General features: G+C 41.9%; 1 non-coding gene and 1 pseudogene across 1 annotated transcript; one reads left to right on the top strand and one right to left on the bottom strand.

The window, feature by feature from the left end:
• Positions 1–240,404: 240,404 nt before the first annotated feature.
• LOC126102420 (5S ribosomal RNA) lies at positions 240,405–240,522 on the bottom strand (annotated as a pseudogene).
• Positions 240,523–268,352: 27,830 nt separating this feature from the next.
• On the top strand, positions 268,353–268,427 carry Trnas-cga (transfer RNA serine (anticodon CGA)). Its single transcript has one exon. It is a non-coding gene; the product is annotated as a tRNA-Ser (tRNA).
• The last annotated feature ends 19,931 nt before the right edge of the window (positions 268,428–288,358 follow it).

The raw sequence follows: 288,358 nt of genomic DNA, 5'->3' as shown, positions 1-288,358 counted from the left end.
TGACTATGTTTTTTATTATTTTAATAAATGTGTGTGAAAATTAATCAAGTTCTGTTTAAAGTTGGTCACCGTCAATCTGCTACTCTAAGTATGCAAGTGGCATTTCTATCGTCTGACCTAACGGCAGAAGATAAACATGCCACGATAAGACCACGAGACATATTGCTGACACTCGCCTACTTCGTTAGAGCGACAAGTCAAATAATCTGATGGTGTGTGTACCGAAGGTCTTACAGTACGCACACCACAGAAACATAACAGTCCTACATAACTCCTGAAATCGTTGTTGGCAGCGGTAAAGTAATATCACATTTTATTACCGATAAAACTGTGTCAGATATTGTGCTTTGGGTAGGAACTAAAGACCTTACTCCTTGTATAAGAAAAGCGAACATCGTCATTTGCATCATCTCTGGTTTTGACTATCTCAGTTGCTGAACGTAACGTTAATGACTCTGATTTGCTTCTTGCTCTGATAAACACGAAGGGAGCTTATAATTGTGAATATTACGTATTACATCTCAAAATGTGAGTAAAAGTGGTATTCAAGGAACAAAAAAAAAAACAAGTTCTCGTCTCTGATAAATAATTAGGCGAGACTTGAGCGTAAATATTACTCTTTCTGGTCATTCTAATTACTCTAAATAGTTTCAGCTAAATATGTTGACGTGGGGGTTGGATAGACGATGGGAAGATTGGCGAACGAACCTGCAAATAAACACGGTGACTTTCAACGAACTCATGAGCACGCAACAGGAAATCTGCCACAGCTTTACCAACATATTACCACGCAAAGAAATACACACAATACTAGTTTAGTTTCAATGGACATTTCAATATACTATTAGAAGACCAAGAATACATGGTAATCTTGTCTATAAAACCATGAAACACAATAAAAATAATAGCATAATCTGTCTACCACTGACAGGACTAATCGACTAATCTTGAGGTTGGAAATACGTATACCATACATTACAACATATTGTATTTGTTACAAATGTTATATACGCTATGTGATCAAAAGTATTCCGACACGTCGCTGAAAATGACTCACAAGTCCGTGGCGCCCTCCATCGGTAATGCTGGAATTCAATATGGTGTTGGGCCACCCTTAGCTTGATGACAGCTTCTGCTCTCACAGGCATACATTCAATCAGGTGCTGGAAGGTTTCTTGGAGAATGGCAGCCCATTCCTCATGGAGTGCTGCTCTGAGAAGAGGTATCGATGTCGGTCGGTGAGGCCTGGCACGAAGTCTGCGTTCCAAAACATCAGAAAGGTGTTCTATAGGATCCAGATCGCGACTCTGTGAAGGCCAGTCCATTACATGGAAGTTATTGTGGTGTAATCACTCCGCCACAGGCCGTACATTATGAACAAGTGCTCGATCGTGTTGAAAGATGCAATCGCCGTCCCCGAATTGCTCTTCAACAGTGGGAAACAAGAAGGTGCTTAAAACATGAATGTAGGCCGGTGCTGTGATAGTGTCATGAGAAACAACATTGGGTACAAGCCCCCTCCATGAAAAACACGACCACATCATACCACCATCGCCTCCGAATTTTACTGTTGGTACTACATACGCTGGCAGATGACGTTCACCGGGAAGTCGCCATACCCACACCCTGCCATTGGATTGTCACATGGTGTACCGTGATTCGTCACTCCACAGAACGTTTCAATCGCTCCTTACACCAAGCGAGGTGTCGTTTGACATTTTGGCTCGACCATGAAATCCAAGTTTTCTTACCTCCTGCCTAACTGTCATAGTACTTGCAGTGGATCCTGACGTGTTTGGAATTCCTGTGTGATGGTCTGAAGAGATGTCTGCCTTTTACACATTACGACCCTCTTCAACTGTCGGCGGTCTCTGTCAGTCAAGGGACGAGGTCGGTCTGTACGCTTTTGTGCTGTACGTGTCCCTTCACGTTTCCACTTCACTATCACATCGGAAACAGTAGAGCTAGGGATGCTTAGGAGTGTGGAAATCTCGCGTACACATGTATGACACAAGTGACACCCGTCCACCTGATCACGTTCGAAGTCCGTGAGTTCCGCGGAGCGCCCCATTCTGCTCTCTCATGATGTATAATGACTACTGAGGTCGCTGATATGGAGTACCTGGCAGTAGTTGGCAGTATAATGCAACTAATATGAAAAACATATGTTTTTGGAGGTGTCCGGATACTTTTGATCTTGTAGTGCACGTTATTACTGTAAGATACACTCCTGGAAATTGAAATAAGAACACCGTGAATTCATTGTCCCAGGAAGGGGAAACTTTATTGACACATTCCTGGGGTCAGATACATCACATGATCACACTGACAGAACCACAGGCACATAGACACAGGCAACAGAGCATGCACAATGTCGGCACTAGTACAGTGTATATCCACCTTTCGCAGCAATGCAGGCTGCTAGTCTCCCATGGAGACGATCGTAGAGATGCTGGATGTAGTCCTGTGGAACGGCTTGCCATGCCATTTCCACCTGGCGCCTCAGTTGGACCAGCGTTCGTGCTGGACGTGCAGACCGCGTGAGACGACGCTTCATCCAGTCCCAAACATGCTCAATGGGGGACAGATCCGGAGATCTTGCTGGCCAGGGTAGTTGACTTACACCTTCTAGAGCACGTTGGGTGGCACGGGATACATGCGGACGTGCAGTGTCCTGTTGGAACAGCAAGTTCCCTTGCCGGTCTAGGAATGGTAGAACGATGGGTTCGATGACGGTTTGGATGTACCGTGCACTATTCAGTGTCCCCTCGACGATCACCAGTGGTGTACGGCCAGTGTAGGAGATCGCTCCCCACACCATGATGCCGGGTGTTGGCCCTGTGTGCCTCGGTCGTATGCAGTTCTGATTGTGGCGCTCACCTGCACGGCGCCAAACACGCATACGACCATCATTGGCACCAAGGCAGAAGCGACTCTCATCGCTGAAGACGACACGTCTCCATTCGTCCCTCCATTCACGCCTGTCGCGACACCACTGGAGGCGGGCTGCACGATGTTGGGGCGTGAGCGGAAGACGGCCTAACGGTGTGCGGGACCGTAGCCCAGCTTCATGGAGACGGTTGCGAATGGTCCTCGCCGATACCCCAGGAGCAACAGTGTCCCTAATTTGCTGGGAAGTGGCGGTGCGGTCCCCTACGGCACTGTGTAGGATCCTACGGTCTTGGCGTGCATCCGTGCGTCGCTGCGGTCCGGTCCCAGGTCGACGGGCACGTGCACCTTCCGCCGACCACTGGCGACAACTTCGATGTACTGTGGAGACCTCACGCCCGACGTGTTGAGCTATTCGGCGGTACGTCCACCCGGCCTCCCGCATGCCCACTATACGCCCTCCCTCAAAGTCCGTCAACTGCACATACGGTTCACGTCCACACTGTCGCGGCATGCTACCAGTGTTAAAGACTGCGATGGAGCCCCGTATGCCACGGCAAACTGGCTGACACTGACGGCGGCGGTGCACAAATGCTGCGCAGCTAGCGCCATTCGACGGCCAAGACCGCGGTTCCTGGTGTGTCCGCTGTGCCGTGCGTGTGATCATTGCTTGTACAGCCCTCTCGCAGTGTCCGGAGCAAGTATGGTGGGTCTGACACACCGGTGTCAATGTGTTCTTTTTTCCATTTCCAGGAGTGTATTAATGTTGTATTTCCTTTATACGTACGATTACTGGGGTACTGCAGAGAAGATACATGTACACGAGCAAAAATTAAGGACACAATAACTGTAACATCGGACGACTACGTGGCTGACTACTAAAAGTAGGTGTGTATTTTCATGTCAATCCGTGCTGACTCTTCTGAAGGGTGTAGAAGGAAATTAATAGTAGTGGAGAGTCACATTCTTTTTCGTAGATCAGACGATGTCAGTGTGAATAATTCGTTTGTGTCAACTGCATGTGCGACGTTGATGCTACATAGTCCCATTATATTGTTGCTGACGTGGAGATTCAAAGTGACAGTCACCTACGTTATTGCAGGAGAAGACCGTTTATGACTGAACTGTAGTTGATTTAATCATTTCAAACGGATTACGGCACTCTGAGTAGGAAATCGAAATTTGTATGGTTAAAACAAGACAGCAGGCTAGAATGGCGCAAGACGGAACTAAATGTTCAGCAGGCGGTGAACGTACAGGAGGTTGCGGATCCTTTTACGTTAACGTTGGCGCGTAGCGCGCACTGAATAGTCAGGCGGCCTTGCAGACTGAATTACAGGCCATTAAGACAACATTACAAAATCAGGTCATAGGATGACAGACGGTACTTAACAGTGCCATTCTACAGATTTCAAGTGCACAGAAAAGTTTAGCTGACGAATTCGAACAATTCCATGATCAACACAAACATTTGCCATAAGCAACTGATGCTTTAAAATTACAGTTCAAAAATATAAAGACAGAGAAAGATGAATTAACTAAAAGTGTTGCCGAGTTCTCACAAGCACTAGGAGACGTTTCTCGTGAACAGCGTGATATTATCCACACGCAACTCACACAACAAGCACAACAGTTTATGGAAGTTTTCCTCCAGTGTTTAGAAGACAAAGGTACCCAACTGACAACTTCTACTGAACAGACGATTTCGCCAGCAGTAAGGTCAGATAAGGATTCTGTTAAGCAAGAATTATCAGGGTTTGCAAGAACCTCGAACTCAACAATTTTCTGAAAGGCGTTTAACTATGAAAAACAACCATTTGACATTCAAAATAAATTATTGCAAGTCTATGATATCAATTTTGAAGAACTTTTGTCTGCACTCGATGCAGTAAACAAGTTGATGGAAGATATAAGAGCCAGAGGTAACAACGGTTTTAACGGAGGGAATTATTGAAATAGGGGTACTAATAACTTCCAGTAGCAATCGAATGCTGATGAGAATTAACAAGAGAGTTTCTCACAATAGTATGTATAATAATGTTAGTAGCTCAAGAAATGGAAACCCATTAATCATGGCAATAAATTAGGGAACAAGAGATATGATAGGCGCTACAATCCAGGAGATCAACAAGATCAAGAAACATCACATTGGAATGTGAATTGTAACATTTAACTGAATCATAATGACACAAGTAATGATTGGAGAAATCATTTGTCTTTTATTACTGACGTTACTGATGAACAAGCTATACCTGCGAGGCAGCACAGGAAAACAAAACACGACTGACTTTAGCCCCAAAAGGCTGGTCGGAATAAGTGAATGGGATTGTGATAGTAATATTGGGATGATACAGTATAACCATGGAGCTGACATTAGGGATGAACTATTGCTTGCTTACAAAACCTGTAATTTAAAACTGAAAAACATGCCACAAGTGGGTATGAATGTTAAAATTGTGGGACTCAATGTTTTGGCAATCTTAGACACTGGGGCAAGTGTGATGCTGTCTCCATGGCTCTTAGGAAGCGATTAGAGGAATGAGCTAATTTTCTGACCTTACCATCACTAAATCCAAGATACTTGGTGCTCTAGAAGGACATACTCGTTCAGTTAAAATACACACAAGAATAAAATGGACTTCGATAATAATGTCTAGTGGTACCTAATTTTGTAATGGACTTGATTTTGGAGCATCAATTACTGAGAGAGATGGCTTCAGTAATAGACTTCACCTTCAGCGAGCTCGTGTTAACTAAAGAAGGAGTTCCTCTAACAGTCAATTTTGTGCAGAAACAAGACTTACATGGATTCCATAAAAACTACAATAAAAATTATTACTCATGATGCTAGCAGGAAGAATACCAACCCATTGACCAATTCTTTTAGTTTAAGAATATCAGAACAAATTAACCAAAAGGTAACTGAATATAATGCTCTAATGCCACAGTGAAAGATAGAATTAAGACAAGTGCTAGAAGAAGATGCTATGGTATTTGAGGAGAAGCCAGGCATGATAAAATAATGTCTACATCATCTAAATGTGAAACCACATAAAACGTACTGTCACAGTAGCACAGTCCATATGTGCTAAGGTCAGCCACCACAAATACAGTGAATGCTGGGGTATTATAGAACCATTCGACAGTCAATGTTGCAGTCCATTACCTGCCGTACCCAAATCAGAAGGCAATATTCATTTAGTTCTGGATGCCTGAGAAATATATATAATAATATTTCCAGTGAACACACATCCTCCAAATATGGAAGAGTTAGTTCTAAAGTTTCCTGGTGTCAAGATTTTCATCACACTAGATGTAAGATCTTCGTTTTGGCAAGTAGCACTAGACATTAAATCATGACAATATACAGAATTCCTGTACAGTGAATGCTGAGACGTTATAGAACCATTCAACAGTCAATGTTGCAGTCCATTACCTGTGGTACCCAAATCAGAAGGAATATTCATTTAGTTCTGGATGCCTGAGAAATAAATAAAATAATATTTCCAGTGAACACACAACCTGCAAATATGGAAGAGTTAGTTCTAAAGTTTCATGGTGTCAAGGTTCCCACCACACTAGACGTAAGATCTTCGTTTTGGCAAGTAGCGCTAGACATTAAATCATGACAACATACAGCATGGCTGTACTTGGGATGCAGGTACCAATTTCCAGTATTGCAATTTGGTCTTAATGTCAGTGCAGGTGTATTCATTTCAGCACTAGGTGCTTGGACCTGAGTTGTGTGATTTGGTTACACTATTTTTTGATGATATGTTAATTACATTATCAAATTGGGAGCAACACATTAAGACTCTAAGACACATCCTGGAAAATTTTCGACAGTCAGATGTGACTGCCAACCTCAAGAACTCAAGATCTGCATAGGCAGATATCAGCTTCCTAAGACATTTAATTTCTTTGTATGAAAGTTTAGCTACGACAAAAACATTAATGCAATAGAGAATGCACCACCACCATACAATAAAACGGCAGTTGAAGGTGTTTTTAGGATTAGCCACATTTTACTTCGTTTTTTACCAAGTCAGATGCTAAATTCAGTGGCCTTGTTAAATTTTTTAAAGAAGAGCATGGAATCGTGAGTGCCAGATAGTACTTGATAATATAAAAACCGTTCTTCTCAGTGCACCAATAATACATCATACAGGCATGAGAACAGATCTTGGATTGATGACAGATGCATCACCCTGTGGGTTAGAAGCCAGCCTATTTCAGATTCATTTAGTCGATGGATTACGTACTTTTCACGGCTTAGCTTTTACAAGTCGAACACTTACAAACATTGAATGAGCACACATGACTACAGAATTGTAAGCATTGGCACTGATATGGGCGTTTCCAAAATATCATTATCTTCTAGCTGGAGCAGATAAAAAGGTATATTGCGATCCTCTAGCACTCAGCTTTCTGAATATGTGCAAGCTTCTACATCGACGATTAACCTGATGGACGCTAATACTACGGAAACATCATTTTGAGACTATGAGCCATGTCGACTTGTATCTATTTCTCTTCTGGGCGACTTCCAACTGATTCGTTTTTCCTCTGGTCGTCCGGTGGCGCTGCCGCCACGCTGCAGCCAGTGGGTCAGATTTTCGTAGCGTGGGAATCTCATTTGGACAGCGCTGGGAGGAAGTTGGGGCTCCGAACTGAAGCAGTCAGGACTACATTTAGCTGATCGTGCAGTAAGTTCCAAAGGCTCCGCTCTGCGAGAGGTGACGGCTATTGGTTTTCCATCGAAAGTGTGTTGCCGCTGGCGTCCATTGTGTTGCAGTCTATCGAAGTGACGTCTTGGTAATAAGCTGTCAGTTGGCGATTCACTAGCAACCTTTTCCCTTGCTTATGATTTGAACGGGAACGACCGTTGGTTGGTCGGTCGGTAGTCTCAGTGGACGTCGTGTTTTGAGTGTTTTGTCCACTTCTGGGTTCTGTGTGCCCATGATTACTTGCAGTTCGTCCCTGTTGCTGCACCGTGACCGGTTTTAGTATTGTTTAAGTTGCTTGTGAAATCGTTTTTTGTTGAATCTATGAAGAGATCCAAGTAATACAAGTTCTACTGGGATAGGCAGAGCAATTATTGCGGATAATGTGGACTGTTGATGAATGCCCTACGTTGATAAAGTGCAGTATTTGTCACTGCTTTTCGATTTGTTATATTTCTGGTAGCCACCATCGTGACCTAGTTTTTTAAAGTGAGCATTTACTCTCTTAAACTGCTTTGGAAGAATTGTATTTAAAAAAAAGCCTTCTGGAGCTCTGTAGTGATCTTGATCTTCTTGTAATACTTAAAAATTACAAGGCAATTTCTAAGCCTTCTGGCACTTGGTGATCATTGAAACGTCCCCTTAGAAAAATTAATGAGTGACTGTGCTGATAAACCTCTTACGTTACTTGCTTTTCAAACAGCTGAGCAAACTGAACGTACTCAGACATTACTCTCTTTACTTATTCTGATCAACACTAAACTGACACACAATATTTTTAGCGCAACGCAATCTGACTTTCAATAATCCCTACAAAAGAATGGCCCTGACTAACAATAACCTATACCTTTCATGAATCACTTACCTCACAAAAGTCTTCGTTACTCGAACTACTGCAATACAGCGAGCGCCAATACTGCCAGCTAAATAAAAGATTCTAAGTACTGAAGTCACTAACTACTGATAGGCATAGTTAGCAAATGAAAGATTTTGATAAAGAACAAACAATGTATTTACCTTAATAGTGTTCAAAAGTCATTATATATATATCAGTTCATGACATCCAGTCTTACAAATTTACTGTCTCTGATGGACACACGTCCAGATCATCCGCTCTCAAAACTCAACCATCTCACTCCTCAGCCGGCCGCGGTGGTCTAGCGGTTCTGGCGCTGCATTCCGGGACCGCGGGACTGCTACGGTCGCAGGTTCGAATCCTGCCTCCGGCATGGGTGTGTGTGATGTCCTTAGGTTAGTTAGGTTTAAGTAGTTCTAAGTTCTAGGGGACTTATGACCTAAGATGTTGAGTCCCATAGTGCTCAGAGCCATTTGAACCCATCTCACTCCTCACATCAACCACTGCTGGCGGCTCACCTCCAACTGCGCAACGCTATGCGCTGTTAACAGCCAACTGCCCAACACTACAATAGCAAATTACAACAATGCAAACCAGCCAGAGACTGCACACAGCACAGTGAATGATTTTCATATAGAGCGCTTCATGGCGTTACCAACATAAAAACCTAAACAGCCTACTTACATTATTAATTTTGACTTTGTTTACATTTTTTGTAATGAGAGAATTTTAAAGTAAAGCGTAAGCGTTCTGGCACTCCGTGATTGCTTATATTGATCTTGTTGTAATTTTTTTTTAAAAGAAGTGGACTAAATTTCAAAGCAAATTTTTAAGTACTTCTGTCGCTCTGTGATTATTGGTTGTTGTTAACTGGCTTTTGGCTTCATTCCATTGTAAACAAAAATATTAAATGTTTTCACAAAATTAATCTCGATGTTGTCAACCACAAATGATTTTGAACCTGGGACTTGGCCCTTCCATGAATCCCTGCCACCACCAGTTAAAGACCATATCAGTGGCAGCTGCAAAACATGGTTGTTTTGAAGTGAGTATTTACTCTCTTAAAGTGCTTTGGAAGAAAGCTACTGAAATAGAGAAACAACGAGAGAGTTTAAAGTTTTGCTAATAGATGATGTAGAAAATCTTCGAGGCTACTTTACAATGTGCAGAAACATTGCACATCTTCAGCAAACTGATCCTCCTTGGAATCTTGTTATCCATCAGATTTAAGCAGGAAGTTCACCAAAAATAAGAGAGCATTATCAATTTCTTGACAGGGCTTCATTTCACAGGAAGCATCCTCAGACAAACAACTGGTGTGTTTGGGTTCCACAAAACTGTGTAGAGAAATTAATGTGGCATACGCACGTAGGAAGGGGTCACTGCGGTGTTTACACATGCTCAAAAAGATTTGAAGATACAGTCATGCTCCTAATCTAAAAAGAAGTGTCAAGAAACATTAAGGAAATGTCAAATGTGTCAAAAGGCTAAACCTTTAAACTACAGTCCCTGAGTAATTTGACACCCAGTTGACATAGAAAAACCACTACGGATTGTGAATGTTGATATAATGGCAGCCCTACCTTGCGTGGGAGGAAATGTCAAATACATTGTAAGAGATTACTACCTATTTATCGAATTTGTAAAATAGAATCCTGACAAGACGTGTACCACGAAGTCCATTATCAACAGACGCGCAAATTATGACATTGTATGTTAGCAAGCTATGTGTACTAATGTCAGACAATGCTACCAACTTTATGGGACACAGGTGGAAAGATATTTACAAAGCAACAGGATTAGGTAAATTTTTATCCGAAGGTTCCATCCGAAAGCCAACCCATAGAGAAGTAGTTTCGTGCACTGAACAGATTTATCCGCACATATAGCGACCATAAACAATTATTGTGGGCGGACTATGTACAGTATACATACATTTGACTCACTGATCAACTGAGGCTACATCAACAGAACTTCTGTTGAATAAAAAGGAAAACAATGAGTGGATCAATTGTTGACCAAAGATGATGGGTATAGAAGGATCTAGGGAGAGAATTAGATTCGATGAAGACAAAAGTACAACAAAGGAAGAAGTACTATGACCAGCTGTTGAAAAAGACTCAGCTATGTCCAGTGAGAACAAAGATGTTACCAAAGAGTCATCCAAAGGCGTCGTAACGTAAACAATGATCTCTTGTGTACTCAGGAACGTATCGGTTTATATCAATACCGAATCCTGGTGCCTACGTCTTATGTTACCCCACTAGCAAAATGTGAAGGAGATGTAACTTCGCCCGCATCTCGTGGTCGTGCGGTAGCGTTCTCGCTTCCCACGCCCGGGTTCCCGGGTTCGATTCCCGGCGGGGTCAGCGATTTTCTCTGCCTCGTGATGGCTGGGTGTTGTGTGCTGTCCTTAGGTTAGTTAGGTTTAAGTAGTTCTAAGTTCTAGGGGATTTATGACCACAGCAGTTGAGTCCCATAGTGCTCAGAGCCATTTTTTTTAGATGTAACTTCATCATGATCTAAAACTGCACTATTCTAAAGACTGATGTAATCAGTGAGAGAAATATTTTCTTATAATGTTGAACGATAAGTTTTCGATTAGTGTTCGTTCTCAATCACATTCATATCTCACTGAAACACAGAACTGAAATACATCGTTAGTTGAGATATAATTTTGCCATTATATATATTATGTTTTTTGTGTTCCATCCATATTAATAGTCAGTGTATTTGACACTGTTGCAGCAGTTTTATTATACAATTTTTAAATTTTTTTCATAGTCATAGGTTTTAACTTTCACTGAAGAGAATGAAACTGATGTGTTCCTGCATTACACACACAGAACACACTCTCAGCAACGTCCTCACATACATTAATCTTAGTTTGTCTGTCTGTAAAGGGATATCTGAGTGATGTCTATTCGACTCCTTTGGGCATGTTTTGATCTTTAATCACTTTTTTCTTGGTTAGATGTAGGTAAGATAGTACATGAGGTAAGATAGTAGACATGGATATGAAAATGTACATACGAATGTACAACAGTAATCCGTGCAAGTATCCATTGTAATTTTGCGTACTTTAGCTTACTTGTAATAAAGAGTATGAGGAAATGCGTGAATAGAAATGACTGTGGAACTACATGTATTCTAAAGACGTTGGGACACAGTGTTTACATACAATAATTTAGCGATGTAATCTCCTATGCAATGGCTTTCAAAGACGCATAATGATGTGTATGAACTCTGTGCAGCGATCAACATAAACTTTGCATTGAAACTGGTATTGCAACAACACTATTCAACTTGTAATTTTGTGATAAATTGTGCTAACATGTAATGAACACTAAAACAGTGTCATGGATTGTAATCCAGTCTATTTTCACGATTTGGAACGAACTCTCTTGTCATAGCAGATTTACATTTCTACGAGTGGTGTGATACAATTATTAAATGAAGCGGTCGCTAAAGCCTTTTTGTGTTCCTATGATAATCGAAAGAACATTGTGTTCTGAAGCTTTTGCTAATGTATGTGGACCAGAAGCTACATGTTAGTTGTGTTAACAATTCGTAAGATTCCCATGGACAAACGTGAATCCAAATCTGTAAGAACTACAGATTCGTCGTGTGAGAATGGATTACATGCAAGATCTCACCCATTTCTTACAGGCACAGTTGATAGAAATTCTCTGTCAAAATTGTCATATCATGTTACGATGATTGTTCCATGTCCCATCGTCGAGCTGTCCACTGCTCCATCCCGAGGGAAGGTTACAATGTCCAACATCAATCATGAGTGTGCCTCCCTTCGATCCAGATTTTGGCCGACTGTCCTGATAACTTCATCATCATCTGCCACCAACGTGACGGCAGAAGACACCAACCTTAGATTCAAAACAATTTAAAGTTTAGTGGTTGTGACAGCAGACACGTATCCGAGTAACTTGACCAAGACTAGGACATTTAAAAGTTTGCCGGACGTTTTTCAGCAAACACAATTAAGTCAATCAATATAATCTGACACTCACATTGCAATTCTCAATGCTGATGGCCTCGATGCGGTTTTCCTGGTTTTCCCGTTCATCCATGCTCGAATGAGAAGCAAGTTATAATCCAGTACTGAGAAATGTAATAAAGCTGAGTGAACATCATACAACACTTAAACCTACATCAATACAAGCAAATACAGATGCAGATTAATACATAATTATTGTCATGACATAAATGAACAAAGATTAACTGGACAATATAATGTAGACTTACTAACCTATTACCAGTGATGTGGCGTGAAAAAATACAAAGAATATTGCATTCAGTTATTGAAATTTGAACGTTAAACTGTTTAATGCAGGAGTTCAGCATCAATTCGTAACTCACTCTGCTATACCCCTGGGGAAGCCATTGAAACGTCAAATTTTATTACGGAAATAACTGTCAGATATCGTGCTGCGTGTAGGAACCAAAGACGTTACTCCTCGCATAAGAAAAGTGAACATTATCATTACGTTATATTTGACTTTCATTATTTCTGTTGTTGAATGTAATGTTAGTGTTTCCGATTTTGATCTTGCTCTGATAAAGACGAAGGGAGCTTATAATTGTGAATATTACGTATTACAACTCGATTGTAAGAGTAAAAGTTGTATTCAAGGAAGAAATACAGGAGTAAAAGTTGTATTCAAGGAAGAAATAAAGGAGTGCCCATCTATGATAAATAATATCACTTTTTCTAATCACTTTAGAAAGTTTCAGTCACACTACGTCGACGAGGAGTTGGAGAGACGCTGGGAAGACTGGCGAACGAACCAGAAAATAAACACTGCGACTTTCAACGAACTGAAGAGCACGCAACATGAAATATGCTACAGCTCTTTACCGACGTATTACCACACAAGAAAACACACACAAGGCGAGTTTAATTGCAATGGACATTTCAATACACCATTTGAAAACAAAGTATATATATTCCAATCTTGTTTATAATAACCCTAAATACAATAAAAATAACAATATAGGAACAAAGCGACTATTCTAGTTGTGTAGAATCTATGAAACTTGCGACATAGATAGCAACGGTAGATAACTGTGGGACTTTTCTCACAATCAGCATAACAGGTCATGCATGTAAGCTGCTAAGAAAACTAATGTATACAAGAATGGAAAAGGAAATCGAGGAAACGTTATATGACAGTCAGATTGGCTTTAGTAAAGGTAAGGACACCATAGACTCAGCACTGAAGTTGTTCTTGATAATGGAAGTAAGACTGAATAAAAATCAAGTGACGCTCACAGAATTTATCGACCTAGGAAAAACGTTCGACAATGTAAAATGGTGCATTATGCTCGAATTTCTACACAAATGGTAATACATAAAATGTACAAGAAACAAGAGGGGACAATAAGAATGGAAGAGCAAGAACCTAGACAGAAAGGTTGTAGGGCAAGGATGCAGCACTTGTCGCCTACATCGAGGAAGCAAGGATGAAAATAAAAGAAAGGTGCAAATGTAGGGCAGAAATTCAGAGTGAAAGGATATCAAAGATGAGATTCGCTTTGAACATTGCTGTTTTCAGTGAAAGTGAAGGAGTTATACAGAATTTGTTGGGTGAAATGAACGAGTCTAATGACTGTAGAATGTGGATTGAGAGTAAACTGGAGAAAGACAAAGTAATGAGAAGTAGCAGAAAGAGATTAACGATAAACTTAACATCGAAATTGGTGATCACTAAGCAGATGAAATGAAAGAATCCTGATAAATTGAAAGCATAAGAACATACGCCGGACGAGGCAAGGAGAACATAAAAAGAGCATTCCTGGTAAAAAGAAGTCAACTAGTATCAAAAGTAGGATTTAATGTGATGTAGAAATTTCGAAGAATGTGCATTTAGAATACAGCAGTGTATTGTAGTGAATCATGGACTGTGAGAGAAGAAGAGAAACGAAGCGCTTGGTATGTGGCGGTATAGAACGATGTTAAAAATTAGGTGGACTAGTAGGATGAGAAACAAGGAAGTTCTCCACAGAATCGACGAAGAAAGGTACAACTGGAAGACACGGATAAGAAGAAGGGGTAGGATGACAGGACATGTGTTAAGACATCAGGGAATAACGTGCATAGTACGTGAGAGGGCTGTAGAGGGTAAAAAGCCATAGAAGAAGACAGCGATCGGAATACATCCAACGAATAACTGAGGAGTAAAAGTTGCCAGAGGAGAGGCATTCGTGGAGGGCCGCGTCGGTCCGATGATGACGATTCAGAAATAGAAAAAAATTGAAATCTGGCTTCTCTACACTTCCTGTATTTTGTCCCAGCTGGCTTCATAATTTCAAAGAGTGCATCCAAGTTGACGTTTGCAGAAACCGTCTCTAAATCTACTAGTGTTGTAAACGTATGTTTGTCATTTTTCAACCTGTCTGCCCAGATAAGTTACTGAGTCATTTTACTTTGTGGCTTTTTTGTATTTCTCCGGCGCCCAAACTGGTATTCCACAAGATCAGTGTCTACCGGATTAGCCGGTCGGAGTGGCCGAGCTGTTCTAGGCACTTCAGGACGGAACCGCGCTGCTGCTACGGTCGTAGGTTCGAATCCTGCCTCGAGCATGGATGTGTGTGATGTCCTTTGGTCAGTTAGGTTTAAGTAGTTCTAAGTTCTAGGGGACTGATGACCTCAGATGTTAAGTCCCAAAGTGCTCAGAGCCATTTGAACCATTTCATCCATAAACAATTCGTATCACTATTTTGCGTCATAACTTATTAAAGTGATGGGTCTGCAGAACTCTCATCCGTCAGCACCGACCTCTGATGAAATTGAATCATTCAGTTTTTCATGAAGTCTAAGATTATTTCGTCTGTCTCACATACCTTGCATATCACATGGAGTAGTTTTGTCATAGCATGTTCCCCCACAAATTCCAGTAATTCTCAGGGAAGATTTTATCTAATCCAGGTGCCTTGTTTCCATTTGGGTCTTTCAGATTTCTGTCAACTCCTTCTCGCAGTAACATGCCTACCAAACTCATCTACTTCCTCTTCCCTTGTCTTAAAATTTATTTCCCTTATAGAAACCCTGTAGTTGCCATGTGTACTGTGTGTGTTAAACCGGGGACCGAGAAATATCAGAGAGGCTTCGTCACGCCGTAGCCATCAGTGGTTCACAACCCCACAACAGGCCACAGCAGTCCACCCACCCCACCGCCACCCCACACCGAACCCAGGGTGTGCGGTTCGGTCCCCAGTGAACACCCCCCCCCCTCCTCCTCCCAGAAACGTCTCATAGGGGACGAGTATAACCCGAAATGTTTGTGTGGTAGAGTAATGATGATGTATGCATATGTGGAGGCAGTGTTTGTGCAGCAATCTCCGACATAGTGTAACTGAGGCGGAATAAGGGGAACCAGCCCGCATTCGCTGAGGTAGATGGAAAACCACCTTAAAAACCATCCACAGGCTGGCCAGCACACCGGACCTCGACACTAATCCGCCAGGCGGATTCGTGCCGGGGACCAGCACGCCTTCCCGCTCGGGAAGCAGCGCGTTAGACCGCAAGGCTAGCCGGGCGAGTATCGTTCCCATAGCCAGGTATGCTTCTACAGTTTTGCATTTCTCCCCCAGACACTGTAACTGCGAGGATTATTTCTTGCTGTGGGAAAAAAAAACGTCTGAAACATCTATTTCTCACAAGATTTCGACTAAATCATCGTCATATTTCCATATCCGAGGTCGCTAAGGCACGCCAATGCTCGACTCGGAGATAACAGGTTGAAATTCTGGTTGTCACAAAAAATTTAACTGCTAATATTTGGACAGCAAAGGGAGGAGAGCTGGTGACGTAAAGTTCCTGATCACCAGACTTTGCGCTATTGTCCTGTATTCATTTCCAAATTTCTGTACAATGGCTCATGAAATGAAGGCGCCGGCCGCTGTGGTCGAGCTGTTCTAGGCCGTTCAGTCCGTAACCACGCTGCTGCTACGGTCGCAGTTTTGAATTCTGCCTCGGGCATGGATGTGTGTGATGTCCTTAGGTTAGTTAGGTTTAAGTAGTTCTAAGACTAGGGGACCGATGACCTCAGATGTTAAGTCCCATAGTGCTCAGAGCCATTTGAACCATTTGAAATGAAGGCTTGCGATACTGTTAATGGTCATCCGTCTGTCGGACGGGGACGTTAATCTCAGCTGTCCTCTTGGTACTATTCGAGTGAAGTTGGCTATATGCCAGCACTGGGTTTCACTATCTTCCTGCTCTAACCACCATACCAATCAAACATGACGTCACACTACGCACAGACACACACACGCGCGCGCGCACACACACACACACACACACACACATTTTAGTCACCTACACACAATCAATACCGTTATGATACATACCACACTCACCCTGTGGAAAGGGGACACTGTGCGTGGAGGAAGATAACCACATTCCAATAGGGCAGGGCCGGCCAAACGCTGCACAGTGTGCAGACGTGCGGAAGTGCTGCACATGTGCGCACGTGTGCGACAGCGAGATCTGTTATTAGACATGTGTCCTAAATGAACGGCGGCGGCGCAAGAGCGCAAGTTACCCAGTCTCGTTTACCCCTGGCAACCGAAACCTTAACAGAGAAGTACTCAGAAATGGCAGGTACTGTGAAAAAGCAAAGGGCGGGAGATCTATGTTCTCAGTCGTTTAAAAATGACTGGGAACTGCAATTCTTTTTTGTAGCTGTTGGTGAAAACTCACAATCTTTACTGTGCCGCCGAATAATAGGCGGCCAGCGTAAGTTTTCAATTGAAGGACACTATGATACATATCACAAAGACGAGTGTAGTGTATTCAACAGTGAAGAACGGCAAGCAAAATTAAATGTCCTTAAGAAAGTGAATGAGACACATCAACTCGATTATCATTTCTCATGACCAGTGATAAACGTGTTTGGATTTATTCCTTATATAATTAAAAATTATTGTTTACGAACTGTGCATTATTGCCTCATTCTGCTCCATGTTACATTATTATCAGGAATGTTGGTCATTAAACAGATTGTTCCAATGTATACTTACATTTAGGTTTTTTTTTTAATGTGTGAAGGGCTACGCTCAGCTGAAGTCGATAAAACATAACATTCATCTAATTGTCGGTTATTGTGCAGATTTCAGACGTAACTGATGAAAGATATAGCAATAATGTTATTGAAATAACAAGTGATCATCGAGAGGTCTGCGGTTATCATTCTGTTCAGAGGTCAGTGAGACAGAAATTAAGTGGGTGTAACTGAAGGCACCGAGAATTAATTATAGGAAACCTTGCATTAGTTTATTGTTATTTGAAATCATGAATAAGGTTCGTCGGAAGTCGCTAAGTGCTCTCTTTCTTAAATACTAGATCAAAAACATTACACGTATTTACGTGCCGTCAGTCAAGCTTCCTTAATAAAAACTTACGGTTGTTAACTGTATTACTTGTCTTACTGGGTTAAACTGTTAACATAAAAGTAGACGTCTCAATGAGTAGACTGTGACAGTATTTTAAATGTTTAGTACGCTAAATTCTCTCCCATGGTTGGCTTGCAAGCTGTGGAAAGAGCACTAGAATGCGCCGGTACAGAGTATCCCAGCAAGTGGATAAAGCGACATCTGGTAGTAGAAACATACACTACATGAACGCTGACGGCTGCGGCGTGCACGCTGTGACCCGGAAGTTGCAGATGTGCAGGAGCACCGCACGCGTGCAGAATTTCTGGCCGGCCCTGCAATAGGGCGACTGAAACTCCCCCTTCGGTTCTATCAGCTACAGTGCAATTGGATTTTTTCTTTTTCTTTCAGACAAAGATACGAGGGGCTGATGTGCGAACCAATGTACGACCAATCGTAATAACTACAATAACATAACAGGAGATTAGAGAAAATAAGCTTGTACATATATTAGACGAATATGAGTTTAATCCCGGAACGATAAAGGCTCGAATGGAGAAAAAGCTGATGATGTATTTAGTAATCGATTGAAGAATAAAGGAACGACTTCGACAGACTAAACTTGAAATGTAGGAGCCGCTTCGGGTAGAGATAGTAGAGGCAGCCCCAAGATTACAAAAACTGTAGGATGTTGGAGGTGCTAGATGGAGAAAATATGGAGTACCGGATATTAATCCCAGATTGGGAATATGGAGGACAGCATAGAGCCATTCTGAACTATAATGACTTTCAAACCTATTCTACCACATAAGACGAGATTGAAAATCGTACAGTGTTGTAGATCATCTCAACAATCGGAAAAAATGAGAAGTTGTTTATCTGGTTCACTATTATACGTTCGTTAGTATCGCTGTTACTTGCTTGTTGCTTAATATATCACAGTTCTATGTAGTTTGGTCAACGTAATGTAAATGAATTTTATTCATGTTTTCTAACAGTGCAGCTATCCATGATCACAATAATTAATACTTAAATTATGGCATTTACGGAGGTGTGGCTCTAGCAGTCACTTAACTGTTGAATAAGTCTGAGTTCCCAACAGCTTCGTGATAAGAGTTCCTAATAACTAAGTCCGAGAAAATCTCCTGTCTGCGTCAGAAGGTTATCTATCTGCAGCTATCAGATGATAGTTCATCTCGATACAGCGACTTTTCAGGGCTGTATTACTTAATTACATACTTTCCTATTGTCTTTCCGAAGTACTTTGAGCCATAAGATTAAAAGGCCTGTGTGAATATAGAAAGTACGTGACATCTAATCGAGCATCTGACTTCAGTCTTGCTCGTACATATAGCTGTATATCAAGCAGTTGTTACGACAGTTTAGCAGACGTCATGCTGAAATATTACACTGCAGTTGGAGATCAACTTTTTTTTTGTACAAATTCAGCATAACAAAAGTACTGGTAACAGACGCATTCGTTAGTTTAAAGCCGCTGAACATACGGAAACGTTGATGAAAACTGAAATATCTAGAAATAATAGATGAAATAAATAAAAACTGAGAGCATTTTTAGACGACGTATTAGCCGTAAATGACGCAGATGACAAGGCGTATGAGTAAGCCTACAAAAGTCGTAACTAGTAGAGTCAGTGTTACCCAAATTTCAGTTGATGGAGAACCTTCAAACGTGAAACGTCAAACAGCGCCATGCCATCATATGGGCAAGGTCGTCTAGAATTATCTTTCTCTGGCAATTCATTTGTAACGCTGCCACAACAGGCCATCCAGTAAAGTGTCTGACGAACCAATACATACATACACCAAAAAAAGTTTTGCATCACTCCGGTTCCAAGAATTCCGTAAGATAGACATTGACTGTAGATATTGCATCAGAGACACAGTCCCTTTGTTCAGAGATGTCACTAAACCGCCCAAAGATGTAAACAACCATGCATGAGCAGCGCTTATTAGACAGAGGGGTCCGATAGCCGATCACTTCCATTCCACCGGGAAAGAGGTACACGGCTCGTGTTGTCTGTAGTTCAACAATGCCTACACGGTCAATATCGCGGTCCGATTGCGTCCGCATTGATAACTTCGTGCCAGGAAGGGCTCTCAACAAGGAAAGTGTCCTGGCGTCCTGGAGTGAAACAAAGCGATGTTTTCGGACATGGAGGAGACACAGAGAGACAGGAACTGTCGATGACATGCATCGGTCAGGCCGCCCAAGGACTTCTGCTGCAGTGGATGATCGCTACCTACGGATTATGGCTCGGAGGAACCCTGACAGCAACGCCACCGTGTTGAATAACGCTTTTCGAGCAGCCTCAGAACGTCGTGTTACGACTCAAACTGTGCGCAACAAGCTGCATGGTGCCCAACTTCACTCCCGACGTCCATGACGTGGTCCATCTTTGCAACCACGACGCCATGCAGCGCGGTACAGATAGGCCCAGCAACATGCCAAATGGACCGCTCAGGTTGGCATCGCGTTCTCTTCATCGATGAGTGTCGCATATGCCTTCAAAAACACAATCGTCTGAGAATTGTTAGGAGCAACCAGGTCGGGCTGAACGCCTTAGACACACTGTCCAGCGTGTGCAGCAAGGTAGAGGTTCCCTGATATTTTGGGGTGGCATTATGTGGGGCCGGCGTACGCCGCTGCTGGTGATGGAAGGCACCGTAACGGCTGTACCATATGTGAATGCCATCCTCCAACCGATAGTACAACGATATCGGCAGCATATTGGCGAGGCATTCATATTATGGACGACAATTCGTGCCCTCATCGTGCACATCTTGTGAGTGACTTCCTTCAGGATAACGATATATCTCGACTATAGTGGCCAGCATGTTCTCCCGATATGAGTCCTATCGAACATGCCTGGGGTAGATTGAAGTATAGTTTAGTTTATTTTAGTTATGTCATGTTCCGTAGATCATTATCACGATTACTTTATCGATATGATGTGGAACAAGTCATGTAATATGATCCACGAAGATCAAAAAGTCAGTATAAATTTGAAAACTTAATAAACCACGGAATAATGTAGACAGAGAGGTAAAAATTGACACACATGCTTAGATTGACATGGGGTTTTATCAGAACAAAAAAAAAAGAAACCCCGAAGATCACAAAATGTCCGACAGATGGCGCTGGACAGCAAAACTGCTACCGTGACGGGTGAGAGGTACGCCGATATGTTACAGAATCGCATCATCCCCAGCCTGGCTGATAAACACCTGCTGGATCGTACGATGTTAATGCAGACTGGCGCTCCACCCCATATTGCTAGACGCGTGAAAGATCTCTTGCGCGCGTCGTTTGGTTATGATCGTGTGCTCAGCCGCGCACTTTCGTCATGCTTGGCCTCCCAGGTCCCCAGACCTCAGTCCGTGCGATTATTGGCTTTGGGGTTACCTGAAGTCGCAAGTGTATCGTGATCGACCGACATCTCTAGGGCTGCTGAAAGACAACATCCGACGCCAATGCCTCACCATAACTCCGTACATGCTTTAAAGTGCTGTTCACAACATTATTCCTCGACAACAGCTATTGATGAGGAATGATGGTGGGCATACTGAGCATTTCCTGTAAAGAACATCATCTTTGCTTTGTCTTACTTCGTTATGCTAATTATTGCTATTCTGATCAGATGAAGCGCCATCTGTTGGACATTTTTTGAACGTTTGTATTTTTTTTTTTGTTCTAATAAAACCCCATGTCATTCCAAGCATGTGTGTCAATTTGTACCTCTCTGTCTACATTATTACGTGATTTATTCGGTTTTCAAATTTGTATTGACTTTTGCCGGCCGCGGTGGCCGTGCGGTTCTGGCGCTGCGGTCCGGAACCGCGGGACTGCTACGGTCGCAGGTTCGAATCCTGCCTCGGGCATGGATGTGTGTGATGTCCTTAGGTTAGTTAGGTTTAAGTAGTTCTAAGTCTACGGGGACTGATGACCACAGATGTTAAGTCCCATAGTGCTCAGAGCCATTTGAACCTTGTTGCGAGTTCGGTGAACCGGCCAGTCTTTGGATGGTTTTTAGGTGGTTTTCCATCTGCCTCGGCGAATGCGGGCTGGTTCCCCTTATTCCGCCTCAGCTACACACGTTGCGCAAACAAGTTCTCCACATCATTACTCTACCACGCAAACATAGAGGTTATCCTCGTCTGGTGTGAGCCGTTTCCTGGGGGGGTTCCAGCGGCGGCCGAACCGCACAATAACCCTGGGTTCGGTGTGGGGCGGTGGAGGGGTGAAGGGGACTGCGGCAGTCGTCTTGGGGTTGTGGACCACTGCGGTTGCGGCGGGGACGGAGCCTCTCCGTCGTTTCTAGGTCCCCGGTTAACATACTGTAAGTAGGCTGTTTATGTTTTCTTATTGGCAACGTTACGTAGCGCTCTGTATGAAAATCACTGGCTGTGCTGTGTGCAGTCTGTGGCCAGTTTGCATTGTTGTCAGCCATTGTAGTGTTGGGCAGCTGGATGTTAACAGTGCGTAGCGTTGCGCAGTTGGAGGTGAGCCGCCAGCAGTGGTGCATGTGGGGAGAGAAATGGCGGAGATTTGAAATTTGTAAGACTGGATGACATGAACTGCTATATATATTATGATTATTAAGGTAAATACATTGTTTGTTCTCTATTAAAATCTTTCATTTGATAACTATGCCTATCAGTAGTTAGTGCTTTCCGTAGTTTGAATCTTTTATTTAGCTGGCTGTAGTGACGCTCGCTGTACTGCAGTAGTTCGAGTAACGAAGATTTTTGGTGAGGTAAGTGATTTGTGAAAGGTCTAGGCTAATGTTAGTCAGGGCCATTCTTTTCTAGGGATTTTTGAAAGTCAGATTGCGTTGCGCTAAAAATATTGTGTGTCAGTTTAAGCATAGTCTTGTATAATTTTTCAAAGGGGACGTTTCAATACAATACAATACAAGTTTTAATAGGATGAAGCCCAAAGTATTTAGCAGACACTGTTGACTTATCTTCTTTCTAAAAGACACACTTCTGTCATTGTGCTTCATCACCGAGCCAAGACAAGATGGCGGTCATCCCATGAGGTCACACTGCATGGTCCGTATACACTAACCATTGCACAAAACCCTCTTTTGTCTACTGGTTCCTCGGATACGTTAATGCACGGACAAGCTGCAGCCGAAAATTAGCGACGTTACAGATACAATAGCTTTACTCCGTGCGGCCTCCCTTATGATGAATGGCATCCTTTGAAATCAACGAGCTAGTACAGCAATTGCTTTCACGTTTGACGATTCTTTATCAGTTGAAGTTGGGGTAACAATGGCCTCAATAGCTGTGACTTTTTCATGCTGCAGCTGCGAGTGCACGGCGCATCTATTGCGCCCTATGTCTGATGGTCGCTGGTGTGGCTGGCACACCTGTACTCTAAGTCATTTGTTGCTGGTGCAGTGTCTACTTGTTCTCCCACTTTTCTTTTATTTGACATATTATTTCTGGGTGACGCAGTTTTCCGAAACGTTTTCATCCGTTCAGTGGCTTGAACGTAATGAATGTGTAAAACAGCTGACCTCCAACTGTAGTGAATATCTGGGCATGACGTCTGTTAAACTGTCGTACACCTGCATGATAAATATCTCTTTGTAATGAATATTGAACCCTATGTATCATGTTGGAGTTTTGAGCTTAGTTCCCCTGCTTCCAGAAAAATAATACTGAATTAAGGATGAGTCCACCTTTTTGCAAGTACACCAACTAGGGTTCTGTTTTAAGCTTTGGTAAGGAAAACTATTTCGTGTAGTTCACGAAACAGTTCTTCATACCTAAACTTTACGAGACGTTTACAGTGTCCACAGGTTCAGCTCAGCTACACAACAACACGTTTCGTACGTAAATCAAACTTGTCAGAGCTCAGAACTAGCCAAATACTACAACGGTAAGACCAAAAAACGGGCACACGAATTTTACCAGAGGGCACGTTTTAAAGATTGGATAATAAACAAAAATTCAATGCATACGGTCTTCTCATGTTTGCAAATGACAAAGTGTAGTAATTTAGACCTGTGGCTGATTTTGGTTGGAAGCCACAGGATACACAAAGTAAAATAAAAGGTGAAGTGCACGTAGAATTTAAATAACAACAAAATCTGGTGTATGGTATTATGAAGCTAAACATAAGTTGTATGTATATATTTCAGAAAAATAAAAAAAAAACCTGAGGACCCCGCTACTGTGGTGAAACACGTTTGGGTGAGAAAACAAATCAATAATTTGTGTACTTTTGTAATTTGTGTACTCCATCCTTATTTCGTTATTATTTAAACCTAGCCATTGTACTGGTTGTCACAGGCTTTTTCGACATAATGGTGCCTGTCTACTCGTTACCATTCGGTGAGCTTGATTACTGATGCAGAGTCATGTCTCAGCTGCGATATCCCCTAACCGTCAGTCTTTCACAAGATTCACTCTTTCATACAAAGCCCCTGTTGCATTACTGTTGCACACACTGTTCTCCAAATTATATATATTTTTTTCTTTTCCCTCTTACCAAGGTTCCCGCACATAACATTAGTAAGCACAGTTACCTTTATTTTTAATTGAATCACTTCATTGTTGACGGACCATGGTGGGCTAGCGACTAAACGCTTCTCTGGAAACAGAGTGGTCTCGGGATCGAATTCCAGCAGTACTACTGAAATTTTCAGTCTTCCTTTGACGTAACTTTCACTTCACAAAGACATGAGGAGCTCAAAGGATCGAAAAGTGGTTCACCTTCGACGTTAAACAGTAGGTCCTCTTTCACTGACTGGGTGACTGGGGTAGGCTACGGACAAGCAAGTCGCCAAAGTGGGATGCGCTCGGCCATTTGAATCACTCGCAATTCTTTTATATTTCATTGTCGAAACGTAAAATTTCATTAAATCGCTTGATGTAACACTTGATCCATAGAAGAATAGTCATTTTTGTTTTTATTTTATTTTTGATACTGTAACATCCACAACGCATCTTCCTCCTGTTTCTGCGTGACGAGGGTAATAAAAAGAAAAAAAACAGCAAAAGAAGAGAAAAATCGTAATTTAATCGATCATCCGTCATTGCTCAGGTTGATCTCCATCGCGTTCTGAAGTTGATTCTACAGGAAGCTCAGCAATGTTGCATTATTTATTTTGTTGCGTTTTGTGATGTCATTTCCTAGCTTGATTGATGTTGCTATTTATCTGGTTGTGACGGCTTGAGAATTCCATTTTGAACTGACGTAGTCAGTAAGGTGATTCAATTGTGAAAGAATAATTGTTGAGTTGGCTATCTTTAAGCTACGAACTGAGACTACAGGCATTAGCACCAGGTCAGAAGTGGCATTTCCAACATCATGGCACAGCGTGCAACACACTCATTCTACAAAATAAGAGTTTCTCCTTTAACGACAAGTATCACCGATAAGGAGGAAAAAGCAAACCAGAGCATCAACTCCGTATCTGCTACTTATTAATTTAGCTCATTTTGTCATGTGAGCGACACTCTGTAAACAAAGTTTCATAACCAGGCGGTATCATAAACAAAACAAACAATGACGCTATCTTGGCGTAGTATGAAAGCTGAAGATGCAGCGGCGTACAATCATTCGCTTCAATGTAAGATGTGCCAATACTGAGAGAGGACAGATAAGATATCCAACTGCGGATTTTAGAATAAAGTTTAATTTTAGAAGCTAGTCGCACTTTTCCGATTACAACATAGCCCGCATTCTTAAAATTAATTCTTCATCGTTGGGCAGCACTTTGAGACAAAGGCACCGACGTCATCGGAGCAGGCTATTTCAGGTTATTACGTGACAACTGGGCATTATCATCTGATTTACGACTGCCTTGCCGTTTGTTGTCTTCTCTGGCGCCACAAAGGTGAGGGGAAGTAGGCGATCTTAGGTGGTACTTATTGTTTATGTTTATTCTTTTTCAACCCCTCGCCCCCCCCCCTCCTCCTAGGCCTTTCTACCCCGTCCATTTATGTTTCTACGGGTGTGGATGTGCAGATGTCAAGTTCCCACATGAAAAGAGCTCTGATATCTCTTTAGTCGAGCCGCGCCGAAAATGATTATTGGGGTTAGGAGTCTATTGCGTTCCCCAAATGCCCTGCAAAATTGTTTCTCGTAAGGAAAAGGCAATCACACTTGCATGCAAGAAGCAGGTCGAATGCCAAATGAAACTTCTCAGCAGACAACATCCAGAACTACTGTTACTGTCATTTCTGTTATTACGACATTATTTCTGTTATTGTTATACCATTGAGGTTTACAATAGCCGACATATTCGTCTTATCTACTCTTAGTTTTCATGATAGTGGTCAGATGTTTTCGCAGTGCTTGTTACAAGTTATAAGTGCTTCCATGGATTAATACACTCATCAAAAAACGTTTTGCCTCACCTCGGTTCCGAGTTCCGGAACCTGTACAGAAAATTCACGTATAGTACAGTCGTTATTGCTCTTCAATGACCACCAGCGGCGTACGTCGGCTGATCAACATGAAAATCATTTCTGCCCTTTCTATTGTTCATGAAATCCTCACATTGCATGTTGTACCACGATACAGCGAGACCTTCTGAGGTGGTGGTCCACATTGTTGACACACTGATACCTCTAATACCCAGTAGCACGTCCCCTTGCATTGGTGCATGCCTGTATTCGTCGTGGCATACAATCCACAAGTTCATCAAGGCACTGTTGGTCCAGATTTTTCCACTCCTCAAATACGATTCGGCGTAGATCTCTCAGAGTGGTTGGTGGGTTATGTCGTCCGCAAACAGCTCTTTTCAGTCTATCCCAGCCATGTTCGAAAGGGTTCATACCTGGAGAACATGCTGGCCACTCTAATCGAGCGATGTCGTTATCCTGAAGGAAGTCATTCACAAGATGTGCACGATGGGGGCGCGAATTGTCGTCCATGAAGACAAATGCCTCGCCATTATGTTGCCGATATCGTTGCACTATCGGTCGTGGCATTCACGTATAGTACAGCCGTTACTGCTCTTCAATGAACACCAGCGGCGCACGTCGGCCGAACATAACAGAGATACGTTTTCAATAAAACAAACTATTCCTGTAGCCAGTAAAAATTCTTAAGTAAGACCACCACTGTCAACACAAAAAGTCTTTCATTAATCAAAAATTGAAATCCATCTTCGCTCTGATATACGTAACTGGGCAACAACATTAACAATTTACAATGCCTGGCCCTATGCCACAACTAGTCGTAAGATCTGAACAGCAGTAACACATAAGATGGCAAAGCAACATTTCACTTCACTAGGATCATAAGACACAACTACGACGAAATTCCAGTATGCCGAGACCCATGGTTTGACAGTACCGCAGGACGATGATTTGAAAATGGGTCCCGGTCCGAAACTAGTCATCGAGTGAATAAAAAATGTAAAATTTGCAACTTTGGACTGGTTTTTTGTTTTCCTGAAAACTACGAATTAGTCTACTAGTATTATCATCATCAATAGCTACCAAAACAAGCAACACACAACGTTTTACCAAACTACTATGCACATATCTTACTACATTTTTATAGAATAATGCAAACAATTGATTATGCACATATAAGATGTAAGAAGAAGGACTCGCAGCAGTCATTCTCACGGCGTAGTATGAATAAAACACCTTAGGAGTAACAGAACTAATGTCGCTCGCAGCCCGTAGTTAAAGTAAAAGTGTTGTTGCTCACAGTGCACGCAATAACACTCCTGTGTGCCGTCAATAAACAGCTACAACTTGCAATACTACAATCACGGACTTTTGTGCGGAAATTGTGACTAGCAAACACATCCAGTACACTGCTCGTACAGCACACAACGCTCTGTATCAATAATAAAATCACCAGCGTGCATCTGTAGGCTGCAAAGTCACCCAGTAGCGCTTCTCTCCAGAATCCCTTTTCTTCACCTTTACTGCGATCACTGTCACTCTGGCTGGGAAAAGTTCTCGAGGCCCCTTGCTCTTTGTTCCGGCAAGAACTCGCTTGTTCGTCTCCGTTCGTCTCCATGCAGCAACTGGCCCCAACACCTGTAATCACAGACGAACTTTGTGGACATCTCGGCCGCCTCAGCATCAGGACCCTGATGATGTGCTGCAGTCTTGCCAGCTACTTCCACCTTGGCTATGAAGCTGGCCTTGGAGGAAGTTACTTGTTCCACTTACATCTGCTCCTGACTCTTTGTAGGTGGGGAAATCAGCTGTGCCATTCGACATAGCGCTGTCTCCGCCCTCATCCACCTTGAAACTCTTCATTTCACCCCCACCAGCAGATGAGGGAAGCATACACAAAGCCTGCAATAAAAAATATAAAAACAGCAAGAACAGTCACACTCACGCTTGGCTGTAACAAGCCATGACATCAAATAACATTATTCAATCAGGCACCTTTAAAATAGTTTCATTACAGAATTAGGCACATTTAAAGTGGAACCAAACACTGAAGTACCTGGTCAAAACATTCCAAGACACAGCAGTGTGGTACACCACCGCCGTGCCATCCTACATAGGAGCCGCAGTAGCCCCTCCCAGACAAAAGCCACTTTTGAGGTTCACCACAAAGTTGACTACCCTGAATACAACAAACGACACAACATAGCAAAACGCACTGCATGGTCCTAGTCGGCAACCCAACGTGCCTGGCCCCATGAAGATGACTGAACTTCCAGAAAACAGAAATAGTAACACAAATGAACCTTAAAGATGACCAAATGAAAAAGAATACTAATCCTCTCGTAGTATTCTCCCACTGTTAACTGCCAAAGCACTGCCACTATTTAAGAGGAACAGCACAGAATTTTCATTTTTGGAGACACCAACTGAACGACGGTTGTAACACTGGTTACCTCAAGCAGGAAGACAACGGAGGCAATTTTCAGTCACATAACCGCTTACTAACAGCAATGACCGACTACAAGTTTTAAGTTTCAGAAAAGTAAGTGACCGAATATCGTAACTAAAAACAGTAATGAATTACTGCTAATGATGCGGTCAGTAATATTTTAGTAGGTAACTGTACAACCACAAGATCAAGGAATCTGAGACGTTATTGACATTTCGAAACCTTTGAAATGAAAGGGGCACGGTAATATGTGAACATGACAGATGGAGGAAAACGTTCCTCAATGCAAGCAAGTAAAGGCGTCGACAGAAAAAACATTTGATAATAACAAAATAAGGCGCCTGCATAAAAAAACACAGCCCCTAAGGATCAAACAGTTTAGTCATGTAAATCAGCAACTTACAAACGACTTCTGAGGGGGGCAACCACAGCTCAGAGACGTTGTCAATAACTATAACAGTACTCAGTAAACATTCAAATTATCATAAAGCTTCTAACAATTAAAAAGTCAAGAATGATGAAGTGTTTCAAAAAGCCACATAGCTGTATGAAGGTACTTTATTCGCAACTACCGGCTTCAAGTTAGGTTTATACTTAGGTTTATCTGTAAAGAATACAAATCACTATGTGAAATTTTTGAAATGATAGAAATACAGGACCAGTGTTGGCAGTGAACAAAAAGCAATGAAAAATACCCACAATTATATTTACACAATGGAGATGGACAATTGCGGAGCCCCACCTTTCGGGAAGGTGGACGTTGAGAGGCAAACCACGTTGGTGGGTTGTCATGATAAAATTGAGTACACACAAAATATGTTTGTCAAAATGTATGGAGCATGACTGCATGACTACGTTCCGGTTCCATACTAGAGTATTATTTTTTGGATGATATTTCCTGTGTACTTACAGCACTTTTCCAAGACGTTAGTTAATTTTTAGGCATTTTATCCACGTTCACAGAAGTGTCCCTTTCATTACTTATTTTTCTCCCTCTGTTTTGTAGATCTGGCTCATTGAGCAGTCATGCTTTGCTCATTTTGACAAGCATCTCTTGGATATACTCAATTTTATTACGAAAACCCACCAATGTATTTCGACTCTTAATGTGCCCCGAAAGCTGGTATTCAGTAATTGTCCATCTACATTACGGAAATATAGCCACTGTATGGACTTGCCTTTTTTTCGTTGTTGAATGCCAACGCTATGGTTATGTATTTCTACCATTTCAGAAATTTCTGACTATAATTTGCATTCTTGACAGATAAACCTGAAGACGCGTCTATACTGACGTGAAACCGGTGGTTGCGAATAAAGCACCTTCATAGAGCTATGCGGCTTTTGGGACACATCATCATTCTTGACTTCATAGTTTTTCTAACTTCTACGATAATTTGAATGGTTATTGAGTGTTGAGAGTTGAGTGATGTTACTGTTCGTCACCTAATAATGTAGCTTAAAACCTACCTAAGGACCACCCTAAACATTCAAGGTTAAATAACATAAATGTTATAAAAACATTCACCTTTTGAGAGACCGGCAGCCGCAACAGACAAATAGCACAAACGTACAATCAGCAGGACTAATCGTTTATTCAAATAAAATATTAAAGTTAGTGTTCTGACTACAAATTGCGCCAATCGAGGTTGTGGTGCTTCAGAAACTTAATGCCGTGCCTGGCTGAAACTTACGACACGAATTACTCACACAGTAGAAGTAACACAAAATTACAGGAAACTGACTATACCAAATGGTATAATAGGTACACACATATGCACACAACAAAACCGCTCACTACAAGTACAAGCATAACAGCAAACCAATTTAATAAATCTTGAAGCGCTAATAAAGGCTATGCACCTTCTGCATTCAATGTACACAATAATGACATCTGACGTACAGAACGCTGAATCTTTAGAGACCGACTAAATCCACAGATCTGTCATTCACCGGAGAGTGCAGTCTTGAACGAATCCATGCTGCGTCCGCTCAACGGACCTTCATTCAGACTTGAGAGTCACAACAGACAGGGCTGCCCCCCAGTCTCGGCTGCCGCCATCGGCGCGGCTCAGCCGAACGTATGAACATTCGCTGCCACGGTCTTGCGCTCGAGGTCACACTCCGCCTCGGCTATTTACACTCAGAGCGTACCTCTAATCCAAATCCAAGCGCCTACATTTGGCCTACGCAGCCAAACTTAAAATCTCCTTTTTCCGCCAACTGCCTGACCTCTCGCTGCCGACCATTCGCCACAGATATTCTAACCTACTGCTATATCAATATTAACCTTCAAAGACATCGTTAAAGCTGACGTGCGGTACGGTACTGGCCGTCTTCATCCGTCTTGTAGAAAGTTAGCGTGAGCTACAGCAATAGTAATTATGCTGTTATATCTGTCAATGTCAGACCCATAGTCTCATTTGAACTTTTCAGAATTCTTATTTGATCTATTATTCCTGAAAGAGCGTTGAATAGTACTGCGAGATGAAATTTAAATGGTCTCTTCTTTGAGCAGTCATCCTTTGTTTATCGAGTATATGTCCTGAGCAGACATTTTTGTGTGTAATCTAAACTATCCTGAGCTTCTAAACACCTACCAACAATACGATCAGTAAAAAATTTGTAAAATTTTCATGTAGATCTAAATAGTAGGCCCACATTTGAGAGAGGCATGTCTCGATGTGATAGCACAAACCTGTTATTAGCTTTAGTAACGTTTATGAAGCATTAATGTATGATGCTTTTTAATTACAGGAATTCCGATAATATCTCCAACGGTTAGCGTTACCAAAGATTAAGTAGTTAAGTTATGATTCTCGTCCGAATGAAGCCTTTCCAATAGCTGTAATACAAGAGTAGACATTGAGCAACTTGACTTACCTATTTTTTTTTCAATGTTCGGAATTAAACAGGTTCATTCATTCATTTCTGTGCCCATTCAGCATTTCCAGAGCGCAGCAACTCCAATGGTCCTGTTATTTGCCTCGATCTAGTCGTGTGCTATGCAAGATTGTTCCAGTAGAGGACATATGAGCCAGTGACCCGAATCCATTAGCTGGAAGGATGCCCCATTTTTCTGCCATAAGGTGATTGAGTAATCTTCAAACATGGTAAGGCAGATCGTTTCCTTAGGCTAGCTCTAATGGCTGACTCCTAGCATAAATATCTTTCTCGATTTCATTCGACAGACTGCAGCTTGGTGATCATGCAGTGGATGAGGGGATGAATGGTCAACTATATCCTCTCCGCATCGGCAACGAAGGCCTTTCTGTCAAAGTTGAGTGGGGGGGGGGGGGGAGGAGGAGGGGGGGGGGGGAGCTGTTCTACCAGCAGTTGGGCAGAGTTTATTGACTGAAGTGTTTCGTACAACTACACAGCATTTGGCCAGTCTCATTGACTGCAGTGTTAGCCTGCTTGGTGTGAGCAGAGGCACTCCACAGACGTGAGGCATACTCTGTAGGTGACTCACACAAAGCCAGAGCAGACGTTTTCAGGACGTCAGGATTAGCTCCTCAGGTGCTGGCTATGAACTTCCTTTCACTGACCTTCAGTTTGAGGCTATAACAATGTTTCTTGAAGGATAGCGTTCGGTCAAGAGTACATTGGACAATGTTGAAGTCGTTTGCCTCGCCACGTAAAGTCCAGTTTACGTCGATATTCTTTATTCCGTACCTGAAACGTGACACTTAAGTCTTGCTGGAATTTGACTTTAGATGATTCGCCTCATAGCAAAGTCGAAGAGTATCCAATGAAGAAGTCAAGTTTTCTTTTACCTCTCTTCAAACTTCTTCCCTTGGGCAGCCACTGTTGCATAATAAGCATAGATAAAATACCTTTAATAGGCCGATCATTGGGGTAAATACTAAAAATTACAGGTCATGCAGTCCAAATATTTATGTATACTACTTTCTACATACAAATGCTGGAAGAAGTCTTATACTACGACAAAGAAGATCAATTAGAAATAGAGAAGAGAGAGAAATAGAAACTACTTTCTACCTCTATAAAACAACTACTGATCCCTTAACCAATTACCCAAGTGTTAGTATTAATATCAATGCCATAATTATAATCGGTATGCTTCTCCTATTGTTCATTCATCATCATCATCGGAGCCTTGTGAAAATCATACAACCATTGAAGGTTGTTTCCGCTATTGAAAGCACCCTGAAAATGCCTCGTTCAGCAGTCATTATCTGCTGGATTACTTAAGAGCACTGCAACACGTCCAGTGTAATATTCGATACCACAGCTCGCTATAACTTCTTAGAATCAACATTTGTATTATCACTATTACTAACTTTGAAGAATGGCTTCCTCGCCAGCAAGCAGTTATTTTGAAACAGTGCTTTTATTCAGGTACGTAGCATAAGGACCATGACGGATCAAACCTCTAGACGAGTTCAGGAATCTCGTTGTTAGTCTATCTATGATGTTACAGAGCAATTCTCATGTTCTCCTATCCGTGTCAGAAGTGTCCCATTCATTCCGACACAGTTGTTAAACGCGATATTGTGTTAATTACTTAGTACTGGCTTCAGTTCAAAGTATTCTGCGGACTAACGTTCCATCAATCATACAGAACTCCCTCTTCTCCTCATTTCTGGCATCAACGGACATGTACCCAAAATTACTAACTTTGTTTCGTTCAGAGTTCTACGATAGCCGCTTTTTCTGTTTAGTTATCAGTTTTCTGACTGGTTTGATGCAGCACGCCTTGAATTCCTCTCCTGCAAGGTTCAAATGTCGCTAAGCACTATGGGACTTAACATCTAAGGTCATCAGTCCCATAGAACTTAGAACTACTTAAAATTAACTAACCTAAGGACATCACACACATCCATGCCCGAGGCAGGATTCGAACCTGCGACCGTAGCAGTCGCGCGGTTCCAGACTGAAGCGCCTAGAACCGCTCGGCCACAGTGGCCGCGCACCCGAGGTTCTTCTACTAAGTAGCACATCTCGTTATAATCTTCCGAGCACTCAAGCCCGCTTCACAAGCTGAAATATGTGGACTGTAAGCTCGGACCACATTCCACAATCGACTCTATATATATTGGTGGTATGCAATGATTATTTTCAGGAAAAATCAGAACGGTCTGTTTGATTTTGTGTAACTCGTTTGTTCCCTTACTGACTGCTGCCTCCTTAGGATGTCTGAAATTATGACGTTCATACGTGAATACCTCTAGATATCTCGTTTCTACTTTAGGATATCTTGCTAGGTTGCTTTTCAACAGAATGTGCTAGTGACAATTTGACACTGCGACACCAGCCAACTTCAGTGCAGCATTACAGTTGTATGTTGTTATTCTTCTCGAGTCATCGCTTACGATGCACATAAAGTCATCTGCAAGCGTTACCTGTCGCTTACGACAACGCTGTCATGAAACGTTTGTGATACGAGCTGCAGTGCGATTCGCTTACGTTAGTACCGTTATGAAACGCTTTTGATGTGGGCTGCAAAGTGATAACTGACATCTCTGGAACACACACAGATCCCTGTGAACAGCATTTCGAGGTGGACTTCATTCCCCGTCTCAACGCGTTAACATTGCTTATCTCCCACAGCCAGTAGTCTCTTAGGGCGTTATTCAGCGCTCCAACTCCCGATGGTGACCATCACTAAAGTGTACCTAGAATGGCTATAGGTCCTAGGCGAAGGCACATTATTTATTACGTCCCCCGTTGACTTGTCTCTTCTAAATCCGTACTGATAAGGGCTCATCCCGTGTAGCAGTGTCTGATCTGATAATCATCTGTATAGTAGTTTCTAGAAACTCTTACCCAGAACGTTCACGAGAGAAACTGGTCCTTCAGGTTTGGTGATCGTATCTTTTCGCAGACTATTTTGCTTGGTATTCCCATGTATCCGTTTCCGAGTTAGTTCCCACGAACTGATTGTGAAACTAAATTATTTATTTATAAATATTTTCTTGGTACTTATTACAGTTTTAAACGAATGAAAACTATATCTTTTGTGGGCCCCGGCCCAACTTCTTTCCCATGTGGTACATTTGTCTTTGACCATTACTCCACCAGTCTTGCTTTTTATACGTCTTACACACAGAAAATGAGTTCATTAGTGTTTTCGTTGTACCTATAACTAACACAAACTACCAGTTTCCTGCTAATATATAAATCACCCACGTTTAAACGTCCTCCACGAATACTTCAATGATAATTTAAAATGTTAAAAATAAGAACAAGAACACAGATATACGTTGCATTGCTACGGAAATTGGACTCTTAACATGACAGATCAATTACTTGCCGTTAGTCAGCGTGAATCATACGCTCTGATCAAAGATGTCGTCAGTTTCAAGCATCCCTGATAACGTGTTGTAGGAGAGAGATACCGAAATGAGTCCACTTGCTTGTCCCAGTAGAAGAGATTGCAGAATGATAAGACTTCATTACTTTCTTAATTTTCAAACGCACGTCCAGCTGCTGGTTGCTAAGAATAGAATATGCATAAGTTAGCTCTTGCATTTTCGCATGGATACTGTTGTTGTTGCTGTGGTCTTCAGTCCAGAGACTGGTTTGATGCAGCTCTCCATGCTACTCTATCCTGTGCAAGCTTCTTCATCTCTTAACTGTTTCTAAAAGCCCTCTCACTGTAATCGTAACGCATCCTCGGCGACATAGGAGATATTTCATTTGTGGAAATTACAAGTAATTTGCCTTTTCATATTTATTAGGGTTTATAATTCTACTGTATATGTGCAGAACTTGCTCTCATAATCTCTGACTCAAAAGCGATTCTGTTTAAAAGATAGATAATTATGACGAAGAAGAGCAAAGAAGGGCAACCCGTTTCGTGTTATCGCGCATTAGGGGTGAGAGTGTTGAAACACGTATGTAACATAGCAGCGATGGCGAGGCATTGTAGCATCTGTGACCAGAGAGTATGCGCTTGACCGCGCGAGTGTTGCGAGCGGTTCTCAGTCTGTCAGTCAGTCGTTGCGAGTCTGTAGCTCTGTCTAGTTGCGAGCAGTACTCAGTCAGTAGTCGTTGAGAGCAGTTCTGTAGTAGTCGTCATGCAGAGCGGTCGGTCAGTAGTAGCAGCCCAGTGCGGTTGTGTGATGTAGTCTGTCGGCAACACTGGTCAAGATGCTGAATGAGGTATATTGTTAATTAAGGTAATCATCAGATAATTTAAAGTTCATTTATTGTAATTAATTTCCAACAAGTGCCCCAATAATAATTATGATTTCAAAAGCAATTTTATTGAACTAAATTTCGTTCCACTTCCCTTAAACAAATTTCAGTTAAATAAAAAAAAAAAGGAATATTATTATTTGCAATGCAGTTCCTCCAAGCTGTGCACAAGAATAAGAGCAGAAATTTGACTAGCAGTTACAATGAGGTAAGAATTTAATTCTGATTTGCACAGGGCCAAAGACCGATATTTCGGTTTAATTGAATTATCATTATCACTGACATTTTCTTATGAGGTAAGAATTTAATTCTGATTTGCACAGGGCCACAGACTGATATTTCGGTTTAATTGAATTTTCATTATCACTGAGATTTCATTGGCACTGAATTATTTTTCATTATTTTTGTGGGAGCTTACACCAGAGTCAGATTGCTAATTTTTGTCTAATTGTCATTGTCAGTAAATTTATTTGCTGGGAGATTACGTTAGGTTGTATTCTTGTTAACATTCAAATTATAGTCTTTCAACATTTTGTGGGAAAGTTTTACTTGGCTCCATTTCTATTAAATAATTGTCTTACGAAATTTTTCTGGGGAGGTTACACTTTTTTGTGGGAGCTTACACCAGAGTCAGATTGCGAATTTCACATTTTTGTTGCCTTTGTCAGTACATTTCATTGCAGGGAGGTTATTCTTGGGTCCCATTTATTATTATATTTTTGTCTTTTCTTTAAAATTTTTGTGGGAAGGTTACACTTGGCTCCATTTATATTAAATAATTGTCTTGTAAATTTTTGTGGGGAGGTTACACTTGGCGACCCTGCCAGGATTCGAACCTGGAATGAATATTATTATTTGCAATGCAGTTCCTCCAAGCTGTGCACAAGAATAAGAGCAGAAATTTGACTAGCAGTTACAATGAGGTAAGAATTTAATTCTGATTTGCACAGGGCCAAAGACCGATATTTCGGTTTAATTGAATTATCATTATCACTGACATTTTCTTATCACTGAATCGACTTTCATCTTTTGTAAGTAGCTTATACTTGGGTCAGATTGCTAATTTTTGTCTAATGGTCGTTGTCATTGAATTTATTTGCTGGAAGATTACGTTAGGTTCTATTCTTGTTAACATTCAAATTATCGTCCGGTCAACATTCTTGTGGGAAGGTTTCACTTGGCGACACCCAGTCCAGGATCGTATTTCGTTGAGAGTCTTTTGAACAACAGTCAGATATCTGCTCTTATTTGCTTAAATATAATTAGGATTTGGCGCAACGCTTTTACTAATCTTGTGACTTTCTTTCTACAGGTCAACGGCAATTCGTTGCTCTATTGTATTTGTGTGTTGCTTTTGCATTTGTGCCTATTGTTTTGTGAATAATTGTGACTATTGTAAAAATGCCGCGAAAGACTGTGAATAGTGTATCGCGAGGTATTATGAACGAAATTACTGACTTAAACAACGTGACCGATAGGACATGTGACACGCAGTGTAATGATGTCAATCCTGCGTTCACTGACAATCAATGCGTTCCAACCATTAATAATGATGTAGACCTTAATGATGAACAAACGAACTCGATTGTGTCTTGTGTTGATTTGACGACAATTGATGACGATGGGCGCACTATTGTAATGAACGCTGCCCAGCTTAATACAACCGGTTTACTAAATTCACGTGACGAGCAGACAAATTTGTCTAATGAAAATGAACAGGATACACAAAGTACGCCGGAGTTATTTAATTCCGAAATAGTGAATGAGAGTGTACATTTGACAGGGACAGCTTTTTGTGAACCAAAGAATGACCAAATGGTCACACAAAACGTGACAATTGCATGTACTCCATCACAGAGTACTGGGAATGCAACAGCTACTTTAGGTTTGGATCAATTTATGACAATAATGCTACAGTTTAAGAACCAACTTAGTGTAGATATCAAACAACTAGATAAAAAACAAGACAATCTTAGTGAGCAGAATAAACAGTTAAACGAAAAATTAGACGACAATTCCAGACAGCTTAGTGAACAAATTAGAGCTGTTGCCGCGCAGTGTCATGACACTAAGGAACAGTTGCGCGTGGAAATTGAGGCTAGTTCAAAGAAAAGCAGCGAAGAAATTAGGTCTGTTGCTCAGGAATTAAGGGAAATGCAAACAGCCACAACAGAAACACTTAGAGCGGAAATTAGTACAGTCGCTAAACAATGCTCTGAAAAAGCTACACAATTACGCGACGAGTTTAAAGCAATGACAGCAGAACTTTCGCGCACAATGGATGAAAAGATCGACGCGAAATTCGACCAACAGAACACTCAGATTGACGAACGCTTTAATCTCCACATACAAAACAGTGATACGCGTTTCCGCAAATTTATTCAAGATCAAAATAAAGTCAAACGTCAAGTCATGGAAACAATCACTGCACAAAGACAAGAAGACAAACGCAAAATGTTCGCGACAGCAAAGACGTATGTAGACAATAATATTGCCTCAGTGTCCGACGAAATTAATTCCATCAAACAGTCGAACACAGAATTACGTGACGAAATTTCCAATCTTAAATCAAAAACAGATACACACACAGTAGATATTCAAACAGTGACAGACAGATTCGAACAATTAGAACTAACGCAGGATTGCGATGTCATCAAAGCTGATTTTAAAAAACTGAGCGAAACTACGCGTAAGTTGCAAAAACAGATTAATGCGTCCGATTCTAAAACCGATGATCAGGCAAAAATACTGACTGAAAAATATGATGAATTAGCCAGTCGTATTGATGCTATTGAAAGTAATAATGATAGTAAATCAGACGATACTGCACCGGTTTCATTTAACCAAACACCTGAATTTCAAAATTTACAGCAGACAATTAATGAGATCGATTCATCTAATAACACGTTGCGTAGAAAATTGTCGAGTTTACAACAAGAAGTAACAGAGATAAAAAATATTTCAGTTAATAACACATCACAGCAGACGCCACTTTGCGAACATTTTTCCGACTCACGCAGCGTGTGTAATTTGAGCAATTTACAGAGACTACGCGACTTAAAATCCGAAAAGCTACGCGATTTAAAATCTGAAAAGCTACGCAACTTGAAATCCGAACTGACACAGACAAACAGATTCTCGCACAAACCTGAACGTGTTCACAAATTCAGAGACGATAACGTTGATTACGAGCAGTTTTTATCCGTAAGAAAAACCAAGGAATTTAATAATGACAGAGCACAGATACACGATTTGAACTGTATACGACGATTTATTTTTGTACTTTCTCCGCTATTACCTGTAACGCAAAAACTAGCTTTGAACTGGATACGACAATTTGCTCTTGAATTTTTACCAACATTTCGTGTAATGCAAAAACTTGAATTAGTATGGATACAGCAATTTATTACTGAATTTTTACCGGCATTGCCTGTAAGGCAAAAGCTGAAAAGTATTTGCAGTGCGTAATAAACCTCAGGGGATTCATTACACTTTAATGAATATGTGCCGTAGCGAGCATAGGGCCCCGAGCTGTAGTAGTGCTGTTTCATCTTTAGTTTTCTGCACTGCTGCCTTCTCTTCTACTATCCTTTATATCTATCAAAACCGCTCTTTAACTATTGCCCTATCTAGAATTAAGAAACGTAGTAATAATAAAACCGGATAAGACAAGTATATACCGAAAGTGACAATTTTCATTAGGCGCTCCAGAACTATCGCCGTAACTTTGATAACAGATAAAATCGTAATCATCAGTGTGTGTAAAAATTATCAGCAATAGCAAACGTATTTTGGCAACAATACAGGTTTTCACCACAACAGCATGAAAGTCAGCCGCTTAGCATACGTAACCAACAATGCAGTCTACAAGGTCAACCGAGCTTTAATGTTTCGCCGCGTGCACGTATAGTCCCAGCTACAACAAATAGTAACGCACGGCAGCAATGAAATAACTACGTACAGAAAACACAGTATTTTAATTCCTACAGCAATGTGCCGTACAGAAATGACTCATGACAAACGTAAAAATAATGAGCTCAATTTTCAGCGTACATTTAAGAACAGTCGATCTTTTCAGCAGCAAGAACTTCAGCAACGACATATTTTGATGAATGAACCAGACAGTAGGTGTCATACATAGCGTAATACGTCAGGAAGAAATAACAGAATAGTTCAAATAGTAAAAATTCCACAGTGCCCGCCTGAAAATAATAACACGTCAGATAGAATTTAACCAGATACAGTACAGGTTGCATCTTTCAGTTACGCAAGCAATACTTTTGAATCACAGAATATTATTCACGAAAATGTTATTTGAAACATGCTTTGTTGAATGCTCCACTTTTATCGCACCCAGATCTTACCAGAAATTTTTCCATTGCCACCGACAGTTCCAACACAGCTTTAGGCGTACACATTTTCCAGGAAATTGAAGAAGATGGTTCTACAGTAATTAAAAACATCGCATTTGCAAGCCGCATTTTGTCACCTGCTGAACGAAATTACCCCGTTACAGAATTGGAAACATTATGTGTTGTATGGGCTTTTACGAGATTTCGGCACTTTCTTTATGGCAGACATACCACCGTGTACACAGACCACAGAGCGATACAATTTTTACTTTCAGCTAAATTCACTCACGACAGGTTAAGCAGATGGAAACTTTATTTACAGGAATTTAATTTTACAATAGTTCACATTCCCGGTACGCAAAATGTTATAGCAGACGCACTATCGCGTTCTCTCAGCAACAATCAGCAAGACGTAGCAACCAACTTCTGCAAAACAAATTTCAGTGTCATGTACATTCAGCAAGTAGCATTTGAAAATTTTATTTCATCGTCATTACAGGACATAGCACAAGAACAAAATAAAGACAATGTGTGGAAAGAAATTAAACACCTTTGGCAAGATAAGAATAATGTTACGATTAGAAACCATTACACTGTACGCAATGACATTTTGTTTCGCCGCTCTCACCCTGACACCAACAATTGGTTATTATGTATTCCTGACGAACTGGTTAACAAATTAATCTGGTACACTCATTTAAGCTACGCACATTACGGAGCACGAAAATGTTTTCTTATATTGAGACAGAACTGTTATTTTAACAACATGGAGAAACGTATACGACGAGTTTTAGCGTCTTGTAAAATTTGCCAGAAAGCTAAATCAGACACCACTTCACATATTCCTCCTTTATATCCCATTGTACCTGTTAAATTAAGACACATGGCCGCAGTAGATATTTTTGGTCCGATTCCGAGAACTAACAGAGGTTTTTGCTACATCTTTGTCGCTGTTGAGCTCACTTCAAAATTTGTTACTTTCACTCCGTTACGCAAAGCTACTGCTAAAACTGTTTCGAAAGCATTTGTAAAACATTTTCTATTTCATGTAGGGCATGTGATGAAAGTAATTTCTGACAATGGATCTCAATTTCGTAGTAGCCTATGGACACGCATGTTACGAGCCTGAAACATTTCTCCGATCTATATATCCAAGTACCACGCTTCTTCGAACCCCTGTGAACGGTTAATGAAAGAAATTGGTAAACTGTGTAGAATATACTGCCACAAAAGACATATTGATTGGGACACACATATTCTCTCATTCCAAGATGTAATTAATTCCATTCCAAATGAATCCACTATGCTATCTCCGTCTGTTATACTGAAAAACGTTGAACCACCAAACAAAATTAAAGAATTTGTAAATTTTCCTACATCTCGTCGCTTACGACACCACGAAATAATTGACATTGCGCTGAACAACATCAAACGTGCCGCAGAGCGCCGGAGAAGACAGCAAAAACAGGTTTGTACACGCCGCGACTTTCACGTTGGACAGAAAATATTAGTACGTACACACTATTTATCCAGCAAATTAAAAGGTAAGTGCAGTAAATTTGAACTTCTATACGCAGGTCCATATCGGATTCACAGCATCCCTCACCCCAATGTTGTACACGTCGAAACTTTGAGAACCAGAAAATCGAAAGGCAATCACCATATCTCAAACATTAAACCGTTTATTGAATGAAATCACTTTATAATGTAACATGCTATGATGCCATTTACTAATGCAATTATTTCACCTGACTAATTACTGATGATTATCGTATTTTTTCTTGGCAAGTGCCCGGCAAGGTAAGGTTAGCAGGTCGCTTTACTTGTCGTTACTCACCAGACCGTGCACATTTTCCATTTTTTGTGTGTACGATTGTATTCCAGTTTTGTCTATATGCACTGTGAAATAGTTAAGGTATAACACACCCGTTGACTTTGACATTTTTTGCCCTATGATGTCTCAACATCGTGACTATTTTACGTTTTTCTTTTTTTGCTGCTGCATTGTGATATTCCGTGTACATTTTTGCCTTTGAACACTGTCTGTGCTTTCGACATATTACGTTTTCTGTCATGTTATGCTGTATGCTTAATTATATTACCGTTAATCAGTAACTACTTAGTGGGTATATGATTTAAATGCAAGACGTTATTCTCTATTCATCAATTTCAGAAAGAAATGATGCGTGTAAGAAATAAATTCAACAGAAATGGGAATTTCACCTACGGAATAAACGATAGAAGATGCAATAACTTTATGAGGAAGAGTAAATGGATCAGGATTAACAAGCATTAACAAGAATATACTATACTCATCGTAGAATAGCAGTCTTAACTAATTTTTTCTTTCAGAATACAAGGTGATTGATGCAGGCTGTCAGACAGAACTACACATCTTAGTTTTAGTGATGAAATATGCTAGAGATAAGGAATAGTTGTGTAATGAGTAATGAAGTGATTTTTTGCAGATGATAATGAGTGATGATGAATAATGATGAAGAGTGTGCTACTATGGATAATGAAGTTTTTCTTTACAGGTGATGATAATGATGGAGTTATGAATAATGAAGTGATGAATAATGAAGTTTTTTTTCTTTGCAGATGAGGATAATGTTGAAGTTATGTATTTATGCTACATAGTTATTTAAGTATTTGTTGCAGTTTGTTTTGACAGCAGGTGTTATATTGCATAGTAGGATGACGGAAAGTTTTGGAAAGGACAGCTATGGAACACATTTTATACACATTTCACTACTTGTTAATTCGAAGTTCACTACTTTTCAGCATAGTGTGCGTTTCTTCTTTCAGGTCAATAATCCATTTTGTATTTTTTCCAGCAGAAGCTTTTCAAGATACTTACTAAACCTATTACTTATTATACCTGTTCTAGTACTTGCATTTATTTTTTTTACCAATTTGTGTCTATCATTTATACATGTGATCACATTACTGCCTTGTTTCACAATCTTGCTACAGCTGACACATGACGAATGACGTTACACATTTTTCATTTACAGGAACAACCCACTACCAATTTTTTTTTCTCTCTTTTTCTCTTCTGGCTTTCTCTTATAATTACCAAACGCAATGCATTGCTAACAAAAAAATGTATTACCAGTCCCAAATAGTGATACCAGTTTGAGAAAGTTCTGAATAATACTGATCAACTCTGAATAGTATGTCACTTCAGTAATGACTTCGTAATGACACAAAAAATATATATATGTATAAAATAATGCCTTGTAACTGGCTAATAACTGCCACTGTTTATTGTAATGAGACTACTTATAATGCCCATGATTATTAATGCTATGACCGTAATTAGCTGATTTTTAATAATGACTTCATAATGATCTGAATGTGACTCAATGGATTGTTATTACTTCTTAATGATCTGAATAATACTGAATGATGAACAATGTTTTATTCTATTCAATACTTGATGGCCACTGAGTGCCAATAATTAATGACAATCAATGAATTAGGTTATTAATTATGCCATTAATTAGCTCTTGTTTTCAATGTTGATACTTTGTAACAGGAAAAGAATATGATTGTTTCATAATGTTTTGTAATTAGGAAAAGGCTAATTATTCTTACTATATTGAAATGACAAATGATTAATTAACTATGCTGTACTTTGTAACTGGAAAAGAATGTGACTGTTTAATAATGCTTTGTAATTAGGAAAAGGCTAATGATTATTACTATTGGAATGACAAATAATTAATTAACTATGCCATACTTTGTAACTGGAAAAGAATATGATTCTTACTATATTGAAATAAAAAATAATTAATTAACGATACCATACTTTGTAACTGGAAAAGAATGCGATTGTTTCATAATGCTTTGTAATTAGGAGAAGGCTAATGATTATTACTATATTGGAATGACACATAATTAATTAACTATGCTATACTTTGTAACTGGAAAAGAATGCGATTATTTAATAATGCTTTGTAACTAGGAAAAGAAGGTTACTGATTCTATGTAAAACAATTAATGAACATTTTCTGTAATACTACATTCATGGTACAGAAATGTTCAACACTGGGCTATGAATGCCGCAAATGAAAACTGTAATTGTCAATATTATGTGACTTAATGTCCTTCACCTCATGAGCTAACTACCCTGAATTACTGCAATGTCCATTTGTCCTGTCTATCCTAGTGATCATGGAGCACTACCTTTGGGTTTGCACTACTTCTACGTTGGTGTGCCTTGTAAAAGCGTGGTGTTGACACGACATGCTGTCCACCACCATGAGCGATGAAGACATTATTATGGTCCCACTGTTTGGTGTACCTGATGTACTGCCAAAATGAGAACATGAAATATTACTACGAGAGTTCAGTGTCTTGGCTACACTGATGAATTCTGATGGGAAAAGAACTGCAAATTGTGTCACTTGGTGTTGTACTTCTGTGGAAAGATATGGACTTTCAGAACACCTGTGTGCAATCTAAAGTGCTACAACCATGATGCAATCCTTCTCTTTCCTATCCTAATTCTTGTCACATAGTGAAAATCATTTTTTGCTAACATTATTTATGTTCATGGGTTATACATTTTTTTTGATTCGCTGAACTCCAGTGCGAGTACAATTATGTCACTTGTCGATATGATTTTTGCCATTATGTTTATTTATTGCAAAAATGCCTAAGACATTTTTTCGATTTGTTCTCAAGTACAGTATGTGCACTCTTGTCTTTTATATTGTATATACAATTTTTTAGTATTTTATTTTAATGATGTTCTGAACTACAGTGCATGTGCACTTATGTTGTGTGTTAATATGTTTTCTACTGAACTCCAGTGCCTGTGCACTTTTCTCATTTTTCAATATGATTTGTACTATTCTGTATATTCAATACTTCAATGCGTATGCACTTATGTCATTTGTTACTAATTGTATATACATTTCATCATTTACTGATATGTTCTCAACTGCAGTGCATGTGCACTCATGTCACTTGTCAACATAATATTTTTTGCCAGTCTGTTTATTTGTTCTGAATATGCTAAAGGATTTTTTCAGTGCCTGTGCACTTTGTTATCTGTCAAATAATTTGTATATACATTTTTCTGATTTGCTACTATGTTTTGTACTCACATTTTGTCTTTGTCTGATATATTTTGTACTTAGTGCGTGTGCACAACATTTAATTCATGTACTACATCTAAATATTCTGTAAGTTGTAGAAGTTTGTTAATTAAAGAAAAATTTTGCCGCGCTTGGCAAGTCCAAATGACTCACCATCGCTGCCAAATTTTTGCCCCCCCAGTGGAGGGTTATGAAACACGTATGTAACATAGCAGCGATGGCGAGGCATTGTAGCATCTGTGACCAGAGAGTATGCGCTTGACCGCGCGAGTGTTGCGAGCGGTTCTCAGTCTGTCAGTCAGTCGTTGCGAGTCTGTAGCTCTGTCTAGTTGCGAGCAGTACTGTCAGTAGTCGTTGAGAGCAGTTCTGTAGTAGTCGTCATGCAGAGCGGTCGGTCAGTAGTAGCAGCCCAGTGCGGTTGTGTGATGTAGTCTGTCGGCAACACTGGTCAAGATGCTGAATGAGGTATATTGTTAATTAAGGTAATCATCAGATAATTTAAAGTTCATTTATTGTAATTAATTTCCAACAAGTGCCCCAATAATAATTATGATTTCAAAAGCAATTTTATTGAACTAAATTTCGTTCCACTTCCCTTAAACAAATTTCAGTTAAATAAAAAAAAAAAAGGAATATTATTATTTGCAATGCAGTTCCTCCAAGCTGTGCACAAGAATAAGAGCAGAAATTTGACTAGCAGTTACAATGAGGTAAGAATTTAATTCTGATTTGCACAGGGCCAAAGACCGATATTTCGGTTTAATTGAATTATCATTATCACTGACATTTTCTTATCACTGAATCGACTTTCATCTTTTGTAAGTAGCTTATACTTGGGTCAGATTGCTAATTTTTGTCTAATGGTCGTTGTCATTGAATTTATTTGCTGGAAGATTACGTTAGGTTCTATTCTTGTTAACATTCAAATTATCGTCCGGTCAACATTCTTGTGGGAAGGTTTCACTTGGCTCCCATTTTTATTAAATATTGTCTTTTCTTTTTTTGTGGGGAGGTTACAGTGTCACTGACATGATACGCGAGTTGGGGTGGCAGTCATTGAAACAAAGGCGGTTTTCTTTGCGGCGAGATCTACTTACGAAATTTCAATCACCAACTTTCTCCCCCGAATGCGAAAATATTTTGTTGACACCCACCTACGTAGGGAGAAACGATCATCATTATAATAAGAGAAATCAGAGCTCGAACGGAAAGATTTAGGTGTTCCTTTTTCCCACGCGCCATTCGAGAGTGGAATGGTAGAGAAGTAGTATGAAAATGGTTCGATGAACCCTCTACGAGGCACTTAAGTGTGAATTGCAGAGTAACCATGTCCCAGATGAATAAGGACAGAATGAAAAATTACGAATATAGAGTTAAAAATCATTGTTTTTCGGGATGGATACAGTATTGTAGGCCGTTTGTTGTATCTTCCTTTCCAAGCAACTTTTCCTTATCAAAAATCACTTGTTTACCTTTTTCTTCCGTATCTAATATCGCTTGTATTGTCCAGTTTCTTGATCTGCCTCTTCATCTTCTCCCTTGGGCAATTATCACCGTACCCTCCTTGGTCAACGATGTTGTCTCATTTTCCTCATGTGGCCATCACATTTGAACCAACGCTTCTATTTGTTCAAGCACATTTTTTTCTGTTTTATACTCTTCATTTCGGTATTATTCTTCCGTTTTAATCTTAATATTCGACAACTTACCTTCATGAAATCAACTTTCCACCGATGCTAATATTTGTCGTTCTCTGTGCATCATTGGCCACTCCTCTGCTCCATTGACTAATACGAACAATTTTTCACGTAGTTTTTATGTGTCGTCGTTAACAGGGAATGCCATTTTTGTAGGTAGTTTAGATGTTACTGCTGAAATTCATATGGTTTCACACAGTTCTTCAGAAATTAACTCATTTTAATACTTACAATCTTCACAATAATTGACAGTCCCTTCTTTTCCTCAACAGTTGTGTTCTACTGCATTACTGTCAAATGTTTTGTTCTATTAAGATTTGATTTGACACCTGACTCCTCATATGTCGTCAATAATTTTTTCTTATCATGTAAACTACAATTAAATTATCAGCGGATAACCACTAATCGTCCGCAAGTAGTAAGGTACACAAAAATTTTAATCCCCATTCTACCACATTTCTTTCAGAATATCACTAATGTAAACCTTAGAAAGGGTCAGGGAAAAGAAGCAGCAATCCCATGGATATCCTTACGGAAAGGACATTTACAGTTTACGCTTTCACTAAAACTTTAAATGTTAGCTGTATATCTATATCTCAAAGTTTATTTCATTCTGTAACTTATTTTATTTTGAAGATATTTCCAACGTACAAACTAGCAATAGTGAAACTGCACTTCATAGCTAATACTACATCTATTACTAAAATACATAATGGGCAAAATAAAACATACCAAAAAAACTTCCTGCCCTGAGAGCAGATAATGTAAGTTTGGTTGCCTGTCTTAAAGTGCATGAAATACACTCTGGGTATGTTTTATTTTGCTAACCCTGTATATGTACTATCGTCCTCAAAAATATCCGGACGCCCTGAATTGATTTCAGCCGGATCTGCATGCAGCCCGCAAAAGTAACTTCCTTGCACGTGCTCTAACCTCTTTTACAAAAAAAAATGGCTCTGAGCACTATGGGACTCAACTTCTCCGGTCATTAGTCCCCTAGAACTTAGAACTACTTAAACCTAACTAACCTAAGGACATCACACACATCCATGCCCGAGGCAGGATTCGAACCTGCGACCGTAGCGGTCTCGCGGTTCCAGACTGCAGCCCCTAGAACCGCACGGCCACTTCGGCCGGACCTCTTTTACATACAGGCCTTTGACAATATACAGGCTGTTACAAAAAGGTAGGGCCAAACGTTCAGGAAACATTCCTCACACACAAAGAAAGAAAATATGTTATGTGGACATGTGTCCGGAAATGCTTACTTTCCATGTTAGAGCTCATTTTATTACTTCTCTTCAAATCATATTAATCATGGAATGGAAACACACAGCAACAGAACGTACCAGCGTGACTTCAAACACTTTGTTACAGGAAATGTTGAAAATGTCCTCCGTTAGCGAGGATAGATGCATCCACCCTCCGTCGCATGGAATCCCTGATGCGCTGATGCAGCCCTGGAGAATGGCGTATTGTATCACAGCCGTCCACAACACGAGCACGAAGAGTCTCTACATTTGGTACCGGGGTTGCGTAGACAAGAGCTTTCAAATGCCCCCATAAATGAAAGTCAAGAGTGTTGAGGTCAGGAGAGCGTGGAGGCCATGGAATTGATCCGCCTCTACCAATCCATCGGTCACCGAATCTGTTGTTGAGAAGCGTACGAACACTTCGACTGAAATGTGCAGGAGCTCCATCGTGCATGAAACACATGTTGTGTCGTACTTGTAAAGGCACATGTTCTAGCAGCACAGGTAGAGTATCCCGTACGAAATAATGATAACGTGCTCCATTGAGCGTAGGTGGAAGAACATGGGGTCCAATCAAGACATCACCAACAATGCCTGCCCAAACGTTCACAGAAAATCTATGTTGATGACGTGATTGCACAATTGCGTGCGGATTCTCGTCAGCCAACACATTTGATCAGGTTGGGATGAAGCCTCATCCGTAAAGTTGGAATGAAGCCTCATCCCGTGGAGGCCAATCAGCTGTTGATAGTGCCTGCACACGCTGTACATGGTACGGAAACACAGTCATGTGGTCAACGTTACCTTGTACAGCAGCAACTTCTCTGACGCTGACATTAGGTTTATCAACTGCACGAAGAATTGCCTCGTCCATTGCAGGTGTCCTCGTCGTTCTAGGTCTTTCCCAGTCGCGAGTCATAGGCTGGAATGTTCCGTGCTCCCTTTGACGCCGATCAATTGCTTCGAACGTCTTCCTGTCGGGACACCTCCGTTCGGGAAATCTGTCTCGATACAAACGTACCGCGCCACGGCTATTGCCCCGTGCTAATCCATACATCAAATGGGCATCTGCCAACTCCGCATTTGTAAACATTGCACTGACTGCAAAACCACGTTCGTGATGAACACTAACCTGTTGATGCTACGTACTGATGTGCTCGATGCTAGTACTGTAGAGCAATGAGTCGCATGTCAACACAAGCACCGAAGTCAACATTACCTTCCTTCAATTGGGCCAACTGGCGGTGAATCGAGGAAGTACAGTACGTACTGACGAAACTAAAATGAGTTCTAACATGGAAATTAAGCGTTTCCGGACACATGTCCACATAACATCTTTTCTTTATTTGTGTGTGAGGAATGTTTCCTGAAAGTTTGGCCGTACCTTTTTGTAACACCCTGTATACTGGTTACCACAAGAGACCCCGAGAGTACACTGCTGTGTATGGCAATCAGTTCAGAAGTAAATTAATGCCACGGTATTGTGACTATAAGGAAACACGTTATTACAGGTGAGAGAGCTTTTAATCTTAAATTCAGTACAATAAGCATCATTTCAAAAATATTACTGCTCTCGTTAGCATTTGAGACGATTAATACTCGTAACTCTGTAACTTGTACATAAAACTAATTTTTTTTAAGACTAAGAGATTTTGCAAGAATATGAGGACTTTTTAAGTTTTATGATAGTTTAGAGCATTCTTGCTCTCTGAGATGTTTCTAAACACCTATTAACAGTCGTTTCTTTGGCGAATGTTTTTACATGAACTGCTTAATAAACTAATGGAAACCTCAACGTCAACAGAAATTCACTAGTAATTTCACTGTAGTGCAGATAGCACACGGAGTTCGAAAGTCACCTATTGCCCTTGTTGTCTGGCAATAAAAGTATACTAAGCAGAGCCCGAGCAGGCCAAGAAGACCCAACGGAACCGACCGGCCGTCGTGTCATCCTCAGCGCACAGGCGTTACTGGATGCAGATATGGAGGGGAATGTGGTCACCCGCAGCTCTCCCGGCCGTGTGTCAGTTCACGAGACCGGAGCCGCTACTTCTCAGTCAAGTAGCTCCTCAGTTTACCTACAGGGGCTGAGTGAATCCCGCTTCCCAACAGCACTCGACAGACCGGATGGTCACCACCATCCAAGTGCTAGCCCAGCCCGACAGCGCATCTGACGGGAACGGGTGTCAGCCCTGCGGCAAGGCCGCTAGCTATCTGGCAATAAGTGATATTAAATACACTCCTGGAAATTGAAATAAGAACACCGTGAATTCATTGTCCCAGGAAGGGGAAACTTTATTGACACATTCCTGGGGTCAGATACATCACATGATCACACTGACAGAACCACAGGCACATAGACACAGGCAACAGAGCATGCACAATGTCGGCACTAGTACAGTGGATATCCACCTTTCGCAGCAATGCAGGCTGCTATTCTCCCATGGAGACGATCGTAGAGATGCTGGATGTAGTCCTGTGGAACGGCTTGCCATGCCATTTCCACCTGGCGCCTCAGTTGGACCAGCGTTCGTGCTGGACGTGCAGACCGCGTGAGACGACGCTTCATCCAGTCCCAAACATGCTCAATGGGGGACAGATCCGGAGATCTTGCTGGCCAGGGTAGTTGACTTACACCTTCTAGAGCACGTTGGGTGGCACGGGATACATGCGGACGTGCATTGTCCTGTTGGAACAGCAAGTTCCCTTGCCGGTCTAGGAATGGTAGGACGATGGGTTCAATGACGGTTTGGATGTACCGTGCACTATTCAGTGTCCCCTCGACGATCACCAGTGGTGTACGGCCAGTGTAGGAGATCGCTCCCCACCCCATGATGCCGGGTGTTGGCCCTGTGTGCCTCGGTCGTATGCAGTCCTGATTGTGGCGCTCACCTGCACGGCGCCAAACACGCATACGACCCTCATTGGCACCAAGGTAGAAGCGACTCTCATCGCTGAAGACGACACGTCTCCATTCGTCCCTCCATTCACGCCTGTCGCGACACCACTGGAGGCGGGCTGCACGATGTTGGGGCGTGAGCGGAAGACGGCCTAACGGTGTGCGGGACCGTAGCCCAGCTTCATGGAGACGGTTGCGAATGGTCCTCGCCGATACCCCAGGAGCAACAGTGTCCCTAATTTGCTGGGAAGTGGCGGTGTGGTCCCCTACGGCACTGCGTAGGATCCTACGGTCTTGGCGTGCATCCGTGCGTCGCTGCGGTCCGGTCCCAGGTCGACGGGCACGTGCACCTTCCGCCGACCGCTGGCGACAACATCGATGTACTGTGGAGACCTCACGCCCCACGTGTTGAGCAATTCGGCGGTACGTCCACCCGGCCTCCCGCATGCCCACTATACGCCCTCGCTCAAAGTCCGTCAACTGCACATACGGTTCACGTCCACGCTGTCGCGGCATGCTACCAGTGTTAAAGACTGCGATGGAGCTCCGTATGCCACGGCAAACTGGCTGACACTGACGGCGGCGGTGCACAAATGCTGCGCAGCTAGCGCCATTCGACGGCCAACACCGTGGTTCCCGGTGTGTCCGCTGTGCCGTGCGTGTGATCATTGCTTGTACAGCCCTCTCGCAGTGTCCGGAGCAAGTATGGTGAGTCTGACACACCGGTGTCAATGTGTTCTTTTTTCCATTTCCAGGAGTGTATATAAGGGATTCGTAGGTATCTACTTGTGCAAATGATTGAACTTCAAACTGGTTGAACTGTTTTGTTCTGGATAGCACCTAATCAAATATTAAACAAGCAAGGCATTCGTGCCTGACCCATCTCCGAAAACAGTTACCGATGGTCGCTACTGCCTAGGCAGAAATGGACTTTCTAATTCATGGCCAGCTCATTTACCAACTCTGAACTAGAGACCATATGATAAAAATAACCTCCTGCGTAGCAACTACTGTTTTATTAACTAACCACGAAAGATAATAAATATGGATTCATTAACAAGTAACAAAGTTTATGCATATTAAAATTTGAAACAACGTAACATAGAGTTTTGTGTTGGATGGGGATTTGATCCTAACCTCTAATTTGATTGTTAACGAACCACTATCACTTGTCAATCAAGTTGCTTCACTGGTAGCGATGTGTTTGAACCTGAAATGGCGAGAAATTTTTTTTGCCCTAGTTGGATTCGAACCTGGCACTGTTGTCGTTGTTTCCTAGTCAACATTAGAAGTTATATAGCTGTTCATTTCATCAGTACCGAGATATGGGCATGTTTTAATTAGAAATCACTTAACGAAAAGTTTTGTGCGTAGTCGGAGTGCAACTCCACACATATTGTGGCTGTTCACTACACACTAAGAGACGTTAACTATCAAATACTTCCTCACCAGTAGTTAGGAATGACATGCTTGAGCACGAAATGAGATGACTGAAAGTGCTCTATCTAACTGGCAGTATAAACTAGCAAACGCGCAAACTGACGTTAAAAATCAAATTTATTTTTCTCCAGTAGTTATATGTGTATAAACTAGAACTTGAAATGAGCTGATTTTCGTGCATGGCCTGGACTTCGAACTCATAGACACATCTTTCATGGAGACCTTAAGGAGATTGGAATCTCGAAGAAATAACGAAATTGATTCTTGCATTGCGGGTACATAGCGCTTGTATCGTTGGCCGTAGGCTTTAGCTCTTGATTATCATCTGTGAGTGATCTCTTTGGTTTGAGGGTTCTTAAGAGGGAACGAACGATCGCGAAGTTGGAGGGAGTCCGGAAAGCGATCTGGTGGACAGCCGGTGTTCGCGAGCGACACAGACAGGGCAGAACGGGCTGCCAGCAGAAAGGTCTTGTAAACTATACATTAATTTATTCATGTAATGTTTGGACATATTTTATTTGTAAGTGTGCTCCAGGAAATATGGAGATATTAACTGATCATCTTTATTATTATTATATGCTCTTACAGACGGAAACTCGATCATACTAGACATTCATTTATGTGATAATCTAAATTTCTATGTTCATCATCCTCTATTCACTTTGAGCAAGATTGCTTTGCACCATTACGCATGTTGTTATGTTACGTTGTTTATGATCTGCATGTCTAGGTTTGACTCTTTCTCTACACATATTATTCGAATAAATGAACATTCTGGACATTAAGTCAGCTATAATTGATTATACACTAAACATTTGTTGTTCTGTCACATATGTTAGTGTGTGGCACTTTGATTAGTCGGAGATGCACACACATTGTGCGTTGGTCTTCATTTTTTGTGTTGCTGCAGGTCTGTGGTGTTTTCTTACTGGCACAGGTAGACGTTATGATTATTGTAATTTGTTGTTCGTGTACACTAATTGTAAGGACCTCGAATCTGTCTGGCACAATCATTTCAGATATCATGGGCAACATCCTGGTGTCTAGTTCTCCGAGAGTGTCTGATAAACTGAATAAACATGTGCGGTGTTCCAGAGTATGTCTCTGTGTTGTGTTTCTTAGGGTGATGAATCGACAGAGGGTAGTTGGCAATTACGCTATGTTATCAACAGTATCCGGACACCTGGCTGAAAATGAGTTAAAAGTTCGTGGCTCCTTCCATCGGAAATTCTGGTATTCAATATACTGATGGACCACCCTTAGCTTTGATGACAGCGTCCACCCTCGCAGACATACGTACAATCAGGTGCTGGAAGCATTCTTGTAGAATGGCAGCCCATTCTTCACGGAGTACTGCACTGAGGAGAGCTGTCGATGTCGGTCGGTGAGGCCTGGCACGATGTCGGCGTTCCGAAACATCCCAAAGGTGTTCTATTGGTTTCAAGTCGGGACTTTGTGCAGACCAGTCAATTACAGGGATGTTATTGTCATGCAACCTTTTCGCCAGAGGCCGTGCATTGTGAACAGGTGTTCGATCGTGTTGGAAGATGCAATCGCATCCCCGAATTGCTCTTCAACAGTGGGAAGCAAGAAGGTGCTTAAAACATCAATGTAGGCCTGTACTGTGACAATGCCACGCAAAACAACAAGTAGTGCAAGTCCTCTCCATGAAAAACACGACCACGCAATAACACCACCGCCTCCAAATTTTAGTGTTGGCACTACACATACTGGCAGATAACGTTCACCAAGCATTCGCCATACCCACACCCTGCCATTGGATCACCACATTGTGTTCCGTGATTCGTCACTCCACACAACGTTTTTCCGCTGTTAAATGATCCTATGTTTACGCTCCTTACACCAAGCGAGGCGTCGTTTGGGATTTAGCGGCTTATGAGCAGCCGCTCGACCATGAAATCCAAGTTTTCTCACCTCCCGCCCAACTGTGATAGTACTTGCAGCGTATCCTGATGCACTTTGGAATTCCTGTGTGATGGTCTGGATAGATGTCTACCTATTACACATTACGACTCTCTTCAACTGTCGGCGGTCTCTGTCAGTCAATTGACGAGGTCGGCCTGTACGCTTTTCTGTTGTACGTTTTTCTTCACGTTTGAACTTCACCATCACATCGGAAACAGTGGACCTAGGGGTGTTTAGGAGTGTGAAAATCTGGCGTACAGACGTATGACACAAGTGACACCCAATCACCTGTCCACGTTCGAAGTCAGTGAGTTCCGCAGAGTGCCCCATTCTCCTGTCTCACGATATCTAATAACTACTGAGGTTGCTGATATGGAGTACCTAGCAGTACGTGGCAGCACAATTCACCTAAAATGAAAAACGTATGTTTTTGCGGGTGTCCTGATACTTTTGATCACATAGTGTATTAATTCTGCCGTTTTTTTTTCACTGAACTCTTATGACTCCTTCTGGCATGTTTAGAATTGTTCGAGTTAGATGTGGCTTTTTCTAGTTGTTGTGCCACAAACTTTCCCCATTTCTGAAGTAAGGCACACACGCTGTGTAAAAATCCGGTGAGAGTAGCAGGGTCAAGCAAGATGGCACGCTCTCTGGCCTCTTTATGCACTTACTAAGCGCTGCTAAACGGTCCAATCTTGCATTTCTAAAAGCTGAATTTGCATACATGCAAATTAATGTCATTTCACTACCGTAATTACACTGTCATGCAAAAATAGGTAATTGGATGCTATGTACTAGCATGTACGTAATCAGGAATAGGATGTCTATGAATCATAAATCTGTTCATTTCACGTAGGAGACTAGCGGTAACTTTTGGACTGTGAGTAGGCCAGCCGCTCACAATAGCAGGAGGTGGGGGAGGCATCTGGTCACTGGGAATTGCGGACAGAGTCCTGGTCTCTGGCTGGCGGCTTTCTCCTTTGACGCTGGGTCTCATGGACCAGAGCGATGGACACTCGCTAATTTTACAGTGCCTGGAGGGGGGGGGGGGGGGGAGAGGGGCTCTCATGAAACCCCCATGTTTTGGGCACGAGTGTGCCAGCTTAGCGCAACAGCTGTGCAATTGTGTGGGAAGTTCCAGGAAAATGATCACCGAGCTCCACTGTATATACAACTGAACGGCACCCTAATTATCATACTCCATTGGGGACCGTCGCCAGCAAAATTCCGTCGTCAAGTCCTGTCGGAAGCTATGATAGGTTCAAATGGCTCTAATCACTATGGGAGTTAACATCTGAGGTCATCAGTATCCTAGACTTAGAACTACTTAAACCTAACTCACCTAAGGACATCTCACACATCCATGCCCTAGGCAGGATTCGAACCTGCGACCATAGCAGTAGCTATGATAGTCTTCTCCACTGTTAACGCCAGCATACATTTGGAGTCACCGTTGGGAATTGGCGGGAGGGAATGGTATTGGCGTCCAGGCTGACGGAGTACGTTGGTGGGTGTCTAGATGAATTTGTCGTAAGGCCATAATCGGTGAAAGCTTTGTTTATCGGCACAAGTGCAGTAGTCGCTCTACGGGAACGAGGCGGAAGGGAATTGAGAATGGTTGGTTCCTGGCCGCTACAGGAGTCGGTCGCGTACCCCCACCGGTTTTATTTGCTCTCTCTTCTAGTAGTAGAGAAATACACTAGATTTCATGCAGGGTCGTTTGTACTAGGTTCTTGTCAACACCTGTATCAAGTGAGGACTATTTAGACGTTGCTTTACTTTAATTTACGAGATCGTTCGTTGTATAAATCCATGATCAATTTTGTGTTCCATTTAAAGAAAATAAATGTAACTGTAAATATTTACGACGGCATTTATCTGTTAAAGTGTCACACTCATTAAACTCCTTTATCATCGTTATTTTTGGAGGGAAATTTCATCAATTAATTTGAGAATAAATTATATGAGAGGCTAGTCTCCCACGTAGGATTTGCATCAGGATCATTGTAAGTCAGTCTTGAACATGAATGAAATTTTCACTCTACAGCGGAGTGTGCGCTGATATGAAACTTCCTGGCATATTAAAACTGTGTGCCGGAGCGAGACTCGAACTCGGGACCTTTGCCTTTCGCGGGCAAGTGCTCTACCAACTGAGCTACCCAAGAACGACTCACGCCCCGTCCCCACAGCTTTACTTATGCCAGTACCTCGTCTCCTACCTTCCAAACTTGGTAGATCACTTGCCCGCGAAAGGCAAAGGTCCCGAGTTCGTGTCTCGGTCCGGCACACAGTTTTAATCTGCCAGGAAGTTTCAGCCTTAAACATCTTATGAAGAGTCTCTATAAATCCACTTTTGTGTGATTTGCATAACATCGTGCTTCTATCCCCTAAGGTGCATATCAGATAAGGGTCCCTGAATGGCAAACATTTCATAATTTCAAGCTAAATCTTTGACTTAATTAAAGTCTGTGTAAAAAAATTTTCTGTTTCTCGTTTGTACTTCTCAGGCTGCTGAGCTTTCCTGTAAAACATTATGTTGCTTACTTGTTCTAGGTGTTCTATCAGTGTATTGTTATCATCAACTAAAAGAAAAATATTTTCCCTGTATCCTCGTCTTGGATTTGGTCCTTCCACTCCAGCAGTAAGTGTCCTACTATCTTACCGTAACAGAAGTGGTGGAACTGTATCTGTCCAAAAAATGGTCAGATTCCACGAAAGGAGAGATCCGAGTTCAAGTCCCGGTCCACTATCGACATTTTCATTTCAAGATAAAAAAAAGTCAAGAAGCTTATTGGTGACAGGGATCCTGTTTTCCAAAATTTCTGCATTAGCCATACTCCAACTCAAGACGACTCTTCTCCCTTTGGTGGCGAACAGACATATTGTTTAAAATGGATTTTGAACAACTGTGCCACCCTATGCTCTTTACTTACGTTAGCAGCCTGTCAGATATGGTCACCTGAAGCGATAATGGAACCCACAGCTTAGGCATGCTAACTGACATCAACCCAGCAGGTTACGGAACTCCGAGGTCTGGCTGGCTCGTGTTTTTTCTGTAACGGACGATGCTCCACATTGGATGAGAATTCTGACCTCTTGGTGGTGGATTACGGCCTGTTCAATATATTCACGGTTTCTGTATGAAACTTTGTAAGTAGGCTGTTTATGTTTTCTTTATGTAAGTAGGCTGTTTATGTTTTCTTATTGGCAACGTTACGTAGCGCTCTGTATGAAAATCACTGGCTGTGTGCTGTGTGCAGCCTGTGGCTAGTTTTCATTGTTGTCTGCCATTGTAGTGTTAGGCAGCGGCAGCTGGATGTGAACAGCACGTAGCGTTGCGCAGTTGGAGGTGAGCCGCCAGCAGTGGTGGATGTGGGGAGAGAGATGGCGGAGTTTTGTAATTTGTCATGAACTGCTATATATATTATGACTATTAAGGTAAATACATTGTTTGTTCTCTATTAATATCTTTCATTTGCTAACTATCCCTATCAGTAGTTAGTGCCTTCCGTAGTTTGAATCTTTTATTTGGCTGGCAGTAGTGGCGCTCGCTGTATTGCAGTAGTTCGAGTAACGAAGATTTTTGTGAGGTAAGTGATTTGTGAAAGGTATAGGTTAAAGTTAGTTAGGGCCATTGTTTTGTAGGGATTATTGAAAGTCAGATTGCGTTGCGCTAAAAAAAATATTGTGTGTCAGTTTAAGCACAGTCGTGTAAAATTGTTCTAAGGGGATGTTTCATATGTCGACCCTTAACCTAGGATACCTCACTGGAATCTTCTGATTTTTTCTTGTAGTTTGTGTAATTAGCATAGATTTTGTTTATTGCTAGTGCGTAATTGTAGAGAGAATCTCCTTTGTAGTTGCAGTCTTTCATTGTTGTACAGTAAAACAGTTGTGGCATGCAGGTAGATTTGCACCAAGTATTTCGCAGCTACGCTTGCAATTAACTAGATATTATTTTCAGTGCTATATTAATGTGTTCTCCAATTTTTGCTATTCAAATTGTGTTTTTCTGTGTTGTCGTGTGAAATATTGTGACAATAATGGCGTGTGAAAAACGTAACACTCGGCTCCAAAGTAAACTGAGAAATAATAGTGACGATGAGCGTAGATTATCAGCACCACTGTGTAGTGAATTAACAGACATTCGAAGTAGTAATTTGGTAATTGTGCATAGGGAAATGGAGCGGGCGGCAAATAATGGTGTAGACAGTCAAACAGGTAGTGAACAGGGAAGCATTATCGATCGATCGGTCGGCAACAGCTCGCCTCAGGAATCCGAAATGACAGAACACAATATTGCAAATACTGTAGACTTGGGTTTTGGGTCCTCATCGTTTTCTCAAATAAGTCAAGACACATTTTCTGCTTGTCAAAATGTGAATGTTGCTGGTGTAAATGCACTGCCGAAAAGCGTAGAGGAACAGATTCCAGACACTAATACATTGTTATTACAATTAATGCAACAAATGGGACAAAATCTTCAAAAGTTAGACACAATGGAACAAAATCAGAGACAAACTCAGCAAAAGCTTCAAAAGTTAGACACAATGGAACAAAATCTTCAAAAGTTAGACACAATGGAACAAAATCAGAGACAAACACAGCAAAAGCTTCAAAAGTTAGACACAATGGAACAAAATCTTCAAAAGTTAGACACCACACTTGAACAAACACGTGAAGATTTAAGTACTGAGTTACATAACATCGAATCGAAATGTCAAAAGGTCTGTAATGACGTAAAAACACAAATTTGTGAGCATTTCTAACCTATTTTTTCGCGTCATGAAAATGCATTACAGAATCACGAAGCAGCCATAAAAGAACTGCAAACTATTGTTCATGAAAATCATGAGACCTTGCAAGCTAAAATTGACTCAGTTGCATCTACCGATTCGGTTACGCAACTTGCAAAAACTCAGGAAAATTTAAAGGACACAGTAGTTACCCTGAAAATTGGTTCAGAAAGACACATGGAAGAAATAAGTACACTATCAGAGAAAGTAGCCGAACTTTCGGATCAGGTCACTAACTTATCTACAAAGGTAGATGATGATCTGAATGACACAAGACCTGTAGCCTTCACTGACACAGAAGAGTATGAACAAATAAGAAAATTCAAACAAAATCAAAATCAAATCAATACGCAACACCAAAGAGAAATTCGGGAAGTACAAGATCAGCTGACACAGGTAATACAAGAATTACGTATTTCAGAGGACACTCGCGCTCCAATACGGGAAGAGGGACACAGAAATACGGAACAGCCACAAAATAATAACACAGGGCATTTCGGAAGTTATGAAAGAAATTGGCAATGTGCACCGAATTTTGAGATCGAGCCGCCGACACGACGTAACAATGACCGACATGCTACTCGCCGACACGATGATTTTGACTATAAGCTGTTCATTACTACACGTAAATTCAAAACGTTTAAGAATTCTGCCAACGACATTCATCCACAAGCGTGGCTCCATCAATTCTCTCATTGTTTCCCTCCCAACTGGTCATTGGAGCACAGGTTAGAATTTATGTGTGGCTACTTGGAGAATGAACCAGCTGTAAGAATGCAATCGGTCATTCACGATTGTCACAGTGAAGGAGAATTTTACCATGCCTTCCTCTCAGCATATTGGTCTCAAGCCACACAAGACCGAGTAAAACATGGCATCATAATGATGAAACATTTCGAACAATCTGAATTTTCCAGTCTTGTGAAATATTTTGAAGACATGTTGCACAAGAATCAGTACCTGTCAAACCCATACAGCCCCTCAGAACTCATCCGAATTTGCTTAATCAAACTGCCTGAACATTTACGACATATTATTTTAGCAGGACGTTGCAAAGACGACATTGAAGCTTTTCAGGGACTCTTACAAGAATTAGAAATTGACACAGACAGTCGCGGGATGCGAAAACGGGAAAACAATCACTACAGGGTACATCCGTCACAATTCCATGACGACAGAAATAATAACTGGACACGACAAGGCTATTCTCACAACACAAATCGTGACCAAAACAGACATCACCCGTATGACAACTGTTGGCAGAGTAGTAATAATTACAGGAAAAGATCACCTCTCCGCGGTAATGAATATCACAGAGACAATCAGAGAAACAGACAATATGGGAACCAAAACAATTATTATCAAGGGAGACAGAATACTTTTAGACACAACGGTCCAGCGCGCAGTTACGACTCAGGGAGAAATTCTCCACCACGTGACCGACAAGAAAGAAACTATGGAATCTACCGACATGACGACAGACGATATGATCGTAACGACAGACCTGAATTGCATCAGAACTGGCGGGATTTAAACAGAGCAGAGCCCTCTCGGCAAGGCGAATTTGTGGAAGTTAGGTCTCCAAATCCCAATAACGACGCGCGCCAACAAAGAAACAGACAATGACTCGCACCGCAGGCAGCCACCTGCGCCCGCTGGCTCAGGGAAAAATAACATTGACGCTAACCTTGAGCAAAATTCCAGTATTCTTTACGGACGAATACCACATGATAATTGCGTTAAATTTGAAACTCTGTGTACTAGGAAGAGCAAAGGGCTACACCACATTTTACATGTAAAACCATTTATTGACAGATAATCTGCTTTTTAACTTAGTCTTTGCAATTTTCACTTCACGCTACTTGTACAATTTGTCACACTGAGAAACTGTTAACATGCAACAATGTTTTGAAGTTCAATATCCACTCAAGAACCAAGAGAACTTACTTAAACAGAAATTACGACTGCATTATTATTGCTAACAGGCGACACAGTGTTATTGTGTGTGTACATTCTTGCTTGTTAGTTGCACGATTACGTAATGACTATAAGGCTCACATACTTAGAACATATCTAATACTGCTAATGAGATTTTAATGCAACATTTTGGTTTACTTGAAAAGACATTCTTTATTTGAAGTACTTTCTGTGAGATTAAAGATGACTTAGTATTTGGTTTCTTTGACAGCTACACAACTATACCACGATGCTACTAATGAGTGACACAATTTATATTATTGCTTTTGCGGTGTTTCTGTTTCATATCTGCACGGTTTTTCTGAATTCGTCTGGAAAGTAAAACATGTTTAATAGTAACTTTTGTGGTATAGCTACAATGAGACAGCCTTTTCTGTAGCACAACAATACATTACAGCACAGTAATTTCTTCATCACAACAATAAGCATAATAACTAAGAAATCTATACTCAAAGCATTTCACTTTTGTTTATCATGAGGTAAGTACATTGACTTCTGCAGAACTCAGCTTTCGGAGGACAATAACTACGAGACTTCCACAGATATGATCTTACAGCTAGACGCACATTTAGCACTACAGGACACGTATTTGAGTGATTAATTTTGTACTTAAAACATTTATTTTTAAAGATTTTTGAATTACAAAGAAAGTTTTCCGTGATACATTTCATTCCATTGCTGTAATCTGTAACACCTGAGGGTATAATTACAATAATCCTCAGGGGGGTACACACTTACTTTGTGTATCATGTGTTTGGCAAGCACAAGGAGCCCTAGCTAATATGGTATTTGCTTATACAACTTTACACATCGGTACCATATTTCTCTAACACACAAATTACACACCTATCTGATCATTTAACTGAGAGATAAACATTTTTTTTACTATGTCAGTGACACATGTTTACGCAATTACAGAGTTGGATTACTTCACACTTACGAAATTGTATTTTGTCTGTACTTTGTGAACTGTTCATATTTTTTCGGAACCATTGTGATACTACGAGAGCTTTGAATGATGTATTTGGTATGAGATCATGATTTTTAAAGTACGTTTGAGGCAGATGACACTATTGAAATGAGCAGAGAATATTTTTTATGGTTTGAAATTATTGCAGAAAGCTACGACTTTTTTGAGATTTGACTGAGGTGTTATGATGTTATTTTTACGACGACGATGTGTATTATGCTGTTGAGGTATGTTTATGTCAATAAGATGATGCTACCATATATGAGGAATGTGATTACATGTTTATATGTATATGAATAATGAATAGAAGTTAGGGACTCTTGACTTGTGAAAAAGGATGTTGGAAACCAAGAATCGTACTTTATGAGTTATGAAATGTATGTAAATGCGTGAATGTATCACAATGCCGGCGAAAATTTTTTGGACACTGTTATATTCATAGGAGTTTGTTTCTACACATTTGCAACGTAAATTCTCGACCCGTGAAATTTTGTATATGAGACTGTCACTGTAGCGGAAACTGCTGTCGTAAATATTTCCGTAAGAAAGTTAAGTGACCACCTGCACGTGCGTCGTCGGCACACAGCTGTGTCAGACACCTGGAGAACAAGCCATTAGGGTGTGCCTTTCCGGAAGCACAGGTAGAAAAAAAAAGGGGAGGCCATTGTCCTCGCTATTGACATTTCCTTGTTGAAAGCATACTGTGGAGCTCGTAATTTATGATATTTACTAAAATGCCTAATGAAATGATTAGAAACATTTTACATCTATTGTCTTTGTAGTTAAGAGATTGCTCATTTTGTTTAATATCTGGTTTCCAGCTGTGTTGCAGTATTAGTTTTATAAAATAAAATGCATTTGCTAATGTGAACACTTTCTGTCAACAGATCTATTAAAGAATAATTTTGTAATCCACATTCTTTAAAAAAAAAGGAGCACTTGGAAAGGAAAGAACAATAAGAAGGGACTAGTAACAGTAACTGGACACATAATTTTCTTTTCAAGTACATGGTAATATTTTTTTACAATAAGTTGTTGTGGTGCACCACTTTAATTACATAGACATTAAGATGTGAATATACATTTCCCTTATCTGCATTGTTGTTTTTACTGTAATATTTTTTCTGCTTGAGCTATGTCATGTTTAGGTATAAGTTGCTGCTGTTTGCCAGGCATAGTGTTATTGAATTTGACTTTGTATTATTCTGTTAAGCCAATTTTACTAATGATTTATTTTTATTATTTGCTGCACATTGCCTTAGATTAGTTGTAATATTACAATTGCTTTGCTAATTTCTTAATGCTGCTTGCTTCGCAAATCTGCGTTTTTTTCATTGCTGTTTATATTAATTGTTTTATGTGATGCTGCATTGCCTCGTCCCTTGGTATATATATCTGAGCTCAGTAGATTTAAGTTAGCTTAAGAGGGGGTAGACTATATAAGAAACTAACTATGATGAATTTATCAGAAATGCATTGAGAAGCTATCAGAAAATGGTTTGGCAAAAAAAAAGGATACTGTACAATGGAGAAAAACTATTTTTGACAGAGGATGTGAACAGAATACAGAAAGCAGGCTTAGATAGGACTTTTGGGAATAATGATGAACGAAGGGAGATCTCCATGCAAAATACTGCAGTAAAACAAACCCTGTCCTTTCCTTTTGTGTCATCCCTCTATATGTTTGTGTACCCTTGTGTATTTGTGTTTTTCCTGTCTTTATGTGTTTAGCTGATGAGAGCTATGTTGTAGACATTTTCTAATACTCTGTTATTTACTTTGTAAAGATGTTTAGACATTATTTATACTGTTTGGTTGCTCACATGTGAAGGTAATGTTTCAAACGTTCTTCTGATCTTTTATGTATGTACTCATGTCATAATTCCTGTAACACTGATGTATATGTTATTTCGATTCTTTTGTAAAGCTTGTACTACAAATGTTATCTGTATTGTTATGTTCTTTAATGACGTTTTCTGTATTTCTGTAATTGTATTCTCATGTTATAATATTGTAATTGACACCAGTTCATCAAATTAAGTAACGTGTAAGCATTCATTTCACTGCACACATTTCTTTTGGTCATAGTAATGCACAATATGTAAGAAGTTGGGACTGTTAGTGTTTGCACGTGTGTTACAAATTCAGCAAGGGACTGGATAACAGCATTGCTGGTTCTAAGGACAATTCGAAAAACTTTGTGCGTGCACAAGTGGTGGTTTATGGACTTGCTATGTTCTCTGCAAGACTCTTCGATGGTGATTGTGCACCTGCACAATCGCAGCAGATGGCTGGTGACCATCATCTCTACAAGGACTACAGTGGGTCTACACCTTTGATGACCCACCAATACCATTATCTCTACAAGGACTGCAGGGGGTCTGCACCTCTGGTGGCCCACCAATACCATACTCTCTACCAGGACTACAGTGGTTCTGCTCTGTGACGACCTACCTAACAATCTTCTTCAAAACGTCGAATGACTCTGCTGTGGGTTTGCTCTGTTGTGGCCCATTACCTGTCAGCATTTCAAGAGTCAGCACTGTCTTTCCGTTGGAAGGACACCACTACTTCTTCAAGACTGCATGGAAATCCACTACTTCCGTGTGCATTCTCTTATACTGCTCAGACTTTGAAAAAAAAAACACTGAAATTTTACTGTTATGAACAATCTGGACTGTCTTTATGGACTGTGAGAAAATTTTAGCTTTTGACCAACATTGTATAAATAAGTGTGTGCATTTGATATCTTTGTTATTGTAATTATGAAAAATTTTTTCAAATCATTATTGGCCACTGCCCAAAAATATTTTTTAAAATTTTTTGTGGGGAGCATGGGGGCTATGTAAGTAGGCTGTTTATGTTTTCTTTATGTAAGTAGGCTGTTTATGTTTTCTTATTGGCAACGTTACGTAGCGCTCTGTATGAAAATCACTGGCTGTGCTGTGTGCAGCCTGTGGCTAGTTTGCATTGTTGTCTGCCATTGTAGTGTTAGGCAGCGGCAGCTGGATGTGAACAGCACGTAGCGTTGCGCAGTTGGAGGTGAGCCGCCAGCAGTGGTGGATGTGGGGAGAGAGATGGCGGAGTTTTGTAATTTGTCATGAACTGCTATATATATTATGACTATTAAGGTAAATACATTGTTTGTTCTCTATTAATATCTTTCATTTGCTAACTATCCCTATCAGTAGTTAGTGCCTTCCGTAGTTTGAATCTTTTATTTAGCTGGCAGTAGTGGCGCTCGCTGTATTGCAGTAGTACGAGTAACGAAGATTTTTGTGAGGTAAGTGATTTGTGAAAGGTATAGGTTAAAGTTAGTCAGGGCCATTGTTTTGTAGGGATTATTGAAAGTCAGATTGCGTTGCGCTAAAAAAAATATTGTGTGTCAGTTTAAGCACAGTCGTGTAAAATTGTTCTAAGGGGACGTTTCAACTTCAACTTGAGGTGTCCTGCTGATGAGTATGTTCGTGGTCTAGTGGCAAACGCCGCTAAAAGCCGAGATGCCGAGCGCACACCGTTATTTTTTAACTCCCTTTTCGTCTAATATAATTGCATGGGAAGTGCTCGTGCAGCATATTAAGCGAGGAATAATGTTATACGAGTATACGTAAGCTACCATTGCAGGTAAAATTTCCCTGAAAAAATCTAGGTCGGTGCAATTTGTCGGGCGTTTGTCACGCAGGTTACTATAAACATATTTACAAACAATCATTTTTATTTGAGATGGAGAAACTTATTGATATTGACGATATGGGTAATTTACGATGAGCTAAGATAGCTTTTCGTCATGTGGTTATGTTAAGTTGTAATGTTTTTGTATCAGGATAGCGTATATTTTACAGCGTCTTTCGTAAATTTATTGAAAAAATTAGAGAAAAATAAGAGATACATTAAGGTTACATTTTGTGGATAAACACTGGCCTTTGTTTGAGATATTTTAGTTAGAGATCGACAGTACTGCTTTACTTTTATAAAGTCAATACATGGTGGTTCTAATCCCTGTCAGGCCATCCCGATTTTGGTTTTCCGTGATTTTCTTAAAACGATTAAGACAGACGCTAGGACTTTGAAAGGGCACAGATGATGTCCTTATCCATCCTCCTCCTTCTGCTTCGTCTCTGATAACCTCTCCGTCGACTGGACGTATAACGCTGACTCCTTCGTTTCTTCTTTCCCCAAGATTGCCCACTGAAAATTAGTGCCACATGAAGTTTAAATGGTGATCACAGTTCATCACTTTTGCCAGTTATCAGGTACCCCGTCATGAACCAAAGTAGTAAACAGTACAAGCGTCCTCATCAAATCAAGTTCGTCTTCTTAAATGTGGCGAATAATCACGTCAAAACGATTCTACTTGCGAGGAGGAAACTAATATCCGATATGTGTTGTTTTTTTCGATGGTACTCACAGTATTCATGGTACAAATGGTTCGAGCAGCTTCTACCCCTCAACTGAATCCGAAGAGAACAAAAATTCACTAATCTTAAGTCTTTTTTCGCGTTTTCCGTTTTGTTTTTAAACGCTTATCTTATGCGACTCATAACCTTCAAGTACAAAATATTCAATACGTCTCTGCAAGAACAGTACTAGAACCTCAAACAAAAAGGACGATCGGTAAATATGCTTATAGTAAATTGCGAGACAATATGCCAAACAAAATCACCAACATAGTTTTTTCAGGAAACTTTTGCCCACAGTGGTGCATTACATACTTCAATATTCCTCATGTCATATGCTATTGTTTACACAATTATAGCCGCGCGGCGTGGCCGCGTGGTTTGAGGCGCCATGTCGCGGACTGCGCGGCCCCTCCCGCCGGAGGTTCGAGTCCTCCCTCGGGCATGGGTGTGTGTGTTGTTCTTAGCATAAGTTAGTTTAAGTGGTGTGTAAGTCTAGGGACCGATAACCTCAGCCGTTTGATCCCTTAGGAATTCACACACACCCACACCCACCCACCCACCCACACACACACACACACACACACACACACAATTATATCCGGCGCAAATAGGTTTAAAAAATAAAGATATGTGCTCGCTTTGCTTTTACAGTGCGCGACATTTACCACTAGACAACTAACACATACATCAGATGGAGATCTCGGGCTGCAATCCACGTCGTGGGAGTCAGAATTCACACCCAGAATCCTCCATTTCGACAAAAACACGACTTAGCCAGATGTGGAGTTTGGTAGTCTACTGGACTGATGCCATCTTGATCACCTTAGGGGTGGGTTCCAACATTCATACGAACATTTTCACGAGACACCAAAATACTCTCATTATTTCTGGCAACGCCAAGTGAAGAACTTAGATTTGCACCGTGGCTCCAAATGCATATTAAACATGATGTCCCTTCGCTACCGACTGGAGCTGAGTCATTTTAAGAAGGATCATACACTCGTTTTCAGGCTACAAGTGGCCCATCGAGACCATCCGACTCCCGTGTCATCCTCAGCTGAGGATGCGGATAGGAGGGCATGTGGTCAGCACACCGCTCTCCCGGTCGTTATGATGGCTTTATTTGACCGGAGCCGCTACTATTCGGACGAGTAGCTCCTCAATTGATATCCCGAGGCTGAGTGCACCCCGAAAAGAAGGGTCGTAACTGAGGGGAAAATCACACCAGTGAGCCTTCTTATATACTGATGAAAAAATCGCAATAGTAAAAAATACTTAATGAAGAACAATGAAATTTTGCAAATACATTTGTCAAGGTAACATATTTAAGCAATCAATATTGCAAGATCTCCGTTTAATGTACGTGCGAGATAAGTCATTGTAAACGTGCTATACTGGTATATTCATAACCGGTGTATCTGTCAGAATGTTGAATGCAAACAGCAAACGTGCATGCATTGTGTTATACAGGTGTTGGATGCAAGTTTCTGGGACGGAATTCCATGCCGGATGGGCTACGTCGGTCAGTAGAGGGACGGTTAATACTCTTTGTGGATGGCGCTGGAGTTGTCCGATAGTGTCTCATACGTGTTGGAGACACATCTGGTGATCGTGCAGGCCAAGGAAACATGTCAACACGCTGTAGCACATGCTGTGTTACAACAGTGGTATGTGGATGAGCGTTATCCCTTTGGAAACACTTCCTGGAATGCTGTTCGTGAATGGCAGCCCAACAGTTCGAATCACCAGACTGACCTATAAATTTGCATTCAGGGCGCGTGGAATAGCCACGAGACTTCTCCGTTGTCACATGAAATCACAACCCCAGACCATAGCTCGAGGAGTTGGTGCAGTATGTCTAGCAGACAGATAGCTTGGTTGCAGGCCCTCAACTGGCCTCCTTCTAACCAGACACAGTCATCACTGGCGCAGAGGCAGAACCAGCTTTCATCAGAAAACTCAACAAACATCCAACTTGCTCTCCAGTTAGCTCTTGCTTGACACCACTGAAGTCGCAAATGGCGGTGTTTTAGGGTCAGTGGAATGCACGCTACAGGGCGTCTGGCTTGTAGCTGTCCTAAAAGTAACCGCTTTGTAACAGTTCGTTGTGTCGCTGTGGTGAAAACTGCTGCTCATATTGCTGCTGTAGATGCAGTATGATGCGCCAGAGCCACATGCCGAACCCAATGATCTTTCCCTCTCGGTAATGACCGGTCTTCTTGCGACCGTACATTATCGTGATCACATAGAGTGACTACATTCCTACCAAGTGTTTCTGCAGTATCGCAGAAGGTATATCCATCTTCTCGTTGCCCTGTTACGCGACCTTGTAGAACTCAGTGAGATGTTGATAATGCCACGTTTGTCGCCTTAAAGGCATTCTTCACTAACATCAGTTCATTATGTCCAATCTCAAAGGTAACAAACTGTTGCGACCGCTACACTGTGCATTTAAAGCAAACCTGATCTGCATCCTCATATTGGCCACTCTTATACGACTGGCGTAAAATTTGAGTTGACATCATCTTGTAGATGTAGGAACAGGCGTACCATCTGTTGTGTCTAGACAAGACAGTCTAGACACAGGGTGAGGTTACCGAGGGGCATGAAGTCTGGAACAGGATAAGTAATGAATGCTAATAAGAAAAGTACGTAGCTTGTCTAATACTTATCTTTAATCCATCATTGTGGTACATCGCTATTGACGATACAAGTGAGACTCTCTCCAGAAATGGTTAATGGCGCCTTGCTAGGTCGTAGCCATGGACTTACCTGAAGGCTATTCTAACTGTCTCTCGGCAAATGAGAGAAAGGCTTCGTCAGTGTAGTCGCTAGCAAAGTCGTCGTACAACTGGGGCGAGTGCTAGTCCGTCTCTCTAGACCTGCCATGTGGTGGCGCTAGGTCTGCAATTACTGACAGTGGCGACAAGCGGGTCCGACATGTACTAATGGACCGCGGCCGATTTAAAGCTACCACCTAGCAAGTGTGGTGTCTGGCGGTAACACCACACCATCTTCCAATTATGTCACATAACTCCTTCTTGGTGCTGCGACTTTTTCTGTCAGTGTACTAGATTTATTTAAATTTCGTGAGCAGCTATTTCTTACATTATTTGAGCGTGATAAAAATATGGTGATGGACTTTGATTCCAACTCGAAGTTCCCCTTTTACGGGATCCGATCCCATCCTGTGAGTAGAGTTCCATCATTTCGTTGTTTCCCCAAAATTCCGACCTCTCCAAGTTCTCCACGAAAGGCGCGTCTGTAGATTGGAATTGTGATCCGGCACAAAACTTTTCATCATATATTTCAAGCTTTCGCTTGCATAGCACAAACTGCCGATGAAAAAAATTTGAATTTTAACGTCTCTTTGTTCACTCTGAACATAGAAAATTTCATCACATCGTTTCAAGTTCATTCAGATATTTCCTAGTTATTGGTGAAAAAGACTTCAACATTTAACATCTTGTCATGTGTAATCCACAACGATGACTTTCGTGGGTCCCGACTTCCGCCGGCATAAAACTTTTCGTCACGCTACTTCTAGTTTTAACTAACATACGTCTCGATGTTGGTGAGTGGAACCATTATTTACGGCCATTCGTTGCTGCAAAATATCGGTTGTAGACTCCGGGTTCGAAATCTTACAAGGTAAGAAAACTCTCGTTCGTCATTTCGAGTTAAAACATATCGCATTTGATGAAAAAAGTCGATTTCTAATATTTTACTCTGCTTAGTTAACTATCCAAGTGGGTGCTGATTTCAAACCTACGCCCAACACGAACCACTTTTTCAATTCATTTCAAGTTTTTCTTTTTCGTACTTGTGAATGAAATAATATTTAACACCTTTCGTGGGCAGTTACATCAGTTATAGTAGAGGCTCGACATAGTACAAAAAATGTAGTTATGTATTTCGAGGTTGAAGCTAGGTAATCATCACTGGCTAAAAATTAAGTATTTACGCCTAGTCAATAATGTCATTCAGTACTGTATTCGAGACTCGGTCCGACACGTTGGTTGTCACTGACTACAGGTGCAGTGTCTGAATCCATATTAAGAACAAAATAGTTCATTTAAAGGTCAGACATGTGCACAAGTAGTTGCTCATGAACCCCTGAAATATTTACTGTCTTTGACGCCAGGTAACAAGGGCGATAGGTGGCTTTCAAACAGTTTATAGATCCATGTGCCATCGGAATGCAGTGAAATTACTAGTTTTATTAATTTTTTCCGTTATTTCATTAATTAATTTATCCAAAACCACTTGCCCAGCTAATGACGGGTAACAGGCGGTTTGAAAACGCTCTAGCGCGCAGGAGTACTTCCATTTATCATAGAACTTTTTGAGTCCGGAAACTTCAAAATCTCTTATTCATAAAAAAAAATTTACCTTGGGCGAAATGCTGCTGAATGATTTAAGTGATCTTTTGCGTAGTCAAACGAATGTACTGAAAGAGATTACAGGACTTGTAAGGATGCTATGACATGTTGGCTTGTACACAGTACGCAGAATGCACTTTAGATCATTTGGATACTTCCCAATAGCGCAGACGGGTGGTATTTCATACGTGAATGTGCTGTCTACGGCTGGGACGTCTTCACGGTTGCAGTTTCCTGCCGCCTGGCTGTGCTGCCTCCTGTGGTTTCTGTTGGTAGCGTGCTCAGCACCCCCTTCACGTACCGCACGAGGCTTTCTTTCCTCAATGGCTATTGTCTATTTATTTCCCTCTTGTACATTTCACCTCTCGCTCACGCGCGCCGTAGGTCTTTCGTGGCCGTGGAGATTTCCAGTTACTACAATGAGTACCGAGAGTCTCCCTCACACAGACACATTGTGTGGTTCACTAGTTCGTGCTTTTAATTTTGTTGAGCATTCATATTCCAGACACTTGTTGTCTCTTCCAATAACGAACTGCAAAGCCCAACAACAACTGAAAAATGCGTAAACTGTCTCTGACATTGCATCGGTCGATGTGTTAGGTTTCATCTCACGTACAAGAATGTTCTAAGTCCTGCGTCGACGCAGCAAGGGCTTGGACTGTCTGTGTCTAGGTGTAGTCTTGTTCTTTTACGCATATGGTGCAGTCAACGTCTGAGTACTGGTACACCGACAGACATTTGATTACAATTTCTGCTGTAACACGAAACATATTGCTATAACTTTACTGTAACATAGGCTACTTTTTATTGCAACTGTTAAGTCTCTCTCACTCTCTGAAACTGCAACAGATGAATTGTTATGTTTCATCTCATGTAAAAATGTGCTGAGTCTCTGACATTGCAAACGTATGAACTACTATGACTCTAACATTGTTTTGTTTGCGTGGCCATCCTCCGCAGAAAGCACAGAAATATTTATTCTGTCAATAAAACCGTCTTTTCTTGTTGCAGTTGTAATTTATTTCTCCCAGACGCGTTTCGCCTTTTCTTTTTTTTTTTTTTTTTTTGGTATTCTAATGCATCTTTAGTGGGATCTAGAATGATACAGTTTTGTTTTGTTTTTATATGTGTTATTTTTAGATTATCAAACAGTTCAAATTGCTTTTTTACGTAAATAAGTAATTACTTACAGTTTGTTGGCATCAGCGTTTCCTCTGATCTGGTATGGATGTCGCACTACCCCTTTATAAAAACATTTTTATGTTCCGAACTTTTTCTTTCACACTATCCACCACGTTTATCCTTATTTTTGTCGTGCAGTATTACTCTTTTGCCACTAGTTATTGCTATTTGTTTGAAAACTGTGCTTTTAGGGACGTAAATATTGTGAATTCATTCAGTTTTGGTTTAAATGTTCTCTGGAGGGGTTAATGCAGAAGTGAATAAAGAGGTGTTGAGTGGTATCATTATTATTATTATGATAAACCTCATTTGGAGTGTTATTCTATTATTTTATCTATTAGTTAAACAATGAATTTTTTGGCATGTGTACTTGATCATTCAACAAGGACTCCTTTTCTGATTTGATTTTCAGTATGTAGTAATTTTCTTGAAAGGTTAGGAGGTGTTTTTTTTAATGTAGATTCTAATTATTTTCAGCTCTTCTTCTCTAGTGGTTGGTTTGTGAAAATATGGAGTAAAATCGGAGAGTAAAGAAATATTTGGAAAACACTGACAAGGAGAAGGAGCAGGTTGACAGGACATCTGGTGTGAAGACAGCAGGGAATGACATCCATGGTACTAGAGGGAGCTTGGAGAGCAAAAACTGTAGGGGGAGAAAGAGATTGGAATGAATCCATCAAATAATTGAGGATGTAGGTTGCAAATGCTACTGTACCTGGAGAGCGACTGTACACTTCCATTTTATGTATGCCCTAAACTGTGTATAAGAAATATATTGCTTGATATTGACTCCTTCAGTAGTTATACTTATCTCCCGCGCTCTGTTACTGATGGTAGTTTTCTCGTCATGAAATACCTTACAGAAAATGCCGTGCATGCCCATCTATTTTTGGGGGCTCTCCGAGCTACTGCAGAAATCTCCTTGTCAGCAGGACAAATGTGCATCTCTTGGGTTTTGAACTTCCCTGCAGAATGTGTGTGTGTGGATCATAGGTCACAGTAAATTTCTCCACAATTTTTAAATATGGGCTAACTTACAAGTGTACTCCTTGCATTTTTCGTGTTTTCTATCATTTAACTCGAGTCACATGGATCGTGATGCTAGAGGAGATGTGGTGTCGTCACAGTGGCATACTAGGGGTCAGAATCTGGATTCTGTCTCTCTTTCACGTTATGCTATCGAATTGCTAGCATGTGTCTGTGTGCAGAGCTGTCACTGGTGGGCAGGGGCCTGACTCCCACCTTGTGCTGGACTCTTATGTCTGCCACGATCTCGTGTGGCGCAGTGACCCCAGCAGCTGACGGCCTGGTGTTTCTCCAACTGCTAGTTGCTGTGCAGTCCGATCCGACTCTTAGTGTGGTACTACTCCAGAAGCCCACAGATGGAGTGGTGGGCGACTTCTCGACTTTGCTATGATTGAGCTCTGCCCAGGATCCAAAATTATGGTGCCGTCAGAGAAAATTTTTGAACTTTGGACAGCTACACTTGGAGCAGGTGGCACTTAAGTTTAGGGGAGGGGAGGGGGGGGGTAGGGGAGATGTAGAGGTCACCTTGTACTCCATACTCATTAGCATATAAAAAGTGTTCTGACAATCATGACTGCAAGTCTTTACTTGTCTGAGTGAACAATAGCTTGTGAAAAACATTCTGAATATTTTTCTACGTTGCTTAAAAGGCTCAGTATCTGTGAGAAGTATGTTTATATAGCCAACAAGCTCAGACTGGCATCCTTTATCTAACAGATAGCCTTGGACCTGTACGTGGGGAAAACAATCTTTGTTTCAGGTTAGTGCCATCAGGAGAAAAACAAGTATATCTGTCAACATTGCAGGTCACTCCAATGTCTCAGGTCAGCCATTCCGTATTCCAGCAGTACAATCTACCATTCCAAATTCACTGACAATTTATACTTAGTAAACCTAACTTTATTTTGTGATCGAGACATGTGGGACAGTGCCTGGTCAATGAATTGTAAAAATAGTATTTCAAGAGACATTAATTTTATAGCACTTTTAATTTAGTCTACCATGTAACAGTTGTTACATGTTTGAAGAGCACACATTACTTGTGAAGTCTTCTATGGAAACCAGATGAAGATATTGGTTACAGTTATATACTTCTTTTTAAATTAACACACCGCATTTGACTGTATTGTTGTTTATTTGATTATGGCCCAGGTTTTGGCCTTTTATGCCATATTCAAGTGACCGACTTTATGCTATTAACATATGATGCTGGACATCAGGCACAAAATTGGCCATAAATTAAGAAAAATATTCACTCCCCACGAAATGACAGATGTTAAATCATTATCTTGGAAAGCAAATATTTTTCTTAATTATGGAAAATTTTGAAGTAGATGTCCTACAATATATGTTAATGACATAAACTCAACCACTTGAAAATGACACAAAAGGCCGAAAACTGGGTCATAATTTAATAAACATCAATACAGTCAAATGGCGGTGTCTTCATTTAAAAATTATTGTGTGACTGGTGCTCAGCGATAGCAAAAACTGTTACATACTTGTTTGACTGGACTTTTTTATCGTTCATACTACAGAGCCTGAAGATGACTCTGTTGTCGAGTCGAAACTGGTAGTCTAAATAAAAAGCTATGAAAGTAACGACTGTTGAAATACTGTTTTTACAGTTTATCCATAGGAATGTGGAAGTTCCCAGCAGTATAACTGTGCTATTTCCTATTTCCCGCATTTTTTTTTAAATTTTATATACACTACTGACCATTAAAATTGCTACACCAAGCAGAAATGCAGATGATAAACGGATATTCATTGGACAAATATATTATACTAGAGCCGACATGTGACTACATTTTCACGCAATTTGGGTGCATAGATCCTGAGAAATCAGTACTCCAAACAACCACCTCTGGCAGTAATAACGGCTTTGATACGCCTGGGCATTGAGTCAAAGAGAGCTTGGATGGCGTGTACAGGTACAGCTGCCCATGCAGCTTCAACACGATACCACAGTTCATCAAGAGTAGTGACTGGCGTATTGTGACGAGCCAGTTGCTCAGTCACCATTGACCAGACGTTTTCAATTGGTGAGAGATCTGGAGAATTTTCTGGCCAGGGCAGCAGTAGAACATTTTCTGTATCCAGAAAGGCCCGTACAGGACCTGCAACATGCGGTCGTGCATTATCCTGCTGAAATGTAGGGTTTCGCAGGGATCGAATGAAGGGTAGAGCCACGGGTCGTAACAAATCTGAAATGTAACGTCCACTGTTCAAAGTGCCGTCAATGCGAACAAGAGGAGCTTCCAATGTGCATTCACCGCGATGTCGCCAAACACGGATGCGACCATCATGATGCTGTAAACAGAACCTGGATTCATCAGAAAAAATGACGTTTTGCCATTCGTGCACCCAGGTTCGTCGTTGAGTACACTATCGCAGGCGCTCCTGTCTGTGATGCAGCGTCAAGGGTAACCACAGCCATGGTCTCCGAGCTGATAGTCCATGCTGCTGCAAATGTCATCGAACTGTTCGTGCAGATGGTTGTTGTCTTGGAAACGTCCCCATCTGTTGACTCAGGGATCGAGACGTGGCTGCACGATCCGTTACAGCCATGCGGATGAGATGCCTGTCATCTCGACTGCTAGTGATGCGACGGTACGCATTTCTCCTCCTTACACGAGGCACCACAACAACGTTTCACCAGGCAACGCCGCTCAACTGCTGTTTGTGTATGAGAAATCGGTTGGAAACTTTCCTCATGTCAGCACGTTGTACATGTCGCCACCGGCGCCAACCTTGTGTGACTGCTCTGAAAAGCTAATCATTTGCATATCGCAGCATCTTCTTCCTGTCGGTTAAATTTCGCGCCTGTAGCTCGTCATCTTCGTGGTGTAGCAATTTTAATGGCCAGTAGTGTATATAGGATATTTTCCCCACATCAGGAGCGGTGAGAGGAGGGGGAAATCTGGCAACAGATTATGACATAGAGAGGGAAGGAAGAAGAGGAAAGGGTTGTGGTTGGGCTTCAGGCATGGTTAAATGGAGGGAAGGAGGAAGGGATAGAAGAGATGGGAATAGGGAAGGGATGGGGAGGGACTGTAGAGTTGGGAAGGGGAGGAGTAAGCAGGTTGCTGGGTGGGGAAGAGGGAGGCGGAAATATGGCAACAATCCAGACTGCACCACAACCTGCACAGCAAATCTACTCATTTTTTTGTAGTTTTCAGAGAATATGTTTTTCCCACAGTACTTTACTAACAAGGAAAACACAGCGAGTGCCATAACCAGATTTCCCAGAAACACATGTTTTTGCTTATCTGTAGACTATCGACTGTTCGTAAGAAAACAACAGCCAAAGTTTCCGTGGTACATTGCGTGCCATTTATCGAGCAGAAAGTTCAGCTGAAGCGGTGGCAATTTGGCTAGCACGGTGGCTTCACATCTTTGCGCCTCTGTTTGAAAACAAATTTTTATTTTTATAGTTTTTTCCATTTTTCTACTCATGTCAGTAAAAGATTACTACACGAATGTTTTCCAGTATATACTGAAATAACGTTTTCCTTATTTATATACTAATTGTATGACGGTTGAATGAATAGATTTTAATAAAATCAGAAATGAGTGGAAAAATAGCTTGAAAATATATTTGGGGAAACTCCTGTTGCATGTCGTGGTTCATAATCAATTGGAAACGCCAGTTTTCGGAAAAGTATCCGTTATGTATGTATTTCCGCTGAATTATTGCCAACGTGTTAAATTTTCTGTAATGTCAACGACGTTTCTTTCCCGAAAGAAATTCATACGAAGATACATCGCTGTGGTAAACCTATCGTCGTGCGATTCTCCTGGTGTTCGGAATTTCTCTGTATAGAATGTTCCTACGATTGGTATCACACAAGGGAATGTAGCAAACTTTCCTGAAGAATAAACACGAATATAAAATATATGAATTAAGGAGTGGTATAAAAATACGAGAATTTAAAACGATTGTGAAGCCTGAAAATTCCAAACACACACGTATAATATAATAAAATGTTTGACACTTTTTGTGAAGCTTGGTAAGAAACATTCCTGTAGTAATCTCCTAAGGGCATGGATAGATAAATAAAATAATAAAATAATGTAAAATAAATAAATACAATAATCGGGTTTAGAACACGGGACTGCAAGATTGAGAGGGTTGAGCCTGTTGCACACTAAAGCGCATGTAAATAAAGTCAAAAATTTTGTCGGTCGTTTACTCAGAAACAACCGGCTATCTAAGCCGAGACATGTGTTTCTTCATTTTGACTACTTTTCCACTGATCGAGGTCTCTGGCAAACTGGGTTATGGCACTTGCCGTGTTCTCCTCGTAAGTCTGTTTCCATTAGTAATTCGACTTCTTTCTCGACATTTACTACTTTTTCCTCCCAGATTTGGAAGTCCCTGTCACGGAAAACGATCTTAATGGACAGCTGAGTAACGTAACCCAAGAGCCGTAACAAGTAAACAAAAACTGTAGTGCCGTGGTTCTTTATTTACTTTTACTCATGAATTAAATTGCTCCAAAAGTCCACATAGTTTCGCTCAAACTTTTTATGTTTCCGTTACACAGAAACGTGAACATGAAAAACCTATACAAAGATCGAAATGTTTCTGCACAGTACGTGTTATTGCAGTCTTCAGTCCACGGACGGGTTTGGTACAGCTCTCTAGGCTAGCAAGCCTCTTCATCTCTGCATATCTAATGCAACCTTCAACAATTTTAACCTGCTTACTGTAGGCAGGCCTCGGTCCCCCTACCCGCCCCCCCTCACACACCCAGACGCCACTCGATTACCAGTTTCACTTTTTTGTTGCCTCGGGATATCTCCTAAGAACCGATAATTTCTTTAAGCCAAGTTCTGCGATAAACTAGTGCTATTCTTCCTTTACGCTATTTTAATTTACCGTTAACAAGTATTTTTATGAGAAAAATATGAGTAAAGTTATTTATAAAAGACGAAACCATACAAAGAACATTACGGCAATACTTGGTCAAGTAATTTGGAATGAAATACGTAAATAGAAATACACCTACGGAAAAAATGCACCACTAAAAAAAATTAATGTAGAGTAATGAAATTTTGGGAATGCATTTGTCTAGGTAACATATTTAAGTGATTAAAATTGCAAGATCACAAGTTTATGTAAGCGCGAGGTAAGTCACTGGAAATTAATAAGTGATGTAACCACCGGAATATTGAATGCATGTACTGTGTTGTGTTGGCGACGAATGTCAGTTTGTGGGATGGATCTCAATGCGTTAGTCGGTCAGTACAGGGAGAGTTAATGACGTTTGAGGACAACGCTGGAGTTGTAGTCCAGTAGTCCAGTAGTCCTGTGTAGTCCAGTGATGTCCCATATGCGCTCGATCAGAGACAGATTTGATGATAGAATAGGCCAAGGCAACATGTAGACATTTGTAGAATATGTTGGGTTACAACAGCGGTGTGTGGACGAGCGTTATTCTTTTGGGAAACGCCCCCTGGAATGTTCGTAAATGGCAGCCCAACAGGTCGAATCACCAGATTACCGTACAGATTTGCAGTCAGGGTGCATGGGTTAACTCCAAGTTAGCACGTAGTCACGTTGCTTGCAAACCCTCAACTGGCCTCCTCCTAACCAACACACAGCAACCACTGACACTGAAGCAGAACCAACTTTCATTAGGAAACGTAGCAGAGCTCTCCACCCTGCTCTACAATGAGCTGTCGCTTGACCACCACTAAAGAGGTCAGCGGAATGCGCGCTAAGCGTGTCTGGTTCGAAGGTGTCCTTGAAATAACCGATTTGTAACGGTTCGTTGTGTCAGTGTGGTTCCAACGGCTGCTCAGAATGCTGGTGCAGAGTAAGCGCGATGCGACAGAGCTGTGTGCCGAACACGATGGTCTTCCCTCTCGGTAGTACCACGTGGCCGTCCGGAGCCCGGTCTTCTTGTGACCATACATTCTGGTGACCACCGCTGCCAGTAATCATGTAGGGTGGCTACATTCCTGCTAAGTGCTTCTTCAATATGCCAGCCCTATTACACGACCTCGCTCAAATCAGTGAACTGTTGATAATGACGTCTCTTTCAACATAAAGGCAGTCTTGAGAAATATCAACACACCACGTCCAGTCTAAAAGATAATTAAACCTCACGCTGATTACAGCGTGTGTTTAAAGAAAACCTCATTTGGATTCTCATAGTGACGTTACTAGCGCCACTCTTATGGGACTGACGTGACACCTAAACTCGAGATATAGTGTGTCAGATGTAGGAACACGTCTACCAACCTTTTTTGTCGCAGAACTCCTTCTTGGTGTTGTGATTTTTTTTTCTGGTATTGTATGAATAACATTGAGCTCCCTTTAGAAGACGTGAATGCTGCTTAGTTTTTTGGGAGACAAGAATATTAAGATAATAGATTGGATGATCCATGAGAGGAGCGGTAGATTTATCAGTGGGAACAGTTAGCTTGTTTAATAGAAGAAGAGTATCGAATACGTTATCAGATCATTTGTCATGAGAAATTTGGTAGTGGATGTACCTTCTCGGGCAATCACAACTGGGTAATTCCAAGTTTGCGACGAATGTTTTTATTTCCCTCAGTTTTATTTCTGTCCGAATGGGGCTATCTATAGATTGCTTGGATACTTCATTTATAAAGAAAACTTCATTCTTAGCAAAGAAACTCAACATATCAGGAAAAATATTCGCCTGTACCAGAACATTTGTCAATCACAAGAAGTAAATTCCTGCAATCGGCGTATCAGTTGAGGAAAGTAATTTGAAGCTCCCTCGTCACTCTCCAACCAGACATAGGCTCACAGACCGAGCAGCCGATAAAACGCACCCGCACGATGACAAGCGACAAAAGCGGCTTGCTGACGTTCGTGCGTATTTCTGTCCATCAAAAACAAAAGTTTAGAACAATCCCAGGATTGGGTGACGCACGAGAATATGAAGGACGGTAGGTGCGAGGTAATCTGTGGAAAGCAAGATTTACAGGAAAAAACTGATCAGTAAATTAAAGTAAAAGCCACTCACGGATTAAGCCCTCATTCTGTTCCATTGTCCGACTACTGCCCACAAGGCAGTATGGGAAGCGATCTATGATCGTGGGAAATGTGATCAACAATTCACCAATTCATTCAGCTACTACTGCCACCCCAATACAGAGCTCCCTACCACAGAAAAAAATCAGAGGAGGTACCAGGAATGGAATTGGATGCTTCCACATAGAAGCCAGTAGCGCACACCATTTAACTACAGTGCAACAAAAGAGAAAAAATTCATCAAAATGCGTTTATATTCTATAATCCACAAATTACAACTATTACGCCCCCTTTTCCACAGATGAAGACCTAACCTTTAAAAGATGGTTACAGGGAATGTTGAATAAACTGATCAGAAGGCCAATGTGCACAAAAGTTAGCTATTATTGTTTTAATAAAAAGAAAATTTTTAACATTGAATGTACAACGAGGATCCGAGAGAAAACGGCAAAGTGAACTGAGGTTCTGTAACGAATACGATTAGAGTTCTCAGAAGCCGCACAAAGCAGGATTTTCTGCAAGGAAGCTTCGCGGAAATTTGGAATCGAGAGTCAAACCTTTCCCCTTCAAATTTAAGTGCTCTATCTACTTCGCTTTTTCTCTTTTCCAAAATAAATCTTTCAGTGAACTGAAATACAACGAATTTTAACGTTTTTCGAATTTTGATGCACAGCTGAATTATTATTAATATATCCCATAAATTTTTTACGTGAATCAAGGGTTAAAATAATAATAAACAAAACAAAGCTCCATCCGAACAGGCCTTTCAAGGCCCAGCGGTACCGACCAGCCGCCGTGTCTTCCTTAGCCCACAGGCGTCACTGGATGCGGATATGGAGGGGCCTGTGGTCAGCACACCGCTCTCCCGGCCGTATCTCAGTTTACGAGACCGGATCCGCTACTTCTCAATGAAGCAGCTCCTCAGTTTGCCTCACAAGGGCTGAGTGCACCCCGCTTGCCAACAGCGCTCGGCAGACCGGATGGTCACCCATCCCAGCCCGACAGCGATTAACTTCCGCCCTTTAACAGAAGCTTAATATATTTTGTTGTTCCATTTTTAAATGATGGCATCTACATTTTATATGATACTGTCTTTTTCTGAAATTACAAAAATTGCTTGGAAAAATGAAAAAATATATTCCAAGGCACCACATGGTCATATACCTATAAACAAATATCCGATTGAAATGTATAAGCAATGCAATAAAAAAACTCTTGTCAGTACTGTATTTAATAGACTATCTGTTACATTTTTCTCTACTACAAAGTAACAATCAATAAGTGAAATCAGACTAAGCAGGAATATTATAAAGAAACAGTTACAAGTTAAATACATTCTAAAATGGAATCTGTTGGAAATTAATACAAACTTTCATTTACAACAAAGCAAAAATGGTTAAGAGATTACATAAACTCAGTTAATTACTAAGTATCACATGTTCCACTGTAAAAGACCTCCTACTGCTTCAAAGTACAAGGTGGTGCCCGACATGCGATGTGTTCTTAACTGTCGGCGTATTACATAAACATTTCTACAAATATATAGCATATTACTAACCACAAAATTAACAATACATTCAAGATAGGATATTTATATTGTACAACACTTAAATGCTTAGAACGCGAAATACACTCTAAGACAAAATCAACGACGCAACGCGAAGGAGTAATGGAAACTGGTCACAAATTGATATTCATACGGACAATGCCAAAACTGTAAACTTTGGCGGCCGATGAATGAATGTGTGACGCTGCAGCCAGCTGAAATAATGGGCGTATCGCTCGACATTTGAATAGGATCGATGCCGCTATTCGACAGTGTTGGCAGGAATGGGTGAACCATGGCCAAATGCAGCGTCAAGAAGGAAGCGATCGACTTAAGAGAGACGATAGAACATGGCGACTGAGCAATCGCGAGAGACGTAGTAAGAGCCCCGAATTCATCAGTACAATAGATCCACCGCGCAACTGGTGCTTCGGTAACCACAAGGGCCGTTAATAGACGGATCACATAAAGTGGTTTGAGCTCACGGGGCCCGTTTCGTCGCCCCCCCCTTTTTTTTACGTCAAAAAGTTTGTTTTTAGTGGTGTCGGACGCATCCGGCCTGGAATCTCAATGAGTGAAGTGATGAGTCCTGCTTCGAAATGAGCCTCGATGACCAGCGAGGACATGTCTGGAGACGCCCCAGATAGCTGTGGGATACCAATCTGCCGGCCGGAGTGGCCGAGCGGTTCTAGGAGCTTCAGTCTGGAGCAGCGCGACCGCTACGGTCGCAGGTTCGAATCCTGCCTCGGGCATGGATGTGTGTGATGCCCTTAGGTTAGTTAGGTTTAAGTGGTTCTAAGTTCTAGGGGACTGATGACCTCAGATGTTAAGTCCCATAGTGCTCAGAGCCATTTAGACCATTTTTGATACCAACCTGACTGTCGCTCGCCGTACGGCCCGACAACCAGGAGTGATGGTCTGAGCTGGCATTTCGTTTGACAACGAAAGGGGTCGTAGCAAGACTCTTTAGTTGTCGTCCTCGTAAACTTTACAGCACAGCATTACGTCTACGATATTCTACACCACGTTTTGTTGCCCTTCATGAGAAGCCATCCTGAGCTTAAATGCCCCCCCGCCCCCCCCCCTCCCTCGCAACGCAAACGGCGAGAATTTCTACTGCTTGTCTTCATGCCTGTCAAACCCTACCTTGGGCAACATGATCGCCGGAACTCTCCCCAACCGAGAACTTTTGAAGCATTATGGGCAGGAGTTTCGACGCTCTAACTCGCCAACTGGGCAGAATTTGAAACTACATCCCTGAGGAGAGTATCCAAACCGAACTGCCTGCATAAGGACCATAACTGCTCAGTTTGTGAAGTTCTTGCTCTTGAATTAAACATCCAATTTTTCCGAAATTGTAACCATTTATTTGTCTGTAAATGTGCATCACGTATGTTGATTTCCGTACCATTCAGATAATTTCTCCGTAGTGCGTTGTTTTCGCCTTTTCAAATGGTGCCGCAAACACAACGTCACACATAATAAGAACATTGACTGTAGAAAACGGCGGATACAGATTATGACGGTCTCTAGCATGCAGTCCTTCGAGTGACTGAAGAAGGACGAAAAAACATTGTGTATACCTAGGTACCTATCCTCTGTGTACAACACTTCCACCTACTACTTAAACGTCATCCGCTTTAAAGAGCTCTGATAATAGCAGCTCAGTCGATATTTTCGCCTCCAATTGGTAAGAACCCACTGATCCCTGCGTGGAAACTGGTTCTTACGTTCAACTGTAAATGCAAAATTTCCCGGTTGTAGAGAGAGCTATCGATGCCTCTATATTTATTTCTTAATCTATGTTCAATTGACGTGGGCTACCCTCTGCATTGACAGGAGATTTAAGATTACATCGGCTTCACGTTACTACGATCTCGAGAATTCTAAATTAGCTTTTGATATGTGGAAACTTTTTGTCGAAGAGATAACATAACGCTGAAGTGTTACTTTTCTTCCGATAGTCACATGATAAATATGTAAGGGACATAATGACGCACGGCACTGATATCAGATCCACATGACGCCTATCAAAGACTAATCTTGAATTATATGTTGTTGTGATCTTCAGTCTGAAGCCTGATTTGACGTACCTCTCCACGCTAGTTTATTCCATGTAAGCCTCTTCATCTCCGAATAACTATTGCAACCAACATCCATTTGAACTTGCTTACGATACTCGTCTCTTGACCTCCCTCTGCAATTTTTAACCTCCACACTTCCCTCCAACGCTAACCTGTCTAATTCTTGGTGTTTCAGTATATCTCCTATCAACCGATCCTTTCTTTTAGCCAACATCAACACCAAATTTCTTTTCTCTCAAACTCTGTTCAGTAACTCATTAGCAGACCTCGGATTTTAGGTAAAAACCTATTTTGTTCCTCACTGAATAAAGGCAACAAAAGTTATGCAAACACGAAGTAAGCCAATTTAATATCGAAAACGCTAGTTTTATATCACCTAAAAATACCTAATTTCAGGTTAGTACCTGATTGTACCTAAATTTTAAAAATCCAACTAAATAACATTTTTTATGACCAAAATTCTCTCGTGGTCTTCCCAGCTAAGAATTACGCAAATATTTTATCGAAAATTGTAATTTTATAGTATCTAAAATACCTAATTTCATGTTAGAACCTGATTGTACCTCATTTTTAAAGATCCTAAAAATACCTAATTTCATGTTAGACCCTGACTGTAGATAAAGTCCAGGCAAATAAAATTTTTATGGCTAAAACTACTCTTCTGATCTTCATCAGATGGGCCGCAGGGCACGGAGGAGCCTTGCGATCTGCCTCCGGCGCCTTCCTGCCCTGTTTGAAACACCTGCACTGTCTTCATTCAGTCGGTCACCGTGCTCCTTGAATGTGGTGAAATATTTCACAGCAACAGTATATATTTTGTGGAAAATCAAGCATGCCGAAAGCAGCTCCATACCATCTCTGATTCGCCAGTGGTTACAAGAATTTCCTGATTTCTATACAGACGGAAAACTTATTCACTGCAATGTGTGCAACAAAGACGTAAGTAAAATGTTAACCTTTTATCTGCAACGCCCACTCTGAGGTCAGTGACGCCACTGTTTTTCCCAAGTTTACGTGAACCAGACACAAGCGAATGGAAAAATATTGTTTCTAAACTCTTAATGTAGGTTAATTTTGCTAAGCAGATCTCGTACGTAAATTCTTCCACAAAGAATTTCTCACTTCTTTTTGTTCTTAGGTAGGCTACGTTCTGAACAGAGGTCGCACTTAAGTCAGCATGTTGCGGAGATTAAACACCAGGCAAATTCAAAAAACAAATCAAACTTGAAATTAACGTCTGTAACTGAACCAAATGCAACAAACAAAAACGAATTTCATCTTGACCTGTGTGGAGCCATTGTTGTAGCAAACATACCATTCAATGCAGTTGAAAATAGCCAGATCAAAAATTTTCTAGAGAAATATTGTCACCGCAGCATTCCATCAAAATCCACACTGAGAAAGAACTATTTAGATACTTTGTATGAAAATACATTGATAAGGGAAGATATAGGTGATTCATACACCTAAATCTCTTTCGATGAGACAACTGACAGACAAGGTCGATATGTGGCTAATTTGATTGTTGGAAAGTTAGATCTGATACTCGCTCTGTACGTCACCTGCTCCGTAGCAAGGAGCTAAAAAAGAATAACCAGGAAACAATTGTTCACCTTGTTAATAAAGCCCTCAAACTACTTATCCCCAACAGTCTATGTGTAAATAAAAAAAACGATGGTAGAAGCCGGAAAGAAATTGCGAGCAGAATGCAAAAGGCCAAAATTGCATTTAATCGGAGAAGGAACTTACCAGGAACAAAATCAGTCTGAAAATAAGGAAACGTTTCATGAACGGTTTCGTTTGGAGTGTGGCCCTATACGGATGTGAAACTTGGACAACTGGAAGAGAAGAGAGAAGACGGCTAGACGCCCTGGAGATGTGGTGCTATAGAAGGATGATGAAGATCAGCTGGAAAGAGACAAAGTAACAAATGAAGAGGTGCTTAGAAGAGTTCAGGAAACCTGATGTCTGTGGAGGCACATCCAAGCAAGAAGAGACAAACTTGTAGAGCACATCCTATGACACAACAACGTCACTGGAACAATATCTGAAGGAGCTATTGAGGGAATGAATCGGCGGGGGCGACCAAGGATATCATACATGCAACAGATCATGAATGGCGTTGGATGTAACACATACGTGGAAATGAAGAGGAAGGCATACAGAAGAGAGGAATGGCGCTCTTGCTGCAAACCAACCTCAGGGTTGAACACCAAAAGAAAGAAAGAAGAATCTACACTGATGCAGCCACATACATGACTGCTGCTGTTAAATTGTTGAAAGTATTTTACCGAGCACTGCTCCATATCACATGTCTTACCTATGCCATGAATCGTGTAGCTGAGACGATACGTCTCGAATTTCCACATGTAAATACGCTAGTGTCAACCATCAAAAAGGTTTTTATTAAAGCATTTACAACAATCCAGTTATTTCGAGAGGAGCTTCCCATCGTACCTCTTCCACCAGAACCCATACTTACCCGCTGGGGAACGTGGCTAGAGGCCGTGGAATATTACAGAGAACATGTTGAAGACATTAAGAACATTGTTCTTAAACTGCGGAAAGAGGCAGTGAGCATTACTTCAGCTAAAGATCTTCTAAAGGACCCAACAATTTCCAACGACATTGCTTACATAAGATCTCATTATGCATTTTTCGCCCCTGTTAGTAGAGTTCTACAGTTTTCAGGGAAACCAGTTACGCGTTACTGCGATTGATAGAAGGGGTGACAGGAAAACTCGTCTTGGTCCCAGGTTCTATTGTTATGAAAGTTAGTGAGAAACTAATGAAAGTGCAAAAAAAAAAAAAAAAAAAACCAGGACTGATCACCCTCTGCACAGTGGCTGACATCTTATCACGTAAATCAACAGAACATGAGCGTGCGGTCCCATTGCGCCTAATACCGTCATTTAAATATGCTCCGGTGACATCTGTTGACGTGGAACGCTCATTCTCGGCATATAAGATGCTATTAAAAGACAAGAGATGCAGTTTCTCAACGGAATATCTGGAGAAGTGTTAGTTATTTACTGTGACTGTAGTTATACACATGGGCGACACTGCAATGTGGATTTTTGTCAATCTGTTCTAGACAATAAAAAGTAAGATTTTGGCCACCTATTTTCTAATTTTTATAACCTATTTTTGTAAGTGATAGAACCTATTTTAGGTATCTAATTTAAGATTTTTAGAACCTAAAAGTCTGAGGTCTACTTATTGGTTAAGTGATCCATCCATCTAATCATCAGCACTCTTCTGTTGCATCACATTTTAGAATATTCTATTCTCTTCTTCTGTGAACTGCTTATCGTCCACATTTCACTTCTGTATGACGCTGCACTACAATCAAATGCCTTCAGAAAAGACTTCTTAACATTTAATTTTGTATTTGATACTAACAAATTTCTTTTCTTCAGAAACGCACTTTATGCATTCCCTACGGCTGTCATCGTAAGCTATTTTACTGCTCGACTATTGAAACACGTCAACTACTTCCAATGTCTCGTTTCCTAATCTAATCTTCTGAGCATCGCCTAATTCAATTCGACGACATTCCACTTCTCTCTTTTTGCTTTTGTTGATATTCATCTTACATCCTCGTTTGAGGATACCGTAAATTCCGTTCAACTGCTTTTCCAAGTTCTTTGCTGTGTCTCACAGTATGACAGTATCATCGATAAACCTCAAAGGCTTGATTTACTCTCCCTGAACTTTAATTTGTTCTCCAAAATTTTTCTTGGTTTCCCTTAGTGCTTGCTCAATGTAAAGATGTACAGACTGAATAATATTGGGGACACTCCCTTCTCAATCAGTGCTCGGCTTTCGTATGTTACAATCGACGCATGGTTTGTGTACATCTTGTAAGCATCTTTACGCTCTCTTTATTTTAAGCCTGCTGCCTTGGTAATTTCAAATAGTGTATTCTTAACGACATTGTCAAAACCTTTCTCCTTATCCATAAAAGCTATAAACGCAGATTTGCCTTTCCTTAGCCTATGCTCTAACATACGTCGTAAAGTCAGTATCGCTTCATTTGTTCCTACATTTCTCCGGAATCGAAACTGCTTTTTCCCAACGTCGACTTCTCGCAGTATTTCCAATATTCTGCAAATGATTGTGTTTGCGATCATGACCTACTAAACTAATGGTTCTCTTCAGTAGTATTCACACCTGTCAGCGCCTGCTTCCTTTGGAATTGAAATTATTACATTTTTCTTTACGTCTGAGGGTATTTCGCCTGTCTCATACATCTTCCATACCAGGTGGAATAGTTTTGTAACAGCCCACTCTCCCAAGGGAATAAGTAGTTCAGAAGGAATGACGTCTACTCTGGAGCCTTGTTTCGGGTTAGATATTTTAGTGCTCTGTCTAACTTTTCTCGCAGTATCGTGTCTCTATCGTGTCTCCTATCTCATATTCGTCAACGTCCTTTTCTATTTCCATAATATTGCCTTCAAGTATATCTTACTTGTATAGCCCTTCTATATACTTCTTCCACTTTTCAACTCTCCTTTCTTTGTTTAGTACTGTTTTTCCATCTGAGCTCTTAATATTCATACAGCTGCTTTTCTTTTCTCCAAACCTATCTTGAATTTTCCTGCTGGAAGTATCTACATTTTCCCTAGTTATTTATGTTTATATATCCAGACATTTGTCCTACTTAGCCATTTTGTATAATTTCATTTTTTAATCGCTTGTATTCCATTCCGCCAGTTTTATTCGCTGAATTTTTATATTGTCTACTTTCATGAATTAAATCCATTATCGCCTTTGATATCCAAACATTTCAACTAGGCCTTGTCTTTCTAAGTAGTTTTTCCTTTGCTGCCTTCGTTATTTCATGTCTCAAAGCTATCCATTTATCTTCTAACTCTCAAAGATTTCAGATTCTTTCAACTTACCGAGGTCCTATTTCCTTAATTCCCTACATTTGCGCAATTTTTTCAGTTTTAATCTACAGTTCATAAGCAATAAATAGTGGTCAGAGTCCATAACTGTTTCTGGAAATGTCTGAGAATTTACAATCTGGATCTGAAATCTCTGTCCTACCATTACACAATCAGTGTGAAACATTTCGGTGTCTCCAAGTCTCTTCCATGTAAGCAGCATTCTTTCATGATTCTTATACCAAGTGTTAACAATGATTAAATTATGCTCAGTGAAAAATTCTACTAGGCGGCTTCCTCTTGCATTCCTTTCCCCCCAGTCCATATTCACCTGTTATTTTTCCTTCTCTTCCTCTTCTTACTACCGAATTCTAGTCCACCGTCAAATTTTTGCTTTCCCTCAACTAATAATTTCTTGTATCTCATCAAACATTCTTCTAAGCTCTCATCATCTGCTGGGCTTGATGACATATAAACTTGTGCTACTGTGGTAGGCTACGATAATGCGTCCTCGATGCTGTTCTTAGTCGCTTGCTTTCCTATTTTCTTATATATTATCAGAACTACTCCTACATTACACCAGTTTGATTTTATAATTATAGGCCGACCGCTATAGCCAAGCGGTTCTAGGCGCTTCAGTCCGGAACCACGCTACTGCTACCGTCGCAGGTTCTAATTCTGCCTCGGGCATCGGTGTGTGTGATATCCTTAGGTTGGTTAGGTTTAAGTAGTTCTGAGTCTAGGGTACTGATGACCTCAGATGTTAAGTCCGATAGTGCTTAGATCCATTATAATTATAACCTTGTATACAACTGTTTTTCCTGTCACCGATCTTCGCTAGTTCCCACTATATGTAACTTCAGCCTATCCATTTCCCTTTGTAAGTTTTCTAATCTACCTTCCTGGCCGCGCGGAGTAGCCACGCGATCTGGGGCGCCTTGCCATGGTACGCACGGCTGCCCCTGTCGGAGGTTCGAGTCCTGCCTCGGGCATGGGTGTGTGTGTTGTCCTTAGCGTAGGACAGTTTAAGTTAGATTAAATAGTGTGTAAGCCTAGGGACCGATGACGTCAGCAGTTTGGTCCCACAGGAGCTTACCACAAATTTCCAATTTTCTACCTTCCCGACTAAGGGATCTAACTTGGCTCTGACCCGTAGATTGCCAGTTTTGTTCTCCCTGCTGACGGACGATATCCTCCTGCGTAGTCTCCGCACAGTAGTATTTTACCCAAGAGGACGCCATAATTATTTAACCATGACGTAGAGCTGCGTACTCTCGAGAAAAATAACGGCTGTAGTTTCCCCTGCTTTCAGAATATCAAGACCAAGTTGGGTAATGTTACAAGGCCAAATCAGTCAATAATTCAGACTGACTGCAACTATCGAAAAGGTTACTGCCCCTTTTCAGGAACCATACGTTTGTCTGACCTCTCAACAGATACTTCTCCGTTGTGGTTGCAGCTACCGTAAGGCTGCCTTTATCGTTAAGGCACGCAAGCAACCCCACCCTTTCAAGGCGCATGCTTCATGGAGGGCAGGGGTGGGGAGACAGAGAGAGAGAGAGAGAGAGAGGGAAGGGTGAGAGAGGAGGAAATAGCCAGAAAGGGAGCGAGGGAAGTATCTAGTTGTAGCTCATTATTGTCTGTAACTGTAGCTTTAGTGACTAAATGTAGGTTCTAAGAAGGTAGACAGTAATGTAAACGGAGCGGTGAAAGACGCTTCATAAATATATCCATAACATTAGTTTGCTGTAGGATTCTTGAATATTACCTGAGATCGAAAATAATAAATTTCATTGTACTGAGATGCGTATGCCCACTTACGTCTACGAATCAGCATTGTTTGAAAAAACATCGCTCGTACGTAACTCAGCTACACTGTCAGCTATTGATGTAGAGCAACAGCCAGATTCCATACTTCTAAATTTCCGAGAAGCATTTGACACGGTAGCTCACTGCATGTGGAATAGGTTCCCGTATATGAGAGCAGCTCGAGACTTCTTAAGTAATAGAACTTAGTCTGTAGTGGTCGACAACGAATGTTCATCAGAGACAATGGTATCGTCAGGTATGTCCCAGGAAAGTTGTTGTTCCCTACCCACATAAATGATCTGGCGAACAGGTGAGTAGCAATATGCGGTTGTTTGCTGATGCTGTGTTGTAAGGGAAGGTGTCGAAGTTGAGTGACCGTAGGAGGGTGACTTAGACAAAATTTCTAATTGGTATGATGAATGGCAGCTATCTTTAAATGAAGAAAAATGTGAGTTAATGCAGATAAGTAGGGAAAACAAACCCGTAATGTTTGGATATAGCATTAATAGTGTCCTGCTTGAAACGGTCTCGTCGGTTAAATATGTGAGAGTAACGATGCAAAGTGACATGAAATGAAACGAGTATATGAGGATTGTGGTAAGGAAAGCGAATGGTTGATTTCGGTTTGTTGGGAGAATTTTGGGAACTTGTGGATCATCTGTAAAAGAGACCACATACAAGGCGCTGTTTTTGAGTACTGCTCGAGTTTTTGGCATCGGCATTAGGTTGGAGTAAAGGAAGACATCGAAGCACTCCAGAGGCGGGCTGCTGGATTTGTTAGCTGTAGCTTCGAAGAACATAAAAGATGCTTCGGTAACTAAAATTGGAATCCCTGGAGGGAAGGCGATGTCCTTTGCGAAGAACACTATTGAGAATATTTAGAGAACCAGAATTAGAAGCTGACTGCAGAGTAATTCTACCGCCGCCAACATAAAGACCACGAAGACAACATACGAGAAATTAGTGCTCTTACCGAGACATAGCGACAATCGTTTGTACCTCGCTATATTTTCCAATGGAACAGGAAAGACAATGACAAATAGTGGCATGGTGTACGCTCCGCCAAGCAGCGTTCCGTGGCTTGCCGATTATCTATGTAGATTCAGATGTAAATGTATAACTACTGCAAAGAGCAATAATGGCCGAAAAGCTGTCGTAAGCTACAGGGGCCGCCTAACGCTCATCAAGGTAACCGCATACTGCGGCAGAGTTCATGAGACGCTGCCGTGCCTGAGCCTTTTCCTGCGACTACAGCTGTGCAAACTGAACACTCGTGGCAGGGTGGTAGGTCCATACAAGATACGCAGAATAACACTGCATGGTCTATGTTTTGCGTACTCCCAATAATTCTCACTCACCTTTCTTTAGACAATTATAGCGTGCCATTCTGATTACCACTAGCCCACTGGCAACTCTTTTGACTGCTAAATATACCATCAATAGTGAAGCAACCTTCATCAATAAGAAGTACGCATACGAATCCGATGTCCGATCATATGCTGCTGCAGTAATTACCAACTAACAGATTCACGGTTATAAATTCACCATAGCTCGACCGAAGGTTTCTCTATTATTCTTCAGTACCAATCGCATCTCTTCATAGACGATGCATTTTCTCCCTCAGTCGAATTTGTAACTAAACTGGTTCTGATATCATGTGAAGTAATAACTGTTGTCTTCAGTTTCTGGTGTCCTGCATCACTACCATCATCCACAGCAGTTGTTAGGAAAGTAACTTTCTGGTAGCTGACTATTTTCTTATGACACTCAAGGTGAAAGTAAGAGATTTATATAACAAAAATCCGCGTCAACTTGCCAGTACCTTTCTTAAATTATTCCACGACCGGTTTCGAAGCTGAAAGCATTATCTCCAGGTGCCACCAAATGCGAACAAGAAGAAGGGCAACTAATGTACAAGTAATATGGGGCTGACATACTAAAATGAAAGCTACAGTGATGGAAAATCGTGTCCTCGCTTAATTATGGGAACAGAAATGTGTGACCGTCGGATCAGTCAGTCAGTCATTGGGAATCGTGGGACTGGAATAAAAACGTTAATTTTGGGGAGAGTTCCGAACAGAAATGAACTCAATAATAATGTAAATAAATAAGCAACTGAACTCACGCGTAGGACCAGCAACAATAGCGCCCGCCTGGACAGCACGACATGGAAGAGACAGGAGCAGTCGGTCCAGAAGCCAGCTGACCCGGACGGTGAAAGCGTCTAACGTAGGAGACAGTGAAGTGGGGAAACGGAGTAAATAGCCGAAAAAGAGCGGGAAACCGGGGTTGACAGGTTGTCCGATTACAGAAGTGTGGTTAACAAGATCGATGCCAAATAGAACTACAAATATAAGAACAATATAATAATATGCAAATGTAGGGAATCGGTAAAAATGCCTAAAAGCCAATTTCACGGAATACATAAGATTAGAGAGATATAAAATAAAAATACAACTAAAACTGTGGATAAGGATGATACATAAAGATATATTTAAAAATCGAGCAGTAAGACAATGAGACGTGAAGTGTGGTAAACGAATGATTCTAACTGTTAAGATCTGTACTCATGTATAGTGTCGTCTTGCAGAGCAAAAACATCTTAGTACAATAAGTTTGTAAGCCTGAATGATAGACGCAACAGGAGTAACAACGTACAGGGGATAGGCAAAATAATGTGAACAGTGGTAGCTGCTACGGTCCCTGGTTCGAATCCATCCTTGGGCATGGATGTGTATGATGTCCTTAGGTTAGTTAGGTTTAAGTAATTCTAAGTCTAGGGGGGCTAATGACCTCAGATGTTAAGAACCATTTTTTGAACAGTGGTAGCAAAGGTTTGATTGCGTTTGACGGTCAACAACGCAGGTAAGGCAAGGGTGGCGCTGGACTGTGCGTGTTCAGTGCGGATTAGACATCAGTGCAGGTTGTTTACGAGTAGTGCACACTTCGTATTTGCATTCAGAGGCCGAGTTCGAGATGCAGTGAAAGACCTAACAGCAGTCCAAAAAAGGCAGATTGTGGGGGCCCGATTAGCTGGAGCATCAGCAACCAAGACAGCAACTAACTGAATGTTTAACGATAGCAACTTTTCAACAGTCATGGTAGGCTACACAAAACATGGAAAGACATCACGTAAACGTAATAGTGGGCGCAAATCAAAAATAAATGACAGAGATCGTCGTAAGCTGACACGATTTTTGTCAAAACAACACAAAACTACGGCGGCTACAGTGACTGCAGAGCTGAATTGCAATCTTCGAGACCCCGTACCTATCGACACTGCCCGCCGAGAACTCCATAAAGCTAATATTCATGGACAGGCTGCTATACCGAAACCATTGGTGACGACAACCAAAGCAAAGAAGCGTAAAACATGGTGCGGGGGCATAAATCCTAGACGGCTGATTAGTGGAAATACGTCACATGGTCCGACGAGTCAACGTTTTCGTTATTTCAATCATCGGGCCCAGTTTACGTCCGCAGAACGCCAAAAGAAACCTACACTCCTGATTGCCTGATTCCAAAGTTTAAGCATGGAGGTAGAAGTGTGGCGGTGTGGGTAGCCATATCGTGATATTCTGCTGGTCCCATCGTTACTCTCAAATGCCGCGTTACAGCCAACGATTATGTCAACATTTTAGGTGATCAGAAGCACTCCTTTATTCAAATGTTGTTCCCTAAAAATGATGTCATATTTCAGGACGACAATGTACCCATTCACACAGCCAGGACAGTACATCGTGGTATGAGGAGCATGCAACTGAACTGCAGCGTCTTACCTGACAGCGCAGACCCCGTACTTGAACATTATCGAACCCTTGCGAGCGGTATTTGAGTGCAGACTCCGGAGCTGATTTCCGCCTACCTCGTCACTACAGGAGTTAGAAGAGGTTCCGATAGAAGAGTGGCATAACATTCCATTGGAGACTTTACTAACATCATATGCTAGTATTCCAAGAATAATCGCAGCTGTATTATGGGTAAATGAACGTCTAATCTATTGTCAATAAACCATTTACAAGTAAGAATAGGTGTTCACATTATTTTGCCCATCCGATGTACACGTACCAGACAGCATTCGCGTCACACAGTATCAGGCGAATAAAAAAATAAGCAAGGAGTAAAAGGTTCAAATGGCTCTGTGCACTATGGGACTCAACATCAGAGGTCATCAGTCCCCTAGAACTTAGAACTACTTAAACCTAACTAACCTAAGGACATCACACACATCCATGCCCGAGGCAGAAGGAGTAAAAGGGGCTATTAACTAGGACTAGGGAAAACAAGTAAAGAAATTAAGCCTACGCATAGTAGGGGGATCCGTGTGGTTGGGATATAATAGCATTAATGCATCGACAGAGTCGTTGAAATTAAATAATGTAAACTAGCCTTCTGACCGGTGTGATGCGGCCCGCCACGAATTCCTCTCCTGTGCTAACCTCTTCATCTTAGAGTAGCACTTGCAACCTACGTCCTCAATTATTTGCTGGATGTATTCCAATCTCTGTCTTCCTCTACAGTTTTTGCCCTCTACAGCTCCTTTTAGTACCATGGAAGTCATTCCCTCATGTCTTAACAGATGTCCCATCATCCTGTCCCTTCTCCTTATCAGTGTTTTCCAAATAATGCATCACTAAATGTAATGTAGAAAAGCCTAAAATTTAACGTGACAGAACGCATGACACTAAAAAGATGAAAGAAAAAAATTCAACAAAAACGGGGGTTACTGACGGAGCCAGAAATCGAGCAATAAGACGACTACAGGAGAACAGTGGCCAGAAAAAGATGACAACCGCCGAGATTGGTAAATGTATGGTCTCGCCTTTAGCAGCCATAAACAAGGTCTTAATATAAAAATCTTACTCGGAATAAAACTGATATACACAACAGGAATATCATTGTAGATATCTACAAAACAACGGTGCATCACATGGAACCAGCCGTTACAAAAATAGATGAGAGACAAAGGATACATTAAACTGCAACTAAGGTAGGCGAATAAAGAAACTATGTGTATATATAGTGGATATGAACATTAAAATTCAAGTACAATAGAACCATGCGACGACAGAGTCATTACAGTAAGAATGTTGTGCCTGTATCCATGATAACATTCCACACTCGACTACAGCCTCACCATATGGTATGGTTTAATAGCCCATGCCAATCATCCATCAGCTCACACTTTTCGGTGGCGTGTCCCTTGCCACATACTTGCTACTAGTACAATATTTGTTTTATCGCATCGTCTTGTACTGAAGCATTCCTCGACGACTGTTTATGTCCCTACAGGATCGTTGCTCTACTATCACACGTAGTTCATTTGTTTATGGCCTTCAATGTGATAAGTTTGCATGAGCGTCCCAATAGAACATAATATCAGGAGGTTATTAGTACACTCCGGACAGAAGGAAGATAAAGATTTTATCGTCCCGTCAATGACGACGCCATTACAGACGGAGTGGAGGTTAAGAATGTGAGGAGATAGGAAGCAAATCAGCTGCGTCATTCTAGAAGGGACCACCTCAGCAATCATGTTAAGCGATTTAAGAAAACTTTAATCTGGATGTTGAGATTCACTGATAACGTTGCTATCCTCAGTGAAAGTGAAGAAGAATTGCAGGACATGTTGAATGGCACTGTTAAGTGATCACATAGTATGGATTGAGAGTAAATCAAAGAAAGACGAAAGTAATGAGAAGTAGCACAAATGACGACAGCGAGAAACATAGCAAATATTTAGTGATCACGAATTAGATAAAGCTACGGAATTCAGCCACCTAGACAGAAAAATAACCCATGATGGAACGAAGCAAGTGGGACATAAAAAGCAGACTAGCACTGGTAAAAAGGTCTACTAGCATCAAACATAGGTCTTAATATGAGGAACAAATTTCTGAAAATGTATGGTGGGAGCACAACACTGTCTGGAGGGGAGAGATTGACTGGCACTACAGAAGAACGTTGAAAATTAGATGGACTGGTGAGATAAGGAATGAGGAGGTACTCGGAGAGGAATATATGAAAACCACTGACAAGAAGAACGGACGGGATGAAAGGACATATGGCAAGACGTCAGGGAATAACTTGCATGGTACTAGGGGGAGCTGTAGATGGTAGAAACTGTAGGGGAAGACAGAGGTTGGGATACATCCAGCAAATAATTGAGGACGGATGTAGCAGGTGCTATTCTGACATGAAGAAGTGGGCACAGCAGAGGAATTCATGGCGGGTTGCACCAAACCAGTCACAAGACTGCTGACTCAAAAAAATGGAATAAAATAACAATAAAAAAAATAAAATAAAAAGATATGTATGTACGGACGAGCATTTGAATTTTGATCTCCCATTTACGTATTGCCAGCTCTACTAACGTATGGTTTTTCAAACACGCAGATTACCTTCATAATCTCCTTAGACTCATTCAGTCATTAGATTTTTTGAAAATCAATCATGTGTGGTCGCACTTAAAGTACGAAATGTCATAAAATTCCTAGGTCACGAGTGATGTGAAGATTTTCAGCTGAACGTTAAGCTAAACAGTCTGTAGTTCAATTACATCTTAATTATATTCTGATGTTTCCATTATTTTGGAAGTACGAACGAAATGACATTGAGTCCTTTCGAAACAACAATAAGATATTTTGAAATAGTCTTTACATACTTCCCTTTTTTTGTTCCTTTCGATGCGTTAAAAAACCAATATGAGACTCCGTAGGGCTTAGTGGTGGTGGTGGTCGCCTTATTGTGAATAAGGGTAGCTAAAACCAATATAACGATTTTACGGCAGGCACAGAAACTGTGTGATGCATTACGCTGCTTCAGTCTACAAAACGAAACGAAGCGTTGCAACAGACCAACAGTGACTGGGTTAATGGATTCCGTTTCGTGACGTCAGACCCTTCATTATACAATGGATATCAGAATAATTCTCCAGCATCGTAATCGATCGCTGCGACAGCTATTTGTAGCTCCGAAACGCGGAAGTGCGTTACTCCGCCACAAAGAGTTCGTTCACTCGCGTCCACTGTACAGTCGGTGGGACCAAAGATATCTTCCAGCGAAAGCGGTGACGAATTTCAACTCACCTCTCATAAACGACCAGAAATCATTTTCGTAAGCGTGTAATACAGGGTGAGTTACTAATTATCTCCACCAAGAATAATTCCGAAATTATGATAGGAGCTGAAAACTTTGTGGGACAAAAGTTGCGTGGGACAACGGGGGCCACAATATGACGTTGGCTTTTTGTTCTAGGTGGGGTCGCTTCAGAGATATGAAGGTCAATTTTTTTTTTTGATGGGATGCTATAGTTTGGATGCTATAGTTCCTGATAGCGGCTATAGAGACTAATCCTGATATGTAACAGTAAGGTCTTTGAAGGACAACGAGGGTCAAAATGGTGGCACGTACATCCGTTTACAGAAGCTGTTCTAAGTGATGAGCGTTGGTATCAATGCAGTACTGCAATCTTCTTATCATGGATTGAGTGGTATTCCTTATCACATACCGAGCGAGGTGGCGCAGTGGTTAGACACTGGACTCGCATTCGGGAGGACGACGGTTCAATCCCGGGTCCGGCCATCCTGATTTAGGTTTTCCGTGATTTCCCTAAATCGCTCCAGGCAAATGCCGGGATGGTTCCTTTCAAAGGGCACGGCCGACTTCCTTCCCCGTCCTTCCCTAATCCGATGAGACCGATGACCTCGCTGTTTGGTCTCCTTCCCCGAAACAACCAACCAACCTTATCACATCGGCACTTATCGAAGCACCCGCTCTGACAATTCTTTCTCGCATATCTTCAGGCGTAATTGGATCGTCTTTGTAAACTAGGTCTTTTACGAATCCCCACAAGAAGAAATCCACAGGCGTCAAGTCTGGCGAACGAGCCGGCCACGACACATCTCCTCCGCGTCCACTCCAACGATTTGGGAATTGTCTCTGCAACTCATTTCTAGCCATCAGCGAAAAACGTGCCGGACACCCGTCGTGTTGATACCACATTCTGTTCCTTATTCCTAAAGGTACTTCCTCCAACAACAGACGTAATGTTTCTTGCAGGAATGTGGTGCACTTCCTACCATTAAGATTTCCTTCGATGAAATAGGGGCCTGTAATTCTGTCCTCCAGAGTCCCACACGATACATTCACCGACCACGGTTTTTGGTGTGCAACTTGCCGCAGCCAATAAGGATTTTCAGTTGACCAATAATGCATGTTATGCAAATTAACATTTCCATAGTTCGTGAATGTAGCCTCGTCAGTAAATAAAATCAAATTAATAAATGTGTCATCCCTCTGAAGCTGAAGTTGAGCCCATCGGCAGAATTCAGTGTGACGCATACAATCCGTAACAGTTAATTCTTGGTGGAAACTGGTATGGTAAGGATGATATTTATGGCGATGCAGAACACGAACAACACTACTCTGGCTCATGCCAGATTCCCTTGCTATTTGACGAAAACTAATAAAAGGATCTCGAACCACAGTGGCAAGAACACCAATTTCCGTTTCCTCGTTAGTAACTTTCCTTTGACGGATATATTTCCGATGCCTTAAAAAAATGGTTCAAATGGCTCTGAGCACTATGGGACTTAACATCTGAGGTCATCAGTCCCATAGAACTACTTAAACCTAACTAACCTAAGGACACCACAAACATCCATGCCCGAGGCAGGATTCGAACCTGCGACCGTAGCGGTCGCGCGGTTCCAGACTGAAGAGCCTAGAACCACTCGGCTACCCCGGCCGGCGATGCGTTAGAGACCCATATACACATTTAAATATACGACGTGTAGGGTGAGTACGTTAAGGATATCTTTCAGTGTATAAGTCTCTGGCTCTCACTGAATTTCGTTGGCATTCTCCGTAAATGAGAAGCATAGCGACTTGTTCTTCGAAGGAATACATCATTCACATTCGCTTGATTCGACGATACTAGTCTTACCGTTCCTATTAGTGTTGTGGTGTTGTATTGTGAAACCGGCGAATGGTGTCTACATGTCAATGGCACGTTAGATGGATACGCCGTATTCGGTGAATATTTACTATTTGCACGATATACGAGAGAGAATTGTCAGATCATGTGCTTCGATAAGTGCCGAAGAAATAAGGAATACCACTCAATCCATGATAAGAAAATTGCAGCACTGCATTGATACCAATGGTAATCACTTCTAACACCATCTGTAAATGGACGTTCGTGCCGCAATTGGATTCGTTTGGATAGCCGCTGTCAGAAAATAAATGCCAAACTATAGCACTCCATTTAAAACAAAAAAAGGCTGACTTTCATATGTCTGACGCGACTCCATAAAAAAAACATGTAACATTTGTTTCCAGGAATCTGTCAGCGGTAGGATTCATGGCTTTAGCTAATTATTTTACAACTCAACGTCATCACGAGGAAAACGCAATTCCTCATCTCCCTGTCGTTTCAGGGATAATGCTGCTAGTGCACCGGTGTTAGGTGGACTTCATACAGGCATGGTATAAAGTGAATCATAATAACTGTGACTATATTCTAAACGGTTTCGCATGTAAGAATGTCAGACTCAGGACAAGGTGAGGCCCGTATCTATCAAAACTGACTCTTCATTTGAGATCCCATGGTTCCTCAGTTCAACAAATGTAACGTTTCCAGGAATGGCTCAAGTAAAGAGCAAATAAAATACAGAGTGACAATACTAAGAGAAGCAATTCTCAAAAAGAGAAAATTTGGTTAACATTGAGTCACGTTTACACCTTCCTCATTAAGAGGAAGTATCTTCATTACGTGATAAATCGAGTAACGATAAATCAAGTAACATGTTGCAATTGTTGCAACACTGACCTCGCATTTGGGAGCGGCGGGTTTTCATTACCCTCGGACCATACAAAAATACGTTTTCCCTGGTTTCCTTAATTCATCTAAGAAGAAACTCAGGATGGATTCATCGATTAACACGACAGATTTCCTTCGCCCATCCTTGTGCAGTTCGTCTCTAATTGTGAAGCCCTTTGCGGAATATAGGTAACGGAGCATGGATGGGAAATTAACATATATAAGGAGTAATTGAGGAATGAGCGCGGAACAGATGACTAGCATTAAAACTTAGATTGATCGTCTTGTTAAAAATTCACACAAATTGATTAATTTCGCGGCAGTGATAGGTCTGCAAGTATAACTGTTAAATATTCTTAGTTCCTAAACAACATGTTGTCAAAGTGAGACTAGTAGCTTAACTCTGTTCTTCCAGCATTTTGTAAAATAGGGAGAAATAAACAACTGCATTCAAAGCAATAATTTTTTAGCTGTCACTGATTATAGAAGTGTGGTCTTCTCCATTCGTCTATTGTCTCTATATGTTGCTTTCGCGGATGTGAGGTTTATATTTCCCGTTGTATCAACATCAGCTCTGACTGGCACGATTAATCTGACTGTACAGCCCCTCTCCCCCCCCCCCCCCCGCCCCCACCGGCTTTGTCTGCCAATAAAATCGATCCAACAGGACGAAGTATGTTCATTTGCTCTCGCAGCAGACAACACGCTCCCACACAATAACCTAGTCGTCGACGGGACTTCCTTTTGATCAATGAAACAGATTTTCCTCTCATTCGTATTCTTGTTACCATAATTTAGTTTACGATGCAGTCGATTTCGGAGTTCCATAATCCCATGAATGGACACTTACCACAAAAGCTCTCCACAATAAAACCTCACAAGAACCATGTACGACTACACATGTATGTTTCATTACATGGATCTGTTGAATTCGTATAAATCGAGTTGACTCAGACGTCGGCACACTCGTTTTGCATTTGGGATAAGCGGGGTCCAAATATCCTTCCACCGTTTCAGATCTAGATAAACTGTAGTTTTTCTTACCTATTTCAAGGCGTACACCATAAAAGCTCCTTTCAAAACGATGCGACTGATTTCCTTCGCTCATCTTTCGGAAATTCGAACATTTACTCCACGTAAAGGAATGTAAAAATTTCATCGCATTCTAGTCAGTAAAAACTACAGATGGGGGAACAAGTGACACAAAACACTTGAGTTGGACTTGAATGGGTTTGAGTTGTAAGGTCCTTACATGCGAGTTGTTATGTATATTCGGAAGTTGAACCCGTGACGACAATGTGATCTGTGGAGGATGATTGTGCAGAGTGTTTATGACAGGTGCCTTGTGGTGGAAGTCAAGAGCGTGTGAAATCGATTTCAGTATTAAGTACATATTATTAAAGCTGCCAGTAGCTTGGAAAGGAATTCAGTAAGCATCAACAAATGTTTTTATCATTTACACAATACCACAAAATGTCCGACAGGTGCCGGCCGCGGTGGTCTAGCGGTTCTGGCGCTGCAGTCCGGAACCGCGGGACTGCTACGGTCGCAGGTTCGAATCCTGCCTCGGGCATGGGTGTGTGTGATGTCCTTAGGTTAGTTACGTTTAAGTAGTTCTAAGTTCTAGGGGACTTATGACCTAAGATGTTGAGTCCCATAGTGCTCAGAGCCATTTGAACCATTTGAATCTTTGTCCGACAGGTAACAAATAAAGCTTTAAGTCAAACCTAAAATCATTTTGTGTGGTTAATTCCTTCTATTCCTTACATGAAACTTCTGTTGTTTTTTTAGGCCTAGTTTTAAGTGTAGGTATTCCGGTCGGACTAAAAAAAATTTGTTCATTAATGTTAACACTATCAGCGTACACAGCTAGAGGACAAAAATATGAAAACACCAGAAACATTACACATTACCAAGCTTAATACGGTGTACGAAAACATTTGACATTCAAAACAGCTTCCAGTCGTCTCGGAATGAACAAATTCATCTCTTGTGTAGTTTTCAAGGGAATCTTATGTCATTCTTCCTGCTAAATAGTGGCAAATGCAGTTGCGATAATAGACCTAGATAGCGAGCACGTGCCCTTTCTCCAAAGCAGATCACAAAAGATGAATAATAGTGTGATCTGGTGTTGGTCACAGGAGATGCGACAATTCCTTCACATGCTCACAAAACCAGTCCTGGACGATGCGAACTGTGTGAACAGGGTCGTTGTCATCTTGGAACACAGCGTCACCGTAGGGAGCGGTGTAACAAGAGAAGAACCTGATCAACCAAAGTGGTCACATAATCTTTGCCGGTGATACGACCTTTCAGAATAACCGGGGGGCCCATGGAATATTATGACGTGGCTGCCCAAATTATCACAGAAACGCTGCCATGTTTCACTCTTGGAACATAAATTCGGCCAGAAATTGGAAACAATGTTCAAGAAGACTCATCCGACCAAATGAATTTTTTCCACTGTTCCACTGATAGGTTGGTTGGTTGGTTGGTTGGTTGTTTCGGGGAAGGAGACCAGACAGCGAGGTCATCGGTCTCATCGGATTAGGGAAGGACGGGGAAGGAAGTCGGCCGTGCCCTTTGAAAGGAACCATCCCGGCATTTGCCTGGAGCGATTTAGGGAAATCACGGAAAACCTGAATCAGGATGGCCGGACGCGGGATTGAACCGTCGTCCTCCCGAATGCGAGTCTAGTATCTAACCACTATGCCACCACGCTCGGTCCACTGATAGGGTTTTATGTTTTCGGCAGCACGTTTCGGATTAGGGGCATTTACCTCGTTGTAAGTGGTTTTGGACTTTCAGTTCGCCGTGCAATTCCCTGCTTATGGAGCTCATTTCCTGTTTTGATGTTGACAGGGTTTCCTTCTACTGCTCCATCGATCAGGTTTTATATTTTCGGCAGCACGTTTCCGATTAGGGGCATTTGCTTCGTTGTAACTGGTTTTGGAATTTCAGCTCGCCCTGCAGTTCCCTGCTTATGGAGTTCATTTCGTGTTTTGTTGCTGACAGGGTTCGCGAGCGCGTCATTCAGTTCCGCAGTGACCTTTGCAGTTATCGTCCTCTTATTTTTCGTCTGAACACTCTTCAATGACCGCCCGTCGCGATAGCTCGAAGCACACTTTCGTCCGCGTTGTGACTAACCGGATGATGATCTGCTTTTCTATACGCGGTATATCTTCGACTGGTGCCTCTTGAAACACCAAACGCTTCGGCTAACTTGGTTACTGAAGCACTAGCCGTACGAGCATCAATTATTTTGCCACACTGGAATGCACTGGGCTGACCCACCAGGTTAGCCGAGAGCGCTAATGCGCTGCTTCCAGGACTCGGGTAGGCGCGCTGGCCCCGGATAGAATCCGCCAGGCGGATTAATGACGTGGGCCAGTGTGCCAGCCAGCCTGGATGTGGTTTTTAGGCGGTTTCCCATATCCCTCTAGGTGAATACTGGTCTGGTTACACGACTTGAAGACATTTGAAACACGTTCGCACTTTTTCATCGTTTACACTGGATTCATAAAGTTGGGGTACACTGATTCCGTCCCAGGGTGGTATGGGGTGGCGGTGGGAAGGGCGTCAGGCCACCCCTTCAATTAACCATGCTAAATCCGATTGTAACAATGCCGACCCTACGAAACCTGCGGGCTAAGGCACAAGTAAATGAAGCAGAAGAAGGAATGTACTGGGCTGTGGCATAATACAATCAGAACTACACAGAACACTGTTCTGACAACGACTGACACGTGTAACGTATTGAGGCCACAGCATGGACGACCTTTGTGGTCACATGCTGGCTTGGTTAGCATCTGCATTTACTTCCAGTATGCATTTCTCGCGGTTTTTTCACAAATTTGTCCACCCCTTGCACATATTTTGTAAACTGATTCGTCCACCATTTCGGTAAAAATAGTTCAAATGATAACTGGAACATGCAGCTAACAAACATACAGCTGGAAGGTAAACCTGTTGCAAGCAAGCAGATGGGTGTCTCCTCTTATTAATCTTCAGAATGAAGAAAAAATGCTGCACTTTGCGGCCGGCATAAATTCTTCATTAAGGCGAAACTGTATATAGCAAAACCTAGTCCCGCCAACACGTTTAATGGAAATACAATTTAAGAAAAGAGGTTCTGTCAACGCTGTAAAGGCATGCAGTTTGGCCAAGAACAGATAGCATGAACCCTGCACCCTGTCGTAGCTGTCTTTTTAGCTCAGTGAGGAGAGGTAATGCTTTGGGGAATAGATATGTACACTTCCTGACGTTGGGGTCACGTTCGTGCCAAACATTTTTTTCTTTTCAGTTAATGTATCAAATTGTATCCAATTTACACCTCCACAATGCGGTAGCTTGCGTATTTCTATCGGTTACTGTTATCTTTATTTAAACATGATCTCCTTGCAGACGTAAACTACCACTATGTTTCGTCCATGACACAAATGAAGCCAATAGAATTTAATAATGGACACATTAGCATCGTCTGCATTCAACCAGGTACAAAAACACAATGACTCGATTTATGCACAATAATTCAGTTCTGTACTTTTAACGTCCAGGTTTATCTTCAAAAAGCCAGTACGTACAAGTAAGAGCAACGATGAGTTTAGGAAAGATGTTCAAAACGAACACGTTGCATTTGAAAACACTTCGTTAGTAGGTGGATAAAACTCTTCCGGATCCTACGCAACACACCTGCAGGCATCATTGCCAAAGTGGGATGTATGTGAGCTATTAGGCCGTGGAGTACTATAAACTTGTTCCTTCAAGTGTTCCCACAAATAAAAATCTAGTGAATTGAAGCGCAGGGAACGTGGAGACCACAGAATCGGACCTCCACGACCAACCCACTTCCCTGAAAACGCGTCCTTTAATGGAACTGCACCATCATGTTGAAACCACAGCTGTGCTGAACACAATGTGGAGCATTTTCTAACACGTCACGCAAAGTGTTGCAAAGAAACGTACGATACAGAAGCACATTAAACTTATCCGGCATTCGGTAGGAGCCCAAAAGCACACCTCCCACGACTCCAGAACACAGGTCTGTGCCAAAGCGTGCCTTAAATCCATGGGTGAAATGTGGGTTGTGATCCACGGTTGTTGTGGACGTTGAAAATACCTTCACGAGTGAAGCTGGATTCGTCGGTACATATCACGTATTTGTAAAATGTTCTTTATCTTCCACTTGGTGCAGTAGCCATTCACACAACTGTACTCGTCGAATACGGTCTTCTGGCCGCTGGAGTCAAAGTGGGTGCAGATCTTCATCGTGCAACACTCTAACAACCAGTCTTTCAGATATCTAGAACTGCCTTGCAGTACCTCGGGTACTTCACCGACGTGACTAATGAATGATTTCAAGACTTGCGTCCTCTGTTTTTGGAGTACGTCTAGTCCTCTGTCCGATACTTGTTGTTGGGGTTACTGGTTTCGCGAAGGCGTTGCTCCAGGCGACGAGAAACGTTCTTATCTGAATGGCGCTTCTGAGAGTACTGTGCACTATACGCGCGAGCAGCAGCAGCAGCTTGGGTATCGGATGCACGCAGCACCAAAAGCATATCGATGTATTCGTCGTCTGTGTATTCGTCGTCCGTGTACTCCATCGGGAAGCAGACGAACATAAACTTGACGGGAGCAGTTACGCTTGTGCACTGTGCAGTTAGTAGAAACAGGCATGCTGTTTAACGCATCCCACTGTGATGTCATAGGCCATTGTCATGTGACAAAATGACGTCCCGCTTGTAAACGACGAGAACTAGGGACTAGACATCTAAAAAATAAAAAGGAACCTCACGGGGATTAGAACAATAGCGCCATGGTGGACACGGGTTTCATGGCTCAGCAATCTACTCAGTGAGCTACAAGGCTGGCGTGGTACTACGTGACAATACAGGCTCCTCGGTACAGTGTGATGTGCTGCACGACGTGACAAGTGTTTCCAGCCTCCCAGTTTTCATACATGTGTTTTCAAAATGCACCCGATATAATTTTGCTACATAAACGTTTGCCTTGAATCTGAATGACGGACCGCATTCTGACCTCCAGGTGTAGCATTTTCCCCCCGCTAAGCTAATCTTCCTTCCCTCTTCTTCGAACGATAACATGGCAGCATTCAGTACAATGAGCTATTGACAAACCGACCGAATAAACAAGCGAAAGCATCATAGAACTATCAGTCTTCGATGTTTTTCACTGCTGAATCTGAATGACGGACCGCATTCTGACCTCCAGGTGTAGCATTTTCGCCCCGCTAAGCTAATCTTCCTTCCCTCTTCTTCGAACGATAACATGGCAGCATTCAGTACAATGAGCTATTGACAAACCGACCGAATAAACAAGCGAAATCATCATGGAACTATCAGCCTTCGATGTCTTTCACTGCTGACACTAGCAGCAGAAAGATGACAGACCACAACAGGTTCACACCAAAGCGCACCACTATCAGCCGAGAATGACACTAGGAGTCTTCCCTGCAGGGTGTGCTGAACAGACGAGCCACGCGCGCGCAGCACATGTCGCATGTGGCGCGCTCACAACTGGCTGCTACTTCAGGCAGCAGTTATGTTCTGCGTCACATGACGGAACGTAGCTCTTGTCTCGAAGTCAACAAGCATTGTGTCTGCCTACACAAGGTCCCGCTTCGTGAATAGCGCTCTAATCCCCTCAGCCGTGCCACGGGCGCCATCTCGCCTTACATAACTGTCGGCTGTTTGCATACATCGCGTCGCAGCTGAGACGCTTCTGTCCAAATAAGGAGCACAGGAGGAAAGCAGAGCCGTGGCGTGATGTCTCCTTTATGGCAGCCGGCATTGATCCCGTCGCAAACGCACCGTGTGCAGACAGAAGGACGAACGCCGCTTTCAGTTCATTGTTTCCACAACACTTGGTGTTCTGTTTTGAAACACGTCAGCACCAGAAACTTCGCACCTCATGCACTTTCCGAAGGGCGTGTCTCAACTGTGCCTCCGAAGTTTCCTAGACAAATAAGTGTTACGTTTCTACGTACCATACTTATAACTTCACACTCAATTCACCTGTTCTCACTGGACATCTGTGTCTGAAGATTTCGAAACAAGAAGGCACAGTTTCGTAGTAGATAATACTACAATAGTCAGTTATTACAAAAAAGAAGAAATTAAGTCAACCTTTGCGTTGTGTGTAAATACAGGCTGAAGTGAAAGCAAGAAAAACAGTGAATAAAATGAACTTCTTGGCCAATAGAACTAGGTGAGGTGCAACACTATAAAATGTGAAGTGAGAAAATACTCTCGGTGAAAGTTGGGGTGCAATACCGAGAATGTAAATAAACTGAGGAGACAAATACCTAATACCGTGTCGGAAACCTTTTTGGGTGGTGTAGTGCAGCAGCTCGACGCGGCCTTAACAACTTGTTGGAAGTCCTCTGCAGAAATATTAAGCCATGCTGTCTCTATAGCCGTCCATAATAATCGCAAAAGTGTTGCCGGAGCAGCATTTTTTCACGCACTAACCTCTCCATTATGTCTCATAAATGTTCGATGGAATTCACGTCGGGCAATCTGGGTGGCCATATCATTCGCTTGAATTGTCCACGAATGTTCTTCAAACCAGTAGTGAACAACAATGGCCCGGTGACATGGCCCAATGCCATCCTTAAAAATTCCATCGTTCTTTGGGAACATGAAGTACATGAATGGCTGCAAATGGCCTCCAGGTAGCCGAACACAACTATTTCCAGTCAGTGATCGCTTCAGTTGGGCCAGAAGACTTAGTCCCTACCGTGTAAACACAGCACTCACCGTTATGGCGCCATCACCATCTTGCACAGTGCCAGTGTTGACAACTTGGGTCCATGGCTTCATGGGTTCTGCACCACATTTAAAAACCTACCATCATCTTTCTCATTTTTTTCCGTGTCATCAGTCATCTGACAGGTTTGATGTGACCCGCTACGAATTCCTCTGCTGTTCCAATCTCATCAATTTAGAATAGCACTTGCAATTTATGACCTCAATTATTTGTTGGATGTATTCTGGTCTATGTCTTCCTCTCCAACTTTTACTCTCTTGAGCTCCCTTTAGTGTTATGGAAGTTATTCCCTGATGCCTTAACCAATGTTCTATCATTCTGTCTCTTCTCCTTGTCAGTCTTTTCCACATAGTCCTTTCGTCTCCCATTCTCCGCAGAACATCCTCATTCCTTACCTTATCAGTATTTTTCAGCATGCTTCTGTAGCACTATATCTCAAATGCCTCTATTCTCTGCTATTCAGTTTTTCAAGAGTCCATGTTTCACTACCATACAATGCTTGAAAGGTGGCTACACTGAGCCACAGCGCCAGAGATCGCGCCAGAGAGTATTGTTCCGCCGCCTCCACTGGCAGTGATTATTGAGACGTAGCGGCAAGCAGTTCTTGCCGAGAAGTTGTGGTGGGCACCGCTTGTCGTGAAGTCGGAGTGGATATGTGGTAGTAGGGAGTGTTTGTTCCATGTTTTATGCAGTTATTTGATGGGAGAGATAGCAGATGTTATTCTAATGGAGATATTGTAATGATCAGAGTGCATTTCGTCAATATATATGAAGGTAATAAAACGCTATGTTCTTTTATTATTTGTGTATCGCAAATAATGCATCATTACAGGTTCAGTCAACAAAGCATCTGGCTTGTGTTCTTGTATTAGAGTGTAATTCTGGTTTTCTTGCGCAATTATAGTATTTCTAATTTTCTTTTATCACGTCAGTATAATTGGTATTTAAAAATTCTTGTCTTGTTGAAGAAGAACCGTGCCAGATGTGCGTTGAGTCATACTACCACATACAGAACAGCTACACTTGTGTTTGTTGTTTCGTAGGTTTTATAGTTGCTGGGGACTTAATTAATTAACTGTGTTAACGAAAATTTTCATTTCATTCTTTGTTGTTGTTCCATGCAGTCAGATTGCGTACTAAAACTAGTCAGGGCCAGCCGTTTACGAGACTTGCGTAATCGCTACTGCTACTAAAAAATATTTGCATTTTATTTAAATTAAGCCCCCATGCATGCTGTGCTCCAAACACACATTCTCAGAAATTTCTTCCTCAAAATTAAGGCTAATTTTTGATACTGAAAGACTTCTGTTGGCCAGGAATGCCCTTTTTGCCAGTACTCGTCTGTTTTTCATGTCCTCCTTGCCTGTCCGACATGGGTCATGTACTGCCTAAGTAGCATGATTCCTTAACTTCACCTACTTCGTGACCATCAATCCTAATGTTGACTTTCTTGCTATTTTCATTCCTCCTACTTCCCATTACTTTCGTCTTTTTTCGATTTATTCTGAATCTACCTTCTGTACTCAGTAGACTCTTCAATCCTTTCAGCAGATCCTGTAATTCTTATTCACTTTCACTGAGGATAACAATGCCGTCTTTGAATCATATAATTGATATCCTTTACTTTGAATTTTAATGCATCAACGGCCTTGCCGCAGTGGTAACACCGCTTTCCGTCAGGTCATCGAAGTTAAGCGCTGTCGGGCTAGCACTGTGATGGGTCACAGTTGAAACACGTATGTAACATAGCAGCGATGGCGAGGCATTGTAGCATCTGTGACCAGAGAGTATGCGCTTGACCGCGCGAGTGTTGCGAGCGGTTCTCAGTCTGTCAGTCAGTCGTTGCGAGTCTGTAGCTCTGTCTAGTTGAGGGCAGTACTCAGTCAGTAGTCGTTGAGAGCAGTATGCTAGTAGCCGTCATGCAGAGCAGTCGGTCAGTAGTAGCAGCCCAGTGCGGTTGTGTGATGTAGTCTGTCGGCAACACTGGTCAAGATGCTGAATGAGGTATATTGTTAATCAAGGTAATCATCAGATAATGTAAAGTTTATTTATTGTAATTAATTTCCAACAAGTGCCCCAATAATAATTTTGATTTCAAAAGCAATTTTACAAAAAAAATTTATTTAATTGAAGTTCCACTTCCCTTAAACAAAAGTCTCAGTTAAATTAAAAAAAAAAAAAAAGGGAATATTATTATTTGCAATGCAGTTCCTCCAAGCTGTGCGCAAGAATAAGAGCAGAAATGTGACTAGCAGTTACAATGAGGTAAGAATTTAATTCTGATTTTTGTACAGGGCCAAAGACCGATATTTCGGTTTAATTGAAATTTCATTATCACTGAGATTTTCTTATCACTGAATTGACTTTCATTTTGTTTTGTGAGGAATTTATACTTGGGTCAGATTGCTAATTTTTGTCTAATGGTCATTGTCATTGAATTGATTTGCTGGGAGATTACGTTAGGTTGTATTCTTGTTAACATTCAAATTATCGTCAATTCTTTTTAAATTTTTGTGGGGAGGTTACACTTGGCTCCATTTTTATTAAATATTGCAATTCCTTTTAAATTTTTGTGGGGAGGTTACACTTAGCAGCGATGGCGAGGCATTGTAGCATCTGTGACCAGAGAGTATGCGCTTGACCGCGCGAGTGTTGCGAGCGGTTCTCAGTCTGTCAGTCAGTCGTTGCGAGTCTGTAGCTCTGTCTAGTTGAGGGCAGTACTCAGTCAGTAGTCGTTGAGAGCAGTATGCTAGTAGCCGTCATGCAGAGCAGTCGGTCAGTAGTAGCAGCCCAGTGCGGTTGTGTGATGTAGTCTGTCGGCAACACTGGTCAAGATGCTGAATGAGGTATATTGTTAATCAAGGTAATCATCAGATAATGTAAAGTTTATTTATTGTAATTAATTTCCAACAAGTGCCCCAATAATAATTTTGATTTCAAAAGCAATTTTACAAAAAAAATTTATTTAATTGAAGTTCCACTTCCCTTAAACAAAAGTCTCAGTTAAATTAAAAAAAAAAAAAAAAAGGAATATTATTATTTGCAATGCAGTTCCTCCAAGCTGTGCGCAAGAATAAGAGCAGAAATGTGACTAGCAGTTACAATGAGGTAAGAATTTAATTCTGATTTTTGTACAGGGCCAAAGACCGATATTTCGGTTTAATTGAAATTTCATTATCACTGAGATTTTCTTATCACTGAATTGACTTTCATTTTGTTTTGTGAGGAATTTATACTTGGGTCAGATTGCTAATTTTTGTCTAATGGTCATTGTCATTGAATTGATTTGCTGGGAGATTACGTTAGGTTGTATTCTTGTTAACATTCAAATTATCGTCAATTCTTTTTAAATTTTTGTGGGGAGGTTACACTTGGCTCCATTTTTATTAAATATTGCAATTCCTTTTAAATTTTTGTGGGGAGGTTACACTTGGCGACACCCAGTCCAGGATCGTATTTCGTGAGAGTCTTCCGAAAAACAGTCAGATATCTGCTCTTATTTGCTTAGATATAATTAGGATTTGGCGCAACGCTTTTACTAATCTTGACTTTCTTTCTACAGGTCAACGGCAATTCTTTGCTCTGTTGTATTTGTGTGTTGTTTTTGCATTTGTGCTTATTGTTTTGTGAATAATTGTGACTATTGTAAAAATGCCGCGAAAGACTGTGAATAGTGTATCGCGAGGTATTATGAACGAAATTACTGACTTAAACAACGTGACTGATAGGACATGTGACACGCAGTGTAATGATGTCAATCCTGCGTTCACTGACAATCAATGCGTTCCAACCATTAATAATGATGTAGACCTTAATGATGAACAAACGAACTCGATTGTGTCTTGTGTTGATTTGACGACAATCGATGATGCGGAGCGCACTACTGTAATGAGCGCTGCCCAGCTTAACACACCCGGTTCGGAGAATTCAAGTAACATACAAATAAATTTTTCGAATGAAAATGGTCAGTGTAGTGAAAGTACAACGGATCCATTTAATTCAGAAATAATGACCGACAGTGTGCATTCGACTGACAAACCTTTTTGTAATTCTCAAAATGACCAAATGGTCACACAAAGCGAAACAATTCCAGTTCCACCATTAATTAGCACAGAGAATAGAGCTGGTAATATTGGCTTGGAGCAAATGATGGCACTATTGCTACAACAAAATAAAGAAAGTTTCAAAGAACTTAGTGAACAGGTCAGACAACAGAGCGAAGATAACAGACAATTTAAAGAGAATTTCAAACAACAGAATGAAAATTTCAAAGAACTTAGTGAACAGGTCAAACAACAGAACAAACAGCTAAATGAAAAATTAGACGACAATTCCAGACAGCTTAGTGAACAAATTAGAGCCGTTGCCGCGCAGTGCCATGACACTAAGGAACAGTTGCGCGTGGAAATTGAGGCTTGTTCACGAAAAAATAGCGAAGAAATTAAGTCTGTTGCGCAAGAATTAAGGGAGATGCAAACAGCCGCAACAGAAACACTCAGAGACGAAATTAGCGGAGTCGCTAAACAATGCTCTGAAAAAGCTACACAATTACGCGATGAGTTTAAAGCAATGACAACAGAACTTTCGCGCACAATGGATGAAAAGATAGACGCGAAATTCGAACAGCAGAACACTCAGATTAACGAGCGCTTTAATCAGCACATAGAAAACAGTAATACGCGTTTCCGCAAATTTATTCAGGATCAAAATAAAGTCAAACGTCAGGTCATGGAAACAATCACTGCTCAGAGACAAGAAGACAAACGTAAAATGTTCGCGAAAGCGAAGACGTATGTAGACAATAATATTGCCTCAGTGTCCGACGAAATTAATTCCATCAAACAGTCGAACACTGAATTACGTGACGAAATTTCCAATCTTAAATCAAAAACAGATACGCAGACAGTAGATATTCAAACCGTAACAGACAGATTCGAACAATTAGAACTAACGCAGGATTGCGATGTTATCAAAGCTGATGTTAGAAAACTGAGCGAAACTACGCGTAAGTTGCAGAAACAGATTAATGCGTCCGATTCTAAAACCGATGATCAGGCAAAAATACTGACTGAAAAATATGATGAATTGGCCAGTCGTATTGATGCTATCGAAAGTGCTAATGATAATAAATCAGACGATACTGCACCGGTTTCATTTAATCAAACACCTGAATTTCAAAATTTACAGCAGACAATTAATGAGATAGATTCATCTAACAACACGTTGCGTAGAAAGTTGTCGAGTTTACAACAAGAAGTAACTGAAATGAAAAGTATTTCAGTTAATAACACATCACAGCAGACGCCACTTCGCGAACATCTGTCGGACTCGCGCAACGCGTATAATTTGAGTAATCTACAGAGAGTACGGGACTTAGATTCCGAACAACCACAGTTCAATAGATACTCTTATGATCCTGAACCTGTTGCATCATACAGAGATGACAATTTCGATTATAAACATTTTCTGTCAGTGAGAAAGTTTAAAGTATTTAAAAACGATAGAACGCAGATTCACCCACTGGATTGGATTCAACAATTTAGCTTTGCTCTTCCACCGACTTGGCCTGTAACGCACAAACTTGAATTTATTTGTAGTTTTTTGGAAGGCGAGCCGGCAACTCGTATGAGACCGATCGCGAGGCAATGTTACTCGGTAGAAGAATTTCAGAATGCTTTTCTGTCAGCGTACTGGTCGAAGACGACACAGCGCGGAATTAAAGACCAGTTAATTAGTTTGCCGAATTACGAGAACTCAAATTTTCCCAGTGTGACGCAATTTTTTGAGCACATGGTGCAACAGAACCAGTACCTAAGTGAACCGTACAGTGAATCAGCACTTATTCAATTATGCATCTCTAAATTACCAAGGTCATTACGAGTGTCACTTTTAACTGGCCAGCAAAAAGAAAACATTTCAGCATTCAGGGATCTGCTGCAGCTTTTAGAAGTACAGCAATCTGATTATTCATTTGTAAACAAAAACTTTTCGTATAATGACCAAGGTCAACAAACTTACAGTAATTATGATCAGGGACGTAATTTCAATAGGAAAAGTAACAGACGCTCTAGGAACGGCAACCACCAGAACTTAAATCACAGACAGAATTCTGATTATCAATATCGTCAAAATTATCAGCAACAGGAACCACATTTTGGTAACAATAGAAGTTTTCCACCGCAACAGCATGAAAGTCAACCGGTTAGCATACGTAACCAAGAATGTAATGCACAAGGTCAACCAGGCTTTAATGTTCCGCCGCGTGCACATATAGTCACAGATCCAACAAATAGTAACGCACGACAGCAAGGAAACAACTACGTACAGAGAAGACAGTATTTCAATTCCTATCGCAATGCACCGTATAGGAATGACTATCACGACAGACGTAAAAACGATGAACACAATTATCAGCGTACATATAATAACAGTCGGTCTTACCAGCAACAAAGTAATCAACAAGAACATATTCTCATGAATGAACCCGACAGTAGGTACCATCCAGAGCGTAATACGTCTGGAAGAAGTAATAGAACTGTTCAAATAGTAGAAATGCCACAGAATCCTCTTAATAATAATAACTCGTCAGATAGAATCTGACTAGATACTGTACAGGACGCATCTTCCAATAACACAAGCACTACGTTTGACACGCAAAATGTTGTTCACGAAAATGTAATTACTTTTGACGATATCAGAGACACACTCTTGCAGGAAAGACCATTTGTTCAGAAAACTATTTCACATCCTGTCATCAAAATTAAAATTGGTTCATCAAAATTCTCAGCAGTAATTGATTCTGGGTCACCCATATCAGTAATAAATGAGGAGACTTTTAACGAGTGCAACAAAGAGTATACTTATCCGACATTACCTTTAGGCAAAACAAAAGTGAAAGGAGCAGTATCAAGTAAAGGAGTAGATGTTAAATTGCAGACACATTTATCATTTTGTATTGGAGGTCATACTTTCCACTCTAATTTTTGGATTGTTCCTTTATTGACAACAGACGTAATTTTAGGTACGAATTTTCTGGTACAACACGACGCAGTTATTGATTTTCAGAATTCTTATTTAATGCTAAAGGATGAAAACGTACAACTTGCTTTAGAATTTCAGCACTCATTATCTGCGGAAGAACAAACAATTAATCGCACAGAGGTCATTTCCGTATCACGTGGCATAGACTGTAATTCCACATTGTTCACGGATACGTACGTACATAACTATAACACCCCAGACGAAGCTGACTACGACGTAATGCAAATGATTTCCGATAAAGTTAGACAAAGCAGTGCAACTACAGACGACGAACGGACGCAACTACACAAAATTCTTTTACAGCAAGCTCCAGTTTTTGACAACATTCCTGGTACTATGTCCGGTTTTATGTATGAATTTCAAGTGAAACAGCACGACACATTTAAAGCTAAACATTATCCTATTCCATATATTCACAGAGAACAAGTTAAAAGAGAATTGCAGGATATGCTCGACCAAGGAATTATAGAACCAGCAGTTAGTCCGTACACAAACCCGCTACATATTGTTAAGAAAAAAGATGGCTCACTTCGCCTCGTACTTGATTCACGTCACATTAATGACATTATTATTAATGAAACAGATCGACCACAGACACTAGAGGAACTTTTACAGAAATTTCATGGTACTGCTATCTATTCTACACTAGATTTGAAATCGGGATTTTGGCAAATTCAACTTCATCCAAATTGCAGAAAATATACAGCTTTTCTTTGTTTCGGCGACTGTTATCAATTTTGTAAATTACCATTCGGCTTAACTATTTCTTCTGCAGCTTTTATTCGCGGTTTGAACACAATACTTCCGACAGAACTTAAAGACAGAATTACGACGTACGTAGATGACATTCTTATCGCAGAAGCTAATTGGTCTGAACACAATCTGATTTTAGAACGACTGTTGCAAACTTTTCATGCGCAAGGACTCACAGTTAACCTAAGTAAATCGCACTTTGGCAAAACTTCTATAAAATTTCTTGGACACGTAATTTCAGCAGAAGGCATTGCACCTGATCCGGAAAAACTTCAAGCTCTACGTGACATTACTGTTCCTACGACAAAAAAGCAACTACGCAGTTTTTTGGGCTTAATTAACTTTTTTCGTAAATTTATTCATCACTCCGCTTTAGACACGCCCAGGTTATGCCAATTAACAGGTAAAAACAGTATTTGGTCTTGGGATAAGCAAGCACATTCTGAATTTGTGAAACTGAGAGAAGCCTTGTTGAATGCTCCACTTTTATCGCACCCAGATCTTACCAAAAATTTTTCCATTGCCACCGACAGTTCCAACACAGCTTTAGGCGTACATATTTTTCAGGAAATTGAAGAAGATGGTTCTACAGTAATTAAAAACATCGCATTTGCAAGCCGCATTCTGTCACCTGCTGAACGAAATTATTCCGTTACTGAACTTGAAACATTATGTGTTGTTTGGGCTTTTACGAGATTTCGGCACTTTCTTTATGGAAGACACACTACAGTTTACACAGACCACAGAGCGATACAATTTTTACTTTCAGCTAAATTTACTCACGACAGGTTAAGCAGATGGAAACTTTACTTGCAGGAATTTAATTTTACAATTGTTCATATTCCCGGCACACAAAATGTTGTAGCAGACGCACTATCGCGTTCTCTCAGCAACAATCAGCAAGACGTAGCAACCAACTTCTGCAAAGCAAATTTCAGCGTAATGTACATCCAACAAGTTGCATTTGAAAATTTTATTTCGTCGTCATTACAGGACATAGCAAAAGAGCAAAGTAAAGACAACGTGTGGAAAGAAATTAAACACCTTTGGCAAGATAAGAATAATGTTACGATTAGAAACCATTACACTGTACGCAATGACATTCTGTTTCGCCGTTCTCATCCTGACAGCAACAATTGGTTATTATGCATCCCTGACGAACTTGTTAACAAATTAATCTGGTACACTCATTTAAGTTACGCACATTACGGAGCACGAAAATGTTTTCTTATACTGAGACAGAACTGTTATTTTAACAACATGGAGAAACGTATACGACGAGTTTTAGCGTCATGTAAAATTTGCCAGAAAGCTAAGTCAGACACCACTTCACATATTCCTCCTTTATATCCGATTGTACCTGTTAAATTAAGACACATGGCCGCAGTAGATATTTTTGGTCCGATTCCGAGAACTAACAGAGGTTTTTGCTACATCTTTGTCGCTGTTGAGCTCACTTCAAAATTTGTTACTTTCACTCCGTTACGCAAAGCTACTGCTAAAACTGTTTCGAAAGCATTTGTAAAACATTTTCTATTTCATGTAGGGCATGTGATGAGAGTAATTTCTGACAATGGATCACAATTTCGTAGTAGCGTATGGACACGCATGTTACGAGCTAGAAACATTTCTCCGATCTATATATCCAAGTACCATGCTTCTTCGAACCCCTGTGAACGGTTAATGAAAGAAATTGGTAAGCTGTGCCGAATATACTGCCACAAAAGACATATTGATTGGGATACACACATACTCTCATTCCAAGATGTAATCAATTCGATTCCAAATGAATCCACTATGCTATCTCCGTCTGTTATACTGAAAAACGTTGAACCACCAAACAAAATTAAAGAATTAGTCAACTTCCCTACCTGTCGTCGACTAAGACACCGTGAAATAATTGACATTGCACTGAACAACATCAAACGTGCCGCAGAGCGCCGGAGAAGACAGCAAAAACAGGTTTGTACACGTCGAGACTTTCACGTTGGACAGAAAATATTAGTACGTACACACTATTTATCCAGCAAATTAAAAGGTAAGTGCAGTAAATTTGAACTTCTATACGCAGGTCCATATCGGATTCGCAGCATCCCTCACCCCAATGTTGTACACGTCGAAACTTTGAGAACCAGAAAATCGAAAGGCAATCACCATATCTCAAACATTAAACCGTTTATTGAATGAAATCACTTTATGATTTAACAAGCTATAATGCCATTTGCTAATTTTATGATCACGTATGCAATTATACTCTCATGAATACTTACTGATGATTATCGTATTTTTTCTTGGCAAGTGCCCGGCAAGGTAAGGTTAGCAGGTCGCTTTTCTTGTCGTTACACATCAGACCGTGCATATTTTTTCCAGACGAACTTACACATTTTATAACCACTTATGCAATTATATGATTACCTACTGATGAGTGTCGTATTTTTTCTTGGCAAGTGCCCGGCAAGGTAAGGTTAGCAGGTCGCTTTTCTTGTCGTTACACGTCAGACCGTGCACATTTTCCATTTTTTGTGTGTATGATTGTTTTCCTGTTTTGTTTGTATGCACTGTGAATTAGTTAAGATATTGCAAACACCAGTTGACTTTGACATTTTTGCCCTATGATGTCTCAACATCGTGACTATTTTACGTTTTTCTTTTTCTTTTTTTTTGCTGCTGCATTGTGATATTCCGTGTACATTTTGTCTTTGAACACTGTCTATGCTTTTGACATATTACGTTTTCTGTTATGTTAAGCTGTATGCTTAATTATATTACCGTTAATCAGTAATTACTTAGTGGGTATATGATTTAAATGCAAGACGTTAATTTCTGTTCATCATTTTCAGAAAGAAATAACGTGTAAAGAAAATAAATTAAACGGAAATGGGAATTTCACCTACGGAATAAACGATAGAAGATGCAATAACTTTATGAGGAAGAGTAAATGGATTAGGATTAACAAGCATTAACAAGAATATACAATACACATCGCAGAATAGCAGTCTTAACTAATTTTTTCTTTCAGAATACAAGGTGATTGATGCAGGCTGTCAGACAGAACTACACACTTAGTTTTAGTGATGAAATATGCTAGAGATAAGGAATAGTTGTATAATGAGTAATGAAGTGATATTTTTGCAGATGATAATGAATACTGATGAATAATGATGAAGAATATGCTATTATGAATAATGAAGTTTTTCTTTACAGGTGATGATAATGATGGAGTTATGAATAATGAAGTGATGAATAATGAAGTTTTTTCTTTGCAGATGAGGATAATGTTGAAGTTATGTATTTGTGCTATGTAGTTATTTAAGTATTTGTTGCAGTTTGTTTTGACAGCAGGTGTTATATTGCATAGTAGGATGACGGAAAGTTTTGGAAAGGACAGCTATGAAGCACATTTTATACACATTTCACTACTTGTTAATTCGAAGTTCACTACTTTTCAGCATAGTGTGCGTTTCTTCTTTCAGGTCAATAATCCATTTTGTATTTTTTCCAGGAGAAGTTTTTCATGATACTTACTAAACCTGTTACTTATTATACCTGTTCTAGTACTTGCATTTTTTTTAACCCATTTGTGTTTATCATTTATAAATGTGATCACATATACTGCCTTGTTACATAACCTTGCTACAGCTGACTCATGACGAATGACGTTACACAGGAACAACCCAGTACCATTTTTTTTTTCTCTTTTTTCTCTTCTTGCTTTCTCTTGTAATTACCTAAAGCAATGCGTTGCTAGCACAAGAACAAACAAAATATATATTACCAGTCCCCAATAATGCCTTGTAACTGGTTAATAACTGCCACTGTTTATTGTAATGAGACTACTTATAATGCCCATGGTTATTAATGCTATGACTATAATTAGCTGATTTTTAATAATGACTTTGTAATGATCTGAATGTCATTCAATGAATTGTTATTACTTCTTAATGATCTGAATAATACTGAATGATTAACAATGTTTTATACTATTCGATACTTGATGGCCACTGAGTGCCAATAATTTATGTCAATCAATGAATTAGGTTATTAATTATGCCATTAATTAGCTTCTGTTTTCAATTATGACTTTTCATGTTTTGGTCACTGGCCAATGAGTGCCAATAATTTGTATAACTCAATATATTATGCCAAGTGCCAACAATTAGTGTAATATTTTATACTATTCAATATTTGCTGGCCACCAAGTGCCAATAATAAGTGTAATGTTGTGTACTATTCAGTACTTGCTGGCCACTGAGTGCCAAGAATGAGTGTAATGTTCTGTAATATTCAATTCTGTCATACTAAATATTGTAATACGATTACCCATGATGCCAATAAATTAATTTTGTGAACAGTTTCTGTAATACTACATTCATGGTACAGAAATGTTCAACACGGGGCCATGAATGCCCCAAATGCAAACTGTAATTATCAATATTATGTGACTTAATGTCCTTCACCTCATGAGCTAACTACCCTGAATTATTGCAATGTCCACTTGTCCTGTCCATCCTAGTGATCATGGAGCACTACCTTTGGGTTTGCACTACTTCTACGTTGGTGTGCCTTGTAAAGCGTGGTGTTGACACGACATGCTGTCCACCACCATGAGCGATGAAGACGTTATTATGGTCCCACTGTTTGGTGTACCTAATGTACTGCCAAAATGAGAACATGAAATATTACTACGAGAGTTCAGTGTCTTGGCTACACTGATGAATTCTGATGGGAAAAGAACTGCAAATTGTGTCACTTGGTGTTGTACTTCTGTGGAAAGATATGGACTTTCAGAACAGCTGTGTGCAATCTGAAGTGCTACAACCATGATGCGATCCTTCCCTTTTCTATCCTAATTCTTGTCACATAGTGAAAATCATTTTTGCTAACATTACTTATGTTCATGAGTTATACATTTTTTTTGATTCGCTGAACTCCAGTGCGAGTACACTTATGTCACTTGTCGATATGATTTTTTTTTTTTGCCATTATGTTTATTTATTGCAAAAATGCCTAAGACATTTTTTCGATTTGTTCTCAAGTACAGTATGTGCACTCTTGTCATTTATATTGTATATACATTTTTTTTAGTATTTTATTTTAATGATATGTTCTGAACTACAGTGCATGTGCACTTATGTTGTGTGTTAATATGTTTTCTACTGAACTCCAGTGCCTGTGCACTTTTCTCATTTTTCAATATGATTTGTACTATTCTGTATATTCAATACTTCAATGCGTATGCACTTATGTCATTTGTTACTAATTGTATATACATTTCATCATTTACTGATATGTTCTCAACTGCAGTGCATGTGCACTCATGTCACTTGTCAACATAATATTTTTTTGGCCAGTCTGTTTATTTGTTCTGAATATGCTAAAGAATTTTTTCAGTGCCTGTGCACTTTGTTGTCTGTCAAATAATTTGTACATACATTTTTCTGATTTGCTACTATGTTTTGTACTCACATTTTGTCTTTGTCTGATATATTTTGTACTTAGTGCGTGTGCACAACATTTAATTCATGTACTACATCTAAATATTCTGTAAGTTGTAGAAGTTTGTTAATTAAAGAAAAATTTTGCCGCGCTTGGCAAGTCCAAATGACTCACCATCGCTGCCAAATTTTTGCCCCCCCAGTGGAGGGTTATGAAACACGTATGTAACATAGCAGCGATGGCGAGGCATTGTAGCATCTGTGACCAGAGAGTATGCGCTTGACCGCGCGAGTGTTGCGAGCGGTTCTCAGTCTGTCAGTCAGTCGTTGCGAGTCTGTAGCTCTGTCTAGTTGAGGGCAGTACTCAGTCAGTAGTCGTTGAGAGCAGTATGCTAGTAGCCGTCATGCAGAGCAGTCGGTCAGTAGTAGCAGCCCAGTGCGGTTGTGTGATGTAGTCTGTCGGCAACACTGGTCAAGATGCTGAATGAGGTATATTGTTAATCAAGGTAATCATCAGATAATGTAAAGTTTATTTATTGTAATTAATTTCCAACAAGTGCCCCAATAATAATTTTGATTTCAAAAGCAATTTTACAAAAAAAATTTATTTAATTGAAGTTCCACTTCCCTTAAACAAAAGTCTCAGTTAAATTAAAAAAAAAAAAAAAAAGGAATATTATTATTTGCAATGCAGTTCCTCCAAGCTGTGCGCAAGAATAAGAGCAGAAATGTGACTAGCAGTTACAATGAGGTAAGAATTTAATTCTGATTTTTGTACAGGGCCAAAGACCGATATTTCGGTTTAATTGAAATTTCATTATCACTGAGATTTTCTTATCACTGAATTGACTTTCATTTTGTTTTGTGAGGAATTTATACTTGGGTCAGATTGCTAATTTTTGTCTAATGGTCATTGTCATTGAATTGATTTGCTGGGAGATTACGTTAGGTTGTATTCTTGTTAACATTCAAATTATCGTCAATTCTTTTTAAATTTTTGTGGGGAGGTTACACTTGGCTCCATTTTTATTAAATATTGCAATTCCTTTTAAATTTTTGTGGGGAGGTTACACAGTCCGCGTCTGCCGAGTGCTGTAGGAAAGTGTGGTGCAGTCAGCCCTTACGAGGCCAAGAAGAGCTACTTGACTGAGGAACAGCAGCACTGGTCACGAAAATTGACAACGGCCGGGGGACCTGCGTGCTGAAAACGTAACCCGTCGTATCTACTACATCCACTGGAGCCTAACGGTTGAGGCAGACACGGTGGCAGGTCAGTACAGTTGGGCCTTCAAGGTCTGTTCGGAAGGTGTTCGTTCTTTGTTTTGAATTTTAATTCTACTCTTGGATCTCTCGTTTATTTCCAACCTTGCTTGTTCGATATGCAGATTGAACAGTCTTACACAGTCTCGATTTACCACTTGTATTATTCCCTCTTGGCTCTTGTACATGTTGGTAGTCATGGTGGTAAGTTCCTATGGGACCAAACTGCTGAGGTCATCGGTCCCTAGGCTTACACACTACTTAATCTAACTTGAACCATCTTACGCTAAGGACAACACACACTCATGACCGAGAGAGGACCCGAACCCCCGAACCACCGACAGAGGTGGTTGTGGAGGGGGAGGGGGGGGGGGAGGGGAGCAGACCGCTCGGCTACGCCGCACGGCTTTTACTCTGATAGCTAACCCCGTTATCCTCAGAATTTCGAACGTCTTGCACCATTTTACATTGTCGAAAGCCTTTTTCAAGTCGATATACTCTGTGAACTTGTCTTAATATTTTCTTTAGCCTTACTTCCATTCTCAGTCTTAACGTCAGACCTGCCTTTCCTATTGCCAAAATAATTGTCATCTAAAATACCCTCAATTTTCTTTTCCATTCCTCTAATTATTATTCTTGTCAGTTCTTGCGGTCTTCGTAAATGTATGGATGATGTTTTTCCGATAGTCAGATGGTATATCGACAGCCTCAAATATCCTACACACCAACGTCAATAGTAGTATTGTTGCCACTTCCAATTTTAGAAATTATGATGGAATATTATCTATCCCTTCTGCCTTCTAATGCTCTTTCAAATCCTGATTCTAATACTGGATCCCCTATCTCTTCCCTATCGACTCACGTTTCTTCTTCAATTACATCAGACAACTATTCACCCTCACAGAAGCCTTCAATGTATTCTTTCCACCTGTCCGCTCTCTCCTCCGCATTTAACAGCGGAATTCCCTCTGCACTCTTAATGATTTATTCTTGCTTCTTCTTTCATCGATCAACTGAAGTAGGTTCTCTGTTACCCTTTGTTTCTGCGCAGTTACCTTCTTTGCACCTATGTTTTTCCTTCCATCTGCTGTGACTGCCCGTTTTAGAGATGTTCATTCCTCTTCAACTGCCTACTCATCTATCCGTTATCGCAGTATCTATAGCCTTACAGAACTTCAAGCGTACTTCTTCATACCTTACTACTTCCGTATCCCACTTCTTGGTTTATTGATTCTTCTTGACTAGTCTCTTTAACTCCGGCTTTCTACATCAATACTAAACTGTGATCTATGTCTGTTTCTGTGTAGGCCTTACAACCCAGTATCTGATTACATGACGATTATGTAACCTAACAGAAAACTTCCAATATCTTCCGCGCTTTTCCAAGTATACCTCATCCTCTTGTGTTCCTTGAACAGAGTTTTCGCTATTACCAGCTGAAATAAATTGCAGAATCCAAATTAATCTTTCTCCTCCCTCATTCCTAGTACAAAGCGCGTACGCTCCCGTAACCCTTTCTTCCAGCCCTTCCCTTACAATCGCATTTCAGTCCCCCATAACTATTAGTTTTCATCTCCCTTTATGTACTGAATTATGCGTTCAATATCCTCATATATTTTTTTTTAACTCTTCTTCTTCGGCTTGCGATATCGGCATGTATACCTGAACTATCGTTGTCGGTATTGGTTTGCTGTCGATACTGATGAGAACATCCCTATCACTGAACTGTTCACAGTTACACATTCTCTGCCTCTATTCATAACGAATCCTACTCACGTTATACTATTCTCTGTTACTGTTGAGATTACCGTATACTCTTCTGACCAGAAGTCCTTGTCTTCTTTCCATTTCACTATATCTGGATTGAGCCTTTGCAATTCCCTTTTCAGATTTTCTAGTTTCCCTACCACGCTAGAACTTCTGATATTCCACTACCCAAGTCGTAGATTGTTATCCTGTCGTTGGTTATTCAATGCTTCTCTCATGGTCACCTCCCCTCTGGTACTCCCCTCCCGAAGTTCCGAACGAGGGACTATTCCAGAATTTTTTGCCACTGGGGAGATCATCATGACACTTTTTTCAATTACAGGCCACATGTCCTGTGGATACACATAATGTGCTTTTAATGCATTGGTTTCCATTGCGTTTTGCATTGTCATGCCGTTGATCATTGCTGATTCTTCCGCCTTTAGGGGCAGTTTCCCACCCAAGGGCAAGAGAGGGTACTGAACCTCTGACCGCTCTTTCACTCTCTTTGACAAGGCCTTTGACAAAGTGACGGTGACATCTTTTGCGGGAAGTCCTCGGCCACCACAGCTGATGATTTCTATTAAAAAAGTAAGCGGTGGCGGGGTTCGAACCCGGGGCAGAGGACGTTTCATTTCCTAATCGAAGGTTGTATCCCTTTTACTATATTGTATTGAATGGGGTTAGAACGCAGGATCTTTGAAATGATGCTCTCACTCTCTACTTTTTCCCCTTAGGCGCCATAGACTTTACTTCGTGGACCTTTCATATGTAGCTGAGTTTAATCTACAAAAATAAAAGAAACAAAAATCAAATCTACCCCTACTTGGCACCGCCACTTAAGTTCTTCCATGAAAAAAGAAAATGAAGAGAAATGAAGTATCCCTCTTCAGATGTTGACACTAACTAATCCCAAATCTTCTCCCAAGGGACGCTTCCACGGGTCTATAAATTTTTTTTTTTTTTTAGCAGGTCCTCGAAGTGCGCCCTATAGCAGAATCTGGTGTCTCGCAGGATGATGCCAGATAGCTTGTGATTGAGACCCCATTAAAGTGGTTCGAGCGCTATTGCATAGAGATAGATAGAAAGCGGGCAACCTCGTCGTAGAGATCTTTTGGTTGATATAGGATCCACCGTCCGCCCGATGACCTGGATCTGAAATCTGGCTACTGCCAGAAGGCGCCGCAGGGTGTCGGCGAGCATTGGAAATCGCTACAGTCCATTGCCTGTAGTAGGAAGTTGTGGGGCACTTTGGCGAAGGTACGATTGAAATCGATAAGGACGATCGCCGCTCGTAGACGGCGTGCTGAGGCGATCGCTATTAAGTCACTGCAGTCGCCGGTGACCATTTGTATGTTGGCGTCTCCCCCTGTGACGTCTGTTCTGGAGCGAGTATCATTGGCAAAGTCTCTTTCGTAGAGTCTGCTAAAAGCTTGGAAAAGATCTGATTGTAGGCATTCAACATTGAAACCGGCCGATAGTCACTGACCGACTGTTCTCCTGCTTGCTTGTGTGCCGGTATGAGAAATCCTACGAAGGAAGGCGGTATGGTGCAGTCCGGGGACTGGTAATCCATCGAGGTCAGTAGCGTTGTTGACCGCACCTTTGTCTCAGGCGTCTCCTTAGACGAGACTTCTTCCAGTAACCCCGCCGCCGTTGCTCTGTCAATAGTTGTAATGCTTCCGCAGTGGCCTCGTCGTCTACAGCTCTTCCCTGCTGAAGGTCACGAAAATGATCTTCGATGCCTTTCATCATACTTGCTTGAGTCATACAGAAGCCATCTTCTTGCGTCGTAAGGTGTGTGATTAACTGTCGGCGGTGTCGGCGCATGTCCGCCCCAATGAGGTGCACCGAGGGGACATCTCCTGCTGTTCGGTCGTATCGTCGCAAGCGGACTACGGCGCCTTCTAAGCGGCTCTTCGTCAACGATGATATGTGAGCTTTGATTCAGTGATGTTCTCATTGTCCGCCAGGTGATGGGGATACAACGTTGAAGTCCCTCAGTGCTGCATATTAAACGTCCAGGGTATCACGCAGCCGTGTCCTTGCCGAATTGCGTAAGTGTCTTGCAGACTGCCGTTTGGCGCAGAGGAGCAACCATGCCAAAGTCGATTGGTATCGGGAATGTCGTCGTTCGCACTTCGAAAACGTTGAAGCGACTTGCCGACGGCAGTCCCCGCCATGGAGGCGTGTTATATTCGTCTTCCAAAAGCTATTACTACGGCAGAATTGTCGAGTGTGGAGATACAACGTGCAAATATAGCTACTATGATCAGGAAAAGCCAGAGACCATCGTTCGGCGGCCACCACTTCGTGTGTAAGACCTCGTGACGCATATATGCGATTCAATCGGCTGGTAAGATACGTATGTCTAGAACTGTAGCCGTGTATCTTTTCCCACGTGTCCCACAAATGAAGATCGTGAATCGCCACATCCAGTTCAGGACATCGCTTTTAGTGCGAGGTTTGGTCCTTGGGATGAGAGACACAATTGAATTCGCTAGCGAAGGCAATGTGTTCCTACCGTCCTAGAAAAAGGAGGCCAATGGCAGTGGAGTAGCACCTGGCCCTGTCACACCGTTTGGGGTGGCCGACGTTGCATAAACGTTAATGAATTGGGTGTCAAGTTCCATGACCTCCAATCCTCGTGCGGAGGGGAAGTATGTGATGTCGGTGGCTTCGACACCGTCATGCACTTAAATCGCCGCCCCCGTGTCCGTCGAATTACCAGGCGTCGCGTAAGTTGTGAATCCATAAATATTCATGAGTATGATCGTTCGCACCTACTTTAGGAATGCAAAGTCGACTCCAGTGGCTCGTTCCTCTTACAAGTTGGAACTAGGCAGGAGATCTAGTCATGTTGATAGTCATCGTACCTAGGCGGTAAGTCTGGCGGTGTGGTAGTTGGGCAGGGTTATCCATGATGACGATGGAGAGAAGCAGACGTCGCGAGTGACGTCACACTTGCCCGCATTCAAAAATAAAAAAATAAAAAAGTGGTGAGGTGGGTCTCAACTACATACCCTCTGATTCTGAGGTGAAATGTTATAAGTTCTGGCTGGTTTCGTTGTCTAGGGGCTGGGATACGTAGTTGCCGCATTACAAGCCAAATACTGATGAGTCTACAGTATACAATATGAATAAAAACGTGAATCGAATGGTCGAAGGTTCCTATCACTCATCAATTGTGAATTTTGGATGTTATATAGAAATTAATAAATGAAAGATTGCAATTAAATAAAATCTTCAAGTATTATTTTAACGACTTTAAAGGATGAGTACATTAGCAGAAGTACTTTTAAGAATGACCTTTATTACTGAAAAAGACTTTTGGTGTCGATGGTCCAGCAATCAAATAAAATATAAGTTGAATAACAGGGAAACAATAGATTCCTACTTCACGTAATTAGTTATGAGCAACAACATAGCTCGCAAGATATTCACTTCTAAACGCATACTACTTCTTCACTGCAGAAGCCACGGAAATCGCACAAGAGCACAGGTTGTCACTACGAAATATTTCTCTCTCTTGGGACCATGCGCAAACTGCTCCACTCTCCAAGTCTTTCCTGCGACTGTGCGTCCGTTGTGCCGTACTGTCGAGGACTCTCTCCGTATCCTGTGCGACTGTCCCTCGCGCCGCATTGTTCAGCACTTCTCTGTCCTGGCTAGAAACGTTAATGTCTCTGTGCTTTCTAAAATACAGTAAATAATTGGACAATTTCTTCATGAATACTATATATCGGATATAAACAAAGACATAGATGGATACATATATTTATAAGCATGCTGTTACCGTTTTTTCGTGTAACTGTGGAGTACTTATGGCCTGACGCGATAAATAGCAATTGGCCACTTTGACCTCGAATAACTCATGTACTATTCAAGTTACATGCCTGTAATTCATAGCAATTTTGGTTTGCACTAATAGCTTTCTAAAGACAAGTCGATCGACAAAATCGGATGAGCCGTTTAGATTTTGGAAATTCGTTGCTGGGTGTTACTTGTATAATTTACAGTCAGATACTAAACTTTAAACTAAAAAAGATATTGAAAATCTAATTACACCATCAGAATCGTCGTGCAAATAATGGTAATGTACACGTTTATTTTTAAGGTATCATGATTCCTCTGGCTATTATTAATTTCTACATGAGCTGTGTAATGTCTGCCATTATCCTTTCACAAAGTCCGCCATCTTTGGCACTCCGCGGTATACAAATCTCCATCGACACAAAGCCCATTGTGCGACACAGCGTTAACATGGAATTCCTAGCCACGTGGTCGGCTTGGACCTCGCGCTGGGGCTACCCCGGTTGCCCCAGCTAACGTACGGCACCACGCGGTCGCTGACGAACCCTGGCTTGCCGGGCGGCCCGTGCGGCCACACCAACTCCCAACTTAGAATATTTTCAGGGCGCCACAACTCGCCCAATACCTCACGCACCCCACCGACCGCAGAGCGGGGTCCTGCTGAGACTCGGCGTCCTCTGGCCGTGAGGTTCGCGCGGGAGTTCGCTCGTGTTCCAGCCTGTTTGTCGCAGAGAACTGGCAGACGAGCTCCGCCCGCCCCTCCTTCCATTCTGCAGGGTTGGAGTCAGTGTCAACGGTTGGTGACCTGCAGGATTAGATCCTCTTCCTCCTGCGAGTGGGAGTTTCCGTGTTCCGTCGGGGTTCCTAAGGCACCGTTTTCGGCGTTTCGGAGTGCTTGGTTTTCGTGTGTGGCCTTCCGTGTCAGACGATGACACTGACTAATGCGTCGCCGGCACAAAGGCTTTCGTTGATACGAAAAGTGCATCGATTGCCGTCCTGCTGTTGGCGGTTTCCGATGATATCGACGGCATTGGACAGAGGTCTACCACTGGCCAGTTTGACTGATCGGCCCGCAGTCGGTCTGCAGAGGGCGGTTCCGGTACTGCAGCGTCGGTCTGTCGCATCTAGACGGACGGAGACATGGTGATCGCCGCCGCGTAAGTTACAGGAGGATTGTCGGTGGAGGTGTCACGTCCTTCAGTGGAAGTTCTGTTGAAGGCACTCGGAACGTAAGCGACTTTCCTCGCCGCACCCGGAATGCATTGCACACTGATCGTCATAAATAACTAGGGCTCGGCAGCCCCCTATTTGGAGGTGTGACAGTACGAGCCGTTGGAGTTCAATGCGCACCTGGCGTACGCCTTTGAGGACCGGATACGGCTTAAATTGGGTCCACTTCTCTACCACGTGTTCGCGGTTGGCTCTGAGCACTATGGGACTTAACATCTGAGGTCATCAGTCCCCTAGAACTTAGAACTACTTAAACCTAACTAACCTAAGGACATCACATACATCCATGCCCGAGGCAGGATTCGAACCTGCGACCGTAGCAGTCGAGCGGTTCCGGACTGAGTGCCTAGAACCGCTAGACCACCGCGGCCGGCCACGTGTTCGTATACTGTACCACAGGGTCGCAGCGTCGTCACGGCGTCAGTCGCCGGGAGTTCGAAGGGTAGTTCAAATACGCGTATGGTCCGCAGTCCCAGTCCGCAATGAGCAACCTCGACGTTGCCAACGTTTCCGTCGTTCCGGCAGAAGCGTAGTCCTTGACTCATGTCTTGAAGAACCCTGTCGCACGTTGCGTCGTTAGTAAGTTTCACACAGACCGTGTTACTTACGATCGAAAAATGGATGCGACGATGCCGGCAGCCTGTATCTTGGCCTGTTCCTTTAAAAGGCGCTCGATATCGAGTACTTTTTCTCTAGCAAAGGCGTTTCTAAAAGCGAATCTCAGTGTTGATTTTCGGTATTGATTCGCCATGATCTTGTCGCACTGTGGCTTCGCGTTAGTGTCGGCCGAAGAAAGTAAACAAGGAGGGCGCGTCCTCACTGCAGGCGGAAACACACAGCACGTCTGCGCTGCTCGGCCGCTAAAGCCGTACTGCCCCTAGACCACGGGTTCATGAGCTCTTACCAACTGAAATGTGGACTCACCTGACGAGGCCACGGTTTTTCAGTTGTACAGGGTCCAACTGATATGGTCAAGAACCCAGAAGACGTGCTGCAGGCGAAGTTGGGCTGTTAGCAAAGTTAGCTTCGGTCACTTGCTGCCATAGTCCACTGACGACAATTTTCGCCGCACTGTTCTAACGGGTACGTTCGTCGTGCGTCCCACATTGATTTGTGCAGTTATTTCACATACTGTTGCTTGTCTATTAGCACTGACGACTCTATGCGGACGCTCCTCCTTTAGGTCGTTAAGTGAAGCCGTCGGTCTTTGCGTTGTACATGATGTAATGCCTGAAATTTGGTATTCTCGGCATACTCTTGACACTGTGGATCGCAGAATGCTGACTTCTCTAACGATTTCCGAAATGGAATGTCAAATGCCTCTAGCTCCAACTACCCTCCCGCGTTCAAAGTCTGTTAAACCCCGTCGTGCGGCCATAATCACGTCGGAAAACTTTTCACATGAATCATTTGATACAGATTACAGCTCCACCAATGCACTGCCATTATACACGATGTGTACACCGTACTACCTCCAACTGTGTATGTGCACAATTGGCATCTCAGGGTGAACACTGTTACAATTGGAGTAATGCCATAATTACATATAACCTTTTTTGTGAACATAAATATTTTGTTCAAACCTATGATCAATAATAGTCGATATTGTGCTCACACACATTTTAGAAAGTAATTAAAGTACTAGAAACTTTATAAAATATGCGCCGTGCAAAAAGACAACAGAGTATATCTGAGTATGTAGGTAGTCCTCAAACATGTCCGAAAGAACAGACACCACGCATTCATGTAATTAATTAAGCCTAACTGGGGAACAGATCCACTTTCTTCTGTTCAGGTGTACAAATATGTCCGACATCATGTGGGGATCTCAGAGTAGCGAGCTTGGAGGAAATGGAGAGCGACTACGGATAGGTGGCGCTAAATGGGAGTGTGGATCGGCAGTGCGGCTTACCGAGATAGTCTGGGCAGTTGCGATGAGGCAGTGTCCCGGATGCCGCAGTGGTTAACGCACCTGCCCAGTAAGCAGGAGATTCCGGGTCAGATTCCCAATCCGGTACACATTTTCACTCGTCGCCGACGATTACGCGTGATGTCCTGATGCAACTGACAGCAGTGATCCCCAGCTTTTCCTTTCCTTTCGCCCCCTGTACACCTTCAATTTGCCTATAAAGTTTCCATGTAAATTCAGAACAGCATAAACTGAACTAATATATAAAAGAATATTTGTATTAAACTTACCCTTTTTGGATGACAACCTGACACAGTTGTTTTCTACCTCTTGCTCTTCTTCTTGCATGACAAAGAAATAGAAATAACACGAAAGATGGTGAAATAAAATGGTTCAAATGGCTCTGAGCGCTATGGGACTCAACTGCTTAGGTCATTAGTCCCCTAGAACTTAGAACTAGTTAAACCTAACTAACCTAAGGACATCACAAACATCCATGCCCGAGGCAGGATTCGAACCTCCGACCGCAGCGGTCTTGCGGTTCCAGACTACAGCGCCTTTAACCGCACGGCGATGGTGAAATACTATGCATTAACGCAGTCGGGACAAGCAAGCGCGAGCCTATCAGATCGACAGGGAGAGGTCAGACTCTCAAGCAGGTGGTTCGGAACGCATTCCGTAAGGTTTCAACCACTTTTTTGCTCAATGTACTCATAACGTCATGGTCGAATCAAATATTGTCTGAAATATTGCCAGCACTGTTCCATCAATCTTATCCGCCTTCTACATTGTATTGATACCGTCATTATACATGATATTATCACAGTACGCAGTCTTATGCTAACTTTTGTACACTTACATCAGCTGCATCGCTACGAGTCTCTTATGACAGTGTCATTTTAATGATGCAGCAGTAACAGTATAAGCGAGCAGCTACAACCAGACGACACCAGTGTAAATCAGAAGCAACACATATCACCGCTGATTAACCTTTCCCAACGAAAGGGAGACGCGATTAATACAGCATTAAATATTTCACCCTTAGTGGAAAAAAGAAAAAATGTCCGCTGTTGTAGTGTTCTTAATCTTGAAGTGTATCGTCTGTAAGCGGTATGATACGGTGTTCGCATCCATATTTCCTCAATTTCTGTCTCAAAAGTCTATCAAAGCCGGAAAATCAATTTCAGCGAAGCAAGTGGATTGTATTCGATCCGAGAAAGCTTCCAAGAAATCTACGAAAGTCAGACGTCGGCGAGTTACGTGAGCAGTTTCGCACGCCTGTTCCGATAACAGGTTCTTTCGCGGCACTTGCAACCTTGCACATTTAACTACCGCCAGGCTACGAAACATCTGATAATAAGCTAGTTCCTTTTTTCAATTTTTTCTTCGTCCGCCTGGTTTCCTTCACAAACCAGTAAGCTATAATGGAAATAACCAGCATTTAAAAGGACTTGGGGTAAGTTTGTACTGCGCCTGAATTCTACTTGTTGGGAAATGAATTGGCGACTCCCACTGAACTCACAGAAATTAATCGCTTTGCTACTAATTGTAATTTACTGCAGGTCACAGAAAGGTGTGACGCTTTTGGAACATGACAAATGACTAATCGCAAAAATGACCTTCAATGACTGAGTGAAAATATATTTCTCAAAACTTTTCTCGTTATGTGATGGCGTCGTCATATGGTTATGTACCCCCAGCGATACGTAAACAGAGTCGGAGAGAAGCGACTATATTATTAGTGTGACATACAGATCATCATGCAGCTGCCGCGACTGCATAGGTCTCAGCAAACATGTCTGCGTAGGAAGAGTGGTGAGCAGCTACTATCAGTCGAAACGTTCTGGGAAGTGACGTCAAAAGGATTTGTCTTACATGAGTCTCGATATGAGCATGAAACTTGATATCAGTCGACAAATTTGTTTTTGTATTATAACTTGCGTTTTATGACAGAACGTCCTTTCGAGAAAGTGATTTATCCTAAACACATCACTCTTTGTAAGATTTGTTACAATTTATAATGTATAGACTGGGATAGTAATGTGAACAGTGTGACATATGAAAGTTTAGGTCGGATAACCTTATACTTAAGGCGACCACTTGTGATATGCGGGAAACCTGGGTTCGATTCCCGGTCCGGCATAAATTTTCTGTCTCACCAATAGAGAGTACATCTATACCCAAAACAGCTGAACCCAAGTTATTCGCCTTCAGCGACATTACTTCGAAGCAGTTTTGGACGGCCGTCTTTTCGCGACAATCTCTGTTCATCCAGACACGCAAGTAAATATTGCGAGCCGAGGCGGGCAAGAGGTCGCGATTCCTCATGGTCTTACTCTCACTGTTGTAAGAATGTAGCTGCTAGCATGTTGTGATTAATGTAGCAGACAGGGATGTAGACAGTGTGACGTGGGCAAGTCTGGGTCGGTCTGGGAGGCGTGCACGAGTAGACCAATGGTGAAGCCGACTGAAGTAGGAATTGCGGGTTGAAGACTCGGCTTGGCACAAATTTTCATGTCACCAGTAAGTGGCGCATCTATAAGTAAAACAACTGTAGGCAAATTGTTTGTAGTCAGTGAATTTATTCCGAAGTAATTTTATTGTTAGTTAGAAGTCAGAGTAGTTACGTTTGCAAAATTGTGCACATATTGTTATCGCTGCTGCACTTCAAATGTGTCTCAGTTTCTTACCAAAAATAAAATTCTAATCTTTTTTTTCAAAGATTTGTGCACCTGTGCGCCACATAAGACAAAGGTTAATCACTACCAGATTTATTTTCTTTACACACAGCAATTGAGCTTAGTTGTTGGAATAAATAGCCAAACTATATGTGTTATTCTTAGTTATTCATTGCTTTAACGTTCGCCGGCTTAGCTGGGTGTTAACGTGCTCACCTCTCATACAAGCGGGCCCGCGTTCGATCCCCGGCCGCATTAGAGATTTTCTACGCTCGGGGACTGAGTGTTGTAATGTTACTTAAAATCCGTCTTGATTGCAATTTTTTTTTATTATTCATATGACCGGTTTCGGTTCATTCAGAACCATCTTCAGATCTGTAAAAATAATTATACTAATTTACTATTTCACGGAAGCAAATCTTTTTCATCCTTTCTAATCAACATCAACTGAGTGTTGTGTTGTCCTCATCATCACTTTATCGTCATCACCGGCACGCAAGTCTCCCAATGTGGCGTCCACTGAAATAAGACTTGCACGTGGCGGCCGAACTTCCCCGAATGGGGCCTCCCGGCCAACGATGCCATACGCTGATTTTTTCCATTTTTTTTATTGCTTTAATAGTCACTTAAACACTATAGTAGAATTTTTAGTGGAATTTTTGAACACTTCGGTAAAGGCAGGAAATGAGGCAAAGGAGGAATGCATAGACAAAATAAATATTGACTACATAGTTGAAATTATTGAATTTACTTTTAAGCCAGTGAAAATAGAGAATCATTAGCAGAAATATTCTGAAGAATAGTAATGTTGGGTGGAACATTGTCCACGGTACTCAACCAAGTACACGTGACGTCGGCAAAACAGGTGTAATGCCTTCACCGAGAAAAAGCCCATCACTTGTTAATATATCCCCAACTTATTATCGACTTCAAAGTTTTGAGGGAATGAGGAGGTTGCTAAGAGGTTTATAAAGTTTTCTTACACTTTTTGTATTAAAATGTTGTAGATATGTGACTCCTAATGTACGAGAAAAACTGTGTCCTGTCATATCAGCGAGTTTGCCACACCAGCCGACTGCTGCGGCAAAGATGACAACTACGAAGCAGCTGGCCACTAGAAACCTTTGCCGGCGACTGCTGAGAAGAGAGACTTACTGCTAAAGGAAGAATGTTCGTTCGCAGGGAATGTTTCTTGGCTTATCCTTTTATAATTTGAGTTCAGTATCCGAGTTCTATTCGAATAATGAGCCTCGAGAGAGATTATCTCAAGAGTGTGATGAGATCGGCTCACGCGTGAGATACGTGAATTAGTCAGTAACGGGGGTAGAACTCGTGTTCATAGCAGTTCAAAGTCCTTTAGAAAAATATTTTGAGAAGATTATCGTCTTGGGTAGAAAGTTATTATTTCACTGATTTTGGTACAGTGTAGAACCGCCAGGTATAGGAAAAGCCCCAACTTATTGTGTGAGATTAGTTTCTCCCATTTGTGATTAATGGTGCGTTGTGCTGTTTAAAAGCCACTCCTCTGTAGGCGAACCGCGTTTCGACATTTCTGAAATATTTCTACATCCACATGGATACGCTGCAATTCACATTTAAGTGCCTGGCAGATGGTTCATCGGTAATTGTGCATAGGGTGTTATAAAGAATAGTTTATATATTTCTGTAGTCAGTGGTACGCGACTCTTGAGGTAGTGGACGACTGGAAACGGGTGATTTGGAGTGAATTACAGTATACTCTGCGGCAGTCCGAAAGGGTTAAGTTTGGTGAATGCCTAGAAAACGCTACCTGCCAACAGTGAAGTGCAGAGCACGCTGTGTTACTCTATGGCAGTATTTTTCGTTCTTAAAGTGTGGTTCCCGTATTGCGGTAAGAAAACGCTAAATGTGGGAGGATACCAACTCATTTTGCGGTATTGTGTTCTGGGTCATTAGAGAAAGAGTTAGTTATTTGTATCAGCATTACAGTACGGCCTCTCTTAAAGCAGCGTCTGTGAGGTAATAGTTTGTGAACAATAACATTCTTAAAATGGATTTGCCTGGTCAGAATTCCGACCTGAACCTGATGAAACGCATCTGGGAAGAGCTAGAACATCCACTTCGATCCACACCACCGCGTCAGACATCTCTATCTTCTCTGATTTCGGCTGTTGAAGAACGACATATAATTATTCCACAGACACTGAGACGCTTCACTGGAAGTATCGCCTGCAGAGTTGAACCCGTCGTAAAGGCGAAGGTCGGACACGCTCCATATTAACGCCATGTAACAAGTGGCCGGATGCTTTTAATCAGATAGTGTGTGTTGGTAACTCCAGGCTCATGTGTCTTTCATATTTGTCTGCTGTATTTATTACTGATATGGTCTTCCAAGCCGGCAAAACTGCTAACAGTGTTAAACATTTTAGCGACTATCGCACTGAATAAACTTTTCCTAAAAATTTATAAATTTATAGTTTTTAAATTTATAAATTAACACTTTGTTGAATGCATAATAGTACCATTACCTATAAAAACAGATGCAAGGAGGTGTGAACAACATTTAATATTGCCGCTGATGTGCCTTGCATCGAAAATAGTCACCGAAATTATTTTGAGAAGAAAGGAAAAACTACTAGAGGAACAATTATCTGAAGACGTTTACGGTTTTAGGATAGGTGTGGGAACAAGGGAAGCAATATTGGCAGTGAGCCAAGTGATAGAGAAATAGCTGAAGGACGGCGAGAGTACATTCGCAGCATTTGCGGATCTTGACAAAGCATTTCACTTTGTAAACTTGGAATCTATTATTCAACCTACGCCAACCAGGAGTCAGATTTAAAGAGAGAAGACTTGTATATGGCGTCTGTATACGTGAAATCGGTGTAGTTCGCTGTGATAATAAAGAAGAATCAGCTAGCATTCAAAATGGGGAAATGACAAGGATGCTCCCTGTCGCCATACTCATGTATTCTGAGGTGAGAAAAGAAGTAAACATAGGAATAACATTTCTTGGACCTGCTGATATTTATCGATGAGACAGCATTAGTTGTAGAAAGTGAAGGAGACCTACAAAAAATCCTGAACGTAATGGATGGTACAATACGGGAGAGATCCCATGTGACAATAAACACACATAAAACAAAAGTTTTAGTCTGAAGTAGAAATAAAGAAAGCAAGTCAGCGGTAAAGTTGAAAATTGGAACAACTGAGGATAAAGTTGAAAAAATGGAACAACTGAAGAAGTGAAGGGGTGTAATTACCTGGGAAGTAAAATCACGAGCAAGGGAAGAAGCTAGAAGGAGATAGTATGCAGATTTGTCCAGGCCAAGAACGCTTTTAATAAAAAGAAAATCATATTCACTACGAGGAATATAAGCTTGGACGTGAGGAAACAAATGTTGAAGACATATGTGTGCAGAGTGGCAACATACGGCAGGGAACCTTGGGCGAAAGAACTGAGACAAGAGAAGAGACTCGCTGCATTCGAAAGATGGTGCTACAGAAGAATTATGTAAATTAGGTGGAAATAAATGCTCTTGGGCGATGAAGTTTTCACTAGAGAGAGAGAGAGAAAAGACGCTTCATGAAACTCCTAAACAGAAGAAGGGCGCACCTGATAGGCGATATACTCCGGCATCATTCTCTATTGAAAAGAATAATTGAGGGATCAGTAGAAAGCAGAAACTGCAGCAGAAGATCCAGACTGGCTTGCTTGCTTTGTGTCATATCGAAACTGCAGTTTCGTTAGGTTCAAAGGTTAGCAGGTCTAGCTGCTTTTCCTTCTTCATCCTCTGATTGATTTTCAGTTCATCGCTTCTTGATTTATTTCTTCTGGTTTGACACTTCCTTTTCCTTCCTCTTGATGCCTGAGCAGCGTTGCTACTCTCGTAGTAAGTCCGGCCATCTCGTTGTCTCTCGCCAGTGAATTTGGTTTCCCAGATTCCTGATGAGAGGATTCGTAGATCTTCACGTGTCGGCATAAAAGAGTCTCGCCGACTGCTTGAAGCGGTCCTTCAGCATTGGCACACCCGTTAGCCGATGTAGTTGGGCAATGCTGAAGTCACGGGAAGATGTAGTGCCAGTCTCAGGCACCTGTTCTGCATCTTCTGGAGACTGCTGATGTGCGTCTCGGCGGCATTCCCCCACACCACGGCGGCGTATTCCAGCACGGGCCTGATAAGTGCCAGATACAGCGTCTTTCCGCCGTGTGGAGACAGTGTGGTCGTGGGACTGAGGAAGGGGTAGAGGAGGCGCATTCTGCCGCGCGCCTTACCCCGTACTTCGGCGGTGTGCGTCTTCCACGTAAGGCGCCGATCCAGTGTGACGCCCAGGTAGCGGCCGGTGTTCGTTCATTGGGTGGAGCCTTCCATGACGAGGACTGGTGGCAGAGCTTCAGGTATACCTCTTGAAGATCACAGCCTGGCTCTTCGCTGCAGCCGGCAGGTGTGGCCGAGCGGTTCTAGGCGCTTCCTGCTACGGTCGCAGGTTCGAATCCTGCCTCGCGCATCGATGTGTGTGATGTCCTTAGGTTAGTTAGGTTTAAGTAGTTCTAAGTTCTCGGGGACTGATGACCTCAGAAGTTGAGTCCCATAGTGCTCAGAGCCATTTGAACCATTCTTCGCTGCATTGAACTTGAGACGCCAGACTGGAGTACATTAAGTAAATATTATAGGATATGAAGGATATGAGTTATTCTGCATATGCTGAAGCGGGAGGTGGACAAGCTAGAAGAATGGGGAACTGCTGCTGACTAGACAGAGAGAGAGAGGCAGAGAAATTACAGTTCGTAAAGTTTGAAAGACTTTACATTATGAACCACTGTTTATTCGCAATATTGATGTAAGAGGCCCATTTTGACCGCCTGTCGTGAGATAAAGAAAGAACTGTATTCTCTTTCTCTCTTCGTGGTCGGTCATTCACAATCGGCAGGTCGATACTGATACGCTGTAGCACAGATAGTAAGCGACTGCGGTATGACAAGCTCGTGCACAGAGGATCTACACTCCTGGAAATGGAAAAAAGAACACATTGACACCGGTGTGTCAGACCCACCATACTTGCTCCGGACACTGCGAGAGGGCTGTACAAGCAATGATCACACGCACGGCACAGCGGACACACCAGGAACCGCGGTGTTGGCCGTCGAATGGCGCTAGCTGCGCAGCATTTGTGCACCGCCGCCGTCAGTGTCAGCCAGTTTGCCGTGGCATACGGAGCTCCATCGCAGTCTTTAACACTGGTAGCATGCCGCGACAGCGTGGACGTGAACCGTATGTGCAGTTGACGGACTTCGAGCGAGGGCGTATAGTGGGCATGCGGGAGGCCGGGTGGACGTACCGCCGAATTGCTCAACACGTGGGGCGTGAGGTCTCCACAGTACATCGATGTTGTCGCCAGTGGTCGGCGGAAGGTGCACGTGCCCGTCGACCTGGGACCGGACCGCAGCGACGCACGGATGCACGCCAGGACCGTAGGATCCTACGCAGTGCCGTAGGGGACCGCACCGCCACTTCCCAGCAAATTAGGGACACTGTTGCTCCTGGGGTATCGGCGAGGACCATTCGCAACCGTCTCCATGAAGCTGGGCTACGGTCCCGCACACCGTTAGGCCGTCTTCCGCTCACGCCCCAACATCGTGCAGCCCGCCTCCAGTGGTGTCGCGACAGGCGTGAATGGAGGGACGAATGGAGACGTGTCGTCTTCAGCGATGAGAGTCGCTTCTGCCTTGGTGCCAATGATGGTCGTATGCGTGTTTGGCGCCGTGCAGGTGAGCGCCACAATCAGGACTGCATACGACCGAGGCACACAGGGCCAACACCCGGCATCATGGTGTGGGGAGCGATCTCCTACACTGGCCGTACACCACTGGTGATCGTCGAGGGGACACTGAATAGTGCACGGTACATCCAAACCGTCATCGAACCCATCGTTCTACCATCCCTAGACCGGCAAGGGAACTTGCTGTTCCAACAGGACAATGCACGTCCGCATGTATCCCGTGCCACCCAACGTGCTCTAGAAGGTGTAAGTCAACTACCCTGGCCAGCAAGATCTCCGGATCTGTCCCCCATTGAGCATGTTTGGGACTGGATGAAGCGTCGTCTCACGCGGTCTGCACGTCCAGCACGAACGCTGGTCCAACTGAGGCGCCAGGTGGAAATGGCATGGCAAGCCGTTCCACAGGACTACATCCAGCATCTCTACGATCGTCTCCATGGGAGAATAGCAGCCTGCATTGCTGCGAAAGGTGGATATACACTGTACTAGTGCCGACATTGTGCATGCTCTGTTGCCTGTGTCTATGTGCCTGTGGTTCTGTCAGTGTGATCATGTGATGTATCTGACCCCAGGAATGTGTCAATAAAGTTTCCCCTTCCTGAAACAATGAATTCACGGTGTTCTTATTTCAATTTCCAGGAGTGTATATGTGTATTCCTGCACTGAAGATATGTTATAGCCAGTCAGCCCTTATTTTATTGTTAAAATAAAAGCAATGTCAGTCCCATATTCAGGAAATGAGCCTTAGGGACGAAATCGGGAGACCCACATTGTCGTCCTGGGAAACGTCCAAGTGGAAGTGGTTCGCTGTTGCCTACTTCGGACCTGTTATGGAGTGTCAAGTGCGTAGATGACTGCTACGAATGCTCATGCTGCTTTGTGTGAAGGGAAGGGAGACAGAAACCCTGTGCCGACATACGGCCTGCTCCCGTCGAATTCCAGAAGGGCGACCGTTAAGCTTAACGTGCCCGCCTGACGGACAGATCACGAGCAGGAGTGTCACATGCTCTCAGCCCGGGACGCTGACACAATGTCTAGTGGTCAGAAGCTGTACGCCACTATCTCTCCTCCCCTTACCGTCCAAATACCGGTGATAAAATTTGGTCTCACCACCAGAATTCGAATCGGCTACCTCAGAGTCGAATTCCTACGGAGGCAAGTTATGCGCATTGTACTAACTGATAATTCTTGCTGAATGACATAACTCCGCCGATGATTTTAAGATGTCAACTAGAGGGGCACAGCTATACAAGGCAGTAATTAAGTAACTTACTTGCATCTGATATACTTAGAGAATAAGATTCAGTGCTTCGACATAACACACAATTCGTACGCGACGAGAAATGCGTGCAGCGTGGGAGGCGAGTTTTTTTCCGTGGTCTAAAACGGTCTAGACAGGTGAGTCACTGGTGTCTGTGTGACCGATTGCCACAGAAACGGTGTCTCCGTCACGTGAGCGACAGGCCACTGCCTGTTAATATTTGATAGACCGTTCTATTCGCGTCCGTCTGGCTCTAAATTTATGCCGTAAGGCAACGGCCGGTAGTCGGCCGACACTGCTGCACGTGCCGGCACTTCCCTGCTGTACTTGTAGGGCTGAATTCGATTGCGAGGTGCGAGACAACGTCCCGTCAACATTGACGTCATTAGAAACAGTGCGCAAACGAAGAGATAAGAAATACTCAGAGAGGTTCACGCACGTTCTAGTGTTCACCGCCATGTTGTCATTCTGCAGTTGTTTTGAAAGCGACACTTCATGTTTGATTCTGTAAGCTACACAATTGCTGATTTGTTTTCGGAGTCATACTTATAGTGCCAAAAGCTTATAAATGTACCCACATACCTGGACAAAGCACCGAAGACTGGTGTAAATACTTTTACGAAAGTCGCGTAATTATGATATAGTTTCTACACTCTGGTGTTTCCGTTTATTTGTGTAATGAAGCTAATTTTCTATTAACAGACAATTGCTAGTTTCAGATTACATCTTGAAAGGTTAATGGGAGGGATTTCTATGTAAAGTAAAAGGTCTTAAGTGTAAATTACTCTAAGAAACTGAATCTAGGTATTCTTTTGTAGATGGGTAGAAAATCTGCAAAATTTGAGTCCCCACAAGGACAGCTGAGAAACTCATTCGGTAGAGTGTCTTAAGTATTAACTTCATAAACTCACAATCAGTCAAGAGTTACGTTACGTGGTTGATTGCCTTGGTGGGTTAGTAACTGATCCCTGAAAAGGAATTTCTGTATTTGACTCATGTAGCACCTATTTCAAGTTCAAATGCAAATTAACCATCTGCTACATATAGTTTACATAAAAGTGAACTTTTTTGTAGACATTTTTCTCTGAACTTACTGTTCTTTCCGAAAGATTTCGACTGTACATATCTCCCACACATTTCGATATTTTTCGGTATTGGGTAAATCTTTTTGAGTCGTACAATGTGTGTTAAACCACACCAAAACACATCCTAAACTGAACGTTCAGGGATGTGCTTCCTAATTGTAAATGCCATATAACTGATCGCCTTGGACTACAGCATTTACATGTAAATCTTACAGCACTGCTGAAAGATGTCGCATATCAAGTGTTCGTCCTTAATATTCAGGGGTAATTTAATTTCTGACTGTAGCTGCTGAACATTAAAATGATGGATGTTATTTCGTAGGTAGTGAACACATTATCTATGACTATCCAACACCACGTTCATTTGGTTTAAAGACGTAAAACATGGCGGACGGTTGCTCAGTGTGCTTCTCTTTCATCGCAGTGTTGCTCTTTGTATCGATTCCTCTTGAGTGCAAGCTCAGTTGGACAAGCATGGAGCAAAAAATCGGTTGCTTTTTGAAGGAACCTGCAACATTCTAGACTGATTTCATATGCGTACTAATAAATACGGTTCACCAAGACTCCTCCCTGAACATGTCTGTAAAAATTGTTTATAGCGAATGCAGAGATCTATATACTTACCAACGTTGAAACGTCCCCTTTGAACAATTATTCACGACTGTGCTTAAACTGACACACAATATTTTTAGCGCAACGCAATCTGACTTTCAAAAATCCCTACAAAAGAATAGCTCTGACTAACATTAACCTATACGTTTTACAAATCACTTACCTCACCAAAAATCTTCCTTACTCGAACTACTGCAATACAGCGAGCGCCACTACTGCCAGCTAAATAAAAGATTCAAACTACGGAAGGCACTAACTACTGATAGGGATAGTTAGCAAATGAAAGATTTTAATAGAGAACAAACAATGTATTTACCTTAATATCATCAAAAGTCATAATATATGTAATTTCAAAACTCCGCCATCTCTCTCCTCACATCCACCACTGCTGGCGGCTCACCTCTAACTGCCCAATGCTACGCGCTGTTCACATCCAGCTGCCGCTGCCCAACACTACAATGGCAGACAACAATTCAAACTAGCCACAGACTGCACACAGCACAGCCAGTGATTTTCCTACAGAGCGCTACGTAACGTTGCCAATAAGAAAACATAAACAGCCTACTTACATAGCCCCCATGCTCCCCACAAAAAATTTTACAAATTGTTTTGGGCAGTGGCCAATAATGATTTGATAAAATTTTTCATAATTACAATAACAAAGAAATCAAATGCACACACTTATCAATACAATGTTGGTCAAAGGCTAAAATTTTCTCACAGTCCATAAAGATAGTCCTGATCATTCATCATAATAGGAATTACAGTTTTTTTTTCACAAAGTCTCATTAGTAAAAGAAATTGCACTCAGAAGTAGTGGATTTCCATGCAGTCTTGAAGAAGTAGTGTTGTCCTTCCAACGGAAGGACAGTGCTGACTCTTGATATGCTGACAGGTAATGGGCCACAACAGAGCAAACCTACAGCAGAGTCAGTCGAAGTTTTGAAGAATATTGGTAGGTAGGTCATCACAGAGTAGACCCAGTGTAGTCCTGGTAGAGATTACGGTATTGGTGGGCTACCAGAGATGCAGACCCACTGCAGTCCTTGTAGAAATAATGGCATTGGTGGACCATCAAAGATGCAGACCCACTGTAGTCCATGTAGAGAGTATGGTATTGGTGGGCCACCAGAGGTGCAGACCCACTGCAATCCTTGTAGAAATAATGGTATTGGTGAGTCATCAAAGGTGTAGACCCACTGTAGTCCTTGTAGAAATAATGGTATTGGTGGGTCATCAAAGGTGTAGACCCACTGTAGTCCTTGTAGAGATGGCCAGCAGCCATCTGCTGCGACTGTGCAGGTGCACAATCACCATCGAAGAGTCTTGCAGAGAAGATAGCAAGTCCATAAACCACCACTTGTGCACGCACAAAGTTTTTGGAATTGTCCTTAGAAGTCTTGCAGACATTATAGCAAGTCCATAAACCACCACTTGTAGACTCACGAAGTTTTTGGAATTGTCCTTAGAATCAGCAATGCTGTTATCCAGTCCCTTTCTGAATTAGTAACACACATGCAAACACTAACAGTCCCAACTTCTCACATATTGTGCATTACTATGACCAACAGAAATGTGTACATTGAAATGAATGCTTACACGTTACTCAATTTGATGAACTGGTGTCAATTACAATATTATAACATAAGAATACAATTACAAAGGTACAAAATTCATCATTAAAGAACATAACAATACAGATAACATTTATAGTACATGCTTTACAAAAGAATCGAAATAACATATACATCAGTGTTGCAGGAATTATGACATGAGTACATACATAAAAGATCAGAATAACTTTTGAAACATCAACTTTACACATGAGCATTAAAACAAAACAGAATAAATAATGTCTAAGCATATTTAGAAGGTAAATAACATATTATTAATGCCAATTATACTTCAGGATAACAGTATTCCTCACATAGTGAATGTAGCTTAATATTAAAAGAAGAAAAAATTCTATGAAACTACACAGAGACAGGAAGAAAACAAATACACAAGGGTACACAAACACATAGTGGGATAACACAAAAGGAAAGGACAGGGTTCGTTTTCAGTGTAACATTTGGTACTGCAGTCTAACCCAAAACTTCATTCCATAGATCATTCGTCTTATTTCAACCTTTGCTTCCACCAAAAAAATCCTATCCAAGCACGCTTTCTGTATTTTTCTCGTATAACCTCTCAGTGCATTTCTTCAAATTCATCGCAACTCATTCTCTTATAGGCTACCCCCTCTTAAGCTAACTTAAATCTACTGAGCTCAGATGCTAAACTAAGGGACGAGGCAATGCAGCAGCACAAAACAATTAACGCAAACAGCAATGACAAAAAAAATGCAAATTGGCAGCAGCAGTAAATCTAAATTAACAGAGAAAATGCAACATTACAACTAATATGAGCCAATGTGCAGCAACAAGAAAAATAAATCAGTAGTAAAACTAGCTTAACAGAGTAATACAAAGTGAAATTTAGTAGCACTATGCCTGGCAAACAGCAGCAGCAACTTATATCTAAACATGACATAGCTCAAGCAGACACTAAAGACAACAATGCAGATATGGGAAATGTCTATTCACTTCTTAATGTCTATGTAATTAAAGTGGTGCACCACAAAAACTAATTCTACAAAAAATTACCAAGTACTTGAAAAGAAAATTATGTATGCAGTTACTGTTATCAGTCCCTTCTTATTGTTCTTTCTATTCCAAGAGCTCCTTTTTCAAAGAATGTGGATCATAAAATAATTATTTAATAGATCTGTTGACAGAAAGTGTTCACATTAGCAAATGCATCTAAGTTTATTTTATAAAACTAATGCTGCAACACAGCTGGAAACCAGATATTAAACAAAATGAGCAATCTCTCAACTACAAAGACAATAGATGTAAAATGTTACTAATCATTTCATTAGGCATTTTAGTAAATATCATAAATTACGAGCTCCACAGTATGCTTTCAACAAGGAAATGTCAATAGCGAGGACAATGGCCTCCCCTTTCTTTTTTTCTACCTGTGCCTCTGAGAAGGCCCTCACTAATGGTCTTTTTTTTTTCAGGCATCTGACACAGCTGGGCGCCCACGACGCATTACGTGCAGGTGGTCACTTAACTTTCTTACGGAAATATTTACGACAGCAGTTTCCGCTACAGTGACAGTCTCATATAAAAATATTTCACAGGTCAAGAATTTGCGTTGCAAATGTGTAGAAACAAAATCTTATGGATATAACAGTGTCCAAAAAATTTTCGTTGGCATTGTAATACATTCACGCATTTACAAACATTTCATAACTCTTAAAGTACGATTCTTGGTTTCCAACATCCTTATTCACAAACCAGAGTCCCTAACCACTACTCATTATTCCTTACCTCATTATAGATATACATATTCGTCGACACTTCTTCAATATTTCATCATAAGAGATACGTAGCATAATCAAATAACTCATATAGCATCAGCCTATTAATCATAAACATACCTCAGCAGCATAATACACATCGTTGTCGTAATAATAACATCATAACACCTCAGTCAAATCTCAAAAACGTCGTAGCTTTCTGCAATAATTTCAAAACCTAAAGAAAATTCTCTGCTCATTTCAGTAGTGTCATCTACCTCAAACGTACTTTAAAAATCATGATCTCATACCAAATACATCATTCAAAGCTCTCATAGTATCACAATGGTTCTGAAAAAGTATGAACAGTTCACAAAGTACAGACAAAATACAATTTCATAAGTGTGAAGTTATCCAACGGTGTAAGTGCGTAAACATGTGTCACTGACATAATAAAAAAGTTTATCTCTCTCAGTTAAATGATCAGATAGCTGTGTAATTTGTGTGTTAGAGAAATATCGTACCGATGTGTAAAGTTGTATAAGCAAATACCATATTAGCTAGGGCTCCTTGTGCTTGCCAAACACATGGTACACAAAGTAAGTGTGTACCCCCCTGAGGATTATTGTAATTATACCCTCAGGTGTTACAGATTACAGCAATGGAATGAAATGTATAACGGAAAACCTTTGTGTCATTGTACTTCAAATATCTTTAAAAATAAATGTTTTAAGTATAAAATTAATCACTCAAATACGTGTACTGTAGCGCTAAATGTGCGTCTTGCTGTAAGATAATCTCTGTGGAAGTGTCGTAGTTATCGTCCTCCGAAAGCTAAGTTCTGCAGCAGTCAATGTACTTACCTCATGATAAACAAAAGTGAAATGATTTGCGTATAGATATCTTAGTTATTACGCTTATTGTTGTGATGAAGAAATTATTGTGCTGTAACGTATTGTTGTGCTACGGAAAAGGCTGTCTCATTGTAGCTGTACCACAAAAGTTACTACTAAAACATGTTTTACTTTCCAGAATAATACAGAAAAACTGTGCAGATATAAAACAGAAACACTGCAAAAGCAACATTGTAAATTGTCACTCATTAGTAGCGTCGTGATAAAATCGTGTAGCTGTCACATCAACTAACCACTGTGTCATCTGGTATCTCTCAGAAAGTACTTTAAATCCAGAATGTATTTTCAAGTAAACCAAAATGTTGCATTAAAATCTCATTAGCAATACTGGTAAATGTTCTAAGTATGTGAGCCTTATAGTCGTTACGTAATCGTGCAACTAACAAGCAAGAATGCACACACACAATAACACTGTGTCGTCTGTTCACAATAACAATGCATTCTTAATTTCTGTTTAAATAAGTTCTCTTGGTTCTTGACTGGATATTTAACTTCGAACATTGTTGCATGTTAACAGTTTCTTAAGTCCGACAAAGCATACTAGAAATGTTAAGTGAAACGTTTTATGGCAAAGACAAAGTTAAAAAGCAGATTATCTCTCAATAAATGGTTTTACATGTGAAATGTGGTGTAACCCTTTGCTCTTCCTAGTACGCAGAATTTCAAGTTTAATGCAATTATCATGTGGTATACGTCGGTAAAGAATACTGAAATTTTTCTCAAGGTTAGCGTCTATGTTATTTTTCTCTGAGCCAGCCGGCACACGCGGCAGCCTGCGCTGCGAGTCATTGTCTGTTCCTTTGTTGGCGCGCGTCGTTACTGGGATTAGGAGACCTAGCTTCTACAAATTCACGTTGTCGAAAGTGCCCTGCTCTATTTGAATCCCGCCAGTTCTGATAAAATTCAGGTCTGTCGTTATGATTATATTGTCTGTCGTCATGTCGGTAGATCCTACACTTTCTTTCTTGTCGGTTAAGTGGTGGTGAATTTCTCCCTGAAATATCACTGCACGGTGGACTGTTGCGTCTGAAGTTATTCTGTCTCCCGTGATAATAATAGTTCTGGTTGCCAAATTGTCTGTTTCTATGATTGTCTCTGTCATATTCATTACTACGGAAATGCGATCTTTCCCTGTAACTATTACTCTGCCAGTGGTTGTCATATGGGTGGTGTCTGTTTTGGTCACGATTTGCGTTGTAAGAATAGACTTCTCGTGTCCAGTTATTGTTTCTGTTGTCACGGAATTGTGACGGATGTGATCTGTAGTTGTTGTGCTCCTGTTTTCGCATCCCGCGACTGTCTGTGTCAATTTCTAATTCTTGTAAGAGTCCCTGAAAAGCTTCAATGTCGTCTTTGCAACGCCCTGCCAAAATAATATTTCTTAAATGTTCAGGCAATTTGATTAAGCAAATGCGGATGAGCTCTGAGGGGCTGTGTGGGTTTGACAGGTACTGATTCTTGTGCAACATGTCTTCAAAATATTTCACAAGACTGGAAAATTCAGATTGTTCGAAATGTTTCAACATTATGATGCTATGTTTTACTCGGTCTTGTGTAGCTTGAGACCAATATGCTGAGAGGAACGCATGGTAAAATTCTCCTTCACTGTGACAATCGTGAATGACCGATCGCATTCTTGCAGCTGGTTCATTCTCTAAATAGCCACACATAAATTCTAATCTGTGCTCTAATGACCAGTTGGGAGGGAAACAATGAGAGAATTGATGGAGCCACGCTTGTGGATGAATGTCTTTGGCAGAATTCTTAAACATTTTGAATTTACGTGTAGTAATGAACAGCTTATAGTCAAAATCATTATGTCGGCGAGTCGCATGTCGGTCATTGTTACGTCGTTTCGGCGGTTCCATCTCAAAATTGGGTGTACCTTGCCAATTTCTTTCATAATTTCCGAAGTATCCTGTGTTATTGTTTTGTGGCTGTTCCATATTTCTATGTCCCTCTTCCCGTATTGGAGCGCGAGTGTCCTCTGAAATACGTAATTCTTGTATTACCTGTGTCAGCTGATCTTGTACTTCCTGGATTTCTCTTTGGTGTTGCGTATCAATTTGATTCAGATTTTGTTTCAGTTTCCTAATTAGTTTGCACTCTTCTGTGTCATTAAAGACTACCAGTTTTGTGTCATTCAGATTATCATCTACCTTCGTAGATAAATTATTTAGCTGATCCGAAAGTTCAACTACTTTCTCTGATAATGAACTAATTTCCTCCATGTGTCTTTCTATTGTGTCCTTTAAGTTTTCCTGAGTTTTTGCAAGTTGCGTAACCGAATCGGTAGACGCAACTGAGTCAATTTTAGCTTGCAAGGTCTCATGATTTTCATGAACAATAGTTTGCAGTTATTTTATGGCTGCTTCGTGATTCTGTAATGCATTTTCAGGACGCGAAAAAATAGGTTGGAAATGCTCACAAATTTGTGTTTTTACGTCATTACAGGCTTTTTGACATTTCGATTCTATTTTATGTAACTCAGTAGTTAAATCTTCACGTGTTTGTTCAAGCATAGTGTGAAGATTTTGTTCCATTGCGTCTAACTGTTGCTGTGTTTGTCTCTGATGTTGTTCCATTGTGTCTAACTTTTGATGAATTTGTTCCATTGTGTCTAACTTTTAAAGATTTTGTTCCATTGTGTCTAACTGTTGCTGTGTTTGTTTCTGATTTTGTTCCATTTTTTGCATTAATTGCAATAATAATGTATTAGTGTCTGGAATCTGTTTCTCTATGCTTTTTGGCAGTGCGTTTTCACCGGCAGCATTCACATTTTGACAAGCAGAAAATGTGTCTTGACTCATTTGAGAAAACAGTGAGGACCCAAAACCTAAGTCTACAGTATTTGCAATATTGTGTTCCATCATTTCGGATTCCTGAGGTGAGCTGTTGCCGACCGATCGATCGATAATGCTTCCTTGTTCACTACCTGTTTCACTGTCTACACCATTATTTGCCGCCCGCTCCATTTCCCTATGCACAATTACCAAATTACTACTTCGAATGTCTGTTAAATCACTACACAGTGGTGCTGATAAGCTACGCTCGTCATCACTATTATTTCTCAGTTTACTTTGAAGCCTAGTGTTACGTTTTTCACACGCCATTATTGTCACAATATTTCACACGATGACACAGAAAAGCACAATTTGAAGAGCAAAAATAAGAGACCACATTAACATAGAACTGAAAATAATATCTAGTTAATTGCAGCTGCAAAATACTTGGTGCAAATCTACATGCGTGCCACACATGTTTTACTGTACAACAATGAAAGACTGCAACTACAAAGGAGATTCTCTCTACAATTATGCACTAGCAATAAACAATAGCTACACTAATTACACAAACTACAAGAAAAAATCAGAAGATTCCAGTGAGGTATCCTGGCAGGGTCGCCATATGAAACGTCCCCTTTGAACAATTATTCATGACTGTGCTTAAACTGACACACAATATTTTTAGCGCAATGCAATCTGACTTTCAAAAATCCCTACAAAAGAATGGCCCTGACTAACATTAACCTATACGTTTCACAAATCACTTACCTCACCAAAAATCTTCCTTACTCGAACTACTGCAATACAGCGAGTGCCACTACTGCCAGCTAAATAAAAGATTCAAACTACGGAAAGCACTAACTACTGATAGGGATAGTTAGCAAATGAAAGATTTTAATAGAGAACAAACAATGTATTTACCTTAATATCATCAAAAGTCAAAACTCCGCCATCTCTCTCCTCACATCCACCACTGCTGGCGGCTCACCTCTAACTGCCCAATGCTATGCGCTGTTCACATCCAGCTGCCGCTGCCCAACACTACAATGGCAGATAACAATGCAAACTAGCCACAGACTGCACACAGCACAGCCAGTGATTTTCGTACAGAGCGCTACGTAACGTTGCCAATAAGAAAACATAAACAGCCTACTTACAACGTGTCTGTAGAGCAAATTGAGTTTCTTAATAATGATACTAGTAGGTATACTAGTAGGTATCAGATAGACTATATAATGGTAAAAGAGAGATTTAGGAACCAGGTTTGAAATTGTAAGACATTTCCAGGGGCAGATGTGGACTCTGGCCACAATCTATTGGTTATGAACTGCAGATTAAAACTGAAGAAACTGCAAAAAGGTGGGAATTTAAGGAGATGGGACCTGGATAAACTGACTAAACCAGAGGTTGTACAAAGTTTCAGGGAGAGAGTAAGGGAACAATTGGCAGGAATGGGGGAACGAAATACAGTAGAAGAAGAATGGGTAGCTCTGAGGGATGAATTAGTGAAAGCAGCAGAGGATGAAGTAGGTAAAAAGACGAGGGCTAATAGAAATCCTTGGGTAACAGAAGAAATATTGAATTTAATTGATGAAAGAAGAAAATATAAAAATGCAGTACATGAAGCAGGCAAAAAGAAATACAAACGTCTCAAAAATGAGATCGAAAGGAAGTGCAAAATGGCTAAGCAGGGATGGCTAGAGGACAAATGTAAGGATGTAGAGGCTTACCTCACTAGGGGCAAGATAGATACTGCCTACAGCAAAATTAAAGAGATCTTTGGAGAAAAGAGAGCCACTTGTATGAATATCAAGAGCTCAGATGGAAACCGAGTTCTAAGGAAAGAAGGGAAAGCAAAAAGATGGAAAGAGTATATAGACGGTCTATTCAAGGGCGATGTACTTGAGGACAATATTATTGAAATGGAAGAAGATGTAGATGAAGATTAAATGGGAGATACGATACTGCGTGAAGAGTTTTACAGAACACTGAAAGACCTGAGTCGAAACAAGGCCCCCAGAGTAGACAATATTCCATTAGAACTACTGACGGCCATGGGAGAGCCAGTCCTGACAAAACTCTACCATCTGGTGAGCAAGATGTATGAGACAGGCGAAATTCCCTCAGACTTCAAGAAGAATATAATAATTCTAATCCCAAAGAAAGCAGGTGTTGACAGATGCGAAAATTACCGAACTATCAGTTTAATAAGTCACAACTGCAAAATACTACCGCGAATTCTTTACAGACGAATGGAAAAACTGGTAGAAGCCGACCTCGGGGAAGATCAGTTTGGATTCCGTAGAAATGTTGGAACACGTGAGGCAATACTGACCTTACGACTTATCTTAGAAGAAAGATTAAGGAAAGGCAAACCTACGTTTCTAGCATTTTTAGACTTAGAGAAAGCTTTTGACAATGTTGATTGGAATACTCTCTTTCAAATTCTAAAGGTGGCAGGGGTAAAATACAGGGGGCGAAAGGCTATTTACAATTTGTACAGAAAGCAGATGGCAGTTATAAGAGTCGAGGGACATGAAAGGGAAGCAGTGGTTGGGAAGGGAGTAAGACAGGGTTGTAGCCTCTCCCCGATGTTATTCGATCTGTATATTGAGCAAGCAGTAAAGGAAATAAAAGAAAAGTTCGGAGTAGGCATTAAAATCCACGGAGAAGAAACAAAAACTTTGAGGTTCGGCGATGACATCGTAATTCTGTCAGAGACAGCAAAGGACTTGGAAGAGCAGTTGAACGGAATGGACAGTGTCTTGAAAGTTGGATATAAGATGAACATCAACAAAAGCAAAACGAGGATAATGGAATGTAGTCGAATTAAGTCGGGTGATGCTGAGGGAATTAGATTAGGAAATGAGACACTTAAAGTAGTAAAGGAGTTTTGCTATTTGGGAAGCAAAATAACTGATGATGGTCGAAGCACAGAGGATTTAAAATGTAGACTGGCAATGACAAGGAAAGCTTTTCTGAAAAAGAGGAATTTATTAACATCGAGTATAGATTTAAGTGTCAGGAAGTCGTTTCTGAAAGTATTTGTATGGAGTGTAGCCTTGTATGGAAGTGAAACGTGGATGATAAATAGTTTAGATAAGAAGAGAATAGAAGCTTTCGAAATGTGGTGCTACAGAAGAATGGTGAAGATTAGATGGGTAGATCACGTAACTAATGAGGAGGTATTGAATAGGATTGGGGAGAAGAGAAGTTTGTGGCACTACTTGACTAGAAGAAGGGATCGGTTGGTAGGACATGTTCTGAGGCATCAAGGGATCCCCAATTTATCATTGGAGGGCAGCGCGGAGGGTAAAAATCGTAGAGGGAGGCCAAGAGATGAATACACTAAGCAGATTCAGAAGGATGTAAGTTGCAGAAGGTACTGGGAGATGAAGAAGCTTGCACAGGATAGAGTAGCATGGAGGGCTGCATCAAATCAGTCTCAGGACTGAAGACCACAACAACAACACTAATGATGGCTGTCAAATTCTTAATGCGCATTCGTTGTAGTGCAATGGAACGCTGAAGTAATCAGCACTGTACCAGTACTGCATAGATGATTAAAATTCCCTCCACCAGAAATGTGAAAAGAATCGACGCAGACTAAGTACGTATGTCGTTAAATTCAGTTACGATATTCAAACACTATACCAGGCAATAAAAGTCAAGCACGAAACAACGATATTGGAAGATACGTTAGCAAACCATCAATAATGTCATCATGGAAAATAGAGCATAAATACAGTGAAGTCATCACACTTAATGATATTATCAACAGTGGCACCCACTAGCTCACTCGCTTCAATAGCTTATAATACACCAGAAATGTGAAAAGAATCGACGCAGACTAAGTACGTATGTCGTTAAATTCAGTTACGATATTCAAACACTATACCAGGCAATAAAAGTCAAGCACGAAACAACGCTATTGGAAGATACGTTAGCAAACCATCAATAATGTCATCATGGAAAATAGAGCATAAATACAGTGAAGTCATCACACTTAATGATATTATCAACAGTGGCACCCACTAGCTCACTCGCTTCAATAGCTTATAATACACACATAAAAAAAAAGTTTTATTTCACCCCAGTTCGCAGAACTCCTGAAGATAGACGTTGACTATGGATAGCCGGCCGCGGTGGTCTAGCGGTTCTAGGCGCTCAGTCCGGAGCCGCGCAACTGCTACGGTCGCAGGTTCGAATCCTGCCTCGGGCATGGATGTGTGTGATGTCCTTAGGTTAGTTAGGTTTAAGTAGTTCTAAGTTCTAGGGGACTGATGACCATAGATGTTAAGTCCCATAGTGCTCAGAGCCATTTGAACCATTTTTGACTATGGATATTGTATCTCAGACACAGCTCCTCTGACTGTTCTGATATGTCTCTAAACCCACCCAAAGATGTAACAATCTCGCCTGAGCAGTGCATACTAGACGGAGGGGGTCTGACAGCCGATCAGTTCCAGTCATTCCACCAGGAAGGAGGTACACGGCTCGTGTTGTCTGTAGTTCAACCATGCCTAGACGGTCGATGCCGTGGTTCGATCGCGTCCGCATTGTTACTTGGTGCTATTAAAGGGAAGGGAAGGGAAGTGTCCAGGCGTCTCAGAGTGAACCAAAGCGATGTTATTCGGACATGGAGGAAATACAGAGAGACAGGAACTGTCGAAGACATGCCTCGCTTAGGCCGCTGGATTGTGGCTCGGAGGAACCCTGACAGCAACGCCACCATGTTGAATAATGCTTTTCGTGCAGCCACAGGACGTCATGTCACGACTAAAAATGTGTGCAATAGGCTGCATGATGCGCAACTTCACTCCCGACGTCCATGGCGAGGTCCATCTTTGCAACCACAACACACGCAGCGCGGTAGAGTTGGACCCTACAACATGGCGAATGAACCGCTCAGGATTGGCATCACGTTCTTTTCACCGATGAGTGTCGAATGTGCCTTCGACCAGATAATTGTCGGAGACATGCGAGGCAATCCGGTCAGGCCGAACGCCTTAGACACAGTGTTCAGCGAGTCAGCGAGTGCCATTTAGAGGTGGCATTTTGTGGGGCTCGCGTACGCCGCTGGTAGTCATGGAATTCGCTGTAACGGCTGTACGATACGTGAATGCCATCCTCCAACCGATAGTGCAACCATATCGGCAGCATATTGGCGAAGGATTCATCTTCACGGGCGATAATTCCCGCTCCCATTGTGCACATCTTGTGAATGACTTCCTTCAGGATGACGACGTCGCTCGACTAGAGCGGCCAGCATGTTCTCCAGACATGAACCCTATCGAACGTACCTGGAATAGATTGAAAAGGGCTGTGGGTGGACGACGTGGGCCACCAATCACTTTGAGGGATCTACGCCGAAACGGCGAGGTGCCGGTGTGTACAGCAATCTGGACCACCACCTCTGAATGTCTCGCTGTATGGTGGTACAACATGCAATGATGTTTATGTTGTTCTCTATTCCAATTTTCTGTGCAGGTTCCGGAACTCTTGGAACCGAGGTGATGCAAAAGTTTTTATGATGTGTGTAGTAACCCTTACTTCACTATTGACCAATAGGGACATGCCAAAACTTTGAAGGATGTTTATGAGAGTGCTGCTGGATGCATTTATGATATTAGTGTTGATGTTAACGTCCTCACACAGAATTATGTTGACCTTTGTATTTGACATTTTATCTAGAACTTCTGTTAATTTATTGAAAAAAGTGTCCATACTACCACTGTGAGATCTATACACACACAAAATGAATAATTTTTTGGTGATACCAAGTCTTGTTAATTCAATAGCAGATATTTCAAAGTGTTTGTCTTCACTTACTGTACTGAGATTATGTCTTGATTCGAACTGTGTTCCTTTTCTGATATAAATGACCTTGAAGCACTTCTGCAGTAAGAGTTTGCCCTTTCATACAATGATGATACTTCATGTTGGATTCCTGTGTCTCTAAACCAGTGCTCAGTAACCCAAACTACTGTGCACTTTAGAGATTGGAGCTCAACTTCTAATAGGTGTATTTTATCTTTTATTGATTGCATAATTTGTAGGATGGTCGTTAATCCTGTTAAGAGGCCCATATTACTCCTTCGAGCTGTTTGTTTTTCTTTGTGACATCTGGTATGTGTGATATTTGGAGTGTTAAAATGTGTCTTGTGAGTGATTGTTTCAGTTTTTTTTTAACTACTGTAGATACCCTTTAGGAAGGGGAACCTGTTGTCTGGATTTATCCTACCCATGACAACAGGTATTTGACCATGTGTGCACCGAGATCCAGCCCGAATACTTTCATGAATCAGCTTTACCAATCTTCCCTTCCCAGTCCTGGCCATGCCTAATGAATCCCAACTGCTGATAGTCCCGACGGGCCCCATAGAAACGTGAGCAGAGTTGGCTGCATGTGAAGATAGTAACTGTTCTCGAAAGAACAGATACCATTGATGACCGTGCAGCTTCTCTAGAATAAATGATAATTAATTGAAACCATCAGCTGCCGACAGGTGTTGTTGATATACCTCAATGGGGCAGCTGACAATGGAGGTGGGCAAATATCTACTAGGAACAGTAAGTATGTAAATTGTGGACAGTTGGGAATGTGAGTCTCACGGGAAGCGTGCAAAGGATAAGTCCCTGCAGTCGCGCTATTCATCGGTGTGCTCGGTGGTTAGATGGGTAGAGCGTCTGCCATATAAGCAGGAGATCCCTGGTTTGGTCCCGGTCGGGGCACACATTTTCAGCTATCCCCATAGAGGTATGTCAACAACACCTGTCTGCAGCTGAGGGTTTCAGTTAATTATCATTTAAAGTTGGCTGCCCTCAGAGCCATCCCTAACCCCACCTTGATTCACCTCACAGCTCCATAAGGACCAGTGAACGACCATCTCCGCGAAATTTCTTGCTCGTTGCGAAGATTTCCGTCACAATTTCTTGTTGAACATCGTCACAGACGATAAAACATGGGTTCATGACTTCGAGCCGGGAACAAAACAGCAATCTATGGATTGACACCCTACTACTTCCCTTTCGGAAAAAAACCCGCATACTCAGGCGATAAAGTCAAGGCGATGGTCTACGGGGCGACTCGTGCTACATGGGATATTGTTCAACAGTTAAAGCCTCGTATCTGTTGTTGTGGCTGTCGAAACCGTCGTTAACAAGCACTCTCTTTTAGTCGAGGCAAACATTACTTGCGTGCTATGCCTGACGCCAAACAGATTGTGTTCCGTCGCATGTCGAAGCCACTAGGTGACGCCAGTGAGACTTCACAAAGCGAAGCATCGCCAAAGGAAAACAAAGCACTCACATGAAGCCTGTTATTCTTGGCCAACGCAGCTTGCTACTGTTTGTTGACAGTAGCCGATCCAAGCTGCGCCAAGAAGCTATAAGCAAAGTACCTAGGTATCTATCACCACCAGATGCACTTAACTGAATCCATAAAAATATTGAAAGGCCTAAAGCTTTTGCCGGCCAGAGTGGCCGAGCGGTTCTCGGCGCTTCAGTCTGGAACCGCGGGACCGCTACGGTCGCAGGTTCGAATCCTGCCTCGGACATGGATGTGTGTGATGTCCTTACGTTAGTTAGGTTTAATTAGTTCTAAGTTATAGGGGACTGATGACCTCAGCTGTTAAGTCCCATAGTGCTCAGAGCCATTTGAACCATTTTTGAACCTAAAGCTTTCCAAAGCTTTCACTATGCTAAAGTTGTCACGTACACACAAACACCCTCTCCCCCCCCCCACACACACACACAAACACACACACAGAGAAAGAGAGAGAGAGAGAGAGTACATGACCGCTGTTGTCTAGTGCGAGAGCTAAGGCACAAGTTCCTGTTGGTTGGCAAGTTATATTTCATACTCCGAAATTTGTTATGAGGCCTCTTCTTTGAGTTCGCCAGATTTACGAGAAATTCCCCAATAATGGCGACACGGTGAGTCTGGTATTTACGCATTAATCATCCAGAACATTATGACCACCGACATACTAGCGAGTAACACCCGTCCAGGCGATAGCAGCGTCACCTGTCGAGGAATGACTGCTAGTCTTTTTTTTTTTTTAATCTCATTTTGGTCGTTTTCGTTCGTTGAATATGCTCGGGGCGGACGTCGTAAGACATCCGTTTAAGTTCGTTGTTGATCGATTAGCTCAGTTTTTTTATTACAGAGGGCTGCTAACCCTCTGACCGAACACGCTGAGCTACCGTGCCGGCCTAGTCAGACGCACGCACGGTGCATGTAGTGTAAGTGAGCGTGCTGTCCGTGTGTAGAATGGGGAAGGAGCGCGATCTAACTGAGCCCGTCAAACACTTCTGGCATGTGATTGAACGTGACTTCAGAGCTCAGCGCCCCCATCCCCTGAATTTACGGGAATCAGGTGACTTTTGTGTGCAGACGTGGTGCCACCTCCCTACAGATACCTACCAAGCCCTCATTGCGTCCACACCACATTGCATCGCCAGTGTTATCGGTGTCAAAGGTGGACACACCGGATATTAGGTAGGTGGTCATAGCGTTATGGACGATCGGTGTACAGTCAAACTGTTTTCATTGCAGTGTTTTCTAGGGACTCTGATTGAGCATAAAATTCTCTTAGGTGATAGCCATCTCCTTTTCTGATGTGACAATCATTCCCAGTGACCTTCTTTCTCTATGAATAAGTTCAGTTAACTTTCTACTACACTGTTTAACAGGCGAGGTTTCCACTCAGCTGTGTGTGGTTCTTTGGCATTACACATCATGGTTCTAGACGCTTTTGTTTTTTTAAGAGTTTCAAATATTGCAGCGGATGGACTAAGTAGGTCCTAGACAGCTCTGCAGTCATTGAGATTTGTAATATCTGACATGACGTCAGATCAACCGTACATTTGGGGCACATGTCAGTGCGGTGATGTGTCAGTGTTACGCAGGCCATCTTTTGTGCAGCTGCTGCAGATACCTAATTAATTCTGCAAATTTCGGTTCACTCACTAAATTATTTTTAACATTCGGTAAAGCTGAGGCCCCTACATTTTCAAATACTTGATATACACTACAGATCTGAATTTTGTGGTTTACAATTTAATAACAGCGTGTAGTCTGGGTTCCAATTCGTTTTCTTCATTGTGCATTGAGGAGTTAGCTTTTGTGTATGCTTACAGGAATCTGACGCAAACCGAGCTACATATATTTGAAATTACAGACTATAAAAATCTTAGAGCTTTAAGAACCCAAATTTACTCTCATTGTTTGAAAATTTCCTCGTATTTAAGTTACTTCTACATATTTATCAGAGACTGATAGTTTTTCTACTGGTACTGAACACTACGCAACGTAGTGCTGAAATGAGGAAACAGAATAAAATAGACGAAGAACTGATTACTCTGAGGGCTGAAACGGGCAAAACAGGCAAGATCTTGTAGAAATCCTGGATAAACAAGGAGATGCTGAATTCAAGTGATGAAACGTGAAAAAAAAATTCAGCAACTGAAGCACGCGAAAGGGAATACAGACGTCTAAAAAATGACAAAAAGCGCAAAATGGCGTGGCAGGTAAGGATCAGGACAAATACGATGCTGTAGAAGCACGTATGTCTACGGAAAGATAGATTCCGCCTACAGCGGAATTCAAGAGACCTTTCGAGGAAAGAAAAGCAACTTGATGAATACCACAAACTCAGATGGCAAGAAAGAAAAGTTGAAAGATGAAGGGAACATATTATTTGTCAAATCAACATCTCCTTTTCTGAACACATACTGGTCGTACGGGGATGAATGAGGCATCGTTAGAAAGGTTTTTTAACCTGGTTCTGACATTGTATACCGATTTAGCTTACTACTGTGGAACATAAAATAGACTTAACAATCACTAGGCAAAAGGGCATCATGAATGCCCAGCTTCATACCTAAATTTTACGAAATTAATTTATTAATCGTGAATAAGAGACTCCTTTTTCACATTATCTTATTAAAAATACCATTTTATTTGTTTTAAAGTGCTAATTAACGGATAATTTGCGAGGTATTGTAATGCTCTACGAAGAATTTGGTTCAAAATTATGTACATGGAAACCTATGTACAAGGATGTATCATAAATTCATGATTATTATTTTAGTCGTTTAGTTCATTCTTAAAGACGTTTTCTTTTCATTCTCACAACTAACCTTATCCCAACGACTACACTTATTGCAAATACTGTCATTATTTAAAACTACAAAAGTGCGAAAGTATTGCACTGATCCTCTGGAACAGACAGACACACACACACACACACACACACACACACACACACACACACACACACTGGAAGTCAATATTATAGATAAAGAAGCGAAAGTAGTTGAAGGTGAGATTGGAGATATGATACCGTGAGAAGAATTTGACAGAGTACGTGAAGAACAGCCTCCACGGGACATTCCCTCAGCATCACTGAGATCCTTCGGAGACCCACGCATAACGAAAATCTTCCACCTGGTGTGCAATGTATATGAGACAAATGAAATGCCCTCAGACTTGAGGAAGAATATAATAATTCCAGGTAAAAAAAAAAGTCAAGTGCTGACTGATGCGAATATTACCTAACCATCAGTTTGATAAGCCATGGTTGCAACATACTGAGACGAATTATGAAAACCGATAGTAGCCAACCTTGGCAAAATTAGTTTGGGTTCTGAAGAAATGCAAGAAAACCCGCGGCAATACTGACCTTATTACTTCTCCTGGAATGCAGATGGGGAAAAGGTAGATTTACAGAAACCTTTTGACAATATTGACTGGACTACACTCTCTGAAGTTTTCAGGGTGCCAGTATTAAAATACAGGGAACGGAAGGTGGTTTACAAGTTGTGCAGAAACTAGTCTGCAATTGTAAGAGTCGTGGGACACGAAAGGGAAACCGCGCTTGAAAAGATAGTGGGACAGGTTTGTAGCCTATCCCTCATGTTATTCAATTTGTGCATTCAGTAAGCAGTAAAGAAGACCAAGGAGGAAGGGAAAGAGCACTCGTGAAGAAGAAATAAAATTTTTAAGATTTGCCCTTGACATAGTAATTCTGTGAGAAACGGCAAAGAATCTGGAAAAACTGTTGAACGCAATGTATAGGGTGATGAAAAGAGATTATTAGATGACCATCAACACGATTAAAACAAAGATAATGGAATATACTCGAATTAAATAATGTGACGCTCAGGGTATTATATCAGGAAGGAAGACTTTAAAAGTGGTAAACGTGTTTTACTACTCGGTCAGTAAAATAACACAGGCAAAAGCAAGAAACAAAACTCGGAGAAGAAGAGTGCGTTAACATCTAATATCAGTTTAACAAACTTCCTGGCAGATTAAAACTGTGTGCCGGACCGAGACTCGAACTCGGGACCTTTGCCTTCCGCGGGCAAGCGCTCTACCGACTTTTTTTTTTTTAGCGGTCGCGCGGTTCCAGACTGAAGCTCCTAGAACCGCTTTTTTTTAACTTATTTTTTTTTACCAACTTTTTTTTAAAGCCCCTTAATGAAATGGAACTAAAAAAAAACTAAGTGCCACCGCCACTTTTCATCCTATAACAAAAAAATCTGGTCCACTTCAGGCGTTGGCTACCGACTGAGCTAGCGAAGCACGACTCACGCCCCGTCCTCACAGCTTTAATACCGCCAGTACCTCGTCTCCCAGCTTCCAGACTTCACAGAAGCTCTCCTGCGAACCTTGCAGAACTAGCACTCCTGGAAGAAAGGATATTGTGGAGACATGGCTTAGCCACAACCTTGGGGTTGTTTCTAGAATGAATGTTGGGCAGCTCATTTGGTAGAGCACTTGCCCGCGAAAGGCAAAGGTCCCGAGTTCGAGTCTCGGTCCGGTACAGTTTTAATCTGCCAGGAAGTTTCATATCAGCGCACACTCCGCTGTAGAGTGAAAATTTTCATCAGTGTAACAGTTACGCACTATTTTCTCAAGGCATTTGTCTGGATTGCAGCCCTGTACGAAAGTGAAATGTGGACGATAACCATTTCACAGAGGAAGGGAAGAGAATCTTTTGAAACGTGGTGCTACAGAAGAATGCTGAAGATTAGATGCATAGATCGAATAACGTATGAGGATTTACTGAATGGAATAGGCGAAAAAAGAAATTTATGCTACAACTTGACTAAAAGAAGGGATCGGGTAATAGGAGATATTCTGAGGCATTTGGCCAATTTTGCAACTAAAGTAGTGAGAGTGAAAAATCCTGGAAGGGGACGATGACCTGAATACAGTAAGTAGGTTCAGGTGGATGTAGTTTCCAGTACTTAACGCAGAGATGAACAGGCTTGCACTTAACAGACTAGCATGGGGAGCCGCATAACACCAAACGTCGAAATGAAGACAACAACGTCCTGTTATAGGACCTGATGTTAGCCAAAATTTATCGAGGACTGTATAATTCTTGACTTGTTCCACCCATATAAGTCTTGGTCCAGGCTCGCTGCCGTTTTCCATGTTTCTGTTTATAGTTTAGCAGCATCATTGGTGCTCTGGTCCCAATGGTGGGGTGGGGTGGTTGTGACTGTAGTAGTGCGTACCCATCGGATACAAAATTAAAGTACCCATGATCGCTAAAGGGAGTGAAGCTCTCTGTGTAATCATGTGAATTTACTTTTGATAGGTAACGAACCAAATCGCACAACTGATAATGCCTTATTAAGTCTTAATTTATCAAGGCTAGGCTAACCTTTAAAAGACTACGGTCATACATGACATGCACAGGTCAACAGCCACACTGCAGTATATTTCAGTTAAAGAATGCATCTAAGTGTTAAATTTAAGTGCTCTCTTTTAAAAGAGACTATTTATTTCCCTTAACGACCATTGAAGTGGGAAAATCTTCAACAAGATAGCAATGAATGCAAAGCGATAGGACAATTATGTTTAATTCCAGTCTTGGTACCAATTTTAGGATCACGTAATGACTACTGCCAATGGTCGTGTAAAGAACATATCAGAAAATGCTCATGAAACGTGTACTCGGAAGAACAAACATAGTTTCACTGATCCAAAGCGCATCCTGCAAAACAAACAACTAAGTGCGGTCATCAGTTACCGAAATGAATAACTCCGCAAAATTGATCACTACTGCAGCTCCCGAAGCCGTTCCAAGGAAAAGCATTACTGGCTGAGTCTCACCAAATAAACTTCCAATACCCAGGTGTGTGCGCGCCGGCTGTGACGGGCAGTTAATCCCATAATAGACCCATCTTCAAGTGTGCTACCTGTGAGATGCTGCAAGAACATGAATGCAGGAGGCACAGTCTAAAAACTGAAATTCTAACTCCTCTCTCAAATTTTGGAAAAGCCCTAAGTTATCCACCAACGAAAGTGATGATTCAGAGTGTCGTCTAATTTGTAGCCACGTTTTGCCAAGATTGCGACCACTACTCCAATAAAATATAAAGATTTCGACAGAGTGCCAGGAAGAGTGAGACATTTTGCATTTTGTTTTTTTTTGGGGGGGGGGGGTTGGGGAGGGGGGCAGGGAACAGTCAGAAGCTTACTGTCTTTCTAGCCACGTTACAGAGCAGCCATTGAGACGCTATGTCTCGCAGATTCCACAGAAAACGTACAACCGCCATTTCCTTTGAATAAAGGAGACATTCCTCCACGTAGGCATCGCATCTTGGGGAGGGGGGCAGGGAACAGTCAGAAGCTTACTGTCTTTCTAGCCACGTTACAGAGCAGCCATTGAGACGCTATGTCTCGCAGATTCCACAGAAAACGTACAACCGCCATTTCCTTTGAATAAAGGAGACATTCCTCCACGTAGGCATCGCATCTTTGCACGTGCGCTTTCAAGTTACACGGGGCGTTACCTCCCATTGCTTTATCATGGCCAGATCCACGTCAGGGGAAGCCCAAGGGTGAAGGACGACGGTTCAATCCCGCGTCCGGCCATCCTGATTGAGGTTTTCCGTGATTTCCCTAAATCACTCCAGGCAAATGCCGGGAAGGTTCCTTTGAAAGGGCACGGCCGACTTCCTTCCCCGTCTTTCCCTAATCCGATGAGACCGATGACCTCGCTGTTTGGTCTCTTCCCCCAAACAATCAAATCCAATCCCAAGGATTGGCTGTGGAGAAGGCAGAATGTTTGCGTTCCTCCACTGTCTCTATCTGCTAGGCTGCTGTGCCGAAAACAACGGAAAAACGCAGCTTCTGAAAATGGTTCAAATGGCTCTGAGCACTATGGGAGTTAACATCTGAGGTCATTAGTCCCCTAGAACTTAGAACTACTTAAACCTAACTAACCTAAAGACATCACACACATCCATGCCTGAGGCAGGATTCGAACCTGCGACCGTAGAAGCCGAGCGGTTCCGGACTGAACCGCCTAGAACAGCTTGGCTACTGCGGCCAGCGCGGTTTCTCACAAACCGAAGTATACAGCTAATTCAGTTCCTAGCTCGACGTTGGGCGGCATGTGGAATTACATGAGCATTTTGCAAGTAGTATTTCGACTGTGAAAAGAACATCTCACTTACCCAGTCATCTCGTTAACAGACCTGGGGGGTGCTATTAGAGCCTAAAAGTATGAATGAAATATGTTGGGTGGGGCTCCATCAACAATTAAGACACCTTACAACATGTTATTCCATGGTATTAAGTCTATTATCATTTTTTCATTAATGTTAATCACTTTTAATTGTCTACAGATGTCTTCTGTTCATGTACAGTAAGATATAGCTCACGGATTTTCTGTTATTCTGGTCCGTTGTTTCGTTAGTGCCCAACATTGGCTTCCAGTCAGAAATGATGGGAGTTGTATTACGTTGTAGAATTTTATAGTGATTTTTTTAAAAACTATTGGTCCAGATTACATTTTTCATCCAGTTTTAGAAGCGTTTCTTATCTACTATTCCGAAAGTTCTATTTTTTGTAACTCAGGAATAAGCATTTCCTAGGTTTGAACTAATGGTATGACATAATATATAAAATTCGCAATCCATGTATAAGACCTTACTGATCTATTTTATTACTGAGCGCTGTCACTTTGGTCTACGTTGCAGGAATGTTTAAATCTGTGGTGAGAAGAGCGTCTGAATAGATTCTCAGAAATAGTTTACCGCTGATCGATGACCAGTTCAAAACTCGCGTCTGGATTAGGCCAAAATTTTGTTAAAATGTACAGCAGAGGGTAGCGCCATTTTGTTTTGGTTCATCTAGCGGCGTGCTGCTGTTCTGTGGTGTGGCGACTTTGAAGTGTACCACGACTGCGGACATGTAGGTAACTTCAAACAAACGCAATAGTAGCTAAGTAACTTTAATTTACTTTTTTTGAGTTGGTAGTTAAAACTTTATAACTACAGCTCAGATTTATAGAGTTACATATTAAATTTTTAAAATTCATTTACATTCAGAACATCTTTTGAATAGTTTCTTTCGGGTAAGCACATTGCGCGTTGAGAACTGAAAGTCGGTGTCAACCCAAGGGGTCACACCTTTTGGAACCAACTCATGAGTCTGGCCCCTTTCCGCCCAGGCGGACGGAGACCTATGTGGCGACGTACTGGTTCTGCTGTCCATCCAGGTTACCTGGTCTGTCAGTGCGCGATTACTTGTGTGGGGAGTCCGCAAGTCTAAGGTGTATCGCAACAATCCTTATAGCCTTCAAGAACTGCAGCGACAGGGATGAAATTGCAGCAATTCCAACAGTCCAGCTTCGATCCACCTTCAGCAATTGCTGACTGGGGCCAGAAAGTGCCAAGATATGAGTGGTAGTCACTCTCAACATCTGCTATAGTCAGCTTGATATAGTATTTCCTCTCCTCTGCTGTGTTTTTTATACACTGGAACTCTGTTCTCAAATGGTTCAAATGGTTCTGAGCACTATGGGACTTAACATCTGAGGTCATCAGTCCCCTAGAACTTAGAACTACTTAAACCTAACTAACCTAAGGACATCACACACATCCATACCCGAGGCAGGATTCGAACCTGCGACCGTAGTGGTCGCGCGGTTCCAGACTGAAGCGCCTAGAACCGCTCGGCCACACCGGCCGGCAACTCTGTTCTCTGGGCCACTTTTATTTGCCCCGCCCTGTATTATTCCATGATACACACATATCTTTCTAAAATGTGCCAGTGTTACTTAAACTGAAATAACAGCAGTCGGGAAAATGACCGAACAAATTATATTTCTGTATTACTTTCATAAGCATTTGCTGCTCTCGGCCACAATTATACTCTGAGTCTGCTAAAATCTCATGTTACTCCCTTTTATTGTTTCAGGGGAAGTTCTTTCGTGAGTTTGTAAGTACCTAGCTTTATGTCACATTCGTGAAAATTCGCGACGATCGACCTAGGAGAGTGATAGATGTAGCCAATAAATATAGATTACTTTATAAAATCATTTACTCACAGGCTGTGGATCCTTCGTCTCTTGGAGTGCTGAAGGTCACTATATCTTACTTCTCTTGGGATTCCCGTAACATACAGTTAACCAAATTTTTGGCAATTTATAGCAATGGAAAAACGGTAAAAGACTGGGTTAGCTTTCTAGCAGTCTCCAAATTACTGTGATGGTAATGTCTTAAGAACTGAAGTGAGTCACAGGAAAACTTAATTCACTTCAAACGACCAGCACGTTGACTGCCTATGACTCTCGAGAAAAGTAAAACAAAGGCCAGTCCTCTTTCCAAGTACAACGATACGCGACAACTGATAAGGCCCACTATTCAGCCTCTAACAGAGAATAACAGTAAACGTAAGTGGATAAAACTATTTCTAAATGTTTCGAAACAAGCAGCGACCTCGCCTTCATTGTTATCAGTGATGCAGTTAGCGCTAAAGTTTCTTTTATTTCTTTCTAATCTCTTACACCCAGAGAGTTCAGTAACTAGCTTCACACATTCTAAGCTGTGTTTACTGCTTCAAGATTTCTGTTTGCTACTTCCTCCAAACTCATTTTTGCCGTTCCCAGATGCAATAGCACAAATTCCACAAACCCAGTCTTCCCTCTAGTAGAAGTTATTTAAAGGCCTCATTACTCTATTATTATATTCTCTCAAGCATCTCTTTATTTCGTATGACCTGTGTGCATTAAATTTTGTAACATGGTGTTTTCTGAAACGTGAAAGGTATTCTTACTGCTTAGCTAGAAAAATGAAACAACAGATAACAAATGCTGTTCAGGTGTTATGGCCTAAACAGATAGACTGGAACTCGTTGACACTTTCATTGACTAAAACAAACATCACTGTATTAGTGAAGGACCACACTGCACATCATTTTATATATTTCAAACATGTTATATTGGAACACAAATTGCCGCGCAGGATTAGCCGAGCGGTCTCGGGCGCTGCAGTCATGGACTGTGCGGCTGGTCCCGGCGGAGGTTCGAGTCCTCCCTCGGACATGGGTGTGTGTGTTTGTCCTTAGAATAATTTAGGTTAATGTGTGTGTAAGCTTAGGGACTAATGACCTTAGCAGTTAAGTCCCATGAGATTTGACACACATTTCTTTGGAACACAAATTGTTTGTCTCTGACTGTGCTGCTGATCGAGGTGATGCAGTAGTTGAGACACTGAATTCGTATTTGAAAGAACATCGATTTAAAGCAGAGTTAGGTTTACTGTGATTTCCCTATATCACTTACGGCGAAGACAGATGGTTTCTTCCCATAACTCCTTGCAATCCTTCCCTGTGCTCCAACGAACACGTCGTCAATGGAACTTTAAGCACCATTCGTCCTTTCGTATTGTGCTTTCATGTTTTCTTTGTGCTGTGTTATGGGCCACACCCTTAGTCAATGTTAAAACTCGTTAGGTCAATGGCACTGTGAGATAATGTAATTTATGCAAGTGAAACTTCCTGGCAGATTACAACTGTGTGCCCGACCGAGACTCGAACTCGGGACCTTTGGCTTTCACGGGCAAGTGCTCTACCATCTGAGCTACCGAAGCATGACTCACGCCCGGTACTCACAGCTTTACTTCTGCCAGTATCTCGTCTCCTACCTTCCAAACTTTACAGAAGCTCTTCTGCGAACCTTGCAGAACTAGCACTCCTGAAAGAAAGGATACTGCGGAGACATGGCTTAGCCACAGCCTGGGGGATGTTTCAGAATGAGATTTTCACTCTGCAGCGGAGTGTGCGCTGATATGAAACTTCCTGGCAGATTAAAACTGTGTGCCAGACCGAGACTCGAACTCAGGACCTTTGGCTTTCGCGGGCAAGTGCTCTACCATCTGAGCATCTGTCATATCAGCGCACACTCCGCTGCAGAGTGAAAATCTCATTCTTATTTATGCAAGTTTCCGTTATTTGTGGAAACTTGCATCGGTCACAGACGTAACTTCAATATCGTGTACTGATAACATGTCACTGATTTCTGATTTAACTCTGGTGATGAATCTTTTGTTGCCTCCACAGTAACGAATACAGGTAGAGATTCATTAAACTTCCCTAAAACTTTCGAGGACATACTGTTCTAAATTCTATATCTACGTCTATATCCGTACTCTGCAAACCACCGTGAAGTGCATGGCAGAGGGTAGTTTTCATTCTATCAGTTAGCACGGCTTCTTCCCATTTTATTCACGTATGGATCGCGGTAAGGGTGATAGTTTAAATGCCCCTGTGCAGGCTGTTTAAATGCCTCTGATCTTGTCCTCACGATCCAGATGGGAACAATACTCAGAGGGCTGAAGTGTTTTCTAGATTCATCACTTAAAAGTGGTTATTGAAACTTTGTGAGCAGGGTTTCTCAGGTTAGTTTACGTCTATCTGCAGGAGTCTGCCAATTCAGCCCCTTCGGCGTCCCCGTGACACTTTCCCACTGTAACCTCCCCAGAATGAAATGTTAAAAGAAACTGACAATATTTAACAAAAATGGAGCCAAGTGTAACCTCCCGCAATGAAATGTACTGACAAAGGCAACAAAAATGTGAAATTCGCAATCTGACTCTGGAGTAAGCGCCCACAAAAATAATGAAAAACAATTCAGTGCTAATGAAATCTCAGTGATAATGATAATTCAATTAAACCGAAATATCGGTCTTTGGCCCTGTGCAAAAATCAGAATTAAATTCTTACCTCATTGTAACTGCTAGTCAAATTTCTGCTCTTATTCTTGCGCACGGCTTGGAGGAACTGCATTGCAAATAATAATATTCCTTCCTTTTTTTTTTTTTGTAATTTAACTGAAACTTTTCTTTAAGGGAAGTGGAACGAAATCGTTAGTTCAATTAAATAATTTTTTTTTTTGTAAAATGCTTTGAAATCAAAATTATTATTGGGGCACTTGTTGGAAATTAATTACAATAAATAAACTTTACATTATCTGATGATTACCTTAATTAACAATATACCTCATTCATCCTCTTGACCAGTGTTGCCGACAGACTACATCACACAACCGCACTGGGGTGCTACTACTGACCGACTGCTCTGCATGACGATTACAACTGAACTCCACGACGACTACAGCCGAACTGTATGCAACACTCGCGCGGTCAAGCGCAGACTAACTACGATTATAGGCTCTCTGGTCAAAGATTTTAACGTGCCTCACCATCGCTGCTATGTTACATACGTGTTTCATAACCTTCCACTGGGGGGGCAAAAATTTGGCAGCGATGGTGAGTCATTTGGACTTGCCATCGCAAGAAATTTTTACAATTTACAGAATATTCAAATTTAGTACATAAATTAAATGTTGTGCACATGCACCGAGTACAAAATATATCAGACAAAGACAGGATGTGAATACAAAACATAGTAGTAAATCAGAAAACTGTATATACAAATTATTTGACAGATAGCAAAGTGCACACGCACTGAAAAAATTCTTTAGCATTTTCAGAACAAATAAACAGAATGGCAGAAAATCGTGTTGATAAGTGACATGAGTGTACTCGCACTGGAGTTGAGAACATATTAGCAATTTACGAAATGTATATACAATTAGTAACAAATGACATAAGTGCATACGTACTGAAGTATTGAATATACAGAATGAGTACAAATCATATTGAAAATGCACAGGCACTGAAGTTCAGTAGAAAACATTTTAACACACAACATAAGTGCACATGCACTGTAGTTCAGAACATATCATTAAAATAAAATAAAAAATAAAAAATGTATATACAATATAAAAGACAAGAGTGCATATACTGTACTTGAGAACAAATCGAAAAAATGTCTTAGGCATTTTTGCAATTAATAAACATAATGGCAAAAATCATATCGACAAGTGACATAAGTGTACTCGCACTGGAGTTCAGCGAATCAAAAAAATGTATAACCCATGAACATAAATAATGTTAGCAAAAAAATGATTTTCACTATGTGACAAGAATTAGGATAGGAAAGGGAAGGATTGCATCATGGTTGTAGCACTTTAGATTGCACACAGCTGTTCTGAAAGTCCATATCTTTCCACAGAAGTACAACACCAAGTGACACAATTTGAAGTTCTTTTCCCATCAGAATTTACCAGTGTAGCCAAGACACTGAACTCTCGTAGTAACATTTCATGTTCTCATTTTGGCAGTATATTAGGTACACCAAACAGTGGGACCATAATAACGTCTTCATCGCTCACGGTAGTGGACAGCATGTCGTGTCAACACCACGCTCTTACAAGGTACACCAACGTAGAATTAGTGCAAAACCAAAGATAGTGCTCCATGATCACTAGGATAGACAGGACAAATGGACATTGCAGTAATTCGGGGTAGTTAGCTCATGAGGTGAAGGATATTAAGTCACATAATATTGACAATTACAGTCTTCATTAGTAGTTTGCGGTATTCATAGCCCAGTGATTGAACATTTCTGTACCAAGTATGTAGTATTACAGAAAAATGTTCATTAATTGTTTTACATAGAATCAGTAACCTTCTTTTCCTAGTTATGAAGCATTATTAAATAATCGCATTCTTTTCCAGTTACAAAGTATGGCATCGTTAATTAATTATTTATTATTTCAATAGTAATAATCATTAGCCTTCTCCTAATTACAAAGCATTATGAAGCAATCGCATTCTTTTCCAGTTACAAAGTATGGCATCGTTAATTAATTATTTGTTATTTCAATAGTAATAATCATTAGCCTTCTCCTAATTACAAAGCATTATTAAACAATCACATTCTTTCCCAATTATAAAGCATAGTTAATCATTTGTCATTTCAATATAGTAAGAATTATATTCTTTTCCAGTTACAAAGTATCAACATTGAAAACAAGAGCTAATTAATGGCATAATTAATAACATAATTCATTGAGTGACATTAATTATTGGCACTCAGTGGCCATCAAGTATCGAATAGTATAAAACATTGTTCCTCATTCAGTATTATTCAGATCATTAAGAAGTAATAACAATTCATTGAGTGACATTCAGATCATTACGAAGTCATTATTAAAAATCAGCTAATTACAGTCATAGCATTAATAATCATGGGCATTATAAGTAGTCTCATTACAATAAACAGTGGCATTTATTAGACAGTTACAAAGCATTATTTTATATATATATTTTTTTGTATCATTACGAAGTCATTACTGAAGTGACAAACTATTCAGAGTTGATCAGTATTATTCAGAACTTTCTCAAACTGGTATCGCTATTTGGGACTGGTAATACATTTTTTGCTAGCAATGCATTGCGTTTGGTAATTATAAGAGAAAGCAAGAAGAGAAAAAAGAAGAAAAAAATTGGTACTGGGTTGTTCCTGTAAATCAAAAATGTGTAACGTCATTCGTCATGAGTCAGCTGTAGCAAGGTTATGAAACAAGGCAGTATATGTGATCACATTTATAAATGATAAACACAAATGGGTTAAAAAATAAAAATGCAAGTACTAGAACAGGTATAATAAGTAACAGGTTTAGTAAGTATCACGAAAAACTTCTCCTGGAAAAAATACAAAATGGATTATTGACTTGAAAGAAGAAACGCACACTATGCTGAAAAGTAGTGAACTTCGAATTAACAAGTAGTGAAATGTGTATAAACATGTGTTCCATAGCTGTCCTTTCCAAAACTTTCCGTCATCCTACTATGCAATATAACACCTGCTGTCAAAACAAACTGCAACAAATACTTAAATAACTACGTAGCATAAATACATAACTTCAACATTATCCTCATCTGTAAAGAAAAAACTTCATTATCAATCACTTCATTATCCATATTATCATAACTTCATTATTATCATCACCTGTAAAGAAGAACTTCATTATTCATAATAGCATATTCTTCATCATTATTCATCAGTATTCATTATCATATGCAAAAATATCACTTCATTACTCATTATACAACTATTCATTATCTCTAGCATATTTCATCACTAAAACTAAGATGTGTAGTTCTGTTCGACAGCCTGCATCAATCACCTTGTATTCTGAAAGAAAAAATTAGTTAAGACTGCTATTCTACGATGAGTATAGTATATTCTTGTTAATTCTTGTTAATCCTGATCCATTTACTCTTCCTCATAAAGTTATTGCATCTTCTATCGTTTATTCCGTAGTTGAAATACCCATTTCCGTTTAATTTATTTTCTTTACACGTTATTTCTTTCTGAAAATGATGAACAAAGATTAATGTCTTGCATTCAAATCATATACCCACTAAATAATTACTGATTAACGGTAACAGAATCAAGCATACAGCATAACATGACAGAAAACGTAATATGTCAAAAGCATAGACAGTGTTCAAAGGCAAAAATGTACACGGAATATCACAATGCAGCAGCAAAAAAAAAAAAAAAAAAATGTAATATAGTCACGATGTTGAAATATCATAGGGCAAAACATGTCAAAGTCAACTAGTGTGTTATACCTTAACTATTTCACAGTGCATATAGACAAAACTGGAATACAATGGTACATAAAAAAGTGGAAAATGTGCATGGTCTGATGTGTAACGACAAGAAAAGCGACCTGCTAACCTTACCTTGCCGGGCACTTGCCAAGAAAAAATACGATAATCATCAGTAATTAGTCAGTTGAATATAATTGCATTAGTAAATGGCATCATAGCATGTTACATCATAAAGTGATTTCATTCAATAAACGGTTTAATGTTTGAGATATGGTGATTGCCTTTCGATTTTCTGGTTCTCAAAGTTTCGACGTGTACAACATTGGGGTGAGGGATGCTGCGAATCCGATATGGACCTGCGTATAGAAGTTCAAATTTACTGCACTTACCTTTTAATTTGCTGGATAAATAGTGTGTACGTACTAATGTTTTCTGTCCAATGTGAAAGTCGCGGCGTGTACAAACCTGTTTTTGCTGTCTTCTCCGGCGCTCTGCGGCACGTTTGATGTTGTTCAGCGCAATGTCAATTATTTCGTGGTGTCGTAAGCGACGAGATGTAGGAAAATTTACAAATTCTTTAATTTTGTTTGGTGGTTCAACGTTTTTCAGTATAACAGACGGAGATAGCATAGTGGATTCATTTGGAATGGAATTAATTACATCTTGGAATGAGAGTATGTGTGTATCCCAATCAATATGTCTTTTGTGGCAGTATATTCGGCACAGCTTACCAATTTCTTTCATTAACCGTTCACAGGGGTTCGAAGAAGCGTGGTACTTGGATATATAGATCGGAGAAATGTTTCTGGCTCGTAACATGCGTGTCCATATGCTACTACGAAATTGAGATCCATTGTCAGAAATTACTTTCATCACATGCCCTACATGAAATAGAAAATGTTTTAGAAATGCTTTCGAAACAGTTTTAGCAGTAGCTTTGCGTAACGGAGTGAAAGTAACAAATTTTGAAGTGAGCTCAACAGCGACAAAGATGTAGCAAAAACCTCTGTTAGTTCTCGGAATCGGACCAAAAATATCTACTGCGGCCATATGTCTTAATTTAACAGGTACAATGGGATATAAAGGAGGAATATGTGAAGTGGTGTCTGATTTAGCTTTCTGGCAAATTTTACAAGACGCTAAAACTCGTCGTATACGTTTCTCCATGTTGGTAAAATAACAGTTCTGTCTCAGTATAAGAAAACATTTTCGTGCTCCGTAATGTGCGTAACTTAAATGAGTGTACCAGATTAATTTGTTAACAAGTTCGTCAGGGATGCATAATAACCAATTGTTGCTGTCAGGATGAGAACTGCGAAACAGAATGTCATTGCGTACAGTGTAGTGGTTCCTAATCGTAACATTTTTCCTATCTTGCCAAAGGTGTTTAATTTCTTTCCACACATTGTCTTTATTTTGTTCTTGTGCTATGTCCTGTAATGACGATGAAATAAAATTTTCAAATGCTACTTGCTGAATGTACATGACACTGAAATTTGTTTTGCAGAAGTTGGTTGCTACGTCTTGCTGATTGTTGCCGAGAGAACGCGATAGAGCGTCTGCTATAACATTTTGCGTACCGGGAATGTGAACTATTGTAAAATTAAATTCCTGTAAATAAAGTTTCCATCTGCTTAATCTGTCGTGCGTGAATTTGGCCGAAAGTAAAAATTGTATCGCTCTGTGGTCTGTGTACACGGTGGTATGTCTGCCATAAAGAAAGCGCCTAAATCTCGTGAAAGCCCATACAACACATAATGTTTCCAATTCTGTAACGGAATAATTTCGTTCAGCAGGTGACAAAATGCGGCTTGCAAATGCGATGTTTTTAATTACTATCGAACCATCTTCTTCAATTTCCTGGAAAATGTGTACGCCTAAAGCGGTGTTAGAACTGTCGGTGGCAATGGAAAAATTTCTGGTAAGATCTGGGTGCGATAAAAGTGGAGCATTCAACAAAGCGTATTTCAAATAACATTTTCGTGGACAAGATCCTGCGTGTCTAAGGTATTGCTTGCATTACTGAAATATGCAACCTGTACTGTATTTTAATCAAATTCTATCTGACGTATAGCTATTTTCAGGGGGACACTGTGGAATTTTGACTATTTGAACTATTCTGTTATTTCTTCCTGATGTATTACGCTATGTATGACACCTATTGTCTGGTTCATTCATGATAATATGTTATTGCTGATGTTCTTGCTGCTGAAAAGATCGACTGTTATTAAATGTACGCTGAAAATTGTGCTAATTAATTTTACATATGTCGTGATAGTCATTTCCATACGGCGCATTGCGATAGAGATTGAAATACTGTTTTTTCTGTACGTAGTTATTTCCTCGTGGCTATGCGTTACTATTTGTTGTAGCTGGGACTATACGTGCACGCGGCGAAACATTAAAGCTTGGTTGACCTTGTAGACTGCATTGTTGGTTACATATGCTAAGCGGCTGACTTTCATGCTGTTGTGGTGGAAAACGTCTATTGTTACTAAAATGTGTTTACTGTTAATCATAATTTTACACATACTGATGATTAAAATTTTGTCAGTTATTAAAATTACGCTGGTAATTCTGGAGTGCCTAATAAAAATTGTCACTTTCGGTAAAAATTTGTCACATCGGGTTTTCATTACATATTCTTAATTCTAGGTAGTTAATAGTTAAAGAGGTGTTTTGATAGATATAAAGGATAGTAGAAGAGAAGGCAGCAGTGCAGAAAACTAAAGATGAAACAGCACTACTACAGCTCGGGGCCCTATGCTCGCTACGGCACATATTCATTAAAGCGTAATGAATCCCCTGAGGTCAATTACGCACTGCAAATACTTTTCAGCTTTTGTGTTACAGGCAATGGCGGTAAAAATTCAGAAACAAATTGCTGTATCCATGCTAATTCAAGTTTCTGCATTATACGTAATGCTAATGAAAATACAATAGCAAATTGTCGCATCAGGTTCAAAGCTAGCTTCTCCATTACAGGTAATAGCGGTGAATGTACAAAGATAAATTGTCGTATACAGTGCAAAGCGTGTACCTGTACGCTGTCATTATTAAATTCTTTACATTTTCTGGGGGATAAAAATTGCTTGTAATCTACGTTCTCGTCATTGAATTTGAAAACACGTTCGGGTTTGTGTGTGAATCTGTTTGTCTGTGTCATTTCGGATTTCAAGTTACATAACTTTTCTGATTTCAAGTCGCGTGGCTTTTCGGATTTTACGTCTCGTAGTCTCTGTAAATTGTTCACATTATACACGCTGCATAAGTCTGACAAATGTTCGCAAAGTGGCGTCTGCTGTGATGTGTTAGTGACTGAAATAATTGTTAATTCTGTTACTTTAATACTTTCGTCAATTTGGTTGTTGTGTCGTGCAAATTTCTCGTCAACTTCCGTATTCGGAGTGTGTGAAACTTCCACTGACTCGAAATTAAACTCGTCGCGTATCTGTACTGCGTTTTTACGGCATTGTTCAGTGACTGCATTAATCTTGTCTTTATGTGATTCTGTTGTGCCTACGCGTGTGCTACTCACTTCTTGTGCAACAGTGCCAACTTCTTTATTACTGTTTTTAGCACAAGCCTTAGACTTCTCACATGATTGTTCTTCCGTGTCGTGACGTTGCACGATAACAGCTGTAATCTGTTCACTAACTTGTTTGTTCTGTTCGTTAAGGTTGTCTTGTTTTTCGTTCGTCAGTTTGAAACTTTCATCAATCGTTTCGCTAAGTTGTTTGAAATGGTTGTCGAAACTTTCATTAAGTTTGTCGTATGTTTCATTCGTCTGTTTGAAACTTTCATTAAGTTGTTTGAAATGGTTGTCGAAAATTTCGTGCTGTTGTTTGAAAATTTTGTTTAGTCCTTCACTGAGTTGTAGTAAAAATGCGATAACTTGATCCTCAGTAACATTACCCATTTGTTGTGCCAATGCTCTAATTTCATCCTCAGTAACATTACCTACTCTATTCTCTGTGCTGTTTGATGGCGTATCTAGAATTGTCACGTTCTGTGTGACCATTTGGTCATTCTGTAAATTCTGAAAATGTTTACCTATCGGATGAGCACTGTTAATCGCTATCTCGGAATTAAATAAATCTGTCATGTTCTGATTACCCTGTTCATTTTCATTAGACAAATTCGTCTTTTCGTTACGGGAATTTTGCAAACCGGTTATGTTAAGCTGGGCAGCGCTCATTACAATAGGGCGCCCCGCGTCAACAATTGTCGTCAAATTAACAGAGGAGACAACTGAGTTCTTTTGTTCACCAGTAAGATAATAATCATCATTAGAGGTTGGAACTCACTGATTGTCAGTGAACGCAGGATTGTCATCATTACACTGCGTGTCACATGTCCTATCGGTAAAGTCGTTTGAGCCGGTAATTTCGTTCGTAATACCTCGCGATACACTATTCACAGTCTTTCGCGGCATTTTTACAATGGTCACAAATATTCACAAAACAAATAAGCACAAATGCAAAAACAACACACAAATACAACAGAGCAACGAATTTCCGTTGACCTGTAGAAAGAAAGTCACAATATTAGTAAAAGCGTTGCGCCAAATCCTAATTATATCTAAGCAAATAAGAGCAGATATCTGACTGTTGTTCAAAAGACTCTCAACGAAATACGATCCTGGACTGGGTGTCGCCAAGTGTAACCTCCCCAGAAAAATGTACAAGACATTGACAATATTTAATAAAAATGGGGGCCATGAGAAACCTTGCCACAAAAATGTTGACCGGACAATAATTTGAATATTAACAAGAATACAACCTAACGTAATCTCCCAGCAAATAAATTTACTGACAATGACAATTAAACAAAAATTCGCAATCTGACTCTGGTGTGAGCTCCCGCAAAATTAATGAAAAACAATTCAGTGCTAATGAAATCTCAGTGATAATGATAATTCAATTAAACCGAAATATCGGTCTTTGGCCCTGTGCAAAAATCAGAATTAAATTCTTACCTCATTGTAACTGCTAGTCAAATTTCTGCTCTTATTCTTGCGCACGGCTTGGAGGAACTGCATTGCAAATAATAATATTCCTTCCTTTTTTTTTTTTGTAATTTAACTGAAACTTTTCTTTAAGGGAAGTGGAACGAAATCGTTAGTTCAATTAAATAATTTTTTTTTTTTGTAAAATGCTTTGAAATCAAAATTATTATTGGGGCACTTGTTGGAAATTAATTACAATAAATAAACTTTACATTATCTGATGATTACCTTAATTAACAATATACCTCATTCATCCTCTTGACCAGTGTTGCCGACAGACTACATCACACAACCGCACTGGGGTGCTACTACTGACCGACTGCTCTGCATGACGATTACAACTGAACTCCACGACGACTACAGCCGAACTGTATGCAACACTCGCGCGGTCAAGCGCAGACTAACTACGATTATAGGCTCTCTGGTCAAAGATTTTAACGTGCCTCACCATCGCTGCTATGTTACATACGTGTTTCACCACACATAAAACTAATCTGTGACTAGTCGTGCTGCCCTTCCGCCTATTCGTTCACTACGCACCGCTAGTCTTATTCAGTACGGACCGCACACACCTGAGCAATCAATATTCTAGGCTGGGTCGAGGGAGTGATTTGTAAGCAATCTGCTTTGCATACTGATTGCATTTCTCTAGGTTTTTATCAATAAACCGAAGCCTGCCACCTAAATTACCTACGAATGAGATTTAGTGGTCATTCTATTTCATATCACTACGAAGTGTTACCCTCCGGTATTTGTTCGCCGGCCAGTGTGGCCTTGCGGTTCTAGCGCTTCAGTTTGGAACCGCGTGACCGCTACGGTCGCAGGTTCGAATCCTGCCTCGGGCATGGATGTGTGTGATGTCCTTAGGTTAGTGAGGTTTAATTAGTTCTAAGTTCTAGGCGACTGATGACCTCAGCAGTTAAGTCGCATAGTGCTCAGAGCCATTTTTTGGTATTTGTACGGGCAGGATTTGATCGATTCCGTGACTCAGTATATTGACAGCATACTACCTTTATACGTGTTACGAAGCGCTCAGTTTTACATTTATGGATATTCAAAGCAAGTTTCCAAACTCTGCACCGCTTTGAAATCTTTTTACGGTCTCACTGAATACCTGTGGAGCTTTATTTCGAACAGTTCTTTGTTATCAGTGTTGCAGCATCTCTGAAAAGTCTGAGGTTACTATTAATATTGTTTACAACGTTATTAATATACAGAATGAACAACAAGTGTGACAAGGATATTGAGTAGTAATTTTCTGGATCCCTTCCAATACCCTTGTTGTAGACGTGTTTGATCTGTGCTTCCCTGCCAGCTATTGAGCACGGTTTTTTGTTTGAGGGATCTATGGTTAAAAGAACGGCAAACTCAGCTGCAAAATTCGTTATTGAATATGATTTGAATTGCGTCGGGCAAAGGAGCTTTCTTCAATTTTAGTGATTCCAGGCAACACTGGTATCTATATCATTCATAGTTGCAGTGGCGCGAAAATTAAATTGGGACACTACACCTGGATTTTCAGTTGGAAAGAAACATTTGAAACCGGGTCTTCCTTATTTCGTCCAAGAGTGTATGGATATTAACTTTCGTATCACTAACAAGCTTTACACAGGCCAAGATTTCTTTGGGTTTTGTGTGAGATTGTCTGATAATATTTTGCTACGGTAGGTCGTTGAAGTCGTCACCCATTGCTCTCTTGACAGTCTATGTATAGCTCTACGTTTTGTTTTACATCTATTATGTAGTAGACTGTGTTTGTTTAGATTTTTCTTCACATTGACTGTATACCATTGATAGTCTCCCCCATCATGGAATGGCCTGCTAGGTACACGTTTATCAGGTGCGCGGTCGACTATCCTTCTGATTCTGAACCACAATTCTTCTACAATATGCTGTACAGAGCCGAATGTTTCTAGTTCCTTATTAATATACTGCCTCTTTATCTAGTTTGCTGCACATATGAATCCTGCTACTTGTTTTAAGTGCCTTTCGTACTTTGGTAGTAATTGTTGCTAGAACGATCTCATGGTCGCTGATAAGAGTTCCTATGAGAACGTCCTTAAAAACGTCAGATCTCTTTGTTGGTTCCAAACAATCCGTTCTCGGCAGTTCTCAGAGAGCGCATTTAGCAATGTTTCCTGGGACGTCTTGTCCCGCAAACATATTACAAAACTGTACTTTTCCCTATTGCATCCAACGGTGACACGGTGATTGGGGAACCTTCATATTAGTGAACTTAGTTTTCTCTAGCTTTTTCGGTTACATCTGGAGGTGAGTCTGTTGGTCGACAGAATGATTTGATTATGATTTTGCTCACCCCTGATACTGAGTGTCGTCCAGACAATCGGGTTTGAAGTTTCAATGTCTGTCTTTGTGGATTTGAGTTTCTTGCCTATTACGACAAATACAGCACATCCTTTTACCATTAACCTATCTTTTCCAAATACGCTCAACACTTTTTCTTATTGGCTTGGATCAGCCTGTTACATTTCGTTAATTTGAAAGAAACACACAGAAGTAATTGAAATACCCATTAGAATTGTTTATCAATTCTAATTTTCAAACCAAGTTAAAATTTGACTTATTTCATTGTGCAAACAAGAACACAACTGAAACAAAGTTGAAATCAGGGCGATTTGTGAATCAGACCTCTACTTCTCATCTTCTTCTCGTTCTTCTTTGAAGTTGCAAAACCACTTTCTGTTTAATGCACACCGTTCCTGTATCGGATTACAGTTGTCGCAAGACGCATAATGCATTTTGATATCACAGGTTGTTTTATGTGGTAACTGAGGAGGATAGAGATATAAGAATCGTAATCAGGCTTAAACGATAATGGGGTGTAATAAAATTGTAACTTACGTGAGATTGCGTCTCATTATTATGTGTTGAGATATTGTCTGCCATTGCAACACCTGCGAGAGCACAGTGAAGTCTAACTTAGGTCAGTATTTAGTGTGGAAGGTGTGCCATCATAGAACAGCTATGACATGATCTTTAGGAGCTCGTCATGTGTCCCTGTTCGCTCTCCTGCAAGGAATGACTTTTGACGTTTGGTATGGTAGTAACCTCTTTATACACTCCTGGAAATTGAAATAAGAACACCGTGAATTCATTGTCCCAGGAAGGGAAAACTTTATTGACACATTCCTGAGGTCAGATACATCACATGATCACACTGACAGAACCACAGGCACATAGACACAGGCAACAGAGCATGCACAATGTCGGCACTAGTACAGTGTATATCCACCTTTCGCAGCAATGCAGGCTGCTATTCTCCCATGGAGACGATCGTAGAGGTGCTGGATGTAGTCCTGTGGAACGGCTTGCCATGCCATTTCCACCTGGCGCCTCAGTTGGACCAGCGTTCGTGCTGGACGTGCAGACCGCGTGAGACGACGCTTCATCCAGTCCCAAACATGCTCAATGGGCGACAGATCCGGAGATATTGCTGGCCAGGGTAGTTGACTTACACCTTCTAGAGCACGTTGGGTGGCACGGGATACATGCGGACGTGCATTGTCCTGTTGGAACAGCAAGTTCCCTTGCCGGTCTAGGAATGGTAGAACGATGGGTTCGATGACGGTTTGGATGTACCGTGCACTATTCAGTGTCCCCTCGACGATCACCAGTGGTGTACGGCCAGTGTAGGAGATCGCTCCCCACACCATGATGCCGGGTGTTGGCCGTGTGTGCCTCGGTCGTATGCAGTCCTGATTGTGGCGCTCACCTGCACGGCGCCAAACACGCATACGACCATCATTGGCACCAAGGCAGAAGCGACTCTCATCGCTGAAGACGACACGTCTCCATTCGTCCCTCCATTCACGCCTGTCGCGACACCACTGGAGGCGGGCTGCACGATGTTGGGGCGTGAGCGGAAGACGGCCTAACGGTGTGCGGGACCGTAGCCCAGCTTCATGGAGACGGTTGCGAATGGTCCTCGCCGATACCCCAGGAGCAACAGTGTCCCTAATTTGCTGGGAAGTGGCGGTGCGGTCCCCTACGGCACTGCGTAGGATCCTACGGTCTTGGCGTGCATCCGTGCGTCGCTGCGGTCCGGTCCCAGGTCGACGGGCACGTGCACCTTCCGCCGACCACTGGCGACAACATCGATGTACTGTGGAGACCTCACGCCCCACGTGTTGAGCAATTCGGCGGTACGTCCACCCGGCCTCCCACATGCCCACTATACGCCCTCGCTCAAAGTCCGTCAACTGCACATACGGTTCACGTCCACGCTGTCGCGGCATGCTACCAGTGTTAAAGACTGCGATGGAGCTCCGTATGCCACGGCAAACTGGCTGACACTGACGGCGGCGGTGCACAAATGCTGCGCAGCTAGCGCCATTCGACGGCCAACACCGCGGTTCCTGGTGTGTCCGCTGTGCCGTGCGTGTGATCATTGCTTGTACAGCCCTCTCGCAGTGTCCGGAGCAAGTATGGTGGGTCTGACACACCGGTGTCAATGTATTCTTTTTTCCATTTCCAGGAGTGTATTATCGCATCCCGCCTTGTATCCAGTGACTCACATTTACGTCAGGTACTTCGTGATACGTCACACTTCATGAAAAGTAACGTAGGTAATTACTAATTAACTGTCCAGAGCTTCGTTTATTGTAGCCACTTATGGTCTGAGCTGTGCTTCCAGTCTGCTGTATTTTACAGTTATGTTGTGGATGAAAAAACACACGACTCTGGTGTAATATTCTATAACATTGTAGAAATGGCTTCTCATTCTACAATCTTGTAGAATATTACACACCAGAGTCGTTTGTTTTGTCATTCGTAGTGTGTAAAATATTCTACCAAGAACTCAAGGAACAGTAAAATAATTTGCAGTAATATTTAGATAGGAAAATGTGCTATCCTAATCAGCTATCCGAAGGAGAAGTATGAGAGGACTTAACATATGTCGATGTGAAACTTACAAGGAAAGGAGATTGAGGCAATTTCGGGACTGTCTTGAAAGCAATGGGGAACTATCGTGCCACCCTTGGGATTACCAGAGGCCTCTAGTTCAGAGTGGTTTGCGGTAACGCGTGTGTGCTATCTCGGCTCGCCCAGTTAGATGCTGTTTCCAAATTCTGTTAGGGAAACACGACTTCCCATCGACGCTGCTTTAAACGAAAGTAACAGGGTCAGCCTGCTTCGCACAGTGATGAAGAGCGTCGCAGGCTTGTTTAGCGCCATCCTTTGGAGAACCGTATGCTTCCTTGCAAACGCTCGTGTTAATTGGAGTCCAGCGCCGCTCAGATTCGCTTAAGGGAGTAGCCCTCTTTCAAAATAAAAAAAACTTTTTTCTTTTTTGGCTTAAAATGTTTCTTCGTGATATTTCCTTTTTATAGTGTTCAACCCAAGTTCGCCAGAAACTCACTTATCGAGTTACAAGGCGATTTGTGAAAAAGTGTCTGCGAAAACCAATCACAGCGGAAGAGAAAATAGTCGACATGTAACTTCAACGACGCTCTAATACGCATTAGGGCGTTTGAGAAAATATCGGTATACTGACATTTTTTCCAATAATCATCTATACGTATCGGCGATATTTTCTCATCGGTGTATCGATAGCTAAGTGTCAATATCGAGTGCCGATATTTTTATTTTATATTATTTTTTTCGCAATTTTCGATGAATATTTGAAGTTTTTTTTCTTAAATTGTACTAGAACATAATTTTACTTTCACTGTGTGGAGGAGTCTTACTACTTTAAAGCTTTCACCACATCCAGTCTTTCTCTTTGACTGTCTAAAGCAAGTATCAAGTATAGATGGCACAAGAAGTAGTCCGATTGCAATAGGGGGGGGGGGGGGGCGGCTGTGTGAATGGAATAACAAAATATCCGATTTGAAGAAATAGCACACCAGTTGCGTTGAAAAATAATTTGTAACGCAACTCGTGTGCTATTTCTTCACATCGGAATTCTTCCACGAAACTGAAGAACAAAAATCTAAATGATAAAACTGATCTTTGCGATGGGCGGAGACATGTGAGCATAAATGCTGACGTAATCGGCGCTCGGCGCTACCAACAGAAACTGCAACGTTTAACTCCACCCAGCAGTTTCGACACTGCAACTGCCAGGTGGCTGGCGTTTCCAGAAATGAAAAAAAAAGGGAAGTCGACGTGAAGTGTTCCAGACAAATCTGAAATGTGACGAAACCGAACGACGGACCCATCGGACATCTTTTACTGTGCCACTTACCTGCAGTTACCATTGTTAGCAAAGTGGTTTTCGCCAAGTGAGAACGTTCATGAGGTGGATAAGCAGGCTGATAGTTTGTTAATGTACAGAATGCCTAATAATAATAAATCAAGACTTAAATATGCTACTGTAAAAGTGGCAGTATATTTACAATGTGCAGCCGATAGCTTTATTGGCTGGTACGTAGATATTTCCTCCTTCGATATATCGTTAACTTTTCTCGATATATAGAGCCCCAGTAAACATAATAATTTCAATATCGATATATAGGATTCCCGATATATTTAAAAATATCAATCGTTCTAATAGACTTTATGGAAATTATGAACGCTCTCGAAGTTGAGATTGGACAAGTCTGATACAACTCCTGCACAAAAGCGGACGAGAAGCGTATTGAAGAGCAGAGCAGCGGATGGCAGATGCTGCCAAAGAGACCCGCAGCGAAGATGGAGGAGGACCTGCTTTTGGGTCTGGAAGGTTTGCTGTACGATCCAGGGATCGCTGGCTAGAGGTGTTTTTAACATAACTAAAATAAAAAAATGTAACCCAATGCTTTAAACTCATTTTTCTCGAAATTTTTCAAACTAGCGGGAAATATTACTTTATAGCAGTACAAACGATTTTCATCGGAATTTGATGCCGGCATTCTAAATTGAATTCTATGTCAGTGAACATAGAGGTCTCGTATCGAATTCGTGGGTGAAGAAAAGATTTGTTTTAACACGTCACAATTTTTTTACAAGTTACTATTTTTCAGTCATTCTATTGATGCTGGTAGAAAATGTATTGAAAATGACTTTTTTACAGGTCGAATTGGTGGGATTCTGGAATTCCCACCGATAACAATGTTCTGGCAGCAAAGGGTCTTTCCACCTGGTGCAGCGGTTACTGGGAGCGTCCGATGTGGACACGAAAGTGATTTCTTAAAGGCGAAAATGTAAGGAATAAAACTATTTCATCATATTTGGCATTACTTTTAACTTCATTTGACAAACCACTTTCCATGCCTTCAAAGAGTGCTATCCTTATAAGGAGGCTCGGCTACAGACAGAGGTGACATGACTCATTGACACGAAAAATTCATGCTTCCTTAAAGTCAAATATTTGAAAAGGCCCACCTGAAGTCATTAATCTAAGTACGTCTGCTGGCTAGCAAGTTCGTAAATACCTTTACTAGTGCTGGTGTCGAACGGCTTACCTAAATTTTTCATCTTTTTTACGCTAACTTTTTTCATTTTACACTTGCTTCTGTAAGTAGTCGGATAGAATTTGTGGAGAATAAATGCTTTCAACTGGTGCTGTTTCTCACTTCTAGCAGAGCGAGGAGCACTAACATTCCATAAGTGGCTCTCATTTCTTTCTCATATTCTTTTACAAAATCTGGCTTTTCGGAAGATATAATTAAGTACTGGAACAATAAACAGAATACAGAAAAAAGGAACCAATGAGGAACTGCGCAAGGATATTCAGGAACTTAATGTAAACACTTGCAAACATGAAGTTCTACGACCAACCCCGATATCTTAGTGAGAGCAAAATTTAGGTGAATGTTGATAATGATAATGACAATAATAATAATTTTCTGAGCCTAACGGATGCAAGAAATTTGAAGAAAATTCACAGATATAGTAATTGTAGACCATGAAGTACTGGAGAAAGTTACTTCTGAGAGCAAAATTTTGGATCCATATATCTATAATGAACCGAAAAAGAAAACAGAATCCACATGAATGGAAACTCTTTTTAACATGAAAGAATACGACAGTAATTGGAAGTTAAAATACAGACAAAATCTTCTAACAATAAGAAGCCCACTTTGTAGCTTTAAACTGTTTGAACACCATGATTCTCAAATTTGTAACATTATAAACAGAATGTAGTCACTTCTGAACGAACTGTCGGAGGAAGAACACGGATCAGCGAGCAAGAAAGATAAAAATGTTAAAGCAGACTGTTTCATTACTTTGCTGTGTCTCGAATTTGCTTACCACCTGCGGCAGAGATTCTCTGGTAGATTTAGCAAAAGTAAAGACTGCGTTTCAAGACGCTGCCTTGAGTAACAGGTTTCGCTCGTGCAGGGAGCTACTAGTTGAGTATGAGTCACGAGTATGAATTAGCTTTAGAAAATATGATTATTACTTTTCGTGCGGTTTTTTGCTTTCCAGACTCCGCAGTTGAAATGTAGTCGTTCTTCATAAATCTGCTCCCACTTCTAGATGCCCTTCATAACGATACAACACCGCAATGCACATCATCTGCATTAAAGCACATTAACCTCGAAATGCATGTTTTCGAAGTGTAACGGTGTTCCTCAGGAAGATATTAGAAAAAATTCTAATCACTAAAATGGGTGTGGGAAATCGCCTAAAAGAGTGAAACCCAGCTAGACAATTCGGTAAAGGTACAACTATACCTCCTGCTATGTAAGCTAGGTACACTTTATGAAAATGTCTAATACAATATCAACCTATTTATTTTTCGATTTATTATTGATATATGGTTCTAAGAATTTGTTCTTATATTTGTCCAGTATTTCATGACCTGCAATTATTAAATATCTAAAATTTCTTCATATTAATGGCATCCGGTCGGCATGGACAGTTACTACTATTATTACTAACATTCTTTTACATAATTTTCTCTCTCTAAAATATCACAACTAAAAACGTAGTAAGAAATACTGAAAAACAAACAATTAATAGAGTGGACTTTCAAACGTCTGCATGGGCCTAGCGAGGCTGTGAGGGATGGCAAAGCCCCACCGGTGTATAATAACCATGTTAGGAAGTTGCTACAAAGAAAATACAGCTTCATCATTGTTTAACCGAAGAATAAGTTTAGTTCATAACTAAAAGCAAAGCGGAACCAAAACGAGCGTACAAAGTGTGCAGTGAACTTGAACTAAAATTTTGCTAACACGACTGGAAATCCTAAGAAGTTTTCATATTGCTGTCACTTAACGGATAAAAATAATCTAATCACTCGCTCAGTGACCACAATAGCACCGAAACAAAGCATGACAGAAAGGAGATATACTGAAATCGTATTCCGAAACTGATTCATGGTATTGATACTGTTCCTCCTATGAATCATCACACGAACACCGAAAAAGCAGATATAGAAATAGGCAGAATAGGAAATCAAGTAAAATCGTTCAATAGTGGAAAGGTGTGAGGGTACCTAATAAGAGAACTGTGACATTCTACAGAGATTGTGCGAAAGAACTTGCTCCCCTTGTATCAGTAGTATGTCGTAATTCGTTTGAACAACGAAGGGTAGCAAGTAAGTGGAAGAAAGCGAAGGCCATTCCCGTTATAGAATTATGGAATAAGTTCCGTATTCAGTCATTATGACTTTTGTGGAGAACAGAATTCTTCCCTTGAAAATCCAATATGGATTCTGTTAACAGAGATTTTGATAAACACAGCTCGCTCTGTTCGTCAATGAAATCCAGAGCGCTGTAGATAAAGGCGTGTCCCTTGACTTCTGGAACTCATTGCAGTTTCGCACTCTCTCTTCCTCTTCCTATTTTTTGAGTAGTCAGTTTTCTGACGGGTTTGATGTTGCCACGAATTTCTTTCCTGCGCAAACCTCTTCATCTTAGAGTAGCACCTGCGCCCTGCGCTGGATGTATTCAAATCTGTCTTCCCGTGCAGTTTTTACATTACAACTTCTTCTAGTAGCACGGAGCTTTTTTTCTGATTTTTTAACACATATCGTATCAGTCTATCCCTTCTTCTTGTCAGTATTTTCCGTGTTTCTTTCTTGGCTAATTCTGTGAAGGACTTCCTCATTCTATATCTTATGAGTCCACCTAATTTTCAGCATTATTCTGTAGCATTACATCTCAAAGGCTTCGATCATATTCTGTTCTTTTCACAGTGTCAATGATTCACTGCCTTCATGATTCAAAGCCTTTATTTGATGCCATTTGAGTTCTCTTGGCCAGGAATGCCCTCATTCTGCTTTTTATGTCCTCCGGAGAGTGTCCTCCTTAGGAAACAGAATTACATAACTTCGCCTACTTCGTGATACCCTGTTGTAATGCTAAGTTTGTCGCTGCTCTCTTTCCTGCTACTTCTCATTACTTTCGTCTTTCTTCCATTTACGCTCAGTCCATACTTTGCATTCATTTGACTATTCATTCCATTCAACACATCCTGTAAATGCTCTTCACTTTCACTGAGGATAGCAGTGTCATTAGCGAATCGTATCATTAATGTCCATTCACCCTGAATTTTATTTCCATAACTCAACTTTCTTTTATTTCCGTCACTGATTCTTCGACGTGCAGAGTGAACAGTAGGGGCGAAAGTCTACATCCCTGTCTTGCATCCTTTTTAATCGGAGCACTTCGTTCTTGGCCTTCCACCCTTATTGTTCTCTCGTAGTTCTTGTACATACTATTCTGTTCGTCTTTCTCTCAGAATTTCGAACATCATTTACCATTTTACATTGTCGTACGCTTTTTCTCAGTCGACGAAACCTGGAAACGTGTACTGATTTTGCTTCAGCCTTGCTTCCATTATCAGATGCAACGTGAGAACTGCGTCTCTAGTGCGTTTACATTTTCTAAAACCAAACTGATCGTCATCTAATAAAGCTACAATTTTCTTTTCCATTCTTCTTTACATCATTCTTGTCAGCAGCTAGGGTGCAATAGCTGCTACGTTGAATGGGTTACAGTTTTCGCACTTACATGCTCTTGCTATCATCGGAAAATTTTTGGATTTGGTTTTTCCGAAAATCCGATGGTACATCGTTAGTATCGTAGATGGTACACACATCGTGAATAGGCGTTTTGTTTTCACTTCCCCAACGATTTTAGCAATTTCGATAAAATGTTATTTATGTATCCCTTCTACCTTATTTTTTCTCAAGCCTTCCAGAGCTCTTTTAAATTCTGATTCTAATGCTGGATCCCCTATGTCATCCATATCGACAGCAGTTTCCTCTTCCGTCATCTGTAAAGTCTCACTCCTCGCAGAGATCTTTAATGTACTCTTTCTACCTATCAGCTCTCTCTTCTGCGTGCAACAATGGAATTCCCATTTCACTTTTAATGTTATTACCCCCGCTTTCAATTTCATAGAAGGTTGTTTTGACTTTTCTGTATGCTGAGTCAGTCCTCCTAACGATAATTTTTTCCGGTTTATGAACTGAAGTATGTCATCGTCCACGCAAGGTTTATTCGCAGTTACCTTTCTCATACCTATGTTCGTCTATCCAACATCTGTGATTGTTCTTTTCAGAAGTGTCCACTTCTCTTCTATTGAACTGCCTACTCCAGAACATCCACATCCTTAGCGAACTTCAAACGCGTCTCGTCATTCCTCACCTCTTCAGTATCCCATTTCTTTCCGCACTGATTCTTGAACTTTAGCCTATTCGTCATCAATACTAAACTACGATCTGAATCTATATCTGCACTTGTGTGGGCCTTACAATCCAGTATGTCATTTCGGAATCTCTGTGTGATCATGATGTAACCCAGATAGAATCTTCCCATGTCTCCATGTCTTTTCCAAGTACACCTCCTCCTCTTACGATTCTTGAACCGAGTATTCGCCATTATCAGCTGAAATTTATTGCAGAAGTGAATTAACCTTTATCTTCTCTCATTCCTACTTCAAATCTTTATTCTCCAATAACCCTTCCTTCTATTCCCTCCACTACAACCGCGTACCAATCCAACATGACTATTAGATTTTTATGTCCCTTTACGCAATGCATTACCCGTTTAATATCCTCATACACTTTGTCTTTATTTTTCTGCTTCTGACAATGGCAGGTAGACCTGAACTATCGTTGTCGGCCTTGGTTTGCTGTCGAATCTGACGAGAACAACCCTATATCACTGAACTGCTCACAGTGACTCACTCTTTGCTCTACATTTCTATTTGTAACGAATCCTACTCCCGTTATGTCATTTTCTGCTGCCGCCATACTTACAAAAATCGAATGGCAGCTGATACATGAGATTTCTTGTGTCACTGAGACGGTTACTGTTGAAATCCCGATAGGTTACTTCCGAAGAAAAGGCTGGGAACTCATTACTTCCTTCCATGTACGTCTCGCGAAATGATCACGGAGAAAAGAGTCATAGAATTAGGACTCATACGGAAGTTTAAAGACAGTCCGTTCCTCCCATGCACCATTCGCAACTGGAACAAGGAAAGGGGAAACATTGACGCTGTACCAGAAGTGCCATTGTAGGGTAGCTTGCAGAATATGAATGTAGTTGTAGATGTAGAGAGAGATGGGAAGCTATACAATCCGGAAAGGAAAACGCTAAGGCTCAATCTAGGTACAGTATTTATATACAGGATGTTTCGCAGTTTCTATTACAAGCTTCTAGGATTTGTAGAGACGACTTAGTAGATAAACTTTTGATAAGTAAAGCATATCCGAAATGAAAGGAAACCGTATCCGAAAATATTTTGATATAAGTTTGACGATCGAATCAGTTTCAAATCACCCGCATCATAGTACTCACATAAACTGTGAGCGCCGTCATCAATCCCCGTTATGATTATGACGTTACAATACATTTTGTTCCTACTACAATAACGGCTGCGAGAAACTGGTATGTTGGCAACTATGAGAGTTGCCCGTGGTCCTTCGTCAAGTAGAAGAGTACTCGAAACATTGTCCATGCCATTGTCCCCGACACATAGGTCAGAGCTCACTACTTCGGCTCTGTGCGTACCATGAAGGGGAAGATTTGAAAGTGATCCAGTCTTTAAACATACTTCGAAACGATGCATTTCCGAACGTGGGTCCTTATCAAAGCTTTATGTACTGAATCCCCTTTAGAAGTCTGGAGTAGGAATTGTAGAACACACTGTACGTGCTGGTTTTTGTCCATAAAATCATACAGCGAATTGATATAGCACAAATCTCCGGAATGTAATGGAAAATCAGGTAAGCAGAGAGTATTATCAACATTATAAGACAGTATTATAGTGCAGAGTAAAATTCATGATGACTAGGAAGGTAGAGCAAAGACTGAGGTGCTGCGAATTGTTGTTAATCGACAGCAGACCACTGCCAACAACAATACTTCAGTTGTATGTGACGACACCACAAGCAGAAGATGAAGATATAGAGAAAAATTTGAGGGCATTGAACAGATAACTTGATGAAAATTAAATAAATATGGCGGTTAAGCAAATTGTAGTAGAGGATTGAAAGTGTTACATGAGAAACAAGTACTGTAGTAGAAATGAGGAAGGACTAAGGTTACTTACGTTCTGAATTAAATTTCAGTTGATAACAGAAAATACACTGCTGAAAAACCCGAAGAAGAAGAGACATACCTGGAAGAGACCGGGAAACGAAAGACGATACCAGCTGGATTACGACATGGCAAGAGAGAGATAATTAAATCAAATACTTGTTTGTAAAGCGTACCCAGGAGTTACACACACAGATCACAATTTACTAATGCATTTGAAGCTCAAAAGGTGTCATCAAAAGACTCAACGTAAAGGAAGTAGGTACTGAAGTATGAGGAGGGATGATGTAAGTTCGGAGATATCAGAGGCTGTAGATACTGTGGTAATGAATATCATATTAGTTAGTTCAGTTGACGAGAAATGGACATCTCTAAAAAAATGCAATCACAAAAATGGGACACACAAATATAGGTACAAGGAAGACAACTACGAAGAGAACCTTGGGTAACAAAGAAATACTTCATCTGATCGAGGAGAGAAAGAAGTATAGAAACGTTCAGCAAAAGACGGAAATATAGCGACAGAAGTAGCCTCGAAATGAAATGAAGAAGTGCAGGGAGACTAAGGCGAAACAGGAGCACAAAAATTCCGAAAAGGTTAGAAAACAAATTGTCGTTGAAAGACACAGCACACAGAAATGACAAGCCAACGCATCAATATCAAGAGTGCAAGAGTAATCCCACTGTTAGACGCAAAGGGGTGAGCTGTGGGTGGGATGATAATTTGGAAATCTGTGGTAAAGTCTTACGGGACCAAACCGCTCAGGTCATCGGTCCCTTGGCTTACACACTAGTTAATCTAACTTATACTAACTTACGCTAAGGACAACACACACACCCATGCCCGAGGGAAGGCTCGAACCTCCGACGGGGGGGAGCCGCACGGACCGTGACAAGGCGCCTTTAGACAGAACGGCTACCACGCGCGGCCAGTGGAATTTTTTTTTCCTTAACATTCTCTTGGTCACCGATGGTATCTGTTCTTTCGGACATGTCCGAAAGAACAGATTCCATCTTAGTAAATATGGAAACCATTTTCAACACATACTGTGAATGTGGTTGTATGGTACAGAGCGCATTAGACCGCAGTCTCTGTAACAATATATGATTGAATAAATGGTAAAAAAAACCACAATATTTAAAAAAAAAAAGTGGAAAGATACACTGAGGGTCACTGAGAGATGAAGAAAGTTACCGCTGACGTGCAACAGGACGGAATGGGTGTAGATTTGGGCATAGGGAACCCACTATATGAAACAACTTGCAGAGCTTTGTAAGACAAGCGCTTTAATTATGTGACGGGACACCCAATATTTCTGTAGAACTTTTAAAATCACTGAAGCGGAAGCGACAACCAACTGTGAGACGGGAAACACAACTGGAAACACTCCATAGCAATAGATGGAGCCGTAGTAATACAACTCAGATTAGACTAGCATGTTAGATAAATAACTGAGGCCGTTGGAGGGGTAGGTGCTTCTCTCAGTTGAAGATATTGTCACAGGAGAGTAAATTAAGGTGGGAACCGCCAAACCCGTCAGAAACTGCCAGAAAAAGAGCAGTTTCAATAACATACTTACAAGGGGAACTCCCCCTCGCACCACCCTCAGATTTAGTTATAAGATGATGCAGTGGATAGGCCGTCAAAAACTGAACACAAATCAAACATAAAACCGGGAAGAAGATATACTGAACTGTGAAAAAGAAGCAAAGTAGAAACACTGAACGGTCCGTGCTCAAGATGTGCAACATCCGAGCGAATATGAATAGCCACGACGTCATAGTTATGTGTTCACGGTCGTTGGACTGCGAATGGAGAGCAGCATGTTCAAATCTCCTTCGTGCCACTTTTCTTTTCACTGTACTATGAACTATCATTCCAGTCATTGACGCGTCTCTTTGATGTTCTAGAATTTATTTCTGAGTCGGGGTGTTAAGTCCGCTTGCAACAGCGAGGTTTAAGGAGGTGACCTCCAGAAGTACGTACTTCCCTATTTGTTCTACACAAATACAACACGAGACGACTCTTGTGTTCCGTTTTTGAAGTTTTAACTCTTGTATTCCTTTTTTATAACTTAGTTCACACCCGATTATTAGTTGTTTTCATTTCTGTGAGAGGTCAATGCGGCATCTCGCCTGTTCTCACTATTCGTCACATTTACTTGTGACGGTAATATATTCTTACCACATGATTCATTCTATAGTCTATGTATACAGTGACAATTGGTGGGACTAGAGAAGGAGAACAGACACGTTAATGACCATATGGACGGTTCATAATTTTGCGAAAAAAGTGAAGTACGAGAGGAATTTAAACAGGGGTCTCTCGGTTCGCAGTCCCATACCGTCACCGCATAATCACGACGCTGTGGTTCTTCCAATTCGCTCGATGTCGCTTGGACCGTTTACTATCTCTATTTTGCTTCTTTTTTCACAGTTCAGTACAACTTCCTCCTGTTTCCGTGCTTGATTTGTGTTCTGGTTTTCACGAGCTACTCACTGGGGCATTTTACCACTAAATCTGAGAGAAGTGCGCTGGGGAGTTTGACTTGCTAGTACATATTCGAACCTCCAAACAGCTAACAATACTATTACATTATTAACACGCGAGGGATTCACTCCTTAAATGTCAAAAGTAAGATGCTTCTGGCTTTGTCTGTGCTCCTTTTCTATTTTTTTCTCTATACCAAGTACTTCTGTTCAAAACGCATACAAACAGCAGCGTGAAAGTTCTTCTGCAGATTATTTTTTTTCACTATGAGGGTCAAGCACTGCAGAAATTAGGAACCACTGTTGTACATATTTTTCTGTTGCCGTAAAAGAGCGTGCCGATACACACATTTGTGAGTTTCCTGTCCAGCTCTATTAGCCTAATATCATAGCCTAATCCAGTTCCTCTGTTTCGTTCTGGTCTTTCATACGAACGAATCATCGAAATACTCCAACTGCGATTACCACGTGGCTCTAGGGCGAACGTAGTGTTTGCGCTCTCCCCCGCCCCCTCTCCCCATTTCCACAAGAGATTGCTCCTTGCGATAACGTATTACAGTCCAGCCTCACTCCGGATGTCGAGGATACTATCATGAATTTTTAAAAATCTCAAGACTACATGACACATTGCAAAAGAAATTGATATTATTTATAATAACCATTCCTCCTGTTTCGCATTCATATAAAGTAACTGAATAGCCGATATTATTCTACAAAGTTTTTTATGTGATTTGTTGACGTCCGCCATGAATTCCTCTTCCGCGGAAACCTCTTCGCCTTAGGGTAGCACTTCCACCCAACTCCCTCAATATTATCTATTGTATGTATTCCAATCTCTGTCTTTGTGTATTATACGTTTCCCAATAGTATCGTGGAAGTTATTCCCTGATGCCTCAAAATGCGATCTATCATCTCGGTCTTTCTGCTGGTCAGTATTTGCCACAGAGTTTGCCTCTCCTCGACAGTATTGCGGAACACCTTCTCATTTCTTACCCTGTCAGAAACTTAATTATCAACGCCCTTCTGTGACACTACATCTCAACCCTTCGATCTTCTTCTTTTCCGGTTTTCCCACGGTCCAATTCACTTCCATACAATTCTATGCTCCACACGTCCATTCGCAGTAACTTCTTCCTGAACTTAAGGGCCTTGTTTGAGACCGGAGGTTATCATTCTCTGCATATGGTTCGCTTTTTTAAGTGATCACCGTAATAAACACTTTAAGTTTCAAATTGCTACATACCGAAATCCTCTGAGAGTGAAGTATGTGTCTGCGTAGTTTTTTTCCTTCAGAATGGGATTACTATGACGTTGTCCCCTGTTCATCTCAGACACCTTGTATAGGTGGAGCGAGCAATGACGAATGTTTTATAGCTCGTATGCTACAGATCATTTCTAAAAAGAAATAATTTTCTTCCATGTAGATATACAGAACATTAATGACGCAGAACAATTCTGAATATTGTCGATGAAAGATAAATGTTGGGTACAGCGAAAGCATGTCGAAAGTATGCTTTAGCATTTGCCAGTATTCAACAGAGAAATATGAACCATAAAAGTTAGAAGATGAGTTAAGGAAAATGTTGCCAAATTTTTATGCCCTTTTGAGACAAAAAAAATGGCTCTGAGCAATATGGGACTTAACTTCTGAGGTCGTCAGTCCCCTAGATCTTTGAACTACTTCAACCTAACTAACCTAAGGACATCACACACATCAATGCCCGAGGCAGGATTCGAACCTGCGACCGTAGCGGTCGCACGGTTCCAGACTGTAGCGCCTAGAACCACTCGTCCACCCCGGCCGGCCCTTTTGAGACAACAAAACAATTTGAAACTGCGAAAGTGGCAGCTACGGATGTGCCTATTCACTTCCATACAATTCTATTCTCCACACGTTTATTTACTTTTCGCGCTGCTTTTACAAATGACGTTTTACAAATGACGTTTCCTGTGTATTTCCAGCAGCTGCTGGCAGGTTGTTCCGACCCTTTAGTGCCGTCGTATTTCCTATGTGACTTCTCTGATGAAATGCTGTTCATAACAGCGGATGAATAAGAACGCTACTGTATAAAAGTCTCTCATTGCAGTTATGGTAATAAAAATTATTGCATTCTTCCCTTCGCCAGTTTCACCTTTCTCTACAACTCTGTCGTACGTGTCATATAGGGTGGCCGGAAAGACCTGCCAAACGCTAAACGGAGCATCATGCAACGGCCGCTCATCTTCCTGTTGAGGAGCTTCTGGTGCATACCGGAGAGTGTTCGGAGAGACTCAGATTGAGCCAGGCCTTCTCTAAAGAAAGGAAAATTGAAAATCCAAATACCTCGATATCGCCTAATTCAGAAAACATCACAAGACTTGACGAAAACATGTAGATCTTGAAACTGCAACTCGTACTCTACAGAATACTTATAACGATAAAGAATCAGATCCTTGTTGATAATACTGTAACACTGTACACCGATGTTTCCGTTTCATCAAACGACTACGTTTCTCTCGACGAAGATTTCTTGTGTTTGGACTCGTATATGATTGCTTTCTGAAGGTTTATTTGCTGCTTCAGTTAAGTTGACACGAAAAGCAGAAAAGTTTTCAGGCCATTACAGTTTGGGATTAGTATTTTCATAACGAGGTAACTTGGTGGATGTGGTTGTGCTATATTTTCCTCTATGCTCGCATATGAAGTACCTTCTGTATTAATTTGAGTGAAATTTTAATCTGCAATGCGACGAGTTATTGGGCCACAACACACAATTTTAACGTTGTTTTGCGGATTAAGCAATAACAGCAATAAGAAACAGTCTAGTTCTTACCAACTACATGAAAATGTGAGTCAAAGGAATTGAATTTTGACAAGTCTCAATACGCACATTTCAGGTACTCTCACAAAAGGCTTCATTCTATAATGGTACATATAATTAGAGCAGTGAAACCCAAGAATACATAGCAATAAATGTTAGGCTTGGTGGTCTAAGGCTAAAGTGTGAGCCTGGAGGTTGTTGGGTCACGGGATCGAATCAGACAGCGGAATTTTTCAGCCTGCCTTTACGTTAGCCTTGACCCTTTAATGATATACCAGGATCGTATTTTAGATTGCACGTTAAACTGTAGGTCGTCTTTCCCTGCTAAGATTGGTGAGACAGTGGTGTAATCGAGTTTCGGATGCGGAGAGTACGTCCATGCACAGACCACCCTTTCCTTCAGAATATCAATGCGAACCCAGATACGAGCACTGCGACATCGACTACCGTCCGATGCCTTGGGTTCACTGTCAATGGTAATCCTGCATACAGTCCTGATTTAGTCTCATCTGATTTTCATCTGTTTCCAGAAATGAAAAAGCACCTTCGAGAACTTCAGTTGGATAATGATGAAACAATGTAAGCAGTGACTCCGCTGTCAATGTTGCCAAAGTGACTACGATGAGAAATAAATTTGTAGACACGACGAATAAAGACGTAGATTGTTAATAACGTTTCTATTATTTAAAAAGCCTTAAGAGCTTTCAGATCAAATTTCGGAGGCATTACTTGTCTGCGCGCCCTCGTGTGGTCGGTATGTGTGTTTATCTCTTCTCAAACAGTAATACCACGTATGATTAAAACACTAACCATTGCCTACAAAGATATCAACGCATTAAAATTGTTCCAGAAATGAATCAGATATAGGGATACATATGTATTCAACAGCCGACGTTCGAGTACGAGTGGTTTCCGCCTGAAACAACCATTTTATCAATTTTGGTTTGAAGTACCAGTCCCTTTTGTATGTAATAGCTGATGTTATCACAGAGACATCTAGTGGCATAATGAGGTACTTTAACCCGTGCTGAGCATTGTAGCAGTCCCAGCGTTCAGAGCAATTGTGCTCGTGATTGTAGGAAATGTAACATGTAGTTTTTTTTTTACACTGATCATACTGAAGAGATCATAGACAGTGAATGTAGGTATATGCAAAATTACTGTAACGTAAACTTGAATCTGTACTATTGTTTTTAAGAGCTGTTTCGAAAAGAATCCAATGGGACAGTGTGTGCTGTTGATACAAATTTATTAAAATTCACTTCCAGTTTTCCTTGTTATCTCTATACATAAAAGGCAATGTTCTGACTGAGTGACTAACTCATCATCGCCCAGCCCAAACCGCTAAGAATAGGAACTTGAAATTTGGCGAGGATGTGGATGTTATACTGTAGGCATCATTTAAGAAGGGATTGTCCGAAATTCCTCTACTAAGGGGGTAAAATAGGGAATGAAAGCCCGTTTGAAAGTATGTCGCTATTAAGCGAATTTTGAAGCGAGAACTACGAAAACTGGTATTTGGTCTCTCAGTCAGAAAATAAAAAATATACGTTTTAGCATTTTTGGCATTCAGGCACTACGGAGGTAAAATAGTGGGTGAAAGTTTCTCCGAAAATAAATAATTACCGGTACTAAAGAACTGCTAAAGGATTTTTAAGGCTACATCTATGACAACTGGGATTTAACTTCTCGGTTAGAAATAAAAAAAAAATGCTTGTTTCAGTGTTTCTGGAAATTCAGCGCCTAAGGGAGCGTAATAGGGAATGAAAAATTCGTTACGTTAAAACAATTTAAAGCTAAATTTATGAAAATTGGTATTTCACTTCTCGGATGGATATAAAGAAATAATTGTTTGCGGGTGAAAGCTAGTAAGGAAATATCTCCACAAGAATGCAAAGGCATGATTAACAAAACCTTTGGACTCCAGCTACCGGATTCACTTCTTGATCGGAAGTACATTCAGAAAAGACGATGCTTACATGGCATCAATTAGCGTGAAAAGCTTAGAAGGTGTTGCAATTTGTGAACAACATAAAATTCGATTAAATGGAAAGAAAGAGAACATTTCTTTGCAGGTCATACAGTCTAAGCGAGCGGTGCATCGGACGCTAAGCTAGTTTAGCATTATTTGTTTTGGCGTTAAGCGTTGATGGAAGTTTCGAGATGTGGGACTTTGTCTAGGAAAATGCGAAATTGCAAATAAATATGGTTCAAATGGCTCTAAGCACTATGAGACTTAACAAAAATGGTTCAAATGGCTCTGAGCACTATGGGACTTAACTTCTGTGGTCATCAGTCCCCTATAACTTAAACTACTTAAACCTAACTAACCTAAGGACATCACACACATCCATGCCCGAGGCAGGATTCGAACCTGCGACCGTCGCAGTCTCGCGGTTCCGGACTGAGCGCCTGAACCGCTATACCACCGCGGCCGGCATGAGACTTAACATCTGAGGTCATCAGTCACCTAGACTTAGAACTACTTATACCTAACTAATCTAAGGACATCACACATATCCATGCCCGAGGCAGGATTCGAACCTGCGACCGTAGCAGCAGCGTGGTTCCGGACTGAAGGGCCTAGAACCGCTCGGCCACAGCGGCCGGGATAATGAAATATACCTCGTGAAATGTTAGTTGTTGAAACTGCGTCCCTATGGTTCCGACCACCTCCTTAAAACAATTTTTGCCAATTTCGTGTTGTAATCGTTGCTTACTGCGACGATAAATGTCGGTGCTGTGAAACATTTTGAAATTAAACTATTTTGTTGGGATTCGAAGGGTTAATATACTGAAGTGCCTACGCCCGTCTTACGGTTACGAACATGCCTGCAAAATGCCGTGTCTACTGCTCCTGAGCCCAGTGGTCTGGAAGTGGGAACGACGTTGCACAACGATAGCTTATCTAAAAAAAAAACGGTTCAAATGGGTCTGAGCACTATGGGACTCAACTTCTGAGGTCATTAGTCCGCTAGAACGTAGAACTAGTTAAACCTAACTAACCTAAGGACATCACACACATCCATTCCCGAGGCAGGATTCGAACCTGCGACCGTAGCGGTCTTGCGGTTCCAGACTGCAGCGCCTAGAACCGCAAGGCCACTTCGGCCGGCGATAGCTTATCTCACCATAGGTTGAGACTAACAGTTTTCATAACTACCGCTTAGGAGAATGACTCAAGTGAAAACGTGCCATTTCTACTGGGACAAATCAACAAATACCGCTGCCTTCCGTCGCCGTTGGGTCTGGTGAATGAGTAATTTCTACTCTGCGCCGCCTCCATCTGAAACATTAGACACGGTAAATGATCACAGCCAAAACAGTGGCAGGATAAAGATTTATTAAAATTCTTGACCAAGGTTTCGGTATATATAAATATATGTTCATTAGAACAGCTTTTGGCACAATTGTTTTATTAATCTCCATTGCAGGATGTAATTTTAGATTTTTACTTCTGATGAAGGTATATTTATATATACCGAAACCTTGGTCAAGAATTTTAATAAATCTTTATCCTGCAACTGTTTTTGCCGCCGGCCTGTGTGGCCGTGCGGTTTAGACGCTTCAATCTGGAACCGCGTGACCGCTACGGTCGCAGGTTCGAATCCTGCCTCGGGCATGGATGTGTGTGATGTCCTTAGGTTAGTTAGGTTTAATTAGTTCTAAGTTCTAGGCGACTGATGACCTCAGAAGTTAAGTCGCATAGTGCTCAGAACCATTTGAATCATTTTTTGAACTGTTTTGCCTGTCGTCATTTACCGTGAAGAATTTCAACAGTTGCTGTTTCAGCCATGTTTAAAATCTTGAAACATTATAATTATTTTAACGTGTGTTCCGGTCTTATTGGGTTCTGCGATCCATCCCTTGTTTACGCTTGCAGGATTCGACGTATTCTTTCATTTTATCGCTCTCTTCGTTCCGTGTCGTTCTGCTGCTCGAATCTCGCTGGAGTCAAAGATCGTTAAGGAAGAAGGGGACAATGGGTGAGGCGGCAGATCGTGTGGCGGCCTTGCGATCGGTTCCCACGTCCGCACCGAAAGGCCTCGAGAACCGGTCAGCCCGCCATTCATACTTCGGCGTTAACCCGCTAACAGTCGCAGACGTCCTTGGCGAGACAAGGGCATAGCCGCGGCAGCAGTCCGCGCAACCGCTATCGCAGGTTAGAGTCTTTTGGCTAATAAGTGATACCAGTATCTTGAAACCATCGCGAGTTTGCAAATCATTTTCTAGCGGAGGAGTCATAAATGCATTCAGATACTATTTTAAAAGTAACTGTATGCAATAAAAACAATCAACATTTATACTCTGCTATCTTATCGTGTAGCACTTCCAAGTAAGCCTCCGCGTGAGCCTGAATCACGTTTTACCTTCGTGTACGTTTCGCGAGAGTCTAGAGTGGTTGGCAGTTCTAGGAATTAATGCTCTCGAAATTTTAAGAGTAAACCTCACCGCGACGCATAATCCCTCTCTTGTAGTGTCTGCCGCTGCAGTCGCATAAGTTACCTCAGTTAATAAACGAACCTGCGACGAAACACACTACTTTTCTTCAGATCTTCTCCTTTTTTATATAGCACTCCTATATAGAATAGGTCCCAATGTGGCAAGCAGTCATACACATTGACAGAAAAAATATTCCAAAGCCAAAAAATAATTAATGCAGAGTAATGAAATTTTGGGAATATACTTGTCTAGGTAATATATTTTAAGCGATTAACATTGCAAGAACACAGGTTAATGTAAGCGCGAAATAAGCCATTACAAATGTGAAATTAACGTTAATAACAGATATAATCGCCAGAATGTCGAGTACAAGCATGCAAACGTGCATGCATTGTATTTACAGTTGCCGAATGTCAGTTTGTGGGATGTAGTTCCATGCCTGTTGCAATTGGTCCGTCAGTACAGGAGCATTAATGCTGTTTGTAGATGATTCTGGAGTTGTAGTCCGATGATATCCCATACCTGCTCGATTGGAGCTAGATCTGGTGATAGAGCAGACAAAGGCAACATGTCGACAATCTGTACAGCATGTTGGGTTACAACAGCGGTATGCGGGCGAGCGTTATCGTGTAGGAAAACACCCCCTCCACCCCTCATAGAATGCTGTTCACCAATGGGAGTGCAACTTGTCGTATCACCAGACTCAAGTACAAATTTGCAGTCACGGTGTGTGGGATAATCACGAGAGTGCTCCTGCTGTCATACGAAATCACACCCTAGACGAGTATAGCTCCAGACGCAAGTCAGGTGTGTCTAGCACGCAGACAGGTTGACTGGTCTTCTTCTAACCAACACACAGCACAGAGCGCAATGTAATTTAATAAAATTTTAAATTTATTATATCTGCTTTGATATGTTTTAATAAAGTGACGTCAAAACAAAAGAGAAATAACTAGTAATACTATGAACGGTGTAATGTATTTTTAATTTAGCCCGACGCGGATTAGCAATAAGCAAACTAGCTCAGTACTCAGGATGGTTACGGGATTATAAATAATTAATTGTCTCTCTCTTGAATCATCTCAGATATTCTCCAATGTACGTATATCCAAAGTAATGTTAAAACTCATGTGCTTATAGCACCAGATAATATTTCGTATGTCAGTTCAATGTGAGATAATGCAACCCATAACTCAAGATTGTGGTTTCGTTTCGAATACCAATATAAGAGAACAAGCCTAAACTTTTGCAGATGAAATCTTATACTAGAACTAGACTCGTGTGACCAGGTCTTTCTGCTTGGGATATTATCCCGCAACTTTGAGAAAATCTGAAAGTGAAATATATTAAATTATTCATAGCGGCTGCACAGCTCGTGGAATCTGGAAGAAAGTTTAGTGTCCTAACCGGCGGCACGACTCGAAGATAAGCTGAAACAAAATTACTCATTATTTTCTAGTATGGCGCCTAAAAATGGTCGATGTACCGTTAAGGCCACGTCTACTCAGGACAACCAAGGTTGAAGAATACACATTATTGAATACTTTACACAAATCTTTAGCTATGAACAACCATAATTTTTCTTCGTTTTAAACTTACATAGACAGTTGCAGCAAGATGGACTTTAGACAATCGTTCTTTTCACTTCAAGTCTAATAACAGATGAAGGTGACCAAAGAACAGAGAGTTCAGACACACAATCTCTAATGTCCATGGAATACATTGCAATTCACCACATGGTACTTATAAACTTCAGATTCATGGCCACTCCAGAAAATAGTACAACAGCCATCACTGGCATAGAGACAGAACTAACGTTCATCGGAAAACACAAAAGGCCTCCACTCTGCTCTCCAACGCGCTCTCGCTTGTCTTCAATGCAGTGATTCCATTGTCTTCTACAACCTCATGCCGTAAATCATCGTCGATGATTCTTCCCACCCCAAGAGCGAGAGAGTGCCCTGAAGCTCTGTGCAGTCCTCCGCCCTCTTTGACAAACCGTTGGCTGAATAGAGGGTGACTTCTTCTGCCGCCACTGCAGATTATTTTTATTCAAAATTTAGGCGGTGGCGGACTTTAAACCAGGGGCTGAGTACATTTTGATTGCTAAACAAAGACGATAAACTTTAAAAAAAATCTCATTTTGTTCGCTATTGTTCGTTGTATCTGCTCTGAGCGGACGTTGTAAGACATCCGTTTATGTTCGTTTTTGATCGATTAACTCAGTTTTTTTGTTACAGAGGGCGACTAACTCTCTGATCGAACACGCTGAGCTACCGTGCCGGCACCTTAGACCACGGTAACCCCTTTAGCAGATCAGCATAGGCAGAAAAGGCTCTCCTGCCCAAAAGAAGTCTACTAGTATCAAACATGGGCCCGAAGGTGAGTGAGAAATATCTCAGAATGTATGAGGGAGCACAGCATTGTATGGTAGTCTACATGGACTATGGGGAAACCAGAACAGAAGAGAATGGAAGTCTTTGAGATGTCATGCTACACAGCAATGTTGAAAATTAAAATGCTGAGGTTCTCCGCAGAATCGGCGAGGAGAGAAATATATGGAAAACAAGAAGGAGAACGGACAGCATGGCAGGACATCTGTTGAGACATCAGGGAATTACTTCCATGGTACTAGAGGGAGACGTAAATGGTAAAAACTGCATGGGATGACAGAGATTGGGATACATCCAGCAAATAATTGAAGATGTAGATTGGAGTTGGTACTCGGAGAAGAACAGGTTAGCACCGAGAGGAACTCGTGGCGAGCCGCGTCAGACAAGTCAGTACAGTGATGACTGAAAAAATTGTCGACGACCAGTACGTTTTGATCACCACGGTGGTTTGCTGTGTTCCAATTAAACAAAATAAATAAGAAAAAATCAAAGTATACATGCTTATCCGGGAAGACCACAATTAATTGGATGAACTCGTTCGACTTGCCTAACTAAGTTTGTTGTCTTACAGTCGTGAAGTATCCTTGCTCTTATTATCCAACACCAGCAGTGGCGACAGTGGAACAAAGGGATTCCGGAAGCCAGACCAGGGGCCGGCGAGGTGGACCGTGCAGCGCATTCACGGCCACCGGCCCGGGGCGGCCCGCAGCACAGATCGGCAGCGGAGGAGAGCGGCCGTCGCGTCGCGACACTCGTGCCCCCGAACAATACTGCGGAAGATGTCGCCGGAAAACACCGCCGGGAGGGTGCCGCGTCTGCGAGCCGAGGGAAAAAGAACACAGTCCCGTCCTGGTACGACACACGCACTTCGCCGAGAAACATACTGTCTTTCTTTACAAACCACACGGAGGAGGACGTATATGGCGGAAACTAAAACCTCTACACGTACCGACCAGATGCCTTTCAGTATAATTTCTGCCTACGCGGCTATACGGTACTCGTTAGAGTTTCCTAACGAAATGTCGTGTGACTAGGGCCTCCCGTCGGGTAGACCGTTCGCCGGGTGCAAGTCTTGCGATTTGACGCCACTTCGGAGACTTGCGCGTCGATGGGGATGAAATGATGATGATTAGGACAACACAACACCCAGCCCCTCAGCGGAGAAAATCTCCGACCCAGCCGGGAATCGAACCTGGGCCCTTAGGATTGACATTCTGTCACGCTGACCACTCAACTACCGGTGGCGGACCTTAGAGTCTCCTAAAACTATGACATTAACTGAGAGGCGCGGAATTATAGCACTCCCTTACAAAAAATATTGGCAGTTTCCTCGTTGAATGTGCAACAACAAGGGCTTGTATTTCTTACCAGGGTGTTATCGTTTATCCGTGGAGATGCCATTAAGGACAAAGCCATCATTCGTAAGAGCAGTGCTTTGAGAAGGAATCGGCGGATCCATTACGAAGTAAGCGCTATGTGGCCCAAAAGCTTTAGAGGATACCGTAGAAAATTTACATCAGACTGGTCAAACAATATTTAGAATTCGGTACGGTCCAGCGCTTAAATGGTATGGAAGTGTATCAGTTTATTGCGACTGGTCACTCCAGACGAACTTCTTTCGAGGCACCGACCTTCAGTAGTGGAATTCTTGCACCGATGCCCTGTGTCGTGTGTCGAAAACGTATAGTACGTGTGTGAGGCTGCGATTTCATTTCACCATAGTGGAAATGCATTGCTGGACGGTATGGCTGCTTACTAATAATTATTGTCCACTGTTGGTGGTGGTTATCCCGTAGCCAAGAAACGTATCGCAAACCTTGGACACATTGGCATCTGAAATTGTCAGTTCGGAGCTGAAGTGTCTTACGCGTCGGACTCCCACGATACGGCTGCCACTATGAAGTGCGCCTGGGCCTTGTGTTTTGTCCCCTTCAGCACTCAGCTGGCATGTCGGCGGTGGCACTAGATCGGGGTCAACGAGACATACGGACCCTGCAACTAACTTGTGACGTCTGACTACTCGGGTTGTCCGCTACACTTCGCGAACGCTCGGCTCTGTCCAGGACCCATAGAAATCAGTTTGTAATTGAAAAAGTACCCACTAAAAGAATTTTATGTGTGTTATCGAGAGCTTACATGCATTTAAATGAGCAGTCAAGAATTATTAAAACCGTCTGAAATAGTTACTCGCTTCCAGCCAGAGACGGCTACTCGCACTCATGAGACCTGCAGAGTCACGTGCTGTGACGTATGCGCCACGGCCTGTCTTCCTCGTAGACGTAGCACAAGATTTAACTACGTCACAGTGATGTTGCACGTCGAGTGACACAACAGCTTTTCCTCCAACAAACACTATCTGATCAAAAGTAACCAGATACCCACAAAAACACACGTTTTTCATATTAGGTGCATTGTGCAGCCACCCACCGCCAGTTAATCCATATCAGAGACCTCAGTAGTCATTAGCCATCGTTAGAGAGAAGAATGGGGCGCTCTGCTGAACTCACGGACTTCGGACGTGGTCAGGTGATTGGGTGTCACTTGTGTCATACGTCTGAATGCGAGATTTCCGCAATCCATAAAGCCCTACGTCTATTGTTTCCGTTGTGATAGTGAAGCTGAAACGAGAAGGGACACGTACAGCCCAAAAGCGTAGAGGCCGACCTCGTCTGTTGACTGACAGAGACCGCCTACAGTTCAAGAGGGTCGTAATGTGAGACAGGCAGACACCTATCCGGACCATCACACAGGAATTCCAAACTGCATCAGGATCCACTGCAAGTACTATGACACTTTGGCGGGAGGCGAGAAAACTTGGATTTCATGGTCGAGCGGCTGCTCATTAGCCACTCATCTCGCCGGTAAATGCCAAACGACGCCTCGCTTGGTGTAAGGAGCATAAACAATGGACCATTGAACAGTGGAAAAACGTTGTATGGAGTGACGAATTACGGTACAAAGTATGGCGATCCGGTGACAGGGTGTGGGTTGGCGAATGCCCGGTGAACGCCACCTGCCAGCGTATGTAGTGCCAACACTAATATTCAGAGGTGGTGGTGTTATGCTGTGGTCGTGTTTTTCATGAGGGGGATTGCACCCCTTTTTGTTTTGCGTGACACTATCACAACACATGCCTACATTGAAGTTTTAAGCACCTTCTTGCTTCCCACTCTTGAAGACCAATTCGGGGATGGCGATTGCATCTTTCAACACGATCGAACACCTGTTCATAATGCACGGCCTTTGGGAGAGTGGTTGTACGACAATAACATCCCGGTAATGGACTGGCCTGCACGGAGTCCTGATCTGAATCCTATAGAACACGTTTGGGATGTTTTGGGACGCCGACTTCGTGCTAAGCCTCGCCGACCTCAGTGCAGCTATTCTGCCATTCTCGAAGAAACCTTCCAGCACCTGATTGAACGTATGCCTACGAAAGTAGAAGTTGTCATCAAGGCTAAGGGTGGGCCGACACCATATTGAATTCCAGAATTACCGATGGAGGGCACCACGAACTTGTAAATCATTTTCAGCCAGGTGTCCAGATACTTTTGATCACATAGTGTGTCAGTTATCTGTAATTCAACTCCTCATGAGTATATGAAACGACCATATGAATACTACATCAGAAGGCATTTGCAGCGATTACTAAATCTAGTACAATCGACACATAACTGGCGTCATATATTGTTTACGAATGCGTCCAGTCTAGTCGAAAACGAGTAGTATATGAGAATAGATGTAGTGAGGAGCTTTAATCCACTATCATAACTCTGAAATCTATGAAAGGAACGTATTCTCATTATTCAGCTTCTGTTACTTCGATAGAATATCTTTAGTTGAAGGACAGGTCTTGTAGAAACGTGGTTGCTCAAGTCCAGGTGATGACGTATCCCTTACGTCACTTCCATGAGTAATGAATTCTCCTATATACGACAATGCTCGACCACAATGCGTTCGCCCACTGCATGTATATCTTAAGCTGCAACAAGTCAGTGTGTCAAAAGTCCAAATAGAACTTCGGATCTGAATTCTGATTATCTCTGTGGCAATGCTCTAGAGCGTCGAGTCCTCCACCCCCTAACCGACCTGAAAATTGATTTGCAAGAATGACTTTCCCTTCTCGTGGTGCTCATCCATATCATCATTGCCAGCACCATAAAGCGTGTACATCGTACTCCAGCTCGGTATTGACATTATTTTCACAGTACCATAGATCGATATCAATTTTATTAACTTCAAACCAGCTCGAAGTTTAATTCCTTTCATAGAATTTAAACAGTTTTTGCCTTCTTGCAGGAACTGTGTTTTAAACCCTAAACATGTTTCATCACAGTTGCGACATCCTCATTTGGTTTTTTTCTTTTATTGTTTAGGAAATATATAGGCCGCTACATACAAATTTTATGCAGGTAGTATTATTTTGACACCAGATTTCGTTGATGTTTAGATTATATATATACTTTAATTTGTTTTACATTACATATGCTCTGTGCTGCCAACAGAAATCAGTCACAAGTCTAAATTAACACGGAGTGTCATCTGCAAAACGAGGATGTTAGGACAAAGTCTGAATTGAATTTTAGTTTAGAATACAGTCCACAAAAGTAGTAGCATATGCCCCTTTTTGACGCTTACCATTGCTGTAGTTGACCTGTACTGAGCTGCAATTGGTTTTTATTTCTGTGGTAAATGTGTTTTGTTGTTTTTTCTATATTTAAAATGGCTTGTCGACATCGGTAAAACGCGTGAGACTTTGATTTAGAAAAAATATTTGATGTGGTTTTTTATTTATGCATTATGTCACGCATTTGTAAGTATTCTCTTACCTTACCTCTTGCTCATTAGGGAAATCTGTCTTTTATTGTGTTGCTATGGCTGAGACACACTTTTGACTGCAAGTTTACTTTTATATAGGCTCCTGACAGTCGTTGGTTTCACTCTATTGTTTTCGGTTGGCGCTTGCGAAGTTTGAATTTGTGTCAGTTTGCACATAGAGGAAGAAGATACTGCTTTTAGGTTGGTTGGTTGGTTGGTTTGGGGAAGGAGACCAGATAGCGTGGTCATCGGTCTCATCGGATTAGGGAAGGATTGGGAAGGAAGTCGGCCGTGCCCTTTCAGAGGAACCATCCCGGCATTTGCCTGGAGTGATTTAGGGAAATCACGGAAAACCTAAATCAGGATGGCCGGACGCGGGATTGAACCGTCGTCCTCCCGAATGCGAGTCCAGTGTCTAACCACTGCGCCACCCCGCTCGGTACTGCTTTTATTCCATGACTGTGTGTACACAGTTATTTAAATCTATTGTTACATTGCGTAATGAATAACCAAGATTTCATTTAGACAAGATCGTTGCTTCAGGACGTTAAGTTTTTCATTTCTGTGAGTGGAACATAGGTTAAGACACTTTACCAAATTCCGAGAGGGTATGAGTTCAAATCTCCGAACAACCAGCAGATTTTGGTTTCCCACTATTGAGTTTATGCATAAGTTCTTAGCGTTTTGTCATACATTTAATAAACAAAACATATACACATAACAAAGAATTTAGTCATTAATCATATTGACTCCTCCACTCTTTACAACAGGCTGACAACTCTGGGCAACTTTTCGATTCCAGGAGTGTAGAAATCACGTGTTTTTGTTTTTCTTTTTTTTCATCCGGAAAGGAAGTTCACCACATTTGCTTGTTCTCGAGTAGACTGAAGTGGATCACTGTGGATTAATGCGTTGAACACACCTTCATCAAACCCATAAGGTATTCTTGAACGTGGAGAGTCACTATTGTCAAAACGATCCTCCTCAAAACGGGAAAACCATTTTCTTGTCGTGCCCTGTCCAATAGCATGATCCCCATACACGGCGCAAATTTTTCTGGCTGCTGTCAACACTCTATTCAATAAAAACAGAAAATGTCAGAAATGTTCCGATTTCTTGATTTGGCACTCCATTTTCTAGCATCCACAAACTCCACTCACTATTCTCAAATGACTAAATGACAATATGTAAAACGAAAAGCGGTAAACAGATACAAACAAAAATGACAATCGATAAATAAACCCATAGCAACTGGAACACCAATATGCAAAAACAAAAACCTTATACTTCCCAAAATCTCCCACAAAGAGGAGAGTGCCAGTTTCTTTACCGATCACTGTTCGTCTCAGCACGTGGTTTACAAAGACCGAAACATCGACAAGACACTACACCCCAGTCTTCATATTTCTCTACTATTCTTATTTTTTATCATTATAAACATAAAGACTTGGTAGCTTAGCTGCTGGTGGTGACTTTTTCTTTCCTTCGATTTTCCCTTGATTTCTGTCGACTCTCTCTCAGAACTGCGGGTGGTAGTATCATAACAATATTTGTTACGGTCCATGCTTACCTCTCCCGCGTAAGATCATATTTGTCCGTTCCTATATTCATTCTTGGCATAACAGTGTCATAAAAAGAGCAAAGTCTTTATGTTTTTACTGAGAACAGTACGTTTCCGTATGGTGGGACTGTGAAGTAAGACTTTGAAGAAAAACACGGCTCTGCACACAGCATCTCAAAAGTCACGCTCGCTCTTGGTACTGCGTAAAACGAAATAGAATGTTACGCTGGTAATTACAGCAATCTCCGGCGGATGGCCACAATTTGCCTTAACTACTACACTTTCCTTATTAGAACCTTATTTCGTAATAATACCTCTTTTACTGCGATTCGTAAACATGTATCGCAGTGAGGTTGGCTCACGGACGCACCAGACTTGTAGCTCGTGGGAACGGGAGTAAAATACGTAAAACTTAATTATATTTTCTGTGTTTACCCGAAATCACTTCAAGCGTATGCCTGAATATTTCTCTGAAGAGGGTCGAAACGGTTTTCCTTCGCTATCGTTGTCTGACTAACCTAGTTGTCCGTCCATAATGAATCTGATGGCCATGGGATGGTGAACTCGCTAACACGTCTTTCTTGTCAGTATGTCATTAAAACTCCTTCAGATTTCTCACTTTTATTGCTAAAGCCTGATCCATTTTCTTCTACGCAGGAAAAACTTTCCGGTAAATCACTTGTACAGGACGATGGTGGCTTATGTCCTGTTGCAAGTTTTTTCTAATTTGGGCAACACCCACGTCCGGTGTCCTTAGTTTATCTTTCTCGTTTAGCTGACTGTGGTAACTGCATACGTATGGTAATATCGTGACTGTTGTTGTTGACGATGAGAGAAAGGAGAGTGTGAATCCTGATGTCGGCAAAATGCCGTCTCGACTGGAGTAAGTCCCAAGGTAGCTGCTGTGCTTAACAACCACTTTAGTCGGACGGATCACGATCAACAGACTCTCATGCCCCATTCCATGAGACATCGTGGACTTAAGAGACACCTAGAATCTGGCGCGGAATCTGGTAATCAGAAACTGTACCCTTCCCTGTCAAACAATGGCGTAGAAAATTTCTTACGCCGCTAGGACTGAAAATAGCTTTCACCAAGACGACCAGTAACGTAGAAGCGTGCGTTAGCGACTTCGGATGTGGAGGCTACTAGCCATTTACGAAACAACAAACAGGACGACTTTTTGTTAATGTTAAAGAGTTTATTTTTCTGGAAAGAACATCCATCAAGTTATGATGCATTGAAGGTGGAATAGGTTACCATTGAGCCTGTATCGTGGTCAACAGCTCTGCTGGCTCTTTGTGCAAGTACACGTGAGGTAGAAATGAACTTCTAGCTTATCCCATAGTTTTTCGATAGAGTCTACGATGGAATTTTGTACAAATTCCTTGTAAGTAAGAGGCAATAGTCTTCCTGCACAGACGGTGACATTACAATGGTGATTCTGGGCGTGTCCGATTACGAACTCGGATCACGAGAGAGGGGCAAGCCAGTACTTGATTAAAATATTTTTGTGCGAACACGTGATGTTAACAGAGGCCAATGGCCCGAGACAAAGCTAAAAGAGGAGCAATATTTCATCACAATATTTGCACCGAATATCTTGATGCCCACAATATTCTGAGGTGAACACTATACGTGAGATACCTGAGAGGTCCACTTATAACCATCTTGTTCCACATTTGACCCGCTACTGCATGAAAGATTTTTTTCTTTACTGCACAGACCGATGATATCGTCGTTTGTACCGTAAAGAAAGCGGGGTACCACATTTTTGCTTGTAGGAGGTATATATATAATGTACTCGTAAATACGACTCGAAAATATCTTGTGACCACTGAAAGATACAGGACATGGTTTCCATAAAAAGGTCGTCCATATAAATTGTCTTTGCTTTTGATATCTATAAAAAAATCAATCTGATGAAAGATGTATAATCTTCCGAAACGTGGTAGGAATAATACATATGGCTGGTCACAGTTTCAGTTGATTTAGTAATGGTTAAGCTTAACCTAAATTGTTCACATTTAAAGTTACAATAGCACTCCGTCTTCAGGCCACAGGTGGCCCATCGGGACCGTCCGACCGCCGTATCATCCTCAGTTGAGGATGCGGATAGGAGGGGCGTGGGGTCAGCACACCGCTCTCCCGGTCGTTAGGATGGTTTTCTTTGACCGGATAGCACACTGGACTCGCATTCGGGAGGACGACGGTTCAATCCCGCGTCCGGCCATCCTGATTTAGGTTTTCCGTGATTTCCCTAAATCACTCCAGGCAAATGCCTGGATGGTTCCTTTGAAAGGGCGCGGCCGACTTCCTTCCCCATCCTTCCTAATCCGATGAGACCGATGACCACACTGTCTGGTCTCCTTCCCAACCAACCAAACCAATCTTTGACCGGAGCCGCTACTATTCGGTCGAGTAGCTCCTCAATTGGCATCACGAGGCTGAGTGCACCCCGAAAGATGACAACACCGCATGGCGGCTGGATGGTCACCCATCCAAGTGCCGGCCACGCCCGACAGTGCTTAACTTCGGTGATCTCACGGGAACCGGTGTATCCACTGCGGCAAGGCCTTTGCCTAAAGTTACAATAGCATTATGATATTTATTAGTGACTCTTGGTGATGCCTGAGGGCAATCCTTCACAAGATTATGAACACTTAAAAACAACAGTTATAATTATCGAAGGCCATTAAATGAAGTAGTGATTGAGAAGGGACTGAAACAGAGTCGTGGCGTATCCCCAATGCTATTCAATTTGTACATCTAGCAGGCAATGAAGGATAATGAGTGGAAATTTAGCAAGCGAATTAAAATTCAGGGAGAAGAAATAAAAACTTTGAAGATTGACGATGACATTGTAATTCTGTCACATATGGCAAGGACTTGGAAGAGGAGTTGAACGGTATGGATAGAGTCTTGAGAAGAATTTGTAAGAAGAACATCAACAGAAGTGAAACAAGAGCAATGGAATATAGTAGAATGAAATCTGAGGAAATTAGAGTAGGAAATAAGATACTAAAAGTAGTAGACGAGTTTGTCTGTTTAGCCATCAAAATAACAGACCACGGCAAAACTAGAGAGGATACAGAATTCAGATTGGGACCAGCTAGAAAAGCAGTTACAAAATAGAGGACTTTATTAACATCTAATGCAAATTTAAGTGTTAGACAGCATTTCCAGAAGATTTGTGATTGGGACGTATCCTTGTATGGAGTGAAACGTTAACTATAAGCAGTTCATACAAAAAAAGAATTGAATATTTTGAAAACGGGTGCTACAGAAGAGTACAGAACGTCAGATGGATAGATCACGTTACTAATAAGGGGACTGGAGAAAAAAATGTGGCTCACAACTTGGCTAAAAGAATTGATCGATTGAGAGGACACATCCTCAGGCACCAAGAAATAGTCGGTTTTGAAAAGGCAGGAGTGCGGGGGGGGGGGGGGAGGGGGGTAAAAATTCTAGATGGAGACGTAAGCACGAATATAATAGTAAGCAGGTTCAGATGGATGTAGGTTACAATAGTTGTTCAGAGGTTACGTGACTTGCCCACGAGAGACTTAAGTGGAGAACTGTATCTAGTCACTCTTCGGACAGGAGATCACATCAACAATAACAGCAATAACAACAGCAAATGGATTTTACATAGCTTAATATCTTGAAAAACAGAACTATAAAATTAACTTCTTGTGCAATGTCTGCTACAGTAAAAGTGAACAAGTATACAAGGTTTTAACTTACAAAAAAAAAAAAAAAAAAAATTGCAGACCGCCACTGGTTATCTACCTGTGTGCTTCAAGTAACGGACACATCAACTCCCTACACTTCATTGTAACAAACTGACAGGGATGGGTTGACGCTATAGTAATTATTCTGTCTGGATTTCAACCTGGAGAATAATTTTACGTAGATTAATCGAGACATGGCAGTGCAGCTCAGTTGCTGAGCAGGGTGTGACAAAGAGTGAATTTTCGCAAGGGACACCGCCTGCGGTAGCAGCAATAGAAGGCGTGCTACATCTCCCCTTAAATTTGAGCATTGTGTGACACTCGCAAATGCTTTCTCAGCATTGAGTTTTCAGATATCCCCTTGATGTTGCTGGAACTTCGGTAATCGCTAGTTTGTCAAATTTGCTTACGAGTGTGCCGTTGTTACCAGTGGTAAAGAATGTTCATGTGCGAGAAACAAGCCGAGCATCCACCAGTTACAGCGCAGGTTCCTAGGAAGCCTGAATCCACAGAATGAGCTACCGAGCTACGTCTTTTACTAATAATCCAACACTTACATCCGTTTAGCACGTTTGCAGTTACAGGTCGCACCGAAAAGGAAGTCACTTAGGTTACGGAAGTGATAATGTTCAGCCGGTAACAAGGAACATACACGAAAGTCTAAGCTAAGGGTGACTTCCCTCACCTGCGGAAGATTCCTGCTTGTCTTATCGAGAACTGTGACTGAAGGACAGGCGCTACACACGGTGACAAGACCACCGTTCAAATTGCTTCCGGAACCCATTAAGATAACATCGAAGACAGCAAACAGTCACACGGCTGTCTGGAAGCAACAAAGCAGCGAGTGACCATCTACAAAAGCGACTCACTGACCGCATGGTATTCATTTGTAAACGTGGATAGCAAGAGGGATAATCTTAAGCTGAAAAGATGACTGTATAGCTGCAAGTTGCTTTCAGCGATGCTCGTCACCCGAAATTTTTGTATGAGTAGAATTCCAAATTTTTTATTTTTGACTCGTCAGTCCTCTGAATGATTTGATGCGGCCCACCACGAATTTATCTCCTGTGCCAACCTCTTCATCTCACAGTAGCGCTTGAAACCTACGTCCTCAGATATTTTCTGAGTATTTCAATATCTGTCTCCCCCTATAGTTTTCACCCTCTACAGCTCCCTCTAGCACCACGGAAGTTATTCTCTGATATCTTAACAGATGGGTTGTCATCCTGTCCCTTCTTCTTGTCAATGTTTTCCATACATTCGTTTCCTCACTGAACCTTCTAAGAACCACCTCATTCCTTACCTCATCAGTCCACCTAACTTTCAACATTCGTCTGTAGTACCACATCTCAGATGCTTTGATTTTCTTCTGTTCCGGTTTCCCCACAGTCCATGTTTCACTACCATAAAATGCTATGGTCCAAATGTATATTCTGAGAAATATCTCCCTCAAAATAAAGCATATGTTTGATACTAGTAGACTTCTCTTGGCCAGGAATGCCCTTTTTGCCAGTGCTAATCTGCTTTTGATGTCCTCCTTGATCCGTTCGTCATTGGTTATTTTGCTGCCTAGGCAGCAGAATTCCTTAACTTCATCTACTTCGTGGTCATCGCTGTTCTCATTTCTGCCACTTCTCAATATTTTCGTCTTTCCTCGATTTACTCTCAATCCATATTCCATACTCATTAGATTGTTCATTCTTTTCAGCAGATCATGTAATTCTTCTTCACTTTCACTCAGGATAGCAATGTCATCAGCGAATCGTATCATTGATATCCTTTCACCTTGAGGTTCAGTTTCACTCCTTTTATTTCCTTCATTGTGTCTTCGATGTACAGATTGAACAGTAGGGGCGAAAGACTACATCCCTGTCTTACACCCTTTTCAATCCGAGCATTTCGTTTTATTTTGTCCACTCTAATTATTCCTTCTTGGTTCTTCTACATATTCTGTATCAACTGTCTCTCCCTATAGCCTAGCACTATTTTACTCAGAATTTGGAACATCTTGCACCATTTTACATTCTCGAACGCTTTTTCTAGGTCGACAAATCCTATGAATGTGTCTTGATTTTTCTTTAGTCTTGTTTCCATTATTAACCGCAACGCCAGAATTGGCTCTCTGGTGCCTTTGCCTTTCCTAAAACCATCTAACACATCTTCAATTTTCTTTTCCATTCTTTTATATATTATTCTTGTCAGCAACTTGGATACATGAGCTCTTAACCTGATTATGCGAAAATTCTCGCACTTCTCAGCTCTCGCAGTCTTCGGAATTGTGTGGATGATATCGAAAGTCAGACGTTATATAGCCAGACTCATACATTCTGCACACCAACGTTAATAGGCGTTTTGTTGCCACTTGTCCCAATGATATTAGAAATTCTGATGGAATGCTATCGATCCCTTCTGCTTTATTTGATCCGAAGTCCCCCAAAGCTCTCTTAAATTCTGGCTCTAATACTGGATTTCCTATCTCTTCTAAATCGACTCTTCTTTGTTCTTCTATCACATCAGACAGATCTTCCCCTCATAGAGGCCTTCAATGTATTCTTTTTACCTACCCACGCTCTCCTCTGCATTTAAAAATGGAATTCCGGTTGCACTCTTAACGTTAACACCCTTGTTTTTAATTTCGCCGAGGGTTAATTTGACTTACCTGTACGCTGAGTCACTCCTTCCGACTATAATTCCTTTTTCGATTTCTTCACATTTTAGGTTAGGTTAGTGTTGTTTAACGTCCCGTCGACAACGAGGTCATTAGAGACGGAGCGCAAGCTCGGGTTAGGGAAGGATGGGGAAGGAAATCGGCCGTGCCCTTTCAAAGGAACCATCCCGGCATTTGCCTGAAACGATTTAGGGAAATCACGGAAAACCGAAATCAGGATGGCTGGAGACGGGATTGAACCGTCGTCCTCCCGAATGCGAGTCCAGTGTGCTAACCACTGCGCCACCTCGCTCGGTATTCTTCACATTTTCATGCAGCCATTTCGTCTTAGCTTCCTTGCACTTCCTTGTTATTTCATTCCTCAGCGACATGTATTTATGTACTCCCCAATTTCCCTGAACATTTTTGTATTTCTTTATTTACCCATGGTTTCTTTGCAGTTGTCTTTTTCGTACCTACGTTTTCCTTTCCAATTTCTGTGATTGCCCGTCTTAGAGACGTCCATTCTTCTTCACCTGTACATGCCTACTGGACTATTCTTTATTGCTTTATCTACAGCCTTAGAGAACTTCAAGAGTATCTCGCCATTTCTTACTACTTCGGTATCCCACTTCTTTGCGTATTGATTCTTCCTCACTAATCTCTTACACTGCAGTCTACTCTTCGTCACTACTACATTGTGAGCTGAGTCTATATCTGCTCCTGGGTACACCTTACAATTCAGAGTCTGATTTCGGAATCTCTGTCTGACCATGATGTAATCTAACTGAAATATTCTCGTATCATACGGCCTTTTCCAACTATACCTCCTCTTCCTGTGATTTTTGAACAGAGTAGTCGCTGTTACTTGCTGAAACTTGTTACAGAGCTCAATTAGTCTTTCTCCTCTCTCATTCCTTGTCCCAAGCCCATATTCTCCTGTAACCTTTTCTTCCACTCCTTTTCCTACAATTGGATCTCAGTCCCCCATGACTATTAGATTTTCATCTCAAATTGCGTATTATGCACTACTGGCCATTAAAACTGCTACACCACGAAGATGACGTGCTACAGACACGAAATTTAACCGACAGTAAAAAGATGCTGTGATATCCAAATGATTAGCTTTTCAGAGCATTCACACAAGGTTGGCGCCGGTGGCGACACCTACAACGTGCTGACATGAGGAAAGTTTCCAACCGATTTCTCATACACAAACAGCACTTGACCGGCGTTGCCTGGTGAAACGTTGTTGTGATACCTCGTGTAAGGAGGAGAAATGCGTACCATCACGTTTCCGACTTTGATAAAGGTCGGATTGTAGCCAATCGCGATTGCGGTTTATCGTATCGCGACATTGCTGCTCGCGTTGGTCGAACTCCAATGACTGTTAGAAGAATATGGAATCAGTGGGTTCAGGAGGGGGATACGGAATGCCGTGCTGGAGCCCAACGGCCTCGTATCACTAGCAGTCGAGATGACAGGCATCATATCCGCATGGCTGTAACGGATCGTACAGCCACCTTTCGATCCCTGAGTCAACAGATGGGGACGTTTGCAAGACAACAACCATCTCCACGAACAGTTCGACGACGTTCGCAGCAGCATGAACAATCAGCTCGGAGACGCGGTTACCCTTGACGCTGCATCACATACAGGAGCGCCTGCGATGGTGTACTCAACGACGAACCTGGGTGGACGAATGGCAAAATGTCATTTTTTCGCATGAATCCAGGTTCTGTTTACAGCATCATGATGGTCGCATCCATGTTTGGCGACATCGCAGTGAACGCACAATGGAAGCGTATATTCGTCATTGCCATACTGGCGTATCACCCGGCGTGATTGTATGGGGTGCCATTGTTACACGTCTCGGTCACCTCTTGTTCGCACTGACGGCACTTTGAACAGTGGCCGCTACATTTCAGATGTGTTACGACCCGTGGCTCGACCCTTCATTCGATCCCTGCGAAACCCAACATTTCAGCAGGATAATGCACGACCGCATGTTGCAGGTCCTGTACGGGCCATTCTGGATACAGAAAATGTTCGACTGCTGCCCTGGCCAGCACATTCTCCATGTCTCTCACCAATTGAAAATTTCTGGGCAATGGTGGCCGAGCAACTGGCTCGTCACAATACGCCAGTCACTACTCTTGATGAACTCTGGTATGGTGTTGAAGCTGCATGGGCAGCTGTGCCTGTACAAGCCATCCAAGCTCTATTTGACTCAATGCCCAGGCGTATCAAGGCCGTTATTACGGCAAGAGGTGGTTGTTCTGGGTACTGATTCCTCAGAATCTATGCATCCAAATTGCGTGAAAATGTAATCACATGTCAGTTCTAGTATAATATATTTGTCCAATGAATACCCGTTTATCATCTGCATTTCTTCTTGGTGTAGTAATTTTAATGGCCAGTAGTGTATTATCCTTTCAGTATCCTCATATATTTTTTCTATCTCTTCATTTCAGCTTGCGACGTCGGCTTGTGTACCTGAACTACCGTTGCCTGTGTTGTTTTGCTGTCGATTCTGATAAGAATAACAGCATCACTGAACTGTCCACAGTAAAACAGCGAACGGAATTTAAGTTCTCAAAACAAAACAAAAACAAAAAACAAAAAAAGTATGCGCGTAGGCGCGTTAAAGAACTGCTTATGAAACAGTCACATATAACATCAAGGCAGGCACACTCCATTTTAAGGGAAAATAATTAGCAAGTTTACACATTGACCAGACATTAAGGTGAATAACAGGAAAGTGCACAGTCCACAACACCTTACGGTGACAGTTAACCTCCAATAACTTCCTTTCTTTACAATATGACATTAAGTACAGCTCAATAGTAATAGAAAACATTATATTCCACTGATATATATATATATATATATATATATATATATATATATATATATACTCCTGGAAATGGAAAAAAGAACACATTGACACCGGTGTGTCAGACCCACCATACTTGCTCCGGACACTGCGAGAGGGCTGTACAAGCAATGATAACACGCACGGCACAGCGGACACACCAGGAACCGCGGTGTTGGCCGTCGAATGGCGCTAGCTGCGCAGCATTTGTGCACCGCCGCCGTCAGTGTCAGCCAGTTTGCTGTGGCATACGGAGCTCCATCGCAGTCTTTAACACTGGTAGCATGCCGCGACAGCGTGGACGTGAACCGTATGTGCAGTTGACGGACTTTGAGCGAGGGCGTATAGTTATCATGCGGGAGGCCGGGTGGACGCACCTCCGAATTGCTCAACACGTGGGGCGTGAGGTCTCCACAGTACATCGATGTTGTCGCCAGTGGTCGGCGGAAGGTGCACGTGCCCGTCGACCTGGGACCGGACCGCAGCGACGCACGGATGCACGCCAAGACCGTAGGATCCTACGCAGTGCCGTAGGGGACCGCACCGCCACTTCCCAGCAAATTAGGGACACTGTTGCTCCTGGGGTATCGGCGAGGACCATTCGCAACCGTTTCCATGAAGCTGGGCTACGGTCCCGCACATCGTTAGGCCGTCTTCCGCTCACGCCCCAACATCGTGCAGCCCGCCTCCAGTGGTGTCGCGACAGGCGTGAATGGAGGGACGAATGGAGACGTGTCGTCTTCAGCGATAAGAGTCGCTTCTGCCTTGGTGCCAATGATGGTCGTATGCGTGTTTGGCGCCGTGCAGGTGAGCGCCACAATCAGGACTGCATACGACCGAGGCACACAGCGATCTCCTACACTGGCCGTACACCACTGGTGATCGTCGAGGGGACACTGAATAGTGCACGGTACATCCAAACCGTCATCGAACCCATCGTTCTACCATTCCTAGACCGGCAAGGGAACTTGCTGTTCCAACAGGACAATGCACGTCCGCATGTATCCCGTGCCACCCAACGTGCTCTAGAACGTGTAAGTCAACTACCCTGGCCAGCAAGATCTCCGGATCTGTCCCCCATTGAGCATGTTTGGGACTGGATGACGCGTCGTCTCACGCGGTCTGCACGTCCAGCACGAACGCTGGTCCAACTGAGGCGCCAGGTGGAAATGGCATGGCAAGCCGTTCCACAGGACTACATCCAGCATCTCTACGATCGTCTCCATGGGAGAATAGCAGCCTGCATTGCTGCGAAAGGTGGATATACACTGTACTAGTGCCGACATTGTGCATGCTCTGTTGCCTGTGTCTATGTGCCTGTGGTTCTGTCAGTGTGATCATGTGATGTATCTGACGCCAGGAATGTGTCAATAAAGTTTCCCCTTCCTGGGACAATGAATTCACGGTGTTCTTATTTCAATTTCCAGGAGTGTATATGAATACGATTAAAACTGGTGGAAAAACACTAAATTGGAAATTGACAAATCTATACTCAAAGGAGCCGCACTCCATCGAAACACCCCAGAAAAGGCAACTTAATGACTACATAGAGTGACGAAATTAAGAATAGCATGCTTATAGATTGACTAGATTAATTGAATAAATAACACATATACGGCTTCTGACAGCCGACAAACTGTGTTGGGTTATTGAGCAGTGATTAATTTAAGCTAGCCGCAACATACGCTAACCAGGTTAGCGGCGTGTTTAAAGACAAGCGTCGATCAAGAACCCTGGTCAGAAGGTAATGGAATCAGTACTAATTTACAAGCAACTACAGCATTGAAATCAACTGATGACAGGTTGACCATTACCGATGTGGCGTAAGATGTACAGTCAATAGACTGAACACTCAGCTGAAACGCAAGTATAATGCTGAGGGGCGAAACGCCCAGCCCAAAGCATGTTTAGGGTAAACACTTAGTTTGAGAACAAAACAACCATGAAACAACAGGATGATGTTGCAGTACAAATGCCAGAGCCCCAATATAGCCTTACCCACCGCAGGACTAAAGCTGACTAGTTTCTCGCTCAATTAAAGTTTCCAAAACAATCAAAACTAGCTGGATTCCCTTACACGTCAGACGTGCCAACACTTCCGTTCATACTCCAGAATCAACGTGCGCAACATAAATCATTGACACATTTCAGATAATATTTTAAAACAACATACTTAAATACCTTTGTTTCACGAAAAAATATTATGAACTCCGGACAAATTTCCCACCATTGGTGTTCAATCGATCTTAACAAATAAGATATTGGTACCAGGACAGAACAGTGTCCCACTGATTGGTGGGCTTCTCTGAACGAAGCACGGTGGCCCAGTTTCATTGGGTACACCAAATTTTGGAGCAAGAGCAACGGACCTTCCCGCGCTGGTCGGGCGGTGGCTCTGTATCGTGGCTTCTGATGGCCGTCTTGCTCAGTTATTCTCTGGGGATGGCAGCGGTACCATGGGACCTTATGCTCAAGACTAGGAGAGGTGTTGGCTCTACCCATAAAAGCACAAAGGAGGAGGAGGAGATTAGTGTTTAACGTCCCGTCGACAAAGAGGTCATTAGAGACGGAGCGCAAGCTCGGGTGAGGAAAGGATGGGGAAGGAAATCGGCCGTGCCCTTTCACAGGAACCATCCCGTCATTCGCCTGAAGCGATTTAGAGAAATCACGGAAAACCTAAATCAGGATGGCCGGAGACGGGATTGAACCGTCGTCCTCCCGAATGCGAGTCCAGTGTGCTAACCACTGCGCCACCTCGCTCGGTAAGCACAAAGCGAAATCTGTCCAGCTTCTAGAGGATCTCCGCGCATTCTAGTAACATTTACTGATGAGTACCTGGCAACAAAGATTATCCAGATACCATACAGAGAAAATACCTCAGTGAGAAAAACACAAAGCTTTCCTCCTGGAAAATGTGCCCAGTACATTCTATATAAAATTAGCCACAAATTGGTGGCAAAAATGAATCAATATCTCAGCACATTATGTGACAGTGATGTTACAGATTCTGCATAGGATCGTTCCGGGAGCGATACGAGATGCTTAGACGGTAAAAAAGAAGCGTTGTGCATCGTGGGGATGTTTGCTGTCACAATACAGAAAGAAGACGGTTCAGATAGTCAGGTAACATACAATTTCCTCAAACACATGTCGTGTGTACCTACCAGTACGGGAAAACCAGACGATGCTGTCGAGCTGTAACACGATAATATACCTTCCACAATCGCGGGCATCAGTGGTAACACAGGAAATGGTCAGTTCATACGATGATACTTAACGATATCTCGTTAACAAAACAGAACGAGATCTCAACATAATCCTTGAAGAGCATGATAATCAACAAAACTGACTGTCGCACCACGCCGGAAATCACTCTCATATCAACGAACAAATAGCACATTTACAAAATATATTTCTATTTATTTTTCTGATGGTAGCCACAGTAGCTATTCTTGGTAAAGCCGAGAAAGAAATAAGATTTTCTCTTAACCTCTGAAGCCCTGATGATGAAGCTGTGGCTTATGAATGTACATTGGCGAAATGGAAACGTTATGAAAAAACAGTAGACGGATTTTATAAATTTTATCATTTATTTCTATCTACAATAAAACAAAAACTACTCCTCTCCCAACGCGGTGTTTGTGATACACAATTCTCGACCCAAAAGTGATGCTCATTAGATGTATCTGCAATTGCGAATATGGACAAACATCAGCTGTATAATGGAATGAAGACAATGAAAATTTGTGCCGGACTGGGACTCGAACCCAGATTTTCCGCTTATCGCGAGCGGTCGCCTTTCCATTTGGCTATCCGTGCACGACTCACGGCCAGATTCATACTTCCATACATCTATAACCACGCGTCTACAACTGGTACTCGTACATCCGTTACGTGTACTCCCATATAGGTAAGATATTTTACTTGAAAGTTGCTTGCCCAGTGGCGGTGGACGAATACGCAGCGTCCATATCGTAAAAGTGAAGCAGTCAGAAGGCGAGGGAAAAAAATGAAACTTCACTGGTTGAGAGAATGTGTAATTATAAAATCAAAGTAAATATACAAAGGTATTGTCAGTACAAGTCCAGTAATCGGGCTGCACGCCCTCTGGCCTAGATGCACGTACTTAATTCGGTTCGGAAAGGTGTCAAAAAGTCATCGTTAACCCTCCTCAAGCGACATAACCAACACTTGTTGTAACTAGACCTCTATTTACTGTAGACTAGCACAAGGATGTAGTTGACATCTGAGCTGGTCCCACACAAGTTCTATCGAGTACAGACTTGGGGATCTTGATGACCACAGGAGTACATTAACATCAAGCAGACAGTACATAGAAACATGTGCAATTTGTAGACGAGTGTTCTCCTGTTGAAAAATACAAGACGAGCAAAGGATTGTAGCGAAATTCAGGTAGGCCTGCAAAGGATCGATCGCTACAGGTAATTCCAGGTGTCCCAGAACGTATTGCAGACAATTAGTTGAAGAGATCCATCGCTCACACACGAGGACGCAGGGTGTCCATGCGTACTGTTGTTGTCAGAGTCATACCGCATAACTCCACACACCACGCAAGGAGAAACATTGGTGTGCCTCGCCAACACATTTGAAAAATGGGAGCTCACCCCAGGTCGCCGCCATACTCGCTGGCGGCGATCATCCGGAGCAGTGCAGAACAGCAATTCATCCCTGAACACAGCGCGATACCATTCTTCAGCAGTCTATACGTCCTGGTCACTGTAACACTGGAGAACATAGCCGTTTGTGTTGTGATGTTAACGGCAGAATAAGCCTGGGAGAGTAATCCCGTCGTCCGCTTGCACCAGCAGTGCGGTGTGTTGCAGAATGTTGCAGGTCGTCTTCTACTCGTTCCTGGATGCCAGACACTGATATGAAGGGGCTACAATGTACTTGGTCCACAATAATTGATCGATCGAACCTTGACGGGTATGCCTGCCCTCACGTTCCCAAGCATTTCAATATCGAGCCACTTGAAACCGGGTAGTCATGGGAAGGCAGGATTCGGTTACGATTGTGGACGGGGCCATAATCAGTTACTATTGGTTGCCTTTTACAGTTATACACAATTTATTTTCAACCAGTAATTCCAGACTCAACAATAAATAAAAGTACCACACGATATTAATGAAGTAATAAACAACTGTGTAAGTAATAGTGTTTTCAGTGAGTTGCAATTTAGCAAATCACCATTAAATACAGATATAGCACATAATGTTTTAAAAGCAAGCCACTGTGATGCGGGCAGAAGGCCTTACACGCCAGGAATGGCAATAAATAAAGAATAGTTTAAAACTTGCTACAACTTACAAATTACAGCTATTGAAATATTAAAGGCAAGTCGCCACAAACACAGCAGAAGCCATCAGACGCCAGGAACGGCAGTAAATAAGGTTTTAAAGGCTTACTGCGTAAATACGTATACCAAATTAGAATTTTAAGGCAAGTGAACACAATCATGGCTGAATGCCTTACACGCCAGGAACGGCAATAATTTAAAAAATTTAGAAACCTGCTATACAACAGCAAATAGAGTAGCAAAGGTTAGTTAAAAAAAACAAGCAACCGATCACCAGACGGGTGAAATAAGATAATTGTAAACTTCGTAACACAACCCTTAACATCCACTGAACACTACACTGCTAGATTTATTCCAGAAGGCGACCAGAACTATTAACCAGATATATATAACCTGTAATGCAGGCATTATAAGGTATTGTAATAAATAATGCAATAATAAAACACAAGGACCAGTACGTAAGATCCTTAAAGGGTACTGAGGCAGATTATACCCGCAGAAGGCGTGAGCTGAAGGAGCGTTACACTGAACTACTGGCCATCAGACCTCCTATTAGAACACACATGTCTTACAAGAACCAAGGTGCCACAGACGGTGCTCCAGGAATCGACATCTGAGAAGGTTCGGCAAAAACACTTCCGCGAACGATGAGATATGCAGCCAAGAGCTGCATTCACTTCACAAGATGTTAACTCAGACTAGTGGCAGTCTAACGAATGTCTAATGATAATCTTGCTGAAACTACCTGACGTCCGATAAACCAAATGCAACGATGGAACAATACGTCAAAGCCTGAACCGACGGTCTGCACTACGTCTCCAGAATGCTGTGTTTAGAGCGCCCGGAACGAGAAAGGAACCACTACCAAATACACTAACCCTCAGGGCAGGTAACTGGGGCGTTAGCGGCCACTGGTTGAACTTAACAAATTGTAACAAGTTGAACGCAGTAAATAGTAATAAGAAGTCGAGGAAAGCTAATCAGATCTGTCTTCCCCAAGCACTCCACTCACTACTCTTCGCCTCAGCGACACTACGAGCAGCAACACGAACCCAAGTCACTGGAGAATCGAGAGATATCACAGTGGTGAAGGTTTCTCTACTTGGATTGAAATGTACTCATCTTAAAGCTTGCTGGATCCGGTTTACGACGAGGTTATGCACCCTCGTGACCTCAGGCCTTCGATCTGGCAGGCCATGCGTGCCACCAGCGGACCTGGCTCATCCTGAGTCCCCAACCGACCTGCCCACCCACACGACCCGGAGAAACAACGACGTCGCCTCAAAGATAGGGCAACAGTTACTAAATATCGATAACCGCCACTGCTGCCACTAGCGGACAGGCAACGCTTGCGAAGCCGAGTGGCGCCAGTCAACACGAGAAGAAGACGAACAACCGCAACCATGCCAAAAAAATGATACCAAAAAATGGCTCTGAGCACTATGGGACTCAACATCTTAGGTCATAAGTCCCCTAGAACTTAGAACTACTTAAACCTAACTAACCCAAGGACATCACACACACCCATGCCCGAGGCAGGATTCGAACCTGCGACCGTAGCAGTCCCGCGGTTTCGGACTGCAGCGCCAGAATCGCTAGACCACCGCGGCCGGCCCAAATGATACCGTCTGGCCCCCAACACAGGGCGGAAACCCACAAACAGCACCAACGCGAGCCGTAGGACGGCTCACCACTGTCATATAAAAGAAATAATCCTATAAAATCTCGATAATGTCCAGCCGGCCCAATGGAGATCCATAGTAACACCCCATCAGACTCTACCAGGTGATGATGATGATGATACTGTCTCACACTTGTTCGTGACATCTCCGTGTCCGTCACATTGATCACTCAGCATCTGACGCTGTCCACGTCCTTATATATACTACCGGTCCTGGTATCAACAGTAAACACTGACAACCCTAATGCACTCTAGTGGCTGCTTTATCTGACGCATTGATAGATATCTCTGATCATCTGAATATTCACAGATAGTGAGTACATGTAAGAAGTTACGTCGACGTCCGACCATGGTTTATACTTCACATTCTTATCCGACAGTATAAGTACTCCAACTAATGTAAAATTTTGTGTTTTGTAACCAAAGAAATATTGTGTAGGTATTGTCAATTATTTTCTTAGGTAGTACAGCGATTATATACCGAATACATTGGCTTGTTTCTGGCGTCAGCAGAGGTGTACAAACTTATTCTCGTAATGTATAGTCCAGTGACTCATAGATGTTTAGTAATTACTTTGTTTCTGGCAACGCATGAGTATGACAAGTTTCTGTCTCATTCTACCTTCTCAAGTTAATCATTCACGATCGAAATAGGTATCAGTGCGAAAAAAACTTCATAATTATAGCGACGAATAAATTTTACTGAAGAATATTGGTACGCATAGTTTTCTGTCTCCTCCTCGTAGAATGAGAGCCTGGGCACCAGCTCTAATAATCTAATCGTTGATGGGACGATATATCCTGACCTTTATTCCTTCTTTTCTTTCATTAATAGTGAATCTTACCGACAGCCATTTCACTAAAATTCTTGAGGTTTTAATTTTGTTATAGAAAAGAGCACATTACGAGTCGTAATGGGGTTACGTAACTCATCTTCGAACGTTATCAGGTATGACACAGCTTCTGCCCTCGTGTCAAACAGGTAGAAGTTCCTCGCACTTGAACGTACATTTCTCTGTCAAATTCCTTCTTATCAATCTCTCAAAAGACATCAAGAACTTTGGAGACTACTTTTTTTTTAGCGTAGTAGAACTTACTTCTACAGCTACCGTATCTCATTCTCTGACATATCACGGATTGATATACCATTTTAACTCTGACGGAATGTCGTTCTTGACCATAGCCTTCTTCAAAGGCTATTATGGCAGCTTGCGAGCGGCGTGTACGCCGTGAAACGAGTTTTTCCACCCGTTGAAGGTAAGCATAAACTGTACGTAGGTGACAATGTTCTTATCTGACAGTCACATGGTTACTTCCTACTAGAGTACAACATTTGCATTCTCAAGGAAAAGGCGAAGTTAGGGTTTTGCGTCTCGTCGACGACAAGAATATTAGAGACGGAGTAGAAGTTCTGCCGTGTCCTTTCAGACGAAACGTCCCGGAATTCGCCTTCAACAATTTGGGGAAATCACGAGAATCCAAGCCTCGGTAGCAGGACAGGGCTTTGAACCCCGTCTTCCTGAATAAGAATCCAGTGTATTCCCACCGTGCCGTCTCACTTGTTTCAGAGTTTTCGTGTAGCTCTGTATCTAAATATTATTATATTTGAAGTTTCTAGCTTTATAAAAATGCGCCGAGGTGGGGAGATTATGTCACGTAACGTTAACGTAGTCACCAAAGCTTTGCAGATAAAATACATTACTTAGTGACGCTTCAGGTAGTATATAACGCAAAGAGATTCGTAAAAAAAATAAAAATCGTTATATTTTTTCTACGCTTTATGTAGATTTTATTGGTATATATAAGAACATTCCTTTATCATATCGCCCTAAGCAAAAGACGAAAATACAAATCAAACTGAACGGTAAGTGCCTAGTAAATGAATACTGAAACAATATTTCATTGAAAAGGGAAAAAAAGTAACGAAACCTGTCGGTAGCTCTTAATCCATCAGTCTAGTTGGTTGTTTTCGTGATGCGGAAAGCAGTGATCAACGCGTCAGACAGGTATGAAAACGTGTTATGAGTCAACCGAATGGCAATGAACGGAGACCGTGGCCTCACCGCCTCCGTTTATGCCCAGACAACGGAAGTAGACTGCACGAGACGTGGTGCAACAGTTCCAGAACTGGAGCACATTCCGAGCGCCGTATTGTTTTGAGAATCATCTGACAAGGATCAAAATTTTGAGACCGTTGCAAAGATTTAATATCTACTCCGGAATATATGTAGTATTTTATTAAAAATTCTTCGATTGCCCTTTATTTGGTTTGTTCCTTGTTTCTTAAGGTTAGATAAATTTACAGACAGGGTCTGGTTGTGTAACAAAAAATCAAGGCCGCCTCAGCTGTTCTATAAGTGTTACGCGGAAAACACAATTTTGAAGCACTGAAAACATATTTCTGGAGCATCATGTTCTTGAATTTGGAGGATACTTTATATAATGACTGGCCAGAGAGATGCTGGACATCTAAGAAATAGATGAAAGTATGACCTTGGAATTCCTATTTAAGCGAAATGGACTACGTGGTCCAGCGTGATTAGCATTTTGTATTAATTTCAGGTACATGTAGAACAGTGACTGAATGCTTTTTCACCTAAGTATCATTAACTTACAGAAGTTTTAGAAGTCAGGATACGATCTTCTTTTTTATTTCTGGAGAAAAGAATGTTAGAATAATATACCGTCGATGCACAGGTCATTAGACTAAACAATGTCAACATTTTGTAACGTAACAAATTATTTCGAGTCCTTACACCTTGCAGTGAAGTAAGTAATCTTATAATGCCTTGACGTGTAGCCGGAAATGGAGCATTTTTTAAAACTTACATCAGTACAGCTGTCGCTGACTGCTGGGGTGTGTATACCATCTTTCATGCACACTACCTATGAATCTAAGGGAATAGTACTGATTTTTTCGATCTTTTTCGTGCTCCGTATGTAGTCTCTTATTCATGACAATTCTACTACGAAAATCTAAGTTAATTTTCACAACTTTCGCAAATATACTGTTGTGGGTTGGCAGGAGAACCAACACCGTATTATTAGAGGAAGCCGAAAGCCATGTGTTTTAGCTCACGCAGGCTGGCGTGAGGTCTGGAACAGGACAAGGAAATTAAACTTTAGAAAAACGGACGTAGCTGGTGGAATACTTAACTTTAATCCATTAATGATGAGCGTCGCTCTTGACTGTACATGACTCAGTATCAATAGTAACTGGTAATGGCGCCTTGCTAGGTCGTGCTAACTATCGTCTCGGCAAATGAGAGCGTATTTTGTCAGTGAACCATCGCTAGCAAAGTCGGTTGTACAACTGGGGCGAGTGCTAGGAAGTCTCTCTAGACCTGCCGTGTGGCGGCGCTCGGTCTGCAATCACTGATAGTGGCGACGCGCGGGTCCGACGTATACTAACGGACCGCGGCCGATTTAAAGGCTACCACCTAGCAAGTGTGGTGTCTGGCGGTGACATCACATATACAGTTTTACCTAAATACATAATAACTCTTTTGGTACTACAAAACTGAGATAGGGATTGTAATGTTTCATTTATGACATCATTTGAAACTACAAGTATAAGTAAAAGATCCAGTTCATATAAATTGTTGTTCTAGAATTTTCTTTGCCTCCACGCTGATAGGTTTCTCTCCGCTTTAAAATTATTATTTAATTACGTTTCGATGTGTGAAGGTTGTGGAGGGACCGAGAAAGAGGGAATACCTAAACTGTGGCTATTTTATTTAATTGAAAATTATGTAAAATGTATGTGAGGGAAAGCACACATGACGATTGTCCCAACAGCCAGAGGAAATGGTAGGTGTTGAATCAGTTAGTGTTCCATTTCTGGGGATTGCTCATGCTTTGTTTTATTAGAATCAAATTTGGTTTCGTAAAGACAGAATGCCAACGGCTTTGCCGCAGTGGTAAGACCGGTTCCCGTCAGATCACCGAAGTTAAGCGCTATCGGCTGTGCTGAGGAGCTACTTGACTGAGAAGTAGCGGCTACGGTCTCGTAAACTGACATATGCAAGGGAGAGCAGTGTGCTGACAACACGCCCCTCCATATCCGCATCCAGTGACGCCTGTGGGGTGAGGATGACACGGCGGCCGGTCGGTACCGTTGGGCGTTCCGAGGCCTGTTCGGACGGAGTTTAGTTTAGTAAATACAGAATCTCTTTTACATTGCTTTCTGTAATCGTGTTGAATGATTTAGGAATTACCGCTGCTATAGGAGTGCTCAAGCTGCCTATACCATCGGAATATACGAATTAAGCAATTCTCGCGCTTCGTGTGGGGCTTGGTGCTACAGTTTTGTGTCGACAGATGTCGCTCTGGATCCGTCCTACAGTCACATCAATGTTGAACCGCACTATACAAATTTGTTCTAAGATGAAGGAAAGCTTGCGTTTTGTCGGTTCTGTTATCGCAGTGACTACAATGTAAAATCCTTTAGTGAACGTTTGGAAATTTTAAGTGACTTAATTTGGAAGTTTTTTGTGTGTTAACTTTCCTGTCGAACATAAAACTCCACGTGGCGCGTTTCGTGAATATTTCGGAACTTTTTGCGAACACTTCTTTTTAAGGAGCCCACTGAACGACTGGATGTAATAACTCGTGAATAGCTGTGTGTCAGTCACTGTTTAGGACATGAAAATTATTCGGCTCGAACTGGGGACTTGTGGCTACTTTAGTGTGAAAACTTGTAGTAAAAATACTAGCTAAAGAGCACTATTAACAGTTTTGCACTATTAATAGTTTTTCCGGTAAATACGAAGTTGATAACCATTTACTATTTATTTTGGCGGGAGTAAAGCCGAAGTAAGTGAACTTTAAACCTTTTCATGCAAGTTATTGAGAATCCAGCTTTCAGATCCTTTTTCCAAATCAGAGTTACCCGACCTTTGTTTTGTAGGTATTTGTTTGTTCAACTGTGCTTTTCATCGGCTGAGTGCGTATCTACCCTCACAGAGAGAATGGGACGAACAGCAAGAAGCCTATTGACGTAGGTGGGCTGAACAGTTAAAGATGGAAATCTTTAATCTGGCTCGCCGCAATTTGATGAAAGAATTTGGACGGAGATGCAATTAAAGGATTGTTTCGAAATCCTGCACCAGGAACACAGAAAAATCATGAAATAACAAATTTTGAATGGCCAGTCGTGGATGTGAATCCTGTTTCTTCATAATCCACCGCCTTTAACCACTATGCCACGTCACTGGATGCTGTGTTCCAGTGCTTTCTCAGTCACTTCATCACAGCGTCTTATCTCATCATTCGTACGCTCAGTACCGTAGATAGTGACCGTCTCCGGACAGCATGAATCAACTACACCTTATGATTTGACGAATTACAGCTACGTATCCCACAAATTGGTGTTTTCGCGGAGAGCTTTGGTCTGTGATCGTACTGAATACCGTTGCACATTTTTCTAGCGTCTGGTAAGAAACATTTGAAGAAATTTTACGAACTAAAAAAAAGCCATTTTGACAGAATGTGACCGTCATTTCTCCCCCCCCCTCCCTCCCTTTCTCTCTGTCTGTTGTTGCCCTGAAGCTTTGCTTGTTTCGTTGTTTCTTCGAAAGGAAATGTGTGTACCACTTTTACGACCACGCTTTCTTCTTTGGTGGGTGTTGCGAGGTACCACCGATATCAGTTACGAAAATCGTCCCTTTGTTCCATCGTGACGTGAATGTTCGTGAGCTATATTTTGAAGGCAGCACAGCAGTACCATATTCGGGAAGACAGCGGTTCAGATTCTCGTGTGGCCAGTTACATTCATGTTTCTCGTTGAATAACGTGAAGCAATAAGCTTCAAAAACGACACCGTCGATCCCCTTTCCCAATCCTTCACCACACCGATTCAGTGTTACATTTGCAATGACCCCCTCGCCAACAGGACGTTAAACATGTTTTTTTTTTTTTTTTTATGCAGCAGCTTTAGAAACTACTATCAAGATTCGGAGGCAAGAGTCACTACAACATAACGTTATCCCAAAGTACGGAAATTATAATGACCCGTATATTATAGTGAAACAACATCGTCCATTCCTCTATCCCTACCACGTACAATACCTTCCGGAAGTAGCAATAGGTTAAATTTTCGGTTATACGACACTGTGAACTGCCCCATTAATTTCAACCCACTGCTACGCCTAAAACTATCAGATGCCACCAAAGATGCACACAGCTTAATGTTATCAGTTGATGAACAAATGAACCAGTGACAAGCATCCTCAATCAGTTAGACACTAAGGAGGATTTTGGGACTCTGACGGTCGTAAAGTATACGCCACTATTTCCTCTTCCGAAATACAGGTGACACAATTTCTTTTGCGTGGACAGCACTAGAACCGATTACTTCTAGGTTAATCGTTATTGACTGGTACTGATGTGACCTGTTGCAGTGGATATGATATCACTCTGCCTGCCTGTTTTGCACGGTGCTTCAGGTAGGTGACACCAAAAAGTGCTACAGAAAGCAAGGACAACAGGGCACGGGCCTTTTGCTAAATTTCAAAAGCGTAAGTTCCTCTTTACAACATTTTTTCAGTCGTCAGTCTTCTGATTGGTTTGATGCGGTCCGCCATGAATTCGTCTTCTCTGCCAACCTCTCCATCTCAGACTAGCACTTGCAACCTACGTCCTCCATTATTTGCTGGACGTATTCCAATCTCTGTCATCCTCTACAGTTTTTACTCTCTACATCTCCGTCTAGTACTAAGGAACTTACTCCCTGATGTCTTAAAACACGTCATTTTAGCTTGTCCCTTCTTCTTGTCAGTGTTTTCTATATATTCGTTTCCTCGCCGGTTCTGCAGACAACCTCCTCAGTCTTCATCTTATCAATCTACCTAATATTCAACATTCTTCTGTGCTTCTAATCTCTTCTGTTCCGTGTTTTTTCACAGTTCATATCTCGCTGCCATCCATACAATGTTGTTCTCCAGACGTACATTCCCAGAAATTTCTTCCTCATATTATGGTCTATATTTGATACTAGTAGACTTCTCTTGTCCAGGAATTCCCTTTTTGCCAAAGAGAGTCTGCTTTTCATGTCCTCCTTGCTCTGTCCGACATGGGTTATTTTGCTGCCTAAGTAACAGAATACCTTAACTACATCTTCTTCGTGCCATCAATCCTGATATCAAGTTTCTCGATGGTCTCATTTCCTCTACTTCTCATTACTTTCGTCTTTCTTCGATTTACTCTCAATTCATATTCTTTACTCGTTCCATTCAACGGATCCCTTAATTGTACCTCAGTTTCACTAAAGATAGCAATGTCGTCAGTGAATTTTAATATTGATATGATTTCACGTTGAATTTTAATTCCACCCTTCAGACTTCCTTCTGATACCGTTATTTGTTCTTCGACATTCGAGCAGTAGGGGTGAGGGATTACATCCATCTCTCACAACATTTTTCATCCGTGAACTTCGTTCTTAGTCTCCCAGTCTTATTGTTTCCTTTTGGATCTGGTAAATATTTTATATGAACCGTCTTTCCATATAGCTTACCCCTATTTTTCTCAAGATTTCCAACATCTTGAACAATTTTATATTGTCGAACGATTTCCCCATGTCGTCAGATCCTATGAAAGACTCTTTATTTTTCTTCAGTCTAGCTTCCATTATCAACCGCAACATCAGAACTGCCCCTCTGGTGCCTTTACCTCTCCTAAAGTCAAACTGTTCGTCAACTGCCGGCCGCTGTGACCGATCGGTTCTAGGCGCTTCAGTCCGGAACCGCGTTGTTGCTACTGTCGCAGGTTCGAATCCTGCCTCAGGCATGGATGTGTGTGATGTCCTTAGGTTAGTTAGGTTTAAGTAGTTCACAGTCTAGGGGACTGATGACCTCAGATGTTAAGTCCCTTAGTGCTTAGAGCCATTTGATCGTCAACTAACAGACAGATTCTCAATTTACTTTTTTTTTCTTCTGTATATTACTCTTGTCAGCAACTTGGATACATGAGCTGTTAAGCTGATTCTGCGTTACGTTCTACAGAGCAACGTGAATAGTCGTTTTGTTCCCTGCCCCCAATGATTCTACATATTTCGATTAAATTTTATCTCTCCTTTGAGCCTTTATTGACCTTAAATCGTACAAAGCACCTTTAAATTCTGGCTCTAATCTGGAGCCCTTATTTCTTCCCTGTCGACTCCTATTCCTTCTTCTATCACTTCATCAGATAACTCCTCCCCCTCATAGAGGCCCTTAGTGTATTCTTTCCACCTACCCGCTCTCTCCTGTACTTTTAACAGTGGAGTTCCCCTTGCACTCTTAATGTTTCCTTCCTTGCTTTTAATTTCACCGAAGGTTATTTTGACTTTCCTGTATGCTGAGTCAATCCCTCTGACAATCATTTCATCCTGCCATTTCGTCTTTGCTTCACTGCACTTTCTGTTTATTTCATTCGTAAGTGACTTGAATTTCTGTACTCCTGAATTTCCTTTAACATTTTGTACTTCCTTCTTTCTTACCCATGGTTTCCACGCAGTTACCTCTCAGTACTGACGGGTTTCCTTCCAACTTCTGTGATTGTCTTTTTTTTATTTGGGACGTTCATTTCTTTTAACTCAACTTTCTACTGAGCTATTCTTTATCGCAGTATCTATAGCCTCTGAGAACTTCAAACTTGTCTCTTCATTCCTTTGTATTCCTGCATCCCACTTCTATACGCATTTATTCTTCCTGACTGATTTCTTAAACTTCAGCTTACTGAATTGTGATCTGAGTATATCTTCTCCTGTGTAAGCCTTACAGTCCAGTATCCGATTTCGGAATACCTGCTTGACCATGGAGTAATGTAATTGAAATTTCCCGTATCTCCCGGCCTATTCCAACTATACCTCCTCCAAAAAAAAAAAAAAAAAGTTCGAATGTGTGTGAAATTTTATGGGACTTAACTGTTAAGGTCATCAGTTCCTAAGCTTACACACTACCTAACCTAAATTATCCTAAGGACAAACACACACACCGACGCCCGGGGGAAGACTCGAACCTCCGCCGGGACCAGCCGCACAGTCGATGACTGCATCGCCCTAGACCGCTCGGCTAATCTCGCGCGGCATACCTCCTCCTCTTTTGATTCTTGAACAGATTATTCGCTGTTACTAACTGAAGTTTATTGCAGAACTCGACTAGTCTTTTCCTCTCTCTTTCCTACTGCCAAGCCCATATTCTCACGTAACCCGTTCTTCTACATATTTCCCTAAAACCGCATTTCATTTCCAGATGAGTACTGATTTTCATCCCCCTTTACGTACTGAATTAACCGTTAGTAATTTCACATACTTTCTCGAGCTCTTCGTCTTCTGTTTGCGACGTCGGCATGTATACCTGAATGATTTTTGTCGGTGTTGGTGCCGATTCTTATAGGAACAGACTTATCACTGAGCTGTTCACAGTAGTTCACTCTCTGTCCTACCTTCCTATTCATTACGAATCCTACTCCAGTCGTACCATTTTCTGCTGTTGTTGGTGTTATCCTATACTGATCTGACCTGAAACCTACATCTACATCAGCATCTACAGACATGCTCTGCAAGTCACCATACGGTGCGTTGCGGAGGGTACCCTGTACCGCTACCAGTCATTTCCTTTCCTGTTCGACTCGCGAGGGAAAAACCAATATGTCTCCGTATGAGCCCTAACTTCTCGAATCTTATCTTTGTGGTCCTTACGCGGAGGCTGGTGGCAGCAGAATCGTTCGACAGTCAGCTTCAAATGCTGAACCAATGTCGCCTTTCCGCTGGGGACTCCCATCTGAGTTCCCGAAGCGCCTCCGTAACACTTGTGTGTGTTCTAAACTGTGTGTGTGTTCTAAACTCTGTGTGTGTGTGTGTGTGTGTGTGTGTGTGTGTGTTCCAAACTACCGGTAAAAAATGTAGCATCGCGCCTCTCAATTGCTTCGATGTCTTCCTTCAATCCGACCTGGTAAGGATCCCAAACACTCGAACAGTAACAACCAAAGACTGCGGTTCATTGGCAGAACACTTAGAAGGTGCAGCAGGTCTACTAAAGAGACTGTTTACACCACGCGTGTCCGCCCCAATCTGGAGTACTGCGGTGCGGTGTGGGATCCGCATCAGGTGGGACTGACGGATGAAATCGACAAAGTACAAAGAAGGGCAGCTCGTTTTGTATTATCGCGATGTAGGAGAGATACTGCCACAGACATGATACGTGAACTAGAGTGGCAACAATTAAAACAAAGGCGTTTTTCGTTGCGACGGGATCTTCTCATGAAATTTCAGTCACCAGTTTTCTCCTCCGATTGCGAAAACATTCTGTTGGCATCCACTTACATAGGGAAAAATGATTATCACGATAAAATAAGAGATATCAGGACTCGCGCAGGAAAATTTAAGTGCTCGTTTTTCTCGCGCGCCGTTCGAGAGTGGAACGGTAGAGAGACAGCTTGAAGGCGATTCATTGAACCCTCTGCCAGGCACTTTATTGTGAATATTAGAGTAATCACGTAAATGTAGATGTAGAGAAGAATAGGCCGCAAAAGCATTCTACATGCGGTCTCCTTTACAGGTGAAGCATACTTCCCTAAAATCCTCTCAGTAAACCGAAGTCGACAATTCGCCTTCCTACCACAGTTCTCACATGCTCGTTCCATTCCATATCGCTTTGCAACGCTACACCCAGATATTTAAATGACTTGACTGTGTCAATCAGGATGCTAATAATACTGTAACCAAACATTACAGGTTTGGTCTTCCTACTCATCCGCACTAACTTACGTTTTCCCGCTATTAGACGTCATTCATCACGCAAACTAGAAATTTTGTCTAAGTCGTCTTGTACGTATTTCTCTACAGCCACTCAACATCGACACCTTACCGTACACCACAACAGCCGAGCAGTCCAGGGCGCTGCAATCATGGACTGTGCGGCTGGTCCCGACGGAGGTTCGAGTGCTCCCTCGGGCATAGGTGTGTGTGTTTGTCCTGAGGATAATTTAGGTTAAGTAAAGTGTATGCTTAAGGACTGATGACCTTAGCAGTTAAGTCCCATAAGATTTCACACACACACCACAACATCATCAGCAAACACCCTCAGATGGGTGCCCACCCTGTACGCCAATCGTTTATGTATACAGAGAACAACAGCGCTCCTAGCACACTTTCCTGGGGCACACCTTACTACAGGGTGATTCAAAAAGAATACCACAACTTTAAAAATGTGTATTTAATGAAAGAAACATAATATAACCTTCTGTTATACATCATTACAAAGAGTATTTAAAAAGGTTTTTTTTCACTCAGAAACAAGTTCAGAGATGTTCAATATGGCCCCCTCCAGACACTCGAGCAATATCAACCCGATAATCCAACTCGTTCCACACTCTCTGTAGCATATCAGGCGTAACAGTTTGGATAGCTGCTGTTATTTCTCGTTTCAAATCATCAATGGTGGCTGGGAGAGGTGGCCGAAACACCATATCCTTAACATACCCCCATAAGAAAAAATCGCAGGGGGTAAGATCAGGGCTTCTTGGAGGCCAGTGATGAAGTGCTCTGTCACGGGCTGCCTGGCGGCCGATCCATCGCCTCGGGTAGTTGCCGTTCAGGTAGTTACGGACATACAAGTGCCAATGTGGTGGCGCTCCATCCTGCTGAAATATGAATTGTTGTGCTTCTTGTTCGAGCTGAGGGAACAGCCAATTCTCTAACATCTGGATGCGTGCTACATTTTCATCACTCGTTCTCGGCCGTCCAGAACTTTTCCCTTTGCACAAACACCCACTCTCTGTAAACTGTTTATACCAACGTTTCATACACCACCTATCAGGAGGTTTAACACCATACTTCGTTCGAAATGCACGCTGAACAACTGTCGTCGATTCACTTCTGCCGTACTCAATAACACAAAAAGCTTTCTGTTGAGCGGTCGCCATCTTAGCATCAACTGACGCTGACGCCTAGTCAACAGCGCCTCAAGCGAACAAATGTACAACTACATGAAACTTTATAGCTCCATTAATTCGCCGACAGATAGTGCTTAGCTCTGCCTTTTGTCGTTGCAGAGTTTTAAATTCCTAAAGGTGTGGTATTCTTTTTGAATCACCCTGTATATTCTTGTCTCTGATGAACAGTTGTCGTCGAGGACAACATACTGGGTTCTACAGCTTAAGAAGTCTTCGAGCCACTCGTATATCTGTGAAATTATTCCATACGCGCGTACAGTCGCTAACAGCCTGCAAAGGGGCACCGCGTCAAATGCTTTCCGGAAATTTAGAAGCATGGAATCTGCCCGTTGCCCTTCATCGAATCTGCCTGTTGCCCTTGATCCATTGTTCGCAGTATATCATTTTAGAAAAGCGAGAGCTGAGTTTCGCACGAGCGACGCTTTCCGAAAACCATGCTGATTCGTGGACATATGCTCCTCAGTCTCAAGAAAGTTTATAACTGAGAATATGTTCAAGGATTCTGCAGCAAACTGAAGTTTGGCATAATGATCGGTAATTTTGCGGTCCGGTATTTTACCCTTCTTATATATTAGAGTCACCAGAGCTTTTTCCAGCCGCATGGGACTTTGTACTGGGCGAGGGATTCACGATAAATGTAAGCTAGGTAAGGGCCAAATGTCGTGGAGCACTCTTTGTGAAACCGAACTGGGATTCAATCCGGACTTCATGGTTTATTTGCTTTCAAATCTTTCAGTTGTTTCCCTACTTCAGGGATGTGTATTCTATGTTGTCCATACGGGAATCTGTCCGATGGTGAAATGAATGTATGTTTGCACGATTTTCCTGTATGAACGATTTCTTGAACGTGAAATTTCAATCTTCGGCTTCCATTTTGGTACATTCAATTGCCACTTCAGAGTGGTCAACAAGGTACTTAATGGAAGCCTCAGACGCACTTAGCGATTTTACATAGGACCAAAATTTTATCGGGTTCTCTGCCAGATCTTTTGCCAGGGTGCGATGGCGGTAGTTGTTAATATGCTTCGCACATGCATACAGACGCACGAATCTCAACTAACCTTTGCTTCTTGTCACTCGAGCGTTCTTTTTTGAACCGAGAGTGCAACAGCTTCTGCTTTCTCAGCATCTTCTGAATTTCGTTATTAAACCATGGTGTGTCTTTTCCATCCTTTATCCACTAATTAGGCACATAACTCTCCAGACCACGACTGTCTGCTTAAATTTTGCCCATAATACCTCTACGTCCATCTTACGGAGCTAAGAAAGCCTTGTCTTCCTTTCATTTCATTTCACTGACCCCAACTATGTCTATATTGAGCCTTACCATTTTCCATTTCAGATTTTCTACCTTCCCTACCACTTTCAAAATTCTCACATTTCACGTCCCGAGTCGTAGAACGCTGTCTTTTTGTTGGTCCTCCACCTTGGAAGTCCCTTCCTGCTGATCAGAACTTTTGCCAATGGAGAGATCATCATGACACTTTCTCAATTACAGCACACATGTCCTGTGGAAACACGTTAAGTGTTTTTAATGTAGTGGTTTCCACTGCCTACAGCATCACCATGCCGTCTATCATTGGTGATACATCCATCTTTTAGGGGCAATTCCCCCCTCCAAGCGAGTGCCCTGAACTTCTGTCCGCTCCTCCACCCTCTTTGACAAGGCCGCTGACAGAATCAGTGTGACTTCTTATGTCGGAAATCTTCAGCTCCCATTGCCAATGATTTTGTTCAGAATTAAAGCAGCGGTGTGGTTCGAACCCGAAACCGACAACGGTTGACTATTAATCAGAGACGCTACCCCTAAACCACGGGTACCAGTGCACCGTCCAAATGACAACGTTCATCTCAAAAATTTACGATATTGACGTTGAACGAGTCAGTTAATTTTTACTTAACATAATTAGTTTTCATGTATGCTATCATTTGGGGTATTCCCAAACGAAAAAGTACTCAAGTCCTCAATACTTCTTAAACAGTGAAAAACACTAGCTTAGCAAGATGAGACAAATTGAGTTAAAGTTCGTTATGAATGGGGTACAAAGCGTTTGTCCAACCGTAAATCACACCTTTTGTAGAACCACAAGTAACTGGTTACTTGTTGCCCTCACTATTCCTTTCAAACTGCGTTGGATTATCGATCATGAACTTCGTATGTAGTATTAAGCTGAAGTAATAAGTGGCTAACTTTTTGATGATGGTTCAGCACTTGGTATCCTCAGCTTACTCTCGTCTCATACGGTACAGCTTAAGACTTTGCATTTTGCTATCGTGGGACTCCAAGTGCATTTTTTCCATGTTTCTAGACCCACGTATACAAGGTGTGTATGGTTAGCGTTATTCAACTTTAGAGCGGCACACTACTGTTCGCTATAAACAATACCCAAGTCGAAACTATAAAAAAGCACTCCGTCATCAGGCCACACGTAGCACACTGGGACCATACGACCGCCGTGTCATCCTCAGCTGGGGATGAGGATAGGAGGGGCATGTGCTCAGCACACCGCTCTCCCGGTCGCTATGATGGTTTTCTTTGACCGGAGCCGCTACTATTCGGTCGAGTAGCTCCTCAATTGGCATCACGAGGCTGAGTGTACCCCGATAAATGGCAACAGCTCATGGCGGCCCGGATGGTCACCCATCCAAGTTCCGGCCACGCCCGACAGCGCTTAACTTCGGTGATCTGACGGGAACCGGTGTATACACTGCGGAAAGGCCGTTGCCCAAGTCGAAACTATAACGTGCCCCTTAATTATTAATTTTCATAAATTACGGTACAACAAGCACTTCCGTGAAACCATTTGTGAGGCAGGTTGATCTTTCACCTTTCAGCGTTCGTTTCAAGAACGGAGTGTCTAATTTTCTTGGCTACAAAGAGAACAATATTATTAGAGACGGAATATAATCTCATTGTAAGTACTGTGCAGGAATGCTTCTGAACTGCTACTGAAAATCACGGATAACTTACACAACTTTCGCTTAAGAGATGAATAGCATTGTAAATGAACAAAGCAATATACAAACATTATCCATGTATTTGCCTTGAAAGAACGCTACAATATTCTCTGTTGGAAACTTTTATAAAGTTACCGCAGACTGTCAACGAAGGCACCTTTTGAAATCGATCGAAACACTGATGTCATATACCTATCAATCGTTGAAGCAAGATGTGACTCTGAATGCTGCCAGCGCAGTTACGCGTCGATGTGGCAGAGCCAGGTATCATTCCCTGTGATGAAAGCCTGTAGCTACAAATATCACAGATCCCATCTGTGTCCTCTTCTCCTCGTAACTACGTTTATGTTCCAAAAATATTAAATACCCTTTCCCTTATCAAATCTTCTTGAACGATGGTATCAAAAATGTCGTTGCTTAAATCCCAACTTCCTACGGCAGTTTGAGAGACTGAATCGTCTTTTGTGCGAGCGTAGCCTGCAGTTCGTCAGCGCCATCCCCCTCAAAGAGGTGCGGACGAGCGAACTGTTGTTCAGCGCCCTCGTTTGCCCTTGGGGTGGCAAATTGCTCCTTTAAAGTGAAACAATCAGCAATGATCAACGGAATGAGGATGCAGAAGACCATGGAAACCACTGCACGAAAGGCACATAATGTGTATCGACAGGACATGTGGACTACAATTGGAAAACAGTCATAATTCTGTCCCTCCGTTGGCAAAAGATTCCGAGTAAGTTCCAGATTCGGATCTCGGAGCGGGGACTGCCAATGGCTAGGTGACCATTTGACAAAGATTGAATAACCAGCAAAGGGAAAACACTCTATAAACCTGGGCGTGGGATTAAAATATGAATGTGGTAGGGAAGTTAGAAAATCTGAAAAGGGGAATGTAGGTGCTCAGTCTAGATGTAGCGGGCCTCCTGAAGTGAATGTTAAGCTGAAAAATATTCCTGACCGGTCGAATGCTGATACGCTAATATTAATGATGCCGCGGGAATGAGATTCGGCATGAAGAGAAAGTAAAGACTGATCTACTATGGCTGGTTTAGTGACAGGATTAGTCTCATCAGAATCGGCAGCAAAATAATGCCGCCACTTGTTCTGCTATATGGGCCTAGGTCCGAAGTAAGAAATATGGAAAGTGTAATTCAGTATGCAAACGATATAATCTGATAATCATGGGTGACTGGATCGTTTTAACAGAGGAAGGATGGAAGAAAAGAATACGTGGGAATGTGGGCTTGGTAGTAGGAATGAGAGAGTATTATTCTGCAACATGCTTCAGCGAGTAATAGCAAATATACAGTTAAAAATCGCAACAGTAGGAGATATACTTGGAAAACAGCCGCAGGAGTGAAATGATTCCATCTGGATTACATCACAAACAGAGATTCCAGCATCACATACTGAATTGTAAGGCGTACGAAGGGGCAAATACCGGCTCGAATCACAATTTTGTAACGATGAAGAGTAAAAAACTTAACTCCGCCCGAGTAAACATACACTAAGTGATCAAAAGTATCCGGACACCTGGCTGAAAATGACTTACAAGTTCGTGGCGCCCTCCATCGGCAATACTGGAATTCAATATGGTGTTGGCCCACCCTTAGCCTTGCTGACAGCTTCCACTCTCGGAAGCATACGTTCAGTCAGGTGCTGGAAGGTTTCTTCGGGAATGACAGCCCATTCTTCACGGAGTGCTACACTGGGGAGAGGTATCGATGTCGGTCGGTGAGGCCTGGCACGAAGTCGGCGTTCCAAAACGTCCAAAGTTCCTATAGGATTCAGATTAGGTCTCTGTGCAGGCCACTGCATTACAAGGATGTTACTGTCTTGTAACCTCATCGCCACAGGCCATGCTTTATGAACAGGTGCTCGATCGTGTAGAAAGATTAAATCGCCATCCCCAAATTGCTCTTCAACAGTGGGCTTAAAACATCAGTGTAGGCCTGTGCTATAATATTGCCACGCGAAACAACACGAGCGGTCTAAGGCGCAGCAGTCATCGACTGATCCCGTCGGAGGTTCGAGTCCTCCCTCGGGCATGGGTGTGTGTGTTTGTCCTTAGGATAATTTAGGTTAAGTAGTGTGTAAGTTTAGGGACTGGTGATCTTAGCAGTTAAGTCCTATAAGATTTCAAAAACATTTGAATTTTTTTTAACAAAACAACAAGGGGTGCAAGTCCCCTCCATGAAAAACACGATAACACCATAACACCACCATTTCTGAATTTTACTGTTGGCACTTCACACGCTGGCAGATGACGTTCACCGGACATTCGCCATTCCCACACTCTGCCATCGGATCACTACATTGTGTCCCGTGATTCGTCACTCCACATAACGTTTTTCCACTGTTCAATCGTCCAGTGTTTACGCTCCTTACACCAAGCGAGGCGTTGTTTGCCATTTAACGGCGTGATGTGTGGCTTAACAGCAACCGCTCGACCGTGAAATCCAAGTTTTCTCACCTCCCGCCTGTCATAGTACTTTCACTGGATCCTGATGCAGTTTGGAATTCCTGTGTGATGGTCTGGATAGATGGCGTCCTATTACACATTATGACCCTCTTCGACTGTCAGCGGATTCTGTCAGTCAACAGACAGGCTTGTGTGCTGTACGTGTCCCTTCATGTTTCCACTTCACTATCACATCGGAAACAGTGGAGCTAGGGATATTTAGGAGCGTGGAAATCTCGCATACAGACGTATGACACAAGTGACACCCAATCACCTGACCACGTTCGAAAGTTCCGCGAAACGCTCCGTCTTTTCTCTCACGATGTCTAATGACTACTGAGATCACTAATATGGAGTACCTGGCAGTAGGTGGCAGCATAATGCACCTAATATGAAAAACGTATGTTTTTGGGGGTGTCCGGATATTTTTGATCACATAGTGTACGTTTAAGAGTTTCGTCAGGCGCAATGAACGTGGAAAGAAGAGGGGTACTGAACTACTGAGAAATGAAGTTCTCGAAGGCTCCAGAAACCGCTATAATGAATATTACACAGGCAGTTGAGTTGGAATGGAACTGGTGACTCTAAAAAGCGCATTTGTAAAACACAAATCAACCATCGGTGAAATTAAAAGCAAGGATGTCAACATTAAAACTGCAAAGAGAATTCCACTGCTAAACACAGAGGTGAGAACGTTTAGGTAGAAAGAGCCCATTGAAGGTTTCTATGAAGGGGAGTGATTGTCTGACGGCGTGGTAGAAGAAACGTAGATATTGGAAGAGAAGCAGTAATCAAACGACTATTCAACTGGTGTGTAGAATAGACTGGCGACGTGCCAACAGACTTTCGGAGAAATATCACCCACACAATTTCGTAGGTATCAAGGCCCGATAAGTGCAAGAACCATTGCCAATCAGCTTAAAAGCCCATGCATCCAAGCTACTGACTGGGAAAATATACAGAAGACTGGATAACGATCAATACCGGTTTGAGAAAGGCAAACGCTCGAGAGAAGCGATCCAAACGTTGCGACTGAAAATGGAAGCAAGAGTTAAGAAAAATCAAGACACGTTCAAAGGATTTATCGACCTATAAAGTGTGTTAGGCAACGTGAAACGGTGCAAGATGCTTAAAATTCTCAGTTAAGTAGGTGTAACCTACAGAAAAAGTGGTAATGTACAAAAACCAAGAGGAAACATTAGGAATGCAGGACCAAAAGCAGACGCAGTCTTTCGCCAATACTGTTGAAGTGGGGGAAAATAAAAGTAAGCGTCATGATTGGGATTAAAATTTGTCGTGACAAGGTATCAGCGACAAGACTATTTAATGATATTCATAACCTCAGTGTAAGTAAGGAAGAATTAAAGGATAAGTTGAATGGGATGAGTAGTCTTCCTAATGACTACGGAATATGGATTGAAACTAAACTGAGGAAAGACTGCCTCGAGGCGGTTCATTCCACCTACCTCGGTAAGCTTTCTGATGTCTGTCCCCTCCATTCTGCATTGATAGATATTGGTTCAGCCGACAAAAGCAGCGTAGAAAAAAAGTCGACTAAAAACCTAGTAAGCAAAGGCCGTATAACACAAACTTGGATTCAGCTTCTGAAAATTTGTAAAATTATTTGGCGTGATTCTAAATAACCGACATCATAAGACGAAAGTAATGAGGAGTGGCAGAAATGTGGTTCACAATGAACTTAGCATCAAAACTGATGGCCACGAAGTGGAGGACGTTAAGCAAAACAACACGTGACGGGCGAAGCACGGACGACACAATAAAGCAGCCTAGCACAGACAAAGAGGGCATTCCTGACCAAAAGAAGCCTACTACTATCAAACACCGGCCTTAATTTGAGGTAATTTTTTTCAGGATTTACGTCTGGACCACAAGATGTATGGATGAGAAACATAGGCTGTAGCAAAACCGGAAACGAAGAGGATCGAAATGTTTGAGAAGTGATGCTACAGAAAGATGCTGAAAATTAGGTGGACATTTACGGAATAAGGAAGTTCTCTGCAGAATAATACCGGAGAGAAACGCATGGAAAACATTCACTATAAGAGGGGGCCGTATTATAGGACATAACACATTACGGAGTAACTTCCAAGGTACTAGAGGGAGGTGTAAAGGGTAAAAACTGCAGAGGAAGACAGAGATTTGAATACGGCGAAAAATAATTGAGAAGATAGGGTGCAAGTGTGCCTCTGAAATGAAGATGTGGACACAGGACAGGAATTCGTTGCGCGCCCCATCAAGCCAGTCAGAAGATTGATGACTCGAAAGAAAAATTATCGATGGAAACTTGGAACATCATAAATGGTTTTCTTTTTCGTCCCCGAAGTATGCGAAGTAGTCGCACGAGATTTCCTACTCATAGCTTCTGTTCTGTTTTTCCACCGATAACCTGCAACTCCATGGGCGTTTTTCATTTGTGACACAAGGTGGATCTGACGCGTTGCTTCATCACGCCATATCGCAAGTCTTCAAGCTCGGTACTATCGCACATGCGTTAGAAAAATGACGAGACTTGACTGTGAGAGGTGGCATGAGCCCCCTCTCATATTTCTATCTTACGATTCTCCTCTCTAATTGCATGCGGTGGAAAGTTGCGATTCCTTCACACGCGGACTTCCCACGCAGCGTCTCTCGTCACCCGGGTGGTCCAGTGACAGGCGGGCTCTGTTGACTTTGAGGGTAAGCCGACAGGTGTGAGGGAGTCGAGTGAATGCTTTCCAGACGCCGACATTGTCAAGAGGCACGCCCGCAGGGCCTGAAGTAGCGGCTGGGCTAGAGGTTCCGTTACTTCGCAGAAACTTAGCGAAAACACTTTCTGGCGGGCTACCAGCGAGGCGTGGGAATGACTTGTGTACCCAGGCAGCTGTGGCGGGAAAATTCCCGCGCTTTCTGCAAAATAGTAACTGTGATTGGCTTGCTCAGGGCATAGCTCCGTGACGTAGCAAGATCGGCGCAGAAATTGGCGCCAAGAATCTCCATTGGTGGAATGGTAGCGTTCCGGCAATGGAGTGGAATTTTCCGACAGTTTTCGAGTTGCTGATTGGAACATTTAACCACGGCCACTGTCGTGGGGGCGGGAATGTTCTGTGTTCGGTTTTTGTACGGGTGCTCTTGTGAGGAGTCGGCTCTCGCCTTTCGGTCGAGGACGTCGAAGCAACCAGCCAACAGCTCCAGTACGCCAGATCGTGTCCTGGGAGTCAAGAAGTCAGTTTGGTAATGTATGTCCGCAGCACCGGCAGATAGGGATTTTCCTAGGTGATAATCAGAGCTCAGCAGAGCGCGCCTGTTCGTCTTTTTTCTAACTTTGTTCTGTCTTGGGTAGCAGCAATTAATGTTGGGTTGGCTATGTGTTTTCTCTAAGATTTGAGTTGCAAGGAATTGGCTGCACATACCACTTCGTCATAATCCTCACAATCTAGTTTAGGGACAACTTCACATTCACAGCGTTTGTTTGAGTATCCAATTTGAGCCAATTTGATGTATTGTTAATATTTCATGTGTTTTTGTTTATTATTTTGTGTTTAGTCTTAATAAATCATATTGTTATTTTGGACAGAACTTTCATTCTGTTAATAGGTAGAGCAACCCCATCATTCCTCACGATGTTAATGAAACCTTCATTTAATTAACTTATTTATCAAATTAAATTATTGCAGGTGCCAAACTCTCTTCTACTCCACTGGCAGGGTTGATTAGAGTCAGTTCGCGTATTTTTTTTATCCTTGTGCAACAGCAAAAGCTGGAGTTACAATAGGGGGGCTTAGAGCATCATGTGCGTATTGAAACGTCCCTCTTAGAACAATTTTATACGAGACTGTGCTTAAACTGACACACAATATTTTTAGCGCAACGCTACACGCTGTTAACATCCAGCTGCCCCTCTACAATGGCAGACAACAATGCAAACTAGCCACAGACTGCACACAGCACAGCCAGTGATTTTCATACAGAGAGCACTACGTGGCGGCCGCGTTACCAATATAAGAACCTAAACAGCCTACTTACATAAAGAAAACATAAACAGCCTACTTACAATATGTAGATTCTAGAAGAATTGAGTGTTAAATACACTGCTAGCCCCGGCACCTTGCATAATATGGCGACCCTGCCAGGATCTTCCCTGTGAATCGCTGATAAGCAAGCGGTATTATCAGTAGAGACACTCAGAATTTTTTTTGCTTAATTTTTTATTGATTAATACCCAAGTTTTTTTCTGGTAGATCCGCGTTTAGTTTTAAGTAGCGGCGCATGATTACAGTTTTTGTTTTCAGTGTATATATTTTTTTTGTTCATTGTTTTTGTGTTCCTTTGATGGTGTGTCCGTACACATCACACTTTGTTGGGTTTGTGTGCGGTTTCTGTACCACAACAAATCGTGCTTGTAGTCACAGCGTTGAAACGGCGTTGTTGAAATTGTATGTCTATGTGAAAAATATTGGGAGTAGATGATTTTTATTGTGAATTTTAGATAAATTTGTTTTTTCATGAATGATCACGAGAAGTAAGGGACGACTATTATCGAGCGACGCTAAAACAAAAGAGGATAGCATAATGGATAAGGGGCAGTTTACCGACGGGAATAGGTTTGGAGATGAGATGGGCACATTTTTAGCAGGACAGGACGCCAGGGTCATTGATGAGGAAGGTGATTTGGACGCGATCTTAGAGCAGCGTTGCGGCCGTGATTATGATAGTGAGGTAGAGGATGAAACAGAGACAGGCACACAGGTCGAAATGGTAGCAGAAGTTTATAATCAAACGAACGAGAGCAGACAGGGGCCAGCTCGGCCACGTGAGAGCTCTAGCGCCCAGGTGTCCAGAGTTACATCACCCATATGTGACGAGGATCAAAATGATGACATTAACCCAATACTGAGCTTCCTACGATCAATGAAAGAAGAAGCTGACGAACAACGTAAGAAGGAGAAGGAAGAAGAAGAGAAACAACGTAAGAGGGAGAAGGAAGAAGAGGAGAAACAACGTAAGAAAGAGAAGGAAGAAGCTGACGAACAGCGTAAGAAGGAGAAGGAAGAAGAGGAGAAACAGCGTAAGAAGGAGAAGGAAGAAGCTGACGAACAGCGTAAGAAGGAGAAGGAAGAAGAGGAGAAACAGCGTAAGAAGGAGAAGGAAGAAGCTGACGAACAGCGTAAGAGGGAGAAGGAAGAAGAGGAGAAAAGCGTAAGAAGGAGAAGGAAGAAGCTGACGAACAGCGTAAGAGGGAGAAGGAAGAAGAGGAGAAATAACGTAAGAAGGAGAAGGAAGAAGCTGACGAACAGCGTAAGAGGGAGAAGGAAGAAGAGGAGAAACAACGTAAGAAGGAGAAGGAAGAAGCTGACGAACAGCGTAAGAAGGACACTCAGGCAATAATTTCGCATATAGGGGAAATTCGTGGGGAATTACTAACAATAAAGAAAGAATGTGAAGAAGCAAAACAAATGTCAATGGTAGCACAAAAAGTAGCAGGCCTAGCCAAAACGGCAGCAACAGGGGCAATGAAAATCGCAAAAGTAACTTCTCAACTCGCAGGGCGCTTGCGACGTGCGACACAAGCACACTCAAAATCCCTAGCGGTCTTAAAGACTCAAGGTAGTATTGTGGTTACGAACATCACGAAACGAATGAAAGAAGTAGAGAGTCGGATAGCAGAACTAGAGCGAAACGGGCACACGAGCACTGCGCGTTCGGATACCAATGATGGAGTACACAGAATTGTGTCTCCGAGGAAAAGCCCGCCGTGCTCTAGCCCAGTGACAGCGTGCGGAACGAACAATGCACACGCAGAAACAGCGAGTAATAGCTCCAATAATTGCAGCCCACTTAGAAGAGTGAATGCTGAATGCCACGTCCACTGTGATACAGACGTAGCACATCACAGTTATCAGCAAGATAGATCAGGACACTCAGCAGATGTGCAAGTATCGGAAACGGGTTACAACACCAGTGCGAGGATCGGACAGAATTTTGATCACAATCACTTCCTGTCGATACTAAAATTCCAGAAATTCAAAGATAATGGAGGGTCGATGCATCCGAAGAGCTGGGTGTAATTTACAAATTCATTAGCGTCGTCATGGCCAACCCAGGCCAAATTAGAATTCACGTGTGGACACATCGAAGGCAAAGCTGCGGAAAAGATGCGGGGCGTGGCAGCGACGTGTCGGACTTACCAGGAATTTGTTGGTGCATTCCTGCGGACCTACTGGTCAAAGGAAACGCAAGACAGGATTAAAGAGGAAATAATATTTTCTCCTGAACTGGAAGTGTCCGGGCATAGAAGCGCAACCAAATTTTTTGATGATTTACTCAAGAAGAATCAGTTTTTAGATAGTCCATATAGCAACGGAGAAATCATTAAATTTTGCTTTTCCAAATTGCCTGTTAGGTATCAACAGACACTTGTCGGGAAGTGTGGATCTGACATAGAAGCATTCAAGAGTCTATTGCGCGAACTCGAAGTAGTCTTCGATAAACAAGACGCAAAGGACAGGAAGAAGGCGCAAAATAACAAATACCACGGGCCAGCTAGGGAAGACGACAACAGATCGCATAATCGCACTCGTCAGTTAGGAAACCAGGGTTACGGAAATCAAGGTTACGCTTTTCAAGGTTGTGGAAACCAGAGACACGGAAACCAGAAAGTCAGGGAACAGGGTCAATCTAGACAAGGAATCTGGGACAGGAGGAATAACGAACGGCAAAGCGACCGTAATTGGAGAGAACGAAATGGGTTCAAATGGCTCTGAGCACTATGGGACTCAACATCTTAGGTCATAAGTCCCCTAGAACTTAGAACTACTTAAACCTAACTAACCTAAGAACATCACACACACCCATGCCCGAGGCAGGATTCGAACCTGCGACCGTAGCAGTCCCGCGGCTCCGGACTGCAGCGCCAGAACCGCTAGACCACCGCGGCCGGCCAGAGAACGAAATCAAGGACAACAGGAGAACCAGGAGATTGAAATTAGACCTGCAAATCCTAATGCACGTCAGAGGAGGGGGAGTCTAACAAGGGATTGGCGCTAGTCCATAGGATTCCACCACATCTCTCACACAAAGAAGTTCGTGGAATAATAGTAGTTTAAGTGGTGTACATAGTAGAATAGGCAAATATTGAACCTTTCTTCGGGGAACAATAATCGTTGCATTAATAGATTAAGATTGTTAAAATATTAACACGCTGCGTTTTCTCGCATAAGAATTTACTGCTGTTAACTTTTTGTCTATGTTCGGGATCTCCTCTGTCGTTGCGATAAGAGGCACTACCTTTCCATGAGCAATGTTTGTGTCCTTCCCTATCTGGTGTCCATGTTAAGGGGTAAAGATGAGTGACGAGATGTCGCACAAACGGGCGCATACAAGAACGTGCTCTTAGAAGCGTTCTGAGAAGTCGTGATACGCTCCATAGCGGCCACAACCAGTTCGTGAGACGTTCATACCAATGCTTGCAGACACGCGTCAGTGCACTGCAAGATTGTGGTATATTGCGTGATTTCGAGGATGAATATGGGCAGTATAGTTTCTGCAGAGCTGCGCCAGCATCGTTGTCTTGCAAGTCAGGGTGAACCTGTGAGCGTTTGACTCCAATGGTGCCCTAGACGATAGAAATGCGAGCATAAAGCCTACCATGCCAATGTGCTGGTTGGGGATTTAGCGTGCTGCTTGTGACTGTCACAGATGAATAACCAAGGAATTATACTTGGAAATTCGTGACATACTGTGTAGCTGATGGGTGGTGGGCGACGGAATCCTCAACAGGAACCAGTCCTGGCTTGGTCATATTACATTGCCTCTGGAAAGGTGTGCTTTGATCGCGAATACTGCATAACATAGAAAAAGAAGTTGCAACTATAAATTTATTGTCGTGTATAGCCATGGCTAACCCAGTCTCTGGAGTTTCAGTGAGGCGTAGTGAGAACTCGGAGGCCATGTCGTACGGCGCGCACATCACTGTCGTCAATAGCGGCGTGCAGCGAGACATCTCAGTGGAACAGGAATTATGTAAGAGTGTTGTATAAGGTAAAAAAAAGAAAAAAAAATAATAATAGAGAGAGTACCATATACTAGGATAAATTAAACTTTAGGATTTTACAATAACTAGATCCTTAATAGTGTGGCGGTTTTCTACAACTAGTGTTCAGCAGAGCGCGCCTGCTGAGATGCTATTTTTCAGGTCACCAAACCACAGACCCGAGATGGAGGGAAGACTGGCGAGCGAAAGTAGCATAGTTGCATGTTCTTTATAGCACAGTAAAACTTAGACCTGCATAACAACATAATTTAATTAAAAGACATAGAATGTAGATCGTTGGCAAATGGTAGTTAATTCTTGAGCATGTCTACTGTCGATCTATATAATTAATAGTAATATTAGTGCGGGCCCACACATTTAGCTGTTCATCCAGTGTAGCGTCACACACCATGTACAGTAGTGAGACTGGTCTCTATTTTGTTATAATGATAGCCATAGATTAATAGCTATAAAAGTAAAATAAGAGTGTCTGAAATGACAGACCATCAATGTGTCATGATGTAAATTTATTATAACATAGAAGGTCATGGAAAAAAGAAAGTTAGGCATAAGATTTTTGTCAGAACTGTGCAGATGACAGGTATCGTGGCAATGCAGAGGCCAGCCAGCGCAAAAACAAGAGGTCTTCGGCCACCTGACGCGAAGGGCGCGAGAGCATCCGGTTCTACAAGCTGACAGTCACCGGGCCGTATAACTGAGGGATTAGGCGGCAGACAGCCCTCGCCGGGCCACAAGGGAAAGTGAGGCTGGCCGTTGACACTGACACGCGACCCACACGCGACACCCAGCTAGCTCTCCGGACGCGGCAGCCGTTTGGAGGGATTCCCTGCGGCAGACCACGTTGTCGTGAGTGCACGAAGAAGATCACATATGGTGTCATAAACGGCGTCTCATGTGCCTCAGGACAGAAAGGGACGCTATATACTCACATGTTTAGGTTTTTATAACTCACTAGCATTGGCCGATCTGCATACACAAAGCAGTATCGTGCCACACTAACAAATGTATGGTCTCATTTCTAACTTCTCCTCTCTATTAGAGAGCAGTTTTAGCAATCGTCGCTCCTAGTTCGATCCTGTATGGATGACCTCACACACTTGTGGAGTCACTCCACGTGCCATCATCCCTCGTCGAACTGCAATATTGGGAAACGTAAAGTACTGCCCAGCGAGAGAAGAGACCTAGACTAGTGATGTATCCCAACAAGTAGACCTCAGAGCCAATTAATCGACGTGAGGAGGGCCTATCACTGTGTCTTCCTACCGTACTGCCGTGATCATATGCGTGGGTCTGACTGCAATCTCAACAGCATACTGCAGACGCTCCAGCACTCCCTATTGCTGTTGCAACAACGTAGCAACAACACCCGACGTTTAGCCCTATGTGATGTCAGTACTGTGGCCCCATCCCAAAAGCCCCCCTCAATGCTCAAGACATGGAACCACGTGCATCAATGCATATGACTCAACATACCAACCCCCTCAGAGAAACTAATGAATTTGTGAAGTGTTTTGAACATTTCTAACAATGTGATTTAGTGCCTCATTCTCAGCACAGTCGTGAACAGTGTGCAATGTGCACGCACAACTTAATGTCCCATGAACCTTGTTTTTTTTCTTAAATTTCTTTCTCTAGTGTTGTTTTTGTAATGTATATGATACCTTGTATGTGTTTGTTTTACACTGTAATTCTTATTACAAATTACTGTATTGTTCTCCACACCATGTTTTTTTTTTGTATCTTGTATTTATTGTTGTGTGTATGCAAACAGTGTGCCTGAAGTCCCCATAAACTGAAGCAGATACCACCACTGTAATTGTGAATGGACCATTAGTTCAGGGAACATTTTGTAAAGGTTATTCTTGCTGCAGGGAGACAGAATGAATCGGAGGTTGTAATTAGACTCTGAAAGCTCACAAAGAGATTGTTAACTTGAATAGTATCATGTGTGAGTGAGTTCAGGTTAGTTTAATGATTAAAATTGTTGTAACATCTTGGGCATTTAATTGCGGAGCACTCCAACTCTGATTGTAAAGAATAAATTGCTCCATATTTGGCTCACATGTCCGGGCCATATTTAGAGAGTGAATGTCTGTGTGAATCGGTGTTTGGAAGGGGCTCCCTGGGTATGGATGTGTGATGTGAGTGTTGGTGTTCCATATTAAGAAGGTTAAGTTGGCTACATCATAAATAATCCTCCCTCTATGAGCTGCATTTTTCAGTGGCAGTGATTTTCTTTATAGAGTGCGGCATGTGCAGCCAGTTTGCGAGATTGTTCTTGGGCGATTGACTCACTACCTTGCTCCTAAGTGAGCCAACCGCTCACCAATTACAATCTAAAATGGCGTAGGGGCTATGAGAGGTGGCATGAGCCCCCTCTCATATTTCTATCTTACGAATCTCCTCTCTAATTGCATGCGGTGGAAAGATGCGATTCCTTCACAAGCGGACTTCCCACACAGCGTCTCTCGTCACCCAGGTGGGCCAGTGACAGGCGGGCTCTGTTGACTTTGAGGGTAAGCCAACAGGTGTGAGGGAGTCGAGTGAATGCTTTCCAGACGCCGACATTGTCAAGAGGCACGCCCGCAGGGCCTGAAGTAGCAGCTGGGCTAGAGGTTCCGTTACTTCGCAGAAACTTAGCGAAAACACTTTCTGGCGGGCTACCAGCGAGGCGTGGGAATGACTTGTGTACCCAGGCAGCTGTGGCGGGAAAATTTCCGCGCTTTCTGCAAAATAGTAACTGTGATTGGTTTGCTCAGGGCATAGCTCCGTGACGTAGCAAGATCGGCGCAGAAATTGGCGCCAAGAATCTCCATTGGTGGAATGGTAGCGTTCCAGCAATGGAGTGGAATTTTCCGACAGTTTTCGAGTTGCTGATTGGAACGTTTAACCACGGCCACTGTCGTGGGGGCGGGAATGTTCTGTGTTCGGTTTTTGTATGGGTGCTCTTGTGAGGAGTCGGCTCTCGCCTTTCGGTCGAGGACGTCGAAGCAACCAGCCAACGGCTCCGGTACGCCAGATCGTGTCCTGGGAGTCAAGAAGTCAGTTTGGTAATGTATGTCCGCAGCACCGGCAGATAGGGATTTTCCTAGGTGATAATCAGAGCTCAGCAAAGCGCGCCTGTTCGTCTTTTTTCTAACTTTGTTCTGTCTTGGGCAGCAGCAATTAATGTTGGGTTGGCTAGGTGTTTTCTCTAAGATTTGAGTTGCAAGGAATTGGCTGCACATACCACTTCGTCATAATCCTCACAATCTAGTTTAGGGACAACTTCACATTCACAGCGTTTGTTTGAGTATCCAATTTGAGCCAATTTGATGTACTGTTAATGTTTCGTGTGTTTTTGTTTATTATTTTGTGTTTAGTCTTAATAAATCATATTGTTATTTTGGACAGAACTTTCATTCTTTTAATCGGTAGAGCAACCCCATCATTCCTCACGATGTTAATGAAACCTTCGTTTAATTTCCTTTTTCTTCTGCTGCATACTAACGTTCTTCTTCCTTAATATCCAATCCCTAATTTGTCATTCTGTAATTCATGCGTTCCATTTAACGGCTCTGCAGTTAACGCTGACGAATGGAAAAGTCTCAAATAACAGTTTTCTGTATGTTTTTACTAACTGCTTCAGTCTCTAGCGTCGTCTTGAACGGAATGGACCTTCTTCTATAATTTCAAAGGAATATTTTGTTTGTCATTTTTACGTTTTATATCAGTTTCGTAATAAAATATTTCCAACACTGCACCAAAAATAAGTTGAAATAAACACAAATTAAATACAACAGAAATCTCCAATTTTGTCCATCAGTGCATCATTTTTCTGTGTCTGTTTCCTTTTACAGCATTATCTACACTCCTGGAAATTGAAATAAGAACACCGTGAATTCATTGTCCCAGGAAGGGGAAACTTTATTGACACATTCCTGGGGTCAGATACATCACATGATCACACTGACAGAACCACAGGCACATAGACACAGGCAACAGAGCATGCACAATGTCGGCACTAGTACAGTGTATATCCATCTTTCGCAGCAATGCAGGCTGCTATTCTCCCATGGAGACGATCGTAGAGATGCTGGATGTAGTCCTGTGGAACGGCTTGCCATGCCATTTCCACCTGGCGCCTCAGTTGGACCAGCGTTCGTGCTGGACGTGCAGACCGCGTGAGACGACGCTTCATCCAGTCCCAAACATGCTCAATGGGGGACAGATCCGGAGATCTTGCTGGCCAGGGTAGTTGACTTACACCTTCTAGAGCACGTTGGGTGGCACGGGATACATGCGGAAGTGCATTGTCCTGTTGGAACAGCAAGTTCCCTTGCCGGTCTAGGAATAGTAGAACGATGGGTTCGATGACGGTTTGGATGTACCGTGCACTATTCAGTGTCCCCTCGACGATCACCAGTGGTGTACGGCCAGTGTAGGAGATCGCTCCCCACACCATGATGCCGGGTGTTGGCCCTGTGTGCCTCGGTCGTATGCAGTCCTGATTGTGGCGCTCACTTGCACGGCGCCAAACACGCACCAAGGCAGAAGCGACTCTCATCGCTGAAGACGACACGTCTCCATTCGTCCCTCCATTCACGCCTGTCGCGACACCACTGGAGGCGGGCTGCACGATGTTGGGGCGTGAGCGGAAGACGGCCTAACGGTGTGCGGGACCGTAGCCCAGCTTTTTGGAGACGGTTGCGAATGGTCCTCGCCGATACCCCAGGAGCAACAGTGTCCCTAATTTGCTGGGAAGTGGCGGTGCGGTCCCCTACGGCACTGCGTAGGATCCTACGGTCTTGGCGTGCATCCGTGCGTCGCTGCGGTCCGGTCCCAGGTCGACGGGCACATGCACCTTCCGCCGACCACTGGCGACAACATCGATGTACTGTGGAGACCTCACGCCCCACGTGTTGAGCAATTCGGCGGTACGTCCACCCGGCCTCCCGCATGCCCACTATACGCCCTCGCTCTAAGTCCGTCAACTGCACATACGGTTCACGTCCACGCTGTCGCGGCATGCTACCTGTGTTAAAGACTGCGATGGAGCTCCGTATGCCACGGCAAACTGGCTGACACTGACGGCGGCGGTGCACAAATGCTGCGCAGCTAGCGCCATTCGACGGCCAACACCGCGGTTCCTGGTGTGTCCGCTGTGCCGTGCGTGTGATCATTGCTTGTACAGCCCTCTCGCAGTGTCCGGAGCAAGTATGGTGGGTCTGACACACCGGTGTCAATGTGTTCTTTTTTCCATTTCCAGGAGTGTATTTTGATATCGCTGCTGATAAATCTTGCAAAATTTGTGTTTTTTGAATTACATACCATCTTGTAATTATCGAATTGTACCTTTACATATATTTTAAAGTACAGAATGATCTGCATTTTTCTTTGAGCGTATGCTGTACAAAATGACCAAGGAGCTAGTCCGTGTATATTCTTTTATCCTCAAAATAGGTGGTGGGATTATTTTGTTGTTATTTTGTTAATATGGTTAATCACAATAGTTTTCTTTTATCCAGGTAATTATTTCTGCCGTTGCTTTCTAGGTAAATTTATGTTCTATAGTACCCTCATTTTGATAGTGTAATCAATTGACTGTGTTACATAAGTTAATAGCTTTCAGTTTTAACAAGTTGGTATCATTTTTTATGGCCTTATAGCACAAACTACTAACAACTCTGTAATATACCGGTATCAACAACCTTCCATCAAGACTTTTGCCTTTTGGTCTCGATCCTAGGCCTTGCATTTAGATCTCAGTCACGTTTAACTTTTCCTTTTGTTTGTCACTTTCAAGTAACTGTACTCAATGAAGAACATAGGAAAATAAGTAAGCTTGCAATTAATTTTGTTCATGTAAACTGTGAATCTTAAATCTGAGGATCTTACTGTTTTTGTTGCGTAGGCAGTCGAAATATCTGCACGTGTCCTTAAACCAAGTAAAACATAATTATGAGAAACGCTTCACAATTTGTCGTTATATTTAGTAACTCTAGGCCACCTTTCTCTTCTACAAGATTTAATGTGTTTAATCTGACTCTGAAATTGTCTGCTATACGCAGTTACCATCTCACCGCCACAGTATTCCTCTTGCAAATTCTGATGATAATGATTGTATACTGTTCCAGCAATATTCTGTCCTTTCGTTATAGTGCATATGCTCAGATATTTAACTTTTTGTGTGAGACTCAAAGTTGTGCGTACGTTTTGCTGCACTAGTGCTCTTACTTTCTCCTGTCTGCGTTCTATAATTTGCACATCGTTGTACTTAATGCGCACGTCTTAAAGTACATCGCCAAATATTTTAGTTGCTGAGACCCATAAGGGCCTAAAGCACACCGTCGTCGATTTTGGGATTGTAGCATTTCTCCATCTTTCTGACATATATTGATCCTACAATTAACCAGCTATCTCTGCCGTACGCCCACACTGTACTTATTTCACAATTACGAGAAGCTGCCTCATCGATATCTCTGATATTCACTTTCGTAAAGGCATAAAGCACAAAGTGTAATCTGCTGCTTTGCGTTGCCCAGTTGTTATGCTTGGTTGCCAACATAATTTAGTGTCTACATCACGCACGCAGTAGTAATTCGTAATCGGAGGTACATTGGTGACGACGGAGGTTATAGCTTGTATAATAAGTAAATGGTGGAAAATAAAACTAGAAAAGCAGTGTAATGGATGATAGACAGTGGCAAAAATGTCAAAAAGAGGAAAACGAACGGTGGTAAAGAGTATGTGAATACCGTAGACAGTGTGATCCCAGGGAAAGAGCAGGGCACTGGATGACTATGTAGCAAACCAGAAAAAATTTAAGGTAAAACTACCAAGTCAATTTTCGAAACGTCCGAAAGAAGAAAAGAGAAAGGCAATTAACTTCGTTGAATTTCACAAATTCCTGAATTGTAACTTACATACCGTATTTCTTGCAAGCCTTGTAATAGAAGTAAAGTGCAAAAGAGAGTATACTAACACAGTGAAAGACAAAAATCATAAAGTTTTCAAGCGGGAAGTAAGCAGTGAATACTACTTACTAAGTCATGGTGGGTAAGGGCGTGTCTGTAGAAACGTTCTGTTGAATACTTTTGCAAATCTCACTTATACGGCTCGTGTAGCAAGGCAACAGCGCAACAAAGGAAGTACAGGTATATAAAGGCCAGCATTTGCTTCTCATCCTGTTACAGTTACTACTATAGGCAAGAAGTTGCATTTGGTTGTTGTCTTATTAGTGTTATGAACACTCTATCATGTTGTTTTAGGCCTTGATAGAGATGATAGTGATGAGGACTGTGAAGAAGAGATCTTAGATTCGACAGCAGTTGATACATTTCCAAAGACGGAGGGACGTGGAGATTGCAGAATGAAAATTAATGGAGAAAGACTTAATTTTGTTTTGCAGCATATTAATTATGTACCATAATATCGGAGCCACTACTGAAGATAAAAAATATCCAAATAAAAATATATATCTTAGGCCTTACTGGTGACGTTAGTGAGTTGTAGAAACTGTGCGCAAAAACATATGAAGCGAATAATGTTGTATCAGTAAAAATGAATGTATACTGTTCTATTTTTAACACAGAGTTCAATTCTGGACTAAAATTTCCACAAAGTGACACGTGCAAAGTTTCTGTCAGTGTTAAAGATAAGAATGTAGATAATCCACGATTAAGTATGCGATTACAGAAAGGTAAGGAAACTAGCGCATACAGCTTGTCGAAACGGGCTACGGTACTAAATAGAAATGCAGCAGGTTCTGCCTACTCCCAAGCTGAGTACATAGAATGCGTTTTACCATAGAAAACTGTGGACGTATAAAGTAAATTCTTCATTTGTGTGGCCATATTGCTTTACAATTTCTGAGGGTATTTTCGTTCCGTCGTTACAACACGCATTTTCTTGTAGTTGTAACGACGGATCGAAAATATCCGGAAGTGTAATTGAAATACTTATAGAAGCTGAGACAATGTTGCCCACAGGTGTGTCTGGAGTGAGAACGTAGCATCGCGAGGCTGTGTCGAAATAGTATCCTCTTTATTGAAAGTACTGAAGGAAATTGCAGATGGAAATAAGAATTTGATGATGTATTTAGTTTCAAGCCATGGACAAAATAAAAATATCACTATTGCTTCGTTCTTCTTTGCATTAGTTCAGTCTGGATGATTTGAAGAGGTAATTCATAAAATTTTAGTTCCCGGCCTGTTCAAAAACTTTAAGAGTGTTGCCGACCTCACTACCAAACCAAAAGTTGATATAACGATAGCAATGTACATTTCAGAAACTTTGCAATAATAAAGTTTTGAACAGGTTGCCGGGAACTGTTCTTTAAATATTCTTCATTAGAGTCTTGTGACGCAATCATTTTCAGCAAGGCACATCTAGGGAGACCACACTTTGCAATTTCCCCATAGTTTGTAGAAGTTTTGTCAAATCTACTGAACAAATAAATAGGTCGAAGACAAATATCAATATTGGAACTAAAAAAAATTAAAGAGAAAGTATATTTCATGCTGGTAGCAGACATAAAGTTTTATCTGAACGTCAAGCCACATAATATGCTTTATGAAATTGGCGATAACGAGAACTATGAAGTGTTGAAATATTTCATAAATCTGTGTGTGTTGCATTTAGTATCTGTTCTTTACATCCTGATTCTAGTTCCACATTAATTACAAACTTAACAACTTCAAAGGGCACTATTGTCACTAGCCTTTACACGAAAAATTTGTGAACTGACATTAATGATAATAATCCTAAATATAAATTAAAATTTCGTAGCACAGAGTTGTTTCACAATTTTTACATGTGAAATATAGGACGCTGAGAATTCGTTAAAATACAGGTCAGCCAGTAAGACTGGTGATTTGCTTACAGATTTCATTTTCAGAAACATCTATTTTTCTCAAAACTTCGTGGCTGTTCTTTGGGAACATTTGGTCTTCAGCGCCTCATTTGATTGTTACCCTCTCCCTTACTCTGACTGGCATCTACACTTGTTGAAGCTACCTATTTCTGTTTTCTACTTAGTTTCATTTATTTTGATCTAGAAAGGCTGGGAAAATTTTCAGTGTTCTCATTCGGTTTGTTTATTTGATAAGTCGCAGTGGTTATAATACCCACGTCTTGGACATACCATACCATACCATCTGCCCTCACCACCCTAAGGGCTGTGCCTTGGAGTTTGTTGAACGTTTCAAGTTAGTGTATTTACCATAAACCATCACTCTTGAAACTATACCGCTAACAGTACAGAGGAACCTGTTGAAAGATGCTTACTGACAACAATGAACTGGGAGTTATCCGATCAAATATTTTGACTATATCCAATGCGATTAATTCCTTATTCTGCAGTGAAAACACGTTTCTTCAATGTAATCAACTGCTGTAAGCAATATTAATATCCCAACAAGTGCACAACTTTAATGGTGTTGTTTTCCTGTTATGGTACATTTTTCAGCCAGTATGCAATGGCTTTGTTCATGATGTTTCTTTTCTTGGCTATTAAAACTGCGTATCCTTCTTTCATGTTAGACGCCAAATCACCATCTCTTGCTATTTAATTTACCATGGACAGTTTTTTTTTAAAAAAAACTTCTCATTATCTAGCTTAAAATTCAATTTATAATACTGTCTGGTACATAATATTTGTTCTTAAGAATATTTTCTAGCGTATTGCAGATTGTTTTTCGTAAATGTTTGGAAGATTGCACATTTTCTGGGTCACTGTTATTAAGATGGGATTAGAAAGATGTGTTTTCTACAATCTGTATTTCCTAGAACATTCCTTGCAATACGCCTGTGAATATGGTCCTTTTTCCGTTTGTTCTTCTACAGCAAATCAGCTATCATGTTAGGGAATGTTTTTTCCCGCTTACGCATGTAAGAAGGCAGTTTTTTCCACTTTTGCCACGCCTTTCATGCGTAATCTGTTATCCCATTCAGTAGTGCCAGGCGCGTCATTTAGTTTCCCGAGCGCTAAAGAACATGATACTGATGCAGTTTTGCAATATATTATCCGTATTATTACATACATTTTCAGACAATAATACAGAAATTCAGTTTTTGTTTTTTGCATACTTCTTACCTCTCGAATACTGTGTTAGTGAATTCTTTGTTTTACTTTTAGCACGACTTATTCACCAGTCCGTTGCAGACCTATACTTGCCTTACAAGCTTTTGATTTGATTCCATGTTTCTACTGTCTTTCGTTCAAGTTCATCATCGTCGAGATGCCCATATTTAGTCTGCAAATTCCTGTTTCCCTGAATGGTTTCTGTTTCGCTTCTAGCGTTTAGCTCGGCCAAAGCCTTCTATGTTTACCAATTGCGAGCATCAAATAAAACGAAGTATTTCAGTATGATATTCTTGAATTCTGCATGTGACGTTCATAGCGACGTAGCATCTGATTGTCCAAATCACTCTACAGCCTACGGGAACAAAAATATGACGTGTCTTTATTTAGGGTATGGTTAGATCACCAAAAATAGTATTACAATGATCTCAAATTACAAACTAATATCAGGGCCACAAATGTAGTCTGTTGATCCATCCGTCACCAGTAGGAACTCTATAGGATCACCAGGGAAAGGTCTCAGAGGACATTGTTGAATTATATGACAAATAATCTGCTATTCAGCGCCACAGCCACAACTTGGAGAAACTTTCTTTTTTTGCACTTGTGAAAAAGTTGGAAAACCTTCAGTGTTGGTTGTTAGTCGCTTAAGAACCGATCATACGTGCGTGGCAGTTCAACACTAGGTGATTTGGTCTATGTGCATAGCATCTTAAGTTGTTCCGTTGAAGCATTAATCTGCCATGTGCGTCTCCAGCAGTCATTAGTATTAATCCGGTTTCCAACTAACATTCTGGCAGTTTCTAGGCGTTGGGGAACGTACGCGAAGCCAATCTTTTGCTGATGCTTGGGATGCCTGCCTGAATAAGTAGCTTAGAATTATTCTGTAATTTTCTTGTACGCCCGTACAAGTTCACTTCCCCGCTGCAGAGATGGAGGTGGTATGCGGTTAAGTGTAGGTAGCCAGACCCTAGATTTGGGTTTGACGGTACCAGTTATAAGATGCACGGTATGGTTGAGCTGCTTATCAACAAGTCTTGCGTAAGTATTATTCATCCAGGCTGGTGAGAATATTCCGCAGCAGGGTAAAAAAGACATTTACAAGTTTATATGGAGTGCACAAAGATTAAGGCCTACTCTTGGTTATTTACTAATTAATGAAAAAATGGAGAATCTTACGGAAGATATACGTGTTTATAAAGGAAGCGACATAGGTAGCCACCATTTCCTTTATGCAGTAAGATAAGACCACTATTAATATGGCAGAAGGCAAAGAAACTCCAAAAGAAATCACAAAGTAATTTGTACGAACTACAACTCCTGTCGGAATATATCTACATCTACATGGATACTCTGCAAAACACGTTTGCGTGCCTGCTAGAGGGTTCATCGAATCACCTTCACAATTCTCTAATATTCCAATCTCTTGCAGCGCGCGGAAAGAACGAACACATATATCTTTCCGTACGAGCTCTCATTTCCATTATTTTATCGTGGTGATCGTTTCTCCCTATGTATGTTGATGTCAACAAAATATTTTCGTATTCGGAAGAGAAGGTTAGTGATTGGAATTTCGTGAGAAGATTCTGTCGCAACGAAAAACACCTTTCTTTAAATAAAGTCCAGCCCAAATCCTGTATCATTTCAGTGACACTCTCTCCCCTATTTCACGATAATATAAAACATGTTGCTCTTCACTGAACATTTTCGATGTACTCCATTAATGCTGTCTGGTAAGGATCCCATACCGCGTGGCAGTATTCTAATACAAGACGGACAAGCGTAAAGCAAGCAGTCTCCTTAGTAGATCTGTTACATTTTCTAAATGTCCTGCCAATAAAACGCAGTCTTTGGTTAGCCTTCCCCATGACATTTTCTATGTGTTTCTTCCAATTTAAGTTGTTTAATTGTAATTCTTAGGTATTTAGTTGAATTTACGGCCTTTAGATTTGACTGATTTATCGTGTAACCGAAGTTTAGCGGATTTCTTTTAGCACTCTTGTGGATGGCCTCACACTTTACGTTATTTAGGATCAATTGCCAATTTCAGATACCTTTTCTGAATCGTTTAGCAATTTGTTTAGATCTTCTGATGACTTTATTAGTCAGTAAACGACAGCTTCATCTGCAAAAAACCTAAGACGGCTGCTCAGATTGTCTCCCAAACCGTTTATATAGTAGATAAGGAACAGCAAAGGTCCTAGAACACTACCTTGAGGAACTCCATAAATTACTTCTGTTTTACTATATGACTTTCCGTCAGTTACTACGAACTGCGACCTCTCTCACAGGAAATCACAAATCCAGTCACATAACTGAGACGATATTCCATAAGCATGCAATTTCACAACAAGCCGCTCGCGTGGTACAGTGTCAGAAGCCTTTCGGAAATCCAGAAATACGGGATCGATCTGAAATCCCTTGTCAGTACTACTCAACACTTCATGCGAATAAAGAGCCAGTTGTGTTTCATAAGAACGAAGTTTTCTAATCCCATGTTGACTGTGTGTCAATAGACCATTTTCTTCGAGGTAATCCATAATGTTAGAACACAATGTATTCCAAAATCCTGCTGTATGTCGATGTTAATGATATAGGCCTGTAATTAAGTGGATTACCCCTTCCACCTTTCTTGAATACTGGTGTGACCTGTGCAACTTTCCAGTCTTTGGGTAGCTACGGATCTTTCGTCGAGCGAACGGTTGTGTATGATTGTTAAGTATGGAGCTAATGCATCAGCATACGCTGAAAGGAACCTAATTGATATACAGTCTGTACCAGAAGACTTGCTTTTATTAAGTGATTTAAGTACCAGGAAACTTTATCAGTACAGATGCCAAGAACAGCTTCCTTAACTGCGAGGCAATGAGGACATCGATATAGAAAGGATTAATATCAAGACCTGCATCATCGAAACAGCCTCAGAAGCACTTCGTAAAAATAAAAAAAATACAATGTGGTTGTTGTTGTTGTGGGCTTTAGTCCAGAGACTGGTTTGATGCAGATCTCCATGCTACTCTGTTCTGTGCAAGCTTTTTCTTCTCAGAGTTACTACTGAAACCTACATCCTTCAGAATCTGTTTAGAGTATTCATGCCTTGGTCGCCCTCTACAATTTTTATCTTTCGTCCTTCCCTCCATTACTAAATTTATGATCCCTCAAAGCCTCAGAACGTGCCCTAAACACCGACCCCTACTTCTAGTCAAGTTGTGAGACAAATTCCTCTTCTCCCCAATTATATTCAGTAATTCCTCATTAGTTACGTGATCTACCCATCTAATCTTCAGCATTAATCTGTAACACCACATTACGAAAGCTTCTATTCTCTTCTTGTCTAAACTATTTAGCGTCCATGTTTCACATCCATACACGGCCACACTCCATACAAATACTTTCAGAAAAGACTTCCTGATACTTAAATCTATTCTCATTATTAACAAATTTCTCTTCGTCAGAAACGCTTTGCTTGCCATTGCCAGCCTACATTTTAAATCCTCTCTACTTCGACCATCATCAGTTATTTTGCTCCCCAAATAGCAAAACTCACCTATTACTTTAAGCGTTTCATTTCCTAATCTAATTCCCTCAGCATCATCTGATTTAATTCGACTATATTCCATTATCCTCGTTTTGCTTTTGTTGATATTCATCTTAATCCTCCTTTCAATACACGGTTAATTTCGTGCAACTGCTCTTCCAGGTTCTTTGCTGTCTCTGACAGAACTACATTGTCGTCGGCAAATCTCAAGGTTTTTATTTCTTCTCCATGGATTTTAATTCCCACTCTAAATTTTTCTTTTGTTTCCTTTGTTGCTTAGTCAGTATACACCTTGAATAACATCGGACATAGGCTACAACCCTGTCTCACTCCCTTCCCAACCACTGCTGCCCTTTCATGCCCCTAGACTCTTATAACTGCCATTTAGTTCCTGTACAAATTGTAAACAGCTTTTCGCCCCCTGTATTTTACCCTTGCCACCTTCATAATTCAGGACTGAGTATTCCAGTCAACATTGTCAAACGCTCTCTCTCTACCAATGCTAGAAATGTAGGTTAGCCTTTCGTTAATCTATCTTCTAAGATAAGTCGGAGGGCCAATATTGCCTCACGTGTTCCATTATTTCTACATATCTTCCTCGAGATCGGCTTCTACCAGTATTTCCATTCGTCTGTAAAGAATTCGTGTTAGCATTTTGCAGCCGTGACTTATTAAACTGATAGTTCGGTAATTTTCACACCTGCCAACACTTGCTTTCTTTGGGGTTGGAATTATTATATTCTTCTTGAAGTCTGAGGGTATTTCGCCTGTCTTATATATCTTACTCACCAGATGGACGAGTTCTGCTATGGCTGCCTCTCCAAAAACTAAGAGTAGTTCTAATGGAATGTTGTCTACTCTCTGGATCTTGTTTCAACTTAGATCTTTCAGTGCTCTGTCAAATTCTTCACGCAGTATCGTATTCCCATTTCATCTTTATCTACGTCCTCTTCCATTTCAATAATATTGCCCTCAAGTTCATCGCCATTGTATAGACCATCTATATACTCCCTCCACTTTCTACCTTCCCTTATTTTCTTAGAACTGGTTTTCCATCTGAGCTCTTGATATTCATACAAGTGGTTCTCTTTTCTCCAAAGGTCTCTTTAATTTTCTTGTAGGCAGCACTACTCAGACATGCCTCTGCGTTCTTACATTTGTCCTCTAGCCATTCCTGCTTAGCCATTTTGCACTTGCTGTCGATCTCATTTTTGAGACGCTAGTGTTCCTTTTATCTTGCTTCGTTTACTGCATTTTTATGTTTTCTCCTTTCATCAATTACATTCAATATCTCTTCTGTTACCCAAGGATTTCTAATAGCCCTCGTCTTTTTACCTACATGATCCTCTGCTGCCTTCACTATTTCATCTCTCAAAGCTACCCATTCTTCTCCTACTGTATTTCTTTCCCCCGTTCTTGTCAATCGTTTCCTAATGCTTTCTCTGAAACTCTCTACAATCTCTGGTTCTTTCAGTTTATCCACGTCTCATCTCCTGAAATTCCCACCTTTTTGCAGTTTCTTCAATTTTAAGCTAGAGTTAATAACCAATAAACTGTGGTCAGAGTCCACATCTGCACCTGGAAATGTCTTACAGTTTAAAACCTGGATCTTAAACCTCCGTCTTATCATTATACAATCTGTCTGAACCTTCTTGTGTCTCCAGGCCTCTTCCATGTATATAACCTTCTTTCATGATTCTGAAGCCAAGTGTTACCTACGCAAATTTCTACCGGGCGGTTTCCTCTTTCATTCCGTATCCCCATTCCATATTCACCTACCACTTTTCCTTCTCTTCCTCTTCCTACTATCGAATTACAGTCCCCCATGAATATAAAATTTTCGCCTCCCTTCACTATCTGAGTAATTTCTGTTATCTCATCATACATTTCTTGAATCTCTTCATCAGTTACGGAGCTAGTTGTCATATAAACTTCTACTAATGTGGTAGGCGTGGGATTCTTGTCTATCTTGACTACAGTAATGTGTTCGCTATGCTGTTAGTAGTTGCTTACCCGCACTCCTATTTTTTTCCTTAATTAGTGAACCTACTCCTGCATTACCCCAATTTGATTTTTTATTTATAACCCTGTAGTCAAGTGTCCAGAAGTCTTGTTCCTCCTGCCGCCAAATTTCACTAATTCTCATTATATCTAACTTGAACCTATTCATTTCCCTTTTTAAAATTTCTAACCTACCTACCCGATTAAGGGATCTGACATTCCACGCTCTTATCCGTAGAACGCCAGTTTTGTTTCTCCAGATAACGACATCATCCTGAGTAGTCCCCGCCCAGAGATGCAATGGGGGACTATTTTACCTCCGAAATATTTTACCCAAGTTGACACCATGATCATTTAACTACACAGTAAAGCTGCATACCCTCGGGAAAAATTACGGCTGCTTTATCCCCTTGCTTTCAGCCGTTCGAAGTACCAGAACATCGAGGCCGTTTCGGTTGATGTTACTTGGCTACATCAGTCAATCATCCAGACTGTTACCCCTGAAACTGCTGAAAATGCTTCTGCCCCTCTTCAGGAAAGACGTGTTTGTCTGGCCTCTCAGCAGATACACCTCCGTTGCGGTTGCACCTACGGTACGGCTATCTGTATCGCTGAGGCACACAATCCTCCCCACCAACGGCAAGGCTCGTAGGAGAAGGAAAAATAAAAAACAAAAGAAAGGATGGAAAATAACGACTCAAGACTAAACACGGAAATTAAAGAAGTAATTAAGGAAAAACAAGTAGCTGATGAAGTTTCTATATACAAAAACATCAGAGAGCTTGGAAACGAACAAAATGAAAATATGAAACTTCCTGGCAGATTAAAACTGTGTGCCCGACCGAGACTCGAACTCGGGACCTTTGCCTTTCGCGGGCAAGTGCTCTACCAACTGAGCTACCGAAGCACGACTCACGACCGCTACTCACAGCTTTACTTCTGCCAGTACCTCGTCTCCTACCTTCCAAACCTTACAGAAGCTCTCCTGCGAACCTTGCAGAACTAGCACTCCTGAAAGAAAGGATATTGCGGAGACATGGCTTAGCCACAGCCTGGGGGATGTTTCCAGAATGAGATTTTCACTCTGCAGCGGTGTGTGCGCTGATATGAAACTTCCTGGCAGATTAAAACTGTGTGCCCGACCGAGACTCGAACTCGGGACCTTTGCCTGTGAGTACCGGTCGTGAGTCGTGCTTCGGTAGCTCAGTTGGTAGAGCACTTGCCCGCGAAAGGCAAAGGTCCCGAATTCGAGTCTCGGTCGGGCACACAGTTTTAATCTGCCAGGAAGTTTCATATCAGCGCACACTCCGCTGCAGAGTGAAAATCTCATTCTGGAAACATCCCCCAGGCTTTGGCTAAGCCATGTCTCCGCAATATCCTTTCTTTCAGGAGTGCTAGTTCTGCAAGGTTCGCAGGAGAGCTTCTGTAAGGTTTGGAAGGCAGGAGACGAGGTACTGGCAGAAGTAAAGCTGTGAGTACCGGTCGTGAGTCGTGCTTCGGTAGCTCAGTTGGTAGAGCACTTGCCCGCGAAAGGCAAAGGTCCCGAGTTCGAGTCTCGGTCGGGCAGACAGTTTTAATCTGCCAGGAAGTTTCAAAATAAAAATAAAAAGAACGCTTCTAAACAAATAGCGATCAAAGCACATCAGGACTCATGGGACTCGTTCACAAGCATCTTAGAACATGACGTACACGGTTGACATCAATCTGATAGAACACTATGCCTAATGATGAATGGATAACTCTTTATACGGACTTATGGCGTACATAGGAGTTCGTAGATGACACTGGAGAACGAATGAACAATCAAGCAATAGATTCAGTTACTACAGGGGGCTAAAAGAGGCTTTGAAATGCATGCAGAAATGAAAAGCTACTGAATTAGATGGAACAAATGCGGAAGTAATTAAATAAGGGGGTTTATCATTAGATAAAATACTTTTACAATTAATAAATGAATGCTGAACGACCGGCAAGGTCCCAGATCGTTGGTATGCTGCGGAAGTAATCTATCTTTTCAGGGAAGGGAAACTTAGTGACTGTAAAAACTATCGTGGCATCAGACTTCTTAACAGTGTCTACAAACTATACGCAAGAAACCCACAGAATCTAATATGGAAACTCATATGGCCTTTATCGACGTTGAGAAGGCTTTTGACCGTGTGACCTGTGATGGACTAAGGAAGATAATGTCTAACTGTGGATATGTTATCAACTAATACACGTAGTGAAATGTCTTTAGAAAAATACATGCATTGTAACAAAACACAGATATGTATAATGTTAATTATTAACCAAGATGTTAGACAAGGCTGTGGAGTATCACCTACCCTTTATAATATTTACCTTGACTTCATTCTTCGTAAATGTAAGCGTGAAGTACACAAAGGAATTAAGATAACGATGAGTAACATCTGAATGTACTTTTGTTTGCTGATGATATCTTTGTTATTCAAAAGAATGAAGACGACCTCCAAAGATCAGTATATCGGCTGAACTAAATGTGTAAGAAATACAACTTTAATATTTCTCGTAATAGAAAGAAAATATCCAGATAGATCAAAATTTATTTTGGGTAATTCAGTTTTAGAAAAAGTTTCTCAAGTATCTTATTTAGGCTGTGCTGTAAGTTTTGGTTTTGACGCTGATACTGAAAATAAAATAGACAAATTCCAAGCTGTCTATGGTACCATTAGCAGAACATTGGGACATAAAGTAAAAAAAAAAAGAGTGATAGCGAACCTGTGTTATCCTACGAAAGCGAAAGTTGGGTTACCACAAAAATAAATAAATAAAATCCAAACAGCAGATGGAAGGTTGTAAGACAGATGAAGTGCTGCACAAGATGATGATCAATGAAGGTATTAAAACAGAATTAAATATTTTCAATTTGAACAAAAATATTCTAAAATGTTGTGAAGATTGGAGACAGTATCTCCTGAGAATGCCAGGTGTGGAATTCCCCGGCGATCCTGAACTACAAAACGAATGGGAAAAGAGATAATGAAAGACCTTCGAAAAGATGGAAGCGATTTTGTCTGTGAGTCTGGAACAGCCTAATCCTTGAAAGGAGCATGCTGAGAATAAATCAGTACCAGGGCCAAAGTAAAGAGTGTTGATGCTGTTGATCCCTATGATGTGCCATAGAGTTTTTGAAGGATGTTATTTCCACTTCTGATTTAGGCAGCTGTTCGTAACAGATGTTTTTGTATCTTAGCGTTCTATCAAGAGTTACCCCTAGATATTTTGGGTTTGTTATGTCTGAGTGATCTTCCTTCATGATGGACCATGAACTCTTTGTTGACTATGTTGTCGTTTAGGTGAAACGCTGAGACATTTGTGTTTCTTGTACTTGGCTGCAGCCTCCATTTGCGGAAATATTTACCGATAGGTGACACATCATTGGTCAATACAGACTCGCTAATTTCACAATCTGTATGCCTCGTTGCGACCACTCTCCAGCATACAGAAACTTCCCAATACCTCCCAATACAGTGTAGTACAGCAACTCGACGTGGTATCGACTTTCAAGTCGTTGGAGGTCCACTGCAGAAATTTTGAGGCATGCTGCCTCTACAGCCATCTATAATTGTGAAGGTATTGGCAGTGCACGATTTTGCCCACGAACTGACCTTTCGATTATGTATCATTAATGTTCGATGGGAATCATGTCAGGCCGTCTGGGTGGCCAAATCATTCGCTCAAATTGTATAGAATGATCTTCAAACCAACAATTGTGGCCCAATTGACTTGGCGCAATGTCATCTATAAAAATCCCATTATTGTTTGGCAACATGAAGTCAATGAATGGATACAAATCGTCTCCAAGTAGCTGAAGATAGCCATTTCCAGTCACTAACCCATAATATTCCATGCAAACACAGTCCACGCTATTATGGAGCCCCAACCAGCTTGCACAGTGCCTTGTCAACAACTTTGGCCCACGGCTTCGTGGGGTCTGCGACACACTCGAAACCTATCATTAGCTCTTAACAACTATACTTGGGACTCATCTGACCAGGCCATGGTTTTCCAGTCGAGTAAGGTCTAACCAATATGGTCACAGTCATGAGCCCAGGAGAGGCACTGTAGGGGATGTGCTGTTAGCAAAGTCAGTCGCGTGGCTTGTCTGCTGCTATAGACAGTTGACACCAGATTTCGCGGCACTATCCTAATGGATACGTTTGTCGTACGACCCACATTCATTTCTGCGGTATTTCCCGCAGTTTTGCTTGTCTGTTAACTCTGATAATTCTACACAAACGCCGCTACTCACAGTCGTTAAGTGTAGGACATCGGCCACTGCGTTGTCCCTATTGAGAAGTAATTTGATATTCTCTAACACTCTTGGCGCTGCGGGTCCAGGAACACTGTAATCCCTAACGATTTCCAAAATGGAATATCCCATCTGTCTAGCTCCAACTACCACTCCGCGTTCAAAATCTGTTAATTTCCGTCTTGAAGACATGACCACTTCGGAAACATATTCACATGAATCACCTGAGCATAAATGACACCTTCACCAATGCACTGCCCCTTTATACCATGCGTACGCTATACTAACTCAGTCTGTATATTTGCATATCGCAGTCCCACGTCTTTCCTCACCTCTCTGTGGTTGATATGTACAAAAAGGTGAGGGATCAGTACAGACACTTGCGGTAGCCCATTGTTTATCTCCATTTTCCTGATTCTGCCTTACACGCTTGGGAACGATCCGAAACACTGAACAGCACGATGTGACGTCACAGAATTCGACTAGCACCACATCCACGTTCACTTTCGTGTCCCGCGTGAGGACGGCATTACTGGGCCCGACAGCCCAGGCTGCACGTGCCTGGCGGGTGCAACCAGCGACCTCGGCGTGCGGCGGCGATGTGGGTCGGCCGCTGCCACCGATATGTGGAGCAAGTTCACCGCAGGCACGCAGGTGCGTGGCGGAGAGTGCTGCGTCGGCTGGGCTGGGCTGGGCGGCCCGCTGTTACCGGCGCTGCGCGGCCGTCTTTTCCAGGGTCTTAGCGTACCCGTCGGCCAGGCGGAAGCAGCTTCCGGGAAAGAGCCATTGCGAAACGTGTTGTTGGATCTGCAAGCCAGGTGCACCACAAATATTCCTCGCATTATTTGTTTACTATTTCACCTGACAGCTGTGTTTTTTCTCATCTTTTTTTTCTGATTGTGCATCAAATACATTAACCTGCCTGCAGACTGACTACCGCGTTCGCTTTCTGGGTGCATAGTGAGATTCAAGAGAAACGTCGCTGACAGATCCAGTTATAAGTTGGAGAACGTTAACTTTAAGGTATGTTTGTAATTTTCACTTTGGGACCGTCTAATTACAACTGAATGAAACAAATTTTTTGTCCCATACAGGTTTCGCCGTTCTTAGCAAGGCATCACCAATGGCCTAGAATATCTACATATTTGCCGGCCGGAGTGACCGAGCGTTTCTAGACGCTACAGTCTGGAACCGCGCGACCGCTACGGTCGCAGGTTCGAATCGTGCCTCTGGTATGGATGTGTGTGAGGCCCTTAGGTTAGTTAGGTTTACGTAGTTCTAAGTTCTAGGGCACTAATGACCTCAGACGTTAAGTCCCATAGTGCTCAGAGCCATTTGAACCATTTTTTATCTACATATTTTTGTTTATACTATTAAATTTAGGTTTCGGACGTTGCACACCTAGGTCATAAACACGAAAGGTACTTTTTGCTTTTCTATAATGCGGTAATAATTTACAGTTCTGCTTACAGACTTGGTGGATGTTTTGATCTACATCTTAGTATTACTTCCTTTGTTAACGCTGTTATGTCATTTGAAATTTTGTTTTGTTTTGGTTGGTGTTGTCAACTATCGAATGTTACTGACAACTATTGAATATGCTTTTGCGATATCTGAGATGTGTTTCTGTGTACATGTGTGTATGTGTGTGTGAGTAATATTATCACGTAATCATACGAAAATAAACACGTGTTCACAGACATGCACGCTCTCTCTCTCTCTCTCTCTCTCTCTCTCTCTCTCTCTCTCTCTCTCTCTCTCTCTCTCTCTCTCCTTCCTCTCTCTCTCTCTCTCTCCCTCTCTCTCCCACACACACACACACACACACACACATGTACACACAAGCACACACACACACACACACACACACACACACACACACACACACATGTACACACAAGCATATCACAGATATCCGAAAAACACATTCAATAGTTGACAGGTAGTATCCGATAATTAGCAATAACATTCCACAGTTGACAACACAACGAAAACAAAAGATCAGAAAAAGTGCTGGGAAGTCTGAAAACAGCGACAACAAAGGAATGAAATCAAAACATATAGATCAAAACATCCACAAAATTTGTAACTGCAACTTAAATTAATACTGCATCATAGAAAAGCTGAAAGTGTCAGACCTGTTTCTACCCCAGATATAAACGTGGTAAATAAAAACTAAACTCGGCCTGAACAGGCCATGAAGGCCCAACGGTGCGACCGGCCGCCGTCTCATACTGTGTCCACAGGCGTCTCTGGATGCGGGTGTTGAGTAGCATGTTGTTAGCACACCGCTCTCCCGGCCTTATGTCTGCTTGCGAGACGACTACGTGCTAAATATCAACTATAATATAAACTAAAATATTTGCATATTACATGCCACTGAAGGCGCCTTCCAAAGAAAAAAATGAAATGAAATGATCGTTTGGCATCGATGGTCGCGAGGCCCCATCCGGGCAGGTTCGGCCGCCGAGTTGCAGGTCATCAGGTGACGCCACGTTGGGCGATCTGCGTGTGATGATGAGATGATGAAGATGACAACATAACACCCAGTCCACGAGAGCATATAATTTCCAACCCGGCCAAGAATCTAACCCGGGCCATCTGCATAGCGGGCAAACACGTTACCACTCAGCTAGGGATGCGGACGCCAGGCCAAGAATAAAGACGAAATCCGTACGGTACAAAAATTGCTTCATTCAGTTGTAATTAGCTGGTGCTAACGTAAACATTATAAACATACGGCAATATTCTACGCAACTGAAGACGACTGGAGTACAAAGTTGAAACCGTTAACTTTGTTCGCTAATGTGTTCAAGGGCATTAGAGCGATAAATCGTAATGATGCGGGACAGCTCAATTTTCTTCTTACTACATTAATTAATATTTCAGTATGGCTCCAAGACGGGCGCTTAAAGATGCGTTCAAAGACAATAACATTTAGAGCAAAAACGGAAGTACACACTATGTTTCAGATAAGCTCTCGCATAGCCATAGCAAATTAGTACAATGATCATTTGCCATATTGATTTGCGACCATTTGCTATGCATCTAGTGCCCAAATTATCCACTATATCTTTTCTTTTTACTATGTTGCAAAATCCCCACCTTCTGCGCGTGGGATAAAGCCATGTCAGCACGTGCATGTACATACACTGCCTGACAAAGAAAAGTGAAACACCCAAAAGAAGAGGAGGAAACGGAACGAAACTTCACGGTTTTGAGAGGGTGTGTGATGTTATTTCAGTGACTACGGTATCGGATCAAACTGCTAATATCTTGTACTAATGAGCCGACTCCTCAGTATGGCGTTGGTCTGGACATTGTGAGCTAACGAGCATTTCGCTATCATTTAAGTATGTGGCCGAAAGAAACAGCCTTCCAGGAAAGTGTGCCACAAAGAGCGCAAATTCGCCACGAGATGGGACAGTTCATGGGCTTCTATTGCGCTGAATGAAGCCAGGCTGATCAGCCCTAAGTGCTGTAGCGTGCGAGTGAGACAGACGAGAACCTACGTCATAGGGAAACCCCATAAGAGCTGTTTGCGGCCAGGAGGCGAGCAGTGTTAAATATGGCGGACCTAAGATCGGCCATAAAGGGAAACAGTTATGAAAATTATTTAATTCTGTAGTAATTCAGGGAATGAACCCACAGTAATTTTAATCTACCATCTTCCTCAAATTTTCATGGTGATCCCAATAAAACGAATAGTGATCATATCTATAACAGTTTTGGATTGACTGTTAAACTGAAATTAAAAAGTTTTGTAACAAAGACCTGAATGCTAAAACCTGAACGCTTTGGTCGATCTTGAGGATCGACATTTCATATAACAGCGCATCATTAAAATGACAGCCGGCCGCTGTGGCCGAGCGGTTGTAGCCACTTCAGTCCGGAACCGTGCTGCTGCTACGGTCGCAGGTTCGAGTCCTGCCTCGGGCATGGATGTGTGTGATGTCCTTAGATTAGTTTGGTTTAAGTAGTTCTAAGTCTAGGGGACAGTGCTTAGAGCCATTTGAACCATTTTTTAAAATGACAAATTTTGTAAATATCAACTCTACCTTTATTTGTTTTTAAAGATATAGTAAATTTCAATTATCAGTATTTTTAGTTAAGCACCAGATCATCATTTCCTCCAAACAAAACACATTGAACGATGAGAGCATGACACCTTATTGAATCATTAGGTAACAGAACATTTGCTGTAAAGTTTAGTGCATAAATGTTGACAAACTGCCTATTGGCTTCTGTCTCGGGTTCTTCGGCCGACGTTCATCTAATGATTTTTCTGACGTTTCGCCAGCACGAGTGGCTGGCATTGTCAAAGCTTCACCCTCCATTGCCAGCCACTCGTGCTGGCGAAACGTCAGAAAAATCATTAGATGAACGTCGGCCGAAGAACCCGAGACAGAAGCCAACAGGCAGTTTGTCAACAAGTGGCCACGAAAGCCTTAACAATTTTGCATAAATGTTACTTTTGTTCTTTATTTTTTTATGAGAAAGCACATTGGTGCGAGGGTACTGGCTGTGACATTCAAAGTTAAGAAGGAAGTTGTATGGGTTCTATGTAAAAGAACTTAAGGTTTATTATGTAATGGATATTATTGTTACTTATTTAGAATATGAAAGTGGTCAAGCTTTAATTATTTAAATATGTTAAAACGTAAAGTAATGTAGAATAAGCTGTAGCCAATCAGATGGATGGCAGGAGACGAGGCCGGAGACGGGCGGAGGGGCAGTGCTGGTGGAGACGCGAAAGCGGACGGTCGGTCTTTAGGTAACTAGGAAGCGAAACGACTTAGTGTGATATCACGGAACTTAGTCTCTGAGCGGTGAGCAATCCCGCGCCTGGTGTGAACATGAACACTTTTCGTGTAGATAACGAGGTGGAGTATTCTACTTGTATTTCGCGATTGAGGTTGTGAATGATCGAACTGTGTCAAATGGATATGCGCTCGAGCGTAACAGTTACTCTAAATACGACGTCTTTCACTATTAGTTTGCTTTCTGAATAAACATTATTCTAACCAAATCTCAACTGTGTGGCCTACATCATTTACGGGTAGTTAATTTAGCTCCCGATATTATTATTACTGTTATTATATGTTAGATTAAGTTTGTACGTTTCATAAAATTTCGCAAACTTGCCGTCAGCCAGACAATTTAACCAAAGGTTCATAAGTGTCTAATTTAGCGCGTGTAATGCGACACATGTGGTTAAACCCCTAGACGAGTTTGAGCCAAGACATTTCGACGAAGAAGAACCGCATGTGAGCCCGAACGTCTTTGGGATGTTAGCTCACAACATATGAAAACATTCTGTTGGCAAGGGTGTATGCTGTTATGAGGCAGTCAGGCCCACAAATGTTGAAATGGCTCTTCATATCCTGTATAATGGCAATGAGATGGAGTGAACCTGGTCCCGCAGGTCTATTGGAGACAGATCTGGGGATCCTGCTGGCCACGGGGGGATCTCGGCTTCACGCACAGTTTCTTAGAGACATATGCCATATGTGCACGAGAACTGTCCCATTGAAAAATGGCACCAACGTACTGTCTCTTCAGAGCCAACACATGAGGACGCAGGATATCCGTAACGTACCACTGTGCTGTCAGAGTTCCCTCAGTCATTGCCATGCGTGACCAGAAGTCATTCCCAAAGAATGACGACAGGAGTAACACCGCTGTGCCTCACGAGAACATTGTAGGAGTGGGAGCTCTGCCGAGTTGACGCAATACTCGCCGACGATAGCCATCTAGTCCTAGGGTAGCGCACAACCGTGATTCATCGCTGAACACAATACGACGCCGTTCGTCAGCAGGCCAGGCCTGCAGGACGCAGCGCCACTCCAGGCGCAGTCGTTTGTGTGGTGGTCTTAGCGGCACGGGACGGTACCTCACTAGTTCCGCTGCCGCTAGTTTCCGGCGAATGGTACGGGATGACACAGACGGACGCGGGGAACGCATTGCCAGGGAACGCATTACTTGTCCTCGAATGGGAGTCGCAGGAGTGAAGAGGTTACGATGTTCTCGATGCACAAGGCGGCGACCTTCTCTTGAGGCAGTCAGAAGTGATCCACTAGAACCTAATCGACGAGTATGCCTGAATTCACTCTACCATGCTGTCCACCATCGGACCATTGTCACATCCGAATGCCTCACATACAGAATATTCTACGATTCGGCCAACCGGCCACATGTAGACCCACAAAGAGGCAACTTTTAAACACTGCCATGAGGTGATGCAGAAAGTTGTACTTTGTAATTCAGCCAATGTTGCCAGATACATTACTCTGACTGGGAAAATACCACGTATGGGGCTCCCCCACGCTCAATCCAAGGTCCACTATTCTTCCTCATGTATGTAAATGATCTTCAATCGAACCTATTGCAAGCAGAATTAGTTCTTTTTGCAGGTGACGCTAGTGTTGCAATGAATCCAAGCATACATACAGGAACAGAAGAGATGGTAAACAACATTCTTCAGAGTATGACTGAATAGTTTTCTGCGCATGGTCTCACTCTCAGTTAAAAAAGACACACCTAGGGGTACTACGCCAACGATTACTTTAACACGTGGTGAGGAAATTATAAATAGGATGAGATTTTCAAAATTTTTAGGTGTCGATATTGATGAGAATTTAAACTGGAAAAAGCATATTTTGCAACTCCTAAGCCGCGCGGGATTAGCCGAGCGGTCTAGGGCGCTGCAGTCATGGACTGTGCGGCTGGTCCCGGCGGAGGTTCGAGTCCTCCCTCGGGCATGGGTGTGAGTGTGTCTGTCCTTAGGGTAATTTAGGTTAAGTAGTGTGTAAGCTTAGGGACTGATGACCTTAGCAGTTAAGTCCCATAAGATTCCTCACACATTTGAACATTTTTTTGCAACTCCTAAAACAAATTAATCCAATCACATTTACTCTTAGAATCGTTGCAAATCTTCGTGAAAGTTGATTGCAAAGCACACAGGTTGCTGGAGTGGTAGGAGTAAGCCCAATTGAGGATACAAAATAAGTTTAAAATGTTATTTTCGAAACTGCAGTATTGAACAGATACATGTACAAATTTCATTGACATAAATTTATTATAACCGGCGCATACTGAAGAATTGTACCCTCAAAAAATTTAACATTAAGATAACTATACCAAAAATTTACAATATGCCAAAAAGTTGGATAGATGGTCGAAAGAGTGTCAACGAGACTGACAGTATGTTGCCTTACAAAATCCTTTACAAATGAAGCATAGACTCAAATCAATTGCAGTAAGTTAATCAATAAGGAAGTTCTTGATTTAAGTACAAGAGACGGCCGCAACGGCCACCACTGATTAATACGCTTCAAATAAATTAATAAACAAGGGAAATTTACCGCAAGAATTTATATCCACTTAATAAGTCACCAGATTTAATTTAATTTGCTCAGAGAACACTTCCTTTAGAATTTCATCTATTGCATCCATTCGGCCTGAAGGGCCAGGAAACAATAATTTCTAAAAGAAACCAACACAATATCTTTACAATTATTTAAAAAACAACGATAAAGTAATACTAATAAAACACTGAAGAGTTTACGGTGGTGTACGCCTTACAGCGTGCCTTACAGTAGTAAGGAGGCCCAAACGACTGTTCTGGTGGCAACAACACCAGCCACGGTATTGTACACACACGCCAAATTAGGTGTACTCTGTAATATAAAGAACAGAAATAAATTATAAGCCAAAAGAGGTGACACTGCTATGCCATTACAGCTCAGAAAGGACAGGAAAGGAAATAATGTTACGCCGGATTATCCAAGCGCAATGCAAGTGTAGCTCTTTAACAGTGCCAGCTGAACTGACAGCATGACTATACAGGCGAGACTACTCTGAACCTCCAAGCCAGTAGCTACTCGTCATATTAAAAAAAAGGGGCAACCAAGTTCATAAATGAAAACCAGTGTTTCTACAAACCTAAATAAATAAATGCATATAAAGACTCGTAATCTGGCAATGAGAACTCGCAGTTTCATCAGAAGTAATATTTAGTATACAGCAGTGAAGTTATTGATTACGTTTCTTGAAACACTTTCAATAATTGCGCGCCTCTTTCTCGGGTAATAGAATTATCCTAAACGAATAGGCACACCCATACACAAACACTGTTGGAACACATCCGAGCCAAATGACACACAGCTTGCCGGCCGGAGTGGTCGTGCGGTTCTAGGCGCTACAGTCTGGAACCGCGAGACCGCTACGGTCGCAGGTTCGAATCCTGCCTCGGGCATGGATGTGTGTGACGTCCTTAGGTTAGTTAGGTTTAAATAGTCCTAAGTTCTAGGGGACTGATGACCTCAGGAGTTAAGTCCAATAGTGCTCAGAGCCATTTGAACCATTTGACACACAGCTTGCAAATACTGACACTGTGAATAAGCAGTCAGCGACGCCTAACACAATTTGGCAGTCTTAGAGTTGCACAACAAGCACGAGATGTTCAGTGTTCGCATCATCCCCACAGACGCAGCTATTGTGAAGGCATCAGACACCGTCTGCGGTTGCAGGTGACGTATCGGCGTGTACCAGCACAGACGGCCCGTAGACAGCACGGGACCTACCGTGGCCACAGTTAAACCCAGGTCCGCACTAACGGGCAGGCACCTCACGTCCGCGGTCCAAACAGCTGAGGTCCAGGCTACAATGTGGCGAGCGCGTCTCAGCTGCCTGTTGCACTTGCAGCGCCACACATCAGCAACTTCCCAACCTGGCCGTTGCGACGCAGCCCTCTCGCGGGTAGCACTGACACACTCACTGCCATACGATTCTTTCCGAAAATCCGCTCCTCGTAAACGGAAACTTCCTCCTTAAATAGCAAGTGTCTGCCAATCGCGACCCGACAAAGAGCAGCGGTCACACAGCCGGCGCCAACGAATTTCCATAGCGCCACGGCTAACTCGGGGAGAGACAACCAATAAGATAATGTACTTTGCATACTTGTTCAATAATCTCATATGAACTATTTTTAAGAAAAGAAATCTTCCATGGTGAAAAACGTGCTGTAAGAATAATGTATGGTGCTCACCCACGATCATCTTGTAGACACATGTTTAAGCTTGCTTTTCTGATTACTGCTCGATACTACATGTACTCACTCATGAAGTTCGTTGAAAATAATCCACTACGGTTCAAAAGGAACAACGATGTACGTAATTACAATACCAGAAGGGAAAATGACAATCATTACTCCACATTAAGGTTGTCTTTAGCAGAAAAAGGGGTACACAATGGTGAAAATAAATTTTTGATAAATTACCCAGTGATACAATATGCCTAACAGACAGCGAAGTTAAATGTGAACAAAAAAAACTGAAAAATTTTTTTGTCACAAGTCCTTCTTTTCTATATAGTGGTGTGTAAAAGGTAGTGGGTAAGAACTACTATCTCACGTTCGTATAAATAAAAAAAACTTATAAATTTTCAACACATATTTAGAAGTTAATATGCGACGCGAATGTAAAATGACCCCTTCGTCATCACTACGATTTATGGCGCAAATTACCCACGGAACATGAAACTAATTAACTAACTAAGGATGTCTCACGCTTGTCCGCGGCATTTCCACGACCTTCACAGTGATCGCTCATCATCTGAAGCTGTACACGTCCCTCATAACGGCTGTCTCCCCTATAGGCCGGCAGGCCCTTTTTCTCCGGTGTTTATTCAGATATCTACAATTACATTTTTGCAACGTGGAGCTGGAGTCAGACCAAACAATTACTGATAATCAATCATGCGACGCACAGTGTCGATAGAAAGTTCTGGTTGGTTTCCCTTTGCAAAGAAAATGATTTACGTACGCATTCGACAGAGCGGTCCAAATTAGTCTACTGCGTTATTCGTTTTGTCGCAATCTACACACATAAAAAAAAGTTTTGCACCACCTCGTTTCCGAGAGTTCCGGAACCTGTACAGGAAATTGGAGTAGAGATCAACATTCACATCATTTCCGCCTTGTTTACTGCTCATGAAAACCACACATTGGATGTTGTACCACCATACAGAGAGACCTTCAGAGGTGGCGGTCCAGATTGCTGTACACACTGGTACCTCTAATGCCCAGTAGCACGTCCTCCTGCATTGATGCATTCGTGTATTCGTCGTGGCATACTATCCACGAGTTCATCAAGGCACTGTTCGTCCAGATTGTCCCAATTCCCAAAGGCGATTCGGCCTAGATCACTCCGAGTGGTTGGTGGATCATGTCGTCCATACACAGCCCATTTCAATCTATCCCAGACATCTTCGATAGGGTTCATGTCTGGAGAACATGCTAGCCAGTCTAGTCGAGCGAAGTCGTTATCCTGAAGGAACTCATTCAAAAGATGTGCACGATGGGGGCGCGATTTGTCGTCCATGAAGACCAATGCCTCGCCAATATGCTGCCGATTTGGTTCTTCTACCTGTCGGAGGATGGCATTCACGTATGGTACAGTCGTTACACAGCCTACCAGTGGCGTACATCGGCCCCACATAATGCCACCCCAAAGCAGCAGGGAACCTGCACCTTGTTGCCCTTGCTGAACAGTGTGTCTAAGGTTTTCAGCCTGACCGGGTTATCTCCAAACACGTCTCCGACGATTGTCTGGTTGAAGGCATATGCGACACTCATCGGTGAAGAGAACGTCATGCCAATCCTGAGCGGTTGATTCGGCATGTTGTTGGGCCCATCTGTACCACGCTGCATGGTGTCGTGGTTGTAAACATGGACATCGTCATGAACGTCGGAAGTGAAGTTGTTTATCATGCAGCCTATTACGCACAGTTTGAGCCGTAACACGACGTCCTGCGGCTGCACGAAAAGCATTATTCAACATGGAGGCATCCTCCGAGCCATAATCCGTAGGTAGCGGTCGTCCACTGCAGTAGTAGCCCTTGGGCGGCCAGGTCGTGGCATGTCATCGACAGTTCCTGTCCCCCTGTATGTCCTCCATGTCCCAACAACGTCGCTTTGTTTCACTTCGAGACGCCTGGACACTTCCCTTGTTGAGGACCCTTGCTGGCGCAAAGTAACAATGCGGACGCGATCGAACCGCGGTATTGAGCGTCTAGGCATGGTTGAACTAGGGACAACAGGAGCAGTGTACCTCCTTGCTGGTGGTATGACTGGAACTGATGGTTGTCGGTCTCCTTCCGTCTAATAGGTGCTGCTTATGCATGGCTGTTTACATCTTTTGGCGGGTTTAGTGATATCTCTGAACAGTCAAAGGGACCGTGAGTGTGCTAGAATATCCATAGTCAACGTCTACGTTCAGGAGATCTGGGAACCGGCGTGATGCAAAACTTTTTTGATATGTTTATTAGCAGGGTGACTAAAACGCGAAGAATAACCAGTAGTCCAGCAGCGACTAAGCAGCCGTGCTGCGTCGGTTCTGTTGTTGCCTGAGTACTGGTTGTTCTTCACATTTTACTGTCCCTGTTAATGCACATAAATAAAACTTAACCGTGATGTATTTTCAAAGAATATTCTTAAGAATTTATTTTATTTACTAGCGATTCATCAAGAACATTAGCACATTTAATCACACTATGTAAGCATGGATGTAGTTGCCAGGGAGTAATTGATGAAATCATAACCAAATTCCTTTTAACAAATGGGAATATTATTCACTTTAATAGTGACTAAAAGCATTTTTTTTAAAGATACAGATTTAATATTATAATCAGAAAGCACTCTCTAAATATCAAAGTTAGAATTTATTCAGAGGCAGAAAGAAACAAGTTTTGACTGTATGAGCTTTCGGGCAGAAAACCTAGCCGCTACCTTTTGACAGGGCCATAGTTACGACCGCTCACAACAGCCTCTGAAAGACTACACTGGTGCAAATCTGCAACACACCAGATAACCATAAACTAAGAGTTTTAACAATTTACACAAGCACACAAACTATGCACTCCCCGCCCCGTGTAGGAGGGATGGAAATGGTACAAAACACTAACAATTAAAATATTAAACTTGCCACCACCGAAGGTGCAACTTAATTTTAACTTCTAAGAAAAGTCTTACGGAGGAAGGGGGGCAACTTTATATACTAAAATGATCATTTAAATAAAAGCCCATGAAATGCAACCTTAAATAAAATTCTACAAGGTTGGCCAAACAATAGTTAAGATGCTCTACAGTACACAGATACCGTCTCTCAAGATCATAGGCAATAATATCAAGTTTCTAAAGATAAAAACATATTTCAGGTATTAGGCCGTTACACTCCAAGCAATAAAATCGCTAACACACCAAATCCGACAAACATGACAGAGGCAGCTGCTAACGTACGGTAGATTGATAGGGAGATTACCGAACAACCCGAACCGCAGGTTGCTCTAACCCGCCCCTACTCCAGAAGGGAAAAACGGACCATCCAATTTATAAACAACCACATTCCCGCAGGTGGGCAAACGGAGAAGAATGGTGGGACGACCCCAAAGCAAAACGGCTGGTGACCTCACCAAGAAAACAAGTAGAATTTAACAAATCAAACAAGATATCACCAATCACTTAACTGCTAATAAACTGCGATTTCTCGAGAAGACCTGCGCAGCACCCCCAAATAGCTCTCCCCGAACCATCCGCTTCAACGGACGCAGGAAGGCGCGCCCATCTCCCGTCTCACAGCGTCGCAGATCCCACCGGCCAGACCGATGTCGTGGGTTGACTCCTGTTGCTCTCTTGTCGGCCGCTAAGTCACTACCCCTCGCTATACGCCGCGGCCCACTGGACTGACGTGGCGACCTCACATGCGCCGACGCTAAAGACGGACAAGTCATCTTGTGTCTCAGTGCGCGACCGACCAACCGATCATCCAACCGCCAATGACCATTGCCTGAGCAACTCGAGCAGACTGGTTGCCTAACGCGCAGACTCAGATGCAGGAACTAAACCCCGAGCGGGCGACCACTCGCTGAGTTCTCTTACTGGCGGAGTGGAAAGACTCTCATTTATCCGGCTTTAAATACTGATCCGAACGAAAGACATACTAACACTCCGGAGACAGACAGACACTAACTGCCCCACAAATCCGGATGAGAGACAGACTAGCGAGCTGGGGACGAGAGACTGACCACACACTGACTCCGGACTCTCCCACACTGACACTGCACGTGAACAGGCAACCTTTCCCCTTTCCCACCAGAGGGAGACACCAAAGCTGCGATTGCCACAGCGGCGCCACCGCCAGAAACGGAAGGCGACTGCTTCACACTACGCACTGTGGCGCGCTCTTCAAAACAGCAATTTTTTAAAACGGCTCAAAAACGAATAAAGCACTAAACTAATTTGGCACCGCTCTGTCGAATGAAGCACTCTGAAGCACTCCGTCTTCAGCCCACAAGTAGCACATCGGGACCATCCGACCGCCGTGTCATCCTCAGTTGATGATGCGGATAGGAGGGGCGTGTGGTCAGCATACCGCTCTCCCGGTCGTTTCGATGGTTTTCTTTGACCGGAGCCGCTACTATTCTGTCGAGTTGCTCCTCAATTGGCATCACGAGGCTGAGTGCACCCCGAAAAATGGCCACAGAGCATGGCGGCCTGGATGGTTACCCATCCAAGCACCGGCCACACCCGACAGCGCTTAACTTCGGTGATCTCAAAGGAACCGGTGCATCCACTGCGGCGAGGCCGTTGCCCACCCCTTTTTCGAATGCGTATGTAAAATTTTCCATTAAAAATCATTCTCTTTGTAAATCGAAACGAATCGGCGCTTCCGTCGACAATGGGCGTTGCATGATAGACTTGATGAGCAGCATTTGTTTGGGATCACTCCAGCTACGAGCTGCAAAAAGGAAATTGGAAATATCTGAAGAAACTACAGAGAAGAAGCGCTTGACCACTCTTTGAGGAGACATCTTGTATACCGTATCAGGTCTGCTAACAACACGCCACGAACAACATTAATGAACACTGATACCTGTTCAACCTTCCACCCAGAATCGCAACTCCAGTCATTTACACACCCACCGATGATGTGTACGCGTGTGAAGTTACATTGATATCCCACAGTGCCTTCGGTTTATTTTTTGGCCAGGCATTTCAGTTTAGGACAGCATAGCACAAAGAGCCCACAATAGCACAACATAGAAAGATAAATTAAATACAAGTATTCTTGTCTGAGAATTAATTACTCTACGCAGTAACCAACTGTTGTGTATATGTTGATATCTCTTAGTTACAGTGAATCCTGTACTGAATAATTATATTGTATTACAATTAATTGAATCAATTAAAAGCGTATATAAACTATCATTAATTTTGATGAGATGTGGTGAAACCATTAACTATGAGTAAGTGTTAATCATGCCCTTATAAGAAAGAATGTCTTTGAAATCTGACAGCAATTAGGAATGGGTTAATGATTGCTGAATAAGGAGAGATTAGGTTTTGTCCACATATACGCTGCTCATGCTTAAAACTGAAACAACCTCAAGTAGTCAGTTAGATGCTATAGTGTGCAACTTATTATAATTTTAGGATGACCCCCCAGATTAGGTAGCAGTAGCGGTAACGCCATTTGCATTATGATATAAAGAAAGATTATGCAACGAGTTTCTTAGTCCGCAACAGCATTTGTGAGAATTTCGCGTTATGCCTCGTTTAAGGAGGAAGACACGCCTAGCTGCACGTGTGAGAACTGGACAGCAGCAGGATCGTGGCTGCAGTTTACCCTACCTTCGAAACGCTGCCCGTGTTATTGAGGATCCCATACTGTGACGCGAATATCTAGTCAACGTTTCAGGAGGAGCCGTGCAGAATAGCAGCGGCCGCACCCAGCTAGTAAAGCAGGGTGGCCTCATTCAAGCTTCCGATACACTATGTTACCGCCCTCTTTTCACTACAAAACCCCGTTTTTTAACATAATCTGTATTCAGTTCGACGGCCTTACGTCACATTACTGGAAGGGCCTGTTTACCGGCATGGTACCACTCTACTTGTCTGCATCAATAATCTATTCCTTAATCCACATATTGTTTCAGGTGGACAACATCCTTCGTTGGGCCAAATGGAAGTCGAAGGTGCGAGATCCAGACTGTTGGGTGGATGAGACTCCAATGAAATTCTGTGAGCCCCTTTCGGATGCACAGACTTGTGTAAGCCCCTTGCCTTATGAAGAAAAAGTGTGACGATGAACACTGAACTCGTTTCTTCAATTTCCTGAGGGTAGCACAACAGACCTCCAAGTTGGTCTTTACAGCGTGAAGAACTACTTCAAACAAAATAACCCAGAAGACCGTTGCCATGACATTACCGGCTGAGGGTGCGGCTTTGAACATTTTCTTCAGAGGAGAGGTGGTGAGGCGTAGTTCCAGGGATCGCCGTTTTATTCCTTTTCGAAATTATGAACATATATTTTATTGCCTGTGACGAGGTTCGACGAAAATTTGCCACAAACAGCCTCGCAAAGCACAAACAATTCTGAAAAATGGTCCATTGTTCTTCTTTATAGTCTTCTGTCAGGTGGCGAGGAACCCAGCGGGCACACTCTTCGATTGTGGTTCATCGATCTCCTCGAATGAGTGTGTCCACACGTTCCAACATTGGAGGAGTCACAGCTGTGTACGGCTGGCCGATACGCAGGAGATCGGACAGGTTTCTGCGACCTTGTTGCGATGATAACAGACGCCACATCCAACGACTCTCCGTGCTTTTGTTCACTGCCATGTCTCCGTAGAAATTCTACAAGCGCCTATGCTTATCTGTCAATCTTTGGTTTTCTACCAAAAGAAACACAGCGACAGCTATCTGCTAGGAGCACCTCTCCGTTACAGACGCCAATTTGAAGTCTACGTCAGCACCGGAACTTTATCAAACTATAGGGCTTAGGTGGGAATGTAGTGGATGTCCCACAGCAAATTCCGCATTTTTTTAACCGAAACTGATCGAGGAAAAATATGTGATGAAAATGGTATCTTTTCTTTCGGACATGTCCGAAAGAACAGACACCATCTTCATATATATATATATAGGGTGAGTCACCTAACGTTACCGCTGGATATATTTCGTAAACCAAATCAAATACTGACGAACCGATTCCACAGACCGAACGTGAGGAGAGGCTAGTGTAATTGTTTAATACAAACCATACAAAAATGCACGGAAGTATGTTTCTTAACACAAACCTACGTTTTATAAATGGAACCACATTAGTTTTGTTAGCACATCTGAACATATAAACAAATACGTAATCAGTGCCGTTTGTTGCATTGTCAAATGTTAATTAAATCCGGAGATATTGTAACCTAAAGTTGACGCTTGAAACCTCCGACCTTCAGTTGCGTGTTGTAACAAACACGGGCCACGGTCGGCGAGCAGCATCTGCAGGGACATGTTTACGATGACGACCGTGTTTACGAGTGTGGCTGTAGTGCACTGTTGTGGTTTGGTCTAGCTGTCGCAGTGTGAATGGTTCAAATGGCTCTGAGCACTATGGGACTTAACTTCTTTGGTCATCAGTCCCCTAGAACTTAGAACTACTTAAACCTACCTAACCTATGGACATCACACACATCCATGCCCGAGGCAGGATTCGAACCTGCGACCGTTGCGGTCGCGCGGTTCCAGACTGTAGCACCTAGAACCGCTCGGCCACCACGGCCGGCATATGTCGCAGTGTCCGCATGTAGCGCTTTCTGCTATTGTTATTCTGCATTCGTCTCCGCACGCACACCAACTGTAGTACACCGCGTTACCAGACGTCTGTGATAGAGTAGTGTTGTAGGAACTGTGACCATGGTGTATTCGAACTCTGCAAAGGCGAGTGTCGACGAAATGCAGTTGAAGCCTGCAGGGTGTATGCAGAACGGTACCTGTTTACCGATGACGCGGGTTTCACAAACCACGGGGCAGTGAATCTACGGCACATGCATTACTGGTCCGTGGACAATCCTCGCTGGCTCAGACAGGTAGAGCGACAGCGACCGTGGACTGTAAATGTATGGCGCGGAATCATTGGCGACCACCTCATTGGTCCTCACTTCATTGCAGGGGCCCAAACAGTTACAACATACATCGCGTTTCTACAGAATGATCTGCCAACGTTGCTCGAAAATGTCCCACTGGAAACGCGTCGACGTATGTGGTATCAGCATGATGGTGCACCTGCACATTCCGCAAATAACACTAGGCTGACCCTTGACAGGATGTTCGCCGGGCGTTTCATAGGACGTGGAGGACGCATAAATTGGCCAGCCCGTTCTCCTGATCTTAC

The sequence above is a fragment of the Schistocerca cancellata genome, chromosome 1 (genome assembly GCF_023864275.1).
Source record: "Schistocerca cancellata isolate TAMUIC-IGC-003103 chromosome 1, iqSchCanc2.1, whole genome shotgun sequence".
Lineage (NCBI taxonomy): Eukaryota > Metazoa > Arthropoda > Insecta > Orthoptera > Acrididae > Schistocerca > Schistocerca cancellata.
The sequence above is the reverse complement of the archived record's forward strand: the minus strand, read 5'-3'. Positions and strand labels throughout refer to the sequence as shown.